Source organism: Macaca fascicularis, chromosome 9 (genome assembly GCF_037993035.2).
Source record: "Macaca fascicularis isolate 582-1 chromosome 9, T2T-MFA8v1.1".
Lineage (NCBI taxonomy): Eukaryota > Metazoa > Chordata > Mammalia > Primates > Cercopithecidae > Macaca > Macaca fascicularis.
Genome location: NC_088383.1, coordinates 72,740,093 through 72,942,997, shown reverse-complemented (window position 1 = coordinate 72,942,997; position 202,905 = coordinate 72,740,093). Strand labels below are relative to the sequence as shown.

The window sequence follows — 202,905 nt, the reverse complement described above, 5'->3', positions numbered from 1 at the left end:
TGCTGACTTTAGAAAATATAACTCCATTATATTGTCCTTGCTTTTGTCAGTCTCCTATTAAGGGCAGAAGCCATCTTAGAATCAGCATTTGACAATAAGCTAGGCATTTGGACTTTTATGTACTATCACCACCATTCTACTAAATTGGATGTTTTTGTGCCACCTGTTACTGTGTAGTTTCTAATTATATTCTGGCTGACAGATACATCACCCTTCATCCATCACAATCAGCAAACAAATCCTATAGATTTTACTTTCATGTTCTACCTGCAAAATGTCACTACTTATTTACTTTACTTGTAGTTAAAAATTACCTCTTGCTCTCTATACCTACTGATATAATCTTAGCTGACACCTACATTATCTCTTGTCTGAACCATGACAGTAGTGTCCTAACTGGATTTTCCATTACCAAACCATCTTACACACTACTGCTAGTTCAATCTATGTTACTGAGCAAAATTCAAAATGGTATTTATCAAATAATAGCTACTAAGGACATACTATTTGCTAGGTACTGTGTTAAGGATTTCAATATCCTTATTTTTTACATTCTCTAAGATTAAAAAAATTTGGTAACAGCTTTACTGAAATATAATTCACCCATATGTGTACAATTCAATGATTCTTAGTACATTCAGAGTTGTGCATCTATCACCACAATCAATTTTAGAATGGTTATATCCCATACCCTTTACCCATCACCCCCAATACCCCTATACTCCCCCTCCACATGTAGCCACTAATCTACTTTGTCTCCATAGACTTGTCTATTCTGAACATTTCACATAAATGCACTTGTACAGAATGTAGTCTTTTGTAACTGGCTTTCATATTGTAGCATGAATCAGTATTTCATTACTTTTATGGTCAAATACTATTTCCTTGTAAGGATTTACCACATTTTCCTTATCCATTCATAAGCTGATGGATATTTTGGTTGTTTTCATCTTTTGGCTATCATGAATAACGCTGCTATGAATATTTATATACATATGATTTCATTTCTCATGGGTACAAACCTATGAGCAAAACTGCTGGGTCAAATGGTAAGTCAATTTTTAACTTTTATTTATTTATTTATTTATTTTTAAGGGGCAGGGTCTTGACTCATTGCCCAGGCTGGTCTCAAACTCCTGGCTTTAAGCAATACTCCTAGCTCAGCCTCCCAAAGTGCTGGGATTATAGGCGTGAGTCATCATTACCTGGCCCTCAATGTTTAACTGTTTGAGGAACTGCCAGACTGTTGTTTTCCAAATTGGCTGCATCATACATTCCCACCAGCACTGTTATGAAGGTTACAATTTCTTCAGATCCTCATCAACACTTGTTACTACCTCTTTTTTTTTTTTTTTAATCATAGCCACCGTAGTGGGTAGGAAGTGGTATCTCATTGTAATTTTAATTTGTATTCCTTAATGATTGATGATGTTGAGCATCTTTTTATGTACTTATTGGCCATTTGTACATCTTTTTTGGGGAAATGTATGTTCAGATCCTTTGCCCATTTTTTAATTGGGTTATCCGTCCTTTTAAGTTGTAGGTCCCTTATCAGACATATAATTTGTGAATATTTTCTCTCATTCTTTACACTTTTTTTGGGGGGGGGGGGACAGGATCTCGCTCTGTCACCCAGGCCGGAGTGTGATCATGGCTCACTGCAGCCTCCTGGGCTCAAGTGATCTTTCCATCTCAGCCTCCCAAGTAGTGTGACTACAGGCATGTGCCACCATGTCCAGCTAATTTTTTCTTTTTTGTAGAGATAGGTCTATGTTGCTTAGGCTCATCTTGAACTTCTGGGCTTAAGCAGTCCTCCTGTCTTTGCCTCCTAAAATGTTGGGATTTCAGGTGTGAGCCACCACATCTGGCCCAAAATTTTAAATTTTGATAGTCTAATTTATTTATTTTTATTTTGGTTGCTTGTGCTTTTGGTGTCACATCTAAGAAAACATTGCCCAATGTAAGTTCATGAAGATTTTACCCTTTATTTTCTTTGAAGAGTTTGTTTTAGGTATTTGAACCATTTTGAGTTAATCTTTGTATATTGTGTGAGGTGAGGGTGTAATTTTATTCTTCTGCACATGGATATCCAGTTGTCCGAGCACTGTTTGTTGAAAAGTCTGTTCTTTTCCCAATTAATTGCTTATGTACCCTTGTCAAAAAGCAATTGACCATAAATGTTAAGGTTTTTTTTCTTTTCTTTTCTTTTTGAGACAGGTTCTCACTTTTCACCCAGGCTGGAGTGCAGTGGCGCAATCTTGGCTCACTGCAGCCTCAACCTCCTGGGCTTAAGCGATCCTCACACCTCAGCCCCTCAAGTAGCTAGGACTACAGGTATGTGGTTACCATGCCCAGCTAATTTTTTTTTGTATTTTTTTTAGAGACAGGGTTTCAGGATGTTGCCCACACTGGTCTCAAGCTCCTGAGCTCAAACAATCTGCTTGCCTCCACCTCCCAAAGTGCTGGGACTACAGGCATGAACCACTATCCTCCACCTCAACACATACACATACATACACCACACACACACACACACACACACATACACACACATACAAATTTACATGTTGAAATCCTAACCTCTGGCTTTAGGAGGTGGGATCTTTGGGAAATGATTAGGTCATGAGAGCAGAGCCCTCATGAGTGGGATTAGGGTCCTTGTAAAAGAGGAAAGAGTTAGCTCAGTCACCCCTTCCACAGTAAGAACATGCCCTTCCCAGACAGAAAATCTGCTAGTGCCTTGATCTTGGACTTGCCAGCTTCCAGAAATGTGGAAAATAAATTTGATGTTTACAAGCCACACAGTTTACAGTATTTTGTTACAGCAGCCCAAGCAGACTAAGACAATTCTCAATTCTATTGCACTGACCTATATGTCTATTCTATGCCAGTATCACATTGTCTTGACTACTACTATTTTGTACAGGTTAAGCATCCCTAATCCAAAAATCCGAAATTCAAAATACTCCAAAATCTAAAGCTTTTTGAGTACCGAGATCAAAATGTTCCAAAACCTGAAACTTTTGGAGTGCCGACATAGCACTCAAAGGAAATGCTCAGGGAGCATTTTGGGTTTTCAGATTAGGGATATTGAACTGGTAAGTATATAATGATTATAGGTTTTGGAACTGGGGGCTGGGCACAGTGGCTCATGTCTGTAATCCCAGCACTTTGGGAGGCTGAGGAGGGTGGATCTCTTGAGCTCAGGAGTTCAAAAACAGCCTGGGCAACATGACAAAATCCTGTCTCTACAAAAAATACAAAAATTGGCTGGGCGTGGTGGCTTGCACTTGTGGTCCCAGCTACTAGGGAGGCTGAGGTGGGAGGATCACTTGAGCCGGGTGGGTGGGGGGGGCAAAGGTCGCAGTGAATCAGGATAGGACCACTGCATTCCAGTCTGGGCAACAGCAAGACTCTGTCTCAAAAAAAAAAAAAAAAAAAAGAAAGAAAGAAATTGGGATGTGTGAGTTCTCCAACTTTGCAAACATTTTCATTTAACTTCAATATTAATTTGGGGTACTTGGTATTATTTCCATTTTACAGATGAAGAAACTAAGGCTTAGAGAAGTTTAGCTTCCCCAGCGATACAAAATTTGATGGCTGCCCCAGGATTCATACTCAAATCTACAAAAATCCACAATACTCCTATAATCTTATCTCAGTCTACCTTCCAGATTTAATTTATACTAATCCCCAAAGGTACCTTCAAATATCCCATAGGCTTTTCTGCCTCCAAACTTCCCGTCCTGTTGCTCCTTCCACCTTGAGTGCCCTGTGCTGTTTCATAAAATTCCCACTCAGAATATTTTCAGTATCATTTAACAAAATGATCTCTTTTCACTCTATTTCCTTAGCACCAGAAGCCTCTCTCATGTTTCTTACTCCATTTTTTACCTTGCAATAAAGGTATCTCCATATACATAAATATTATTTCCCTTCCTAAGAATAAACACCATGTCTCATTCACCTTTCAATCTCCCCAAAGCCAAAACACATTACCTGTAGCATGACAGGTACTGTTTTGAATGAACATACGAAATTCTAAAATTATCCCTATTAGAGTGGGCAACAGAGTATGTATGTGTGTGTTGGGGTGATGGGCTGTATGTGTGCGAGAGACAGTCATGGCAAGATTGTAGGAATGAATACCTAGGAAATGTCCTAATCCTGAAAGTATGATAAGAAGAGGATGATACTGGCTGGGCACGGTGTCTCATGCCTGTAATCCTAACACTCTGGGTGGGAGGACTGCTTGAGCCCAGGAGTTTAAGACCAGCCTGGGCAACACAAGGAGGCCCTGTCTTTAGAAAAAACAAAAAGTTAGCTGGGCATGGTGGTATGCACCTTAAGTCCCAACTACTTGAGAGAATGAAATGGAAGGATCACTTGAACCCAGGAGTCTGAGGCTGCAACGAGCTATGATAATGCCACTGCACTCCAGCCTTGGTGACAGAGCAAGACTGTCTCCAGAAAAAAAAAAGGAAAAAAAGGCTGGGTGCAGTGGCTCAAGCCTGTAATCCCAGCACTTTGGGAGGCCGAGGCGGGTCGATCACAAGGTCAGGAGATCGAGACCATCCTGGCTAACATGGTGAAACCCTGTCTCTACTAAAAATACAAAAAACTAGCCGGGCGTGGTGGCGGGCGCCTGTAGTCCCAGCTACTCGGAGGCTGAGGCGGGAGAATGGCGTGAATCCGAGAGGCGGAGCTTGCAGTGAGCTGAGATTGCGCCACTGCACTCCAGCCTGGGTGACACAGCAAGACTCCGTCTCAAAAAAAAAAAAAAAAAAGTAAAAAAGAAAAGGATGACATGAGGCAAATGTGTGACAGAGTGGCAGACCCAGAGAACTGATGCTAATTACTCTGTTAGCAAGAGAGAAACTTCCAGTCTTGAGGTGTTATGTGCAGATGAGTAATACTTGCCAGTGAACAGGAAATAAAACAAGTGACTTGAGAAGCCCCAAACTGAGTTTATTGGGCTATAGAATGGGGGATAAAAAGTAACTCCAGTATATTCAGGTAAAGTCTGATATAGCTTGGGATATCTCAAATACAACACCAGGGCTACTCTAGGGTCAAAAGTCCCCAAGAGAAAACAGGAAAATTAGACATTTCTCTCAAAAAAGCCAGGAAACAGGACAGTATACCAATGCTTACAACCTCATCCATGTTCCCAGTGACTTCCCTGACTTGTCCATTCTTCTACCACTTCAAATCATCAACATCTTTCCATTTTTTAGCCCAAATTACTGGATGAGAAGAAAGTCTTTTTCAGAAGAATAAGGTGGTTCTCATTCTTCTCCTCAGTGCCATCTGGTTCCAGTCAAAAGGTAAACTTCCTTACAAAGGAAAGTGTTAGGAACTATAAGCTCTGGAAAGACTAACATCAGGGCCTCTTCCCACCCACTCAATCTAATTTCCTATCTCTAAAAGGTACTGTGGCTAAACTCTTAGAAACCAGTTACATTGGCTGGGCATGGTGGCTCATGCCTGTAATTCCAGAACTTTGGGAGGTCAAGGCAGGCAGATCACCTGAGATCAAGGGTTTGATACAAGCCTGGTCAACACGGCGAAACTCTGTCTGTACTGAAAATACAAAAATTAGCCAGGTGTGGTGGTGCGCACCTGTAATCCCAGCTACTAGGGAGGCTGAGGCAGGAGAACCGCTTGAACCCAGGAGGTGGAGGCTGCAGTAAGCCGAGATCGCGCCACTGCACTCTAGCCTAGGCAACAGAGCAAGACTCCATCTCAAAAAAAGAAAGAAACTAATTACGTTATACAAAAACTCTCATTCAGCTTAGAATTTTTACCCAAACAGTGAATGAGGTTTAGAATATAGTGTTTTTCAAAGTTTGCAAGAATTTGGCATTAGCAGGGTAATTTCATCACAACCTCCCCATTTTCCAGATGTCCAGTCATGATCTATTTAAATCCCACCATCCACTTTCTCTTCTAATTGACTATTATCCAGCTGACAGGAGCTTCCAAGAAACATGATATAATATGCACTGCAGTATACTGGCTGCTTGTTGGGGTTGGAATAGACCTGTTCAGGTTTGAGGGACATGAAAGGATTAGCCCCATAGGCAGTGATGTGTGTATCCAGTTCCACCAGAATCTGCAAAGAGGATACCAACTCCTGATGACTGTAGAAGAGAGAAGAAAAATTACTGATTGTGACAGAGATAAAGAAAAAATTGCCCAAGAGCCTGACATTTCTGTAATCACCAATCCCCCAAATTGCCTAACGCTGGACTAGGCAAGGGCTATCCTTCCCTCCCAAATGTCTCATTAGATACTCAATTAACTAGCAAAGGACTGTTCCAAGGGGATGAAAAAGTCATATGTGGAAAAGAACATCCTCACCAGAAGGTAGATGAGCAAGAGGGGGCAAAATGAGCTCATCTATATAAAGAGAGATGTAAAGTCAGGGAAGTATCACAAATAGGAAGAGGTTAAAACCTGTAAACAGTAATCAATGTAGGAATCTTATAGTCACGAAGTAGCAGCAGGGTGGGCAGCCAAGCCTCCATCAAGTCTGGGGAGGAATGGAAACCTGTGGAACAAAAATGAAAATGGGAATAGGGAAAGACTAAAGCAGACCCTAAGAGCAAGATATTTGACTGTGAGCACCCCACTCCTCACCTTGCTTATCCCCAATCATTATCATCATTATCATCATCATCATCATCGTCCACTCCAAGTTCTTCGATGAAAAATTCTGAACCCAAGTGTAGTACATATTGCAAATCATCAAGAAAAGTTGTCGGCCGGGCGCGGTGGCTCAAGCCTGTAATCCTAGCACTTTGGGAGGCCGAGACGGGCGGATCACGAGGTCAGGAGATCGAGACCATCCTGGCTAACACGGTGAAACCCCGTCTCTACTAAAAAAATACCAAAAAAAAACTAGCCGGGCGAGGTGGCGGGCGCCTGTAGTCCCAGCTACTCGGGAGGCTGAGGCAGGAGAATGGCGTAAACCCGGGAGGCGGAGCTTGCAGTGAGCCGAGATCGCGCCACTGCACTCCAGCCTGGGTGACAGAGCCAGACTCCGTCTCAAAAAAAAAAAAAAAAAAAAGAAAAGCTGTCATCATATTGTGTTTAATGAGACCAAACGAATGGGATTCCAAAGACAGAAGATACAAGATTCAGGATGGAAAATTCTCAGGGAAGCCACCCTCTATTCCCCTGAACCGATGAGTCTTACCTGGATGGAATGCTGCCACCAAATCTGGATGGTCTGTCTGCCCAGTCTCTACTTGCTCCTCCCAGAAGTCATGATAGAGGCTCTTGTGGGCACTAAGCTGAATTGTGCCAGGTTCCAGGGGTGAAGTTGAGGTGCTCTGTGAAAAGCCATTAGCCACATCTACACCCACCATGACCACACGGAGTCCAAGGTGCCCAGGAAACATGTGGCCAAGTTCATCATAGTCCCCAGGGCGAGTAAGAAATGTCTCCACATGGGAAGCACCAACCACATGCACTGTGCTTCCCCCAATCCTCCTAACATCTATCTCCAAGGCCCTAAGTCCTAGGCCCAGAGTCAAGGGCCGTGACAGGACATCTGTCAGCAGCCGCTTCAAAGATCCCTGCAGGACATCTGGGTCTGGCCTTGGCCGTCCTACACTGGCCCATAAAGTGGTCACGGCATGACTGACTAGCACAGCATCCAGTGTAGCATCTAGGTGTAACCCCTTCATAGAAAACCAGGAGTCCCAGTCCTGTACAGCTTCAGGTGGCCATGGCCAAGGTCCTGAGGGTAGGACAAAATCACCTGTAGGAAAGAAGAAATAAGAAGTAACCTAATGCTTTCCTGGCTTCAAAATTTGCCCCTCACTAATGATCAATATTCCCTCCATGTTCACTCTGCCAACCTGTGAGCAGGGGTGCCCCAACCTTTGCCCCACTTCCTCATTTTTTCGTAACAATATGATTTTGTATCTTCCTTTAAATACAATCAACTATGACCATTACAGCAGAGTTCCTCAACACCACCACTCCACCTGTGACCAGAAGCCATTCCATGAGACGGTCCACGGCCACAAGACGAAGCTCTTGACAAACCCTCCTGTGTGCAGGCCAGTCTGACCTCTGGCACTCCGGACCACAGTAATAGACATTTCTGCACCTGAGACAATGAGAGAGAAATAATTCTTATACTATAAATGTGATTGGGGTTATCTGAGGAAAGGAACTGATATTCCTGCACCTAGGATGGTGAATAAGTAAGGAAGGTAGGGAGAGGAATGACAGCTGATGCACCAATTTTGGGGACTACATTTGGCAGACAAGGCAGGAGGGATTGGGAATATAATTATTCTGCCAGACAGAGTGATACCTTACTCTCTATCTGGAACTTTTTATATCACTATTAGAAAAAACACCACGAGTTTGCAGCTGTCCTCTCATAACAGGTATGGTTCAACCCCCACCTCCCCAGAACAAATGTAGTCTTACTCCTTGAGTACTTGAGAGAGAGATAGAGAGGACTGTATTGTGGTTTCTTGTCTCACTTCCCAGTAACACCAAAAATAAGCAGGGTTAGAACATTGTTCTAATCTCTGTAACCTGGATGACAAAAAATGAGGACCTAAGCCTTAGGTTATTTTGAAAACTTTCAGATCTTTCCTCTTGGAATGAGGTCATAGTACAGGAACCTCTGCCTCCTGGGTTCAAGCAATTCTCCCACCTCAGCCTTTCGAGTAGCTGAGACTACAGGTGTGTGCCCCCACACCGGGCTAATTTTTGTATTTTTAGTAGAGACAGGGTTTTGCCATGTTGGCCAGGCTGGCCTCATGTGATCTACCTGCCTTGGCCTCCCAAAGTGCTGGGATTACAGGCATGAGTCATCATGTCCGGCTAGTACAGGATCATTTCTGAATGTCTCCCGATTAGCACCCCCACAAGTCACCTCTTACAGTGCCGGAGAACCTTGGAGTCTGAAAGGCCACTAGGGAGTACTCTACAGTGAGCACAGAATCGAAATGTGTCTTCCATCCTCTGGAACATTTCTTGAGGACATCGAAATCCAAAGCCTGATACAGGGGTACCCCCATCTACCACCAACCTGCAGAGACAGCATGGAGAAGGAATGGCAGTGGGCAAAGGAGTATCTCCAAAATCTCTCATGCCCCTCATCTTGTCTCCTACACATTTCCACGTACTCCTACGTCTCTCACTGCCATCATTTTTCACTTAAGTGAATATTTCTTCTTTTATAGTAATATAGTAAAATATAGCAAAAGTCAGGATGAGAAAATAGCTTATTGCAAATACTTCATATTCCCCAAACTGTACTCCCTCTCCACCTTCTGAAATTTACTTCTACCAGAGACAATATATCCCTCTTCCATAGAGCTGGTCACTCACTTGTATTCTTCATAGCTTTTCATGTTCAGCTTTTGAAGGATCAGCTGCGATAGGCCAGGAACATTATCATCCAAGGAGAAGAAGCCAAGTGTGTCAATGCTAGGGCCCGGTTTTGAGGGGGTCAGAGGCATAGGGGTCACAATTGTGGTTGGGGTCATAATGATGGGAGCCACTGATGAGGGAGGTTTCCTGTGCCTTCGTCGCCGGGACCGTGGAGCCATGGCCTGTCCAGTGATACGTGGAGACTATATGCAGAACAGACATGGAATAGAATTTTACAAGCTGGACACATGTGAAGTGTTTTCATATGCTTGACCTTTCACTTCTCATTCAAGTCTCTCACACCCAGGTTATCAGTAAGATTTATTCAGTATTTACTGGTTATTGATCACCATAGGCAGCTGTAAAAAATAGAGAAAAAAGAGTTTGTTGTTGTTGTTTGAGATAGAGTCTCGCTCTGTCGCCCAGGCTGGAGTGCAGCAGAGCAATCTCAGCTCACTCCTCCACCCAGCCTCCAGTGTAGCTGGGACTATGGGCAGGCGCCACCATACCTGGCTAATTTTTGTACTTTTTAGTAGAGATGGGGTTTCACCATGTTGGTGAGGCTGGTCTCAAACTCCTGACCTCAGGTGATCCACCCACCTTGGCCTCCCAAAGTGCTAGGATTACAGGCTTGAGCCACTGCGCCCAGCCGAGAAGAAACAATTTTATATGAATATAATTTATACATATTAAGTCCCATTTTTTATATATATATGTGTATGTATATACATATGTATATGTGTATATATACGTGTGTGTGTGTGTATATATATATGTAAATAAATGCATAAAAAAAATTTGACAGGGCCCATAGAAAACTGGTAACAGCCAGGCATGGTGGCTCACACCTGTAATCCCAGTACTTTGGGAGGCCAAGGCAGGCAGATCACCTGAGGTCAGGAGTTCAAGACCAGCCTGGCCAACATGGTGAAACCCTGTCTCTACTAAAAATACAAAAACTTAGGTGGGTGTGGTGGTGGGTGCCTGTAATCCCAGCTACCTGGGAGGCTGAGGCAGGAGAATTGCTTGAACCCAGGAAGTGGAGGTTGCAGTGAGCCGACATCACGGTATTGCACTCCAGCCTGGGCAACGAGAGCAAAACTCTGTCTCAAAAAAAAAAAAAAAAAGAAAACTGGTAACAGTGATTAACTCTGAGTAGGGTAAGAAGCCAGTTAAATAGGAACTGGGCTGATCGAACGCGACTGTATACTTATCTGTAATGTTTGACTTTTTTTTATCAGGAGAAAATGTTAATATATCTTTAGTGTATTTTAAAACTCAATTTAAAAGAGGAAAAAGCAATAGAAGTTTTAGTTGTCCAAAGCGATCATCCAATTGGAGACTTAGACAATTTAATCTAGTTAGAGAGAGAAAACATTTTGAAACATCTATTATCACATTTATAAGCAATTTGCCAAGTAAAAATTAAATGTAATACAAAACGTGCACTAAGAGTTATGTAGTCAAGCAAGTCAGAAAAATTTCCTACAGTGGTAAGTTTTGAGGTAGAAATAAGCCTACACTCAGTCACCATCTGGCTGTGACTCTGTGCTGTCCTCCTTCCCTGTCTCATCTTCTCCCATGCCTTCCATAAGAGCTGAGGAAACAGGAAGGACCATATGAGAAAAATTAAAATGTCCATTCAGGTAATATGTATTTACTGATAAACAGATGAAATCATCTGCAAAACACTCTATATAGAAGCAAAAATGAAAAATATGTATCTCATCTAAAAGTCTTGTAGGGAAATTAGATATAGACTGTAAGGTACTACATAAATCCAACCAGAAAAGTGCAACTAAAGCACTAATGGGAGATCAGAAAAAGAAATCTCTCCAGTGGGTGAGAATTTCTTCAGTGGCTTTCTTCATGAAGCAGGTAGCTTGAAAGATGGGAATACTTTGAATACTTGGAAATAGGGAAAAAATTCTAAGCACAGAGGAGAGAATAAACACAGAAATATGGGCAGAAACATTCTGCAAATTAATGAAACAGAATGACTTGAGTTTGAACGTCTAAAGTATAAAGACCTAAACTTTAGAAGTAAAAAGTCTGTAAAAGTCTATGGGGGAAGGTTCATGACATAGGTTTTGGCAATAATTTCTAGGATATGACACCAAAAGCACAGGCAACACCACCACCAGCAAAATAGATAAATTGGACAGCAAAACTGAAAACTTTTGTGCATCAAAAGATGCTAACAGCAGAGTCAAATGACACCCCAAAGAATGGAAGAAAATATTTGCACGCCATATATCTGGTAAGGTGTTAGTATCCAGAATATATAAAGAATTCCCACAACTCAATAACAAAGAACAAACAAAAAAACCACCAAACAACCCAACTAAAAAATTGGGCAAAATATGTGAATAGACATTTTCCCAAAGAATATATGCAAATGGACAATAAACACAAGAAAATAAGGTCAATAGTCATTAGGAAAATGCAAATCAGAGCAACAGTGAGATATCACTTCATACCCACTAGTATGGCTATTATCAAAAAAACAGAAAATAACAAGTGTTGATGAGGATATGGAGTAATTTGAACCCTCATACACTACAGGTAAGAATGTAAAATAGTGCCACCACTATAGAAAACAGTATGGCAGTTCCCCAAAAAGTTAACATAATATTACTATATAACCAGAAATTTCTTTCTTAGGTATGTGCCCAAAATATTTAAAAACAGATACTCAAACCAATATTTATAAGTGAATGTTCATAGCAGCACTATTCACAACAGCTAAAAGGTAGAAACAACCCAAAAAGGTCCATCAATGGATAAATGGATAAACAAATTAGGATATAAATATACATATGAAGATGTATATTATTCAGCTATAAAAAGAAATGAAATACTGATACATGCTACAATGTAGATGAACTTCAAAAAACATTATGCTAAGTGAAGAAAGCCAGACACAAAAGGTTATATACATGTTGTATGATGCCGTTTCTACGAAATATGTAAACAGGTAAACCCAGACACATAAGGCAGATTGGTAGTTGCTAAGGGTTGGGTGGAAGGAAAAATGAGGAGTAACTGCTTAATGGTTATGGGGTCTTCTTTTGGGGTGATAAAAATGTTTTGAAACAAGACAAAAATGGTGGTTGCGCAATACTGTGAATATACTAAATGCCATTTAATTGCTCACTTTAAAATTACTAATTTTATGTTATATGATTTTCACTTCAATTAAAAAAGAAAGGAAGGTATTCATAGAAACTGAGAGGCTAAAAAGTTATTAATCCCCAGATTAACTGTCTTCAGGTACAGAGAAATGATAGAGGATTAAAAATGCTGGCCATATGAATGAGGTAACTGTTAAAGTTCAAACCAGGGATCATGTTTTGTTACAAAAATGATCTGACATTTGATCCTTCTAGATCAGATCTGTTAGGAAAAACCTCAGAATCATCATGCAGCTGAGGTGTATGCAGGTGGCAAAAACAAACAAAAAGCTCCCAGAATTATCTAGTTCATATCCATATCTTACAACATGACTCTTAAAAACCCATCCTCAGGTTAATGGAGGAATAAATTTGTATTTTCCTTTGTACTTTCTTTCTCCTCATCCTTACGTTTCCATCTACCCTCTTAATATCTCCCCTTATCCCAAGGGTGAATGGATGGTTTCAGAGTCCACAGAACAGAAATAGCCAAGCTCACCTGTATACCATATCCTATATATTACCTTCAATGAAGAAGAAATTGGACCTAATGATATTAGATTATCTTAGGGTTTAAGGGTCATGTCCTTTTAGTAAAAGAGTAGATGGAATTGCCCTTCACACTTTAGGACCCCATTTCCAACAACTAACCTCATTCTCTCCTCTACTTTTAATCACCTCACATTCTCATTGCATTTTCAGAATCACTGCCATTCTAGAAAAGGCATTTATCTACTCTACCCACCCGCCTCAGGCAAGATAATACTTTCTTTTTCTTTCTTTTTTTTTTTTTGAGACGGAGTCTCACTCTGTCACCCAGGCTGGAGTGCAGTGGTGCGATCTTGGCTCACTGCAACCTCCACCTCCCGGGTTCCAGTGATTCTCCTGCCTCAGTCTCCTGAGTAGCTGAGATTACAGGCTCGCACCACCACGCCTGGCTAATTTTTGTATTTTTAGTAGAGACGGGGTTTCACCACATTGGTCAGGCTGGTCTCGAACTCCTCATCTCGTGATCCGCCTGCCTCAACTTCCCAAAGTGCTGGGATTACAGGCATGAGCCACAGCACCCGGCCAAGATAACACTTTCTTAAACCTTGAAAGAATGGACTTTTTTTTTTTTTTTTTAATAGGTATGGAAGGAGAAGTGTGATTTAAGACAACTCTAGGGTCTTAGGTCCCAGAATTTATAATAGATATCTCCCTGAAGTTAAAACATAAGCCTTTTTGCTGCAATGGAAGCAAGTCACTTAAAGTCAGAAAGGTACTGCTTTATTTATCTGCATTTCCAAGGAGAGGTCTTCCTCTAATGGAAGATTAGCTCTTGGCAATCTGGGAGTTGGTTGAACTGGTTAGAAAGCAGAAGTATCACACAGTTTGGGGAAGAGGAGTGGTGGTAAAAAATCCCTAATGTCACAGTCTCCTCTGTGTCTAGAGCACAATGTTCGTGATACAAGTGAGTTAGCTTTCTGGCAGAAAAGTAAGAAGGTGGGTGAGAAGCCAGGTCTTTGATCTGCATCTATATATATCATCAGGTTCATGTTTGAGTTTGTATACCCCAGGCCCAGACACAGCTTCCCTGGTTCTAATTTTCCTGCAAAGAGCCCCAGGCTCCTCCCTGTTTATGGGTTATAAACTGAGAGAAACAAAGGAAAAAACAGGGGACACATGGGAGAAGCTGAAAAGAACTGCAATAAGCTCTTTGAACTTTCCAGAGTCCAGAATGTTCTCCACTTAGAAAGGGAATCCCTTTCATTTTTTTCTAGCCATCCCCAGTGACTTAGGCTCTAATTTAGTCCCAGTATGAAAGAGAGAACACCAACACCAAGAACTGAAGAGGAGAGGAGACACGATCTTGATTGCCTAGAAAAACTTTTATCCTTCATGTCCAAATTACAAGTCAAAATATTAATCTATTCCTAGACCTAGGTTTCCCATCTTCTGCTTTACCACCAAGAGTCCCAAGCTTCACCTAAACTACAGTCATATTTTCACTATCTGCAGATAAGGAGTGCTCATCTAATTTTCTGTAAGTCACCAAAAAATGCAAAACATCTTTGGGAAGGTAGGGAGAAGGGAGAGTGAAACTGGTCATTGGCGATCCTTATAAGGTGGTAGGAAAAGAAAAGGAGAAATGCATTAAGGACACTGTAATTACGGCCACATTCAGCTGTTTAATCAGTGATTAACACTGCCTGGGGTGATAAATACTTTACTCAATTATAAACTAAGCAAGCAGACAGGTTGACGGAAAAAACTTACCCTGCTAAGTCCTCAGCTTCCTTCCTTCTCTCTTTCCTCCAAGTGAAGTGAGTGCTTGATCTCTTCAGATCTAGGCTGTGACTTACTTGCAGCTGTCCCTTCATATCACTTTCCTTTGCAAACTGCTGAAATGCTGAGTCTCAGTGATTAAGTGTGCCCTGCCAACCAGACAGACAAGGCTGAATTCTCCCTAATGAGGCAAAGAGAGATCTGTCCCCCTGCCTGAGGGCTTCTCTCTTTCTAACCTTTGTTCTCTGCCAAGAGGGCTCAGGACTGTCAACACTCCCAAGTGTTAGCCAAGTAAAGGCCAGGCAGGCTGACAAAAAATGAAACCTACTGCTTCCTAGATTTCTCTCACTCAAGGCAATATTTCTGTTTTCAGTTTACAGCTTCAGAAAAAAAACTGTTTGGATTAGTGCAGAAGTCAATATTTGATTGGAAAGGGTAAGCACCTTTCAAACCACGTGGGAGGAACCAGAGGATCAGGAATCCTCCAGAGTTCTATTTGTTGATCTAGACACAGGATGAGTTCCCCCAGGCCCAGTGTCCTTTTTTAGCATAACAAACACTGTTCAAACAAAACTCAACAATGTCCAATCTTGGACTAAGTAGAAGGGAGAAAATAAATAGCCATTTAATGATACAGAATGAAATCAGTTGTAGGGGAAACATGCAGAATTAACTTGTAAAATTCACTTTCCCTGAAAGAAGGGTAAGGTAAATTCTCTGAGTGAGTGTCATCAGGAGCACTTTACCTGTTTAAGAGAGGAATAAATGCTTCTGGGATATTAAACAAAACCAAAATATTAGTTAATGACTAAAAATACACACTATTTCCAGGAAAAGAAAATAGAAAATAATCAGCTCAACCATTCTCTTACCCTCCTTGTAATCGCAGCTGATGCAGGAAATTCAATTCCACATTCCTAGCTTCTTTCTACTTACAGATATCCTATCTGATGTTGTTAGGGCAGTGGTCCTAAAAGACTGCAAGATACAACTTTCTTACCCCCTCCAAAAAATTTTTTTTTTAATTTTTAAATAAAAAAGTTCTGACTTTCTGCTTATATCTGGCCCCAGCTCTCACTTACCTGCTTCTGTGAACATCATCAAACTGTGGAACAGAATCACTTGCAATGAGGTCCCGGAATGTGGCAAATCAAATCCACACAGGAACCCCAAACTGCAGAAAGTACAAACTACACGCAGGCAAAGTGCAAGAAAAGTGTTAAGGATTCAACCAAACACTGCATAACATTATGTAGAACAGCTGTGGATAAAGGAAAATCAGTTGCAATAGGCAAAAACCCTAAATAAAATAGGGGTAATTCACTTTGAGCAAAAGTTTAGGCCAACTTCAAATTTAACGGGCTTCAAAATTTAGCTGAGAACCTCAAATGTTAGTTCTGTTAATAATGGCTGAACTGCAGAAGATACAAGACATCAGAGATTGACTTTTCTAATTCAGAAGTTGTCAATGAATATAAAGGAGAATGGTAATATAGAAAAATTTTGATGTTGAATACTTATATTTTACCATCACTGACTTGCTCTGGTAGACATTTAAAGTTACAATTTAAAAAGTCTGAACTTTTCACAATTTGTATTCATCATTAGTTGTATTTTAAAAATCTTAATAAATGGTATGTTGTGAAACGAATTATGAAGAAAGACTAGAAAGAGGTTCCTATTCAACATGTAGTAAGTGGTCTGTGAGCCACTGTGTGATACTTTATCACTCTTCAGGTATATTGCTTTTCCTGAGTGTGGTTCCTCTCTCTTATTTTCCTCTTAACTTTTACCATCAATCCATAGTTTTTTTGCTGATAGTACTTAATGCTGACCCATGATTCCCACAAACACTATATAATGCTAGTTATGCATCTAAGGGCTAAGGAAGTTCCTGGCACCTGATATACTAGTTAAACTCTTACTTTATTTACTTTTTAATTTTTCTATTGGGTCTATGTTAGCCAGATAAACTCTTTACTGAATAGCTTTCATAAAACAACATCAACAACAATCTTTAAGGTATGCAATGCATAACCTTAGAGCAAACTCATGGACTGCTTTGTAAGTTAACATTATGGCAAGCAGAGAGTTATAATAATTAACAATTTGTGGCCAGGCATGGTGGCTCATGCCTGTAATCCCAGCACTTTGGGAGGCTGAGGCGGGTGGATCACGAGGTCAGGAGTTTGAGACCAGCCTGGCCAACATGGTGAAACCCCGTCTCTACTAAAAATACAAAAATTAGCTGGGCATGGTGGTGGGCGCCTGTAGTCCCAGGTACTCGGGAGGCCAAGGCAGAAGAATCACTTGAACCCACGAGGTGGAGGTTGCAGTGAGTTGAGATCAGGCCACTGCATTCCAGCCTGGGTGACAGAGCGAGACTCCGTCTCAAAAAAAAAAAAAAAAAAAGAAAAGAAAAAGACAAAAGAAAACTATTTGAGAAGTTCTGTGTTACCTGGAATTAGGCAAGTACGTGTATGTGTGTGTGCATGCACACTTGCCTAATATATTTGCATGTATGTATTTTGTTTATTTTTAAGGGATGGGGTCTCACTCTGTCACCCATGCTGGAGTACAGTGGTACAATCATAGCTCAACACACAGCTTGCAACCATGAGCTTCTAGGCTCAAGCAATCCTCTGTCTCAGCCTCCCAAAGTGTTTGGATTACAGGCATGAGCCACTGTGCCGTGCCTATATTTTGACTTAATGTTTTATAATGTATCTCATTGTAATTATTGTTGAGACTGTAATTCAAGTTATTGTATTATATTATTATATAATTTTGAGCAATATCCTAATATCCCTCAATGTGCAAAATCCTATACTTACTTTGATTATGACAAAGAAGAAAGGAATAAGATAGGAAAATGCAATTATCACTAATATTTTTTCTTGTTGTTAGAATACCCAGTAAATTCGCAACACCACTATAACAAAATTCTAGATAATAACATATTTTCTTTCAATTAAAAGATAATAAACAGTGATCTTAAATATTAGATTTAGGAGGCCTATAGTAGGCATATAAAGTCCTCTAATACTCAGTTACTAATGCTCATGTAAAACAAGTATATAACAAGTTTTTTTTTAAGGCAAAATTTATAAAGAATTTAATTAATCAAATCACCATGAACTATCCATGAGATAATCTCCGGAGGATATCCCAGCTCTAGTAACAGGATTCTCTGATTTGCATCAAAAGGCCAAATCAGACTGCATCTTCCAAATAAAACCCAACACAGAGATAGGAGCAGCGGCCCATGCATGGAATTTATTGTGTGCTACTGTTTATAAAATACTCGAATAGTCCTGCACATGCATAATATTTCCAACTTAGACAGGAGACCATACAGGGTGCACTTTCTGGCAAACAAAACAACAGATGGTTCCGCTGCCTGGAGCTCTGAGTTGTATTCCAGGGCATGAGGGAAGCAGGCCACCAAAGTAAAGGGAAATACCAAACTACAGTGGCAATCAATACAGGTCAATAATTGTGAAAAATTAGCACATGGTTCCATTTAGTTTAACCAAGCAGTTCAGTAACTATCAAAAGAAAAGTTTCAACATGCAGTCTTGACTTTTATGCTTCCACTAACATCTGAATGATTGAACAGAACCATTGCTTCTAGGCTGCATTGCTTAATCAAAAACACTTCCAGAACATTTTAAAATTTCCTTTGCATTAAAACATAAAAATGATAGAAAGCCAGCAGCAAATCACCCTGGTGGCTATTTAAGCAACTTGAGTACTCACAATAAACTAAAATTTCTCATAACATCTAGGTAACCTATACATGTCGTACCTGTACATCATAGGTCTATATATTAAATATTTGCAAAATGAAAACATGCATACACAAAATACATCAAGTTTTACAGACATGATTTGAATTAAAATTTACTTTGACAATGTACAAACTTCTTTTAAAGTACCTTAAATGAGTAATTCTGTAATTCTTCATAATTTTGAAATTTAGAGGTTTTCTTCTTAAATATCTGGGGTATAAATCTTAAAAGATCTGGGCAAAAAAGATTCTAAATTAGTTTTTGGATTTGTGTTCAAGTAAGAGAGCCTGCCTAGAAATAGGATATGCATTCATAATTAAAAAATACCAAGACTATGTTACAGAATTAGCCACATTTAAGAACTATAGACCTGAGGTCAACATTTTGTATAAATGCCAACTGGGTTTCTCGGCATTTTGCTCACAATTCAAAATACAGCTAGTAACCTCAGAAATGTATTTTAAGACCATGCTAATTCATCCTTTAAAGACATTTCATGGAAAAAGAAAAGTCCACATTAGCTCTTAGGATTGCATTTGAAATCCTGATTGAAAAACAAAATCTAATTCTACTGAAGGGGAAAAGAAATCTGATTTGTAAACTTAAATGTGTGAACCACAAGCATAAAATGGAGGTGTGGATGCCCTCCACTGGAAATTGCCCCAAGCCCCTTGCTCACTGCTCTCCACCTTGGCAGCGATGACCCAATCTTATCAGATAGCACATGTCCCAGGGCCCTCAAGCCTCCATCCAGGAAGGGGGCTGGGGTCTCAGAAGCACAATGGTTTCTTCAGAGGGACTGTGACATTTACAGTCAGCTTGGCCGACCCCTCCAGCTCCTCGGGTGATCTGTCCATTTGGGGCCCGAGATGTGAGAGTCCCTGGGAAGTCGTGGGTCACTGGGCAGTATGGTTGCCCGTCCCGTGGTTGTCAGTGGCATGTGCGGTGTTCAGAGAATTGAAACCATCTTGCTGTACAGCATCTTTCCGAGGTGGCATTCTCTCATTGATCCTATCCAAACCCTTTGCCTCTTCAAAACTGCAGATTCTATGTGGTGGAGAGAATCCTCGTATTGCTTAACAAAATGCAAATTTGATAAGTCAGTAATTGAAAAACATTTCTGAGATTTCAAAACATAATTAATGATTTTTAAGAAGAAAGAAATTAGTAGCTGTAAGTAGCAACACTTAAATCTCACTTTAACTGAATCCTATCCTCATTTCAGTCTTCCCTTAAAATGTGAAATGTTTAAACCTAAATATAAACATGATAGCTTCACAGGTGACAAGTGTTAGCAAAGCCTTCCAAAAAATAAAAATCCAAAAAAATGTTAACCCTCTCCTGCCCCCAAAACCAACCTCCAGGCAATGGTCTCAGGGTCTGTCTGACTTCTACTATACCAATTATCTCCTACGTTAGTCCCTAAGATCACCGGTGACTATAACAGTAAGGCAGCAACGAGAGTAGGGGCAAGTGAGGAGGCTAAACAAGGTTAATCCTCAATATACAAATCTGTACCAAGAGCTTGGGAGGAGAAAGAGGTAAAGAAAGGTTAAAATATAGTAGATCAGAACTATCTTGGAGGTCCAGATCAGCCCATCACCACCAATATAACATTAAAAAGGTGGGAAGTGCCTCCAAGAGTTAGATCTGTGTATGGCTGATAGCAAAAAGTATTTATAATCTCTTATTTTAGGAGATGTTTTCCTTAATTCACTGGCCATACTGCACAATCTTTGGGAACTCAAATCAAAATAAATAGCAATTCTCCACCAATTGTATGGTTTCTCATTCACTTCATCTAAAACGATGCATCCTCCATTATTAACATGTTCACAGGAAATATTTTCAAACCACTAGTTATAATCTGGTTGCTTAATATCTGCAATCCCTGGCACACAAAGTCTGGCACATGAACCAAACAAATGGCTGGGGCTACAAACACTGAGGAATGTGAAATACCAAGCCAACACATGATATGTATGAACATAATCTTATCCATAAACTATAGCCCAAACTGCAGCCAAAAAAAAAAAAGAAAAGAAAATCATTATAGTGACAGTTCCTGTATTCTCAGCCAGGCACACTACTGGATATGAGTAAAAAACTCACACCTATATCTAGAGGAGGTTTCACTTAAGGAAAAAAATCTGAGTAGCATAGAATCATGCAAAATATGGAACAGATCTCTATTTGCAGGTCAGTTTGGCAATTTCCATTAAAACAGGCAACTTTATAAAGCTATACTGTATAGCATAATATGCTATACTCTAAATAAATCAGAAACATTACATTCTGATTGCATATTACACTGGAAAAAAGAAAAAGACTGTCACCATAGACATCAGCCCTTCTGATTTAAAAATGAAAAATAAAAAAAAAGAGGGCTGCAAGGCTTCTAAACTTGATGAATCAGTGAGTCTGATTCATCTTGGGCTGTAAAAACTAGGAGTAAAACACACCCACAGGACATTCTCTGATGCCCACCCACACACCACAGATCTCTGCCCAGCACAAGGACTCTGATCATACCTTTTTCAGCCTCAATAGCCTCAACTGTGGCTGTACAGAAGTGAGCAGAGGCATGCAAAATGAATGAGAGAGATGAGAAGGGTCATATTGTACAGCAGAAAAGGCAATGATCACTTAAAATATCACAGTATCCCATACTACATCATCATTTACAATTTAACATAAATAGTACCCAAATTAGAGAGCCCCATCCAAACCCCCAATTCCTGACACAGCACAGTTTACACACAGCACTATGACAACATCACTCAGAGCACAGAACACATAAACCTACTGTAAACAGACACCTCAGCACCCATGCAAATGCACTCCAGTATTAATTACCCATCTTGAATCAGTAATTTGATGGCCTTAGAATTTTCCATAATGTTTATTATATCCCATCCATCACAATCACAGAAAAATGTTCTAGAGTGAAATTATAATAGAATTATAGCAGAAAAGCAAACAGAAAAGTCTTTTCTTTCATGTTAATGAGAACAATACTCATTACCAGTTGGTTCCCTAAGACATAAACTAGAAGGGGTCAGCAGTGCTTTACCTGTCACTTCTAATTTATAAGGCAAAACATAAGCTGCAAGGGCTGATATGACTACAGTGAAATTTTTAAGGGCAGTAAACTTGGTGAATTACTCTAAGTAGAACAGTTCTGTGGCTCTGTTCTTTGTCGGGGACCTGAAAGGGCTTCTCCTGTCTACCAGGAACTTCCTTTCTATTCTAGTACTGATGTTCCAAATACCTACAGATACTAACATCTATAGCCTTAAAAAATTCCATTTATCCTGACACAGTTTATCATGAACTCAAATTTGTCTCAGGAAGACTACTGAGCATCTTTTCAAACTCATCTACCAATTAAAGAGACATTAAGGAGTGGAAGTGAGGTCTTACAGGCATAAATTCTAATTATTTCATGATATAGACACATAGGTCATATTATAAATAAGAAACACATTCTTGGTATAGTGTGTCACTGGTCCATTTAGAGAATTTCAACATAATTAGTCAAATATTTTATGGTCAAAGATTCTTTTTTTCGCTCATTTCTGGGTTTGAACTGTATAAAGAGCTCACACTGAGGACCAGGACCTAAGATAGCAGACAACAATACTGGCTTACAATATTGTCCATTCCCCCTATTACTCAGAATATTTGTAAAAGTAATGCCCTTGTCTCTTCTATTTTGCTTCTTCTGCAATAAGGCCAATTAGAATAATTATTCCTGAAGTGATCTTTTAGCAATTAACATGATTTAGAAATAATTTTATCCAAAGCAATTATTAATGTACAAGAAACTGATGAATCTAAGGTATTAAAGTGTACTAAGTTAGAAAATGTTGATCTTAACCAGACAGTAAAGTGAATTGGGGATCCAGAAGAATTAGGACGAACACTGAATACAGGAAGAGTTAATTTTCCTTAACTGTTAAACTACATTACAAATCGGGCAGGGCATGGAGGATCATGCCTATAATCCCAGCACTCTAGATGGCCGAGGCAGAAGGATCCCTTGAGCATTTGAGCCCAGCCTGGGCAACACATAAAGAGACCTCATCTCTCCCCACAAAAAGTTTTAAAAATTAGCCGGGAATGGTGGTGTGCATATATAGTCCCAGCTACTCGGGAAGCTGAAGCAGGAAGATCGCTTGAGCCCAGATCTGCTAATTGCAAAACTCTATCTGAAAGGCACTATTTCTCCACTATTTGTTTTCAGTTATATAGGGCATCTTGACATGGCCTTAATAAGTTTGAGCATAGTGCTATCTCAAACTGTGTTCCTCAGTACTACACAGTTTAGATAAACGACCAAGAGGAATTTGGTATTACTAAAATAGAATTGGCCACATATATTTCCCATATAGATCCTGGTGAAGGTAGCATTACAGTGCTAGCTCCCAATCAAATTTCCCAGAAAGAAAACATACATAAAATAAATATGAACAGAAAATCCACCTCCAATAGAGTTGTGCAGTTTGTAAAAACACTCAAGTAACGTCATGTAAATTAACTTTTAAAGTTTTTGAAAACACAATTTTTATTTTCTGACAGGCATGAGGTCTTAGAATTAAATTTTTTTCCTTTTGCAATACCTCTCAGTTATACACACTAACATCAGGGAACGTACCTACTAAAATTTAACATGTAGGATAACTTTTTAAAAAATAATCACAAAAATGCAGCTTTTGTATGACTTTTGTTATTTGTTTCAAAGCAGATTTATCTTATCCTAGGAAAATAATTTTGACCAAATGCCCAAACCACACTATCAAGAGCTAGCAAAACTAGAAGCTATTTAGTTTAAGGGGTCCCAAATTAGACCCCTTAAACTCAATTCCTTCCAGTAATTTAGTCCATGCTGAGAATAGAGAGTTCCTCCAGCAAAGCTGTCTTTCAAACCTCCCCTGCAGTAGAGGGTGGTTTCAAAGTTGAAGGAATGAGCTTCAAGCCGTGAGCAAATTAAGAATAAACAGAAGTGCTGAGCTGTCAACAAAGCATGTAATTTAGCAGGTGCTAAATGTGAAATCTGAAAGCAAGGTTTGCTGTGGATACAATATAAAAGTAATGTTATATCCAAGGATAATTGAGAGATGACTATAGTGTAGATTGATTTAAGTATGATACCCTTTTGGTTTTATTTTTCTTTTCTGAACGAAGAAGAATATAATATTTTTGAAGCTATTAAAGTTCATCCTTTTCTATTAACATTTTTACTAGTTTTATCAAATGTTTAAGATCTTCTTGTTTTAATGTACATTCATAAAATTCTTTTTAGTTCATTTTTCTACTGTTTATAATATAATAAGAAAAATGGAGGGCAAGGAATGTAAAGCAAATCAAAGCAGGTTTTTTTAAAAAAGAAAATCAAAAAAGAAACCTCATTCAGAATGAAAAGTTATAACTATAATTTCAAAACACAGTGTACTTTTCAGATATACCAGTGGTGGTAGTGAACAATACAATGACATTTAAAATAGAACATGTATAGGCTACAAGTAAAAATTGTTTACAGGAGAAATTTTTTTTTTTTACTAAAAAGCAATCATTGGCCAGGCATAGTGGCTCATGCCTATAATCCCAGCACTTTGGGGGGCTGAGGTCAGAAGACTGCTTGAGCCCAGGAGTTTGAGACCAGCCTGGGCAATACAAATATATAAAAAAATAAAAAATACAAAAAATACAAAAAATTAGCTGGCTGTGGTGGCGTGTGCCTATGGTCTCAGCTACTCAGGAGGCTGAAATGGAAGGATTGCTTGAGCCCAGGAAGTTGAGGCTGCATTGCACTCCAGTCTGGGTGACAGAGCAAGAAACCAGACCCTGTCTCTCTCTCACACACACACGTACACATGCACAAAAAAAAGAGAGAGAGAAAGAAGAGAGGAGAGGAGAGGAGAGAGCACTTATTATGGAACCAAAGGAAATGAAATTGTGAAGTCAAATGTAAATTCATTCAAAATGTTAAAATTGCCTATCTTTTTCTCTCTAAAAAAGTCACGAATTACAACACCAAAAAGAAACTTAATTACGACTAAGGAAAACATCAGATCTGTTGCTATTTTAATAGACAATGACCCTTAGAGGGCTGTCAAAAGTGGCTACAAGAAATTCAGGCTTTTCCACATCACGTATTTTTGCTTTCCAACCACAGGAAAAGAAATCTAGACTGAATTACTGTGTATGGTCACTAATACTCACATCACTCTCTTCTATTTAATCTGTAATGGGCTTTAAAAAAGTTAACCCAGTATTTACACAAATATTTACGCCAAAAAAAAAGTTTTTTTAAGTATAAAATATTCAATGAGCCAGATTACAGGAATGCTTTACGTATAATTCTTTTTATTTGCATGCAAAATAAAGGCACACTTAATAACACCCTTTCAATTTTGACTTACAGGATTTAAATTCAACCCCTTATAACAATGACTTAATATCTAATGTTACATTCATGTTCAGAATGCACAAAGTGCAGCAACAAATGCAGCAAACCTCGAAACAAGGTGCTACAAAGCTGCTTCTACATTGACAGACAGACAAGTGTCTGATGGAGTAATTTAATTGAACATACTTTTACAGACATACAGCTAACCTAAAGAAAGACAGACAGATTTAGGAAAGCAGCTACATCTGCAGAGGAAGGAAACAGCATGTTACAGACAGTTAATTATACATAGAACATTTGACAAACACCACAGAAAACAAACTTTGGCATCATTTACCAGGGTACAAAACCTTGCACAAATCTTTTGGTAACTGAAGTGCATAAATAATGTTCTGGGGCCTAAGCAGGTAGTTAACTCTAAATTAAGTAGTTTTAAATATAAGCATGGTCTAATACAATGACATAAATTTAAAAAATTAAAAATAAGAAACTTGGAATTACATTTCCATTTTAGTAACAGGAATATCCCTGATTCACATTCTGAAACTGGGGCTTTTAAAAGAAAAGGGTGAATTAGACAAATGAATAAATAAATATTTCAGACATTATGATATGAGCTGCTCCCATATCATTTCATGAAAAGCTGAGGAACTGACCATTATTTTCAATTGAAAGGAATACCCACTCTATCAGTTTTCTGCCCTGATCAGGTATTAATGAGACACTAGCTAATACAGTACCCTGTCTAGGTCAGCTGCTGAGACAGGAACTAAAAAACAGAAGGAATTCCCTGCATGCATTATGTGAATTGTTAGCAAAAGAGTGAGGTGTGCCCCAGTCCATCTGAGGCACAGCAAGTTGCATAACATCATTACCACTTTGCAGGGTCTGCCGTCCTCCAGCTAACACTCCACTAGGCAACATCCCTGTGGGAGTCAGGCCCTTGAGTGTCAGCACACTTTCACTCTCCTCCCTATAGCAGAGAGATATAACAAATATCAGATACTTCCAACAAGTACTTAATTTAAAAGAAGACATAGGGTCTAGATATAGGCCATATATAAAATTGATGACATTCATTGCTATTACCATATTTTCCTCAATTTTGAGACATTTCAGGTATGAGGGTGTGCCTTACAATTGAGGCATGTATTATTTTTCCTGAAAAACTTTATTAAGTATGTGTTAAGATTCATCAAGGGGCATCATACTATTGAGAAAATATGGTATTTCATATGCTCTGAAGTTCAAATGTCTGATGTAGTCAGTTTTGCTAACAAATTTTTTAAGACTGATGTATTCATTTGTACTCTTAAACCTGGTCTTCCTGAATTAACCTCAGGGAAGGCAATTTATGGCTCCAGCACAAGGGACTTCCTATATGGATGAACAAGTTCATCAAGAATACTCTAAAAAGTATCCCCTCCTTCTTATACTGCTCTAATTTTCAAGGTGTAAATTTAGTGTTATCACAAAAGGAAAAGAGATACCAAAGATGAGCAATAATAATCACCAGAGTCAAAAATCTTAGCTTCAAAGGGACTTGCGTTCCCATCTTCAATATACAAATATATAATTAACTTCTTTTTCTTTTTGAGACAAGGTCTCACTCCGTCACCCAGGCTGGAGTGCAGTAGTGCAATCACAGCTCACTGCTGACAACTTCCTGGGGCTCAGGCGATCTTCCCATCTCGGCCTCCCGAGTACCTGGGACCACAGGTGCACGCCACCAGGCCCGGCTAATTTTTGTATTCTTTTTTGTAGAGATGGGGTTTTGCCATGTTTCCTAGCCTGGTCGTGAACTCCTAAGCTCAAGCATCCGCCCACTTTGGCCTCCCAAAGTGCTGGTATTACAGGCATGAGCCACTGCACCCGGCCTAAGCAACTTTTTTTTTTTTTCTGAGACAGAGTTTCTCTGTCACCCAGGCTGGAGTGCAGTGGTGTGATCTCAGCTCACTGCAACCTCTACCTCCCAAGTTCAAGCAAGTCTCTTGCCTCAGCCTCCGAGTAGCTGGGACTACAGGCATGCACCACCACGCCCAGCTAATTTTTGTATTTTTAGTAGAGACGGGGTTTCACCATGTTGGCCAGGATAGTCTCAGTCTCTTGACCTCGTGATCCACCTCCCTTGGCCTCCCAAAGTGCTGGGATTACAGGCGTGAGCCACCGTGCCTGGCCAGGCCTAAGTAACTTCTATATAGGAAGAATGATACTCTGTTGCTTTTTTTTTTTTTTTTTTGAGACAGAGTCTTGCTCTGTCTCCCAGGCTGGTGTGCAGTGGCGCAATCTCGGCTCACCACAACCTCTGCCTCCCGGGTTCAAGCAATTCTCGTGCCTCAACTTCCCGAGTAGCTGGGATTACAGGCGCATGCCACCACGCCCGGTTAATTTTTGTATTTTCAGTAGAGATGGGGATTCGCCATGTTGGCCAGGCTGGTCTCAAACTCCTGACCTCAGGTGATCTGCCCGCCTTGGCATCCCAAAATGCTGAGATTACAGGAGTGTGCCACCATACCCGGCCCCATGTTGCTTTTAGATGCAGGACAATGCTTGTAACAAGGTACAATAAACATAATTTCTGCAAAACAAATAATCAAGAAAAGACATCATTACCTGAGAACAGAGAAGACTCTTGCCATCTTGCCAATTGCTCGAATTTTGTTTCTTATGATTTCTTTCCGGGCTGCAGCTGAACCTACTTTCAATGGAATAAATAGAGAGAAAGGCTCAAGTTTAGGGCATGCATGCTTACAATATGCTATTAGCCTGTTCCACACTCATCTAAACCAATACCAAGGCCCCTGCCACCAGCTTACATGGAGGAGACTAGATGAACTCATGCTAAAAAATGTCTTGCTCTCTCAATATTTAGCTCAGCATTGGTCTAATATTGGGGTCTGATAAATGTAGAAATAAAAAGTAATCCACAAACTTTAATATTTCACTAGACTGGCTAATCAGTAAAACAGCAATTGGGGCAAAAAAAAAAAAAAAAAAAGCAAACTTGAGCCCAACTTGTATTACAAACCAGAGGGCAAAAACTGATAATAATCTTAAAGTCTCTGTTTAATTTTCATGACAGCCTACAGCATGCAGACTAACAGACTAAGAATTTGTAACAGTCCTGTAGTCTTATTTAACTATCACAAAGTATTTGACATGCAGGCTGACAATATCCCATCAGACTATGACAGAGTAAGCTTCTTTGGTTTGAGTTGGTCTAAAATTAATGGCATGAAGGAGCTACTGTGCAGGTAATCCTGAACTAAGGGCCATACCAGCATTTCAACAATGCACATCTTAACCTAATGTACCGGGTATTCCTAAGGTCATGCAAATATATACAATCTTTTACATCTCTAGGTGAGTATGACATAAGCAATGAGAAAAACATGGCTAAAGGATCACTACTGCTTCATCTCTAAAGGGTTAGCTGTGCTATCTATGACTGATGTAGAAGAGAATAAACCAAAACAACTAAATCCTTGGCTGAAGAATGACTCAAAGGTTTTATCTTCCTTCCCTTGGCCTCCAGAAAGAACAACATCAATCTCAGTCCTGTTATTTCATGTACAGCAACTAGAATCACTCTGGACCCAAAAGTGTGGTTCCTTAGAGCTGTGCTTCATTCAACACAATGAAAACACACATGGAAGCACCATGGTTGAGGAGAAGGTTAAGGAAAGGCTAAAGACACTAGTTTAAAAGGGGCCTTAGGTATACAGAGGTCTGAACAACTGTAAGTCTTCTGGGAGAGAACATCTCATTTAAAATTCAAGCAGTCCACAATTACATATAATTAAAAACTAAGATAATGACTGGACCTGACTGCAAGAAAAGAGAAAAAGAAATCCAACTTCAAAGATAGAAACAAAAGACATATTTTAGGGGGAAAAAAATAGGCTCCATGACATGTTTATGATCTTCTAAAGGGTAAATATTACAAGCACTGAAGCTACAGCTTTTACAAGTCCAAAACTGTGTGGGTACCTGGGTACCATGGCACTCTAAACAGGTATTTTTAAAATACCAAAAAAAAAAAAAAAAAAAAAACCCCAAAAACTAAAAATTCTAAGAATCATAGAATATTAGAATTTGGAGACATTGGAGATACTATAAAGTGCAATCTCCTCATTTTATAGACAAAGAAACTGAGGTTATTAACTGACTTGTTCAAGGATAGAAGGTAAGTCTGGTTCTCTTCTAATAAATTATTATAAACATTTTGTTTTAAAATTGACAGAATTTGTAAGTAGCTACACTGGGGATAAGCAGAAGGAGGTTGGGGAGGATAGCTGTAATAAGTACATTCATATTTTCAGTCTTAATTTCTGTATCTATAAAACCAAATGACATGTAAACTATACTGATATCAAATGAAAAAATCACAGGAATATAAAAACACTGTACAAATCAGGATTTTAAATCAGTCTACAAACACATCATGCATCATATTAAAGTAAATGTCCACAGTAACATTTCTTTGGGAAATAATACAGACAATCAAACAACCCTAATCATGCAGGGAAAAGTACAAAACATTACAAATAAGCAAAAGAATGAAATTTTAAAACAGGAATGAAAAGGAGGGAAAAATATTTCCATGCACAGAAAGACAGATATCTTGGAATATGACTTCTAAAAATACCAAATACTAACTCAGATAAAACTTAAATTAAATTTGCACAAGGCCCAAGAGGACTCTGCATAGACATTACTCAATGAATGTGCTAACTTACATAGACATGAGGATAACTTATGAAGTCATATTTCAAAACAATGTTACTCTGTCTGGTCTGTACCTTTTTTATTGCCATATATGAGCCGTTCTTCAGATGGAGAGTCCAGAAAAAAGGAAGTGAATGATGGAGAAAAGGTGGTTGAGACAAATAAAAAGATAGAGATTTAACTTGGCAGTGGTACTGAAGAATGAATGTACAAAGAAAGGGAGAAAAATGAAGGCCCTCATATTTGGAAACTTGAAAAATGTAGTACTGTAGAATCTGGTGAATAAAGAGGGATGCCACTAGGTAGAACTCTAAAGATTTCTTAAAAGATATGTGCACGGAAGAAATTATGGACAGAATGACTATCATATCTGATGAAAGCAGACATAATTAGGGACAGAAAAAAACATGTGAAAACACATAAGACTGATAAAAGACTGCTAACAACAATTGCACATTTATAGTCATACCCCTAAGGAAATGTGTCACCTGTGGAAGTATGTTAAGTAAAAGGTAATGACACAAATGAAATACAAACTCATGTGGTTCTTCAAGGACACCAACAACTGCAAAATGTGTAGTACAGTCAGAGAAATGTAGGTAACTTCATAAACTGCCTCAGTAGAAAACCTCACCCCCTCTCAACGAAGGAAAAGCTAAACCTCCCATACTCCCTAACAAGAGCACATGATTTCCTGAATCTGAATTGCAGAACTTTTGCATATACTTAGGAGCAACAGTATGTGCTTTCTGTCCCCAATCCAATCTGGGAATTTGGGGGACATCTTTTTGCAAAAATAGCAACAGATTGTTTCAAATCAAGTAATAGTTCTAAGAGTAGGCAGCTGGGGTGGTTTCATTTGAGCTTTCCCTATCTTCCATTCAAATGCTGAGATAAATTATTCCATTATAGGAAATGTACTTATTTTAGTGAAACTGCAACACATATGGATTATGTACTTCCCTTTACCAAACTGAAGACAAAAGATAAATATCTGGAAAAAATTGCATGCAACCTAAATATCACAGAAATCAATGTTCGAAAATTCTCTTTTATGATTAACACTTCTAAAAGAGATGCTATGTGCATTTATACATTTAGTGTTAATGCAAATTTTTGTCTTAAAAATGACCCCACACGTACATTAAACAATACAGAGCACCAAAGATTTACCACTTAACAATAGTCTTATGCCTTTACCTAATCTTAGCTTTTTTTTCTTGAGACCGAGTCTCGCTCTGTCAACCAGGCTGGAGTGCAAAGGCATGATTTCGGCTCACTGCAACCTCTGCCTCCTGAGTTTAAGCGATTCTCCTGCCTCAGACTTCCAAGTAGCTGGGACTATGGGCACTCACCACCACGCCCAGCTAATTTTTGTACTTTTTTAGTAAAGACAGGTTTTGCCATGTTGGCCAGGTTGGTCTCAAACTCCTGACCTAAAGTGATCCACCCACCTTGGCCTCCCAAAGTGCTAGGATTACAGGCGTGAGCCACCACGCCCAGCCATCTTAGCTTTAAATATACAAAAATTAGTTTTTCTTTCCTGACACTCAGAAATCTCCAATCCTGCTCTCTCTTTCCCCAAAGAAAAGCTAAACCCTTATTCTGACTCCACAGCCATCCCATCAAGTTTTCTTTCTAAAGCCAGATTTCTCCCCAGACCAATTCCATAGGATGGTTCCACCATTGTGTAAGAAAAGAAGAAGGAGAGAACAGAAGGCAAGCCATTATGGTGAAAGAATAGGAGAAAAGATGGACGGAGTAAGAGGGAAGAAATTAGGGAGTACAAATAAGGAAGGGAAATAAACCTAGTTCCAGCAGCTCTTTCCCTACCCCACTTTAAACCTTAGTATCTATCCGAATCCCCTCCTCTATCCTCCATTTCCTCAACATTCTTTATCTTCCAAACCATTCCCATTTCTCCATGCAAACTCCCAGACTCATATTCCTAAAACTTTCTTAGAGTCTCTACTCCTAATACTTGGTAGTGGAAGAGTGAAAAAAATGAGGAGTAATTGTACCTGCCCTGTTGGCAGTAAAGGGAGATCTATTTCTAATATTAAAAGCTGGAACTCAGTGTATTTTCCCATTGAAACATTGTCATAAATGGTGCTTAACAATTTTTAAAATTATTTAAGAGTGGGAAAGAATTTTCATCCTCTCTATTCCCTCAGTTTCTGAATAAGAAAACTTGAGAAATTAGGTGCCTTTTCTAAGATTACACAGCTAGTGAACGGTAGTGACAAGACACCTAAACCACTGATCCTTTTCATTAAACTACACTGCCTCTTTAATGATCAAATTCAATTCATCCCTGGAATGCAAGAATGATATAACAAGGGGATAAATTATCATACTAATAGGAAAAATGCTGATGATATATAAAATCTTCTCATTAGAATATAATAAAATTTTATATTTATTTCTGGTTCAATATCAAAACATGACTTGGTATCTTTATTCATATAAATCATAGGTACCTAAAACCAAGTACTATAATTAGACTAACAAGTAACCTTTTTTTCTTATTATTATAAGAAGAGGACTAAAGCATTATCTACCATCATTCCTATTTAACATACTATTGGCCGTACTGATAATAACTTTTAAAGCATAAAAGAAAGGTAAAAATACAGAATAGAAGTAATATAAATCCCCTATAAATAACATATTTTTAAAAGTAATAGAAAACAAATTAAAAATTATCATAGAAAATAATTCTGCTGACTCAAGTTTGTTAGATATAAGATAAACCCACAAATATATATTCTTTTATACAGATAGAAAAAAAGAGACACCAGTTGTAATAGTAATAAGAACATAAAATACAGATGTATTAATTTAACTTGACAATGACAAAATTTTTTCAAAGAAAAACTATATAATCTTAAATAGAGGAATTATGTATTAAATGAAGTAATTATAGTAAATAAAGTAATTATATAGAGCAAGAGTTCTTGGTCTTAGTTTGGAAAACTAAATACTATTTATTTTAAAAAAGAAAGAAAGAAAGAGAAAGAAAGAAAGAGAGAGAGAGAGAAAGAGAAAGAGAGAGAGAGAAAGAAAGGAAAGAAAGAAAGAAAGAAAGAAAGAAAGAAAGAAAGAAAGAAAGAAAGAAAGAAAAGAAAAGAAAGAAAGAAAGAAAGAAAGGGAAATCCCAGCACTTTTTGAGAGGCTGAGGTGGGAGGACTGCTTGAGGCCAGGAGTTCAAGACCAGCCTTGGCAACATAGGGAAACCTCATCTCTTAAAAAAAAAAAAAAAAAAAAAAAAATTAAAAAAACTTCCCTAGATTCAGATATAGAATTAACATAATATCAATTAAAACTCTCACTAAATATTTCACAGAATTTGAAAAACAGAAAACTTTCTTTAAAAATTAGGCTATGTGCCAATAATTACTTCAATTATTAATTATCTCAATACCTACAACATTATGAAGTAGGTATTACTGTCACTTCTTTAAAGATGAGAGAAACTGAGACTCAGAAAGGTTAAGTAAGTTGCCTGATGCCACAGAGCCATTATAAGGAACTAGAATCTAAGCCCAGGTCTATTCTTACAACAAAAGTGACAGCAGAACAGGGAAACAAAATATATATTTGAAACTATTCAATGGCTGGGCATGGTGGCTCACACCTGTAATCCCAACACTTTGGGAAGCCAAGGCAGGTGGATTGAGGTGGGCGGATCATCTGAGGTCAGGAGTTCGAGACCAGTTTGGCCAAGATGGTGAAACCCCGTCTCTACTAAAAATACAAAAATTAGCTGGGCGTGGTTGTGGGCATCTGTAATCCCAGCTACTTGGGAAGCTGAGGCAGGAGAATCACTTGAACCAGGGAGATGGAGGTTGCAGTGAGCCAAGATTGCACTACTGCACTCTAGCCTGGGTGACAGAGCAAGACTCTGTCTCAAAAAAAAAAAAAAAAAAAGGAAAGAATTAAAATAAGGAAAAGTATTATTCACTAAAGTTTACTATCCAAACTAAAAAATAACTGATATAAATATACTATGTCAGTTATTAACAAATGTGTAAGAATAAAAGCGCATCTCTGCCTACCACCAACAGATGGCAATGGTAGCACTTGTACACAGTTACTTTGTACTTTCAACAAATGGGCTTTCAAGTGTTTAAGAATCAAACCTGTTTGTAAGTAGAGAAATTTCTAAATAGGTTTCATTCAGATTTTACTCAAAAAGTGATCAAATGAAATGGATAGTTTACACAGTTGGAAAAACAGTAATTTTCTTCTTAGCATCATTAGAAATCAAAGAAATGTAAACTTAAGCAACTATAATTTACTACTATATAGCCATGAAGAAAATAAGTAAAGACCAAAATCCAATGAGGTAGTCCTGTGGAGAAATATGTCTATGGATTCCTTGCTGGAGGCACTTCATAGTGGTCCAATCCTTCTGCAAAGCAATGTGGTAGTTCACAGCTAAAACAATGAAGCTAAAAGAGTTACAGAGTTAATTCTGTAACTCTATAATTCTCTTCAATAAATTTATTCCAAGAAGGAAAATAAAAGCTATAATACAAATATGTTTATTTTACTGCTATTCATAAGGATAATTTGGAACCCAGTTGCCAAACAATGTGAGATTAACTATGAAAATTAAATTATCCTGTGTGTGTATTTTTTTTTAATAGAGACAAGGAAATCTTTCCATATTGCCCAGGCTGGTCTCCAACTCCTGGGCTCAAGGGATCCTCCTGCCTTGGCCTCCCAAAGTGGTGGGATTACAGGCGTGAGCCACCACATCTGGCCAAACATTATAGTTTATCAATGGACTTAGAAATATGTAGCTATTAAATCTTACCAATATATAGACCATGTTCAAAATATGGAAACACTGAAATATTGATTACAACTATAAAAAGTATACTAAAACAAAGATGTGAGGGGAATATGGAAGGGAATCATTTTCAGTTTATAAATTGTTTACCTTTTTATGTACTTGGGTTTTAATTAAATATTTAAATAAAGTTTTAAATAAAAATTTCAAAACAAAATAAAATGAATTTTTTTTCTATAGTACTACTTTTTACTATAAACATGCATTAGGTACATAGGCTTGTTGGCTTACATAACAACCATGTATATAACTTTGTTTCTGTGGAAAAAATGCTTTCAGAATCTCAAACTAAATTAGCAAGTGGTCTTTTAGAACACAGCCACACTAATTTAGAAACAGTCTATTTTAGTGTCTAAAAGGAAGGAAAAGCAAAATTGGGAGTTCAGGTATGCTTTTGATACATTAAGAATATTGTTCTAATAAAACAAATAGTATTTTTATCCTCTTTTCTCTAACCAGTGTCCATATTCATCAAGAACTACATCCTTTTAATACTTCAGTTTTCCTTTCCTTATGTTCTTTCTTCCAAATTTCTTTTTTCCCAAAGTTCATCTTCTTTCCAATATTACCATAAAAAAAGAAATCACTAAAATTATTTTCAAATCTTAATATCCAAAAAAAGTAGCTTGTTACTTATCAAATAGCATATGCTGAAAGCAATGACTATTATTTGCAAAATAGTGTGTATTGAGGCTAGGCAGTAAAGAAATATCATTTCACAATAAAAAAATAGTAAGATGAATAATCATACCATCAAACTGGTCTTCACCTTCAGTCATTAGTTCATCATCAGAGCAAATACTCAGAACATTTACCAACATTTCTGTCACTATTTGGAAAAAAAAGTTACATGTTAGCTGACCATATATAACTGTCTTTACATATACATAGCAACTATTTCTACAAATGGTCAAATAATGTTTAGCCCAAGAAAGCAAACACATTCTTACAGCAAGAACGATGGAAATAAAAAATGCAAAGGCTTTCAAAAGGAAAGAAATTCAGTGGATAACAACTCTGAAAGAGATTCCTTATGGAACAAATTTTCAGGCCTCTCAAAAAAAAAAAAAATTGGCCGGGCGCGGTGGCTCACGCCTGTAATCCCAGCGCTTTGGGAGGCCGAGGCGGGCGGATCACGAGGTCAGGAGATCGAGACCATCCTGGCTAACACGGTGAAACCCCGTCTCTACTAAAAAATACAAAAACATTAGCCAGGCGTGGCGGCGGGCGCCTGTAGTCCCAGCTACTCGTTAGGCTGAGGCAGGAGAATGGCGTGAACCCGGGAGGTGGAGCTTGCAGTGAGCCGAGATCGCGCCACTGCACTCCAGCCTGGACGACAGAGCGAGACTCCGTCTCAAAAAAAAAAAAAAAAAAAAAAAAAAAATTAAGCCCCACAGAGATAAGAACAGAGATGAATAACAACTGAATGTATACATTTCAAATCTTCATTCATGGATATAGCATAATAAGAAAAAAAATCATGGCAGAGTTTTACTGGTTCCAAAAAGTCTCAGGATTTAATTGTTTTTTTTTTTTTTTTGGAGACAGTCTTGCTCTGTTGCCCAGGCTGGAGTGCAGTGGTGTGATCTTGGTTTACTGCAACCTCTGCCTCACAGGTTCAAGCGATTCTCCTGCCTCAGCCCCCCAAGGAGCTGGGATTACAGGCATGCACCACCACGCCCAGCTAATTTTTATAATTTTTTTTTTTTTTTTTTTAATGAGAGATGGGGTTTTACCATGTTGGTCAGGCTGGTCTTGAACTCCTAACCTTATGATCCGCCAGCCTCGACCTCCCAAAGTGCTGGGATTACAGGCGTCAGCCACTGGGCCAGGCCTTATCTTTTAAAAACTGGCTCGGCAACTCCCTTGAAATTTATTTCTAAAGATTACTAATGACTAACAATCTGAACCCTTGGCAGTTTCATAGGCTTAATCCTCTTTCACTATTCTATATGTTTTTTTCCTTCTCTTCTCCCTTGGTTCCCAAGATTCTACTCTTCTGGTTTTCTCATGATTGGATCATTTTTCCGCAAAACTTTGGATATCCTCAAGATTCTCTCTGCAGTATTAATCTTCCTATATGTTCAATCACTTGGAATTTCTATTATCATATTTACAGTTTGAATTATGACCTCGTTGAAGATGCTTCCAAAGTCTGTATCTCCAGTGTTAACCTCTCCTTCAGGCTCCAGATTTCCTTGCTGGTTTTATTGTCAACTGTCTTAAACCATTTGTATACTGTATGTTTCCCCTACTAGAATGAAAACTTCATGAGTGTAGGATGTTGTTTAATTCACTATTATAACTTCAGAGCCTGGCACTGTGCCCTGTCACATGACAGGTACTCAATTAATAACAAATAAGTACACAAAATAAGAAAAATAAAAGCAAATTTCAATTAATAAAGAAAAATGTCTATTGAATATTAGCAGTTAGATGGCCTGAAGGCACCTAGAAATGAACATATCCAAAACAAAATTCAATACTTCTACAAACCAATTTTTCCTGCTATAAATATACTAAAAGCACCCCACATGTCAAGTATGACACTAAAGCTCTAGGATTCAGGTATGAAAGGCACAGTCTCTACCTTCAAAAAGCTTACTAACTACCGAAGGAGATATTAAATATCAACCGCAAAAGACTGATGAAAAACATGCTATAAGTATTCAAAGATACACAAAAGACCTGCTAGGGAAGGCAAGGCTTTTGATAGATGACATTTGAGAGGAATCATAAACTAGGAGTTTGCCAAGTGGAGAGGGCAGAAAAGGCATTCTAAACAGAAGTTAGAAAAATGATGTAGTAGTCATTTATCACAACAGAATAGAATTGAGAGTCCAGAAAGAAAACCTGATATTTAAGGTCAATTGATTTTTGACAAGGGTGCCAAAACAATTCAGTGGCTAAAGAACAGTCATTTCAACAATGGTCAACTACAAAAGAATAAAGCTGCAAATGGTCACATGCGAAAGAATAAACTGCACTCCCTCTACTGCACACCACATGCAAAAATTAACTCAAAATGGATCAAACACCTAATGTAAGAACTAAAACTCTTAAAAAAAAACAGGGGTAAATCTTTATGAGCTCGGATTAGGCAATGATTTCTTAGGTATAACAACAAAAACACAAGCAACAAAGGAAAAAATAGATAAATATGACTTTGCCAAAATTAAAAAATTTTTGAAAGAAGCCAGTCACAAAAGACCATATACCATATAACCTTATTTACATAAAATGTCTAGCAAAGGCAAATCTACAAAGACAGATTAGTCTTTCTGATGGTTACACAACTCTGAAATATACTAAAACCAACTGAATTGTATACTTTAAATAGATGAATTGCATAGTATATAAATTATATTTCAATAAAGCTGTTATGCTGTATACCTTAAATATACACAATAAAATGTATTTTTTAAAAAAAATTGAAAAGTTTTGTGCTTCAAAGGACAAAAGGCACAGAAACATGTGCCTGTAATCCCAGCTACCTGGGAGAATGAAGGAGGAGGATCACTTGAGCCTAGGAATTTGAGACCAGCCTAGGCAACACAAAGATCCCATCTCTAAAAAAAGAAAAAAAAAAAGCTAGTCATGGTGGGACATGCCTGTAGTCTACCTACTTGGAAGGACGTGTGGTAAGATTGCCCGAGTCCAGGAGTTTGAGATTGTTGCAGTGAGTTACGACTGCACTCCAACATTCTAGCTGAGGTGACAGAGTAAAAGCCTAAAGGACATTATTAAGAAAGTGAAAGTCAGCCAGGCGGGGGGCTCATGCCTGTAATCCCAGCACTTTAGGAGGCTGAGCAGGCGGATCACTTGTTTGAGATCAGCCTTACCAACATGGTGAAACCCCGTCTCTACTAAAAATACAAAAATTAGCCGGGCTTGGTGGCACAAGCCTGTAATCCCAGCTACTTGGGAGGGTGAAGCAGGAGAATCGCTTGAACCTGGGAGTTGCAGTGAGCCAAGATGGTACCATGCACTCCAGTCTGGGAGACAGAGTGAGACCCTGTCTCAAAAAAAAGAAAGAAAGAAAGTGAAGGTGGGAGAAAATTATTTGTAAATCATATATGATAAGGGACTTGCATATGGAATATATAAAAAATGGCCGGGCGCAGTGGCTCACGCCTGTAATCCCAGCACTTTGGGAGGCCAAGGCGGGCAGATCACGAGGTCAGGAGATTGAGACCATCCTGGCAAACACGGTGAAACCCTGTCTCTACTAAAAACACAAAAAAATTAGCCGGGCGTGGTGGCGGGCCGCCTGTAGTCCCAGCTTCTCGGGAGGCTGAGGCAGGAGAATGGCGTGAACCCAGGAGGCGGTGGAGCTTGCAGTGAGCAGGGATCGCGCCACTGCACTCCAGCCTGGGCAACAGAGCGAGACTCTGTCTCAAAAAAAAAAAAAAAAAAAAAATATATATATATATATATATATATATATAAAAAACACAACTCAACAACAATTATCTTGTGTGAAACAACTGAGATACTGAAAAATACTGCATCTTCTCCTAAGTGGAAGCTAAATAATATATATACATGGAGGTAGAGTGTGGAAGGATAGACAATGGAGACTTGGAAGGGTGGAGAGGTGGGAGAGGTATGGAAGATGAAATTACTTCATAAGTACAATGTATGCTAGTCTGGTGATAGATACACTAAAAGCCTTGACTTCACCACTATGCAATATATCCATGTAACAAAATTACACTTATACTTCATAAATTTATATAGACAACAAAAATATGTTTTATTTTTTAGAGACGGAGTCTCACTCTGTTGAGTGGTGTGAGCTTGGCTCACTGCAACCTCTGTCTCCCAGGTTCAAGCAATTCTCCTGCCTCAGCCTCCTGAGTAGCTGGGATTACAAGCGTGCATCACCACACCCAGTTAATTTTTGTATTTTTAGTAGAGACAGGGTTTCACCATGTTGGTCAGGCTGGTCTTGAACTCCTAACCTCATGATCCGCCTGCTTTGGCCTCCCAAAGTGCTGGGATTACAGGCGTGAGCCACCGCGCCCGGCAAAAGAATTTCTTTAATAAAGAAAACTTTAAGACAAATATTCCAATTATAAAATAAGCAAAGGATTTGAAAATATATTCATCCTCAGCTGGGTGTGGTGGCTCATGCTTGTCACCCTAGCACCCTGGGAGGCCAAGGTGGGTAGACTGCTTGGGCAACATGGCAAAACCTCATCTCTATATTAAAATTTATATATATTTTATATATTAAAATGTATTTTACATATTTAAAATATTTTTATATATTAAAATGTATATTTATTTTAAAAATATGTATTTTTTTCACACTGCTGATGAAACTGTAAAATGGTACAGCTAAGGCCGGACACAGTGGCTCACGCCTGTAATCCCAGCACTTTGGGAGGCTCAAGTGGGACAATCACCTGAGGTCAGGAGTTCGAGACCAGCCTGACCAACATGGAGAAACCCGTCTCTACTAAAAAATACAAAATTAGCTGGCCGTGGTGGTGCATGCCTATAATCCCAGCTACTCAGGAGGCTGAGGCAGGAGAATCGCTTGAACCCGGGAGGCAGAGGTTGCGGTGAGCCCAGATGGCGCCATTGCACTCCAGCATGGGCGACAAGAGCAAAACTCCGTCTCAAAAACAACAACAACAACAACAACAACAACAAAATGGTATAGCTGTTTTGGGAAGATCCTTAAAAGGTTTATCATAGAGTTACAATATGATCCAGCAATTTCACTCCCAGATCTATACTCAAGAAAATGAAAACATAGGCCAGGAACAGTGGCTCACACCTGTAATCCCAGCACTTTGGGAGGCCAAGGCGGGTGCACCACAAGGTCAGATCGAGATCATCCTGGCTAACTCGGTAAAACACCATCTCGACTAAAAATACAAAAATTAGCCAGGTGTGGTGGCGGGCGCCTGTATTCCAGCTACTCGGGAGGCTGAGGCAGGAGAATGGCGTGAACCTGGGAGACGGAGGTTGCAGTGAGCGGAGATTGCGCCACTGCACTTCAGCCTGGGCGACAGAGTGAGACTCTGTCTCGAAAAAAAAAAAAAAAGAAAAAAGAAAATGAAAACAAAACTTGCACATGCATATTCTTTGCAGCATTATTAATAAGAGTCCAAAAGTGGAAATAAATGTCTATCAGCTGATGAATAAAGCGAACGAAATGTGCTATATCCATACAATAGAATACTATTCCATCATAAAAAGGAATGTTATACTGATTCATGCTACACCACAGATAAACCTTGAAAATATGGAAAGAAGTCAGTCACAAAAGAGTACACACTGTGTGATTCCATTTATATGAACTGTCCAGAATAGGTGAATCTATGGGGACAGCAGATTGGTGGTTACCTAGGGTTAGCAAGGGGGGTTAGGGGAAAATGAACAGTGACTGCTAATGGGCACAGGGTTTCTCTGGAGGGGATGATGCAAATGTTCCAAAATTGTGGTAATGGTTACACAATTCTAGTATATATAAAACATGGAATTATATAATTCAAATAGGTCAACTGTATGGTATGTGAATTACAGGTCAATAAAGCTGTTATAAAAAATAAAGAAAAGTATGAGGGTATAAAACTTAAAGAGCATAGCACGTTCAGAAAACTGGCTTTGCTGTGTTATGGCTATAACGCAGATAATGTGAAAGAGAAAGGCAGGAAATGAGGCTGAAGAGAAAAGTAGGGAAGGTCCGAGGATTTTGTGTGACAGGTTAAGGTTTTTCTTGAAAGCTACATGGAGCCATTTAACATATACTAAATAGTAGCTTTAAAGTGTATATTTTCATCCAGAAACTTGGCTTCTGAAAGAAAGGCAAGAAAGTAATAGCGCAAAAAAAAAAAAAAAAAAAAAAAAGTCATAGCACAGTAGTTAGAAAAAGACATCAGATGAGAGAAATGTTATTTGTTTTTTATTTAAAGATCAGATAGATTTGAATAATTTATAATAGAACTAGTACTGAGAATGTGAAGATATGGTAGATATAAATGATAAAGCAAGTTTCCTAAAAAGCAGAAGGGTAATAGAATCTAGAGACAAGTTAGACTGGCTTGAATGGAAGGGTCACTTCTTCAACAAGGGAAGAATTCAAGATGAGGGTACTGTATAAATAAGTAGAGAAAACTCCCACTAGTAATGTGTTTTCGCTAGTGAGGGAAATGGATAGAAGAAAATGTTTAAGAAAAAAATATAAAAGGAGCCAAGTGCTTATAAGCCCAGCCAAGACAATGGGAAAAAGGAAGCAGCCCATCCCATCATAGGCCCAGAGGCCTAAGAGGAAAGAACAGTTTTGGGGGTGGGGCAGGAGCCCACTGACCAGAACAGCCTCAGGACAACTGCTCCCCACAGCCAGGGACTGCTCCAGCTCCAGCCACCACCTGGTGTTAAACCTCTAGGCAAGTGCAAGAGTGAATGAAGCTTGGTGGTTTCCACTTAGATTTCAGGTTTATGAGAAAGCCTAGGTGCCCAGGCAGAGCAGGGGCAGAGCCCTCACAAAGAGACACTACTAGGGCAGTGCCAAGGGAAAATGTAGGGCTGGATGCCCCACACAAACTCCCCACTGAGGCACTGCCTAGTGGAGCTGCTGCCCTCCAGAATGGTAGAGCCACCGGCAGCTTGCAACCTCAGTGTGGAAAAACCACAGGGACACAACTGCCCACTCAGCGAAGCAGTGTGCCCAGGATGTAGGACATGGAGTCAATGATTATTCTGGAGCTTTAAGATTTAATGACTGGCGCGAGTGGCTCACACCTTAATCCCAGCACTTTCAGAGGTCGAGGTGCATGGATCACTTGAGCTCAGGTGTACGAGACCAACCTGGCCAACATGGTGAAACCCTGTCTCTACTAAAAATACAAAAATTAGCCAGGCATGGTGGGACATGCCTGTAGTCCCAGCTACTTGGGGAGCTGAGGCAGGGTAATCACTTTAACCCAGGAGGCAGAGGGTACAGTGAGTGAAGATCGCACCACTGCACTCCAGCCTGGGCGCGACAGAGCAAGATTCTGTCTCAAAAAGAAAAAAAAAAAAAATTAATGACTGCCTGCTGGGTTTCAGACTTGCATAGGGCCTGAACGAACCCCTTTTCTTTTAGCCGATTCCTCCCTTTTGTAACAGGAATGTTTATTTTATCCAATGCCTGTATCCTCATTATATCTTGGAAATAAATAATTTGTCTTTGATTTTACAGGTTCATAGGTAGAAGGAATTTCGCTTGAGTCTCAGATGAGACTTTGGAGTTCACACTTTTCAGTTAAATGCTAGAATGAGTTAAGACTTTGGGGAACCATTGGCAGGGGATGATTGTATTTTGATATATCAGAAGGATATGATATTATAGAGACCAGGGGCAGAATGATATAGTTTGGATGTTGTAAATTTCATGCTGAATTGTAATCCCGTGTTGAAGGTAGAGCCTGGTGAAAGGTGACTGTATCATGGGGGTGGATTTCTCATGAATAGTTTAGCACCATCCCTTTGGTACTGTCCTCACCATAGTGAGTAAACTCTTGTGAGATCTGGCTGTTTTTAAGTATCTGGCATCTTCCCCCTTGCTTTCTTGCTCCTGCTCTCACCACGTGAAGTGCCTGCTCCCACTTTGCCTTCCACCATGAGAAGTTCCCTGAGGCCTCCCCAAAAGCCAAGGAGATGCCAGTGCTATGCTTGTACAGCCTGCAGAACCATGAGCCAATTAAACTCCTTTTTTTTTTTTTTTTTTGAGATAAAGTCCCATTCTGTCACCCAGGCTGGAGTGCAGTGGAGTGGAGTGATCAGCAAACTGCAGCCTTGAACTCCTAGGCGCAAGTGATCCTTTCACCTCAGCCTCCCAAAGTGCTGGGATTACAGGCATGTGCCACTGCACCTGGCCCTCTTTTCTTTATAAAATTTTTTAAAAAATGAAAATTTAGACTCTATCCTAAGCAAAATGGGAGAAAAAAACAGACTAAGGATATAAACGGTATTAGGGTTCTACTGAGAGCTCAGCTAATGTTAAAAATCAAGGGGTGGTGCCAATTCATAAGTCCGTAAAAATCTCCAGCAGCACTCTATACTGTGGCTATAGGAATGGAGAAAATAGATGGCTGGATTTGACTAGACCTAAGATGTATAGGACAAATGAAGCAGAAAAACAGAAGAGAAAGGAGTTTGAGGGTATGTTAAGAAAGGAGAGGTAAAAAGTGATTTGACTAGTAAGAAAATGACTTGGGCTGGGTACAGTGGCTCACACCGGCAATCCCAGCACTTTGGGAGGTTAAGGAGGGCAGATCACTTGAGGTCAGGGGTTCAAGACCAGCCTGCCCAACATGGCGAAACCCTGTCTCTGCGACAAACACAAAAATTAGCTGGGTGTGGTGGCACGCACTTGTAATCCCAGACTTGGAAGGCTGAAGCATGAGAACTGCTTGAACCTGGGAAATGGAGATTGCAATGAGCTGAGATCATACCACTGCACTCCAGCCTGGGCGAAAGAGCAAGACTCTGTCTCAAGAAAAAAGAAAAAAAAGAAAGAAAGAAAATGACATACTGAAAAGCCTAGAGATTCCAATGAACATGAAGAACAGCAATAACCTGAGTAAAGGGTTGTTGTAACAGAGTTTTCTCATCGGAGTGTGTTAATGGTACTATCTTCACCAGACTCAAAATATCCAAGTCATCTTCAACCATTCCCTAGCCTTAAATATGTAACCTTGTTAAGTCTCACTGATTCTACTTCCACCATTCTTTCGGTTCTCCCCACTCTCCGTTCCTAATGCTACCAGGCCTTCATTATGTCTCTACCTGACTTCTGGTGTAACAGGTCTCCCAACCTCAAGTCTTCCTTCCAGTCCACTTCACCACAGTAATTTTTCTAAATGACTACAGTCAAATTCCATCTCAGTGGCTTGCCCACCATTTATCAAAGTTCCAACTTCTCTGTGTGGTGATCAGTATCATCATGATCTAGCCCTAACCTTTAATTCCTTTTCCACTACTGTCCTTCATACATCCTACTCACTCATCAAATTAAACCCTCAAAGAGACCTATGATTTCTTGCTTTCAGACTCAGGCTCGGGAAGTTCTCTTATCTAGAATTCTGTTGCTCATAACAAACCAGCACCATTCCACCATTCTTCAAGCCTCTGTTCAAAAGCTACTTTAATCCCTCTGACAGAAATAACAACCTTTCTCTTTTTTTTTTTTTTTTTTTTGAGACAGAGTCTTGCTCTGTTGCCCAGGTTGGAGTGCAGTGATATGATCTCGGCTCACTGCAACCTCCACCTCCCAGGTTCAGGCCATTCTCCTGCCTCAGCCTCCCAAGTAGCTGGGACTACAGGCACCTGCCACCACGCCCAGCTAATTTTTTGTATTTTTAGTCGAGACGGGGTTTCACTGTGTTAACCAGGATGGTCTCCATCTCCTGACCTCATGATGCACCTGCCTCGGCCTCTCAAAGTGCTGGGATTACAGGTGTGAGCCACCGCGCCCGGCCTCTCCTCTTTTTTTGAGACAGAGTCTCCATCTGTTGCCCAGTCTGGAGTGCAGTGGCACAATATTGGCTCACTGCAACCTCCGCCTCCCAGGTTCAAGCAATTCTCTGCCTCAGCCTCCCAAGTAGCTGGGATGACAGCCGCCCGCCATCACACCCAGCTAATTTTTGCATTTTTAGTAGAGACAGGGTTTCACCATCTTGGCCAGGCTGGTCTTGAACTCCTAACCTCGTGATCCACCCACCTCAGCCTCCCAAAGTGCTGGGATTACAGGCATGAGCCACCGTGCCCCGCCCCCGAGTCACCACACCCAGCCCATCTCAATTCCTATAAAACTAGGCTTGTCTTGGAGCACTTACCATATTACATCTTATTATCATTATTTATATATCACAGATCCCATATTAACCTGCAAAGACCCATCTTACTTGTATCTGTATTTCCTTGGTACCTTGAATAAAACACTTAAAAAAAATCTAGTAAATAAACAAATCTTCCATGTATGACCTTCTATGGAAGATCATATAACATTAGATCCTCTAGAACAGAGGTTCTAAAGGAGGGTCAATAAGTGTGAAGACTGCAAATTCATTTCAGAACTATGACCATCCTGAAAATGTTGTGAGTACACACATTTATGCGTGAATTTTTCTGAAGCAAAAGTCCATAATTTTTATCAGATTCTCAAAGGGGTTCTATATTAAGAAATTAATGCTTTTGGCGGTGGCTCACACCTGTAATCCCAGCACTTTAGGAGGTTGAGGCAAACAGAGCTCTTGAGGCCAGGAGTTTGAGACTAGCCTGGCCAACATAGTGAAACCCTGTCTCTACTAAATATAAAAAAATTAGCCAGGTGTGGTACAGCATGCCTATAATCCCAACTACTCAGGAGGCTGAGGCATGAGAATCATTTAAACCCTGGAGATGGACGTTGCAGTGAGCTGAGATTGTGCCTGGGCAACAGAATGAGACTGCATTTTAGCCTGGGCAACTGAATGAAACTGTGTCTCAAAAAAAAAAAAAATTGGCTGGGCGCAGTGGCTCAAGCCTGTAATCCCAGCACTTTGGGAGGCCGAGGTGGGTGGATCACGAGGTCAGGAGATCGAGACCATCCTGGCTAACACAGTGAAACTCTGTCTCTACTAAAAATACGATAAACTAGCCGGGCGTGGTGGTGGCCACCTGTAGTCCCAGCTACTCGGGAGGCTGAGGCAGGAGAACGGCGTGAACCTGGGAGGCAGAGTTTGCGGTGAGCTGAGATGGCGCCACTATACTCCAGCCTGGGCGACACAGCGAGACTCCGCCTCAAAAAAAAAAAAAAATTAATAAATGTTTTTATGCATACTTTTAAAATGTGAGTCTTTATTTTTTAGAAATATATTCTAAAGTATTTATAGATAGAAAAGAGTTGGGATTTGTTTTAAAATAATTGACGTATGAGGTGGGGAGTACTGGATGGGGACATAAATGATAAGATTGGCTATGATTTGATAATTGTTGAAGATGAATAATTGGTACATAGGATATTCATATTATTCACTCTACCTTGGTGTATGTTGAGAATTTCCCAATGTAAGTTATTTTACTTCTTCAGAGACTGGGTTTTGCTATATTGTCTAGGCTGGGGTGCAGTGGCTATTCAGATGTGTGATTATTGTACACTGTATTCTCAAACTCCTGGGCTCAAGTGATCCTCCTGCCTTAGACTCCCTAGCAGCTGGGACTATAGGCCAATATAGGAATATTTTTAGTAAAATAGAAAAGGGGTTCTTGGCTAGGTGCAGTGGCTCACACCTATAATCTCAGTGCTTTAAAAGGCCAAGGCAGGAGGATTACATAAGCCCAGGAGTTCAAGGCTGCTGTGGGCTATGATGGCACCACTGCATGCTAGTCTGGGTGACAGAGTGAGACTCTGTCTCTATAAAAAAAATAGTGGGAGTTCTTAGCCCCCAAAAGGGTAGAGAAACACTGCTTTCACCTAATTTTGGGATTAAATCAGCCTCTCAGGAAGCCTCTGGCTTAGGTTAATTGCTTCTCAGGAACTAGACTCAGAGTCCAACTGGCTTCTTGGAAGTAAAACAAATGTCACTTGCTGCTTTTCACACCAAAAGAAAATGTTCATTAGAATCAAGAAGTAGTCAGGCTATCTAAACAGCCTTCATGTATTAAAATAGCAAAATATGCAAAGAGTTTGAGAAGATTTTCTTACTGTGCTCAACACTGGCTAGAATTCTATTTGCACGTAATGTTAAAATCTGAGCTTTACACTTTTAGAGAGATGTGAATAATTTAGAGAAGATCTAAAGAAAAACAACAAAAATGGTCAAAAAGTTTGAATATCTCTTTGTTTATAAAAGATGATTTAGAGTGGCAACAGAAAAACTAAAGATCACTTAGTAGCAGACCTCAAATGTAGGAACACTGATAAAAGCCTACTGTTCTCCATCTTCACTTATAAGGGATCCACAGAATTCATCTTAAATTATCTCATCTCTCAAAAGGAGTTGGGCTAAATGATTGTTAAATCCACTTATGAGCTCTAAAACCCTATGATGCCCTGGTTTTTGATAGGTGCATTAGTTGAGAAAAACCTGTTATCTCTATTTCTTTCCTTGTTTAATACTCATAGCATAAACATTTAGATTAGATATAATGAAATATTTCCTTTTGTGGGACCATCAGAGAATCAAATTAGAATCTATGAAATGTGCATTTTCCTCCTACCTTATCTTCCTGGCCCCTCCATCCTTCCCATATTACATTAAAATAGTTGAGCTCCAGTCTAGCCTGAAGGCAGGAGAGTGAGCAGGATGAATTATTTAATTCCCTTTAGTCTGATGATGCTATGACTGAACTATTTCTCATACACCAAAGATAGAAGGTTGTAAGTGTAATGCATCCCTTGCACCTAAGCCCTTAACTGGCCCCCTTCTCAAATGCTAAAGGGTAATTCTATCTCCATATTAACACTGGACCTACTTAGTAAATGAAGAACACCAAAGGCAATCTGCAGAAAACCTGTTTAACATACACAGTTTAAGTATTAATTCTGAATTTCAGAACTACAAATTGCCTTGGCAGAAGTGGCATATCTCATACAGAAAGGAACATTTTGTAATATGGAAGAGGTGAGAAAAAATAGAGGGGGATACTGAACAAAATGTTTTATAATCATGTCTGTACTCTCATACTGTCATTTTCCACATATGGAAACTGAGGCATTTTCTTATAAAAAAATTAACTTAAAATAGAAAAGAAGAACATGATAGGTAACAAAATACTAAGAATTCTATAGAACTACAAATGAAACACAGAAACAGAATTTCTTAAATAGCATTTATTTTCTCTCAAAAAGCCTATTATGTACTAACAAGTGTTCCTCTAAATTATCAGAAAGGCATCACTACTAAAATTTTATATACATTTTTTATATAAGAGAAGGAATATTGGGTTACAATCTGAATTTCTCTTTATGATTTCTCTTAAAGTACAGAACTGCTATTAAAATGACTAATATTGCTAAAATGAAGGCTACTAGATTTTCCCATGAATTTCAGTGGAATGTCCCAAAATGGTGTTAAGATATGCAGAAGGACCCATTTCAAAGCAATTTCTCCACCCCTTCATAAAAGATTTAAGCTAAAGAAAAAAAAAAAAAAAGAAAAAGAAAACCCAACAGCTGAAGACATTGGGCTATTTATAAGTCTTCTCCCAGTCCCCCAGACAGCCTCACATGGGGGCTGTAAACAGCTAACTAAAATATCTTTGAGACTCTTATGTCCACACCCACTGACACAAGTAGAGCTGTAACCACAGTGAAACTAGACTTCAGTTTCCTTTAGCAAGTATGTGCCTATGATAGTAAACTGGAGTAAATGTAACAGTAATAAAACAATTAAAAAAAAATAAAAATTATACCTTTTTCTCCAACAAACGGTAAAGACCATGTGAAGACATCCATAAAATTGGGCAACCAGTAAGGATGTGGAGAACAGTTAAACTGTCGAATATTCATCACATTATTTTCATACTTTAATACAGCAGCTGCAAGATAAGTTGAACATAGATGTAACTATTTGTAATTAGCCTTAAAAATATAAAATACATAAAAGCAGAAAAATATTAAGAGGAAGGGAGATCGGGGTGAGTGGAATCAGGGCTGGTAGAGGGAGGAAGGAACGAATTTTTAATAATAACACACGTTTTGTTTTTAACACTGTCATGTAGAACTCTAACTATAGTCAGGTCTTCATATTACTAATGAAATTTCCAGATTCTTTCCAGAATGTTTGTTTTACTTTATAATCCAATGATGAACATGCATTTTTACTAAATCCAAAATTGTGAAAACTCAGTTTTTAGAAGAAACAGATAATGGCAATGAGCAATTTTCTAGGTTTTTAAAGTTCATACAAATTGAGAATTTAAGATCTTTCTAGCTTCAGGCAACCTGAAAAGTATAGCTGAATGGTAATAAAGCAAACAAAAAAATCCCATCCATTTGGAACATTTTACTTATAAATGTATGAATGTATTTGTTTCATTTAATATGGAAAATCAGGCAAAACTACTAAAAATAAATATTTTACTTTGTTTAGAAAAAAAATCCCACTAAAACACCAAAAGAGAATATTATAACCAAATAATCCAAAGATAACATATTCATCTCAAATGCAGGTATTTAATGTTTCAATATGTTGATATAATTAAAATCTTAAATGACCTACATAGATTTCAATTACTGGTTATATTACTGATAGAACACTGGGTTAGAAGGGTTGGATTCTCATCTAAACTATAGCGCACATTAGCTATGCAAGGCTTGGTAAATTATTCAACTAATGTGTTTCTCATTTATAAAACAGGAATAATATGTCTACACTGCCTTAACCACAGAGGTTTAAGATCAGACAATGCATTTCACATGAAAATACACAAAAGTATAATGTCTTGTAGATAATATTTTATGGTTACTTTTTCACTTTAATGAAAAGCACTGGAATGCAGATGTTAAATTCCAAGATTTGTGATTTTGGCTAATAAAGAATCAAAAGTAATCCTGCTACACGTTACTGTTTACTAACAATAAGTATTACGTTTGTTTCCCATATGAAATTTCCCTCTGAAATAAAAGTATTTTAAATTATATGTTTTGACAATCAGTTCAAAGTGGGAAAATAAAGCATTTTAAATTAGCCTCAAAAATTATGAGCTGATACCAAGCTTTCAGATCTTTTGTAAGGGAGAAAAGAGAAAAATCTAGAAAATTGCCTTATGGATAGAATGAAAAATTACAAACATACCCATACAATGTAAACACTCAAACCATTAACACTATTTATGTACAGACTCAGAACTACAAAGAGACATTTGATTTTTGACAAGACAGTCAATGGTTTGAGTTTCTTTTATAAGTACTAAAAAAAAAAAAATCCATCCCTTAACTTCCTGAGTCAAACAAACAAAGGACAATCAGTAAGGCAGTACTCAACTGGACACTGAACACTAGCTCCCTTAATACTAACAAGGGGAAATCACAGCTGAGGAATTAGAGCACCAATAGAAAGTTAAATTTAACACTTGGTTCTGTTTTTGAGAATGGAATCAGGGCAGGAGTGCACTGGCTCAGGCCTATAATCCCAGCACTTTGGGAGGCCGAAGCAGGCAGATCACTTGATCTCAGAAGTTCAAGACAAGCTTGGTGAACATGGTGAAACCTCATTCTAAAAAAATACAAAAATTAGCTGGGCGAGGTGGCAGGTGCCTATAATCCCAGCTATTAGGGAGGGCTGAAGCAAGAGAACCACTTGAACCCAGGACGCAGATGCAGTAGTCAGCCGAGACTGCACTACTGCATTCCACCTGGGCGACAGAGCAAGACCCTGTCTCAAAAGAGAAAGAGAGAATGGAATCAAAACTTAGATGTTTCTTTTAAAAAATGAAGTCATATGGCCGGACGCGGTGGCTCAAGCCTGTAATCCCAGCACTTTGTGAGGCCGAGACGGGCGGATCACGAGGTCAGGAGATCGAGACCATCCTGGCTAACACGGTGAAACCCCGTCTCTACTAAAAATACAAGAAAATTAGCCGGGCGAGGTGGCGGGCGCCTGTAGTCCCAGCTACTCGGGAGGTTGAGGCAGGAGAATGGCGTGAACCCGGGGGGGCGGAGCTTGCAGTGAGCCGAGATCGCGCTACTGCACTCCAGCCTGGGGCACAGAGCAAGACTCCGTCTCAAAAAAAAAAAAAAAAAAAAAAATGCAGTCATATTTCATAAGACATCTATAGTATAAGTTCTTGTAGCATATTCTGTACCAAATTTATCCAGCATGCTACTGTTTGGTCTCAGGCAAATGTTTTAATCTTTTAACCATCACCTCTCATCATCCAAAAAAACTCTTCCTCTGTTCCTCTTTTGAACTTACACCATGACTCTTATTTAGCAATGACCTCATTCTCTCTCTAAATGTCCTTTTTAAAGTCTTTAACCTTCTGTTCTTTCCTCTTGGCACATCCACTCCAGTCTGATCCTGAAGCCATGGCATAGTCAACTGAATTCCAGACATGTCAAGACAGAAGAGAAGCTGGCCTCTTAATTTCATCTTCCAAAGATGTAAACTACATAAACATACCCAATCTCATCTTCAATGTCCTTGGCACACACTTAACTAGATTAAGACCCTTTGGCACTTTCTGTTAATAAATTGTATTCAAAATAAAATGAAATCCAATTGCTATAGACAGGTCAAATTTTCAGGGAAGGTGGGAAAATGAAAATCACTGGAACAGAAGGCAAAGGAAAAAAGCAGTAAAAAGAAAGAGAAGAATGTATCCCTCAAATGAGATGAAGCTGGATTAATTTTTTTAAAAAAGCTCAAATACAAAGCTTCATGGGGCAGTGATAAGACTGTGGAGGTAAAAGAAGGAAATAAGAAAGGGAAAGAGAACCTAGATCAGTGAACATAAAACAAGAAACATGATAAACTAAACAAGCAGACAGTGCAAATAAAATCATCAAAGCAGCAGCAGCTTTATACAAACAAGAAAACATCCTCAATAAGGGAAAAGATTTAAGAAAGGGGAGTTTGAGAAAATCATGTTTGGTTTTGCTTGATGCACTTAACTCAGAGCACATTTTACAAAACGGTTTTTTCGAGACAAGTTGTGGAATGGGGTTACGTATTACTTAGTTTCACATTTTGGATTTTTATTTATTGTTCTCTCCCCTCCCTTATATCTTACAGTTATTTATAAAGAATGTGGATACTAATAGTTTCAAACAACACCCCTTTTTTATTATATTAAAAGTCTATTAAAATACTAAATTGTTTAACAATTTTTTTTATCAACAACATCTTACCTTTATTATTGTAGACATCTAAGTAATTAGGTGCCGAAAAAATTGTTATTAATGAAGGGAACCCTGTAGTTTGACTTTTTCTGTACATTCTATAGCTGCAAAACAAATAGCTTAATATGCATCGTAAAGCATCAATCATGGTTACTAAGTTTGATTTATATTTTAGGTGTTAATTTGGGTCAGGGAAACAGAATTCTTACCCTGCATCTTGAGCTTCATGAGCTCTAATAATCGATAACAAATTATTGTTTTGCAAAAATTCACACACTGCTGGATAGCTGTGGGGGAAAAAGAGTAAATTAAGTAAAATAATGGTTTTTTTGTATGAAGCATATGCTTTGTTAACAACTAAAATGTGATTAATCTTGGATATTTTTCCTTACTTATAAAAATAAGAACATCCTCGAACTGTATTGTGACTAAAATGTTCCTGTGATTTTTCATTTCCAAAATCTTCAGAAGGATCGGACCATAACAAGTCACACATTGGTCCAAATGCAGGTGGCTCTTTGAATCTATCTAACTGTGAAAGAAAGAAAAGAAAGAACAGAAGTAACTCATCACAAAGTAAGGACAAAATGTGCATAGGAAAATATACCAACTTTGAATACAGCTCATAGTATATTATTGTGAATAAACAGAAGCTATTTCCTCAAGATATCAGTATATTAATTTTTACCATTACCTAATCTTGGCAGTGAAAAGAAGTGTGAAACTTCTACTCTACTCAACAATGTACTATAAATAGAAATCAATCTTGGAAGTAAAATATATACTTACTCTCCTAATATCATCCAGTGTGTGTATTTCTGGTGAAAGTCCACCATGAACACAAAGAAACTGTTGGTTTAAAAGTGCGGCAAGAGGCAAACTATCAAAAGCTTCCATACAAGCTTCATAGACTCTTTCCGAATACTTAATTTTACCTAGGAAAACAAAAAATTAATTGAAAATTACATTACTGGTTGACCATTTTAAAAACATATATATTAGATTTTTATTTCTTGTTCTCTCCCCTCCTTTATATCTTTTAGCTATTTATAATGAAATTGAGATAGTTACAGTTTCCATTGTAAAAGGTAATAGCCCAAATAGACAGACAGACAGACAGATTGCAAGAAAACTATAGAGACAGTAAACAGCAAAGTGGTGGCCAGGGTTTCAGAGTGAGTGAAGGGGTGACTATAAAAAGGTAGCAAGAGAGAATTTATGGCATGATAAAACTTTTCTGTATCATGATAGTGGTAGTGGGCAACTCTATGTAGTGTCAAAAGTCACAGAAGTAAATACCACAGAGAATAAATTTTACTGCACACAATATTTTTTAAGGAAAGCATCTTCCCCTATAAGAATCAACAAAAATACGCAATGTTATCAGTCTTATAAAGACAAAATATTTGCTCTCTCTAAAATTATTCTGGATGATATGTCTTATGAAGCAAAATATTTGCTCTCTAAAATTATTTTGGATTATTGCAAAAATGTCATCAAGTATTATTAAAAATAAGTAAGTCAAATCTCTAAAAACAGGCAAGGCACAGTGGCTCACACCTGTAATCCCAGCAAATTTAGACAGGCCAAAGCGGGCAGATCACTTGAGGCCAGGAGTTTGAGACCAGCCTGGCCAGCATGGCAGAACACCATCTCTACTAAAAATATACAAAAATTAGCCAGGCATGGTGGTGTGTGCCTGTAATCCCAGAGACTCAATGGCTGAGGCACGAGAATCACCTGAACCCAGGAGGTGGAGGTGGCAGTGAGCCGAGATCACGCCACTTACACTCCAGCCTGGGTGACAGAGTGAGACTCCATCTCAAAAAAAAAAAAAAAGAAATCTCTTAAAAACAGCCCAACCCTTCACCTTTATCAGCCAAATAAGGCAAAATGAGTACAGGTGAGGTTAAAATCATTTTAATACTTGCTTTATTTTACTCTAAGAGTCAATGACTATTGTTATTACAGGCAAGACGACTACATCATCACAACAAAATTCAAAGTTCATCCAATTTTTCTGAAAAATAAAAGTAACAGCATACTCGTATGTCAGAAAAGCTGAGGGGTTCCTCTTGTCTACAATGAATACTTAAAAATGGGCAGTGAAGCACGAAGCCAATATAGAAACACAAGAAAGACAAAACTCTACCAAATCAAACTATCATTTACTTTTAGAGAGATGTCATGCACTTTCCTTTGCTCCTTTATAACTTTAAATTCCTGAGTATTTTGATTTTGATGAGATTTTGGTAGGTGATTTGTTATTTATCTAAGCAAAGAAAAAGAACTTAGTTCCTACTTCCTGTTTTAATACTATAATATTCAAATATTTTTAAAAACTATATATATATATCCAGTACCAGAGGTTCTAAACTGGTAGTGTGCTAACGAACCTGTTTTCTAGCACTGTGGTTTAATAAAAATTCTAATTTGACTGCTTTTAGGTCAAGCATGCACTTTCCAGGACTTATCTTACTCATTTAGGTTAACTGCCTGATCCTTGACGTTGTAAGAGTATGCCACTTCTGCCACTACCCATCACTGTATTTTTCTCCTTTTACTGCAAGTCTCTACTTAATATGATCTTTAATGGATCATGTTTTGAGTCTCAAAACGTTGAAATTATTTCTGTTTTTAGAATTTAACTCTACTTAATACAGTCATGAATATTAATTTAAAAAGCACAAAGTCAGGCCAGGCACAATGGCTCACACCTGTAATCCCAGGACTTTGGAAGGACGACGCAGGCGGATCACTTGAGGTCAGGAGTTAGAGACCAGCCTGGCCAACATGGTGAAACCCCGCCTCTACTAAAAACACAATTAGCAGGGCGTGGTGGCGCGTGCCTGTAATTCCAGTTACTCGGGAAGCTGAGGGAGGAGAACACTTGAACCCGGGAGGAGGAGGTTGCTGTGAGCCGAGATCACACCACTGCACTCCAGCCAGGGCAACAGAGCGAGACTGTCTCAAAAAAAAATAAAAATAATTAAAATAATTAAAAAGCACAAAGGTTTGATGTGTGAAAAAGGCCTAACCTTGTTCTGTAACATGGTTACTTACAGGTATTAGATTACCATTGCGGTAATAATTTGAGAGAGAAAAGGGATAAACATTGTAGGTTAAGAATTTCACCAACCACTGTACCTGACTAGTCTTAAAACTATGATACCAAAAAAAAAAAAATTTTTTTTTTAAAGAATTTCAATCATTAAAAGCATGATTGAAATGATCTGCAATGATAACAGGATACACAATTTGTTAGGATCCCTCACAGGAATGCCTCAAGATTGAAGGACAAAAATCTCCAATGCAAAAATACATTTTTTTCTTTTGGTTTTTATTTTTTCCTGTTAGAAAAAAAAAATATATATATATATATATTTATATATATATATATGAGACAGAGTTTCGCTCTTGTTGCCCAGGCTGGAAGTACAATGGCACAATCTCGGCTCACTGCACCCTCCACCTCCCAGGTTCAAATGATTCTCCTGCCTCAGCCTCCTGAGTACCTGGGATTACAGGCATATATAACCACATCTGGCTAATTTTTGTATTTTTAGTAGACATGGTGTTTCGCCGTGTTGGCCAGGCTGGTCTCAAACTCCTGACCTCAGGTGATCCACCGGCCTCGGCTTCCCAAAGTGCTGGGATTACAGGTGTGAGCCACCATGCCTGGCTTAGAAAAATTAATTTTAACATTAAAACTTATATATAAAACTCTAAACTACTAAGCATGTTTGTAAAAGTTAAACATAATAGGAAATTCTGAAATGAAAAAAATTTTTTTTTTGAGACAGGGACTGACTCTAGAGCCCAGTTTGGAATGCAGTGGGACGATCTCAGCTCACTACAACCTCTGATTCCCAGGCTCAAGTGATCCTCCCACCTCAGCCTCCTGAGTAGCTGGGACTATAGGAGTACACTGCCACACCCAGTTAATTTTTTTTTTTTTGTACTTTTGGTGGAGACGGTGTTTCACCATGCTGGCCAGGCTGGTCTCCAACTCCTGAGCTCAGGCAATCTGCCTGCCTGGGCCTCCCAAAGTGCTGGGATTACAGGCGTGAACCACCATGCCCCACCAAAAACTTCTCAATTAAACACCATTAAATACCAAAGAGTGCTCGACAACTTTCCTCAAAGCTTTACGTGTAGACATGAAATCTATCCTTACATGTTGCACTGTAAAGTCCTCAAAACGCTTACTACACACATAAGTCCAAAAGAATACTGAGGAAGTGAAAACATTTCTCCTGGCAGTACTCACATTCCTGCTTAAAGGTAAAATATTCAGTAAGGTGTCTGCATTCATGGTTGCCTCTCAGAAGAAATAATGTGGTTGGGTATAGAATCTTCAGAACCCATAAATATAAGACACACTGCAAAAGAAAATTTTTCTAGTGAATTTATCTTGTATTTTTGTTTAATGAAGCTGCTTGATCTTTGCTCCTTTTCCTCTATTAACCTTACCATCCCCTATTATCTTTCTTTGTCCCTTACTAAAACATAAGCACCACAAAATCACAGATTTTGTCATCTTACTCACTTTTGATTCTCTACTCCTAGAAAAGTAGCTAGCAAATAGGAGAAGAGCAATAAATATTTGTTGAATGAATGAGTCAAACAATCTATTTAATTACTTTTGATTTACAGACTGCCCAATATAAAAACAATTAGCACATTGGTCTACAGACGCCTATTAGTAAATAAAATAATAATGTCAAAATAACAGCAGCTAACATTTACTGATTACTTACAATGTGTGAAGCACTATATAATTAATTCTCCTAATTTATTCCTTAAACAACACTATGAAGTATGTAATATCATCTTTATTTTACAAATCAGAAACTGAAGCAAAGATCTTAAGTAACTTGTCCAAAACCACAAAACTTCTAAGTGATGGAGACAGGATTCTGATCCTCTGATCTTAAGCATTATGCCATGCTACCTAATGAAGGGAAGGTCCATGTTTTATATTTGTTTAGTTGATTATGAATATTGCCTTACATATGGTAAGTGCTTATTATCTGAACTAATTCAATGCAAATGTAATTTTTTACATAAAAATATTATTAAACATTATAGCAGATGCTGTTCTCTAAACAGGTTTAACATAAGAGACTCACTACTTATTTGCTTAAAAAAGGAAGAACTATTTCATATGGAAATAAGCATGGTATATAATCACATGCAAAAAGAAAAAACAAACTTTTTTATTTTTAGAGACAAAGTCTCACTGTAACCCAGGTTGGAGTGGCACAATTACTGCTCACTGCAGCCTCAACCTTCTGGGCTCAAGCAATCCTCCTACCTCAGTCTCTTGAGCAGCTGGGACTTACAGGCACATGCCACAAGGCCCAGCTAAGTTTCTGTATTTTTTTGTGGAGCCAGGGTTTCACCATGCTTCCCCGGCTGGTCTCGAACTCTTAGGTTCAAGCAATCTGCCTGACTTGGCCAACCTGTGCTGGGATTACAGATGTGAGCCACCACACCCAACCAAACTTTATTGTTAATAAATTAAGGTATATTTAAACGTGTAACTATTCACACCTTCATTTTATTCAAAAGGGAAAAAAGTAATAAAATCAGGGAAATAATCTGTTCTCATTGCTTGTTTTGAGTCTTTGTTATTTTCCTTTTATAACAACAAAAGGTATTAAAAGAATCAGCTACATCCAGGCACGGTGGCTCACACCTGTAATCCCAGCACTTTGGGAGGCCGAGGCAGGCAGATCACCTGAGGTCAGGAGTTCGAGACCAGCTTGATCAACATGGTGAAACCCTGTCTCTACTAAAAATACAAAAACTAGCCGGGAGTGTTGGTGGGCACCTGTAATTCCAACTATTCGGGAGGCTGAGGCAGGAGAATCGCTTGAACCTGGGAGGCAGAGGTTGCAGTGAGCCGAGATCACACCATTGCACTCCAGGCTGGGCAACAGAGTGAGAGTCTGTCTCAAAAAAAAAAAAAAAGAGTCAGCTACAAAACAATCTTATACAAGGATATGCACACCAACTTAGTTACCAAATAAGCGTCATAAAACTGTTTATTTTATTGCTTTTGTCAAATGCCTGAAATTTTTTTGTTAGGATGGGCCATTTTCTGATTTGCCTGAAGCCTTGTGATAATTTGGGAAAAGCTGACGAGGCTAATAATCAACTATCAGCAGGAGGTAGAAGAACTCAAGATAGTAAAATTCCTAAGGGAAGCAGGACTGACGGAGTCTAGAACTTCCTTCCACTCTTGAGAATCCTAGCACACCTCAGAAAAAAAGGTATATTGGAAACACTGGAGAAGGGGATATAAACAACAGTAACCAACGTAAATTCACCAGGTAAGGTTTCAATATCTACTAGGAAAGGTGGTTAAAAGCACATGCTTGGAGTCACATTGCCTGGCTATGCTGTTTACTAATAATACAACCTTAGGCAAGTTACTTAACCTCTCTAAGCCTCAGGTTCCTCATCTATAAAATGAATAAAACAACAGTACTTACCTCATTAATATTATTGTAAGGATTAATCAACATGTGTTCAGTGCCTAGAACATGCTTACAACATATTAAATGTGCAACACAGGTATCTATTGGTAGAAATTTGACCCCACAATTCTACCTCTAGGAATTTGTCATACAAAAATAATCGGGCAAGTATATAAAGATGCATGAATAATATGACTCATTGAAGCATCATTTGTAAAGGCAAAAAACTGGGAACATCTTCAGTGTCTAACCACAAGGAATTAATTAATTATAGTTTGTTATTAGGTGGAAAACAATGTAGCTATTGAAATGATGTTACAAGTTTATATTTACTGACTTGGAAAGACATTCGGTGTAGGGATGTATGAAAAAGCAAGTTACAGACAATATTATAATATGATCCCTTTTTCATTAAAAAAAAGAAAGAAAATGTATATATTGGAAAATACATATTGTTCTACAGTTACAGAATTTTATTTATACAATTTAAAAAGATGGCAGGGCAACAGGGCTCACATCTGTAATCTCAACACTTTGGGAGACCAAGGCGGGAGGATCACTTGAGCCCAGGAGTTCAAGACCAGCCTGGGCAACATAAGAGACTCAATTGCTACAAAAAAATTAAAAATTAGTCTGGGCATGGTGGTGTGCACCTGTGGTCCCAGCTATTTGAGAGACTGGGACAGAATGATCCCTTGAGCTCAAGAGCTCAAGGCTACATTGAGCCATGCTGGTGCCACTGTACTCCAGCATGGGCCACAGAGTAAGACACTGTCTCAAAAAAAAAAAAAAAGAAAAAGAAAAGAAAAAGAAAAAAGAAAAAGGAGCAAAAGGAACCCAAAAGGTCATTTTAATGCCTCAAGTTTTTAAAAACAAACTAATACTTTCCAAATACATAAAGATTCCATATGATACACTTGAGTCTTAATAGCTACATAAGGAGAAACAGAAGCACTAGGGCTCAAGCAATAAAAAAATCACAATATACTTTATTTAATCAGAGAGAATTCAAGTAATCTTTTTTCACATGGTTTAATGCCTTTAGGGGCAAGAGAGATAAATAGCACTAACTTTTTAAGGCCACTAGTTAACAGGGCAATAAAGACCCCTCAGTCTGCTCAAAAATTCCACTGGGGAAAAAATGGCAATTATAATTATATAAACAGAGTTATCCAAACAAATTTATTTGAATTGTTTGAAAGACAGAACAGGAATAAACAGTAGCTTTTCATAAAAACTTCAGAATATGCAGAGTTATTTAAAAAAAAACCTAACACAGGTACTTGTGAAAACTAGGATTAAGGGAAAGCATCTATGTTAACACTTAACAGCAAATCAAATGACAGTTTATGATTATTACCTCTATACTAAAATAACCTCTGTCCACATAATCGCCAAGAAAAAGGTATCGTGTATTAGCAGGTGATCCTCCTACTTCAAAAAGTTTCATCAGATCAAAAAATTGGCCATGGATGTCACCACACACTGAAACAAGAAGATTATTAGACAAGGGAAAAAAATCTCTAAAATAACAAATTTTAGTTAAGTTAAAACGTATTTTACAAAAGACATAGTATAAATGCTATCAAGAAATGTCTGAGAAGGAAGTAGTCTGTGAAGAGTCATGATTAGGATGATGTGTAACCAAGTGTTCATGTGCTCAAGATCTAGAAAAAGATGTAACAAGGCCGGGCGCGGTGGCTCACGCCTGTAATCCCAGCACTTTGGGAGGCCGAGGCGGGCGGATCACAAGGTCAGGAGATCGAGACCATGGTGAAACCCCGTCTCTACTAAAAATAGAAAAAATTAGCCGGGCGCAGTGGCGGGCGCCTGTAGTCCCAGCTACTTGGGAGGCTGAGGCAGGAGAATGGCGTGAACCCGGGAGGCGGAGCTTGCAGTGAGCCGAGATTGCGCCACTGCACTCCAGCCTGAGCGACAGAGCAAGACTCCGTCTCAAAAAAAAAAAAAAAAAAAAAAGAAAAAGATGTAACAGAAATAATGAAATTTGTGGTCAGTGACAAACTGTCATCTACATTTATAAAGATCGTCTCTAGGACTCCAAGGATGTGTTTTAAGTTTCAAGATGACAAAATTACAATGGTGGCAGTTAAAATATCCATTCTTTTTTTTTTTTTTTTTTTTTTGAGACGGAGTCTCGCTCTGTCGCCCAGGCTGGGGTGCAGTGGCCAGATCTCAGCTCACTACAAGCTCCGCCTCCCGGGTTCCCGCCATTCTCCTGCCTCAGCCTCCTGAGTAGCTGGGACTACAGGCGCCCACCACCTCGCCCGGCTAGTTTTTTGTACTTTTTAGTAGAGACGGGGTTTCACCGTGTTAGCCAGGATGGTCTTGATCTCCTGACCTCGTGATCCGCCCGTCTCGGCCTCCCAAAGTGCTGGGATTACAGGCTTGAGCCACCGCGCCCGGCCAAAATATCCATTCTAACTCAATACTTTCTGTTGCTCTCTAAATGGTCACTTTTGGTATCTGATATGATATCAAGGTATTTGACCCTAACAATTGAAAGCAAAGTTAAGTATTGAATCAAACTGAAGTATGGTCAATACAATTGATGAAACCTTAACGAAAGCATAATAGACTAACTTCTACACTCAGATTATTTAGAATCATGTCTATTCACTGAAAACAGGCAATCTTTTTTAAGTATGGAAAATAATTTGGAAATTCAAGATAATGTCCAAGTAATATTGATTTAGCATACAGTATCATTGAAAACAGTAAGTTTTAAATCCAGGCAACTAAACAACGACATAATAAAAATAATACCCAAAACATGAATAAGCTTACCTGTGATTGGAGCTTCTACTTCTATCATGGTTTTCTCTCTCCGAAGGATGGCAGCACCTTCGTTGATAATTCTAAGCGCAATTTCTTCATCTACTCGACCTTCTTTTACCAAGTGATTCTTCAGAACATCAACCCTGGGTATCCCATCCAGATCAAATACTTCTTCAGATGTCAAGCGATGTGTTGGGGGGAAAGGGACAGCTGCAAATTTTTTTAATTAATAAAAAATAAGTCACCAAAAATATATTAACTTAAAAACTAATAATTGGATCTAGATAAGAATAAAAATTGTAAAGCAGAGATTTTTCTTTCTTCTTCATTTATTGGGTAGAAGTGTTTTTCTAAATAGTAAGCAAATTATACCACTTTTAAAGCTATTTATATTAACATGTTCTTTGTAGAGAATTATTAGAGAACTGAGTCGTCTCACAAAATTAAGTTCTTTCAGGATAACCAAAGCTTTTTTGTTTAAGCCAAAACATTTTTAGGCAGAACTCTCAAAATATTGTATTACAGTATTAGATATTTTTACCTTAAATGAAGTACAAAAAATACAATTTAATGCTGGGAGTAGTGGAGCATGTCTGTAATCACAACTACTTGGGAGGCTGGGGCAGGAGGATCTCTTGAGGCCAGAAATTGGAGACCAGCTGGGGCAACACATCGAGACACCATCTCAAAAAAACCCCACAACACTTTAATACCAAATAAGCCTAAATAGAAAGAAATTCCAAATACAAGGTGATTTACCTTATCCCTTTCTAACAAGAACATAAAAACAATGTTTTCTGACCAACTTGACTATACACTTCTAGAGATATAGACCAAACACCAGATGTTTACTTCTGAAATGTAAATTAATTTAGTAGGCTTAAAATAATAAACCATAATTTCAAAATATTGATTTTTCTCCTACCTTAATGTTTCACAAAACACTTTCATTCAAAATCTTTATGCATAAATTTGAAACCAGTGCATTCCTTATCATTGGAGTCACTTTTTGAGTCATCTAACACACATTCTGAAAGCAAATCATCTTCATTTCCATCTAAACTGTTTGAGATACAGCACTTTTTGCACATGTGTAAAATGTTATCACTGCAAATTTATCCCTGTAATTTTTTTTTTTTTTTTGAGATGGAGTCTTGTTCTGTTGCCCAGGCTGGAATGCAGTGGCGCGAACTTGGCTCACTGCAACCTTCGCCTCCTGGGTTCAAGGGATTCTCCTGCCTCAGCCTCCCGAGTAGCTGAGATTACAGGCATCTGCCATTATGCAAAGCTAATTTTTGTATTTTTAGTAGAGACTGGGTTTCACCATGTTGGCCTGGCTGGTGTCAAACTCCTGATCTCAGGTGATCTGCCCGCCTTGGCTTCCCAAAGTTCTGGGATTACAGGCATGAGCCACTGCACCTGGCCTATCCCTACAAATTTAACCAAAAGTTCCCATTTCATCATAGTTAAGTAGTTGGTTTTTTTCACTCTGCAGTACATATTTATGATTTCCATAAGAAATCACCAACTGTACTGTTTTTAAGTGATACTTGTTGAGTGGAATGGAAAACATGAATGTTTATTTCAATGGCATCTAAGCACAATTTTGAGGTCATATACCTAGGAAAAATTACTATATAGTAAGTTTTTCTTATTCCTTTTTTACTGAATCCAACAAGTAAATCTTTATGCATTCAAAATCAGCTTGGACTGAAGCAGTTTCAGGCTCTTTACTGAATAGTACTTTGCTTTGCAAAATAAAGAAAGTGAGAGAGAAATGTACATTAGGAGTGTAATAAATATAGACTGAAATGTAAGGCAGCTCCCTCTTTTCTGAAAAAAAAAATTTTTTTAAGTAGGCCAGGTGCAGTGGCTCACGCCTGAAATCCCAGACTTTGGGAGGCCAAGGCCAGTGGATCACTTGAAGTCAGGAGTTCAAGACCAGCCTGGCCAACATGGTGAAACCCTATCTCTACTAAAAACACAAAAATTAGCTGGGTGTGGGGGCGCATGCCTGTAGTCCCAGCTACTCGGGAGGGTGAGGCAAGAGAATCTCTTAAACCTGGGGAGGCGGAGGTTGCAGTGAGCCCAGACTATGCCACTGCACTCCAGCCTGGGCAACAGAGTGAGACCCTGTCTCTATCAGATATATATATATCTGAGCATATGGTATACAGTATTTTCCTGATGCTTTAGGGTCATGATTGTGATTATCAATTATCACAGAGAAGCCTGTAAATGTACAGGACCAACTGCTCCTTTACATTTCAACTTAAAGTAACAAAAAACAAAACAAAACAAAAAAAAACTGGGTTAGATTCATATCAATTACCTAAGAAAGAATATAACCACATTCTCATATCAGGAGAAAACATTAAGGAAGAACTCAATCCTTTACAAATGAGATAAGAACTAAGGCAGAGGGATGCCAACCATTTCTGAAAGACTGAAATCACTAATCTTTTTTTTATTACTATTTGATATATAGTAAAATAAAACTGGACTTTATTTTCCCTTCACAAGAAACATGTATTATCATTACTTTTTACTCATCTAGAGTAAGGCATTAAAATATATTTTACCCCCAAATATAGCATGTCAAGATTCTAATAAAATAAAAGCCTCAAAGTATGTTTTTACCAACCAAAGATTAAACAAACCATTATATATGCTATAACCAAATTTGCCCTCATGGTAGAGTAATTGTTTAAAAATATAAACATTTTTAATGAACTGATTACTAAATAAATCAAGTGTTACTTTTGGGACATTATAAAAATGAGAAGGTTAAATATTTCTTACTAATAAACACAAATTTCTGAGATCAAGATAGAATCACAGTTTTTTCATCAGGTCAGAGAAATTTTTTTTTTTTTTTTTTTTTTTTTTAGCACTCTACTTGGGAAAAGAAACACTATTTAAGATGCTGTGTTCTGGCCGGGTGCGGTGGCTCACGCCTGTAATCCTCGTACTTTGGAAGGCCAAGGCAGGCAGATCACAAGGTCAAGGTTTTGAGACCACCCTGGCCACCATGGTAAAACCTCGTCTCTACTAAAAATACAAAAATTAGCTGGGTGTGGTGGTGCACACCTGTAGTCCTAGCCACTTGGGAGGCTGAGGCAGGAGAATCACTTGAACCCAGGAGGCAGGCGTTGCAGTGAGCCAAGATTGTGCCACTGCACTCCAGCCTGGAGACAGATCGAGACTCAGTCTCAAAAAAAAAAAAAAGGAAAAGAAAAAAAAGCTGTGTTCTACATGATGAATATTTCCTATTTATTTATTTATTTTGAGACAGAGTCTCACTCTTGTCGCCCAGGCTGGAATGCAGTGGCGAGATTTCAGCTCACTACAACCTCTACCTCCTGGGTTCAAGCGATTCTCCTGCCTCAGCCTCCCAAGTAGCTCAGATTACAGGCGCCCGCTACCACGCCCAGCTAATCTTCATATTTATAGTAGAGACAGGGTTTCACTGTGTTGCCCAGGCTGGTCTCAAACTCCTAACCTCAGGTGATCCGCCTGCCTCGGCCTCCCAAAGTGTTGGGATTACGGGCATCAGCCACTGCACCTGGCCTAGATGATATATACTTCCTAACAATCAACAACATAATTCCACTAATTGCTCAATTCAGTTCAAAACATAGAACTTCCCAAAAATCCACCTATGAGACCACTCCCTACTTCCCCCTTAGCCAGACACAAGTGGTACTGCATGTTTTCAAGCACACTGTGAATGCTCTACTTTAAGTCACACTGAAGAATTATAATGTATTCACCTGAAAAAGAAAGTATAAACTGACTCCATGCCACAGTTAGTTATCTAAAGACCTGTATTTCCTATTTATTTTTCAACTCAAGGCACTTCTACATTACATTTCAAAACCAGCTAGGACAGCTTTTAAAAATGTGTACAGGTTGACTGGTAGAAAAACGTCACCTACTCATGAGTAAAGGTAGATGAAAGCTATAGGGAATCAATGTTAACATAACACAGAAAATAAAAATTGGCAGTTTCAAATGAGTATGTTTTGGCTGGGCGCAGAGGCTCGTGCCTGTAATCCCAGCACTTTGGGAGGCTGAGGCGGGTGGATCACTTGAGGTCAGGAATTCAAAACCAGCCTGGCCAAAATGGTGAAACCCCATCTCCACTAAAAACACAAAAAATTAGCCAGGCGTGGTGGCCGCACGCCTGTCGTCCCAGCTACTCAGGAGGCTGAGACAGGAGAATCGCTTGAATTGGGGGGGTGGAGGTTGCAGTGGGCTGAGATCGTGCCAGTGCATTCCAGCCTGGGCGACAGAGCGAGACTCCGTCTAAAAATAAAAAATAAAAATAAAATAAATTTTAATTTATCAGCAAATAAGAGAAAAAAGGCATGTATAGTATTGTTTCGCAAGTGGAGAAAGGAGCTTCAGCAGGAGACCTGACGGGGCAAAAGATAACTGTCGAAATAGAATTTGGCCTAAAACAAGTTGCTCAATAGAGAGTCAAAATTTTTTTCATCAAAAATTAATTCTCTGGCCAGGTGGGGTGGTTCATGCCTGCAGTCCCAGCACTTTGGGAGGCCAAGGCAGGTAGATCACTTGTGGTCAGGAGTTCAAGACCAGCCTGGCCAACATGGTGAAACCCCATCGCTACTGAAAATACAAAAATTAGCCAGGCATGGTGTCACACCTGTAGTCCCAGATACTTGGGAGGCTGAGGCAGAAGAATCGCTTGAAGCTGGAGGGGGCGGAGGTTGTAGTGAGCCGAGATCGTGCCACTGAACTCCAGCTGGGGCGATAGAGACTCTATCTCAAAAAAAAAACAAAAAAACAATTAATTCTCAACTACCACTTTGTTTTGCAACTCCTAAAGCATTTTAAAGCATTTCCATATAGTTTCCAGGCTTTTTAAAGGTTTTTCTTTTTTATTTCTAATTCATCTTCAGCCAAGTATTTCTGCTTTTCCAGAGTTTATTTTCCCCCCTCCATATATACTTTTTTCTCCTAATTTTCAGACTATGTTTCCTCACTTTTCTATATTTGTGATAGGGAAAAACCAGAAAATAAATGTATATACATGCAATACAAATAGTCAACAACTGAAATGGCTAATAATAGAGGATGTGTTGGAACAATCTAAAGAGCTACAAAATCGGCCAGGCATGGTGGCTCACGCCTGTAATCCCAGCACTTTGGGAGGTTGAGGCAGGTGAATCACCTGAGGTCAGGAGGTCGAGACCAGCCTGACTAACGTGGAGAAACCCTGTCTCTACTAAAAACCCAAAAATTAGCTGGGCATAGGGGCGTGCGCCTGTAACTCCAGCTACTCAGGAGGCTGAGGCAGGAGAATCACTTGAACCTGGAGGGGCGGAGGTTGCAGTGAGCCGAGATCATGCCACTGCACTCCAGCCTGGGTGACAACAGCAAAACTGCGTCTCAAAAAAAAAAAAACAAAAACAAAAACAAACAAGAGCTACAAAATCCCCTCAAAACCTAAAAATCTTGATTTGGTAACATTCATTTTGACCAAACTGTTCTGTTGAAAATCTTCCTTTTATCCAAATTTTGACATGAAGGGCATATCTATATAGTAACGAATAATATTTGCAAGGTATTTTCACTCACATTTAATGTATAGTGGCTAAAAAAATAGGACTGAAAAACATTTTAATTTAGGAAGTTGGAAAAATAAACCAAGAACACAGACTGATCAGGAATTGGGAAAGAGGGGATGATGGTACAGACATCTTCTTAATGTTTCTACCACTGGGCAAAGAAACCTGAGAATTAACTGATCCTGTTCCCCAATTCTAAGCAAGGGCTGCCCTCTTAGCCCTATGAGGCCTCTAACTTCAACGGGGGTACAGCCTGTGCCAAGTGAATAACTTGACTCCAAAGTATCATTCAGATGCCTAAGGTCAGTTAATCCCATCGTGCTTCCCATCACTGCTATCCTTGGCAACTATCCAAAATACAGTCTCTACATCTATACTTCTAAATTTTTGTCTGTATTTCTTTCCCTCATACCATTTCCTTCTTGCTGTTCTCCCTCCATCCTTTTCACTGGGGCCTTCAGAATTCCTATTATAAGATTTTGTTTTAATCTATCCCACAATCCCTACACACAATCTTTTTTTTTTTTTTTTTTTTTTTGGCGGAGTCTCGCATTGTCGCCTGGGCTAGAATGCAGAGGCACGATCTCAGCTCACTGCAACCTCCACCTCCCAGGTTCAAGCAATTCTCCTGCCTCAGCCTCCCAAATAGCTGAGACTACAGGTGCACACCACCACACCCAGCTAATTTTGTGTGTGTGTGTGTGTGTGTATATATATATATATATATATTAGATGGAGTCTAGCTTTGTTGCCCAGACTGGAGTGCAATGGCACAATCTGGGCTCACTGCAACCTCTGCCTCGCAGGTTCAAGCGATTCTCCTGAGCAGCTGGGATTACAGGCATGCACCACCATGACTGACTAATTTTTGTATTTTCAGTAGAGACGGGGTTTCACCATGTTGGCCAGGCTGGACTCGAACCCCTGACCTCATGATCCCCCTGTCTCAGCCTTCCAAAGTGCTGGGATTACAGGTGTGAGCCACCGTGCCCAGCCAATTTTTTGTATTTTTAGTAGAGATGGGGTTTCATTATGTTGGCCAGACTGGATTTTTTTTTCGTTTTTTTGTTTTTTTGTTTTTTGAGACGGAGTTTTGCTCTTGTTGCCCACGCTGGAGTGCGATGGCGCAATCTCGGCTCACTGCAACCACCGCCTCCCAGGTTCAAGCGATTCTCCTGTCTCAGCCTCCCAAATAGTTGGGATTACAGGCATGCACCACCACGCTCAGCTAATTCTGTATTTTTAGTAGAGCTGGGGTTTCCCCATGTTGGTCAGGCTGGTCTTGAACTCCTGACCTCAGGTGATCCACCCACCTCAGCCTCGCAAAGTGCTGGGATTACAGGCGTGAGCCACCGCACCCGGCCTCTCTGTTCTTTAGCTCTACACAGAATATTTGTAGTGTCTTGTCTCTCTAGTTTAATTAAATCTTGGGTCTCCTGAAGGATACTTCTCAAATTCTTTTTTCAAAGTGGATGGTGCTCATTTTTCCACATTCCACTAATCCCAGCGGAGACTTCAGCATTCTCTTAGCTCTCCATTAGCACTTCCAACATCATTGCTCCACTAGGGAAAAAAAGATGCCTCCTCCTTTGAGATTCATGCCTCTGGCTAGTTTACCCTTATCCTGGCTATCTATTAAACTAGCGATTATAGGCTGGGCTCCTGGCTCCGCAGCTCACATCTGTAATCCCAGCACTTTAGGAGGCTGAGGCTGGTGGATCACCTGAGATCAGGAGTTTCAGACCAGCCTAGCCAACATGGTGAAATCCGTCTGTACTAAAAATACAAAAATTAGCCAGGCATGGTGGTGGGCACCTATAATCCTAACTACTGGGGGGGTGCTGAGGCACGAGAATTGCTTGAACCTGGGAGGTGGAGGTTGCAGTAAGCCAGGATTGCACCACTGTACTACAGCCTGGGCGAGAGTGAGACAGTGAGACTTTCTCTCAAAAAAAAACAAAAACAAAAAAAACTAGTCATCAAAAGCTCAAGTTTCTGGCCCACAAGTCTTATCCATTCTAAGTTCCACCATCGTCAAGGTCTATGTGATAACCTATCTAAAACTTAAGAACTGGCCAGGCGCAGTGGCTCATGCCTGCAATCCCAGTACTCTGGGAGGCCGAGGCGGGTGAATCGCTTGAGGTCAGGAGTTTGAGAATAATAGCCTGGTCATCATGGCGAAATCCCGTCTCTACTAAAAATACAAAAATTAGCAAGGCGTGGTGGTAGATGCCTGTAATTCCAGCTACTTGGGAGGCTGAGGGAGGAGAGTTGCTTGAACCTGGGAGGCAGAGGTTGCAGTGAGCCGAGATCACGCCACTGCACTCCAGCTGGGGCAACAGAATGAGACTCCATCTCACAAAAAAAAAAACCAAAAAAAAAAAAAAAAAAACCAAACAGGAGAAACACAGGTATTAAGAAATGTTTACAGAATTAATGATTATAGTTTCCAAAATACTTGTTTAACGACACTAATTTATGTAGCAATGACAATATATTTATAGTGTTTTATTCATAGTTGACCAAGTACTTTCACATACATAATTCCACATGATTCCGAGGCACATTCTGTGAGTTTGGTCAGGCACATTTTTGTTTTTTTTCCGACACAGTCTCGCTCTGTTGCCCCAGCTGGAATGCAATGGTGAGATCTCAGCTCATGGCAACCTCCACCTCCCAGGTTCAAGCAATTCTCCCTACCTCAGCCTCCCGAGTAGCTAGGATTACAGGCATCCATCACACCGGGCTAATTAGTATATTTTTAATAGAGACGGGGTTTCACCATATTGGCCAGGCTGGTCTTGAACATATGACCTCAAGTGATCTGCCTGCCTCTACCTCCCAGTGCTGGGGTTAGGGTCAGGCAAGTTTTATCTCCATTTCACAAACGATAGATAACAGGTTCAGAGACATTAAGTTGTTTCTCAAGGGGTTTCACTAGTAAGAAGTAGAGCCATAGTTGAAACTGAAGTCTTCAGAATGCTGCTCCTGTATCATCTGTCTTTATACCAACATAATGACAATTTTCTTTTGACAAAAGGAGACATCAAAAGGCTGATCATGGCTGGGCATGGTGGCTCACACCTGTAACCCCAGCACTTTGGGAGGCCAAGGCAGGACAATCACTGGAGCCCAGGAAATCGAGACCAATCTGGGCAACATAGTGAGACTCCTGTCTCCATAAAAAATAAACAAAATTAGCCAGGCATGGTGACGTGTGCCTGTAGTCCCAGCTACTTAGGAGGCTGAGTTGGGGGATCGCTTGAGCCCAGAAGTTTGAACCTGCAGTGAGCTATGATCATGCCACTGCACTCCAGCCTGGGTGACAGAGCAAGATCCTGTCTTGAGGTAAAAAAAAAAAAAAAAAAAAAAAAAAAAGCCTCATCATGAAGAATGATATAACCATTTGCTTGCCAGGAGTAGAAGTATGGTTTGGGCACATGCTTTAAGGAAAGATTCAATAAATCCAACAGCATTGTCTTCAAAATTTCAAGGTATTCATTGGGTCTCTTTTAGTTCGTGGTGGTTCTTTAAATATATCTTTCCCTCAAAATTGGCTCCCGTTCCTGGCTTACCCCTGTTAAGGTATCACCATTCTCTATCACTCACACTTAATGTCATTGTTCTCTTTCTGAACTCTAAGTCCTATTGATTCTTCAAATTCAATTTTCTTAAATTTCCATTGTTGCAATATTAGTTCAAGTTCTTATCATTTACTAGAAAAATATTTTCTTCCTCTTTGACCGAACAAAGTAGTAAATTAACCTACTCAAAAACTTGGGGTAGTTTCTTAATGACTAAAGAAAAAAGAAAAAGAAAACCTTGAATCTTATTTTCAAGATTCTTCTCAATTTAACCATTCTCAGTCTTTTAAAATATCATTCCAATCTTTGCATCTAACTACAATTGCCCAATTTAATCTAGCCCTAAAGCAAAATTATTCTGATTATTGTTTCCTAAAAAACTGTTGCTCACCTATTTCACTTCCATACTCACTCATCCAATATACTCACCTTCTACTATTAGTAGGAATTTGTGTCATATCTAGTTTTTCATGCCTTGGTCATCCCCCACTTGGACTACTCCATTAATCTCCTAACTAGACAACCTTCTTCCCTACCAATAATTTGTTGCATACAACATGACCAGAATTAGCCATCAAAAAACAGAATACTAGGTCACTATTCTACTTTAAACCTTCAATAATAATAATAATAATGGTGATGGCTACGACTGGTTGAGTACTTACCATGTGCCAGGCCAGGCACTGTGGTACCTACTTTACGTGCACAGTCTCTATTAATTCTCCAACAACCCTATAATAAGATTTTATTAGTTCTACTTTACAGATAAGAAAATTAAGGCTTGGGGATGTTAAGTATCTTGTCCATGGCAAAAAGGTTATTAAGTGGTAGAGCTAGGATTCAAACCCAGGCAGTCTGACTCCAGAGCTTGTGTTTTTAATTATCCAGGTACTATATACTGCTATATTGCTTAATAGCTTAAGTTTCAGCTCCTCAACTTGTAATACAAAAGATCCTTTCTAACTTCATTCCTGTCACTCCTTGCCAAGCACTTTACATACTTCTGCCATACATTTCATACTTTTTTCAAATTCCATGCCTTTCTGCTTGTTTTCCCTACTCTAGCCCCACTTTCTATCTGGCGAAATTCTACTCATCCTTCAAGGACTACCTAGAAACATTACCCTCTCAGTGATGCTTTCCCTCAAAGAAAGATAGCCAGTCCCTTCTTTACAGCTCCAGTAGCGCTTTGTACCAAATTCATTATATTATTTATTTATAATAGTATGTTCCCCACTAGAATGCCAGCACTACAAGAAAATCTATCTTACTTAATATTCTATTCACTTCTGTATCATCAATGCCTAGCACAATGCCTGGTACAAAGCTGGTACTCAATAATCATTGCACAAATAAATGGTCCCAATCCTCTATTTTAATTCTAACCATCCATCAAGGCCACTTTGCTTCTATACAAGCCATCCTAGACCATTCCAGTCCAAAGTCATCACTACCTCCTTTGAACTCAGACAACTTGCTGGCTCCGCAACTTACCTGGCAATTATTAACTATACATATGACATATATTGATAATTTTTCAAGGATATTTATTCATGAATCAAGACTGTATTTTATATTTTATACTTTTGTTGTTCTCCTACAGTTTTGTGATACAGCAGACATTTAATAAATATTTGCTATTTCACAACTGTCATGTTCCAAAATAAATTTTACATACCATACACAGATGATGCCCAATTAGCTTCAGCTTATTTCATCTCTGGGTATAAAAAACATTTTTTATGGTGAAATGAAGTCATATGATTGGCATACTTTAATAAATCAAGGTTCTTTTTACCAAACTTTTCCTTACAACTCTTGCCAATTCATTCAATAGCTCTGGAACCTGAAGCTTTTGCCTCACTACTGAGCAGCTGTATATCCAACTTGGCATTTTCCTTTTAAGGTAACTTGTTACCATAGTGTTCCCTTTCCCTTTCCCTCTCACTCCATCCCCTCACAGTCTCTTTTTCTCTCTCTTTCTGTTCCTTTGCTTTCACTAGGACACATGGTACTGAAGATTTATTTTATTTATTTTTATTATTTGAGACAGAATATCGCTCTGTCACCCAGGCAGGGGTGCAGTGGCACCATCTTGGCTCACTGCAGCCTCCACTTCTCGGGTTCAAGTGATTCTCCTGCCTCAGCCTCCCGAGTAGCTAGGATTACAGGTGCTTGCCACCACGCCCTGCCGCTAACTGTTGTTTGTTCGGTTGGTGTTTTTTTTTTTTTTTTTTTTTTGAGACGGAGTCTCGCTCTGTCACCCAGGCTGGAGTGCAGTGGCCGGATCTCAGCTCACTGCAAGCTCCGCCTCCCGGGTTCACGCCATTCTCCTGCCTCAGCCTCCGGAGTAGCCGGGACTACAGGCGCCCGCCACCTCGCCCAGCTAGTTTTTTTTTTTTTTTGTATTTTTTAGTAGAGACGGGGTTCACCGGGTTAGCCAGGATGGTCTCGATCTCCTGACCTCGTGATCCGCCCGTCTCGGCCTCCCAAAGTGCTGGGATTACAGGCGTGAGCCACCGCGCCCGGCTTTTTTTTTTTTTTGAGACAGAGTCTCGTGCTGTCACCCAGGCTGGAGTGCAGTGGTATGATCTTGGTTCACTGTAACCTCTGCCTCCCAGTTCAAGCGATTCTCCTGCCTCAGCCTCCTGAGTAGCTAGGGCTACAGGCATGTGCCACCACACCTGGCTAATTTTTGTATTTTTAGTAGAGGCGGGGTTTCACCATGTTGGTCAGGCTGGTCTCGAACTCCTGACCTCAGGTTATATGCCCACCTTCGCCTCCCAAAGTGCTGGAATTACAGGCATGAGCCACTGTGTCCGGCCAAATTTTTGTATTTTCAGTAGAGATGGGGTTTCACCATGTTGGCCAGGCTAGTCTCAAACTCCTGACCTCAAGGGATCCTCCTGCCTCGGCCTCCCAAAGTGCTGGGATTACAGGCATGAACCACTGCGTCTGGCCTAAAGATTTATTTTAGTATGGTTAACAGTAATGGGAGTGGAAAGTAAAAAAAAAAAAATTTCCAGGAGTTATCTTTTTACATAGGTAAGTCCACAAAACAGACTTTGTAAACAAAAATTAAAATTCAAGCTGCTTTAAAATATAATGAAATAGAACTAGCAAGAAACACTGAAGTAGCTATGTCACGCCAAGGCTATATGGATTATCTGAAAATAAGTTATCTGGCTGGGTGTGGTGGCTCACGCCTATAATCCCAACATTTTCGGAGGCCAGGGTGGGCGGCTCACGTGAGGTCAGGAGTTTGAGACCAGCCTGACCAACATGGAGAAACCCCGTCTCCACTAAAAATACAAAATTTGCCGTGTGTGGTGACGCATGCCTCTAATCCCAGCTACTCAGGAGGTTGAGACAGAAGAATTGTTTCAAGCCAGGAGGTGGAGGTTGCAGTGAGCCAAGATCATGTCATTGCACTTCAGCCTGGGCAAGAAGAGCGAAACTCCATCTCAAAAAATAAATAAACAAACAAACAAACAAATAATAAGTAATCCTCCTAAAGCAAAAGTACTAGAAAACACTTCAGTCAAATGACTTCAGATTTATAAGCAGGGCAACTGGCAACAGCATGTAAATGAATTCTAAGGTTGCCAATCAGAAATATTTTAGCTTAAAAAAAATTAAAACACATAAATTCAGCATTTAGGTTCAATCTGAAAGTCTCATAATTTGAGGTTAATATAACCCAGCAAATAATGTTAAGAAAATGACTCACGTTATAGGTGCTAAAATGAACATATACCCAATATTGACAATGCTCTCTAAGTAAAAAGGTGAATTTTTCTATTAATACTAACAGTCTTGATACTCTCAAGAGACAATCCAGCTTTACAAATCTAGAATCTGGTATACAAAGCAAAAAGTACATTTTTTAAGTATCTGGGGAAAAAAGGAGGTATCTGGGCAATCCAGGTCAAGTAAACTTTGTGGGGAGGAGAGAAAGCAATATTTATCAATTCAGGGTTTTGTGCTTTAATTACCTATACCAGCTTTGCTGATGTGGTAAGAAAGCACACATGCAGATACGGTTAGATATTTTTCCTAATTTTTTTCCATTTTCTTATTTCCTACATAGCTAAAGAATGCTTAATAGAACATAATTAAAAGGGTATATACCATCTCACTTAATAAGGTGGGTTAGATCAACTTTCAAACAGAGGAAGAATTTGACTTGAGCCAGCAGTTGGAGTAGGCTCAGACTGAATTTAATCAACCAAAAACCTAATCACCCATAATCAATGACATGGAATTACCACTAATAATTTTAGTGACAAGCTAATCACATTTACATATGAATCACCTACAGTATTCCAAGCTCCCAAATTTCACAAAAAGTGAATTTCAGGTATCTGATCTTAAACACAGAAAGACCTATACACCCTTAAAAACCTACATGACCATAAAATGTAGGCCTTATGACTAGAAACATAGAATATAAAATTTCGACACTAAGAAGTTCCAGGGAGGCAAGCCAGGCGCGGTGGCTCACGCCTGTAATCCCAACACTTTGGGAGGCCAAGATGGGAGGATCATGAGGTCAAGAGTTTGAGACTAGCCTGGCCAACACGGTGAAACCCCGCCTCTGCCGAAAAATACAAAAAATTAGCCGGGCATAGTGGCGCACACCTGTAATCCCAGCTACTTGGGAGGCTGAGGCAGGAGAATCGCTTGAACCCAGGAGGCGGAGGTTGCAATGAGGGAGATTGCGCCATTGCACTCCACTTGGGCAACAAGAGCGAAACTGTCTCAAAAAAATAAAAGAAGTTCCAGGGAGAAAAAGACTACTTGCATTTAATGCCAACAGATGGTCTCCATAATATTACTACTAAGAAAATGTATGGATACAAAACTACCACCACATTGTGGACTTAAAAGAAATTTGGATTTTAACAAGTTAAACTTAAGCTGAACTCACACAAGTCATCATTTATCTCAGGCAACCAGTATTCTGTACCATCAGGTATCACATTATAGAATAATTACTGAATAAAAGACAAGAAGAATCCTGAAAATGAAATTTAAAAGTGGATTTCTGGATCTGTAAGAAAGGTGAATTTCTCAGTAAATGCAGGAGACTCCATGAGCAGTGCAAAGTAGTCTGTTACACACCATCTTTAAACACATAATCCATACAGCATTCCAACTGGTTAACAAATTCCATAAAAAAATGAAAGTAGTCTCTATGAAGAGGGCTCAATGAAGCACAAGAAATATGATAACCATGAGCTTTATTTAACTATAATTTTCTATATTAACAAGCTCCTTTCCTATTTATCTAAATCAAATGGCTTTTATTCCACACCAATAATCTGCAAATATGACTGCCTTGGACTCACAACTCACCCCTAAGGAATCTGCCTTATGTTTGGAATCTTATTTTCACTGCATTAAAGCAGTACAGAAAAAAACATTACCACATATATGACAAGGAATAAGAAGATTCACAAGCATAAGGATAGCATAAACTCATTGTTCAGGAATGTGATTGGTTACCCCATCTAACAGTCTGGTGAAAAGTGCCCAGGGAAATGCACACACAACACAGAAATACAGTCAGAAAATGACTGTAGCCAATATCCCGTTCCCACCCCCACAAAACTCCAGGATTTCTTGACAGAACGAATGCCTGCATCACTTTTTTTTTTTTTTTTAAGATTTATCTGTATAAGGATTCCATAAATTCTTTATTCAGCTCATTCCAATGCCTGGCCCAACTGGATATACTAGTAACTTACGCCTAGGTGCAAATCAGTGTTTTGTTTTTGTTTTTGGAGACAGGGTCGGGCTCTGTCGTCCAGGCTGGAGCACACTAGCGCAAATCTCGGCTCACTGCAACCTCCGCCTCTCAGGCTCCAGCGACTCTCGTGCCTCAGCCTCCCGAGCAGCTGGGACTACAGGGGAGCGCCACCATGCCCGGCTAATTTTTATTTTTTGTATTTTTGGTAGAGACAAGGTTTTGCCATGTTGCCCATGCTGGTCTCCAACTCCTGAGTTCAAGCGATCCGCCTGCCTCATCAGCATCCCAAAGTGCTGGGATTACAGGTGTGAGCCATCACACCGGGCCAAATTAGTATTACTCTTTTAAGAACCAAAGAAGGTTCAGGTTTAAAATTTTTAATTAAAAAAAAAAAAAAAAGAAAAAAGGTTTCATTTTTTTTTTTTTTTTTTTTTGGAAACGAGGTCTCGCTCTGTTGCCCAGGCTGGAATGCAGTGGCATGATCTCGGCTCACTGCAAGCTCCACCTCCCGGGTTCACGCCATTCCCCTGCCTCGGCCTCCCAAGTAGCTGGGACTACAGGCGCCCACCACCACGCCCGGCTAATTTTTTGTGTTTTTAGTAGAGACGGGGTTTCGCCGTGTTAGCCAGGATGGTCTCGATCTTCTGACCTCGTGATCCGCCCACCTCGGGCTCCCAAAGTGCTGGGATTACAGGCGTGAGCCACCAAGCCCAGCCGTTTTTAAATATTTTAATGGAAACATATGAGTCAGATTTCCAAAAGTAGGCTAACAGTGTTTAAATACTGTGCCAGTGTATTTGAGAAGCTGAATGAAAACAAAAGTACCTATGTTTTAAAAATAAATACAATACAAATAAGGAAAAGTTTATTCTACGATTTCAATTTATCAATCAAGATACATGGTAAAGAGAATCATTTCAATTATTTTTCACCTCCACAGCAGTGTTTGAGGTTGGTAGGCTCTCCCAGGAAGCTTGGAATCTTAAGCAACTCTCAATTAGCTCTCAATTTCTCTATTTTAAATTAATCTGCTGACCTGTTGTGGGTAAACATCCATAAATTCTGCCCTGGCTGAGAAACATTTAACTTTTTCGTCTAGGATGAGTGTGTGGGTGTGTGTTTGTAGGGGAGGAGTAACCCATTTTGACCAAAGTGTTGACGGTTTTCTAAGTAAATACTTCCTATCCACAATTTTGTTGTTGTTTATGCTGCTTTCTCTCCCTTTCTGCACTATAAAGGCTGGCCTCCCAATTCCTTACCCAACCCTTCACCAAGGTCCCATCCCACAAGGTTCCCCCAGTTTCTGCTCCGGGTGGCACCTGACGGCCAAAAGTGAACCCCTGCGGTTGTCGCTAGCTAGACGCGGATAGGGCGGACGACTGTCACTGGGGAGCAAGCGTGAGCCAAAGCCGAGGTGATTTCTGACTGCTCACCGGCGGGCCTCGCGTGGCTGAAGGTCTCCGAGCCCCTCAGTTCGCCCCGGCAAGCCAGAAGTGCAGCTGTCGCGGGGCAGGAAACTAATCGCGGCCCCTGCGCCGCTTTGACAGGCCGAGTGGGGAGAAAAGGGGCTCACCGCAGCTAACAGCCTCAACCCTTGGGCTAGGAAGCCACGGCAGCAAAACCTCCGCCCCGGCCTGAAAGCAACCGGTAGACCGCGGAGCCACTGCCACCGACTCAGTCCTGCCCAGCAGGGGCCCGCCCAGGGGCCACTCCCCAAGGGAGGCAGCCACTCACTCGCCCGCCCTTCCGGGCCCACTCCCGAGGGGACGGTCTCCCGCCCGCTCTCACACACAGCTAGCTCCTCAGGCCAGGCCCCCAGGGCTTCGTCCACCTCTCACCTTTGACGACGCGGTCAGCCCCGGGAGGGGGCGGCGGGGGCGGGGGCGGGGGCGGTGCAGCCCGGGCCGGCTCCGGGGCGGCCATGCTGGGCCCGGGGCTCGGCTAGGCTCTGGGCCGGGCGGGGTTGGGGGCGGGGGCGGCGGCTACCAGAGCCAAGCGGCGGCGCCGCCGGGGAACATGGCGGACCCTCTTTCCCTACAGAGGGGCTAAGACCGGCATGCACTGCGCGTGCGGGGGTGGGGGCGGGGTAGGCTCTAGGGACTTGGGCAAAATTACTGAGGCTAGGAGAGAAACAGGACGAGGCCAAGGGATCAGGTTAAAATTCTTTGCATGCGGAATCAAGAATGAGGAGATGGGGCAAGTCTGTAGCTAGGTGCTGCGATGAACGACTGCGAGAAAACACACCCGCTCTCATGGCATTCCCATTAAACTGAGGAGACGTGATTAAACCTCAGGATCTCCTACTAATAGAGAAACAAATGTATAACGATTTAGCTACCAGATCTGAATACTAAAGGGTTGGCAGGGGACCACAGAATAGAGGAAGCATTATAGGTTCTAGAGTGGAGAAAGGACCATCCAAAATGCAGTTTGAAAGAGAATTCTGGCCTTTGTGTTTAGAGTCTGGAATTGTCAAGAGTCTGAAGGCACAGAATAAGAATGCAGCTAGAGCAATTTCGGCGCCACAGTTTGTCAAAACAGGTAAGGGGAAGAAAGAAGATGACACCAAGAGATGTGCAAAGAATCTGAAGAATTCACCTGAAAAGGACACAGCCTCCTCCTGGAAGGCAGAGGAGTAAATAGGGAATTGGAAATTAATTCCTTATTTCTGTGCATGCACAGAACCTGGGCCCAGGTGATTATGGACCCTTTATAGAGACCAAGGTGACTGACATTCATGGGAAAGGGGGTAGAGGGAAAAGAATTGACTGTTTATCAAAAATTATTAGAGGAGTGCATCCACGACACCAGGAGATATGTTGAATCATGGACAGGGACCAGCATGTCCACTAAGCTCTATATATCTTGATGGTGCAGGATCCAAGTGGGATGGAACAACAAATTCCTGCCCATTGTCCTGCTCAATAATACATGTGCTCAGAATCTGTTCATAATGGATGGTGATAAGTAAGTAGTAGCCCGAAGGTCTCAAAGAGTACCTTTCCACCTCTTCTTTGTGTCAGTTTCAATCCTGAGACCCGAGGTGAAAGACGAAGGGAAAGACCAACAATGGGTATTTTCCAAAAAGGGAACCCACAAGCTATTATTTAGAGGGAAGAGTCTCAGGAGTGAGGCACGGGTGAAAATGGATTTTTCTGGCATGGAAGGCCATAACACTACAGGGGAAGGGAAAGGGAGAGGCCCCCATGGAAGGAGAGGAAGGAACAGGAGGCATGTCACAAACTTATAAGATAGAGGAAAGGCACCCAGAGTACATCGATCAGGAGTGAGTTTATAAGAAGAGCTTGAATCCCCAGAAAATCTCCCTAAGGAGGGGAGGAAGGAAGGAAGTGTATAATGTACTGAGTACTGAATGCTCTATCAGGAAAGGGATGGGAAACATCCTAGCAGCAATAGTAAAAAGGACAGGCACCCTATTTTAGGACCCATTGATTCCCACCTTGATTGTATATCCTTCAACTCCTCTCTGGCTCCTCACTTCCACTCAGTCAAAAGCCACTTCATGTATTTATCTAGGCCTCCCCACCCCAGTACAAAAAAAGCAAGAGCATACAAAGGGAAGAATGACAAGGAATTAAATAGAACTATCTTATAGATTTATTAATGAAAAATACTTTACAAAAACAGTATGTTTGGCCTAAAATAGTTCAGCTGATTCTGAGGGTTCACAACAACAACTGAGCAAGTGGTAATAATGGCTGTGCTGAGGACAGAAGGCTGTGTTAGTGTGCCTGACTCCATCTGTTCAAAAGGGTGGATGTTATGTTGGCAGCTCCGCATTCTAGGCCTAAGGTTTGGAGGGCACAAGGAATGCTGACAGGCCATAATACCTGGGCAGGGGGCTGCCCTGATGATGTAATCAGAACCATGACCACAGGGCTACATGTCCCCCCCAGGATGGGAGATAGGGAAGACAAAGGGTCAGGTAATAGGGATAGGTGGATAAAACAAAGAGTAGAAGTTGGGAATATAGTAGGGAACAGAGGACGAGGGCTCAGGTGGAGGTGGGGACATAAAGCATCCAGGAATAAAATGTGACCTTAAGATCCTAAGGAATGGGTAGTATCCAGAGTAATACCATGGATTCATCTTTAAAGTGGCTCAGATAAAACCCTTAAACAGCAGCTGCTTCCTTTTGCTAGGGGGAATGGAAGTTGGAATTTCAAATATCCCCTCCCAAAGAATCAGGTCTTTTTAGAGGTTCCTGACACCCTTAGGAGAACCCACCAATTCTATGTTGAGATAAGAATAGCACAACCATGGCAGTGATGCAGGGTACCAACGCTGCCACAGTACAGTTTTTTTGTTTTGTTTTCCGAGACGGAGTCTCACTCTGTTGCCAAGCTGGAGTGCAGTGGTGCGATGTCAGGTCACTGCAACCTCTGCCTCCCGGGTTTAAGCAATTCTCCTGCCTCAGCCTCCCGAGTAGTTGGGACTACAGGCATGCACCATCACGCCTGGCTAATTTTTTGTATTTTGGTAGAGACAGGGTTTCACCATGTTGGCCAGGATGGTCTCAATCTCCTGACCTTGTGATCCACCCGCCTCAGCCTCCCAAAGTGCTGGGATTACAGGCATGAGCCACCGCGCCTGGCCCACAGTACAGTTTTACATAGAAAGGTGTAGCTCCAGGAAAGGAAAGGAGTAACCTTTACCATCGACTGTGCTGCAGGACTCTAGCCCTGATCTGCTCTCTTCTGGAGGCATCTGATAGAACAAACAGAAACCCTTCTCCCACTGTCCTCCTGTGTCCAGAGCGGGAGGCATAACTGCTTTGCCTCCAGTCGTCATCTGGGGGCATATCTACTCTTCGAGGACCAGGGGTTCGGGACCCTGGAACAGGATCTGAATTCCAATCTGACCTCCGGGGTACATGAAGACTGCTAGATGGTGGGTACACAGGATGAACAATGGGAGGGTGGGAGGGTGAATGGGAAAGATCACCCCAGGACTGAGCGTGAGGAACCTGAAGGCCCTTGCTTTTTTCTGGTAGTGTGGCAGTGTAGGTTAGCTGAGGATTGCACCCTGGAGTAGTCAGGAATCTGGTCCCAATATGCTGGTTAGTCTCTGACCAGGGTGCCCAGGAGGTGTCTGTTCTGGAACGATGGGGGAGGCTCTGGTAATTCAAAGTCCTTCCTGTGTACTTGGCCCCTTGGGAAGTTTCACCCCTGTCACACATAGCCAGAAACTGCTGGACACTCCTCGAAGTTCCTGGGGAAAGAAAAGAAACCCAAAGACTGAGCATCTTCAGAATACCATTCTTCCCAGAGAGCCATGCCTAGCTGTTTAGCCCAATTCCCTACCAAGAGCATACACACAAGGGAAAGAAGGAACCAAGCTGTGCTTTTGATTCCATTTTTTAAAATTCCTAATATACATCAAAATCAAATATCATACTTCCAACCTGGGCAAATGAAACAGTCTCATGGATGTTGCCATACCTCTACCTCCCTCCACTATAATCTCTTATCCACTATACACACGCATACAAAAGGAGGGCTCCCTAATATATAGCAATATATAGCAAACGTATACTCCGTTTGTGATGGCTATACTTCTAGAACCACCATACCAAAACCTCACTCAGCTTTTCTTTTTTAAAAAAATAGAGATGGGATCTCACTATGTTGCCCAGGCTGGTCTCGAACTCCTGGGCTTAAGCAATCCTCCCATCTTGGCCTCCAAAGTGCTGGGATTACAGGTGTGAGACACTGTGCCTGACTTTTTTTTGTTTTTTCCAACTTTTCTTAAAATGTTATCTTCACTTCAGTTAAGCTGCCTTCGTTTGATCTCTGAGATCTAATGTGGAATGCCTTTTCTTATACATTTATTCAACTTTGGCACTGTTAATATCTTGGGCTGATAATTCTTTGTTGGGGTTGGGAAGAGACTGCCCTGTGCATTGTGTGACATTTAGCAGCATCCCTGGCCTCTACCCACTAGATACCGGTAGTACATCCCCTTTATCCGCTGAGAACCACTGCCTCAAGCTTGGACATCCAGCGCATGAGGGGAAAAAAGAGAACATCTCACTTGGAAGGTCAAAGAAAGCCAAAATGATGTTGCCCACCTTCCCCACAATTGTCTGGGTCTGTACACATGGTGTGGGTACTCCATGTATAGGGTCTTTCCAATTCTCCCACTCATTCCTTGTCTTCCTAGACCATCCCTCAGCTGAGACTCAGAGGACAGAAGGAGAGAAAACTAGCTGATAGAGATGACCATTTCTGTTCTGGGGGTGTCCCAAAGACTGGGTATTAACTCCCCTTTGTCAGTTAAAAGCTTATTCTATCATGACTGAAGCAGTTCATTCTCATAAGTAGACAGACTCTAGGGGTGCTGGTCTAGACCCTTGGTCTAAGAATCATGGTGCCCAACAAATGATTTAATATTTATCTGGATCAATGCACGACTTTGAAGCAGTAATTCATACCCTCACACCACTCCACCTTGGGATACCCCCCTCCCCATAGGTATACTGATTTGACCCTATGAGGCCCCTGAAAAGGTACCAAATTCTGGCATATAATATTAGATTTGGGGGAGTTACCTGGGAGTCTATGGGGCTCCCCTGCCACGCTGGGCATCAGGACATCTGGGGACAGGAACTGTGGTTGGGGAGGGTAGAGTTGGGGACCGAGGAGAAACACAGAAGGGTCATGGATGACAGGGAGGGAAGAGGAGCTGGAACAACGGTGCCCGGTTTCCAAAGGCTTCCTCACGTTTGATGAATCCTTATAATGAGACAAGACAAAAAAACATAGAGATGAGGATTAACACAAAGCAGGATGTAGTTGGGTAAACACAGTGAGGCAAGCAAAGGGAAATGGAGGGAACCAGAGCACAAACATGCCTACATGCCTTGTTCTGCAGTAGGACCCAATTTATTCAGTCACTCTCCCTGCCAGCCCTCTAAGAAACTGCAAACTTCAGATCCTTATCCCTTAATCAGTCCTCCTCATATCCCTCACCTTCCCAACCCTACCATTCAGGTCTTTAGCAAACTCCTTAATGCTAACAGTAGAATTAGAGAGATTGAGATAGAAATTTAAAAATAAAAACAAAATATGAGAAATTCAGAAAGCCTGAGAGAATGAGAAAAAAAAAAAATCCTTATTCTAAGTACTGGGAATAAAACTATATATGTTTAAATGTAGAATCAAGAACTCTACCCCATCTTCTCTCCTGTCACTGCTATACATTCCACAGCTTCCTCTTTTGCCTGTCAAGTTTGTATTTACTGATGCTTATGTCCTGCTCTATTCCCTATTAATTATCTACTTTTATGACAAATACCCAGAAATATTCCCCTTTAATATCTGAAACAGTAGCATATCCAAAATCGAACCAAAATCCTTCCAAACTCCTCCTCCTGGTACCTCATTTTCCTAAATCACCCATATTCAAACATTGGCAATGACCTTGATTTCCTACTTCGCATCCACAGTTCCATTACTTGCCAAGGACTATCATTTCTACCTATGGGTTTTATATTTAAATTCACCTGGACTACTGCAACAGCCTTCAATCTGCTCTTCCTATCTCCTATCCACTCCTTACCATGGTCTACAAGGTCCTATGTGATATGGCCCTACTGCTCCTCACTTTATTTCCTATCATTCCTGGAGCTTTTACACTCTAATTTTAATGTTCCTCAAACACACCAAGCTCATTGCTACCTCAGAGTCTTTATACTTACTGTTTCTGTTACCAAGAATATTCTTCTGATGGCTCACACCTTCATATCACTGAGGTCTCTAATCAAAAGTTACTTCCTTAGAGCTGATTTCCCTCACTACCCTACTATCAGGAATAGCCCTCAAAAAAAACACTATTACCTCTTTACTCCTTATTCTCTTGCCTTATTTTATTATTCTTTATCATACTTATCATTGTCTGGCATTATATCATTTATTTGTTTATTGTCTTTCTCCCCTATTTCTTTTTACTTCAGTATCCCTAGCACCTTGAACAGTGCCTAGAACAATGTGGGCACTTAGTAATAATACGTTAAATAAAATAATCTATATGCCAGTATGTCTAATTTCCTTTATGAGACTGCAAGCTACTCAAGGGCAGAATTTGTGTTGTTTCATCAGTGTATGCTCACAGCACCTACCACAACATGGCACAAAATAAGCATTTATCATACCGCCTAAGTCCAGGTGCCACTCCTCTCAGCATGTGACATAGCTAATTACTCCTTTCTTCTTGAAACATTCTCCCCTTGGTGCCTATGGTACCACACATCCCTGGTTTCCCTTCAGTCTCTCTAGTCTTTTTTTCTCAGTCTCCTTTTAGGGTTCTTCAAAAGAAGAACCACCTTAAATCTAATGCTCTTTAGGGATATGTCCTGGCTCCTCTTCTCTTTCTGCAAGTCTTTTCCTCTTTTCAATGGGTATGATTCCCAAATTTCAATTTCCAGCTTATATATCTCATTCCAAAAGCCTGCCAGATATCTCCACTCAAGCTTAATATATGCAAAACTGAATACATATCTTCCCTTAAATATATCATTATCTAACCATAAAACTTGAGTATCATCCTTTACCCCCTCTCCCAACATCCAGGCAGGCACCAACTCCCACTGATGTTTACTTCCTAACTGGGTCTCAAATACGTTGACTTATCTCTATCCTTCCAAACTACTTACTGTGACATACAGGGCTGTCTGCGGTCCATAATATTCTTTGTATCCTCTCGTCAACACTCTCCATCATCTCCCCTCGCCAGACTTTCTAATCCTGCCATACTAAATAAGCTTATTTTAATTCAGTTAATATTTGCTCAGGTCCCTTTTACCTGCTATATTCTTTTTGCTTCCTCCAGGAAGCCTTCCATGATACCTCAAGCCTGATTTAAATGTCCCTTCTATTATGTTCTCATAGGATCAAATCCTTAATACATTATAATTGTTTATTTATCTGTCCTTCACTGTAGACTGTAAGCTCCATAAAAGCAGGGACTACATCTAATTCACCATTGTATCTCCAGCACCTAGCACAATACCTAGAACACACTCAATAAGCACTTATTTATTTGTTTATTTTTGTGTTAGGAATCTTGTGACAGAATCAGTAAGTATTTATTTAAAAGAATGAATCAATGAATGATACAGAAGTCAGAAGAAAGGAAGCCAATTCTCCTTGGAAGATAACAATTTGCCATTAAATGAATTGAAAGTACATGAGAACAAATGCTAGGCAGGAGAGTCCACCTTTTCCAAAAAAGAATGGCAGCCTGATCAGAATTGTTTAGGAATTTATGAACAATAAATTGAATGAATCTTATTATAAATTCAGCTGAGTTTTTCTGTTTGTTTTGTTTTGTTTTTGAGACAGAGTCTTGCTCTGTCGCCCAGGCTGGAGTGCAGTGGCTCAATCTCAGCTCACTGCAACGTCTGCCACCCAGATTCAAGCGATTCTCCTGCCTCAGCCTACTGAGTAGCTAGGAGTACAGGCACCCCCTCCCACCATGTCCAGCTAATTTTTATATTTTCGCCATGTTGGCCAGGCTGGTCTCGAATTCCTGACCTCAGGTGATCCACCATCCTCGGCCTCCCAAAGTGCTGGGATTATAGGCATGAGCCACCACGTCTGGCCTCGGCTGATTTTTAAAAATTAGAAAAATGAGTACCTCTTAGGAGGGAAACTGAATCTGAAGAGCTGGTAGAAGACAGACTTGGTTTTCACCATATATGCTTTTATACCTTTTTATTTTTGTACCATGTATTTAAAACCTGTTTTTACATTTTTCCTGAACTGACCTAGTGGACAACCTTCAGTGCACTGGTACTTTGTACCCTGACCTCTACTGTAATGAAAACTCAACTTGGGCAAGGAAGTGAAATTCTCCAAAGGTATGATTACCTACAGACCTAGCCACTGATATTATTTAAGTCTGTTGATCTCTAATGGCTTGGGCTTTCCTGCCCCTTCTGCCTACACATTACTGCATTAGTACCATATGAAAATTCGCAAGGCTTTTTTCTTTTTCTTGCTGATGCACATGCTTCACTTTAGATTGAAAACACACTGAATTCTATTCAGTCACATACTGGGGGTGAGGGGAAAAAGCAAACCAATACCGCATCCCATTTCTTTCCTTCTTCCTTTGATTAGTGCGGTGGCTTCTGACCCAATCAGCAGCCTTTGCTTCTCAGATTCCTCTCAAGGCCATTATGACTCTTCTCACCCTAGGAAACCCTACAACACACACAGCCTTTCAGAACTGCTACAGGGAATGGACATTCCTCCAGGCTCCAACTGAATGTTTGTAAATAAAATAATGACTGCGTGTCCTTATTTTTGCTGAGTACACAGGGCTTTTCCTCACACTACAACCTTCACTTTCTCCCTGCTTCTTCACCTGCACTGTATTTTTGCTTAGCAAGGAGGAAGGTGCTCTGAATAGATGGACCCTGATTCTACTTACAAAACTGTGGGAAGAAACTGGAGCTTCCTCCCTCTCTGAGACAACGGTGCCACTGAGACTGCGTGAGATGCGACGTAAGTTCTCTGCACTGTACTGCTCATCCTCCCCACACTCCCTGCTGAGGCCTCGGCAAGGTGTAGCCTTCAAACACACAGACACATACAGGCAGACACATAATACCAGACTTATGGTTTTCCCACAGACACTATCCTCAGGGTATGGGAAAGAATAGGGGAAGACTCAGTAGTAATAGACACCTGAATTACATGTATTGGTAAGATAGTGGCCATGTAAAAATCTCCTCTAATTCAAAAGAAGCCCAATCATAGACCTTATTTTCTTCTGATAGCCCCATATCACCATGCCTCTGCCTTATCATCATCCCTACCAGACATATCTTTCCATAATTCCTTCCCCAACACACCACCCCAGGTCCAGCACCTTAGCACCTGAGGCTGCTACCTGAGAAGTACACACTGTTCTGGCTTCATGGAGACTCTGCTCCATTTCTGCTGTTGGAGTCTTTGAGAGACCAGGATCAGGGGCTGAGTGCAACCTCCTCCCCATGCCATCTGCAGAGCCTGAAGAGGAAAACATAAATACAAGTTGAGGCTGTTTCTTCTGCTAGGGCCTAACCTCTAAGCCTAGCAGCACAAACTCAGGAGTTGTTGTTTCACTAAATAATAAATATGCATTCCTGAATTCAACGGGGGGACATGCTCCTGAAATTTAGAAACAAGAGGGGCCAGATGTGGTGGCTCACGCCTGTAATCCCAGCACTTTGAGAGGCCGAGGCGGGTGTATCACAGGCCAGGAGATCGAGAACATCATGGCTAACACAGTGAAACCCCGTCTCTACTAAAAATACAAAAACTTAGCCGGGCATGGTGGTGGGCACCTGTAGTCCCAGCTACTCGGGAGGCTGAGGCAGGAGAATGGCGTGAACCCAGGAGGTGGAGCTTGCAGTGAGCCAAGATCATGCCACTGCACTCCAGCCTGGGCGACAGAGTGAGAGTCCGTCTCAAGAAAAAAAAAAAAGAAAGAAACAAGAATTTTAGAATATGGATAGTTTACTGAATGTCCCCATCTTGCTTCATTTCATTTTTGTAAACATAATCAGCTTCTGTCAGACTTGGGCTCAAGACTTACAGACAGAGGAAATTATCTAACACAGTGATTTTCTGAAGTATCTGTGGTGACAAAAGAAATTATCTCCAGTCTAGTTCAGAATTGAAATGATCAAAATAATCATCTATCAAACCTCCTCATTTTATATAACAGGAAAATGAGTTCCAGGGTCTGACAGTTTAGTAGTTTAATGAGGATTAAAACTCTCTTGATTTTCAGCACAGTACTCTTATCATCTCACCTGGTGACCTGGTGACCTCTTGTACTCTGAGCAGGAGCACCTCAGGAATGTTTTACACATGTAATGCTCTTTTCTCCTTAGCTTCTCTCAAATCATTTAAATTCTAAATAACTACTAAATGCTTACCTCTCTTCAAAACCTTTCTAGATTGTTCAGAGTTGCTCTAAACTGGATTGGTGACTCCCAAGGGGCTAACCCCAATCCAGCTAATTAAGTTTTCCATTCTGAAACTGTATATGCCCTTGACCTACATTTGACACATATGTCCATGGCCAATTCATGTCTTGATTTGATGATGTGATTCTAATATATCTATATCTGGCTGAAGCTGATATTATTCATGTAAGTACTGTAAGACCAGTTATTTTCAGTATTCCTGGGTACTTAAATGCAGTGCTTTCAATACCACCTCAGATTCATCTGGGAACTTTTAAAAATATAGCTTTCTGGATGTTACCACAGACCTGAATCAGAAGGTTTGTGGTTGGTGCCTGGGAATTTTCATTTTTGAAAGGTTCCTAAAAAGTCCAAGAAAATATCCTTGGCCGGGCATGGTGGTGTACACCTGTAATCCCAGCACTTTGGGAAGTTGAGGCGGGCGGATCGCGAGGTCAGGAGATCAAGACCATCCTGGCTAACACGGTGAAACCCCATCTCCACTCAAAATACAAAAAATTAGCTGAGCATGGTGGTGGGCGCCTGTAGTCCCAGCTACTCGGGAGGCTGAGGCGGGAGAATGGTATGAACTCGGGAGGCAGAGCTTGCAGTGAGCCAAGATCACGCCACTGTACTCCAGCCTGGGTGACAGAACAAGACTCCATCTCACAAAAAAAAAAAAAAATATATATATATATATATATATATATCCTTGAACATTATTGGGGGAAATGTGAAATGTTACAGTCTTCCTAAAAAGCAACCTGGTAATCGCCAGTAAAATAAAAAATATATTTATCCTGTTGCCCAACAATTCTAATCCTGAGAAGAAGAAGAAAAAAATACCAGTTCATAACAACATATGTGTAAGAATATTTTCTACTGACATAATTTATAGTAGCCAAGAACTAGAAATAAAGTAATGCCCATCTATAGAAGAATAGCTAAATACATTATGGTTTAATACTAAATATTGTTCAGTCACTTAAAAAGAATGAACTGAGTTAAACGAGATGATGTGAAGGAATTTTAATGAAATGTTGCATTAAAAGGAAAAAATATGTAAAATGATATACAAGCAAAAAAAAAAAAACCACTTTCTGTATATGTAGGTCTACATAGGATTGTATGAACAGAAAAATACAATGTATGCACACTACATAATTACCTGGGGAAGGAGGGATGGCTGTGAGAGAAGAGACAGGAAAATTGTGTATAATAAAAACAGCATGTGTATTATGTTCTTATTTCTATAAAATTATTCATGTGTTTTTTGGGTTTTCTGAGCCACTCCTCAGATGACTATAGGTAGCCAGGTTTAAGGATTACAGCTAAGGCCAGGCGCAATGGCTCATGCCTGTAGTCCCAGCACTTTGGGAGGCCAAGGCAGGCAGATCACGAGGTCAGGAGTTCGAGACCAGCCTGACCAACATGGTGAAAACCCCATCTCTAACAAAAATACAAAAACTAGCCAGGCGTGGTGGTGGGCGCCTGTAATCCCAGTTACTCAGGAGGCTGAGGCAGGATAATCACTTGAACCCGAGAGGCAGAGGCTGCAGTGAGTCGACTTCGCGCCACTGCACTCCAGCCTGGGCAACAGAGACTCACTCCATCGCAAAAAAAAAAAAAAAAAAAAAAAAAAAAAATTACAGCTATGGCCGGCTGTGGTAGCTCATGCCTGTAATCCCAGCACTTTGGAAGGCTGAGGCAGTAGGATCACTTGAGCCTAGGAATTCAAGACCAGCCTAGGCAGCATAGTGAGACCCCATCTCTAAAAAAAGAAAGAAAAAAAAGCATTAAAAAATTAGCCAGGTATGGTGGTGCACATCTGTATTTGGAAGCCTGAGGCAGGAGGATCATTTGAACCTGGAAAGTGGAAGCTGGAGTGAGCCATGATCGTGCCACTGTACTCCAGCCTGGGTGACAGAGTAAGACTTTGTCTCAAAAAAAAAGAGAAAAGAATTACAGAGTAATGTTTAGAATTGGCTGTTCCTCTAATCAAGCCAAGTGTGACTCCTAGACAAGAAGGTAGCCACTGGAACCTCCTGAAGGGAGTAGAATCTGATTTCTTTAAAAGAAGGCAGGGTGCGATGGCTCACACCTGGAATCCCAGCACTTTGGGAGGCTGAGGCAGGTGGATAACCTGAGGTCAGGAGTTCAAGAGCAGCCTGGCCAACATGGCGAAACCCTGTCTCTACTAAAAATACAGAAATTAGCCGGGTGCAGTGGTGTGCACCTGTAGTCCCAGCTACTCCGGAGGCTGAGGCAGGAGAATCACTCGGAGGCAGAGGTTGCAATGAGCTGAGATCGCACTGCTGCACTCCAGACTAGGTGATAGAGCGAGAATCCATCAGGAAAAAAAAAAAAAAAATTAAGCAGAGGTAGAGGTGGCCATTTGTAAGGGAATTTCTAGAATAAATAAAAGATAGGGTTAAGATGATGTCTACTCACTGATCAATCATAACAAAAGAAAGACTACCAGACATTATGTATTTGCTGATATGGCGTAAGAAATACAAAGAACTTCCTATTAAATATTATTGTTTTTAAAATTTGTATCTGATTTTAATTGAGCCTCTAGCTCTAAGTACTAAGCTGCAGGAAAAATGAGGGCTAGAAGAACATGGTGGTTTTTTTGGGACAGAGTCTCCTTCTGTTGCCCAGGCTGGAGTGTAGTGGCCTGATCTCAGCTCACGACAACCTCCGCCTCCCGGGTTCAAGTGATTCTCCTGCCTCAGCCTCCCGAGTAGCTGGGACTACAGGTGCGTGCCACCATGCCCGACTAATTTTTATATTTTTAGTGGAGACAGGGTTTCACCATGTTGGCCAGGCCGGTCTTGAACTGACCTCATGATTTGCCTGCCTTGGCCTCCCAAAGTGCTGGGATTACAGGCGTGAGCCACTGCACCCGGCCACAACAAGTTTTTTTTTCTTAAAGACTTAAAACTATAATCAGCAAAATCTACAATGTGTGAAATGTTAAAAGACAATGACCAAATTTCTTCAACAAATAAATGGAAGGGGAAAAAACAGAGGGTATCATACTGACAAAAAAACCCAAAACCAAAAACAACAACAACAAAAAAAAGACTTACGAACCTTACCATCAAAAAGCAATGTGTGTGTCTTGTTTGAATCCTGACTTGAAATAAAACAACTGTAAAAAGACATTTATGGGACCACTGAGAAAACTGGAATATTGGCTAGGTATTATATTAATAAATTATTGTTAATTTTTTAGGTATAATAATATTATAGGTTTGTCTCTTAAAAAAGAATCTGGCCGGGTGCGGTAGCCATGCTTGTAATCCTAGCACTTTGGGAGACCAAGGCAGGTGGATCACCTGAGGTCAGGAGTTCAAGACTAGCCTGGCAAACATGGTGAAACCCTGTCTCTACTAAAAAAAAAATATATATATATATATTTGTATATATATATATATATACACACACACACAAAAATTAGCCAGGCGTGGTGGTGTGCGCCTGTAATCCCAGCTACTCAGGAGGCTGAGGCAGGAGAATCACTTGAACTCAGGAGGCAGAGGCTGCAGTGAGTCGAGATCGTGCCACTGCATTCCAGCCTGGGTGACAGAGTGAGACTCCATCTCATTTAAAAAAAAAAAAAAGAATGTTTATTTCTGAGAGATACATGTTAAATTAATATAATGTCAGAGATTCAGAGATTTGTTTTAAAATAATCTAGAGGAGGCTGGGCATGGTAGCTCATGCCTGTAATCCTAGCACTTTGGGAGGCTGAGGCAGGTGGACTACTTGAGCTCAGGAGGTAGAGACCACCTGGGCAACATGGCAAAACCCTGTCTCTCCAAACCACACAAAAAAATTAGCCAGATGTGGTGGTGTGTACCTGTGGTCCCAGATACTCAGGAGGCTGCGGTGGGAGGACCTCAGAAGTGGCCCTGATGGCATCACTGCATTCCAGCCTGGGCAACAAAGCAAGACCTTGTCTCAAAAAATAAGATAAAATAAAATAAAATAATGTAGAGGGGAAAGGAAAGTGGTGGAGGTATAGCTAAATCAAAACTGGCCATATGCGCAGTGGCTCACTCCTGTAATCCCAGCATTTTGGAAGGCCAAGGTGGGCGGATGACGAGGTCATGAGATGGAGACCATCCTGGATAATATGGTGAAACCCCATCTCTACTAAAAATACAAAAATTAGCCAGGCGTGGTGGTGCACACCTGTAGTCCCAGCTACTTGGGAGGCTGAGGCAGGAGAATCACTTGAACTCAGGAGGCAGAGGTTGCAGTGAGCCGAGATCGCGCCACTGCACTCCAGCCTGGGAGGTAGAACAAGACCTCGTCTAAAAAATAAATAATAAAATAAAATAAAATAACTGCCATATGTTGATAACTGCAAGATAATCACTATGGAAGCTGGTTATAAGTACCCGGAGGGTTATCATAACATTTATTTTGTCTTTTTTTTTTGAGATGGAGTTTTGCTCTTGTTGCCTAGGTTGTAGTGCAATGGTGTAATCTCAGCTCACTGCAACCTCCATCTCCCGGGTTCAAGCAATTCTCCTGCCTCAGCCTCCTGAGTAGCTAGGATTACAGGCGTCCACCACCACCACGCCCAGCTAATTTTTTGTATTTTCAGTAGAGCCACGTGGGCCAGGCTGGTCTCCAACTCCTGACCTTAGGTGATCCATCCGCTTTGGCCTCCCAAAGTGCTGGGATTACAGTGTGAGTCACTGTGCCCGGCCTACTCTTATTCTTTACTTTTGAATATATTTGAAATTTCCCATAACAAAAGGTAATTTCTTATTTTTTAGATATCTATAAGATGGTGTCTGCTCAAGTTCAAAGTACGATGAAATTCAGAATATAGGTCAAGAGCAGTGTTTATATAACACTTTAGGAACTACAATTATGTCAAAATCTGGTCACAAAAGACCACATACTGTATGATTCCATTTATATGAAATGTCCAGAACAGGCAAATCTCTAGAGACAGAAAATAGATGAGTTGCCTGGGGTTGGGGGAAGAGGAGGAGGAGATAAAGAGTGATTTGCCAATGGGTACAGAGTTTCTGGTTAAAACGCTTTTTTTTTTTTTTCTTTTTGAGACAGGGTCTCACTCTGCCACCCAGGCTGAAGTGCAGTGGCGCAATCTCAGTTCACTGCAACCTCCACGTCACCAATTTAAGTCATTCTTGTGCCTCAGCCTCCCAAGTAGCTGGGATTACAGGTATGTGCCACCACGTCCAGCTAATTTTTGTATTTTTAGTAGAGACGGGGTTTCACCATGTTGGTCAGGGTGGTCTCGATCTCCTGACCTCAAGTGATCTGCCCTCGGCCTCCCAAAGTGCTGGCATTATAGGAGTGAGCCACCGCGCCCGGCCCTGAACCATTCTTTAGCACAGCATACGGGAGAAGCCATGGGCAAATACTTAGTAATCTCTTACTTTAGAAGGAGGGAAGTTGCCTGTGAGTGATAATTCTGCCCCTTCCTCCACTCTAGCCAGAAAAATGTCTAGCTCTTGTCATGGAGGCTTTCTGAGTAAAGTAGAAAGTTCTACTACCTCCTACTAAGCTGGGGATACTATCTGTATAGAATACCCCCTTCTGATCTTTCCCTGCTTTCAGCTTTTATATGATCCTCCCTCCTCCCCCCAACCCCTGTTTGCGTTCTTACCTGTTTGGCTAAGTGGGTGCCAGGCTGTATCCTGCTGCCCCCATCCAGAACAGCCAAGTTGTGAAGCGTGAAGACTGGCCTGATACAGAGACTCCAATTCTGAGGTCTCCTGCTCTGTGTCTTGGTTCCAATGTGGATGCAAAAGGATGTGATTTCTCTCTGGATAGGTTACACACATATGGGAATCATGAGGGGAGGACTTCATTCCTGGCCTAGAGGCCGCATGTTTAGGCTGAGAATCACAGAACCTTGTGACATTCACCCAGGAATCCAAAGGCAAGGAAGTCCCCAAGTCAGCACTGCTGCCCAGATCCTTAGACCTAGCATCTCTCACTTGGAACGGCTTCTCTTGGTATATGTCTGGCTCTGCCAACCTGGGCTGTCCTCCCCTAGAAGTTTCACCATTAGGCAACCCAGAGTTTAAGGCAAGAGAAGAATGTTCAGTGGACTCTTCCCAGGAAAGTGGTTTGTCCCCACTCTCCAGAGAGGATTGTTGCTTTGCCCATGGCCAGTGGCCTTTCTCTTGACCCTGTGAGAAAGGAGGCTTAGAATCAGAAGGGGAAGAGTTCTTCCTTAGACTACCTGACAAACTTATATCCTTGAAACCTGTACTATCTCTCATGGAGACACCCTGCATCCTCTGGAACTGCTCAGCCAGAGAACGGACAAGCCCCTTCGTGCTGGGAAACTCTGGCCTGTAGGGCTCCTCACTGCCTCTGTCCACTTTTAAAGTCAATGAAGTTTTGAGGCTTTGGCCTTGGAGGCATTGGTTAGTTTTCTGCACAGGATCAGGACAGCGAAGCACAGATGAAGAAGCAACAGGCAGTATGGGGTGGCAGGTTCTATACAGGGGAAGGCTGGGCTGAGCTGATGAATTTGAAGGACTACAGCCTAGGCTATGTTCATCTCCCCTCTCAGAGGTGGCTATTCCAGGCATCACCAGGGAGGGGTTATTAGCAGGGTCCCTCTTTTCTTGGAATAGCTGTTCTTGAGCAATGCCTCTTCCTTCTTGTGGAGGTAGCTTGCTGCAACTGCTGTTGTCACACCTAGAGCCTTGCAGCTTACCCTCTGGGGCATCCAATGGCTCCCAACTATGAGGAGAATTCTTCTCAGTCCATCCTGGTGTTTTAGGTAAACCTTGCCTGTGGAATGCAGAGGGTTCAATGTTGTCTACTTCAACCGAAGTCAGAAGCTTCAAGGCAGATCTACTGGGGGAGCTGTGCTGTGGGGCAGATGACACTGGAGATAGTGATGAGTGTGACTCATGGCAGGAAGCAGGTGAATGGAAGAAAGAACTGGCCCCAAACTCTGTATCCGTGCCGGGTTCCAGTTGGGCCTCTTGGCTTAACAATACTTGGAGCGGGATAGGCTGTTCACTGAAACAAATGGAGACAGCTAGTCATAAGCTGCCTTGACTGACAGGAACGCTTACAGAAAGAACTGTTCATTCCATTCCCATTTCTAGCTATTCACACAGGGAATGGTAAAAATAAACAGAAAGACAAGCACAAGTAGAGTCAGTAGTTCAGAGGATCACAAAAGAAAAGGCACATGGTCAGCTCACACCAAGGTAAATAGGTAACATTAATCCTCTTTATTAAATGCCCTCACTAAAGGTGCACAGTAACATTAAGTGGACCCCTTGCCAATATTCTTCACTACCTGTGAAGTCGCATTCCAATCACATTCTACTTGCAAATTAGGAAACAAAATCAGCTAGTCTCACATGCAGATGACATGGAAGGTAAGCAAAGCCTGAAAATCACTCATACCAAACAGCAAAAATCCAGGATGCTATACAGGGAGGCAAGTCCTACCTGGAGTCCTGAGAGGCAGCCCAGCCAAAGGAACCATGAGGCCACATTTACAAAATACACGGTGATTTGGGCTCATGGGAATACACAGAAATCAACCATTTCAAATATGTTTTTAAAATCTGGATTTTGTTCTATTAGTCACTGAGATGTTTCCCCAAAGCAATATGACTCTCTTGAGATTTAGGAGTAGGAGTAGGGATTAACTGTATTTAGTTGGTTTCTCACTAATTGTTTTGTATTTCTGATTTTAAAAACTTAATGTTACAAGGACTTAAATAAAGCCTCAATCACTCACATACATCAGGAAGTATATGTTTTCTGGAAAGGGTTTACCTATCTAAATTGCTTATATTCAAAACAAGCCCCTAAATTCAAATGAAAATATACTATAAACTTTTGAGGGTACAGTCACCCAGTCACCCTTATAACATTATGGAGAGTAAGATATACTAATATGGGAAGCCTAATCATAAAAGGCAATATACATAATAGTTAAGGACATGTGCTTTAGCATCAAATAGACCTGCATTTTTTTTTTTTTGAGACAAGGTCTTTCAATGTCACCCAGGCTGGAGTGTGGCAGCACCATCACAGCTCACTGTAGCCTTGACCTGCCGGGCTCAACCAATTCTTCCACCCCAGCCTCCCAAGTAGCTGGGACCACAGGTATGCACCACCATGCCCAGCTAAATTTTTTTTGTTTTTTGTAGAGACAGGGTTTTACCATGTTGCCCAGGCTGGTCTCAAACTCCTTGACTCAAATAATCTGCCCTCCTCAGCCTCCCAAAATTCTAGGATTACAGGCATGAGCTACCATGCCTAGAGTTAACTATTTTTGAACATTTGCCTTTTGAACATTGAGCCCAGGAGGTTGAGGCTGCAGTAAGCTATGATTGTGCCACTGCACTCCAGCCTGGGTGAAAAAGCAAGATCCTGTCAAAAAAAAAAAAAAGCTAACTGCTTTTATTAATTTATATTTTGAAAACTACTCAGAATTATTAATGGTCCAAATTAATGTTTATTTAAATTCATCTATTCTAAGTAAAAGCCAAATTCAAGGGCTAAGATGAGAGAACTACAACAATGACTACTGGAACTTCTTTCCTAGTCCTGACCATAAAGAAGCAAAGCAAAGGGAATCATTGTGTCTCTTCTTTATGGTGCAATCAGAGCAAGAAAGACTGCTTTCTCGGCTTCCATAAGGATAGGAAGCATTGAAATCCCAAAATAAATCACATGGTAGCTACTACAACATGAAATGTAGCCTAGATTGCCATGTCTAAGAACATAATATATATATACACAAATGTAATAATCGCATTACGCAAGTCCAGGGCTAAAGTTACCCATGGGAAATGTGGACAAATAGTCTTATTATGCTGTACTTTTGCATCCTAGGAATTATTAAGGAAAGGACCAGGAGTACAATGAGTTTTTCACTGTATGTCTGACCTGAAAGAAGAAAATCTTTTCAGAGGACTCCTCTCTCCCCTTCAGTCGGCAAGACAATGAGAGCTCTTGCTATAGAGTACTCATGGTCACTTCTTCCCCTGGCGTTCATAAACTAACATGGTTCCCAAGCACTACCTTGTTGGCTGAGGGAGAGTCCCCGCCTGTGACGGGAGGCAGGCTGAGGGCTGCGACGGCTGCTGTGGTGATTGCTGCTGCTGCATGCGATCCTGCAGGCTCCGTGCTTTTCGAATACTGATTTGCAACTTCTTATCGACTAGGGCTCTGCTGTGTGTGCTACAGCTGGCACCATGCAGGGCAAGTCTTAGTTTAGCTAAAATGCAAAAGAAAATATAGCAGAAACAGAACACAAAACACAAACAAAAATAAAAAGAATAAAATTGAACAAAAATGAGCAAAGATATGCAGTAAAACTCAAAATATGTAGCAGGAATGCAAGGCACGGACCATGCATATGCTGTCCAGGGCAAAGAGCTGCCTCTGGCTATAAGGAACATTGATGGAAGCCATGGAGGCCAAACAGGTTAATCCAAATTAAAAAACAAAACAAAACTAAAATAAATCAATAAGATAAACCAGTGCCTCCATCTTAGAGATTGCCACTCTTGTCCAACTGACCTGTCTGACTCTGGTCTCCACACTCTACTCTCACCCCTCTCTTCCCAATGGCCAACAGCAGAAATAAGATCCAAACCTGTATCTCTCTTTATAGACCACAGCTTCTTGTGGGTCACATACAAGAAGCCGATACCAATTCTAAGCCTTAGTCTCTTGCTGTAAGCTTATGGTGCTGCATACTATGAAGGTAGGGAAGAATCAGAAAGAATCAAATATTGAAGTAAAAAGTCACAGGCCTGGGAAGTCATAGCCAATTTATTCAGTTTTCCTTCTATAAGCTCCAACTCACTAGCCAGTGACTAGCAAAAAAGCAGACTAATCTCACATCTGAGGTCTAACTTTATCCTGGAATAAGAAGGTAGGCATGACTGGAGAAATCATCTATGGATTCCTTGCTGAGGTTATTCTGGTAAATATCCATAGGCCACAGTGCCAGTGCCAGGTACACTTAGAAATCTAAAGGGCAAAAACAGCTAACGGGCCTCAGTTTGGGAGAGCAAGAGTGAGGAGACACAAAAACTGTTGTCTGAGTGACAACACTAATACCTATTGTGAAGTTAGTCAAAAGTGCCATAGCCATAGCAGTTAGAGTTACTTACAGATAGCTTCATTACAGAGAGCCAAAGCTGCAGCACAGTCTCCTTTCTGTTCCAGATGCAGTGACTCTTCAAATACTGACTCTGCCTCTTGCAGGGACCTCTCAAAGCCGTCACTCCTCCCTGAAAGGGCCAGCACTTTTCATTTTCATTACAATTCATTCCAACTTTTCCTGTGTACTGTTGTTTCCCTTCAGTACACAGAGATCCTTGCTGCTGAGCCACTGGTCTACCCTTATTCCAACTGTTCATTGCTATTAAGAATTCTCTGAAACAAGCAGGACATTCATTTTGCCTTAACCGAGATGTTACCAAGGCCATGAAAGAGAGGCATGCCATTAATGGCCACATATTCTAACACCAAGACTCTTAGGAAGTCCCTCAAGGAAAGAACAAAGTATTCCATATAGCAGAAGGGTAGGTTCTTATGCCTGGAAGTGAACTGCTCTTTCCCAGTGCAATTCTTGCCAACTAGTGTCAGAACACCCTTGATGTCGACTGAGACCTTCACTGCTAAGTTATGGCAAAGGTAGCTTCATTATTCTGTGGACAACCATCCATACCACTTATTTACTTCACCAAATCACAGTCCTTTATGCACCACCCTAAACTGGAAAATCAGTACACCTCTTAGTCACAGATGGTCTACACTTGCTAATCCAATGTATCTGCCAGGGCAGTTGAACGGCCTTCGTTCCTGGTTTGCATATACATACTTTTCATAAGCATTGCTAAGTATTTACTTTCATCATGCTATTCCTCACCAAAACTACCCGCAAAGAAGTCAACTTCCCATACAGCGAGCAGGGAATATTCCATCCTTCTCTCAAAGTGAATGTGTGCCAAAGCAGGAGCAGAAGAGTCTAAAAACAATACCAGATGAAAAGGCTAGGAAGTACAGGCAGAGAAATTTTTGTAAAAGAACTCTCATGTTTATGTATCCCTTGCCCTCTACTTACTCATAATCATAAATTGGCAGCAAGCTGTAACATAAGTTCACCTACAAATGGGATTGCCAGTGAGCCTTCACAAAGTTGCAGGGGGAAAAAAAAAATGTCTGAGTTACTTCTCCCATAATGTCCCTCATCCTCCACTTACCTCCAGCTGGACATGGTAATAAAGGCTCTTCCACATCCCTAACATTCACTTCCTAATTCATCATGACTTTTTGAGAGCAATGGGAAGACAATGGAAACAGCAAGTTGGTTCTGAAGAACTTGGCACTCAGGATCCACTCTATCTCTAGAGGTGTGGTTTCCCTTACTTCCCAGACCTGAAGTTCTCTCATAATATTTGTAATCAACTAAATGTATACAACCTTTATAATCAGAGGTAGTGCCTAGAGCCATTTTTTTTAAGTTCTCTACTTTATGGAGATCTAGACAAGCTACAGTTGATCACTGTACTAAATTTTAATTCTTATCCTCCAGAATCTTAGTATTCCATTCCTTGCTCATGCAGGAAATGCTGAACCACAGTGTATGGAAAATTGACAATGAAAGATAGCCAGTGGGATCTCCTCCTAACTTTAATCTGTTGCCCAACTGGCAGAGAGAGAAAAAAAGGAAAGGAGAGAAATGACAAGACCCCTTTATTCAGAAGCAAAATAAACCTGGGACACCAATGTGATTATAGCTTGAGGTCAAAAAGGGAAAAAAGACTATCCAAATATAGAGACAGCTAAGTATTAGGAATTTAAAACTAATTTGGAAACGAATACAATGTCTTGGGAAATATGAGGCAACAATTACCTTGAATCAAAAGAGAGTAGTATTAAAGGAAAAAAGCTGCCCTCAAACAGGATTACTTGGCCCAAGAAGATTCTCTAAGTGTATATAAAAAGAGAAACATCGTCAACAGAAAACAGCCAAAAAAGTTAAAAGCTTGCACTTACAAACTTGGACCTTTATACTGCTTTAGCACAATTTGTTGTAAGTGGGGTTTCCAAATTATAAAAATAATAAAGTCATTTTATAGGGAAAAAAAAAACTAAGATATAGGTTCCATGGCCTATTTAAGGTAGATATCTCAGCTTGGCTGAACTATTTTTTTTTTTTTTTTTTTTTTTTGAGATGGAGTCTTGCTCTGTGGCCCAGGCTGGAGTGCAGTGGCATGATCTTGGCTCACTGCAAGCTCCGCAGCTGAACTATTTTGAAGGTTAGTCTCTTTTGGTACAAAGTGACATCCTAAAAAAATTCTAGGAAGAAAAAAAGTCTAACGTGGGGCAGTTGTGGAAGTCAAGTCATGCAAATTGTTTGAGGTTAGAGAATCAATTGTCTTGGTATCAAAAGTAAACTGGCTTTGTTCTTGCTCCTGTTTGGCAGATCCACTTCCCTGATGCTCCAGGTGGAATATTTCATGGGTATGTTTCTTCCCAGCAAGTAGAATTCCCCTTGCTGTCAGTGTGGCTCACTGCCATTTTCAGCTATTTCTGACTCAAGGCTAGTTTTATTTACACCTTCAACAAATGTTCATGGGAAACATTATTCATGAACAATACACTATCTCTAATAAATTTAATAGATGTGCCCCAAATCAGGGCCTATCTCCAGTTAATAGTCTTGTCACATCCTACTCTAACTTGTTCTCACTGTAATGGGTGAATTAAGATTTTAAAAATTATTTTGCTAAAGAGAAGACAGGGAACTTACAAACTTAGATGTATTTTTCTACCCTTTCTGTCTTTCCCCATCACCCACAACCTAATGCTCACAACAATTACCCTGATTCTGCAGTTCATCCAAATCCATGAAGCGGCTAGGATGAGGGTTAAACCCTTTCGCTGCCTCTAATTCTTTCTCCCGTTTTCTTCGAAGTTCCTGTTCCTGCGCCCTCCTGGCCACCTCTTCCTGCAATTCATCCAGTTCACTTTTAGAAGATATCTCCTCACCTGTAATAAAAGCAAGGGAGAAGTCACTACATTTCCATTACCAAGACTAAGTACTTGATGAATTTTTAACCACTGCAATACTTTCCCTTTGGAATTATTGCTTTCAGTTTGGAGTTTATTTATTTATTTATTTATTTTTTATTTTCTTGAGACGTAGTCTCACTCTGTCGCCCAGGCTGGAGCGCAGTGGTGCGATCTCGGCTCACTACAAGCTCCGCCTCCCGGGTTTACGCCATTCTCCGGCCTCAGCCTCCCGAGTAGCTGGGACTACAGGCGCCCGCCACCACGTCCGGCTAGTTTTTTGTATTTTTTAGTAGAGATGGGGTTTCACCGGGTTAGCCAGGATGGTCTCGATCTCCTGACCTCGTGATCCGCCCGTCTGTCTCGGCCTCCCAAAGTGCTGGGATTACAGGCTTGAGCCACCGCGCCCGGCTATTTATTTATTTTTTTGAGATGGAGTCTGTGTTGCGCAGGCTGGAGTGCAATGGCGCCATCTCAGCTCACCGTAACGTCCGCTTCCTGGGTTCAAGTGATTCTTCTGCCTCAGCTTCCTGAGTAGCTGGGACTACAGGCACGTGCCACCACGCCCAGCTAATTTTTGTATTTTTGGTAGAGACAGGGTTTGACCATGTTGGTCAGTCCGGTCTCAAACTCCTGGCCTCATGATCCACCTGCCTCGGCCTGCCAAAGGGCTGGGATTACATACAGGTGTGAGCCACTGCACCAGGCCCAATTTGGAGCTTTTATTTTGGATAATGCTTCCCATAATCAGATTCAGGATGGCACTTGGGCCAGGAATAATAATAATAATAATAATAACAACAGGCCGGGCACAGTGACTCATGCCTGTAATCCCAGCACTTTGGGACGCCAAGGTGGGAGGATCACCTGAGGTCAGGAGTTTGAGACCAGTCTGGCCAACATGGTGAAACCCTGTCTCTACTAAAAATACAAAAATTAGCCAGGCTTGGTGGAAGGTGCCTGTAATCCCAGCTACTCAGGAGGCTGAGGCAGGAGAATCACTTGAACCCGGGAGGTGGAGGTTACAGTGAGCCAAGATCATGCCATTACACTCCAGTCTGGGGGACAAGATCAAGACTTCGTCTCAAAATAATAATAATAATAACAATAACAACAACATTTATTGAGTGCTTCACAACAATGGTATTACACTGAACATTTGCTCAGCGCTTACTACGTGCCAGAAATAGTTTTAAGCACATTTACATGTATTATTTCATTTAATCATAACAACAACTTACAAGGTAGATACTATTACCCCCATTTTAGGAATGAGGAAACTGAGTCACAAAGAGGATAAATAATTTGCCCAAGGTAAAACAAATGGGAAATAATGAAGCTAAATTAAAGTCAAGTAGGTTAAATTCATAATCATGCTTTAATCATTAGAGAACACTTTCTACCAAGTGTTGTCACTGACTGACTGGGGAGCTTCAAGCATGTCATTTTCTCACCCTTAATTTCCACCACCTCTTTGAATTTGTAAAATGTCCACAGCAGTAAAAGTCCAATTTTATAAACCTTTCTAGATGGATCTAAATAGATCTAGAAGGATGTCCATAAAAAATTAAGTGAAAAATTGAGTGAGAGAAAAACATGTATAGTATGACTTCATCTTACTTTTTAAAAATGGTGCTTACCTATATATATGTACATAAACTTATCTATGTACTTGTGTAAGCATAGAAAAAGACGGAAAGATATATACTACAATGGTAACAGTGGTTCCTTCAATTTCAGGAGGCAAAGGGCAGATTATTGAATTACTGGACTTGATTTACCTCTGTAGTTTTTTAAAAGAGTATGCAAAGTTACCATATAAGAATGTTTGTTTTGTGTCTTAATAAAATGGTTAGATCAAATTGTGGGGCATAAATAGGGCTTGTTATACAAAGAGGATGGTGGGGTGATATGGTGTGTGAAGAATCTTGTCATAGCTCCTTGCTAATTATCTTTTACCAATTAAAGAATGCTGTTGGTGAATTCTATCCAACTAGTCCAGAATTGAGGACTATTCAGGAGATCATGAGACTCAGTCTTTAGTGCAATAAAAAAAATCCTGGCTATCTGAAGAAAAGGGAGAATAGTCTCATGCATGATTCACAAGTTTCTCAAAACAATGTTATTCAACATGAAATAAATTAAAATATGGGGAATAAACCAAATGTATAATTACAATGGGAAGCCCAAATTTCTTCCACGTGTCTCTTAACTGTAACTTACTAGAGCACAGGATTCCAGAGATGTCTGCCTTTATAGGCATTGTTCTGCTCTGCCAGATATCTGCAACCTTTAGTGTACATACCTAAAAGGGTTCATGCCTTTTTATTACTGCTGCTGCAGGCCTTTCTTCCTGCTACCTCTAAGAATTGTCAGTAACTATCAAGAGAATTGGTAGTAAGACTAAGATATTTAGCCACGGGTAAGGATAAATTTGAATTGCTTATTTCCAAGTTTTGCAAATAGGCACATATGTACCCCTTTGGTATGTCAATTCATAATACTAAACAATAAGAAATCCATTTTCCAAGAGGCGGTCACTAATCCAAGGAAAGCCCTAGGATCTATTCTTCCGAAAAATGGGGATGTTATTAACACTGTTCACCATATTTCTGTCCCTTCTTGCTCCCACAAGGGCTCCCTCCAAGTAGAAAGAAATATTCAAGTAGGCTGTGATGAAGAACAAAAAATAGATAAATCCAAAGATGGAGCAACTGAAATGACTCTACATTTACATTCTGATGGAATACTAAAACTGTAACTGTCCTTTTTTTTTTTAAAATGGAGTCTCACTCTGTCGCCCAGGCTGGAGTGCAGGGGCACGATCTCGGCTCACTGCAACCTCCACCTCCCAGGTTCAAGCAATTCTCCTGCCTCAGCCTCCCAAGCAGCTGGGACTACAGGTGCACACCACTACGCCCGGTTAATTTTTTGTATTTTAGTAGAGATGGCGTTTCACCGTGTTGCCCAGGCTCGTCATGAACTCATGAGCTCAGGCAATCTGCCTGCCTTGGCTTCCCAAAGTGCTGGGATTACAGGTGTGAGCCACCGCACCCGGCCTATAACTGTCCTCTAATTTCAGATGTACTCAGGTAAGTCTGGTCCCCAGACAAAACTGCTGGTCAAATCCAGTGTCCTTCTGCTTACCTGAGAAAGGCTGACTCTTTGTCCAGCCACCCATGGATGCTGTGGAGTCCACCTCCAGGATGCTACTACTGTGCGACTTTGGGATATGACGCCAGGAAGGAACCAACCCAGCTGATCTCTTAGCACTTGGATCCCTTCAAAAGAGAACCCAGAGTCTAGTGAAAGCATGAAAGCAGGTTACAGTAACATTCCTAGGACTAAATCTCTCTCTCAAAAAAAAAAAAAAAAAAAAAAAAAAACACATCAAACTGACATAATTAGAGCTTCTGCTAAATTACTTCTAAAGAATTGAAATATCCACTCATTCTCCTATCTAATCTCATCTCACCTCATTCACATCTTGTGCATCTAGCACAGTATCTGGTACATAATACGTATTCAAAATCTGTTGAAAGTATTAATGAACGTATTGGTTTCATATCTATTTCCTTCTTTCTTACTAAACCTTTGTACCACCTTCTCATAAGTAAAACTGAACAGGATCCTGCGGACAGGAAAGAACATTGAGGGAGTATGAACATGTGGTTATCACCTTTCATTCCTTTCAAAGCAGCTCTACTATTAGAAAAATTGCCTTGGCTGGGTGCAGTGGCTCACGCCTGTAATCCCTGCACTTTGGGAGGCCAAGGCGGGCAGATCATGAGGTCAAGAGATCAAGACCATCCTGGCCAACATGGTGAAACCCCATCTCTACTAAAAACACAAAAATTAGCTGGGCATGGTGGCACGCGCCTGTAGGCCCAGCTACTAGGGAGGCTGAGGCAGGAGAATCGCTTGAACCCAGGAGGTTGCAGTGAACCAAGATTGCGGCACTGCACTCCAGCCTGGTGACACATCGAGAGACTCCATCTCAAAAGAAAAAAGAAAGAAAAAAGAAAAATTGCCTCTGTGGCAACTCAGTAAAAATAATGTATGGAGATTTGAAATTTATAAAGAAAACTGAGCCCTATGGGCAGGGTGCAATGAGTGCTAATAAACTGTCATCATTATTATGAATACTATTAGCATCATAAAACACAGAGTCCCAGTAACCCAAAAACAAATCAAAATAAAAACTATCCCACCACATTGGGTGTGGTGATTCACACCTATAATCCCAGTACTCTGGGAGGCTGAGGTGGGTAAATCACTTGAGCCCAGGAGTGAAAGATAAGCCTGGGCAAAATGATGGAACCCCACCGATACCAAAAAAAAAAAAAAAAAAAAAGCAATGACAACAACAAAACACTATCCCAAAACAACATTTGGGTTTCTTCTCTGATTTTAGGATTACATAAGTTTTAATTCACTAATCCATTCTTTTTGAGATGGAGTTTCACTCGTCACCCAGGCTGGAGTACAGTGGTGCAATCTTGCCTCACTGCAAACTCTGCCTCCCGGGTTCAAGTGATTCTCCTGCCTCAGCCTCCAGAGTAGCTGGGACTAGAGGTGCACGCCATCGTGCCCAGCTAATTTTTGTATTTTTAGTAGAGACAGGGTTTCACCATGTTGGCCAAGATGTTCTCAATCTCCGGACCTTGTGATCCACCCACCTCAGCCTCCCAAAGTGCTGGGATTACAGGCATGAGCCACCATGCGGTGGCCTACTAATCCATTCTTCCTTTTTTTTTTTTAGATGGAGTTTCACTCTGTTGCCCAGGCTGGAGTGCAATGGCACGATCTCGGCTCACTGCAACCACACCTCCCAGGTTCAAGCAATTTTCCTGCCTCAGCCTTCTGAGTAGCTGGGATTACAGGCGCCCACCACCACGCCCAGCTAAATTTTTTTTTTTTTTTTATATCTTTAGTAGACACGGGGTTTCACCATGTTGGCCAGGTTGGTCTCGAACTTCTGACCTCGTGATCCACCCACCTCAGCCTCCCAAAGTGCTGGAATTACAGGCGTGAGCTACCGCAGCCAGCCTAGTCCATTCTTTTCTTTTCTTTTCTTTTTTTGAGATAGAGTCTTGCTCTGTCGCCTCGGCTGGAGTTGCCATGGCACGAGCTTGGCTCATTACCACCTCCATCTCCTGGATTCAAGTGATTCTCCTGCCTCAGCCTCCCAAGTAACTGGGATTACAGGCGCCCGCCAGCATGCCTGGCTAATTTTTGTTTTTTTAGTAGAGACGGGGTTTCACCATATTGGCCAGGCTGGTCTCAAACTCCTGACCTCAAATGATCCACCCACCTTGGCCTCCCAAAGTGCTGAGATTACAGGCGTGAGCCAACATGCCTGGCCTAATCTGCTCTTTAATACATTTTTTTACTGCAGATATTTAAGGTATACAACATGATGTTATGAGATGTTATGAGAGACAGTAAAATGGTTACTATAATTGAAGGAAATTAACATACCCATCATCTCATCTAGTCACCCATTTTTTTTTTTGTTTTTGTGGCAAGAGGAGTTAAAATCTACTCATTTACCATGAATCTCATATGCAGTGCAATTTTATTAATTGTAGTCCTCATGTTTTACATTAGATCCCTAGACTTGTTTATCCTACATATCTGAAAAATATGGAAATCTTCACAAATTTTTGTGTCACCTTTGAGCAGGGGCCATGCTAATCTTCTCTGTATCATTCCAATTTTAGTATATGTGCTACCAAAGCAAGCACTAAACAATTATTTCATTATCCTTAGCAAATTAAGACAGGTACAGAAAACCAAATACGGCATATTGTCACTTATAAGTGGCAGCTACATGATGAGAACACATGGACACACAGAGGGGAACAACAGACACGGGCCTATCAGAGGGTGGAGGGTGGGAGGAATGAGAGGATCAGGAAAAACAATTAATGGGTACTAGCTTAATATGTGGGTAACAAAATGATCTGTACAACGAACTCCTATGACACAAGTTTATCATAACAAACCTGCACATATACACCCTGAACTTAAATTTTTTTAAATTACTTTATACATAACTGTACTTCAAAGTATTTCAAAGATAACTGTACATAGAAAGTTCTCTCCTTTCTCAAGTGCCTTTGTTCTTCCAGCAGAGGGTGCTGTTGTTATAGGAAGTTGATAGAGCACATAGTAGCAAAGGCCTTCCCTCCACTTGTCTAAACCTTGCCTGAAAGCCCCAAGTAGGTGGCTCACATTGCTGCAAGGGACAGTGTCACAACTGTTCAAAGGTCAAACAATACCTGTAGACATTTGAGCTCTCAGGCAGGGCTGCATCCAGGCTGACGGGGCTGCTGCTGTTCCTCTCACTGCTTTCATAGCCAGATTCCATTCGCTGGATTAGTCGGGGCTGCTGCTCTAAAAGGTGAGAGCCTGGCCGTGCTGGGCCCCAGTGCTTGTACTGGGGGCTTGGTCCACCAAATTTAATGTCATAAGAAGGTGGCTTGCTTGGTTCATCTGGTATAAATTCTTTAGCTATCCCAATCAAAAGACAGGTATGGAAAACGAGGTAGATTTAGCATTTGCCTAAAATCAAGACCTAACTAACTCCTCCCTCTGGCTACTTACTCACTGAACTCATATCCTTAAAACACCCAACATCAGAGTAAAAATGCCCCTTGCCAGATGTACCAAAAAACCCAGGTTTTAAAAAGACACAAATCAACTTTATTCAAAAGCCCAATTCTTCCCCCATTCTTCCCTTATCTCCTCACCTGAATCCTCAGAAAAGGGGCTAAGCTGGGTATAGCCACAGTGCTTCCTTTTGTCCTTACTAAAGATACTGTCAATATTCAGAGATTCTCGTTTTGGTCTCCATGTTGGACGATACTTGCTGGAAGAACTGGATTTTGACTCACTGCTGGTACTCTCTATTTCCCAGTCACGAGAGTGTAAAGGTAGGGTCTTAGGAGGTTTTTTGTCAGGCTGGTCTCCTCCCCTGCCCCCACAGTGGGAGCCTACATTGGTCTGAGAAGCCAGGGATGGTCTGTTATGGATCATATTGCTGACTGTCTCTTTAAAATCCCTCAGCCTGTTGGTGCTGCTGGATGGTTTGGAGGCATTTCTAGGAGCCTGCTTCTCTTTCAGTGTTTCTCCTAAAAACACAAAGAATGAAAGAAATATAGATGTTTAAAGTGATCATGAATACTAGATCCCAGTGTCGAAAAAGCAAAGAAAAGCCCTTTGAGCAGAAAGGAGAAGCTAACAGTCTGGAGCATGACAGAAGTTTGATAGAGTGAATGAAGGAGAAAGAGAAGCAGTGCAGAGGGGCTTGCCTTCACTGTGGTATCCTGAGGCCTGGGGCTCGTCGCCTTTCTTCCTAACCCGACCAGAGCTCCTCTTGCGCTCTATCAGTGACCCTTTTTTGGATGTGTGTTTCTGATTACATTCACTATCAGTCAGGTGTCCTGAAAAAACAAGGAAATTGGGGTAAGCTGGTATCTGAGACTAACCTCCATCCTCCTGAGAACCTACCTAATCTCCCTTTGGGAGTGCCACAAATTTAGAGTACCCATGGAACAGAAGCTGTAGGGCATAGGCTATCTGATTTCAGTGTAGGAACCTCCCAGTAGATAAATGCAGAGAAGGGCCTGGTACAGTGACTCACACCTATAATTCCAGCACTTTGGGAGGCTAAGGCGGGCAGATCACTTGAGGCCAGGAGCTTGAGACCAGCCTGGCCAACATGGCAAAACCCTGTCTCTACTAAAAATACAAAAATTAGTCGGGCATGGTTGCATGTGCCTGTAGTCCCAGCTACTGAGAGGCTGAGGCATTAGAATCACTTGAACCCAAGAGGTTGCAGTGAGCTGAGATCATGCCACTGCACTCCAGCCTGGACAACAGAACAAGACTCTGCTAAAAAAAAAAAAAAAAAAAAAAAAAAAGGATAAATGCAGAGAAGCTGGGAGCATCCAAATTTACAATGTCTTGACCAATCTCAATCCCACTGATAATCTTCCCCAGTGACCCAGAAGGTCTAACGACATGTTTCTAGGTAACTTTTTAAAGGCAAAAGTTTTAAAGATTATATAAAAATGTCAGGTAGCCATATACTTTCGCTCTCATAAATTGAAGACAGAGTTTTCCTTTTATTTATTTAGCAACACATATCAAATAAAGTCTGATTTTCAGTACATCTGGTATTATCCTGGATACTCCAGACTTTGCCCACAAGAGCTCTGATTGTATATGGCTTTAAGACCCAGTTCTAAGCTTCCCTTAATTGTAGATCATTTAAAGGACACTTCAACTTTGATTAATTCTCATTCCTATCCCCTACCCATGCTTCACGAAACTTGGCTCTATCCAGAGATTACACGTCACAGTTCCTTAATACTAATCACTGGGAAAACCAGGAGAGCTGGGCTCTTTTATGTAACTTGCCCAGCTTCATGCCCATAGTATGCAAATACATGAGCATGATTTGATGACAGCAAAGGTCAGATTCTAAAGGATATAAGCAACTAAAGTGCTGGAAGCCAGAGATGAATTAAGCAGGTAAAATAATTTTTTTTTTTTTTTTTTTTTGAGACGGAGTCTCGCTCTGTCACCCAGGCTGGAGTGCAGTGGCCGGATCTCAGCTCACTGCAAGCTCCGCCTCCCGGGTTTACGCCATTCTCCGGCCTCAGCCTCCCGAGTAGCTGGGACTACAGGCGCCCGCCACCTCGCCCGGCTAGTTTTTTGTATTTCTTAATAGAGACGGGGTTTCACCGTGTTAGCCAGGATGGTCTCGATCTCCTGACCTCGTGATCCGCCCGTCTCGGCCTCCCAAAGTGCTGGGATTACAGGCTTGAGCCACCGCGCCCGGCCAAAATAATTTTGAAGATACACTTAGGAAAAAAAAAAAAAAACCCTAGGTCAAATGCACGGAAAGCTAACAAGAATTTGTTTTCACATGACAGTATATGAAAATCCTTATACATATTCAGGTATCACCAGTGTAGTGATATGGATAAATATTTTCAATCAGTTGCCCCTTGGAATCTTGTATTGCTTTTATTTGGTCCTTTTCTACCTCTGTGCCCACAAGAAAGATTTAAGAGAGGAGGAAATGACTTGGAGCAACTAAGTCTTTTTTTTTTTTTTTTTTTTTTTTGAGATGGAGTCTAGCTCTGTCGCCCAGGCTGGAGTGCAGTGGCATGATCTTGGCTCACTGCAAGCTCTGCCTTGCGGGTTCACGCCATTCTTCTGCCTCAGCCTCCTGAGTAGCTGGGACTATAGGTGCCTGCCACCACGCCCAGCTAATTTTTTGTATTTTTTTTAGTAGAGACGGGGTTTCACCATGTTAGCCAGGATGGTCTCGATCTGACCTCGTGATCCGCCCACCTTAGCCTCCCAAAGTGCTGGGATTACAGGCGTGAGCCACTGCGCCTGGCCGCAACTAAGTCTTACAAATGTTAAACCAATGGGCATGTTCTCCATTCCTCACACCCTCCCTGCCAAAACCCCTAAACCATTAACACAAATCTGCCTCTACTGGAAAATACGCTTAGTTTATCCTGTGGCTTGGCTTCTCCCTGGTTCACAGATTCAAAAAGTGGGTCTAAAAAACTCACATCTGACACAATCAATGCAGTAGTCATCAAAAGAAAACCAACACAAGTCTGACCAAACCTCTAGGTCCAACTACCAATTTACAAGAAATATAGGACACAGAAACATGTTAAAGTATACCATAGGAATAAAATCAGCAAAATTCAGAATGTGGGAAATCTACAGGACAAAATACCTAGTTCTAGCAATAAATTGCAAGGAAAAAAATAGAGGAAAAAACATTATATTAAAAGAAACGCAAAGGATTTATCAACTCATCACAATACACAGACCTCATTTAGATGCTGAGTCAAACACATAAACCATGAAAATATTATAATACTTGTAAGTGGATATTTGAACACTCATTGGTTACCTAGCAGTTTTAAGGAATTATCATTACTATTTTTAAGTGTTATAATGCTACATTTAAAAAGTGATTTCTTATGTTTCAGCAAACATAAGAAATATTTATGGAAAATGTGATAAAATGCCTGGGATGTGCTTCAAAATAATCCAGGAGTGGGTAAAGGTACAGGTAAAACTAGATTGGCTGTGAGTTATAATTATTGAAACTAAGTGATGAGTACATGAATGGGCAGTACACTATTCTATGTAGCTTTGAATATCTTTGAAATTCTTGATATTAAAAAAAAAGCCCCCCCAGCTTATAAACCACCAATCTCAAACAATGAGCTCACGAATTCCCACAGTCCCAAAGAATATGGACACTGTTCTATGCCTTAGGTATTCTATCTCCCAGAATAAACTTTTCATCTCAGCAGTCATTCACTGTTCTTGCCTGTATTGACTTCTTCCTCTGACATGGGTATACTCTCCTACAGATAAACAAAACAATGCAAGAATATTCTCCGCATGGAACTCACAATAACAAATAGATTATCTTTCATTCTTTTGCTTCTCTATCCTTCAGGAAGCTTAGCAAGCTGACATGCAGTTGTCCCTCACCAATCCCATAAATAGGCCCCTTCTATCAAAGCTCTTCACTTAGGACAAAGCCTGGCATGAGAACATGATGATATGCAAGATCACAGGGGCTTAATGGGATACCATGGGAATCAAGAGGATAGGAGGAGAAAGGCAGACTTGAGAATAATCACGTCAATAATCACATTACAATCTTTATTGACATGCTGCTATTGACAGGAGTATGTGCAATGGAGCATCGTGGTTCATTCAAAACTGTGTTGCTTCTTTGTATCCCATTCAATTGCCCAAATTCTGTGCCATTCTGCCTTTGCATAACAAACATTTCTGACTTGCCCCAGTTTCTTTTTCTTCTTTTTTGAGTCTCACTCTGTCGCCCAGCCTGGAGTGCAGTGGCGTGATCCCAGCTCACTGCAAGCTTCGCCTCCTGGGTTCACGCCATTCTCTTGCCTCAGCCTCCTGAGTAGCTGGGACTACAGGTGCCTGCCACCATGCCCAACTAATTTTTTTTCTGTATTTTTAGTAAAGACGGGGTTTCTTTTTTTTTTTTTTTTTTTTGACAGGGAGTCTCACTCTGTTGCCCGGGCTGGAGTGCAGTGGTGTGATCTCCACTCACTGCAGGCTCCACCTCCCAGGTTCACACCATTCTCCTGCCTCAGCCTCCTGAGTAGCTGGGACTACAGGCGCCCACCACCACGGCCAGCTAATTTTTTTGTATTTTTAGTAGAGACGGGGTTTCACCATGTTAGCCAGGATGGTCTCGATCTCCTGACCTCGTGATCCGCCTGCCTCGGCCTCCCAAAGTGCTGGGATTACAGGCGTGAGCCACCGTGCCCAGCCAGAGACGGGGTTTCACTGTGTGTTAGCCAGGATGGTCTCGATCTCCTTACCTCGTGATCCGCCCGCCTTGGCCTCCCAAAGTGCTGGGATTACAGACGTGAGCCACCACGCCCGGCCTCCCAGTTTCTTTTTCTTAGGAGATCTATGCAGGAATTGATTCAGGCAAGCAGGACCCTCTGTGTAAGTCCCTACCTGTGTCCCGACTGCTCTGAGACATGGAATCATTCTCCACATTATAGATGACTGTCCCCTGAGAATCAGAAGAGAAGTGACTGACCACAGACTCATGGTGGGAATGTTTGTAGGGATAGCTCTCCGTTGAGGAATCTGTTCGAGTGTCACTTGAGATGGAGGGCTCCCTCCCTGAGGGAAGGAGGAAACACATATGCAAAAAGTGAGGAAACAGAACAGTAACAGAGAGAAGGAAAAGAGATGGACACAACAAAGCTCCATAAGGCAAGAACTTCCTAGACACAAGTGTGAGAAGGATATGCTATACCATCGAGCCATTCTTCACAACACCCAACTTCCAGATCACCCAGACACATGTAAAATTCCTCCCATCCCTGTCCCTACCTTGCTGAAGCCCTCACTTTGCCTGCCACTGTGAAAACCTGTGAGGGTTTTACAAAGTCTATCAGGGAAAAAACTGAAGTAATGAAAAAGTTGTGAAAAGTAGGATATATTTAGATGGAAAGTCCCAGGACAACCTGTCATACATAGTCAGTTGTTCTCCTATCCCATAATCTTTCTCCTATACTCCCAAGAACGTCACTTAAAATTTCTGAATGGATATTAGATGCATTTTTAATGTCTCTGAGAAATTATTGGGGCTGTTACTTATATGAAATACATTAGTATAAATTAGTTCAATCAGACTGCTTCCCTCTGAATAGATAGCTGAGATAAGTATAATAGGACAAATGGGTATTTGATTGAAGGGAAAAGAGGTAGAACAGGTCTGGGTGGGGTATGAGAGGTGGAAGAAAGCACCAGGTACCAAGCAGGAGGGAGGTACAAAGGGGAGAAAGAAAGATGTCAAAGTCAAGCATCTTCTCTTTCAAAATTATATTAAGGGCCAGTACCAGATCTAGAAGAGTAAAATAATATTTCTTCTTCCTTTTCAGAAATCAAGCCAAAACTATTAGGTTATACCTCAAATATATTATAAGATTCTGTGGGCTACCCTAGAACTTTAGCCATCAAGCTGAAAATTGTTTTTACAGAAAGTCATTACTTAAGTTCTAAACAATTAACTTAGAAGTGAAAAAGTGATTCATAAGCAGACAAATATCATTACTGGACATGGAATTCCTCCCCCGCCCCCCGCCAAGACAGAGTCTTGCTATTTTGCCCAGGCTAGGCTCAAACTCCAGGTTCAAGTGATCCTCCCACCTCAGCCTCCCAAATAGCTAGGATAACAGGCATGCATCACCCTGCCCAGCTACACATTTGCAATTTTAAAACAAAAATATCTCATGCCAAACAAAATAACTAGCCTTATAGTGGCTCAAATAAAACAACTCAATTAAGTCACTGTTAAAATTGCTTATAAAAATCAGCCATCCTCAACACTCTTTTGACAACTGAAGGAAATAAAGGCTGGCACAAGTTAGGCTTCAGCACAGATTGGCACTTCTTTCTTACCTCTAATGGATCCTCTTTCTCCAAGCTAGGTTACGTGCTAAGGACATAATTAAGTATGAGTCCCAACTGTTTGATCACATGGGGTGAGAAGAGAAGAGAGGTAAAGAGCCAGGCTGCTCACCTGAATCTTCACTGTCGTAGCATGTCCTGCTGTATGAATGGAACTCAGCTTGGGGAGGCAGGTCCTGGGTGGATACTGGGGTACCCTGGGGATCTGCATAAAGCAGCAGCAGGGGCTGATAATGCCCCTTGATGCATTTGGTCACCACATCCTTCCATTTGGGCCCAATCTGAACCAGAAACAACCAAAAGAACAGGACAATTATACTTCATATCCACAATTCACAACATATCTTCCTGTTCTATATTTCTAAAGAAAATAAAAGAGATGAAAAGACAAGAATTGGGTAAAAAGGCAGCAAAAAAGATCTCAGACCTAACACTTTTTTTATTAAATTTTTTTTTTCCTTTGCTAAGTCCTTTTAGAAAGCACTGAAATCCTATAGAAGAATAAAAGAATGAATAAAATTACTTTTATTTATGTGAACCATCAACTCAGTTGTAAAATAGGAATAAAAGTTATCAAAGGTGGATATGCTATGTGAGGGAACTTCAGCTGCCTTGGTGACCAATTTCTTTTCACAGACATCAGATTAAAGCCCTCACTAGAAATCTGCATTTCCTTAGTTTTCTCCCAAATATTAAAATCACTTTCATGAAGCTGAAGAGCAGACAGAAACTCTCTCACAGACTGCCTTAGAACAAATGACATTCAGTTTCAGAGTTTGCAAATGGCAGGATATAAAATGTCAAACTGCTTAGAATAGACAACTGAACCTCTCGGCCTTAGCCCTGTGCTGGATTCAGCTCTGTTACCACAGTGGAAAAGTGTAAGAGAACAGCCACGGAATCAATTCAACCCAGTCCTCAAACTCACCCCATCTTAAGCTTGAACCAGTCACATTTCTTAGATAATGTGCCGCTCTTGGGGTTGGACAACTAGCATAGTGGTATGTTAATAATAGATGTCCAGTAAACTTATAACTGAGTTATTATTTTAATTAAAACATTTATATGCTCTTCACATATTAATATAATCATAGTTACTACTTTGTAAGGGTATTTTCAAATAAAAACCCTAAATCTAAAAGAATTTATATAAATTGCCCCAAATTACAATAATACAAAAAGAGACAAAGAAAAGAATAAGGGAATTTGACAAACACTTTACTATTTGTGGAAGACACTGCTTAAAGTCTGTGGATTGGTGTAGATTAGTCACACCTTATCTCCTTATCTGCTAACCTTATCACAAGCAGCTTCCTAACTCATGCAGATCACATAAGCCACTTCAATCGCAAACTCTGTAGTTTAGACAGTATCAACTTTCCTGCTTTGTCATTATAACCCTACATGACTTATAACTATCCCAAAACACATGTTACTCTGTGATGGGGCACTTCAGGAAGATAACAAAGAATAATTTACAGCAGCCCTGACACAAAGTAGTACCCACTGGTAACTCCAAGATCTGAAATTCTGAACTTTGTATTAACCTTATAACCTCATTTGAGGCATTAGAGTGTTCCTACTCAAACCAATCAACACACACATTAAAAAAACAAATAACAACAAACAACCATTCCTCTCTGGAGTCCTAGTTTCCAAGAAGACAAAGAAAAGAAAGAACATGGCATGCCAAAAAAGGGCTGCAGCTATGTGCAGCCCATTCACTGCATGAACTGTGCCGGATGCATGCCCAAGGACAAGGCTATTAAGAAGTTTCTCATTCAAGGCCAGGCACGGTGGCTCACATCTGTAATCCCAGCACTTTGGGAGGCCGAGGCAGGTGGATCACTTAATGTCAGGAGTTAGAGACCAGCCTGGCCAACGTGGAGAAACTCCTTCTCTATTAAAAATACAAAAATCAGCCAGGCGTGATGGTGCACGCCCATAAGCCCAGCTACTTGGGAGGCTGAGGCACAAGAATCACTTGAGCCGGGGAGGCAAAGGTTGCAGTGAGCCGAGATCATGCCCCTGCACCCCAACCTGGGTGACAGCGCAAGACCCTGTCTAAAAAAAAAAAAAAGTTTCTCATTCAAAACATAGTAAAGGCTGCAGCTGTCAAAGACATTTCTGAAGTAAATTTATTTGATGCCTACGTGCTTCCTAAGCTGTATGTAAAGCTACATTACTATGTGAATTGTGCCATTCATAGCAAGGTAATCAGTAATCAATCTCCCCAAGCCCAAAAGGTGCTAACATCCCCACCCAGATTTAGACCTTCGAGTGCTGACCCATGAACTCCACCAAAGCCCACATAAGGAGCTGACTCCTCAGGACTGAAGAAAAACTATTTTCTAGAAAAAAAAAAAAAAAAGGAGATTATACTTTCAAAAAAATACTTTGGGCCAAGCACTGTGGCTCACGCCTGTAATCCCAACACTTTGGCAGGCTGAGGAGGGAGGATCACTTGAGCCCAGGAGTTCCAGACCAGCCTGGATAACATCTCTAAAACAAACAAAAAATTTTAACTAGCTGAGTGTGGTGACCACACACCTGTAGTTGCCACTACTCAGGAGACTAAGGTGAGAGGATTGCTTGAACCTGGAAGATAAAGGCTGCAGTGAGCCATTATCATGCCACTGCACTCCAGCCTGGGTAATAGAGTGAGAAGACCCTATCTCAAAAAATAAAATAAAATACTTTGTCACCTATAAATACAAAACTGCTGAATGCCTGGTGAGGGGATTCAGAGGATATAATAGAAGATACACTGTTCCTATCCTCGAAGAACTAGCCATCTTCAGGGGAAGACAAGATGATACCTTCATAAATTCAACAGGCAGACAGATATAAAAATATAAAATACTCCAGGCACAGTGGTTCATGCCTATAATTCCAGCACTTTGGGAGGTTGAGGCAGGCGAATCACAAGGTCCGGAGTTCGAGACCAGCCTGGCAAACATAGTGAAACTCTATCTCTACTAAAAATACAAAAATTAGCCAGGTGTGGTAGCATGCATGTGTAGTCCCAGCTACTCAGGAGGCTGAGGCAGGAGAATCGCTTGAACCCAGGAGGCAGAGGTTGCAGTGAGCCGAGACCAAGCTATTGCACTCCAGCCTGGGTGACAGAGTGAGACTCCATCTCAAAAATAAATAAATAAATAAATAAATAAATAAATAAATAAATAAAATAAAAATATAAATATAATACGTTTTATGGAAATGTGGGGAGGTCCCATTCGAAATTATGAAAATGAAACACTAAGGACAAATAATTATTCTTTTTTTTTTGTAGTCACCAAACACTTCAAAAAGGGCTTGACTATTCCTACCTCCTTAACATGAGCATCATCAAAATACATCCATTTGCGAATCTTTGTTTGAAAAAAGAATGTAGAATAATGTTTGCCATAGTAACAGATCATTCCTACTAAGTACAGTTCAGATTGCTTGGCCCGGTCATCTGTCACTCTGAAAAACAGCTGGGGGGAAAGAAGAGAAAAGAAAGTACAGTCACATATTCAACCCTCCCACATCATCTCTCAGCAGACTCCATCGACATTTCTTAAGTAAGGTACTGACTTGCTTCTCTTCCCTTCAGTTTAAGATTTTTGTTAGTTTAGATTAATCATCAGAACTTAACTTTAGCACTTTGTGAGGCCAAAGTAAGAGAATTACTTGAGGACAGGAGTTCGAGAACAGCCCAGACTAGATAGCAAGACCCTATCTTTAGGCCCAGCGTGGTGGCTCACGCATGTAATCCCTACACTTCAGGAGGCCGAGGCGAACAGATCTCTTGAGGGCAGCCTGGCCAACATAGTGAAACCCCATCTCTACTAAAAATACAAAAATCAGCTGGGCGTGGTGGTGCACGTCTATAATCCCAGCTACTTGGGACGCTGAGGCAGGAGAATCACTTGAACCCGGGAGGCAGATTGCAGGGAACCGAGAACATGACACTGCACTCCAGCCTGGGCAACAGAGTGAGACTCCATCATAAAAAACAAAACTAAACTAAACAAAAACACCCTATTTTTACAAAAAAAATTTTAATTAGCCAGGTGTGGTAAGTGCACACTTAAGTGCTAGCTGTTCAGGAGGCTGAGGTGGGAGGATCCTTTGAGCCCAGGAGTTTGAAGCTGCAGTAAGCTATAATTGTGCCATACTCCACTCTAACTTGGGTGGCAAATCAAAAACCTCTCTAAAAAAATAATTCTTTTAACTTAAAAAAAAAAAAAAAATTGACCAGACATGGTGGCTCATGCCTGTAACCCCTGCACTTGGGGAGGCCAAGCCAAGAGGATCACTTGAGCCCAGCAGTTCAAGATCAGCCTGGAGAACGAAGCCAGATCCTGTCTCTACAAAAAATAAAAAATTAGCTGGGCATGGTGGTGCACACCTGTAGTCCCAGCTACTCAGAAGGCTGAGGCAGGAGGATCACTTGAGCCCAGGAAGTCAGTGCTACAGTGAGCTGTTTGTCCCACTATACTCCAGCCTGGATGACAGAGCAAGACCCCGTCTCAAAAAAAGAAAAAGAAAGAAAGAAAAAAATTAACCTAAACAGACAAAAAGGAAAAGCAAGACAGATAGTGGCCAGTAAACTGGTATGGTGATGATCTTTCTTCATATCTTTCAATAATTTTCTTATCAGGGCCTATCATAAGAGGAGCCAGGAAAGTTGGATTAAAAAAAAAACAACAACCGGCCAGGTGCAGTGGCTCACACCTGTAATCCTGGCACTTTGGGAAGCCAAGGTGGGCAGATCACCTGAGGTCAGGAGTTTGAGACCAGCCCGACCAACATGGGGAAACCCCGCCTCTACTAAAAATACAAAAAAATTAGCCGGGCGTGGTGGCGGGCGCCTGTAATCCCAGCTACTCGGAAGGCTGAGGCACGAGAATTGCTTGAACCCAGGAGGTGGAGCTTGCAGTGAGCCAAGATCGTGCCACGGCACTCCAGCCCCACGACAGAGCGAGACTCCCATCTCAAAAAAAAAAAAAAAAAAAAACTGGCTGGGCGTGGTGGTTCGCATCTGTAATCCCAGCACTTTGGGAGGCCGAGGTGGAGGACCACAAGGTCAAGAGATCGAGACCATCCTGGCCAAAATGGTGAAACCACGTCTCTACTAAGAATACAAAAATTAGCTGGGAGTGGTGGCGCACACCCGTAGTCCCAGCTACTCAGAAGGTTGAGGTAGGAGAATCTCTTGAACCGGGAGGTGGAGGTTGCAGTGAGCCGAGATCGTGCCACTGCACTCCAGCCTGGCACAGAGCGAGACTCCCTCTCAAAAAACAAACAAACAAAACAAAACAAAACAAAACCCTATCTACCTGCCTACTTCCAAAAGTTTTTTTTATCAGCTGATCCCACAAAAAATATTTTCTTGTTAATAACCTAAGTAGAGCAATACAGCCATGCTCATTATCAGCATTTCAATTCCTAGCTGCCCAACAGTCCTAAGAGCTAAGAGACATATTAAAAAAAAAAAAAAAAAAAAAAAAAAAAAAAAAAAAAAAAAATTGAAGGAAAGGATTCTGGCCTTGAGGAACCTATTTGGTTGAAAAAACAATCATGAAAATTAAACCTTGAGCTTCAAGTTAGTGATAAGTTTAAAAAAAAAAAAAAAAAAAAAAGAACAGTACAGAATATGTAAGTCACAGAAATTTAGAATAAATGATTGTTTTTGATGCCAGGCGCGGTGGCTCACGCCTGTAATCCCAGCACTTTGGGAGGCTGAGGCGGGCAGATCATGAGGTCAGGAGATCGAGACCATCCTGGCTAACACGGTGATAGCCCGTCTCTACTAAAAATACAAAAATTAGCCGGGCTTGGTGGCACGCGCCTGTAGTCCCAGCTACTGGGCAGGCTGAGGCAGGAGAATGGCATGAACCTGGGAGGCGGAGCTTGCAGTGAGCGGAGATTGCACCACTGCACTCTAGTCTGGGCAACACAGCAAGACTTCATCTCAAAAAAAAAAAAAAAAAAAGAAATGATTGTTTTTGTTTTTAAGAGACAGGGTCTTGACATGCTGCCTGGGCTAGAATGTAGTGGCTAGTCACAGGCAGGATCATTGCACACTAAAGCCTTGAACTCCTTAAGCAATCCCCCCACCTCAACCTCCTGAGTAGCTAGGTCTACAGGTAGGCGCTGGTGAAAAATGGAGATTTTATTGTGCACAGCCTACTCAAGTAAGATTCCTTGGGAAGAAAACCTAAAATAAGATCCCAGAAAGTTCATTTATTCTCAATCATGGCTTAATGACATTAAAAAACAGTAACAAAGGCCCTCTTCAGTCACAAGATTATCCCAGACATTGGTTCCACACTGTGAATTTCGTATTTTTGGGCTCAGGTCACCAACTTTTAACTTCTTCACCTACTATACCAGTTCTAGTCAGGAATGCCCCTCTTTGGACCTTACTGCCTCCCATGGTTGAATACCCTTCCCTACTCTATACTCATATAAACTAACAATAAATAGAACATACAGTAACTCTTTGAATTACTGATTTATTTTTATCAGTAGCTAAGCTCTGCCTACTCTGACTTTCAAGGCCAAGTCATCCCATTTCTTCTTAAAAAACCTTTGCCACCTATAAAAGGAGGTATATGAGCACATACCTACATGCACGGGTATCTGTACACAAATAAACAAGTTTATCTGTCCAAAACATTATAATACTTGTCATCTAGGACATACCTGTTTGTCTAGTGCTCACTGCTCCTAAGCAATACTAAGACACAAGAACTCAAAGTGAGAGATAAAGGTAACTAACACGCACATCACCCAGCTTAAGGCAGGTTCCCAGGCTGTGGATAACATCTTCTGCTAAGTCTGAGTGGTCTGAGTCCCATACCAGCCCAATCGTGATAATCTGTGGAGCATTCATCAACACACGGCGAATCCTGATCCTCTCTCCACAGTTGCTCTGAAATACACATACAAGGCTAGTTCAACATGTTTCCCACTGGCTTTGCCTCAATCCCACTGATCGACGGTTCCCTTTCCCACTCCAAGCCCCACCTCTGATTTAACTCACTGGACAGTTCCGCAGATCCCCCATGGTGCTGGCATTCTGCAGCAGCTCACCAAACATGCTTGGTGAAGGTTTCTCTCGTCTTTCCAGCATACAAATAGCCTGATTGCTTCGAGATGGGGAATAGAAGGGGAATGATGATTTGTACTTAGTTACTGCTAAATCAAACATTAATGTAAATTCCTAACTCACACATTTGACTTTCTTCCTCTGCCCACTATACCAAAGCCCCTGACCAGGCTCAGTGTCCCATAAACACAGTGAGTACCTCTACCTGGCACTCATAGAATCCCCACTCCTCCTCCCACTTTGCTTGCCAGTACTGAGCCTAAGAAATGGGGAGGGATGGGAGAGGAAAGGAGAACAAAAGTTATTTTTAAATTACTGTTCTGCATTCCTACAATATAGCACAGACTCAGCAATGAGGATATAAAACTATTTGTGTTTTTGGTGGTAGTGGTGGTGGTGGTGGTTTTTTTGAGACATGGTCTCGCTCTGTTACCCAGGCTGGAGTGCAGGGGCTCAATCTCAGCTCACTGAAACCTCTGCCTCCTGGGTTCAAGTAATTATCATGCCTCAGCCTCCAGAATAGCTGGGATTACAGGCACATGCAACCACGCCTGGCTAATTTTTGACATTTTTAGTAGAGACAGGGTTTTGTCATGTTGGCCAGACTGGTCTCGAACTCTTGGCCTCAAGTGATCTGCCCACCTGGGCCTCCCAAAGTGCTAGGATTATAGGCATGAGCCACCATGCCCGGCCAGGATATAAAACTATTTGAATGTCTTCAATTAAAGTTCAATAGGCCAGGCACCGTGGCTCACGCCTGTAATCCCAGCACTTTGGGAGGCCAAGGCAGGTAGATTATTTGAGGTCAGGAGTTCAAGACCAAGCCTGACCAACGTGGTGAAACACCATCCTACTAAAAATACAAAAAAATTAGCGGAGTGTGTACTATTTGTGGAAATAGCTGGAAGTCTCAGCTACTTGGGAGGTGGAGGCAGGAGAATCACTTGAAACCGGGAGGCAGAGGTTGCAGTAAGCTGAGATTACGCCACTGCACTCCAGCCTGGGCGACAGAGTGAGACTCTGTCTCCAAAAAAAAAAAAAAAAAAATGTCCAATCAACTAGAGGAATGCCTAAAGGCACAACAGAAAATCTTGTGAGACTCACCAAAGGGAAGTGGTGGAGATATAATGTACCATCTGGATGAAAGGCAGCGGATCAGAAGTGGCACCACAGCTAGTACAAACACACTGGGCCAAAGAGAAAAAGGCAAAACCAAGCAACCATAGTCAGGAACTGTTTTGGCACCCATTTAACACCCCATATCCCAGGATAAAGTGTTCTTGAACAAAGGTCAAAAAAAAGATGGAGCTAGAGTTCACCTGCTCAAACAATGTCATTGCAAATTTCTGATGGGAAATGCAGTGTTGGGCAGTACATATATCCTCTTTGGTTTCATCAGCAATGTGGAAGTGAATTCTCATCAGGAGGTTTTCCTGACAGTGAAAGAACAAAAGCAGTACACCAACAATATTTAACAGACAAACACATAAATTAGTAAGCAGCTTACCCAGAGAAACAGCAACCTTTCTGGAAAGTAGGAATATTTTGATTTTTTTAACTTTTTAGTTTAAAATAATTATAAATTCATAGCGAATTTCAAAAATGTACAGGAGATCCCCCGTATCCTTCACCCAGCTTCCTCCAACAGTAACATCTTTGTTTTTCTTTTTTTTTTTTTTTTTTTTTTTGAGACGGAGTCTCGCTTTGTTGCCTACGCTGGAGTGCAGTGGCCGGATCTCAGCTCACTGCAAGCTCCGCCTCCCGGGTTTACGCCATTCTCCTGCCTCAGCCTCCCGAGTAGCTGGGACTACAGGCGCCCACCACCTCGCCCGGCTAGTTTTTTGTATTTTTAGTAGAGACAGGGTTTCACCATATTAGCCAGGATGGTCTCGATCTCCTGACCTCGTGATCCGCCCGTCTCGGCCTCCCAAAGTGCTGGGATTACAGGCCTGAGCCACCGCGCCCGGCTTTTTTTTTTTTTTGAGATGAGTCTCGCTCTGTCGTCCCAGCTGGAGTGCAGTGGCTCGATCTCAGCTCACTGCCAGCTCCGCCTCCCAGGTTCATGCCATTCCTCTGCCTCAGCCTCCCAAGTAGCTGGGACTACAGGCGCCCGCCACCACACCTGGTTAACTTTTTGTATTTTTAGTAGAGACGGGGTTTCACCGTGTTAGCCAGGATGGTCTCGATCTCCTGACTTCATGATCTGCCCGCCCCAGCCTTCCAATGTGCTGGGATTACAGGTGTGAGCCACCACGCCCGGCACATCTTTGATAACTATACCAGGAAATGGACATTGATAGAATCCAGACTTTATTCAGATTTCACCAGTTTTACATGCATTCATTTGTGTGTGAGTATGTATAGCTCTGTGCCATTTTATCAAGATATAGACCAGTTCCATCACAAGGCTCCCTCATGCTAGCCATTTAGAGCCTTACCTGTCCAAACCCAACCCTAACCTGTAGAAATCACTAATGTCTTCTCTCATCTCCATCATTTTATTTCAAGAACGTTATATAAATGGGATCATATACCACATAACCTTTTTTTTTGAGACACAGTCTGGCTCTGTCGCCCAGGCAGGAGTGCAGTAGTGATCTCAGCTCACTGCAACCTCTACCTCCCAGGTTCAAGCGATTCTCGTGCCTCAGCCTCCTGAGTAGCTGGGATTACAGGTATGCACCACCATGTCTGGCTAAGTTTTGTATTTTTAGTAGAGACAGCATTTCACCATGTTGACCAGGCTGTTCTCGAACTCCTGACCTCAAGTGATCCGCCCGCCTTGGCTTTCCAAAGTGCTGGGATTATAGGAGTGAGCCACCGTGCCCAGGCCAGCGTATAACCTTTTGATATTGCATTTTACACTTAGCGTAATTCCCTTGAGATCTGTCCAAGTTGTGTAAATCAATAGTTTATTTTTATTTTTATAAAAATACTTAATGCTTTGTATTGCTACATAGTTCTTCACGGTACAGAAGTACTATCTTTTGTTTAGCCATCTACTCACTGAAGGACATTTGGGTTGTTTCCAGTTTTTTTTTTTTTTTTTGAGACAGAGTCTCGCTCTGTCACCCAGGCTGGAGTGCAGTGGCGCAATCTCGGCTCACTGCAAGCTCCGCCTCCCGGGTTCACGCCATTCTCCTGCCTCAGCCTCCTGAGTAGCTGGGACTACAGGCGCCCGCCACCGCGCCCGGCTAATTTTTTGTATTTTTAGTAGAAACGGGGTTTCACCGTGGTCTCGATCTCCTGACCTTGTGATCCGCCCGCCTCGGCCTCCCAAAGTGCTGGGATTACAGGCGTGAGCCACCGCACCCGGCCTCCAGTTTTTTACTATTATGAATAACACTTCTATGAACATTCATAAACAGGTTTTGTTTTAATATAAGTTTTCGTTTCTGTGGGATACATGTCCAGGAATGTAATTGCTAGATCATATGGTACTTTACATGTCTAGCTTTTTAAGAAACTGCCAAACTGTTTTCCAGAGTAGCTATACCACTTTACATTCCCACGAGTAATATATCAGTGATCCAGTTCCTCAGGAGCACCTCTGATTTGGGGCCACATTTTATCCTGTGATGAGATATATATCACTGTTAAATTTTCTTTTCTTTTTTTTTTTTTTTTTTTTTTGAGACAGAGTCTCGCTGTGTCGCCCAGGCTGGAGTGCATTGGTGCAATCCAGGCTCACTACAACCTCCTCCTCCCAGGTTCAAGTGATTCTCTTGCCTCAGCCTCCCAAGTAGCTGGGACTATGGGAACCCACCACCATGCCTGGCTAATTTTTGTATTTTTAGTAGAGATGGGGTTTCACTATGTTGGCCAGGCTGGTCTTGAACTCCAGACCTTGAGATCCACCTGCCTTGGCCTCCCAAAGTGCTGGGATTACAGGTGTGAGCCACTGTGCCCAGCCTCAAATTTTCTAAATGGATGTACAGAGAGTCTTTTAAAGGCTGACGGATAGAACACAGAGTTCAGAAGAGTGAGGGGCACTGGGGGCAATGTAGCTATCTATCTAGCACATCACACTTATGCTAGGGACTCAGTTATTCCCTGATTAATTATCTTTAGAAATGGAGGAGCAGCATCAGTATCAGCATTACTTAGGAACCTGTTAGATACAGATATTCAGAGACCCCTCCACTAGGCCTACTGTATCAGAAGCTCTGGGGGTACAGCCCAGCAATTTGTATTTTAATGAGCCTTGGATCCTCTGAAGGTGAAAGCTGATATTTTATGCGATGACAAGCACAAAACCACCAGCCTAAAGGAAAAATAATAACACACTGCTATAATAAAGACATTTTAGATCCCTGAAAAATCAGAGAAACTCCTAGTTCTAACTGTAGAGATAACGACACAGTAAATTCCACCATAAAGTAGCCAGTCCCTGATGGAGACCATCAGCAGCCCCACCCCATATCAAAAAGGGCCAGAGGCCAGCACTTACAAAGCACTCTGCAGCATCATCCATAATTCCCAGCTGGAAACGTTGTTCATCCTGGAAAGTCTTTGCCAGAGCACTGCGGAGAGTGTCAGATGGAAGCACTTTTTCACTACTACACTGAAACTGGTTAAAGATTCCCTGTAGGGAAGAGGTTAGACAAGAGAAAAAGTGCAATGCTGTTATTAAACTAGTATACATCCTAGTCTGTCATGCTAGCATCTCCATGATGATAGCTATGAAACCAAATGTGCTTCCCATGGGTTGACATGCTTGCAGTTAGTAATTAAAAATAAAATCAAGAGTCAGAATGAAGGGCATGATCTGTGCTAATAAATATCCTCATTCCTTCATCTGAGTGTGATGCCAAGGACACATTAGGAGAAACCACTGTCATGAATTAATGTAATACAGTTACCTCATTTCTTCTTCCTCTAATACAGACAGAAGTAGATGGGTTAGGTAAAAAAAGAAAAAATACATATAAACATATCAACAAATTATTTTCTGGGGGTTCATCCTATGAATCTTGACCCCCTTTCTTTTAAAATTTTCAGCTAATATAAAATTACCAAAAAGTACAAAGACTAATACAACAAAAATCTGTGAGTCTAATACCCAGAAATAAACATTCTATCATGTTTACTTTCATCTACAGATAATGCCAAAGTCCTGTTTAAGACTGCCCCACTCTCTACCAGCCACTCATATCATAAATTTGTTGTATAATCTTGTTTTTAATAGTTTTATATATATATCCCTAAATAATACATAGGATACTTTTGTGTAGATTTGTGGGTTTTTTGTTTAGTTGGTTTTTTGTGTGTGCTTTTGTTGTCTTTTTTTGAACAGGGTCTTGCTTTGTCACACAAGCTGGAGTGCAGTGGCATGAACATGGCTCACTGCAGCCTCAATCTCCTGAGTAAATGGGACTACAGGCATGCACCACCACACACCGCTAACTTTTCAACTGTTTTGTAAGAGATGGGGTCTCACCATATTGTCCAGGCTGGTCTCAAACTCCTGGGCTCATGCAATCCTCTCACCTTGGCCTCTAAAAGTGCTGGGATTACAGACATGAGTCACTGCGCCCAGCCCTATTAGTATTAATAGGCTGAGGCAAGAGAATGACGTGAACCTGGGAGGCAGAGCTTGCAGTGAGCCGAGATTGCACCTCTGCACTCCAGCCTGGGCAACAGAGCAAGACTCCAATTCAAAAAAAAAATTGTTTTCCCATTCTGCCCTCTCACTAGCACCTTTCCTCCTCATACATACTGATATCTACTCCTGCAGCAGCTCAAGAACAGATTACTGTGTAACCTGCTATTATGTTCCTACAAATGTCTCCATATGATGTGGGGGAGGCAGTGCCAGCAATACATATTTAGTATTCTTTAATTAGCTGTGAGGGAAATCTGTTATAATTACTCCACATTATTTTGGCTCAACCTAGAAATTTATATACAAGTCCATTATAAGGTCAAGGAAAGGCAGGGCAGGGCCTTCCATAATTTGTTACTGGAAGGGGAAGAATGTCTATTAGTAACCTCTTAAACTAGACCAAAAGGAATGATCTAGGTCCACAGTTAAATAACTGGATATGTGTCCAGTGACCCATGGGATTTTGAACCTTTGGAGAAATAAGGAGAAACAAAGGAAAAGGAAGGGGGGAAAAGCAGTGACTGCTTTTACAAATTGCATAGTGGCATGATGACATCATGATTTGTTGAGAGAAGGTCAACCCAGCTTGGCAAAACTTAGTGACCACTATTACATCCCAGCCTGTTGCTCTTCTCAATTGTTACTGGTAAGAAATTACTGCTGACATAGGCTCTATTGCAGAACAAAGGATGGATGAGGTTTGGTCCTTTGTTCAAAATCCAAAATTGTTTCCAAAACAAACCAATAGGAAATTATTTCCAGGATAGTTCTATACAAATCTGAAATTTATAAACTCCGGCCCCTTTAGTCTTCTTCAACTGGATTTCCTCAAGAATTAAGCCCTAATACTCTAGGGCCTTAACTGCTCCTAACGAAATAGCAACTCTCCTATGCGTAGCACTAGCTATATGCCATCTTGGAGAGAATTAAGAAAATAGTCACTCTAATCACTTTCTGTGTTCTGTGGTTCTCAAATGACCCTGTTTGAGAAAAGTCAGGACTCTACTCAGAGATGGTATGGTGTAATAGTTAACAGACTGGATTCTGGAGCTAAAATGGGTTCAAAATCTCAACCCTGATACTTCAGCTATATGATCTGGGGTAAGTTATTTAACTTCTTTAGGCCTCAGTTTCTCTTTTAAAAGAGAGTTTAATAACAGCATTTACACCAGCCTGACCAATATGGTGAAATCCCATCTCTACTAAAAATGCAAAAATTAGCCAGGTGTTGTGGTGAGTACCTGTAGTCCCAGCTACTCGGGAGGCTGAGACAGGAGAACTGCTTGAACCTAGGAGGCGGAGGCTGCAGTGAGCCAAGATCGTGCCACTGCACTCCAGCCTGGGCGATAGAGCAAGACTCCGTCTCAAAAAAAAAAAAAAAGAAAAAACAGTATTTACTGCCTAGGGTTATTTGAGGATTAAATGAGTACACACACACACACACACACGTATATATAAGATATATATCAGCCGGGCGTGGTGGCCCACGCCTGTGATCCCAGCACTTTGGGAGGCTAAGTCGGGAGGATTACCTAAGGTCAGGAATTCGAGATCAGCTTGGCCAGTATTGTGAAACTCTATCTCTACTAAAAATGCAAAAATTAGCCAGGTGTGGTGGCAATCACCTGTAATCCCAGCTACTCGGGAGGCTGAAGCGGGAGGCTGAAGCGGGAGGCTGAAGCAGGAGGCTGCAGTGAACTGAGATCACTTGTACTCCAGCCTGGGTGACAAAGCGAGACTCCGTCTCAGGAAAAAAAACAAACAAAAAAGGATATAGGCCGGGCGCGGTGGCTCAAGCCTGTAATCCCAGCACTTTGGGAGGCCGAGACGGGCAAATCATGAGGTCAGGAGATCGAGACCATCCTGGCTAACACAGTGAAACCCTGTCTCTACTAAAAAATACAAAAACTAGCCGGGCGAGGTGGTGGGCGCCTGTAGTCCCAGCTACTCGGGAGGCTGAGGCAGGAGAATGGCGTAAATCCGGGAGGTGGAGCTTGCAGTGAGCTGAGATCCGGCCACTGCACTCCAGCCTGGATGACAGAGCCAGACTCCGTCTCAAAAAAAAAATAAAATAAAATAAAAGGATATAAATGTATATATCTTAGACTAATCCTTGTCAGTGTGATAAATGCTAAATGTTAGGTATTATTATTATTATTCTATTTAGGAGTCATTTCAGGTTGCTAAAGAGACTGTCTGTCACTGTCCTATGCTGAAAGAAGGGATCTGAGTCAGATGCTTCTACCTTGAGCTACTTCCTCAGTCGCTGAGATCTGAGTAGGAAGAACTACACTTTTTCCTATTCTCTATTCTGTTTCTCCCATTCAAAGGAGGCATATTTCCCATGACCTAGATAACAAGGGTTTCAGTACAGAAAGGGAAAGGTCTTAAGGTCAGAGCTCTGACTGCACCCAGAGCGGGTCTGTAACAATAGATCTGGCTCCTCAGTTCAGTGGTATCAACGTCTCTATGATATAATCTTTTCTCACCTCTTAATTACAGGCAGCCTTCCTCATACACACTGAGAATCTGAATGCATTCAGAATGGCCTCTGACTACATCTTCTTTATTCTCTTATTTTAATTATTGTTGTCAGTCTTGCTCTGCTATTGTTAGGAAGAAGCAAGTGTATTAGGGGTAAAGCTGACTGAGCCCGCCCAGCATGCATCTGTGGAGCTCTGGAAGAAGCTGTAGCACAAAGCCCCTCTGTTAGAGCAGCACACTAACCTCTGTGTGTCCCTCTCACATGAGCACAGGGACTGGAATGGGCCTCCTCCCGTTCTCTTTTTCACCCTCCTCCCACCTTTCCCAGAGGGAGATCCTGTTCACACCAAAGAAAGCCAAGAACATTTAGTTCAGCAGTAAGAACAGGTGGCAGCACCAATAAGGAACAAAAACTGGTATTCTTCCAATTGCTGAGTTCTATGACAGGCAGGGAGAAAGGGCAGGAAGAAACAAAACCCAAGAATCACTTTTCCTGTGGGGTCCCTGATGGTTCCATTTCAACAAGTAGAGAAAATCCACCTTGGAGTTTCTCTCTGCTCTTCTTCACAGGGTGAAACCAAAGAGGTCTTCCTTTTCATTCTCAGGAAAAGGCAAATCACTTTTTGTCTGTTAACTAGTTTCTTGGATGCAGTACAAAAGCAACAAGACTTTAATGACTAAAAGCAGGTGCTTCCCCACCCACCTCTCTTGATTAAGCAGCAAACAATTCTATCCACATAAGCACATGATTATTTGGATTAGTAAAAACCATGTAAGTAAGAAAGAAGTGCCATAAAAACAGAAAGTCTTTGTGCTTCGGCATCTACAAATGCAGCTGTTGCTTAAGTATTTTTTCCCCTAAAACAGACTCTTGTCTTTAAGTGGGAAACAGCTGTTTTTTTCTCTCTCAGGATTTCCTAGTCTTATATCTAAAAGAAGTCATGAGTAAAGAAGGTGAGGATTAAGGAGAAAGGTTGTCACTAATTTTGGTGCTTTTTGAGCTCAAGGTCTTTGGAAAGTGCTCCAGTAGGCAGCCCACTTCATCCCTGCAATACCTTCTGCAAAGGTGTGACAAACTTTACACCCTGCCATTAACTCTTTTCTTAGGGTTTCTCTTCTCGATCTGGACTTCCCAAATCACTCATCATTTTGGCTCTCATAATCACTACTTTCGCTACATCTCCAGGGAATCACAGAACTTAATTGGCCAGTCTGGCTTCTTTGTAAACACTACCCTCTGTAAGTAAGTTAAGGGAGCTAGTCCTTGAGGATCACTGACTACTGGAAAAGAGAACGTTCACTTGGTTTTGTGTATTCAAAAGAATGTTGAAAGTTGTCTTTCAAGAGGGGAGAAACATTTTACCCTTTTGGCACCCAAAAATAACACAGGATTTTAACATTTTATTGTAGAAAACTTCAAACATACAAGGGTAGACAGAAGAGCTAAATCAACTCCTTTTATTTATCATTCAACTTCAACAATTATCAACCTGTGGCCAATCTTATTTCATCTATACCACCCACCCACTTACTCTCAGATCATTGTGTAACAAGTGCCAAACATTTTTCATTTATAAATATTTCAAAATATATCTCTAAAAAATAAAAACGTTTTCTCTGAAACATAACCATAAGGCTGGGCACTGTGGCTCACGCCTATAATCCCAGCACTTTGGGAGGATGGCTTAAAGCCAGGAGTTTGAGACCAGCCTGGGCAACAAGGCAAGACCTTGTTTCTACAAAAAAAAAAAAAAAAATTAACTGGGTGCAGTGGCATACACCTGTAGTCTCAGCTACATAGTTGGCTGAGGTGGGAAGATCGTTTAAGCCCAAGAGTACCAGGCTACAGTGAGCTATAATTGTACCACTGCACTTCAGCCTGGGTGACAGAGCAAGACCCTCTCTCAATAAATAAATAAACAAACAACCATAATATCATTATCACACCCCAAAAGGTATTAATGCCTTAATATCATCACATATGTAATTTAATACAAACTCTTGATCTAACTTTGGAGAAGGCAGAGAAGAGCTGGCTAGTTTCTCCCTTGGGATTCTCTAACCATATATCTACCTTCTGGACTCTGATTAGAAAAGCACCTACATATCCTTTACCAGTCCCTTTAAATTAAAGTCAATTATCAATACCATATCATCTCATAACTTTAAGACTTTATTTGCATTCTGTTCATAACAATATTTGGGACTTGCAATGGTGAGGTTAAAGACAATCATAAACTACATATCACACTCATGCCTGCTACCACCTATGCAAACTAGAGGCAACTCACATATGCACAAAGACAAGAGACACAGATAAGCAGGAACACCAAGACTTCAAGACAATGAACAGAGACAGAGATGGGCCAAATTCACCAGAGAATGGTATTGCTTTTAGTGAGAAACAATAAGCTAATGTCAAGGTTTTATATAATAGTCAATTTACTAATTTTTGCCAAGATCAAAACTGCAAGACTCTTATAAATTACCAACAGTATTCAAATCAAATGTTGAGAATCAATACATAACCACTTACCCCTCAGGAAAAACTGAATGGGGAGACCCTTCTTGATAAGCACAAGGTTTTGAGATTGTCTAAACTGTAGGATCTGCCATAAATTCTGGCAAGGAAAGAATCATGATGATTCACTATATATTTCCTTGCAGTCGTACCCCTTCTATTTGAATATCATATACAATTCTGAATTCCAAATTTTAAAAAAAGATGAAGGATTCATTTTATACTATTCAAGTTTTGCCAATGGATAAATTAGTTGAGAATATTTAAATTACTCACAGCCTAATAGGAACTTAAAACTAAGGGAAGGACGATCAAAGGACCTTACAAATATGATCATATTCATACATAGGTGATCAAAACAATGAAGTTAAACTCAAGCAGATGATATTTGGATTAGACATAAGGACATACTTCCCTATGTGAGAGCTGTTTATTACCAGCTAAAATTTCTGGGGAATACACTAGAAATCTAATTTCCTGGTTTAAAGAATCAGTCCAGAATAATGAGTTTTCTCTTCTCTGATAGTGGCTGTGACTAAAGAACAATGAAGAACCTTCCATTTCTACAATCTGCAAAAGAAAGGAATGGATTAATAATGAACAATGAGTAATTTCTTTTTTTTCTTTTTTTTTTTTTTTTTGAGAGAGTCTCGCTCTGTCACCCAGGCAACAATCGTGTAGTGGCACCACCTTGGTTCGCCGCAACCTCCGCCTCCCAGGTTCAAGCAATTCTCTGCCTCAGCCTCCCAAGTAGCTGGGATTACAGGCACCCGCCACCAAGCCTGGCTAATTTTTGTATTTTTAGTAGAGACGGGGTTTCACCATCTTGGCGAGGCTAGTCTTGAACTCCTGACCTCGTGATCCACCCGCCTCGGCCTCCCAAAGCACTGGGATTACATGCATGAGCCACCGCGCCCAGGCTGAGTAATTTGTTACATCATTTTATTCTCTGTGCTTATGCTTCAGTACACAACAGAGAAACAGGCATAAGGTATAACTTGAAAAACACTAGAGATTTATTCCTTGAATTCTCAAATTTCCCCCAATCAACAAGTGGACTACAAGCAGAACACATACCTTCCTGTCGCATCAGAACAGTCTAACTGCTCTCCACATACAGACATTACAGGATACCTTATATACAAAATTCTGCTTCCTCCCCACCCACCCCCTGCCAGCACCATTCCCAGGCTTTTATGCCTTATACTAGCATACTTAAAAATCACTAATTGAGAAGATTTGTTTAATTTAATCAGTCAATGCACATTCTGCTTTGCCTATAACAAAAAACACTCTGTCCTACATCCTGGCACTGCAAAGTCTCTAGTACAATCCCTGGAAGAGCAAAATCTTTGTGGCACACTAAATACAGAGGACGGATTTCCTCTACTGAACAGAGATAAATAAATAAGCCAACACCAAAGTCAAGTCATACCCTGGGGGCCAGGGGTGTAAGAGTAGATTCATTGTGAATAATAAATAAGACCACTGGGCTATAGCCATAACAGTAATTTAGGTTAGAAAAAATATTTTAGTGACATGAGATAGAAAAAAATTGGGGCTTTTGAGGGGACAGGGTAATTAGCACACAAACTTCTTCAAATTTTCTTTTTTTTTTTGAGATGGAGTCTCACTCTGTCACCCAGGCAGGAGTGCAGTGGCACAATCTTGCTCACTGCAACCACCACCTGCCAGGTTCAAGTGATTCTCCTGCCTCAGCCTCCCAAGTAGCTGGGACTATAGGTGCCTGCTACCACACCTGGCTAATTTTTTTTTTTTTTAAGACGGAGTCTCTCTCTGTCGCCAGGCTAGAATGCAATGGCGTGATCTCAGCTCACTGCAACTTCCACCTCCCAGGTTCAAGCGATTCTCCTGCCTCAGCCTCCCGAGTAGCTGGGACTATAGGCGCATGCCACCACACCTGGCTAATTTTTGTATTTTTAGTCGAGACACGGTTTCACCATGTTGGCCAGGCTGGTCTCGAACTCCTGACCTCAGGTGATCCACCCACCTTGGCCTCCAAAAGTGCTGGAATTATAGGCGTGAGGAAGTTTTATTCTCAAAAGGAGAATAAATGGGTTACTTATCAAATAAATGGGTTCAGTGACTAACCACTTCAAGACCAGCTCAAGAAGGATTTAAAAAGCCATTATTCTTTTTTTTTTTTTTTTGAGATGGAGTCTTGCTCTGTTGCCCAGGCTGGAGTGCAGTGGCTAGATCTCGGCTCACTTGCAACCTCGCCTCCAGGGTTCAGGTGATTCTCCCATCTCAGCCTCCCGAGTAGCTGGGACTACAGGGAAGCACCACCATGCCCAGTTGATTTTTGTCTTTTTAGTACAGATGGGGTTTCACCATATTGGCCAGGATGGTCTCGATCTCTTGATCTCATGATCCGCCTGCTTCGGCCTCCCAAAGTGCTGGGATTATAGGCGTGAGGCACTGTGCCCGGTCTTCAATTTTTAAGTCAGAATTGACAGGCATCATGGTTCAAAGTAAGCAGAATGACACACTGACACAAAACATTTTCAATGAAAGGCATAATTAGTAACTTGCATGCAAGATTTTGAGGCTGAATTTACTGTAGGGACTTAGTATCATGTAACACAGAAAAAACCCAGTACATTTTACAGAACCAAAAGAAATGGATCATAAATACTATGTACAAATCAAAGCAATTATAAATACTGGAACAATTGTATACAGGCATGGGATTGTATTATAGTACACATTATAGTATACAATACTATACAAATGTATACAATACAAAAAGGGAAAGTTGGCTAGCCTCTGATTCATCTAGAAACATGTTAGTGTTTCCTTTTGTCCTTAACAGTGGTTCCTAGAGTGAATAATTATGCTCCAAATAAAAGAAATCTGACTTTACAGAATTGGCAAGTCCTTATAAAGCTGACTCGTGAACAACTCAGTGGTTAGGGGAACTGACCCCATATAGTTGAAAATTTGTGTATAAATTTTGACATACCAAAAACTTAACTACTAATAGCCTACTGTTGACTGGAAGCCTTACTGATAATATAAATACTTGATTATATAGACTACTCTCTACATGTTATGCATTTGTGACATAACTTTTTCTTTTTTTTTTTTTTTTTTTTTTTTTGAGGCGGAGTCTCGCTCTGTCGCCCAGGCTGGAGTGCAGTGGCCGGATCTCAGCTCACTGCAAGCTCCGCCTCCCGGGTTTACACCATTCTCCTGCCTCAGCCTCCCGAGTAGCTGGGACTACAGGCGCCCGCCACTGCGCCCGGCTAGTTTTTTGTATTTTTTAGTAGAGACGGGGTTTCACCGCGTTAGCCAGGATGGTCTCGATCTCCTGACCTCGTGATCCGCCCGTCTCGGCCTCCCAAAGTGCTGGGATTACAGGCTTGAGCCATTGCACCCGGCCAGGGACATTTTAAAATAAAGAATGTGGCTTGGCAAAAGGGAGGTAAAACTCCACGCAAAGTGAATGGCATCTGAAATGTCTAAGAGGTAGACATAGCAAGTGCACTATTATCATAGCTGAAATGGAGAATGCCTATGCAAGGAAAGGAAAGATAGGTAAAATTAGGTTTTGAAATGTTTGTAATCATACATTTTTAAGTGATTTAAGAAACAAGTGGGAGCCACTTCAGGATTATGAGAAGATGCTAACTTCAATATAGCATTCCAGGGTATTCTTAGGTTTAAAAACAAATGAAGTAGGAAGATACTACAGATAAAGAGGCAATTTAGGGATCTGGAAAAAAGTAATCTTTTTACAAAAACAGTGGGCAAAAAGACTTACTACCAGAAATACAGACCAGAGGGGAAGCATAAAGAGAAATGACAATCTGTTAGCTGGGCATGGTGGCGCACACCTGTAATCCCAGCTACTCGGGAGGCTGAGGCACGAGAATTGCTTGAACCCAAGAGGTAGAGGTTGCAGTAAGCTGAGATCATGCCACTGCACTCCAGCCTGGGTGATAAGAGCAAAACTTTGTCTCACAAAAAAACAAAAAAACAAAAAAAAAATTACAATCTCCATGCTAGAATTCAGGCAGTTTTAAATCTTTATACTTTAGTGTGCTTCCTAGAATGGCTGCAGTGCTTTTCTACATTTTATAATTAAAATAGTCATACAAAAAGAGAATAAACATAACATATACACAGCCAAAGAATAATAAACACCCACACACCCGTGTGCCCACCACCCTATTTAAGAAATAGAAAAATAAACCATGAGTTTAAGCCTCTCCAACTGATTATATACCCTTACATGAAATCCACCCTCCACCTTCTATAGAACACAACTATCCTGAATTTTGTGAAAAGCATTTCCTTTTTCTCTACAGACTTATCACAAGCATGTACTCCTGAACAGTATGTTCTTCAGTTTTGCCTGGTTTTGATTTATATATAAACGGAGTCATGATTCATATAGTCTTCTATGACTTGCTTTTTTCAATCAATGTGATGTTTTATGAGATTAGCCCAAGTTGTCGTATGCAGCTGCAGAATTCATTTTCATTACTGTATAGTATTTTACTATTGGAATAAACCATAATTTTTAAATCCACTCTAGTGTAGTTGGAATGTGTTATTTAAATTTTTCTATAATCTCAAAATATACTACTTTGAACTTTCTCAAATATATCTTCTGGCACGTTATGTATCAAGAAGTTTTCTACAATGTATTTCTAGGGGTGGAATTGCGAGGTGGTTACATGGTGCAAGTTCAATTCTACTAAGTAATGGTAAACTGTTTTCCTAAGTAGTGATATCAATTTATATTTCAGCTAGCAATGTATGTCAAGTCCTCATTATCCCACATTTTTGGTAACATGAACTTTTTTTTTTTTTTTGAGATAGACCCTATCTGTCACTCATGCTTGAGTGCAGCAGTGTGATCAAGGCTCACTGCAGCCTCAACCTTTTGGGCTCAAGTATTCTCCCATCTCAGCCTCCCAAGTAGGTGGGACCACAGGCACACACCAACATGCCCAGATAATTTTTAAAAATGTTTCCGTAGAGATAGGATCTCATTTTGTTGTCCATGGTGGTCTCAAACTCCTGAGCTCAGCAATCCTCCTGCCTCAGCCTCTCAAAGTGCTGGAATTACACCGCCTAGCAGTAACAATTTTATTAGATTTTTAAATGTCTACCAAACTGAAGGGTATGACTTAATTTACATTTCTTAGATTAATAATGGGGGAAAGCATTTTTCATACGCTCAGGGGTTATTTGGGTTTCCTATCCTGAAAAAGGCCTGTTTGTAGCTTTGTCCATTTTTCTCTTGACTCATTTTATTTATTTATTTATTTATTTATTTATTTATTTATTTATTGAGACAGAGTTTCGCTCTTGTTGCCCAGGCTGGAGTACAATGGCACAATCTCAGCTCACCACAACCTCCGCCCTCCAGGTTCAAGTGATTCTCCTGCCTCAGCCTCCCAAATAGCTGGGATTACAGGCATGTGCCAACATGCCAGGCTAATTTTGTATTTTTAGTAGAGACAGGGTTTCTCCATGTTGGTCAAGTTGGTCTCAAACTCCCGACCTCAAGTGATCTGCCCGCCTCGGCCTCCCAAAGTGCTGAGATTACAGGCGTGAGCCACCGCACCCGGCCTTTTATTTATTTTTTATAGGAATTCTCTGGACTTCTATGCTGGATACTAATCTTCTGTTACATATATATGTTGAAGATATTTTCTCTAGGTTTGTAGCCTTGTCTCTTTGCATTCTTTATGGAGTCTTTAGATAAATGAAAGTTTCTGAATTTCTGTAGTAAAATTTATCAATTTCCTAACCTTTTTTTCATGTCTTATTTAATAAGTACTTCCCTATCCCTGAGGTCATGATACTCTCTCATAGTTTCTTCTAAAACTTTAAAAAAAAAAATTGGCCGGGCGCGGTGGCTCACGTCTGTAATCCCAGCACTTTGGGAGGCCAAGGCGGGCAGATCACGAGGTCAGGAGATCGACACCATCCTGGCTAACATGGTGAAACCCCGCATCTACTAAAAATACAAAAAATTAGCCAGGCATGGTGGCGGGTGCATGCAGTCCCAGCTACTCGGGAGGCTGAGGCAGGAGAATGGCGTGAACCCGGGAGGCGGAGCTTGCAGTGAACCGAGATTGCACCACCGAACTCCAGCCTGGGAGACAGCGAGACTCCATCTCAAAAAAAAAAAAAAAAAAATTGAGACAGAGTCTCACTCTGTCACCTAGGCTGGAGTATAGTGGCACAAACACAGCTCACTGCAGCCTTGACCTCCTGGGCTCAAGCAAACCTCCTGCCTCAGCCTCCCAAGTAGCTGGGCCAACAGGTGCGCACCACCATGCCTGTCTAATTTTTGACTTATTGTAGAGACAGGATCTCATTTTGTTGTCCAGGCTAGTCTCAAACTCTTAGGCTCAAGCGATCCTCCCACCATGGCCTCCCAGAGTGCTGAGGTTAGAGGGGTGAGTCACATTTTAGTCCTTAATTCATCTGAAATTCTTACTTTTGGTATGGTATGAAATAGGAAACTAATTTCCTTTTTTCTTTTCCCTATAGGGATAACTAATTGTCTAAACGCCATTATTGAAAAATCCACTTTCTCCTTAGAGTCACAGGGCAAGTAGCAAGTTTCCTATATGACTATTTCTGAACCACAAATTTTGTTCCACTGATTTATTTGCCATACTGTGTAGATACCACATTATCTTAATTATTATAGTTTTATAATAATTCTTGATATCTCATAAAGTATGCTAGTCATTAATACTGTTTGGCAAATATCTCTGGTCTTACCCCTCTTAAGGATCACCATAGGACTACAGTTCCAGGTTCCCTTGTGGGTCAGTGGGACAAGATTAGTTCTGTTTCAATGAGCTGTGAGCAGAAGTGACCTGCTGAGCATTAACTGCCTGTGCAAAACCGTCCAAAGCTCTTTTCCCCCCTGGCTTAGCAACTAATATTTTATATGGTGATCAAGCATGGTGGTGTTCATGCCAGCACCTTGAGAGGCCAAGGTGGGAAGATGACTTGAGGCCAGGAATTCAAGATCAGCCTTGGGTAACATAGCAAGTCCTCATCTCTACCAAAAAGTAAATAAATAAAAAGGAGTTGGGCATGGTGGCACACATCTATAGTCCTAGCTACTTGGGAGGCTGAGGCACAGAATTGCTTGACCCCAGGAAACTGAGGCTGCAGTGAGCTATGACTGGTACCACTGTACTCCAGGCTGGGTGACAGAGCAAGATCCTATCTCTAAAAAATAATAATACTCAATACAATTGTAGCTTTGGTACCTAAGTGATATAATCAGTCGTATCCCTACTTATCTTCAGTGAATGAGAAATAAATCTTTGGTATATTAATCACAGGGAGTTTAGGGTTCTTTGTTACCACAATATAATTTAGCACACTCTGGGCCAGGAATGGCAGTTCATGCCTGTAATCCCAGCACTTTGGGAAGCCGAAGTGAAAGGACTGCTTGAGCCCAGGAGTTCAAAACCAGCCTAGGCAACATAGTCAGAACCCATCTCTACCAAAAATTTAAAACTCAGCCAGACATGGTAGCACATGCCTGTGGTGCCAGCTACTCGGGAGGCAGAGGCAAGAGGACTCCTTGAGTCCAGGAGGTCGAGGCTGCAGTGAACTGTAAGAGCCCTACTACACCTCAGCCTGGGCAACAGAACAAGATCCTATTTCAAATAAATAAATAAATAACTTAGCCTGCCTACTCTGAAGTCACACTCTGTTGTTATTTTTCAGTACTGTCCTATTTTTCCCTGTTTGTTATGTAAATTTCAGAACTGTCTTTTCTCAACTTCCAAAATAAGCCTACTGATGAGAGTATACATGAGTACAACCACATTGGAAAACAAATGGCATTATCTAAAAAAGTTGAAGACGTACATATTCTATGATCTAGCAATTCCAGTCCTGGGCATGTGTACAAAAGAAATGTGTACACATAGGTAAACATGTACAAAAATGTTCTCAGTAATACTCTTCATAAAAATAAAAAACTGGAAACAATCCAAATGACTGCCAACATTTGGTAGTTGGTCAGGCACAGTGGCTCACGTCTGTAATCCCAGCACTTTGGGAGGCCAAGGTGGGCAGATCACCTGAGGTCAGCAGTTCGAGACCAGCCTGGCCAACACGGAGAAACCCTGTCTCTACTAAAAATACAAAATTAGCCAGGCGTGGTGGCGCATGCCTGTAATTCCAGCTACTCAGGAGAATGAGGCAGAAGAATCGCTTGAAACCAGGAGGCAGAGGTTGCAGCAAGCTGAGATTGTACCATTGCACTCCAGTCTGCTCAACAAGAGCAAAACTCTGCCTCAAAAATGAAAAAAAAAAAAAAGGAAAGAAAAGAAAAGAAAAAAAGAAATACCATACAATAATGAAAATGAACTAGACCTACACACAACAACGTAGATGCTCTCATAAACATATTGCTGAGCTAAGAAACACACACAAAATTTACATAGAATGATTCCATTTACAATGAAGTCTCAAAAACAGGTAATCTTTAAATTAGATTAAGAATAAATATATAGGTAGTAAAACATCAGATAAAACAAGGAAATGGGCCAGGCGCGATGGCTCACGCCTGTAATCCCAGCACTTTGGCGGGCCAAGGCGGGTGGATCACAAGGTCAAGAGTTCGAGACCAGCCTGACCAACATGGTGAACCCCTGCCTCTACTAAAAATACAAAAATTAGCCAGGCATGGTGACATGCACCTGTAATCCCACCTACTTGGGAGGCTGAGGCAGGAGAATCACTCGAACCCAGGAGGTGGAGGTTGCAGTGAGCCGAGATTGTGCCACTGCATTCCAGCCTAGGCGACATGAGACTCTGTCTCAAAAAAAAAAAAAAAAGGGAAATGATTACCACAAACATTAGGAAGTCCCTGGGAGAAAAGAGATCTGATTGAGAAAAAAGGGAGGATAATTTTCTTTCTTTTTTTTGTTTTGTTTTGAGACAGTGTCTTGCTCTGTCGCCCAGGCTAGAGTGCAGTGGTACGGTCCTGGCTCACTACAACCTCCACTTCCCGGGTTCAAGTGATTCTCATACCTCAGCCTCCTGAGTAGCTGGGATTATGGGCATGTGCCACCACACCCGGCTAATTTTTTGTATTTTTAGTAGAGATAGGGTTTTGCCATGTTGGCCAGACTGGTCTTGAACTCCTTACACCTCAGGTGATCTACCCGCCTCGGTCTCCCAAAGTGCTGGGATTACAGGCGTGAGCCACTGCGCCCAGCCAGTTCTGTTTCTATAGCTGGCAACAAACAGAAAATGCAATTTAAAAAGCATTTTATAATAGCAACAAAGTATATGCAGTAAATATGAATAAATCTTACAAAAATGGTATAAGACATTTGTGTAAAACCTCCACAGAGATCCAGTACAACAAGTAATCAAAGTCAACACCCTTGCAATAACTCTTCAAGTCAAAATTAAAAATTGCCAGTACCGGCAGGGCATGGTGGCTCACACCTGTAATCACAGCACTTTGGGAGGCTGAGGCGGGTAGATCACCTGAGGTGTAAGGAGTTCAAGACCAGTCTGGCCAACATGGCGAAAGACCAGTCTGGCCAACATGGCGAAACCCCAGCTCTACTAAAAACACAAAAAATTAGCCAGGCGTGGTGGTGGGTGCCTGTAATCCCAGCTACTCGGGAGGCTGAGGCAGGAGAATCGCTTGACCCTGGGAGGCAGAGGTTGCAGTGAGCTGAGATTGCACCATTACACTCCAGTCTGTGCAACAAGAGCGAAAGCCCATCTCAAAAAAAAAAAAAAAGAAACAGAACTGAATGTTATGCCTTGATGCAACAACCCACTATACTCTCTTATTGTTGCTTCTGACTTATCAGTAGATTGAGTTTTCTTATGACAGTCATATCATCTGCAAATAACAGCAACTTTGTTTCATCCTTTATAATCTTTGTATCTTTCCTTTGGGTTTGTCTTATTTACAATGATTAGAATCTAGTTCAATGATGAACTGTACTATTTTCATGTTCTATAAAAGTATTTTAATTTTTTTTATTTTTTTAGAGACAGGATCTTGCTCTATCACCCTGGCTGGAGTGTAGCGGCACAATCATAGCTCACTTCAGTGTTGAACTCCTGGGCTCAAGTGATCCTCCCACCTCAGCCTTCAGAGTAGCTGAGTCTACAGGTATGTGCCACTATGCCCCGCTAATTTTTGTTTTCTTTGTAGAGATGGGGTCTTCCTATGTTGCCCAGGCTGGTCTCACATTGCTGGCTTCAAGTGATCCTCCCATCTTAGCCTCCCAAAGCACTGGGAATACAGGCATAGCACTGCTCACAGCCCTATAAAAGTAGTTTTAAAGTGGGGAACAAAAGAGACATCATACAGGAGGACCCAGGTACTGATGGCTCATTTCAAGTGTACTCCTTCATATGTTTATCACCATTTCCCTTCTCTCAGAAAATGAAGCCCTCCATCCTGGATGAGGGAATAGCTCTTGAAAACTGGCTATTCTAACAATTTAAAGTTCTTAACGACTAAAATCAAGTTCAGCTCATCCACACTTCCAAATTAATCTATCTGCATTACAAGTCTATAATTTTCAAATCAAGTATACAATAATTAAAAGAATAGAAACAACGCCATCTAAAACGTGAAGTGTGTTCAAACTAGAGACTAATTATTTAACATCTATATAGCACTGAGGAACTGAAAAGCACTTAGGGGAATAAATCAAACTTTTAATACACTCCCAACACAACAGATGAGGCAGTGAAGGAAAATAAATCTCTTGGTTAGATCAGGCAGTGATGTAATGAGGAAAGTACCAGAATTCTAACACATCCTCGGAGTTATGAAGACCCAAAATATAGCCTTTGATAAATACATCCCCAAGACCATTTATCTATCCACCACAAGCAACTGTCTCTCTGAAAGAGTCCCAAAATATTTCCTCAGCCCAACAAATTGACAATTTCCCTTCTGTACTTGTGTATCTCAGAGGGTAGTCTAGTAGTTGGCTTTCTTCATCTTTCTAGCTTATATAATGATACTGATTTATACTAAGTAACAGTTTGTCCCTCAGGAAAATGAAATATAACAAGAGTGTGGCAGCCAGTTCTCCAGAGTCCTACCCAGATCAATGAAGAGTACAGCACAGTCCTGACTAGTCAAAGGCCTCTCAGAGGTCATATAAGTGCTCTCATCCCTTCTTGGTACAGACAAGAGTTTCCAGAGTCAGACAGTTCTTCTACTAGGGACTTCTCCAGGATTCACATTTCCCTAGTAAGTATCCCAAACATGTTTTGCTTTTTTGTTTTTCTCTCCCTTTCTGAATGACATTTTTTGTTGTTTGTTTGTTTTTTTCTCCCTAGCATGGCTCTAATGCCATGAATCAGACTTCTTTTGGACTTACTGACCACGGGACTACTGTATTTCTTCTTTATCTAAGTTAGATACTTAACGTATCTTTCAGAAAATCAGATAAAATGCCCTTTGGATGGACCCCTGTCTAAATGGGCACAGTAAGAAATGTTATATTCAACTTGTAAGAGATTTGGTTGTATTAAAATTCATATTTGAACTCCCCAATAAACCAATAATTTATATTCTATATATTGTTACAAGTTATAATAGTTCCAGCTGGGCATGATGGCTCACGCCTGTAATCCCAGGACTTTGGGAGGCCGAGGCGGGCATCACCTGAAGTCAGGAGTTGGGAGGCCAGCCTGGCCGATACAGTGAAACCCCGTCTCTACTAAAATTAAAATTAGCCAGGTGTGGTGGTCGGCGCCTTGGGAGGCTATTTGGGAGGCTCCCTATTTGGGAGTCAGGAGTTCAAGACCAGCCTGGCCAACATGGTGAAATCCCATCTCCACTAAAAATATATTTCAAAAACTAGTCACCACCTACTGGGGAGGCGGAGGCAGGAGAATCATTTGAATCTGGGAGGGGGAGGTTGCAGTGGGCCGAAACTGCACCATTGCACACCAGCCTGGGTGACAAGAGCAAAACTCCAAGTTATAATGGTTCCAAACAAAGGGTAGAAAACAAGATGTTTATGACCCAAGTGGCAAAAAGTTCAGAAGAATCACTTATCTCTTTCTAAAAATATCTGCCCGGCCGGGCGCGGTGGCTCACACCTGTAATCCCAGCACTTTGAGAGGCCGAGGCAGGTGGATCACCTGAAGTCAGGAGTTCGAGACCAGCCTGGCCAACATGGCGAAACCCTGTCTCTACAAAAATACAAAAATTAACGGAGCATGGTGGTGCGCGCCTATAATCCCAGTTACTCAGGAGGCTGAGACAGAAGAATTGCTTGAACCCAGGAGGCGGAGGTTGCAGTGAGCTGAGATTGTACCAGTGCACTCTGGCCTGGGTGACAGAATGAGACTCCATCTCAGAAAAAAAAAAAAGGAGAAGCATACTTGCATAGTATTCTGTCACATCAAATAGAGCTGCATAAGCAAAACAGGTTCAGTAAAAGAGACTACCTAAGTCAAGTACTAATTCTTTGAAGCAAGCAAACCAATCATATCCATTTTTGCACTAAACCACAGGTAGATAATTCAGTAACAAATTCTTTAGCATCATCCTGATTAACCAAACCACCTTGATATTGACCATGTGGCCACCGAATGGTAGTGAGAAGAAACTAATTGGAAGTACTTACCTTGAGAGCACAAAAGATGCAGGAATCTCCCATGCACTTGTGAGTTGTAAGCTGCCTAAAGCTACGTCGGAAGATATCCAAGTGCCACAAAACCTGGTGAGAAAGGGAAAACATTAGGCCGGGCGCGGTGGCTCAAGCCTGTAATCCCAGCACTTTGGGAGGCCGAGACGGGCGGATCACGAGGTCAGGAGATCGAGACCATCCTGGCTAACACAGTGAAACCCCGTCTCTACTAAAAATACAAAAACTTAGCCGGGCGAGGTGGCAGGCGCCTGTAGTCCCAGCTACTCGGGAGGCTGAGGCAGGAGAATGGCGTGAACCCGGGAGGCGGAGCTTGCAGTGAGCTGAGATCCGGCCACTGCACTCCAGCCTGGGTGACAGAGCGAGACTCCGTCTCAAAAAAAAAAAAAAAAAAAAAGAAAGGGAAAACATTTCATTACTCTATAAAAAGCCACCATTTAATTTTAAAGTAAAAGAGTTCAAGCAAACATAGGTAATGACTGCAGAAGATATCTTTATTCCCAGAGAAAACTTCATTCTAGTATATTAAAACAAATGTGAAAAATGGTGAGATATCTAACAGGAAAAATGAATGGTCATATTCTGGGAAAGATTAATTTGAACATAAAGTGAAGGTAATACAGTTAAAATATGACATGACATACATCAAATGTGATCCTGAAGAGGAAATTTATGGGTTAAAGCTGAAGAATAAGGATTTACATTAATGATCCACACAAGAAAAGCAAGAATATTTTATAACTTATATTAGAAATGTGAACCCATAGAAATGTGAACTGTAGTATGGAATTTTTTCTTTGTTAGAACTCTCAATTTTTAGACATTTCTAAGAGAAGTGTGATCTCCTTAAGTCAATAGGGTAAAAAATTATGATTTCTATACTTTTGTTGAAATGGAAAAAAAATATGATATTAACAGTGATAAATCATGTTATAGTATATACCCTTGATGTGATGTGTTCAAAACGGCACTCTACTTTTGTGGTCTTCCTCCCCAAAACCTATTACCCTAGTCTAATCATGAGAAAAGCATTAGACAAATTCCAATAGGGGAAGGGGGATATCCAAAAAAATACTTGATCAGTACTCCTCAAAACTGTCAAAGATTATCAAAAACATAAACATTCTGAGAAAATGTCACAGCTAAGAGAAGCCTAAGAAGACATGACAAGTAAATCTAAATGTGGTATCCTGGATGAAATCTTGGGCCAGGAAAGGACAGCAGGTAAAAACCAAGGAAATCTGAATAAATTGCAATTTTTAGTTAAAAAAGAAATGATGTAATATATAGCATAATGCCTTAGGAAGCTCCCCCCTTGCTAGGAAAGCATTTAATGTCATAATATGTGAAAAAGCATAATTTCTGGAGCCCCAAATGACGCACACCTCTGGAGCTTCTTCTTACTTATATGTCTCAAGATCCATACTCTAAAAGTTCTTTGAAACTGGCTATGCTCCCAAGTAAATAACATCTTTTTATAACAAATGTAATAAGTTCAACTCATTTGTGGCAAATACAGCTTTGAAACCAAAAGTCAGAATATTAGCTCATAGCAACAACTATTTTCAACATGTAACATGATTATAATAGGGACTCCAAAACCACCAATGCCTCAATCATTAAGTATGGATACAGAAATATGTGTATGTGTGTGTGTGTATACATATATATAATGTATTGTATATGGCACTGGAAATTAGAATGGAAACTCATAAACAGCATTGTTTCAACTGACAATATAAATAGACCACATAGAAAAAAACAATTATAAAAATGGGACTATGGCCAAGAAGGGGGTAAACATACACATTTATATCAATGCCTTATTTTGCCTGCTTCTAAATCACAAAAGTATTACCAGGATAAAAAGTAACTAAAAAAACTAATATGTGGCCAGGTGTGGTGGCTCATGCCTATAATCTCAGCACTTTGGGAGGCCAACGCAGGAGGATCGCTTGAGCCCAGAAGTTCAAGACCAGCCTAGGCAATTACAATGAGATCCCCTCTCTACAAACAATTAAAAAAAAAAAATTAGTCAGGTATGGTGGCACGTGTCTGTAGTCCTAGCTACTAGGGAGGCTGAGGTGGGAGGATCGCTTGAGCCCAGGATGTTAAGGCTGCAGTGAGCTATGAGTACACCACTGCACTCCAGCCTTGGCGACAGAGTGAGACCCCTGGCTCCAAAAAAAGAAATAAAGAAAGAAAACTAATATGCATCATCCAGGACAAAAACCTAGCCAACTCCACCTAAACACATGAAATTTGTGGTAATAATTAGGGAAAGCACTTAAAATTTTTTTTATAGGGTTGCCAGCACATAATTTTTTTAAAAAATTGTTTTCAAATAAAAACTTAAAAACTGAGAAAGAGACTGGGCGCCGTGGCACACACCTGTAAGCCCAGCACTTTGGGAGGCCGAGGTGGGCAGATTACCTGAGGTCAGGAGTTCAAGACCAGCCCAGCCAAAATGGCGAAACCCCGTCTCTACCAAATGTACAAAAATTAGCCCGGTGTGGTGGCAGATGGTCTGTAATCCCAGCTATTCAGGAAGCTAAGGCAGGAGAATCGCTTGAACCCAAGAGGCGGAGATGGCAATGAGCTGAGATCCCACCACTTCACTCTAGCCTGGGCAACAGAGCGAGACTCCATCTCAAATAAATAAAAACTGAGAAAGAGCATGAAACTTTTATTACTTAGATAAGCTTGGCAACATTCTTGTATTATGAATGAGGAAACTCAGACACTATTACCTGTACAAGGTCACAAGACTAGTCTACAGAATGGCTAAAACTAGAACCCAGGTCTCCTCCTAATGCCCAAGACCATTGTTCTTTATACTAAACATCTTGTCTTCTCTCATAGCAACCTATTTTCTCATAACATCTGAGGAGTCAAGCTAATATTTTACCCAAGTATAATTATCTTGGGTGGAAAATTTCATTTACTTTTACACTGAAGAGCAGAAAAGAAGAGAAAGTAATTACTTGAAAGTTAGGCCAAGGGGGATGAACTTAACACGCTATGGGCATGACTGGGCAGAGCAGACAGACAGAAAGCTTTGGGATTCTAAGACCACTTAAGTAGCAAGCAACAGTGAAAGGGAAAATGTAGGGTAGATAATCACCTTAAGGGAATTTACTTTCCCCTAGCTCTATTCAAGTGTATCTGACTAGACACCAGTTATGAGCCAAAACAGGAGAGCTCAAAAGGAGGAGATAAATTGGACAAAGACTAGACTCCATTCAATATGTGGGCCAAGAGCCTGAATATTAAGAGACAAGATTAACATACCTGAAAGTCTTTGACTTGTGGAAAGAATTTTGCTTCTATACTAGAGAAAAGCAACTAGGATAACACACCTGGCTCCCAAAAGGAAAAACAGAAAACAGGCCAGGCGCAGTGGCTCACGCCTATAATCCCAGCACTTTGGGAGGCTGAGGCAGGTGGATCACTTGAGGCTAGGAGTTCAAAACCAGCCTGGCCAACATGGTAAAACCCTGTCTCTACTAAAAATACAAAAATTAGCTGGGTGTGGTGATGCACAGCTGTAATTCCACCTACTTGGGTGGCTGAGGCATCAGAATTGCTTGAACCGCCAAGATCACCCATGGTCCCAGCTACTCAGGAGGCTAAGGCAGGAGGATCACCTGAGCCCCGGAGGTCAAGGCTGCAGTGAGCTGTGATTGGGCCACTATACTCCAGCCTTGGCAATAGAATGAAACTCTGTCTCAACAAAAAAAAAAAAAAAGAAAAGAAAAATAAGAACCCGTAGAGATTGCTCAGGAAAAAAAGTTGATAAATAGAAAGATGAGCCAGGCGCGGTGGCTCACGCCTGTAATCCCAGCACTTTGGGAGGCCGAGGCGGGTGGATCACAACGTCAGGGGTTCGAGACCAGCCTGACAAATATGGTGAAACCCTGTCTCTACTAAAAATACACAAATTAGCCAGGCATGGTGGCGGGCACCCATAGCCCTAGCTACTGAGGAGGCTGAGGCAAGAGAATCGCTTGAACCCGGGAGACGGAGGTTGCAGTGAGCCAAGATCGCGCCACTGTACTCCAGCCTAGGCAACACAGCAAGACTCCATCTGAAAGATCACCTGGCCCATTTACCTCCCTTTAGGCATGTAAATAATAGTAGTTACAGTTATTATTTTTTCTCTTACCATTATTAATCCCTCTTTTTGTAAATGAGGTAATTGAGATTCAAAGAGATAAAGTGACTTGCCAAAGATCACACAGATAAATGTAAAAATGACCTCAGGTTACTAACCTCAAACAGAGACTATCAAGAATTTTATTTAAAAAGAGTTACCAGAAATACAGCATCAGCAATTAAAAGTCAAAGTTCACCAAAAATAATTACCCTTACCTGCAGGGCACTGTTGAGGAAGCAGCTGTTTTGCCCTGGCTCATTGCTGAGGCCTTTGCTAGGGGCTATGGAGGTTGAGCTTCGAGGTGCAAACATCCCTTGTACACTACCACGACCCCCTGAAAAATAATTTCTCTTCCAAGACATTATTGTTCACATTTAGCCTGAAAAAAAACGGAGAAGGTTTTGTGCCTTTTTGGCAGGAATTTATGTCTGCTAAAGTTCTAAAAGGAAAGGGAATCCAGAATTTAGTGAATTTATGTTGGAAGATTTTGAGTTTACCACCTTCCAAATATCATCTGCATAGTTCAAGGGACTCAGGTATCCTCCTAGATCTAGATGACAGAGTCCTTCCTCACTTGTTCCAAACAATCTCCAAAATGTAACATGGCACAGGACTAACGCAAACAGAGAAATCCTTAAGTATTGCTTCCTTCTATTTTTCTTGAACAGCCTCAATAACGTCCTGGTGAAGTGGGTGTAATTCTCAACTCCAGCAGCATCCAGGATCAGGGTAAGATGTGTTCTTCAAGCTTGTTGATAATGCTTCTTATGGACTGAAGATTTTTCCAACTGGAAGGAGAGGTAGACAGATAAGCAAGAATCCAACATAACCCTCCTCGCCCTTTATTGCCTTGGTCTCATCATCCTCTGAAGCAAAAACTCAAATTCTGAGCAACTGCAAAAGGTTCCACAAAGCCAAGAAGAAGCCTGTTTGAATCATCTGAGGTTTTTGTTGATGTTCTTGCTCCTTCTTTTTAATGTGCCCCAAACTTCTATTGTCTCATCCAGATCTTCAGCAAGTCTCTCCTCTTTCTTCTGGGACTAGAATAGCCAGCTGTGTCAGAGAGCTTTAACAGAAATAAAAAAAATCAAAAGCTTGCGTCACTTAATGACTCTACTGGCTTTGGACTGTTCTGCCAAGATCAACGTTGCCTCACCTCTTGCTATAAACTGGAAACCTTGGCAAACAATGCCAAAAAAAAAAGGAAAAAAAAAAAAAAAAAGAGAGAGAGAGACACCCAAACTAAAGAGATGGAAAAAAGGTATGAACAGCTTTACTTTCAGGGGAAAATTATCTGCAATTTTCTTGAAACACAAGAAAGTTGATCTGGATAGAAATAAAACCCAAATACAAACTTTCCAGTATCAGGCTAACACAAAACAAATCACCAAGTAAGCACACACCAACTAGGAACTGAAACAGTTTCTTTTGGACATTGTGAATAAAGCACTTTCTAAAAGGTGTTTTCCAAGAATATGCTTATGAAAACCTGCTTAAAAGTGAGAGCAGTCTATGTGAGCAGTCTAAGATCTGTTCTGAGTAAAGATGTTCCACCCAGAGAAACACTGATGGTGAGTAAACCACAAGTCCTTAACATGCAGTTCAAGAGAACTAAATCTCCTCCTGCCCTGTTTGTTTGTTTGTTTCATTTTTGCCAGAGGATCAGAAAGATAATTTGGGTTACAAATCACTTAATCTCCAGATTATATCCAAGGGCTCACAATCAGAGGCAATCCATTGACCAACTTTAGTTTTCAACTAATTAAAATGCCAGTGAGGCAACAGAGAGTAATACCAAAGCAAGTATGTTCCCTGGAAGGAAATCACCACATCTCCAACTTTAAGTTTTCCTATAAGGCTGCCATGTCCATCTACATAAGGAAAAATGTTTAAATGTTAAGTGTTAAATTTGCCAAGATCAACAATTCCTCAATCTTCTCCCTTCCTTCTCACCATCATATGCACCATCTAAAAACGCAAAAATGCTTTAACATCTTAATCACTCTCTGGGAGATCACCTAGCATTGTCTACAGCATGTCCAGTGGAAAAACTGAGGTACAGGAATATTAAATGGTTGCATAAGACTGTTCTTTCCCTTCTGTAAATTCCTAGACTATTTATAATCTACATGTCACAATTAAAGTATTTGATTATACAGTGTACTGTCACATTATTCTCTATTTTTATTACCCTCTGTTTTATATCGTATCTGTCATAATATGACTACATGAAATGAAATAGTAACTACAGTCAGGTATGTGCTAAACACGATACTTACGTCCTTTATTCAATATTCACAACAGTCCTATCAGATAGTTATTAATAATTCCATTTTACAGAAAAGTAAAGGGAGGCTTAAAGACATTAACTTGCCCAATTCAACGCTGGTAAGTGGCAGAGCTAGAAATGTTTGACTATTAAACTATGACTCAATTATATATTTTATTATTCTATTCCAAAAGCTCCTATTACAGTGCTAGTCATAAGGAGGCAGTCAATAAATACTGCCTGATTAACATGACACCAGAAAAGAACCCATATCTCCCACACAGACTATAAGACCCTCACCTCTCTACACACACCCTCATACACACCCCACTCAAGGCCACCAAACAACTTCCAACAAGCCATGCAGCATTCCTTCAGCTCAACTGCTGCAAAGGAATGACAAGTACCAAGCCTCCACTTTGCTCACAGCCAAAAGGACTTGGCACACAGGTGGGGTTTCCAATATCCACATTAGGAGCTTAATGAAACTCGGCCTGCCCTATGACACACACTCCTGAGTACAGGGAGCAAAAGGAGAAAAACACAGTAGCAGAGAAAAGATTCTCAGGCTCTGAATGGCAGTATTATGTAGGCTAAAGCAGTAAGTCCTCAGACCTGTTTTAGGTGTGTCACCAGCTAGAAGTGACAGCATAAAGACCAGACAAGAGAGGCAGTAACAAGTGGTCCAGAGAAATACTAACACCAAAAACATTTCATTTAAATTGTAGATATAGCATTAAACAACGTAATCCTTCTCCAATGCCATTTACTGAAGATATGTGAGGAGGGGAATTATAGTTTTATCTGTATGGCTCTCACTACCTAGTTTGTTTATTTGTTTTGTTTTGTTTTTTGAGGCGGAATCTCACTCTTTCGCCCAGGCTGCAGTGCAGTCGCGCGATCTTGGCTCACTGCAGCCTCCGCCTCTTAGGTTCAAGCAATTCTCCCGCCTCAGCCTCCCAAGTAGCTGGGATTACAGGCATGCACCACCATGCTCAGCTATTTTTTATATTTTTGTATTTAGTAGAGACAGGGTTTCACCATGTTGACCAGGATGGTCTCCAACTCCTGACCTCAGGTGACCCTCCCGCCTCGGCCTCCCAAAGTTCTGGCATTACAGGCGTGAGCCACCATGCCTGGCACCTATTATATTTAGTACAGTAACATCCTATACAGGTTTGTAGCATAGGAGCAGTAGGCTATATCATATAGTCTAGGTGTGTAGTAGGCTACATCATCTAGGTTTATGCAAATTCACTTAAATGATATTCACGCAGTGACAAAACCACCTCACAACACATTTCTCAGAACATATTCCTGTTGTCAAGCAAAACATGGCTGCACTTTTGCCATACTTTTACCTAACAATCCTACTCCTAGATATTTTACCATAAAGAAATAAAAAATTGGGCTGGGCATGGTGGCTCATGCCTAAAATCCGAGAATGGGAGGCCGAGGCTGGTGGATCACTTGAGGTCTGGAGTTCGAGGCAAGCCTGGGCAACAACGTAAACTTCTAGGAAAGTAAAAGCCAAAATTGGGACAGAAGCATGTCATCTTATTACTTATTACTTATTTCCTTGTGTAACACAGTTACTAAGTTGTATGTCCCACTGTTCCCAATCTGAAAACACTAGCCTCCTGTGGGTAAGCCAAAAACTTTTCCACGTATGATATGATGGAAAACAGTGGGTCTCAACCTTTTTGCAGTGCCTCACATCCAAAGGCAGATTTACCAACCCACTAATGAAACTTAAGCTTCAGGGCTCTTTCTCTTGCACAGATTCTCAAGGCCCAATATCTCATTTTCTGTTTCAAAAAATATTTTCCTTAAAGGAGGCCCTCTGAATTGTATAAGCTTCAAGTGTCACAGAATCTGAGTCTGCCCCATCCACATTACATAAACTGGGCTTTTATAGTATATGTCACTTGAGAAAATACATAATTCAAAAAGCTACTTTGAATTCAGTAATACTAATAACTTTGCATTTTATAAAAGAAACATCTAATGTTATTCTCTGTATAAAATTTGTTTTACCTAAATAGATCTAAATATAATATTTAGTCCACATTTGGATTTTGGATTCTTGTGTTCACAGCAAGTAACTCCACAGTCCACAGGGCTAAATTGAAAAGATCATTACAGATTAAGGCTGCCAGAATTAAAGGCATACCTCTAGAAGCTGGTGACCTTTAGAAAAAAACACTTTCTCTGTATTAGTGAAATACAGAGAATGATTCCTTCACAAGTATACACAGTACAGCTTAATGTGCTACCATTTTTCTCAGGCCAAAGTAATAAACCAGGCTCCAGCTGCAGCCACCCTAATTATCCCCCACTGTATTCTTCACCAACAAAGTCAGCTTCTCTCAGCCTCTGTTTCTGAAAAAACCCAAAGCAGTCATTCAAATGGAACTGGCTTGTGCATAAAGGGAGATGAGGCCTGGAAGGACACTGGGCTAGGAGGAGCCTGGCGCCCTAAGAGACAGTGGGGTAAATGAGGTCCAGAGAGCTACAGGTTATTAGCATAAGAGATTCATTATGAGCAGAGCTGGAATTGAACTGAAACCAATGAAGACTAGATAGAATTTGTTCCTGCAAAGCCTGGGAACCCTTTGATAAAACCAGGTGTAAAGTGTGGGAAGTTTCGAAGGAGATGATTTTTTTTTTTTTTTTTTTTTTTTTTTGTGACAGAGTTTCGCTCTGTCGCCCAGGCTGGAGTGCAGTGGCACGATCTCGGCTCACTGCAAGAGCCACCTCCACCTCCCAGGTTCAAGCAATTCTCCCACCTCAGCCCCCGAGTAGCTGGGATTACAAGTGTGCGCCACTATGCCCAGCTATTTTTTGTACTTTTAGTAGAGACGGGGTTTCGCCACGTTGGCCAGGCTGGCCTTGAACTCCTGGCCTTAAGTGATCCACCCACCTCGGCCTCCCAAAGTACTGAGATTACAGGCATGAGCCACCACGCCCAGTCAAGGAGATGGACCTTTTAAGCTAATTAATTTCACAGTAACTAAAGTTCAATAAAGTCTTTAAGGAGACACTACTAATTCCATGTGTAGAGAACTCCAAGACATTAATAAAAACGATAGTATCAACGTATCTCCACTAAGGCATTTATTAACTACATAGGAAAACATAGTAGTTTCACAATGGAGAAACCCAGCAGAAACTACCTTAACCAAGTGATCAAGGTCAAAATAACCAGTAATAATACATACTGACATCACGAATGCCATGATATGATGTACTGAAAAGGACACAAAATTATTTCTGTGGTATTCTTTTTTTTTTTTTTTTTTTTTTTTTTTTGTTGAGACGGAGTCTCGCTCTGTCGCCCGGGCTGGAGTGCAGTGGCCGGATCTCAGCTCACTGCAAGCTCCGCCTCCCAGGTTCACGCCATTCTCCTGCCTCAGCCTCCCGTGTAGCTGGGACTACAGGCGCCCGCCACCTCGCCCGGCTAATTTTTTGTATTTTTAGTAGAGACGGGGTTTCACCGTGTTAGCCAGGATGGTCTTGATCTCCTGACCTCGTGATCCGCCCGTCTCGGCCTCCCAAAGTGCTAGGATTACAGGCTTGAGCCACCGCGCCCGGCCTCTGTGGTATTCTTGCCTAAACCATAATCTCAGTTCAATCATCAGAGAATATCAGACAAATCCAAATTAAGGAATATTTGACAAATAGTCCTCAAATTGATATTGATCAATATTCTACAAAAATGTCAAGGTTATAAAAGACAAAGACTGAGAAACTTTTACAGAATACAGAAGAGTAAGGAAGAAAAACACCTAAAATGCAATGTGAGATTCTAGATAGGATCCTGGAACAGAAAAAGAACAATGCAGCCTGTGCAAGATGGCGAGCGAGACCCTGTCTCTACAAAACAAACCAAAAAAAATTTTCTGAAACAAAGTCTCGCTCTTGTTGCCCAGGCGGGATCTTGGCTCACTGCAGCCTCGGTCTCCCAGGTTCAAGCAATTCTCCTGCCTCAGCCTCTGGAGTAGCTGTGATTACAGACGCCTGCCACCATGCCCAGCTAATTTTTGTATTTTTAGTAGAGACGGGGTTTCACCATGTTGGCCAGGCTGGTCTCCAACTGCTGACCTAAGGTGATCCGCCCGCCTCAGCCTCCCAAAGTGCTGGGATTACAGGTGTGAGCCACTGCACCTGGCCAAAAAATATTGTTTTTAATTAGCCAGGCTAACGCTTGCCTGTAGTCCCAGCTACTCAGAAGGGTGAGACAGGAGGACTTTTTGAGCCTGGGAATTTGAACCTGTAGTGAGCTATGACTGTGCCACTGCACTCCAGCCAGGGTGACAAAGCAAGACCCCATCTCTAAAAATAAAAAAGTAAAATAAATTACAATTTTAAAAAACTGAAAATAAAAAAGTAAAAAGAATAATGGTAGGCAAACTGGTAAAATTCAGGAAAACTCTTTAGTTAACAGTGTTGTACCAATACTATTAATTCCTGGTTCTGATAAATGTATTATGGTTATATAAGATGGTATCATTAGAGGTAACTATTTTTGCAACTTTTCTATAAATTCAAAATAAAAAACATTTTAAATTATGCAAATAATTCACTGAAGAAGATGGAACTTTTGGCCCAAAAGGGATTGAAGCATTTGGGTAATAAATATCTATATGTCTAAAGGTAGGTGGCCCAAGATAGATTTATAGGAAAAGAAGATAAGTGGCCGGGCGCGGTGGCTCACGCCTGTAATGCCAACACTTTGGGACGCTGAGGTGGGCAGATCACGAGGTCAGGAGTTCGAGACCAGTCTCGCCAACATAGTGAAACCCCATCTGTGCTAAAAATACAAAAATTAGCTGGGCATGGTGGCATGTGCCTATAATCCCAGCTACTCAGAGGCTGAGGCAGGAGAATTGCTTGAACCAGGGAGTTGGAGGTTGCAGTGAGCCGAGATCACGCCACTGAACTCCAGACCAGCAACAGAGCGAGACTTAGTCTCAAAAAAAAAAAAGAGAGACATTGACCTAGTTTGTGATCCTAGAGTCCACTGAGGGTTACATGTGAAACCTCTTGGTTTACTATGTTTAACATCACAGTATGGCAATTAATGGGTTGTTTTATTAGTCCAGAAACCTGTTTCTCAGAGCTAAATGTGCACAGAATGAATTAACAGAGAACTTGAAAACTGCAACATCAGGGGTAAGTAAATGTAAAATGATAGGGGTCTTGTTAGGATGATGAAATTATGGATTTTTTCCTTTTTTATATTTTCTAAATTAACTATAATTTATAAATAATCTATAAACTATCACTTCCTTAAAATAGGGGTTTAAACACATTTTCCCTAAAAATAGAGTGAAGGGACTCGAGACCAGAGATAACCAACCATTGAGACCCGTAATATCCTAACAATATGAAAGCTGGTTAATAATTGGTAACTATTTCCTTTTTAGAAACAGAGGGCCTAGTGCGGATCTCTATTTCCTTTCATTCTATTCTCACTGCTGCTGCTACTAAGGTTCAGATCCTCACCACCTCTAGACCACTGTACCACATTACTGACTCACTGCCAGTCCTCTAATCCTACATGTCACTACCACCTGACTCCTAAAACACACTCCACACCATGTCACTTCCCTTTTCAAAATATTTAATGGCTCCTAGAGGGAGATATTCTTTTGGCTGGAAAAGAATAATGGTATTTTTCTAATTCACAGGAAAGAAAATTAATAGATAGATTTTTCACAAGTTTCTCTCCCATAATTTTTTCTTACCTACTTAGTCTACTGCTAGCAATACAAGAACTTGAACAAATAGTAGCAAAATTAAGGGGGAAAAAATCAAGCAGTCAATTGGACCTATTTTAACAACTTTTTTTCCTAACTGACTGTGTTAAGCCATTTTTGCACTGCTATAAAGAAATACCCAAGGCTGGGTAATTTATAAAGAAGTTTAATCAGCTCATGGTTCTGTATGCTGTATGGGAAGCATGGCACCAGCATCTGCTCAGCTTCTGGTAAGGCCTCAGGGAGCTTACAATCATGACAGACTGCAGGGAAGCCCAGGTGTCACATGGCTAAAGAGAAAAGGGGGAGGTCTCAGACTCTCTTCAACAACCAGATCTTGCATGAATTAACTGAGTGAGAATTCAGTCATCACCGAGCTATTCATGAGGGATCCAGCCTCAGGATCCAATACCTTCCACTAGGCCCCAACATTGGGGATCACATTGCAGCATTAGATTTGAGGGAACAAACATCCAAATCATATCACTGAATCGTGTTCATGATTGTGATTTTTATGCTGCATATTTTTGATGTTCACATATTCTGCCAATAAAATTAATTCCTGGCCAGGCACAGTGGCTCACGCCTGTAATCCCAGCATTTTGGGAGGCTGAGGTGGGCAAATCACAAGGTCAAGAGATCAAGACCATCCTGGCCAACATGGTGAAACCCCATCTCTACTAAAAATACAAAAATTAGCTCGGCGTGGTGGCAGGCACCTGTAGTCCCAGGAGGCTGAGGCAGGAGAATCTTGAACCCGAGAGGCGGAGGTTGCAGTGAGCCAAGATCGTGCCACTGCACTCTAGCCTGGTGATAGAGCAACACTCCATCTCAAAGAAAAAAAAAATTAATTCCTAATTATAAGATGGAATTAAATATGCCTGGCACCAGCGTAAAGTTTGAGAATCACCGGACCTTACCACAAGTTCCAGCTTCATCTACACATTCACTCACTGATCAGACATCTCATTGATCATTACATGCCTCTCATTCATCCTCCACTCCAAGTACACTAGACTCCTTTCTGTATAACAAATATACCCTGTCCTCTACTTTCTCATTGTCTTGACTCTAGTATTGCCTCTCTCTGGAATGCCTTTCCTCTCCATTTATTCTTGCTGAAAATCGTAACTATCCTACAAGGAAAAGCCTTCCCAGATCATTCTCTCACCTTCTCACCGTTCCAATCTCCCAATTTATTTCATCCTCTTCTGTGCTCTCAGTGCATGGGGAGGGTCTGGATTACAATACTCACATTCTCCCTCATATTACAGTTATTTGTGTACATGGACTACATTTTATCTTAAGGGCATCTTTTTTATTCCACACAAAGGTTGAATATAATAGGCATTGAATCACTGAGAGTTTCATTGAAAGAGAAAACTTTTTGTTTGAAGGTACCTAGCCTAGAACAACCAATTCTAACATCCTGATAAATTCTGACTCTCCTTAAAGAAAAGAACCGACAAAATGGCCATATCTAGCTTGAGATACTGCTGACAACTTCTTCTAATAGTGACTGTATCAATGGAAACAATATTGGCTTCTGATTCAAGCTTGACAATAGAAAGAGATAAGCATCTACAACCATAAAAAGGGCCAAGCTATTTGTTGATTTATGGGCTGGTTATCTTAAACTCCCCAGCGAATAGTTACTCAACTCAAACAATTTCCTGAGGGCTGGACTTTGGCAGCTTCAAACTATTACATCATGTATAACAGAAGAATTGTATGCTGATAAAGGACAAAAAGTCTTATTTTTACTACACAAGAACTTAGGTAACTGTCATGTATAACAAATTTGTCTAAAACTTGTTAAAAAGTAGTTGGAAAGAAAATAAAAAGGCATGTTTCACTTTGTTATAACTGACAAATTGTAAGAACTAAGAAATGACAGCTGCAGGTTACTTAGCCCTTCCTTATAATGATCCAGAGTTGTATAATTTACTGACTTCTAAGAGAGGCAGCATGGTAGTAGAAATAACACAGTGGTTAAAAGTGTACCCTCTGCAGGCTGGGCATGGTGGCTCACACCTGTAATCCCAGCACTTTGGAAGGCCAAGTCAGGTGGATCACGAGGTCAGGAGATCAAGACCATTCTGGCTAACACGATGAAACCCCATCTCTACTAAAATACACAAAAAAATTAGCTGGGCGTGGTGGTGAGTGCCTGTGGTCCCAGCTACCTGGGAGGCTGAGGCAGGAGAATGGCGTGAACCTGGGAGGTGGAGCGTGCAGGGAACCGAGATTGCACCACTGCACTCCAGCCTAGGCAACAGAGCGAGACTCCGTCTCAAAAAAAAAAAAAAAAAAGTGTACCTTCTGCAGGGCCAACAATATTGCAGAACCTCGGGAGGTAACATGCTTACAATGGAGATCCAAAGGGTCCCATTCCTAGAGAATATTATGTGAATTATACAACGTGGGGACACAGAGTTAGTGGAGTAGAACAGGTCTCGGTGCTACCACCTAACAGCTGTGTCATATTGACCAAGTCATTGAACTAACTCTTAGGTACTTCATCAGAAAAAAATGGGATTAATAAATAACATCTGTCTCATAGGGTTGTTTTAAGAATTAAATAAAATAATGCAGATATGTATAATTAGCCCAGTGCCTAATATGTGGTAAGTGTGGAATAAATGTGTTGATAATGATTATGATGAGGATAACGATGATGAAGAATAAGATGAATCTACATCCCAATCCTAGCTCCATCACATTCAGGACATTTACTACCTATAATAAATGTGATTTGCTGAAAGGATGCAACAAAATAATGTATGCAGAATACTTAGGGCCAGGTACAAAACAGGAATTCCATAAACAGTAACTGTGATTATGATTACTGACCATCCTCTATATGCATTCTCTCTCCCCTGTCTCCCTTTCTCTCTTACAGGCAAACACACACACACATAAAACTACTATAAAAATTTCAGGAGATTAAAGTATAATTGATAGCATAAATCCCAAGGTCATATAAAAACGAGGAGAAAATGTATCTTTTTTTTTTCTTAAATGTATCCATTTTTGTTGTTGGTTTTTGTTTTTGTTTTTGAGATGGAGTCTCACTGTCACTCAGGCTAGAGTACAGTGGCGTGATCTTGGCTCACTGCAACCTCCACCTCGCAGGCTCAAGCAATTCTCCTGCCTCAGCCTCCATAGTGGCTGGGATTACAGGCGTGTGCCACCACGCCCGCTAATTTTTGTATTTTTAGTAAAGACAGGGTTTCACAATGTTGGCCAGGCTGGTCTCAAACTCCTGACCTCAAGCCATCCGCCCACCTCGGCCTCCCAAAGTGCTGGGATTACAGGTGTGAGTCACCGCACCCAGCCTGGGAAAAATGTATTCTAAAAACAGCGCATTCTCAATACAATTTACCTAGACTACTGCAAAAACTTTCTAACTATTCTTTCCCCTCTAATCCCGTCTATACAATATTGCAAAAGCAAACTGATGAATCTCGATTAGCTCAGAAAACTTCAGCGAGAAAACACAAACAAAATTCTGTCTTTGAATGGCTTTCCACAATCTTATCCCCTGCACATTTCCAACCTCATCTACCAGTACCCTTAAAACACATACAAAAAGATTTGTTCTGTGCACATGCCCAGTTTTTTTGTTTTTTGTTTTTCTCAATCAAGGAATGCTCCTCCCTTCTCTACTCCCATCTTCCCAGTCCTACGTAATACTAGCAATCTTTTCCACTCAGCAAACCTGTATGAAGAAGTCATACTACTGGCTACTTATAGTGATAGGAACTACTAATAGTCATACATCATCAGGAAGGAGCAGTGATTTACATTAATTCATTTCCCAAAGGATTGTCTTTTTAAATACCTCTCCACACAAACTGGGACTTCTCTCTCCCTCCCAGGAACATCATGAATCAACATGTAACCAGTATATCAATACTTTATTAGAATACAATGTAGAAAGTTACATTGCGTTACACTCAACAAATGCTCATTCCTTGTTAAACAAATAAATGAAGAACTAAGTTGCATGAGACCAATCAAACTCACATTTTTCTGTTTAGAGATAACTCAGTTACAGGAATAACCAAACAGCTCTTTAGCTTATCCCTGAATCTCCTGCCTAAATCATATCGCACCTAAATCATACCTTGTGCTTCCAAAAGGTCTGCAGAAGAAAGATACTCTATTTTATGGTCAGTAGGACAAACGAAATGTTCTTTCCAAACCCTACTGCCAATAGCAGCAAACTAGTAACAGCAGTGGTTAAAGGAATGAAAATCAATAGCAATTTATTAGGCCCCTGGATAGCAAAACAATGAGTTCCAGAAAGTTGCCCTATATAATAACCTTCTGATTCAATCATTTAGAACCAGAGATTTTTATCCTGAATTTTTAAAATCACTAAAACTTTTTACATTTAAATACTTGATTCCATCAATGCGTTATTTATTAATCATTATAAATATACTCAAATTATTTCAGTACAAACAATAACAAAAGTATGACAGTGCTATCAACAAGAGGAAAAAAGGAGGGGAAGCAAACTGACAGCACTGGCTTGACTCATTTCTATTGGGAGAACACTGGTACTGAATGGCACAAGCAACTCCAGTGTGAGAGAGCAAGCACATGACTGACTGGGAGGGCGACAGAGGATACCAAACAAAGGAGGACATCTATAAAGAAGCTTTCCTCTGTAGGGGGAGGAGGTGAAGGGATGAGAAGGAATCCACTGAAATCTACTCTAACAGCCTTTACAATACTCAGATGAAAACATGCTACCAGACTTCACACTTTGAGCCAGTTCATATTCTAGCCCTACCACTTACAACTGAGTGATCTTCAGCAGATTACTTATCCTCTTTCATCAGTTGTAAAATTATAATAATGGTAGCCCACTTAGTGAATACAAACTACATGTTTGGTACCGCGCTAGGCACTGGACACATGGTATATCCTCTAATTCTCACAATTAACCTGCCAAATAGTGATTATTTTTCTCATTTTGCAGGAAAGAAAACCCATGTTCTTTCTACCTACGTATAGCCGCTTTCTAGAGGGACAATGCTACTACCTGGCCAGGTTGTACTGGAAATTAGAAGTAAATGCAAAGCACTTAGCAAGGACCCAGCACTTACCTCATATTAGGAGCTCAGGAAATCATTACTGTACGAACACAACCATCATTTGAATAAGTGCCTCAATTGAACAGCAATGAAATCCCAGAAACAAGTTTCCTCTCACATCATCTACCATAAAGATTACTTCTAACTACCTGTAGTTTGGGAGACTCCAAAGCTCATCACTTATAACTGCTTGAAATACCAAAGTATCAACCATCCAGTATCCAAAAAAAATTTTTTTTAATACACAAATATTCTTAGAAGCTCAAAACATAAAACACAAGGAAATAACCCATTATGAAAGTGATATTTGACTCAATCTAAAGATCAAATATTAAATATTTTACTTTCAAAAGGATTATAGGCATCATGCCTCAAGGAAGCAGGTGCTAATGAACAAATCTATCTAACTTCCCAAAAATAATTCCCAGAAGCATCTGTTATCCTGAAGTACTTGGCAAACCATTTCCCAGAATTGACAACATATTGCCAAAATCTTAGCGGATTTTGCCAACACTATTATGCTGATAGGAAAAAAGAATCATTCAGCTACTTTCCAATTTAGCCACAAAATAGGCTCTTTTCTTCACTATTACTTTAGCCAGTATGTTAATACTTAAAATAGGTATACAGAAATCACAAATAACATTCTTCTGTTTGAAGGAAGTTTAAAATACCAAACCCACAACTCTTGCCTTTAATTCTAAGGAACTCAAGAAAATCTACATATTTTTTGAAAAAAAAAAAAATGAAATCTCCAAAATTTAATAATTGAAACAGGGAGGAGGGAGAAAGAGCAGAAACAACAGCTTGCAAGATGCCTCTTGAAAGTTGAGAGAGTCCTAAAATCTCAATTTCAAAGTTTAAACTACTGCTGTTTAAAGAAATAGTTTATTAATCAGTGCTTGGGAATATTTTTTTTAAAGAAAGAAAACTTCACAAAAACTAATCAGTTCCTGCAATCTTCCATCTATCTGTTTTTGCCACAACAACTACAATACTTACCAGACAGCACAGTCAACCTCCAGCAAAAGACCTCTAATCACGAGGGTATCTGTGGGGCAAGTGATACAAGAATGGGGAGGGATAAGGGAATAGCTAGAGCTGTGGGGAGGGAAGGGTAGGAGGGAGGAGACAAGTGTAGCCAGCAACAATGAGAAACTGTGAATCTAAACCACAAGGACTTCCTGCAGAACAGGATATCAGAAAGAAGGCAATTCTTTTTACCAACTACCAGGAACTCAACACTGACAATTCATGACAAAGTTAAAAAGGTGGAGCTTCCAATTAAAAACAAAGTAAACTTAAGAAACTAACCAAAAGTAACTTGAAAGGACATATCACAAACTTCACTTGAGGCTTAAGAAAAACAATTATGAAACTGTTTCCTGGGGCATTCCTGATGGAAAAGGTCATCAAACAATAAGGTTTGCAGGATGGCTGCTGCTTCCAAAGAAGGGCCGGTCCCCCCAAAAACAGTCCTTTGCACTGCAGTCTAAAGGAGCACGAGAAGACAACATATTTGTAGTTGTTTACAGAATAATTAAAACAATGTTATTATTGGAATCCCTAATTCAGAATTCCAAGACTGGGCTTAAATTAAATCATTTTAATAAGCAAAACTCTTCCAACTGTTTTAAACGAGCCACACTATTAAAGAAAATTATTATTTAAACTGAGCCATTGGAATCTGAGTCAATTTTAAAATGCTTGGGATCTAAAGGTTCCCAACCCCAAAGTCCGCAACAGGGAAAGATCTCCACCCCTCTCTCGGGGAAGAGACCTAGTTATATCACCAAAAACAAACAGCAGGCAGGGTCCCACCCCCAAACATGTGATCAGTCAACGGAGAACTTGCATTTGCAGGCAGGGCACAAAGGCCCCAGAGGACCAACACACACCCTTCTATGTATTATCTGAAGTTATAAAACAGTTTTATTGAAAGAGGTTGTTTTATAAGCATACTGATGAAAAAACTCATCAGTAGACTCCTTGCCAAATATGAAGGTCTGTTATATTTCTATAGGTTGAGAGAAAATATATGAGTTCACTAAAAAAAAGATACAATTAAGATTTATTGGTAAAATTTAACAAACATGGGCAATGTCCAAAACTAATTAAGCTCTTACATTTTAACAATACAGTATATTAAATTGAAGTAGTCCTTTGGCCACAGGAAAAGTGCCACAAAAAAAAAAAAACACTGTTGCTTTTCTTGTTAACCATTAGCATTCTAATTCAGGTCTCTGAGTGCCAGGTGGAGGAGGAGGTAGTAATGCCATTTCGAAGTGTGAAACACAAAATTTCTACTGGTAAGTGCTGACTGCAAATAAAGATATACAAATATCAAGACCAAGCTCTTCAATCAAGTCATTAAAATATAGGTATACATTCATTGTGAAACCAATCAAATAAAACTAGAGTACTGGGACAGAGTTACAGAGCTTCAACCCTGATTACAACCAGACAACATTACTTTTCATGTCTCATCCAGGTAAGGGAAGTGATCCACAGGGAAATCTCACTCTAATAGATTGTAATCTCTCCAGAGGCCCCTCAGAAAACAACTCCCATAAAAATCTGCTATGATACTTACATTCTGCCTTGCACAAGTTATTTTCAGACATTTCTTATTCCCTCTTCAAGACTGCACAAGAGGTTCTGTGCCAAATAGAAAGAGAACCCTGTATCAACCACTGGGCTTCTCCATTCAAAATAAATTGAGTAACTACAAGTTCGTGTTAGGTGAGTGTAGAATTGCCTGTAGAAAAGGTTTTGTAGGCCGGGTGCAGGGGCTCATGTCTGTAATCCCAGCATTTTGGGAGGCCAACGCGGGAGGATCATTTGAGCCCAGGAGTTCGAGACCAGCCTGGGCAACATAGGGAGGCCTCTTCTCTACCAAAAAAAAAAAAAAATTAATTAGCCTGCTATGGTGGCATGAACCTCTGGCCTAGCTACTCCAGGCTGAGGTGGGAGGATCCCTTGAGCCCGAGAGGTCAAGGCCCCAGTGAGCAGTGATTGTGTCACTGCACTCCAGCCTGGGCCACAGAGCAAGACCCTGTCTCAAAAAGAAAAAAAAAAAGAAAAAATGGAAAGAAAAGGTTTTGTGTACATGATTGCTAACTACGTCAAGAGGGAGAGTGATATACAGGGTTTCAGTTTATTATTTTTTAAAATGGGGTTTTAGTTTAAATGTTCAGGTATTCTAAAGTTGGATGACTGGTTACAACAGTATTTTGTAAAACTGTGCTTCAACAAAACTTAACAAGTCATATTTTCCAAGTACTTCACAGGGAATATGTAACACCACAATAGGTCCACCTTAGACCGGAATAGACAAAGGTATCTGAAAAAATATAAATATTATTATCAGGGAGAAACAATCTTTAGGATTTGAGTAAATCAATCAAGAAAAATCCTTGGAGGGTAGTGAGGAGGGTAATGGAAAAGCACAGGCTGAAAAGTCCTATTTGGTCACATTCCATAACTTTTCATCATTGGTTTCCACTAGCAAATAGAGAAGGGTACAACAGAATGTTCAATTTAATAAAAGAACATTTTGCTTCTCTTAAAAGTCATGGCCGGGCGTGGTGGCTCAAGCCTGTAATCCCAGCACTTTGGGAGGCCGAGATGGGCGGATCACGAGGTCAGGAGATCGAGACCATCCTGGCTAACCCGGTGAAACCCCGTCTCTACTAAAAAAAATACAAAAAACTAGCCGGGCGAGGTGGCGGGCGCCTGTAGTCCCAGCTACTCGGGAGGCTGAGGCAGGAGAATGGCGTGAACCTGGGAGGCGGAGCTTGCAGTGAGCTGAGATCCGGCCACTGCACTCCAGCCTGGGCGACAAAGCGAGACTCCGTCTCAAAAAAAAAAAAAAAAAAAAAAAAAAAAAGTCATAAAAGAGAAACAGAGGATTTCTCTAAGAAAAACCAAAATGACTCCCTCTGGAGTAACCCCGAAGTCAAACCATCATTGTTGTCTTTTATTTCTGAGATGCTAATGATAATGCTGATGTTGGCAGTAAAGGCAGGAACTGAGTGACTCCACAGTAGGAATGAGATTGGAAAATAAAAGACTCTTTTTTTTTTTTTTTTTGAGTCTGAGTCTTTCTCGGTCACCCAAGCTGGAATGCCGTGGCATGATCTCAGTTCACTGTAACCTCCACTTCCCAGGTTCAAGTGATTCTTCTGCCTCAGCCTCCTAAGTAGCTGGGATTACAGGTGGGTGCCACTACGCCCAGCTAGTTTTTGTGTTTTTAGTAGAGATGGGGCTTCGCCATGTTGGCCAGGCTGGTCTCAAACTCCTGACCTCAAGTTATCTGCCCGACTCAGCCTCCCAAAGTGCTGAGATTACAGGTGTGAGCCACTGCACCCAGCCAATAAAAGACTCTAGATTTTAGAATGTAGTGACAAAATTTGGGGACTTTTTATTTTTTAAGAGACAGGTTCTTGCTCTGTTGCCCAGGCTGGCTGCAGTGGTGTGATCACAGCTTACTGCACCGTCAAATTCCTGGGTTCATGCAATCTTCTACCCTCAGCCTCCCAGTAGCTGGGACTACAGGTGTGTACCACCAGACCCAGCTAATTTTTTAAAAATTTTTGAAGAAACAGGGTCTCAGTATATTACCTAGGCTGGGACTTTTAAATAAACTGTAGGATTGGGGTGGGGAGGGGTGGGGAAGAGACTGCTTTATATCAAGTGAAAGGCTTTAGCATTTGATCCTGGAGAGAGGGGGAACTTAATTCAGAGCTGTTAAACTGGAGTTCTAGCAAACAAAAATAAGAGATGGACTTGATCTTAGCTAATAAGGAACCTAAGAGAAAATATTCTAGCCTTTGACTCTAGGTTGTAAGGAAGAATATACCATGAAGTAGATGAAAAACAGGAAAACTACATAACTAATTTGAGTCTAGGGTTTTTTTTTTTTAACTTTTTAAAAAAATCTTGGTTTTGTTTGTTTTTAAGACAGCATCTCACTCTGTCACCCAGGCTGGAGTGCAGTGCCACAGTCTCAGTTCACTGCAATCTCTGCCTCCCGGGTTCAAGTGATTCTCCTGCCTCAGCCTCCTAAGTAGCTGGGATTACAGATGCATGCCACCACACCCAGCTAATTTTTGTATTTTTAGTCAAGACAGGGTTTCACCATGTTGGCGAGGCCTGGTCTCGAACTCCTGACCTCACATGATCCACCCACCTCAGCCTCCCAAAGTGCTGGGACTACAGGTGTGAGCCACCATGCCCCACCACTATTTTCTTTTAAAGACGGAGTCTCACTATGTTGCTCAGGCAGGAATGCAGTGGCTAGTCACAGGTGCAATCCCTGTGCAATCACAGATGACTCTAGTTTTTATTCTGAGATTAATTCACAATGTTAGCAGAGCATGTGTACCTTAAACAGCTGGTTGTTTCACTCAAGTACACATTACTGAGAAGAGGAATATTGCAGAAAGAGTAGAGGGAAGAGGAAAAAACTGATCCAAAGAATATATTTTGGAGAAACTTTGGCTGTTAATCACAGACCTGAGCAGCAAAAATCATCCAAGAAATCTCTGTATTTCTCACACAAATGGACTCTAAAGAAAGAAGAAAGGGAGATAGGGGCCACATATTTGGGCTTCTAATGTTATAGTATCATTATTATTTAAATTCATTTATTTAACTATATCTTGCATAATTCTAAAAATTATATCAAATAGCATTATGTCATTATGAACATTAACCACCCTGTCTCTAGAACAAGGGTTTTTAAGTCTTTGACTGGACTTACAGCTCCTAGAAAGCAAGAAGAGTATGAAAATCCCTCTCAAGTACACCACAGAATTACCTAAATGCTAGTCTTACAGAAAGTAATCAGCTGGGCACGGTGGCTGACGCCTGTAATCCCAGCACTTTGGGGGGCCAAGGTGGGCGGATCTCTTGAGGTCAGGATTTTGAGACCAGCCTGGCCAACATGGTGAAAAACCCATCTTGACCAAAAATACAAAAATTAGCTGGGCATGGTGGTGTGCGCCGGTAATCCCAGCTACTCGGGAGGTTGAGGCAGGAGAATCGCTTGAACCAGGAGGTGGACATTGCAGTGAGCTGAGATGGTGCCACCGCACTCCAGCCTTGGCAACAGAGTCAAGATCCAATAAAAAAAAAAAAAGAGGCCGGGTGCAGTGGCTCATGCCTGTAATCCCAGAACTTTGGGAGGCCAAGGCAGGTGGATCATTTGAGGTCAGGAGTTCAAGACCAGCCTGACCCACATGGTGAAACCCCATCTCTACTAAAAATACAAAAATTAAGCCGGGCGCAGTGGCTCACGCCTGTAATCCCAGCACTTTGGGAGGCTGAGGCAGGCGGATCACGAGGTCAGGAGATCGAGACCATCCTGGCTAACAAAGTAAAATCCCGTCTCTACTAAACATACAAAAAAATTAGCCGGGCGTGGTGGCGGGTGCCTGTAGTCCCAGCTACTCGAGAGGCTGAGGCAGGAGAATGGTGTGAACCCGGGAGTCGGAGCTTGCAGTGAGCCGAGATCAAGCCACTGCACTCCAGCCTGGGCAACAGAGCGAGACTCTGTCTCAAAAAAAATAAATTTAGCCAGGCAGTAGTGGTACGTGCCTGTAATCCCAGCTACTCAGGAGGCTGAGGCAGGAGAATTGCTTGAGCCGGGGAGGTGGAGGTTGCCATGAGCTGAGATCAGGCCATCACACTCTAGTCTGAATAACAGAGTGAGATCCTGTCTCAAAAAAAAAAAAAAAAAAAAAAAGAATAAAGTAGTGGTCGTGTTGTTCCCCCGACCCTGCCCTCATCAGTGGTTTCCAAGGTTTCTGTTACCTGAGGTCAACATGGCCTGAAAATATTACACAAAAATTTTGTGAGTGACCAGGACATGCATCATCTTTGTCCAGCTTATCCACATGTCTACACTTCCCACCCAACAGTCACTTAGTAACCCTTCAATTATCAGATCGACTGTCAGGGTCTCTCAGTGCTTGTGTTCAAATAACTTTATTTTACTTAACAATGTTCCCCAAATGCAAGAGTAGTGATACTGGCAATTCAACAGGCTAAAGAGAAGCCATAAGGCGCTTCCTTTAAGTGAAAAAGTGAAAATTATCGACTTAATAAGGAAAGAAAAAAAGCTGCTAAGCTGCTACACTAAAGCTGCTAAGGTCTACCATAAGAACAAATCTATGTATGAAATTGTGAAGAAGGAAAGGAAATTCATGCTAGTTTTACTGTCAAACCTCAAATTGCAAAAAGTCATGGCCATAGTTCATGGTAAGTGAAACCACCTTTGCAAAAATTATAACTGAGAAAATTATTGCAGTGAAAGAGATCTGACCTACCTGACTCCCTGTTGCTTCTAACTTCCAAGCTGTTCTTGTTCATTTCTGGACAAAAGGTGAACTAACTTTGGGAGGAACTTAGTTTACAGTTTAACTCTGAAATAAAGACAAAAACACAGCCCTTTCCCAAAACAAACCCTCTTCTTGCCTGGGGACTAGACTGCCTTTGTAGGACTAAAAAATTGCTACAAGATTAGAAATTATGCTTTAAGAATCATGCAGCGCCATCCTGGCTGACACGGTGAAACCCCGTCTCTACTAAAAAATACAAAAAAACTAGCCGGGCGAGGAGGCGGGCGCCTGTAGTCCCAGCTACTCGGGAGGCTGAGGCAGGAGAATGGCGTGAACCCGGGAGGCGGAGCTTGCAGTGAGCCAAGATCACGCCACTGCACTCCAGCCTGGGCGGCAGAGCGAGACTCTGTCTCAAAAAAAAAAAAAAAAAAAAAGAATCATGCAGCTAAAGGTCCCAAGGTTCTGCACCTCCCTAACTGCTCCTAGGGATAACATCACTAATGTAAAACTTAAGATTGGTGCTCGAGATATTTTTCAAACCCTGAACTCGATGGATCACCTGGTGCCATCCAGATAAATAAACCGTCTCATCTGGTCTTGTGGTCCCACCCAGGAACTGACTCAGTGTAAAACGACAGCTTCGACTCCCTGTGATTTCATTGGTGACCTAAGCAATCAACACTCCCCACTCTCTGGCCCTCTACCCACCAAATTAGCCTTTAAAACCCCAATCCTGGAATATTCCAGGAGACTGATTTGAGTAATAATTAAACTCTGGTCTCCTGTGCAGCCAGCTCTGCGTGAATTAAACTCTTTCTCCATTGCTATTCTCCTGTCTTGATAAATCAGCGGTATGGGGGCAACGGACAGAATGAACCCGTTCAGTGGTTATGTAAGTGCTTAGTTAAGATGGAAAAGGAGGCCAGGTGTGATGGCTCACTCCTGTAATCCCAACACTTTGGGAAGCCAAGGCAGGTGGATCACCCGAGGTCAGGATTTCAAGAGCAGCCTGACCAACTTGGTGAAACCCTGTCTCTACTAAATATATAAAAATTTGCCAGGCATGGTGGTGGACACCTGTAATCCCAGCTACTTGGGAGACTGAGGCAGGAGAATCACTTGAACCCGGGAGGCAGAGGTTGCAGTGAGCCGAGATCACACCACTGCACTCCAGCCTGGGCAACAGAGCAAGACTCCATCTCAAAAAAAATAAAATAACCCATGCAGACTGACTGCCCATGGAAAAAATAAGAATAATCTACCAGGGACCTTCCTGGTAAAATCAAGATGGTCAGTGGATACAGTTATTCAATGTCTGACACATACACTTAACCAATCAATGAAATTTGTATCACTACACATGATCAGCCACATGAAAGACTGTGAAACTAATGGGATTTTGACTCACTATATGTAGAACAATCCCCTGATCCACAAAACTTTTAATCCTAAATAGAAGTAATGAAATCCAAAAATAGAAATAGAATTTGTTATGATCAATCAACCCATACTCTTCTTTCTCCTTAATACTCCATATTATATTTAGTCATTTATAATTGAATTTTCCCAAGATTTAACAATTTTACACGTCTATGGTTTTCCAACTACTTTCCTTTCCTCTTTTTGGATATAAAGACATTTGTCTCTCTCTAGTCTTTATGGTTTCTCAAAGATTAACAACAGTGGCTCTGAGATCATCAGCCAGTTAACTCAGCATCCTGAAATGTAATTCATTTCACCCTTAAGACTTAAATTCATTTAAAAATGTTCACTATTACCATCTTGGGCTACAGTTTCCAGTTTTTAACTTGCTATATACTTTCTAGTTTGAAAACAATTATCCCTGCTGCTAATAATAATCTATATAATATTTATTTTTTGAAAGAGCTTTACAATTTCTCAAAAATCCTGCAAAATAGGTTAATATACCGCTATCCCATTGTATAGATAAGAAAACTGAAGCACAGAGAAATTAAAATTATTTGTCCAAGGTAAAGAGCTACAATGAACCAAAATCAATTGCAGTTTTGGGCTTTCTTTTTTTTTTTTTTTTTTTTTTTTGAGACCGAGTTTCGCTCTTTTTGCCCTTGCTGGGTGCAGTGGCGCAATCATGGCTCACTGCAACCTCTGCCTCCTGAGTTCAAGCAATGCTCCTGTCTCAGCCTCCTGAGTTGCTGGGATTACAGGCATGCGCCATCACACCCGGCTAATTTTGTATTTTTAGTAGAGACGGGGTTTCTCCATGTTTGTCAGGCTGCCTTGAACTCCCGACTTCAGGTGATCCACCCACCTCAGACTCCCAAGTGCTGGGATTACAGTTGTGAGCCACCGCGTTTAACCCAAGGGCTCTTTTCATAAGGCCATGTGTATCTTTCATACAGAACTTCTCAGGATTGCACGTAAAATTTTCTCTGCTAAAAACTGATTTTTTGATTAGCGGTTGACAGGAGTTAAGAAAGGTATAGGGGTGGAAGGGAAGTGGGGGTAGCTATAAAAGGACAACACAGTAGATCCTGTGGTGATGAAAATATTTGGTACCTTGACTGTATCAACATCAATATCCCGGTTGTAAAATTGTACTGTAATTTTGGAAGATATTGCCATTGGGGGAAACGAGGTAAATGAAACATCAGATCAATATTATTTAACTCTGTATAAATCTAGAATTATCTCAAGATAAAAAGTTCCATTCAAAATAATAAACAATTGGGGCCTACTTGAGGATAGAAGGTGGAAGGAGGGTGAGAATTAAAGAACTACCTATCAGGGGCCGGGCGCGGTGATTCATGCCTACAATGCCAGCACTTTGGGAGGCTGACGCAGGCGGATCACCTGAGGTTAGGAGTTTGAGACCAGCCTGGCCAACATGGTGAAACCCCATCTCTAACAAAAATACAAAAATTAGCTGGGTGTGGTGGCGGCTGCCTGTAATCCCAACTACTCAGGAGGCTCAGGCAGGAGAATCGCTTGAACCTGGGGGGTGGAGGTTGCAGTGAGCTGGGATGGCGCCACTGCACTCCAGCCTGGGTGACTAGAGCGAAACTCCATCTCAAAAAAAAAAAACACACACTACCTATCAGGTACTATGCTTATTACCTGGATGACGAAATAATTTATACTACAAAACATGTAGTTTACCTATATAGCAAACCTGCACATGTACCCTGGAACCTAAAATAAAGGTTACAAATAAATAAATGATAAACAATTGATATTTCTTTTCTAAACCAATTTCATTTTTAAGAACCTTACCTAAAGTGAATAGGAAAGTTTGGGTAAATTAAAACAAAACAGGATCATGTATAGGAGCTCTGAAATCCAACACAGAAGTATTCAAATGTGGGATGTTTCCTCAATAAAAGCTCCAAAACAAGCCATGAAGATCCTTGAAAATAAAAAAGGAGCTCCCAGGATTCTTATTTCCTAGAGAAATGAAACCAGTCAAGACACTGTAGGAAACAAAATTGTTAAGTCATGAAAAGTCACCTCAAAAGGAAGTAGTAGAATAAAGTTAGAACCACCAAAGCTTTGCTTTCCTCAACACAATACACTTTACTGCAATCCTCAACTTAGAGAAAGATTATGTGTGTGTATGTCACCTTCAACCTGATATTCACACACATATTTCAAAAGCTTCCCCAAAAATGCCTTTTTAACTTTTTCCTTTCTTTTTTTTTTTTTTTTACTACTCACCAAGTGCCTGAAGCGTCAATCATTTCCTGCTTCTCCCAGCTGCAGGACTTGCAATTAGGAAAACATTCAGTCAGTGTCTAGAGCAGGTCTGGTTAGAAGGATGAGCTCATCCCTTTCAGTTGCACACCTGATCCTCAAGAAGCTGCCCCTCCTCCAGCAAGCAGATCTTTGTATGTTTAAAGTGACACCCACAACCTGTACAACCACTCTGCCAGAGCCAAAGTCCTTCGTTATACATGCCTAGTGCCATGGAATCACTTCCTGGTCTAGCCACCTCACACAGCCACTGAATGCAGGTGGCAGTGGCAACAGCTGCTGCTGCTGCTACTATGGCTTCGTTATAGAAGGACTTCATTTTCAGCTATTATGGAGGTCAAGTCCTTCACCACTGCCCTGAAAACACTGCAGTTTATTTCAACAGCCCCTTGTCCACAGTCAGATCTTACCAGAATCACGCCTTCTTTCAAAACTTACAGCCATTTTTCTGAACCAAAAACGTAGCACCTCAACATTGCCTTATTCCATTTGCCCTGTCTAAAAGTTAAATTAGCCAAGGCAGCTAAATGTACTGTATGTATTTAGAGCTAAAATGTTCCCAACTCAAGTTTGCCCTCAGTTCCACTACCTCTAAGAAAACATTTACTTTGCCATAGCAGTCTATTTATTGGTATACAGTAATCCTAACACAGAGATATCTAAACTTCACTTCATATCAAAATAGTATAATAGCCAGGCATGGTGGCTCACGCCTGTAATCCCAGCACTTTGGGAGGCCAAGGTGGGTGGATCATGAGGTCAGGAGATCGAGACCATTCTGGCTAACACTGTGAAACCCTGTCTCTACTAAAAATACAAAAAAATTAGCCAGGTGTGGTGGTGGGCACCTGTAGTCCAGCTACTCGGGAGGCTGAGGCAGGAGAATGGCATGAACCCGGGAGGCGGAGCTTGCAGTGAGCTGAGATCACGCCACTGCACTCCAGCCTGGGTGACAGAGCGAGACTCCGTTTCAAAAAAGAAAAAAAAATAGTATAATAGTGGCCAGGCATGGTGGCTCACGCCTGTAATCCCAGCACTTTGGGAGGCTGAGGTGGGTGGATCACCTGAGGTCAGGAGTTCAAGACCAGCCTGACCAAGGTGAAAACCTGTCTCTAACAAAAATACAAAAATTAGCCAGGCGTGGTGGTGTGCGCCTGTAGTCTCAGCTACTTGGGAGAGTGAGAAAGGAGAATTGCTCAAACCCAGGAGGTGGAGGTTGCGGTGCGTTGAGATCGCACCACTGCGCTCCAGCCTGGGTGACAGAATAAGACTCTGTCACCAAAAAAAAAAAAGAGAGAGAGAGAAAATAGTATAATAGTGGTACAGGGCTGGGCGCGGTGGCTCAAGCCTGTAATCCCAGCACTTTGGGAGGCCGAGACGGGTGGATCACAAGGTCAGGAGATCGAGACCATCGTGGCTAACATGGTGAAACCCCGTCTCTACTAAAAAATGCAAAAAAAAAAAAAAAACTAGCCGGGCGAGGTGGTGGGCGCCTGTAGTCCCAGCTACTCAGGAGGCTGAGGCCGGAGAATGCCGTGAACCCGGGAGGCGGAGCTTGCAGTGAGCTGAGATCCGGCCACTGCACTCCAGCCTGGGCGACAGAGCAAGGCTCCGTCTCAAAAGAAAAAAATAATGGTACAAAATATCTTCAATCACAAGTACATGGGTTCCAAATAGTCATTCAACAAACATTCCTGTATACCTATTATGTGCAAGTATCTCTGATAGGGTGCTGAACTGGGCTTTGGACAACAGCATCACAAAAATTTAAGAAAGAACTCCTCCCACCTTAGCCTTCCCCAGGATCTTTGCAGAATTTTTACTTCAGTCATGACAAGAGGCTGTCTAAGGAGTATAAACTAGTCAGAGAAAAATCAAATTCATTAGTGGTTACCTTTGGTGAGGGGTCTTGTAATCAATAAAGGGAAACTCGGGAGCAAACTAATTTACTTATATTTAATTTGATAGTGGTTATAAAAACGTTTACTGTATTATTCTTTTAAATGTCTTACAAAATATATAATAAAATTTTTAAAAACCAGAACTGTGAATCAAAGGAAAAGAGAGAGGACAACCCATGAGATGGGAGAAGATATTTGTAAATCATTACTCTGATAAGGAGTTAATATCCACAATATATAAAGAACTCCTGCCATGTGCGGTGGCTCACACCTGTAATGCCAGCACTTTGGGTGGCCAAGGTGGGCAGATCATTTGAGGCCAGGAGCTTGAGACCAGCTTGGCCAACATGGCAAAACCCCATCTCTACTAAACCTGTCTCTACTAAGCCCTGGTCTCTACTAAAAATGCAAAAAAATTAATCAGGTGTGGTGGTGCACACCTGTAATGCCAGCTACTTGGGAAGCCGAGGCAGAAGAATCACTGGAACCTGGGAGGCAGAGGTGGCAGTGAGCCGAGATCATGCCACTCAACCCCAGCCTGGGTGACAGAGTAAGACCCTGTCTCAAAAACAAAAACAAAAACAACAAAAAAACTCCTACAACTCAACAACAACAATACACAATTATAAAATAAACAAAGAACTTGAACAGACATTTCTCCAAAGAAGATACACCAATGGCCAATGAACACAGGAAAAGACACTCAAGATCACTAATCATTAGGGAAAATAAAACCACAGTGAGATATCACCTCATACTTATTAGGATGGCTACTATTAAAAAAAAAAAAACGGTGGCCAGGCACAGTGGCTCACGCCTATAATCCCAGCACTTTGGAAGGCTGAGGGGGGCAGATCATGAGCTCAGGAGTTCGAGACCAGCCTGGCCAGTGTGGTGAAACCCCGTCTGTACTAAAAATATACAAATTAGCCAGGTGTGGTGTTGCGCACCTGTAGTCCCAGCTACTTGGGAGGCTGAGGTAGAAGAATCGCTTGAACCCAGGAAGCGGAGGTTGCAGTGAGCCGAGATCACACCACTGACTGCAGCCTGGGCGACAGAGCAAGACTCCATCTCAAAAACACACACACACACACACAAAAAAAAAACAAAAACAAACAAAAAAAACAGTGTTGGCAAGGACGTGGAGAAATTAGTAACCTTGTACACAATGGTAAGAATGTGAAATGGTAAATAGCCAGTATGAAAAATAGTATGATAGTTCTTCAAAATTAAAATAAAATTACATATGATCCAGCAATTCTACTTTTGGTTACATATCCAAAAGAATTGAAAGTATGCTCTCAAAGAGCTAACTCGCCAGGCACATTGGCTCACACCAGTAATCCCAGCATTTTGGGAGGCTGACGCAGGAGGATTGCTTGATCTCAGGAGTTTGAGACAAGGCTGGGCAACATAGTTAGACTCCAGCTCCACAAATTTTTTTTTTTTTTTTTTGAGATAAGAGTCTCACACTGTTGCCCAGACTACAGTGCAATGGTGCAATGTTGGCTCACTGCAAGCTCCACCTCCCTGGTTCATGCCATTCTCCTGCCTCAGCCTCCCAAGTAGCTGGTATGTCCAGAGTTGGTTCCTTCCAGTGGGTTCTTGGTCTCGCTGACTTCAAGAATGAAGCCACAGATCTTCACGGTGTTACAGCTCTTAAAGGTGGCATGGACCCAAAGAGTGAGCAACTGCAAGATTTATTGTGAAGAGCGAAAGAACAACGCTTCCACAGCATGGAAGGGGACCCAAGTGGGTTGCCACTGCTGGCTGGGGTGGCCAGCTTTTATTCCCTTATTTGTCTCTGCCCACGTCCTGCTGATTGGTCCATTTTACAGAGTGCTGATTGGTCCATTTTTACAGAGTGTTGACATATTTACAATCCTTTAGCTAGACACAGAGTGCTGACTGGTGCATTTTTACAGAGTGCTGATTGGTGCATTTACAATCCTTCAGCTAAACACAGAGTGCTGATTGCTGTGTTTACAATCCTCTAGCTAGACAGAAAAGTTCTCCAAGTCCCCACTCAACCCAGGAGGTCCAGCTGGCTTCACAACTCACTGGGACTACCGGCGCCCACCACCACACCTGGCTAATTTTTTGTATTTTTAGTAGAGATGGGGTTTCACCATGTTAGCCAGGATGGTCTCGATCTCCTGACCTCATGATCCACCCACCTTGGCCTCCCAAAGTGCTGGGATTACAGGTGTGAGCCACCACACCTGGCCAATTTTTTTTTTAATTAGTGGATGTGGTGGCGTGTGCCTGTAGTCCCAGCTACTTGGGAAACTGAGGTGAGAGGACCACTTGGGCCCAGATGATCAAGACTGCAGTGAGTCATGATTATGCCAATGCATTCCAGCCTGGGCAACAGAGCAAGATTCTATCTCAAAAAATAAATAAAGAGATAACTGTATACCCATGTTCATAGCAGCATTATTCACAATAGACAACAGGTAGGAGCCACCTAAGAGAACGGGTAAGCAAATGTAGTACATACATATAACTGATTCAGCCTTAAAAAGGAAGGAAAATCTGACACATGCTACAACACAGATGAACTTGAGGACATTTTACTAACTGAAATAAGCCAGTCACAAAAGGACAAATACTCAATGACTCCATTATATGAGTCATGAAGAATAGTCAAATTCACTGAAACAGAAAGTTGGATGGTGGTGGCTAGGCACTTTGGGGAAGGAGGAATGGGGGGCTTGTTTAATGGATTTAGAGTCTCAGTTTAATGGATTTGGAGATGAAACAGGGTGGCCAGGTGTGGTGGCACACACCTGTAATCCCAACATTTTTGGAGGCCAAGATGGGCGGATCACCCAACATCAGGAGTTCAAGACCAGCCTAGCCAACATGGTGAAACCCTGTCTTTACTAAAAATACAAAAATTAGCCAGGCGTGGTGGTACAGGACTGTAATTCCAGCCACTCGGCAGGGTGAGGTAGGAGAATCGCTTGAACCCAGGAGGCAGAGGTTGCAGTGAGCTGAGATCACCCCACCGTACTCCAGCCTGGGCGGCAAAGTGAGGATGTCTCAAAAAAAAAAAAAAACAGGCCGGGCGCGGTGGCTCACGCCTGTAATCCCTGCACTTTGGGAGGCCGAGGCGGGCGGATCACGAGGTCAGTAGATCGAGACCATCCTGGCTAACACGGCGAAACCCCGTCTCTACTAAAATACAAAAAATTAGCCGGGCGCGGTGGCGGGCGCCTGTAGTCCCAGCTACTCCGGAGGCTGAGGCAGGAGAATGGCGCGAACCCGGGAGGCGGAGCTTGCAGTGAGCCGAGATGGTGCCACTGCACTCCAGCCTGGGCGACAGAGTGAAGACTCCGCCTCAAAAAAAAAAAAAAAAAAAAAAAAACAGATGAGACACAGTGCTGGAGAGTGGTTGCACAACAATGTGAACGTATGCAACACTATTGAACTGTACACTTAAAATGGTTAAGATGATAAATATTATGTTATTTTACCATGATTAAAAAAAAGTAAAGAGAACTAATCAAAACACAAAGTGGGGTGTGATGCTGCTCACCTGTAGTCCCAGCCAATCAGGAGGCTGAGGTGGGAAGGAATTACTTGAGCCTAGGAGTTGAGTACAGCCTGGGCAACATAGGAAGAGCCCATCTCTTAGCCTGATCAGTATTAAGGTGTTGAGTGACAAACACTCTACATTCAAATTCAAATAAACAATCTGCTGCTTTTCTCATTTCAAAAAACAATTCAAGCCTTACTGGTGATATTTGTTGAAAAGGACTAATAGGCGCCAGGTGCAGGGGCTCACGCCTGTAATCCCAGCACTTTAGGAGGCTGAGGCAAGCGGATCACGAGGTCAGGAGATTGAGACCATCCTGGTCAACACGGTGAAACTCCATCTCTACTAAAAATACAAAAAAATTAGCCGGGCGTGGTGGCGGGCACCTGTAGTCCCAGCTATTCGGGAGGCTGAGGCAGGAGAATGGTGTGAACCCGGGAGGCAGAGCTTGCAGTGAGCCAAGATCGCGCCACTGCACTCCAGCCTGGGCAACAGAGCAAGACTCCATCTCAAAATAAATAAATAAGAAAAGGACTAATAGATATCAAATTCATTACTCCTAACTGAACAGTTTCATACAACTGAAAAACCTAATATATTCAGGGCAGCTAATATATTTCTAAAGGCAGGAATTAGAAAGTAAATATTGACCAGACACAGTGGCTCATGCCTGTAATCCCAGCACTTTGGGAGGCCAAGGCAGGAGGATAGCTTGAGCCCAAGAGTTTGTGACCAGCCTGGGCAACATGGTGAAACCCCATCTCTACAAAAAATACAAAAATTAGCCAGGTGTGGTGGCATGCACCTGTAGTCCCAACTACTCAGGAGGACCACTTGAGTCCAGGAGGTGGAGGCTGCAGTGAGCCATAATCCCGCCATTGCACTCCAGCTTGGGGGACAGTGAGACATGGTTTCCACAAAAAGTAAATATCATTACTAGAGTTTGCTTAAAAAAAAAAAAAAAAGAAAGAAAGAAAAAAAAAAAGACTTAGCGGCCGGGCGCAGTGGCTCAAGCCTGTAATCCCAGCACTTTGGGAGGCCGAGACGGGCGGATCACAAGGTCAGGAGATCGAGACCATCCTGGCTAACATGGCGAAACCCCGTCTCTACTAAAAACACAAAAAATTAGCCGGGCGAGGTGGCGGCGCCTGTGGTCCCAGCTACTCGGGAGGCTGAGGCAGGAGAATGGCGGGAACCCGGGAGGCGGAGCTTGCAGTGAGCTGAGATCTGGCCACTGCACTCCAGCCTGGGCGACAGAGCGAGACTCCGTCTCAAAAAAAAAAAAAAGACTTAGCCTAAAGAACATAGCTTCCAAATACTAAATATGGTAGCTTAGAAATAAAATAGTCATTAATAATTTGTTATATTCTATACAAAGTTTGAAGTCTGCATTAAGTTATTAAGGGCCCCATTCCTGAGGCTTATTATTCAAAAGGGTGGAAGTAAGAAAACTTCAATTTTAAAAACTAAGAAATAGGCCAGGTGCTGTGGCTCATACCTGTAATCCCAGCATTTTGGGAGCCCAAGGAGGATGGAGAGCCTGAGCTCAGGAGTTCAAGATCACCCTGGCTAACATGGTAAAACCCTGTATCCACTAAAAATGCAAAAAGTTTCCCGGGGATGGTGGCATATGCTGTAATCCCAGCTGCATGGGAGGCTGAGGCACGAGAATTACTTGAACCCAGGAGACGGAGGTTGCAGTGAGCCGAGATCATGCCACTGCACCCCAGCCTGGGAGACAGAGCAAGATTCCATCTCAAAAAAAAAAAAAAAAACCTAAGAAGTAATCCTTCAGAGGAAGAAATGTGCTTAACTGAGTGGTAAGGATTAAATGAGTTGCTGTGTGCGAAGTGTTAAGCCTAGCTCCTGCCACACGGTATTGCTCAACAAAAGTTACTCAGACTTGGCCGGGTGCGGTGGCTCACGCCTGTAATCCCAGCACTTTGGGAGGCCGAGGCGGGTGGATTATGAAGTCAGGAGTTCAAGACCAGCCTGGGCAATATGGTGAAACCCTGTCTCTACCAAAAATACAAAAATTAGCCGGACGTGGTGGCTGGCACATGCCTGTAGTCCCAGCTACTCCCGGGGCTGAGGGAGAAGAATCGCTTGAACCCAGGAGGCAGAGGTTGCAGTGAGCTGAGTTCATGCCACTGCATTCCAGCCTGGGCAACAGAGCGAGATTCCATCTCAAAAAAATCAAACAAACAAAAAGAAACAGTTATTCAGATTTTCTCCATTGTCTCATTTCCCTACATTTCCCTCTTATAATACCAACATAACCAAAATGAGTTTGACTGTTTTTAACACAAACATGAACAATATTTGAAATAACTGTATACACTTAAAAAGTAATTTTATAATCACTATCTTTTAAAACTTAAAACAGTTCAAGGAAAGGAAAAAGAAAACTGAAATTTAGAGTCCCTATAACATTATGGCTACTGTGCTAAGAACTAACATCTATCACTTCATTTAATTTGTTCAGGTAGGTTATTATTATCCTAATCTCACAGATAAGGGAAGTGAGGTTCAAAAATATTGAGTAATTTGACCAGGCTTGGTGGCTCATGCCTGTAATCCCAGCACTTTGGAAGGCCGAGGCAAGCGGATCATTTGAGCGCAGGAGTTCGAGACCAGCCTAGCAAACATGATGAAACCCAGTCTCTACTAAAAATATAAAAAATTAGCAGGGCATGCTAGCGCGTGTCTGTAGTCCCAGCTACACAGGAGGCTGAGGTGGAAGGATCACTTGAACCGGGGAGGTGGAGATGGCAGTGAGCCAAGATTGTGGCACTGCACTCCAGCTGGGAGGGCCAAGTGAGACTTCTGTCTCAAAAAATAAGTAAAATTTATATGGAAAGGCATAGGCCCCAGGAATATACTCTAAAACACTGAGGTGTCTAAAGCTTAATTTGGTAATTATGAAGTTTCTTATATCAAGTCTGTAAAATAAGCTTGATGTTTCCTTAGACCTAGGGGGCATCAGGAAAGGTGAAAATCCAATACTAAAATGATATTGCCTCTCCCTGGTGTTCCACTAACACTGAAGAAACACACAGAATTCCCATCTGTTCATAAATACCCTTCTGATCTTCAATGACCATGAGTAAAGATAAATAAGGAGTTGAAAGAAATGGCAAAAAAGAACCAAAGAACTTATCTTATTTTGGCACTATACAGCTCTGACTGGGGTCAACATCCAAGACAGGATGTACCACCAAAGGAAATGGATCTGCACAGAGAAATAAAAGCTGAGCCCAGGTCAGAAATGAAACAATGGCACACAAATAAGTTCTGTTTCCACAGAGAATGCATTTTTCTATATAAACTTTACCACGAGGCCGGGTGCGGTGGCTCACGCCTGTAATCCCAGTACTTTGGGAGGCCGAGGTGGGCGAATCACTTGAGGTCAGGAGTTCAGCCTGGCCAACATGGTGAAACCCTGTCTTTACTTAAAATACAAAAATTGCCGGGCACGGTGGCTCCTGTCTGTAATCCCAGCACTTTGGGAGGCAGAGGTGGGCGGATCACGAGGTCAGGAGATCGAGACCATCCTGGCCAACACGGTGAAACCCCATCTCTACTAAAAATACAAAAATTAGCTGGGCATGGTGGCAGGCACCTATAATCCCAGCTACTCAGGAGGCTGAGGAAGGAGAAGCACTTGAGCCTGGGAAGCGGAGGTTGCAGTGAGCCGAGATCGCACCACTGCACTCCAGCCTCGCTACAGAGCGAGACTCTGTCACAAAAAAAAAAAAAATTAGCAGGGTGTTGTGGCATGTGCCTGTAATCCCAGCTATTCAGGAGGCTAAAGCAGGAGAACTGCTTAAACCTGGGAAGTGGAGGTTGCAGTGAGCCAAAATCATGCTACTGTACTCCAGCCTTGGTGATAGAGCAAGACCCTGTCTCCAAAAAAAAAAAAAAAAAAAAAAAAGGAGCTAGGTGTGGTGGCACACGCTTGTAATCCCAGCTACTCAGGAGGCTGAGGCATGAGAATTGCTTTAACCCGGGAGGCAGAGGCTGCAGTGAGCTAAGATCGCACCACTGCACTCCAGCCTGGGTGACAGAACAAGGCTCTGCCTCAAATAAAAAAATAAAAATAAAAAAACTTTACTGTGAAACTACATTATCTACAAGATGTTTCTTCAGAAATTTCTTCTCAGGAGAAAATTAAAAATTTTTCTTCCAAGACTTAATAATTGTCACTCACTTCCTGCCAGCTTTATATCAGAAACTTTTAGCCAGGCACAGTGGCTCACACCTGTACTGTAATCCCAGCATTTTGGGAGGCTGAGGTGGGCGGATCACTCCAGGTCAGGAGTTCAAGACCAGCCTGGCCAAAATGGTGAAACCCCAACTGTACTAAAATTACAAAAATTAGCTGGACATGGTGGCAGACACCTGTAGTCCCAGCTACCTGGGAGGATGAAGTGGGAGAATCACTTGAACCCAGGAGGCAGAGGCTGCAGTGAGCCAAGTTCGCACCACTGCACTGTAGCCTGGGCCACAGAGCAAGAACTGACATCTTTCACTTTTCTGAGACAGTTCTGTCTCACAAAAAAAAAAAAAAAAAGAAAGAAAGAAAGAAAAAAAGAAACTTTCAAATATCCTAGAAAAAATGACACAGGTCACAAGAAAACAAAAATGTATTTTGCAAGAATACAATATAGGCTTACCTTGGCTTCTGTTTTCATTTAAAAACTCAAATGCTATTTTTAAAAAATGTGCTTTGTAGAAACATGTTTCTTGCTTTCAACATGGCACGGGAAGGTATTGCTACCATACAGCGCCAAAACACTAAAATATGGGTTACAGAAAAGCTTGTTAGTTTCATACCAACAATAATAGGGCTAGATTTCCTATTTGCAACAAGTTGTGTAACGAATATAACAGCTTTTCCTTAAAAGTCAGTTATCTATAGAGAATATTTATACAGACAAACTGAAAGAAATAAGAAAAATTCCAGAAGAGTGAGTTTTTTAAAAAACATTTTTGTACATTCTACCATCATACCTCCTGAATATACAAATATTCATGTATGTGCCTGATATAAGCCATAAAAATAAAATAATTCACAAATTTATTATATGAAATTATCCCTGAAACTAAGCAAAATTTGGATAAGTTTTTCTACAAATATAATCTCTGGGAGAAAAAGATAGAAAAGTAAGCCTTAAAGTGAATTCAATTTTTCTACTACTTCTCATTAAATATTAAAAATGTGTCCATATTTTTTAATATTGACAAACTAAATTAAAAACCTTAGTGAAGTACAAGGTATGGTAGCTCCTATCTAATAAGCTCAGCTACTTGGAAGGCTAAGGTGGGAGGACGGCTTGAGTGCAGGAGTTCCAGGCCAGCCTGGGCAACACAGTGAGAACCCAGATCTAGAATGAATGAATTAATGAATGAATTAATTAATGAATGAATAAAAAATAGGCTGGGCCCAGTAGCTCACACCTGTAATCCCAGCATGCTGGGAGGCCAAGGCGGGTGCATTACTTAAGGTCAGGAGTTCGAGACCAGATCGGTCGACAGGGTGAAACCCCATCTCTACTAAAAAAAAAAAAAAATACAAAAATTAGCTGGGCAAGGTGGCAGGCACCTGTAATCCCAGCTACTTAGGAGGCTGAGGCAGGAGAATCGCTTGAACCTGGGAGGCGGAGGTTGCAGTGAGTAGAGATGGCACTACCGCACTCTGTCTAGGCAACAGAGCGAGACTCCATCTCAAAAAAATAGTAATAAAAATAAAATAAAACAGACCAGGTGCAGTGGCTCATACCTGTAAGTCCCAGCAATTTGGGAGCGAAGCAGGCAGATCACTTGACCTCATGAGTTCCAAACCAGGCTACACAACACAGTGACAACTCATCTCTATGAAAAATACAAAAAAAATAGCCAGGCACAGTGGTGTGCACCTACAGTCCCAGCTACTCAGGAGGCTGAGGCAGGAGGATCACTTGAGCCCAGTGAGGTTGAAGCTGCAGTGAGTTGAGATCCCACCACTGCACTCCCACCTGGGAAAGCATTAGACCCTGTCTTAAAAATAAAATAAAACAACATAGATAGACAGAAAACCCAGTTTATCCTATATGTATAATTAAATATCAGATACAGTTATTATTTACATACACTATTGAGGATTTTTAATCTGATCAATTTTATTGAGTTAGCTTCTCCCCAATTTTAAGCGCAACCCCTCTCAGATGGCACATAACTATAAAAAACATTAAATACAGAATTTTATAGTCAAATCACATTTGTACCCAAAAGTAGGCTTTTCCCCCTTGTTTTAATTCATAAATTTATTCAACAGACTTGATTTTACAAATTCTAACCATCCTAGAATTTTCCTCATGTCAAGATATTACAAGCATTGTAACAGCCTATTCTAAGTGTTTTACCCACTGATAGTCAAGAGATTCCCCCTAAAAGTAAACAGCAAACTAGAAAACCATTGCCAGCTATATGATAAAGAATATATTTGAAGGCCGAGTGATGTGGCTCATGGCTGTAATCCCAGCACTTACAGAGGCCGAGGCCGGCACATCACCAAGATCAGGAGATCGAGACTAGCCTGGCCAACATGGCAAAACCCAGTCTCTACTAAAAAATGCAAAAACAAGCGGGGCATGGTGGTGCATGCCTGTACCCCACTTACTCGGGAAGCTGAGGCAGGAAAATCCTTGAACCCAGGAGGCGGAGGTTGCAATGAGCAGAGATCTTGCCAAAGCACTCCAGCCTGGGAGACAGAGTGAGACACAATCTCAAAAAAAAAAAAAAAAGAATATATTTGGCTGGGCGTGGTGGCATACACCTGTTATCTCGGCACTTTGGGAGGCCAAGAGAGGAGAATGACTTGAGCTCAAGAGTTTGAGACCAGCCTTGGCAACATGGTGAGGCCCCGTCTCTACAAGAAATACAAAGAATTAGCCAGGCATGGTGGTACATGCCTCTGGTCCCAGCTACTCAGGAGGCTGAGATGGGAGGATTGCTTAAGCCCAGAAGGTCAAAGCTGTAGTGAGTGGTGATCGTGCCACTGCACTCCAGCCTCTTTTTGGTTGTTGGAGATGGAGTCTCACTCTGTTACCCAGGCTGGAGTATAGTGGTGTGATCTCTGCTCACTGCAACCTCCGCCTCCTGGGTTCAAGCAATTCTCATGCCTCAGCGTCCAGAATAGCTGGGACTACAGGTGCACGCCACCACGCCCAGCTAATTTTTGCATTTTCAGTCGAGATGGGGTTTCACCATGTTGGCCAGGCTGGTCTCAAACTCCTGACCTCAGGTGATCCACCCGCCTCGGTCTCCCAAAGTGCTGGGGTTACAGGCGTGAGCCACTGCACCCAGCCTGCCACCCTCTTCTTTTTTTGAGACCCTGTCACTCCCACCAAAAAAAAGAATATTTTTACTACAAAGAGATTTAAAACATGTCAAAATAAGAAAAAAAATTGCACATGCCATAACAAAGATAGGCAAAGACATGAACAGTTAGAAATATGACTATCTTGAAAACCCAAAAGGGCTGGGCATGGTGGCTTACACCAAAACTTTGGGAGGCTGAGGCAGGCTGACCATTTGAGGCCAGTAGTTTGAGACCAGCCTGGCCAACATGGTGAAACTCTGTCTCTACTAAGAATACAAAAAATTAGCTGGGCGTGATAGCGCGTACCTGTAATCCCAGCTACTCAGAAGGCTGAGAGGGAAGAATCACTTGAATCCAGAAGGCGAAGGTTACAGTTGAGCCGGGATTGCGCCACTGCACTCCAGCCTAGGTGACAAAGCAAGGCTCTGTCTCAAAAAAAAAAAAAAAAAAAAAAAAAAAAAAAAAAAAAACACCAAAAGAATAAAAAACATATAATTAACAAAAGGATTTAGTGGCTCACACCTGTAATCCTAGCACTATGGGAGGCTGAGGACAGATCACTTGAGGCCACGAGTTCAAGACCAGCTAGGCCATGGAGAAACCTCATCTCTACCAAAAATATAAAATTAGTCACACATGGAGCCACACACATGTAATTCCAGCTACTGCGGAGGCTAAAGTGGAAGGATCATTTGAGCCCAGGAGGTCAAAGCCACAGTGAGCCAGTATCACACCCCTGCACTCCAGCCTGGGTGATACCTGTCTCAAAAAACAAACAAAAAAACTGTATGGTATCGGCCCAGGAATAAACAACTGAAAAGAACAGAGATATTCAAAAGTAAACACATGCAGGCTGGGCGCAGTGACTCGTACCTGTAATCCCAGCACTTTGGGAGGCCAAGGCGGATGGATCACTTGAGGTCCGGAGTTTGAGACCAGCATGGCCAACATGGTGAAACCCCGTCTCTACTAAAATTACAATAAATTAGCCAGGTGTAGTGGCATGCACCTGTAGTCCCAGCTACTCCGGAGGCTGAGGCAGAGAATCACTTGAACACTGGTGGCGGATGTTGCACTGAGCCGAGATCACACCATTGCACTCCAGCCTGGGCAACAAAAGTGAGACTCCATCTCCAAAAAACAAACAAAAAAAAGGAAACACAGGCATACATACATACACACACACATGGTGAATATACGGCAATTGAGAATATGATGAAGACAAGATTTAATATCATTAAAGACAGGATATTCAACAAATAGGCTTAGGTCAGTTACATATTTGTGGAGAAAAAGAGTACCTCCAAAAACATATAAAAATAAATTCCAAATCAATTAAAGGGCTAAATATGTTAAGCTAGTAAAGAGTTCGAATATAAAATATTTTTATAATTTTGGTATGGAGAGAGCCTTCTTTTTTTTTGAGACGGAGTCTCGCTCTGTCGCCCAGGCTGGAGTGCAGTGGCCGGATCTCAGTTCACTGCAAGCTCCGCCTCCCGGGTTTACGCCATTCTCCTGCCTCAGCCTCCCGAGTAGCTGGGACTACAGGCGCCCACCACCTCGCCCGGCTAGTTTTTTGTATTTTTTAGTAGAGACGGGGTTTCACCGTGTTAGCCAGGATGGTCTCGATCTCCTGACCTCGTGATCCGCCCGTCTCGGCCTCCCAAAGTGCTGGGATTACAGGCTTGAGCCACCGCGCCCGGCCCCGTAGAGAGCCTTCTTAAGCAAGCCTCAAAACCCAGAAACCATTAAGAAAAAAGATAGTTATGAAATTTTAGCACATCAACAGACACTATAGATGATGCAACAGATTGTAGAAAATATGTGCGACATGTGTTAAAAATACAGGGATACATAGACAGAGTTCCTATTAGTCAAAAGAAAAGTGAAGAGAGGTGTGCATAGTTAATGGGTACCAAAAAAAAATAGAAAGGCTGGGCATGGTGGCTTACCTCTGTAATCCCATCGCTTTAGGAGGCCAAGGCAACAGATCAGTTGAGGCCAGGAGTTTAAAACTAGCCTGGCCAACATGGTGAAACCCTGTCTCTACTAAAAAATACAAAAATTAGCTGGGCATGGTGGTACCCACCTGTAATCCCAACTACTTGGGAGGCTGAGGGACAAGAATCGCTTCAACCCGGGAGGCAGAGGTTGCAGTGAGCCGAGATCACACCACTGCACTCCAGTCTGGGCGACAGAGCGAGACTATCTCAAAAAAAAAAAAAAAAAAAAAATAGAAAGAATGAGTAAGAGGGAGTATTTGATAGCACAAATGCTTAATAATTTGTAAGTCAATAATTTAATTGTACATTTTAAAATAACTATGAGTATAATTGTTCATAACACAAATAATGAATGCTGAGGGGATAAATTCCCCATTTTACATGATGTGATTATTACGCAATGCATGCCCATATCAAAACATCTCATGTACCCAATAAATATACACACCTACTATGTACCCACAAAAAAATACATATATTTTTAAAAATAAAGCCGAGCATAGTGGCTCACACCTGTAATCCCAGCACTCTGCAAAGCTGAGGTAGGCAGATTGCTTGAGGTCAGGAATTCCAGAACAGCCTGGGCAACATAGCAAAACTCTGTTTCTACAAAAAATACAAAAATTAGCTGGTCATGATGGCTCACACTGTGGTCCCAGCTACTCGGGACGTTGAGGTGGGATGATCACCTGAGCTTGGGAAATTGAGGCTGTAGTGAGCGAAATCACTCCAGCCTGGGCAACAAAGACATCTCTCTCCAAAAAAAAAGGCCCAGCACAGTGGCTCACACCTGTAATCCCAGCACATTGGAAGGCCAAGGCGAGAGGATCACTTGAGGCCAGGAGTTCGAGACCATCCTGGCAAACATGGTGAAACCCTGTCTCTACTAAAAATACAAAATTAGCCGGGGGTGGTGGCAGGTTCCTGTAATCCCAGCTACTTGGGAGACTGAGGCAGGAGAACTGCTTGAACCCAGGAGGCGGAGGCTGCAGTGAGCCGAGATTGCGCCACTGCACTCCAGCCTAGGCAACAGCGAGACTCCATCTCCAAAAAAAAAAAAAAATTACTTCAAGCTCCATTCATGTATCCTCAGCAAACTAACACAGGAACAGAAAACCAAATACCGCATGTTTTCACTTAAAAGTGGGAGCTAAACAATGAAAACACATGGACACAGGGAAGAGAACAACACACACTAGGGCCTGTGCGGGGGTGGGGAGAGCATCAGGATAAACAGCTAATGTATGCACGGCTTAATACCTAGGTGATGAGTTAATAGGTACAGCAAACCACCATGGCACACATTTATGTAACAAGCCTGCATATCCTGCATGTGTATCCAGGAACTTAAAATTAAATTAAATTCTTAAAAAAAAATACAAAAATTATCTGGGCGTGGTGGCAGGTGCCTGTAATCTTGCCTCTTCAGGAGGCTGAGGCACAAGAACCATTTGAACCTGAGAGGCGGAGACTACAGCGAGCTGAGCTCACACCACTGCACTCCAACCTTGACAACAGAACGAGACTCTGTCTCAAAAAAAAAAAAAACTTAAAAAAATGTTTTCAGAGAATAAATGTAGCTTTGATACAAAAGGAAAAACTGAAATGGGCCCAGGGAGGGGGGAGGGGTAGAATGGGAAGAAAAAAGCCCAGTTACAAAATAAGCAAAGAATAAGCAATTCCACTGAAAGAAATACAGCCAAAAAAGAAATAAAAAGATGTTAGGCCAGGCATAGTGGCTCACACCTGTAATCTCAGCACTTTGGGAGGCCAAGGAGGGCAGATCACGTAAGGTCGGGAGTTCGAGACCAGCCTGACCAACATGGAGAAACCCGTCTCTACTAAAAATACAAAATTAGCCGGGCGTGGTGGCGCACACCTGTAATCCCAGCTACTCAGGAAGCTGAGGCAGGAGAATTGCTTCAAACCAGAAGGTAGAGGTTATGGTGAGCCGAGATCGCGCCATTGCACTCCACCCTGGGCAACAAGAGAGAAACCTTGTCTCAACAACAACAAATATAAATTAGCCAACTATGGTGGCACATGCCTGTAATCCCAGTTACTTGGGAGGCTGAGGCAAGAGAATCACTTGAACCCAGGAGGCAGAAGTTGCAGTGAGCTGAGATCATGCCACTGCACTCCAGCCTGGGCAACAGAGACAGACTCTGTCTAAAAATAATAATAATAAATAAAATAAATAAAAAATAATAATAAATATGGAAAATGTTCAACTTCATATCAAATAAATGGAAATTTAAAATGAAATCACTTGGCCAGGTGCAGTGGCTCACACCTGTAATCCCAGCACTTTGGAGGGCTGAGGTGGAAAAATTGCTTGAGCTCAGGAGTTCAAGATCAGCCTGGGCAATATAGTGAGACCTCATCTCCTCAAAAAAATTAAAGATTAGGCTTTCTCTTCCTGGTTCCTAGCAGAGTCAGGAAAAGCTTTGTTGAGAGGGCAGGGTGAAAAACACTTTTTAAAAATTAGCTGGGCATGGTGGTGCACATCTGTAGTTCCAGCTACTCGGGAGGCTGAGGTGAGAGGATTGTTTGAGTCCAGGAGGTAAAGTCTACAGTAAGCTGTGATTGCACAACTGCACTCCAGCCTAGGCGACAAAGTAAGACCCTGTCTCAAGAAATAAAAATAAGGCAGTGGTTCGCACCTGTAATCTCAGCACTTCGGGAGTGCAAGGTGGACGGATCATCTGAGGTCAGGAGTTTGAGACCAGCCTGGCTGACATGGTGAAACCCCATCTCTACTAAAAATACAAAAATTAGCCGGGCTTGGTGGCAGGTGCCTGTAATCCCAGCTACTCAGGAGGCTGAGGCCGGAAAATTGCTTGAACCGGGGAGGCAGAGGTTGCAGTGAACCGAGTTGTGCCACTGCACTCCAGCCTTGGTGACACAGCGAGACTCCATCTCAAAACATTAATAAATAAAAATAAATAAATAAAATGAGATCACCTGTCTTCTCTTTTTAGCAGCAGGGTCTCACTCTCACTCTGACATCCAGGCTGGAGTGTAGTGGCATGATTTAGCTGACTGCAACCTCAAATACCAGGGCTCAAGTGATCTTCCTGCCTCAGCCCCTCAAGTAGCCAGGACTATAGGTGCATGCTGCCAGACCCAGCTAATTTTTAAAATTTTTTGGTAAAAAATTAGCCAGGGCCGGGCACAGTGGCTCACGCCTATAATCCCAGCACTCTGGGAGGATGAGGCAGGGTGGATCGCCTGAGGTCAGAATTTTAAGACCAGTCTGGCCAACATGGTGAAACTCCCTCTCTACTAAAAGTACAAAAATTAGCTGGGCATGGTGGCTCACGCCTGTAATCCCAACTACTTGGGAGGCTGAGGAAGGACAATCGCTTGACCCAGGAGGCAGAGGTTGCAGCGAACTGTGATTGCACCACTGCACTCCAGCCTGGGTCACAGAGCGTGACTCCATCTCAAAAAAAAAAAAAAAATTAGCCAGGCCTGGTAGCTGGCGCCTGTAATCTCAGCTACTCAGGAGGCTGAGGCAGGCTAATCGCTTGAACCTGGGGGCAGAGGTTGCAGTGAACTGAGATTATGACACTGCACTCTTGCCTGGGAGACAGAGCGAGACTCCATCTCAAAAAAAAAAAATTTTTTTTTGGTAGAGGCCAGGCAGGTGGCTTACACCTGTAATCCCTGCACTTTGGGAGGCCGAGACAGGCAGATCACCTGAGGTCAGGAGTTTGAGACCAGCCTAGACAACATGGTGAAACCCTGTCTCTACTAAAAATACAAAAATTATCTGGGTATGGTGGGGTGTGCCTGTAGTCCCAGCTACCGGGAGGCTGAAGCATGAGAATCACTTGAACCCAGGAGGTGGAGGTTGCACTCCAGCCTGGGCGATGAAGCAAGACTAATCTCAAAAAACCAAAACAAAACAAAACTGCACGTATTTCTTTTTTTCTTTTCTTTGAGACACAGTGTCTGTCAGTCACCCAGTCTGGAGTGCAGTGGTGGGATCATGGCTCACTACAGCCTCAACTTCCCAGGCTCAAGCGATCCTCTTGCCTCAGCCTCCTAAGTAGCTGGGATTACAGGTGCATGCCACCACATCCTGGCTAAATTTTTTAATTTTTTTGTAGAGACAGTGTTTCTCTATTTTGCCATACCCAGGATGGTCTTGAACTTGTGGGCTCCAAAGTGCTGGGATTATAGGCGTTAGCCACCACATTCAGCCTAATATGTGTTATAATGCAATTGTACTCTTCCACTTTTTTCTAAATCAGAGAAGCATTTATTAAATGCCCCAGCAGTGCAGCTGAAGACAGAAAAATTAAACAGTAATATAGCAAACCAAATATAGGAAGCACCTAAATAAAACACCTGAATCACTTATCCTTAGTACAAGTAGGAAGTATAAGTACAGTTTAAGGTAAACAAGTAATCAGTTTGTATTCTATCATCTATCAGTAAATAGCCTCTTGACAAAACTGGTTTCCCAAAATTAGCTGAGGGCATCTATAACTCTACAGTAATTATTAAATATAACTTGGCAATGTGGTACAGTATAAGGAACAGTTAACTGGAAACCAGGACATCTGGGACATTGCAGCTATGTGACTTTGGGTAAGTCATTTAAAAGTTCTCTAGGCAGCCAGGCACGGTGGCTCACACCTGTAATCCCAGCACTTTGGGAGGCCGAGGCGGGTGAATCACCTGAGGTCGGGAGTTCGACACCAGCGTGACCAACATGAGAAACCCCGTCTCTACTAAAAATACAAAATTAGCCGGACGTGGTGGTGCATGCCTGTAATTCCAGCTACTCGGGGGGCTGAGGCAGGAGAATCGCTTGAACCCGAGGGCCGGAGGTTGCAGCGAGCCGAGATCGCACCATTACACTCCAGCCTGGGAAACAAGTACGAAACTGTGTCTCAAAAAAATAAAAATAAAAAAGTTCTCTAGGCTTGCCGGGCACAGTGGGTCATGCCTGTAATCCCAGTACTTTGGGAGGCCAAGGTGGGCAGATCACTTGAGGTAAGGAGTTCGAGACGAGCCTGACCAATATGGTGAAACTCTGTCTCTACTGAAAATACAATGATTAGTCGGTCGTGGTGGTGGGCGCCTGTAGTCCCAGCTACTCAGGAGGCTGAGACAGGAGAATTTCTTGAACCTGGGAGGTGGAGGTTGTAGTGAGCCAAGCCAAGATTGTGCCACTGCACTCTAGCCTGGGCGACAGAGCGAGACTCCATCTCAAAAAAAAAGAAAAAGAAAAAAAAGAAAAAAAAAAGTTCCCTAGGCTTTAGTTTCCTCAATATAAAATGAATGGAATGGACTGTTGACCTCTGAGCATTCTAGTAAGTCTAGAACTGATTATCAATACTTCATTAATGGTATTTGTCATTCTCCCTTAGGTTTTGGGGGATTCTTTTTTTTTTTCTTATCAGTAGAAATAGGGTCTCACTCCATTGGCCAGGCTGGTCTTGAACTCCTGGCCTCAAGCAATCCTCCTGCCTTAGCCTCCTAAAGTGCTGGAATTACAGACCTAATCTCACTCAGATTTTTAAAGAAGCCATTTACAAAGATATAAAATTTGGGGGCCAGATGTGGTGGCTCATGCCTACTTTGGGAGGCCGAAGCGGGTCAATCATCTGAGGTCAGGACTTCGAGACCAGCCTGCCCAACATGGTGAAACCCTGTCTCTACTAAAAATACAAATAAGTATCTGGGTGTGGTGGTGAGCGCCTATAATCCCAGCTACTGGGGAGGCTGAGGACAAGAGCAAAACTCCGTCTCAAAAAACAAACAGGTTGGGTGCATCATGCACATATTTAGCATCATGCTAACATTCACATTAGTTCCTCATATGTAGTGTAAATATCTGAGGGAGAAAATATATGAATAAATAAACAGATACCCCTATCCATTTATACCTTCCAAGTCCCACCCAGAATTCTGGTCTCCCGGCCAATTCCACCTGCAACCTCTCCCCACTTCCTCCACACCAAGACTCCCTCTCTCCCTACAAAAGAAAGAAATCTTTCTTAGTATATTAGAATCACATAAATTTCCGACACCAATCTCTAATCTACCATTTACTAGCTCAATAATCTTTGGTAACTTCCTGAACTTTTTAAGCCTCAGTTTTCTTTAAAACTAAAGTAACTAGTACCAGCTGCAGAGCAGAGTGTTGTTATAAGATAAAATGAGATAATGTGCCTGGCACATTAATAATCACTCAATGAATGTCAGCTATTATTATTATTGCCTTAAGACTGTTGTAATATTTATTTACTTACTTATTGATTTATTTTGAGACAGAATCTTGCTCTGTTGCCTACGTTGGAGTGTAGTGGCATGATTTCGGCTCACTGTAACCTCTACTTCCTGGGTTCAAGTGATTTTCCTGCCTCAGCCTCCCGAGTGGCTGGAATTACTGGCAGGCATCACCATGCCCAGCTAATTTTTGTATTTTTAGTAGAGACGGTGTTTCACCATGTTACCCAGGCTGATCTCGAACTCCTTAAGTGATCCGCCCACCTCAGCCTCCCAAAGTGGTGGGATTACAGGTCTGAGCTGCTGTGCCTGGTCCATATTTATTTACATTTACAGTAAAGGAGTACTAAAAAAAACTAATAGGACCAGCGAGGTGGCTCACACCTATAATCGTAGCACTTTGGGAGGCTGAGGAGGGAGGCTCACTTGAGCCCAGGTGCGCGAGATCAGCATGAGCAACATAGGGAGATCCTGTCTCTAGAAAAAGTACAAAAATTAGCCAAGCACCTGTAGTCCCAGCTCTTGGAGAGGATGAAAAGCAAGAGGATTCCTTAAACCCAGGTGACTGAGGCTGCAGTGAGCCGTGATTACTCCACTGCACACCAGCCTGGACGACAGAGAATGCGTCTTAAAAAAAAAAAAAAGGTTTAATTTATGAACTGACCAGTGAATTTTCTTCTCAAACTTCCATTCTTTTATCTCTTCTGAGAAACTTACTATGTGTTTCACTAATGCAGCACAGTTTAGAGTTTGCTTAACACTTTGTAATTTTGAAAACTCTTAGGCTGGGCATGGTGGCTCAAGCCTGTAATCCCAGCACTTTGGGAAGCCAAGCTGCCAAGGCAGGAGGATTGCTGGGTATCATAGCCAGATCAGCTTAGGCAACATAGCAAGGCCTCGTCTCTAAAAAAAAAATTTTAATAATTAACTGGGCGTGGATACATGCACCTGTGGTCCTATCTACTCGGGAGGCTGAGGTGGGAGGATAGCTTGGGCCCAGGAGGTTGAGGTAGCAGTGAGCTGTGATGACACCACTGCACTCCAGCCTGAGCAACAGAGTGAAAACCTGTCTCAAAAAAAAAAAGAAAAGAAAATTCTTACTTTTGAGAGGCTGAGGCGGGAGTATCACTTGAGCCCAGGAGTTTGAGACCAGCCTGGCAACATAGCAAGACCCCATCTCCAAAAAAAAATCAGCTGGGCATGGTGGCCCTCACCTGTAGTCTCAGCTCTATTCAGGAGACAGAGGTATGAGGATGGTTGGAGCCCAGAAGGTTGAAGTTGCAGTGAGCCATGATCTTGCCACTGCATTCCAGCCTAAGTAACACAGTGAGACCCTGTTGCAAAAAAAAAAAAAAAAAGACAATTCTTTGTCCTGTCAACTACTATATAAAACTCTTCGGGGGCAGAATCTTGTCTCATACTTTCATGTTAATATATTGTGCTTATTACATTGTTAAGTATCTTTTTCTCTATCAGTCTGCCCTCATAGGGTCTGAGTAATTCCAAGGCAGAGATCAAGTTCTACCTGTATTTGTATCCTGAAGGCTTGGCAATCAGACACAAATAGGTCCCAATAAATATTAAGTGGATAAATGAATTAATCTTTTTTCCCTGCAATGCCTGACACAGTACTTTACACATAACAGGAGTTCAGTAGAGCTTGTTATTGGATTCATGCAGAAATCTTTTGGACTCAACCACCACACAAAGCTTTATCTTGCCTCAGAAAAGCACTTCTATTTTAAAGTTTAGCTGCTGACATTACAAATTAGGTTTTACTCTAACATATATCAAATAAATGGGTTCAGTGACTAACCACATCAAGACCAGCTGAAGAAGGATTTTAAAAGCCTTTTTTTTTTCTTTTTTTTTTTTTTTTTTTGAGACGGAGTCTCGCTCTGTCGCCCAGACTGGAGTGCAATGGTGCGATCTCGGCTTACTGCAATCTCCGCCTCCCGGGTTCAAACGATTCTCCTGCCTCAGCTTTCCGATAGCTGGGATTGCAGGCGCGCGCCACCATGCCTGGCTAATTTTTGCATTTTTTTAGTGGAGACGGGGTTTCACTATGTTAGCCAGGCTGGTCTCGAACTCCTGAGCTCAAGCAATCCGCCCGCCTCCGTCTCCCCAAGTGCTAGGATTACAGGCGTGAGCCACCGCGCCCAACCAAAAAGCCATTATACTAATTAATGCATTTGTCAACCTCAACATGAAAAAATCCAGTTATATAATCACGAGAGGTTATCCTTTTCAAATTTATACTTACAAAAGATAGAAAAATGATCACAAAACTCGTATCTGTCGATTGAAATAAATTATTTTTATGACTGACTTGAAGCCATTGTTTTCACTACAAATAACAGTTAACCAGAAAAGTGGTCCACACCTATTTCCAGAAAACACTCCTTAAGACTTAAAGACTAGATGTTTTCCCCTCTCAGTGATTTTAACTCCTGAGAGACACCTTTTATTTCAACATTGAGACATTCAAAACATGTTCGGTCTCCTAAAATAAAATTTAATTCATTTCTTAAAAGGCAACTAGCTTGATAGGCACACTTTAGGAACACTAGGTTTTACATCCAAATAATTAAAACCATCCCTAGATTTAGTGTTCAGCCTGCTGCTGCAATTAAAAAAAAAAAAATTGGTTTTTTAGTTACATTTTTGGAAGGTTTAAGTGTCGTATTCCACATTTTTTCACCATATCATCTAACCTGACTACCTTGCATATATTTCATAAGCACATCGTAAAGAAATTGTACACTTGAATGAGTCTGGGAAGAAACGTAAGCTTAGCACACACCCCCTTCTTCCAACTCAATACGCTTCAGAGGAAGCAACCTTAGTGTTTTTTTCTTCTCAAGAATCGCTCTCTCCCGCCCCCCCACCCTGCGCTTTATTTTAGAATAGCAATCATTCATTATCCTACTCGTAGTTTCTCAGCGAAAAGAACCATCCCAACTAATACTAGTTCACCAGGACTTCCCTTTCGCATCTCAGAGTGTCCGTGGGGAATTTCTCCGGAAAGAGGGAAAGGAGGCAGTGACGGTCTGGGACGCCACCATTCCCGCCACGCCATGTAGGACCCAGATCCTGGCGCGCGGTCCCCGACCAGCCTCAGGCAGAGCCCGGGGATCTGTAAAGATCTGATCCCTTCTCCTCCCTCCACCTCCTAACCAGTGAAAAGAAAACTGGGCCCAGCCTCTGTGCTCTCATTCAACATACCCTCCTCCTCGCTGTACCCCATTTCTTCCCACTTCTTTCCCAATGTAGCCTGGTCCCTTTATCCAGTTCCGAGTCTCCGTAAACACCCTGCTCCCAACACACACACCCCTCCACGCTCCAGCCCGCGCCCCTTGAACCCCACTACACCCGGGTCCCTCCCCCTGGACCTCCCAGCAGCTCTAGCCCTCCCTGCGTGCCCTAGAGCAGACCGGCGCCGCGTCCCTGTACCCACAGGACCCAGGTCCTGCCCCACACGTCACACTCAGGTCCATTCCTCCCGCGACCTAACCTTCCCCGCGCCCCCTCCCCAAGCGCTACCCCCTACACCCGGTTACCCCCGGCCCCGCCCCCCTGAGGGTGTCGCACTCACCGCTTCTGCCGCCGCATACTTAACCGCCGCGGCTGCTATAGCTACAGGGAGCCAAGGCAACCAGCTCTCGCGACACTTTCCTTGGCCACGGCGAGAGCAGACGAGAAGAGACTCTCGCAAGAAAGTAAATGAGTCAGGCTGGAAACGGCGAAGTATATCTCGCGATAGCAGAGTTTAAAATGGCGGACTCAAGGCGTTTTATGGGTGGCCCGGAAAGGCATGGAGGTGGGGCGCGGGCGAGGATGAAGCTTAAATTGGCCGGGAGTCGGAAAACGATTGCAGGCGGGACCGTCCGAAGGGGCTGAGGAAACTTAGCCTGGCAGACCCTACACTGGGATAACTTTAGGGATATGGTCTTCTTTTCCCAATTTCCTCAAACTTAGAGCAGCGTCACCTTTAGCTGAAGGTTCGTTTTCCCAGCATTTTCCTTCTCCAGGCGGAGTAGTTGGAGACAGGGCAAGCCAGAAACTGACCTTCCCATCTCCTCATTCCGTTCCATCAAGAACTTTTCATCGTTCTTTCGCTTCATAGAAACGTTTGTCCATGGGTGCCCTGCCCCATCAGTTAGCCCCAGCAATAGAGGAAGTTACCCAAAAAAAATTTTTTTGTATTGACCTTGGATGCAGAAAGGAACCGCATTGGTGTGTGATTTGAATTTTGCAACTGTTGCTTCCTGCCCTGTGGCCACGTCCCCCTTACTTGGTGACTCTCAGCACTTAGTTGTGGGGCTTTTTCTCTCTGCTCTCAGACAACTATAAAAGCAGACTAATTGAACAGCATCTAGAACAGAAGGTGGATTTAAAGAACATTGGTCGGCCGGGCGCTGTGGCTCACGCTTGTAATCCCAACACTTCGGGAGGATGAGGCGGGAGGACTGCTTGAGCCCAAATGTTCGAATCCAGCCTGGCCAACATGGTGAAACCCCGTCTCTACAAAAAATACAAAAATGAGCCGGGCATGGGCCGTAGCGGTGTCTCACGCCTGTAATCCCAGCACTTTGGGAGGCCGAGGCTAGCGGATCACGAGGTCAGGAGATCGAGACCATCCTGGCCAACACAGTGAAAACCGGTCTCAGTCTCTACTAAAAATACAAAAGTTAGCTGGGCGTGGTGGCATGTGCCTGTAATCCCAGCTAATCGGGAGGCTGAGGCAGGAGAATTGCTTGAACCAGGGAGTTGGAGGCTGCAGTGAGCCGAGATCACGCCACTACACTCCAGCCTGGCGACAGAGGGAGACTTCGTCTCAAAAAAAAAAAAAAAAAAAAAAAAAAATGAGCCGGGCGTAGTCGCGTGCCTGTAGTCCCAGCAACTCGGGAGGATAAGGTGGGAGAATCCCTTGAGCTGGGAGGTGGGGGTTGCAGTGAGCTATGATCACACCACTGCACTCCAACAAACATAACAAGACTCTGCCTCAAGAAAGAGAGTGTAAGAGAGAGAAAAAAATATTTCAACATATAACCAATGTTATTAACAAGATAGCTTACATTCTTTTTTTCGTACTAAGTTTTCAAAATTTGGTGTTTATACTTGGAGCACATCTCATTAAGGACTGGGAGCATTTTAAGAGCTCAAAAGCCACATGCAACTAGTGATGACAGTATCGGACAGCGCAGACCTAGACTCTAGAGTAATGAATGAGCACTCTGGATGACTGGGGGGGGGTATCATGGGTGTGTGGTGTATGTAAAAGAAACCCTTGAAATTGCTAACTCAAATGGCTGCAGAGGCTAGGCAAGTAACAAAGATGACCTGACATAGGGACTAGGACCCACTGGAGACTACAAACTCCTATCTAAAAGAGCCACTTTTCCTGAATTTTAAAACACAGTGATACCAAACAAGATGTCTGAGCAGGACACACAGCTAACTCTGTGGCCAATGTACTGCCTCAGTGAACCATGGTATTCAAATATCTGAAACGCAAGGATTTTGTTTTGTTTTTCTTTTTTTTTTTTTTTTTGTTTTTTTGTTTTTTTTTTTTTTGAGACGGAGTCTCGCTCTGTCGCCCAGGCTGGAGTGCAGTGGCCGGATCTCAGCTCACTGCAAGCTCCGCCTCCTGGGTTCACGCCGTTCTCCTGCCTCAGCCTCCCGAGTAGCTGGGACTACAGGCGCCCGCCACCTCGCCCGGCTAGTTTTTTGTATTTTTTTTAGTAGAGACGGGGTTTCACCGTGTTAGCCAGGATGGTCTCGATCTCCTGACCTCGTGATCCGCCCGTCTAGGCCTCCCAAAGTGCTGGGATTACAGGCTTGAGCCACCGCGCCAGGCCTGTTTTTCATTTTTTTGAGACAGGGTCTCTCTGCCATTCATGATCTCAGCTCACTACAACTTCCACCTCTCCCACTCAAGCGATCCTCCCACCTCACCTCCCAAGTAAGGGGGACTACAGACACCTACCACTACACCTGGCTAATTCTTGTAGAAAGGGTATTTTAACAGAAGAGTAGTAACTAGGCAAAGGGATGGCAAACCTTGAAAATCTGACCAGATTTCTTGCTGGGTCCTGTACAAGTGTGTGCACTTTAAGCCACCATTGCAATTTAGGATTATAATTTAACTTCTAAGTAGAATTTCCTACTGAGGAGGTAATTTTACAGCCATCCTGGGCTCCCTGTAAATTAATAAGCTGATATCATGATTTTTTATTATAGTTAAAATTTTAGACATTCTGAGCTTAAAATAATTATTTCCAGGTTTTCAAAGTTGTTGACCAGCAGACTCCAGACATTTTTTCTCCAACTTTAAGAGAAGGCATATATATAGAGAGAGAGAGAGAGAGAGAGTTTTTTTGTTTGTTTGTTTGTTTGTTTTGAGACAAGGTCTCACTCTTTCACCCAGGCTGGAGTTCAGTGGCGTGATCTCAGCTCAATACAACCTCCACCTCCCGGTTTCAAGCAATTCTTTTGCCTCAGCTTCCAAAGTAGCTGGGATTACAGTTGCGTGCCACTGTGCCCAACTAATTTTTTTGCATTTTTAGTAGAGACAGGGTTTCGCCATGTTGGCCAGGCTGGTCTCGAATTTCTGGCTTCAAGTGACCTGCCCACCTGGGCCTCCCAAAGTGCTGGGATTACAGGTGTGAGCCACCACACCTGCCCTACGAGAAGGCTTTTAATTATTTTATGGTTGACTGAAAGCTCTTTGTCACAGAAAAGTTATTTGTCTTTGTACTACTTTTGCCTGATACAGGACCTGGTATATGGAAGGCACATAATATTTGTTAAAGGAACATAGTCCTTAAACTTTTGAGGGGCTCACGGACTTAAAACCTGAGAATCTGATGAAGGCTAAGGCTTATACAGATCTTAACTGTGCCCTATCCATATTCCCTCAAACTACCCCAGAGTTCAACTCAACTTTGGTAGACAGATCTTGTAAAGGCCCAGAACTTCTTACCTCAAACACCTGAGTACCTCTGTGTGGAAGTGCTAGTGGAGTTAACATTACAAGAGACAATCTGCAATCAATGAGAGATGGGATTTGGTAGCTAAATATTCCAGTTCCTCATCCCCTTAGTGGAGTCAGTCTGAGGCATATTCTACTGTAATGTTTCTCAAAATTTTCTAGCATATGATAATCACCTAGAGAGATTAATATGACACAGATTCCAGCCAGGCTCAGTGGCTTACACTTGTAATCACAGCACTTTTGGAGGTTGAGGCAGAAGGATTACTTGAGCCCAGGAGACCAGCCTGGGCAATATGATGAGACTTTGTGAACATGGTGGCACACATCTGTGGTCCCAGCTACCTCAGAGGCTGAGGTGGGAGGATCACTTGAGCCTGGGAGGTTGAGGCTGCAGTGAGCCAAGACTGCATCATTGTGCATCAGCCTGAGTGACAGAGGGGGAGAGTCTGTCTCCAAAAAAAAATGAAAGAAAAAAGATAGAGATTCCTGGGCCCAAGAGTATGCATTCTAACCAAGCTCCTGGGAATACTGATGCTGCTGCTAATCCATGGATCACATTTTTGGAGTTTTTTTTTGTTTTTTTTTTTTTGAGATGGAGTTTCACTCTTGCTGCCCAAGCTGGAGTGCAATGGCCCGCATGACCTCGGCTCACTGCAACCTCGCCTCCCGGGTTCAAGTGGTTCTCCTGCCTCAGCCTCCCAAGTAGCTGGGATTACAGGCATGTGCCACCACACCCAGCTAATTTTGTATTTTTAGTAGAGACGGGGTTTCGCCATGCTGGTCAGGCTGGTCTCCAACTGCTGACCTCAGGTGATCCACCCACCTCAGCCTCCCAAAATGCTGGGATTACGGGCATGAGCCACCATGCCCAGCCTAGACCACATTTTGAGTAGCGTTGTTTCTAAGACTCCCCAGTGGGATTCAGCCCCAATAGCTCAAAGGGACTTTTGGCTTTCCTCTCACTCCCTTATACTGTTTGGATTTCTTGGGATCATATCCCAAATGAACTGGTCTTGCAACCAAATCTTTCTTTCAGAGTCTGTCTAGGGTGGGTGGGAGAATACAAACTATGACAACCCTCTCCTTAGGAAAAAGTATAGAGGGGTGGGTGCGGTGGCTCACGCCTATAATCCTAGCGCTTTAGGAGGCCAAGGTGGGTGGATCACAAGGTCAGGAGTTCAAGACCAGCCTGGCCAACATGGTGAAACCCCATCTCTACTAAAAATACAAAAAAATTAGACGGGCATGGTGGTGGGCACCTGCAACCCCAGCTACTCGGGAGGCTGGAGCAGGAGAATCGCTTGAACCCAGGAGGCGGAGATCTCAGTGAGCTGAGATGCACCACTGCACTCCAGCCTGGGTGACAGAG

At 41.5% G+C, this 202,905-nt stretch overlaps 3 protein-coding genes and 1 non-coding gene across 70 annotated transcripts; all 4 read right to left on the bottom strand.

Moving 5' to 3' along the window:
• Window positions 1-4,947: 4,947 nt before the first annotated feature.
• MSS51 (MSS51 mitochondrial translational activator) lies at window positions 4,948-15,115 on the bottom strand. Of its 6 annotated transcripts, XM_074001830.1 has the most exons (9): window positions 14,838-14,886; window positions 10,927-11,002; window positions 9,364-9,608; window positions 8,906-9,061; window positions 7,998-8,122; window positions 7,202-7,768; window positions 6,460-6,553; window positions 6,044-6,143; window positions 4,948-5,336 (listed from the first exon to the last, which is right to left on the bottom strand). In XM_074001830.1, the coding sequence occupies exons 3-9, from the start codon at window positions 9,582-9,584 to the stop codon at window positions 5,301-5,303; spliced, it is 1,299 nt and encodes a 432-aa protein (XP_073857931.1). In that variant the 5' UTR covers window positions 9,585-9,608; window positions 10,927-11,002; window positions 14,838-14,886; the 3' UTR covers window positions 4,948-5,300. The 6 variants fall into 6 exon arrangements, with proteins under 6 accessions (XP_073857931.1, XP_073857930.1, XP_005565564.3 ...); XM_074001829.1 differs by lacking the exon at window positions 10,927-11,002 and having other exon boundaries at window positions 9,364-9,764; window positions 14,838-15,115; XM_005565507.5 differs by lacking the exon at window positions 10,927-11,002 and having other exon boundaries at window positions 14,838-15,115.
• Window positions 15,116-18,096: 2,981 nt separating this feature from the next.
• Window positions 18,097-78,728, bottom strand: PPP3CB (protein phosphatase 3 catalytic subunit beta). 13 transcript variants are annotated; one of them, XM_074001820.1, is made up of 15 exons: window positions 78,104-78,728; window positions 61,750-61,950; window positions 60,305-60,429; window positions 56,730-56,841; window positions 53,249-53,394; window positions 52,852-52,991; window positions 52,669-52,746; window positions 52,469-52,563; window positions 49,030-49,155; window positions 35,387-35,464; window positions 29,852-29,878; window positions 27,663-27,744; window positions 25,925-26,022; window positions 21,170-21,199; window positions 18,097-19,712 (listed from the first exon to the last, which is right to left on the bottom strand). In XM_074001820.1, the coding sequence occupies exons 2-15, from the start codon at window positions 61,775-61,777 to the stop codon at window positions 19,534-19,536; spliced, it is 1,344 nt and encodes a 447-aa protein (XP_073857921.1). In that variant the 5' UTR covers window positions 61,778-61,950; window positions 78,104-78,728; the 3' UTR covers window positions 18,097-19,533. The 13 variants fall into 13 exon arrangements, with proteins under 13 accessions (XP_073857921.1, XP_045256005.2, XP_045256006.2 ...); XM_045400070.2 differs by having other exon boundaries at window positions 27,663-27,747; window positions 78,509-78,728; XM_045400071.2 differs by having other exon boundaries at window positions 78,509-78,728.
• A 1,537-nt stretch (window positions 78,729-80,265) lies between these two features.
• USP54 (ubiquitin specific peptidase 54) lies at window positions 80,266-198,196 on the bottom strand. 50 transcript variants are annotated; one of them, XM_074001758.1, is made up of 24 exons: window positions 198,135-198,196; window positions 149,775-150,340; window positions 149,490-149,653; window positions 145,098-145,190; window positions 126,294-126,428; window positions 123,163-123,276; window positions 122,948-123,030; window positions 121,778-121,883; window positions 121,520-121,666; window positions 118,071-118,220; window positions 114,854-115,022; window positions 113,278-113,448; window positions 109,038-109,169; window positions 108,477-108,857; window positions 108,006-108,237; window positions 104,869-105,002; window positions 101,533-101,700; window positions 98,814-98,933; window positions 97,714-97,909; window positions 94,310-95,685; window positions 87,567-87,706; window positions 87,126-87,266; window positions 83,242-83,425; window positions 80,266-81,902 (listed from the first exon to the last, which is right to left on the bottom strand). In XM_074001758.1, exons 3-24 carry the CDS (start codon window positions 149,634-149,636, stop codon window positions 81,343-81,345), a joined length of 5,079 nt encoding a protein of 1,692 aa, XP_073857859.1. In that variant the 5' UTR covers window positions 149,637-149,653; window positions 149,775-150,340; window positions 198,135-198,196; the 3' UTR covers window positions 80,266-81,342. The 50 variants fall into 50 exon arrangements, 39 of the variants coding, with proteins under 39 accessions (XP_073857859.1, XP_073857864.1, XP_073857860.1 ...); XM_074001763.1 differs by having other exon boundaries at window positions 87,588-87,706; XM_074001759.1 differs by having other exon boundaries at window positions 149,775-150,062.
• LOC123567050 (U6 spliceosomal RNA) lies at window positions 107,362-107,468 on the bottom strand. Its single transcript, XR_006689745.2, has one exon. It is a non-coding gene; the product is annotated as a U6 spliceosomal RNA (small nuclear RNA).
• Window positions 198,197-202,905: the final 4,709 nt, after the last annotated feature.

Coding starts and splice junctions, on each gene's coding strand:
- USP54 (XM_074001758.1), bottom strand. CDS start 149,636: ATGTCTTGGAAGAGAAATTATTTTTCAGGGGGTCGTGGTAGTGTACAA. Junction 121,667..121,777: donor GGGATCTGCGGAACTGTCCA/GTGAGTTAAATC, acceptor TGTGTATTTCAG/AGCAACTGTGGAGAGAGGAT. Junction 105,003..108,005: donor GAGAGCTCAAATGTCTACAG/GTATTGTTTGAC, acceptor TCTCTTTTGAAG/GGATCCAAGTGCTAAGAGAT.
- MSS51 (XM_074001827.1), bottom strand. CDS start 9,584: ATGGCTCCACGGTCCCGGCGACGAAGGCACAGGAAACCTCCCTCATCA. Junction 9,062..9,363: donor AAAAGCTATGAAGAATACAA/GTGAGTGACCAG, acceptor CTGTCTCTGCAG/GTTGGTGGTAGATGGGGGTA. Junction 7,769..7,997: donor GGAATGGCTTCTGGTCACAG/GTGGAGTGGTGG, acceptor TCTTTCCTACAG/GTGATTTTGTCCTACCCTCA.
- PPP3CB (XM_045400070.2), bottom strand. CDS start 78,593: ATGGCCGCCCCGGAGCCGGCCCGGGCTGCACCGCCCCCGCCCCCGCCC. Junction 56,842..60,304: donor GAGGTTATTTTAGTATAGAG/GTAATAATCATA, acceptor TTTCTTTTGCAG/TGTGTCTTATATTTATGGGT. Junction 35,465..49,029: donor ACCGTTTGTTGGAGAAAAAG/GTATAATTTTTA, acceptor TTTTCCAAATAG/TGACAGAAATGTTGGTAAAT.